At 41.6% G+C, this 263,500-nt stretch overlaps 4 protein-coding genes and 1 long non-coding RNA gene across 6 annotated transcripts; 2 read left to right on the top strand and 3 right to left on the bottom strand.

The window, feature by feature from the left end:
* Window positions 1-38,582: 38,582 nt before the first annotated feature.
* PDK4 (pyruvate dehydrogenase kinase 4) lies at window positions 38,583-48,846 on the top strand. Its single transcript, XM_066317496.1, has 11 exons — window positions 38,583-38,838; window positions 39,706-39,847; window positions 40,886-40,957; window positions 41,534-41,718; window positions 42,147-42,236; window positions 42,768-42,845; window positions 43,483-43,559; window positions 44,055-44,153; window positions 44,450-44,560; window positions 45,288-45,401; window positions 46,354-48,846. Exons 1-11 carry the CDS (start codon window positions 38,691-38,693, stop codon window positions 46,495-46,497), a joined length of 1,260 nt encoding a protein of 419 aa, XP_066173593.1. The 5' UTR covers window positions 38,583-38,690; the 3' UTR covers window positions 46,498-48,846.
* A 3,316-nt stretch (window positions 48,847-52,162) lies between these two features.
* Window positions 52,163-55,733, bottom strand: LOC136364358 (uncharacterized). Its single transcript, XR_010744146.1, has 3 exons — window positions 55,651-55,733; window positions 54,411-54,473; window positions 52,163-54,299 (listed from the first exon to the last, which is right to left on the bottom strand). It is a non-coding gene; the product is annotated as an uncharacterized lncRNA (long non-coding RNA).
* A 6,818-nt stretch (window positions 55,734-62,551) lies between these two features.
* ASB4 (ankyrin repeat and SOCS box containing 4) lies at window positions 62,552-72,338 on the bottom strand. The gene is made up of 5 exons (XM_066317483.1): window positions 71,962-72,338; window positions 68,257-68,556; window positions 65,640-66,130; window positions 63,932-64,045; window positions 62,552-63,314 (listed from the first exon to the last, which is right to left on the bottom strand). Exons 1-5 carry the CDS (start codon window positions 72,173-72,175, stop codon window positions 63,126-63,128), a joined length of 1,308 nt encoding a protein of 435 aa, XP_066173580.1. The 5' UTR covers window positions 72,176-72,338; the 3' UTR covers window positions 62,552-63,125.
* A 17,120-nt stretch (window positions 72,339-89,458) lies between these two features.
* Window positions 89,459-104,544, top strand: LOC136360394 (serum paraoxonase/arylesterase 2). The gene is made up of 9 exons (XM_066317605.1): window positions 89,459-89,572; window positions 92,847-92,917; window positions 98,236-98,291; window positions 99,173-99,338; window positions 100,435-100,561; window positions 101,378-101,578; window positions 102,214-102,295; window positions 102,800-102,928; window positions 103,862-104,544. Exons 1-9 carry the CDS (start codon window positions 89,499-89,501, stop codon window positions 104,018-104,020), a joined length of 1,065 nt encoding a protein of 354 aa, XP_066173702.1. The 5' UTR covers window positions 89,459-89,498; the 3' UTR covers window positions 104,021-104,544.
* Window positions 104,545-112,579: 8,035 nt separating this feature from the next.
* Window positions 112,580-242,852, bottom strand: PPP1R9A (protein phosphatase 1 regulatory subunit 9A). Of its 2 annotated transcripts, XM_066317509.1 has the most exons (19): window positions 242,698-242,852; window positions 239,920-241,605; window positions 171,316-171,448; window positions 170,710-170,830; window positions 165,114-165,218; window positions 151,184-151,319; window positions 142,654-142,809; window positions 137,257-137,310; window positions 135,238-135,467; window positions 133,760-133,856; window positions 133,457-133,628; window positions 129,439-129,596; window positions 128,572-128,872; window positions 124,423-124,510; window positions 124,253-124,330; window positions 120,811-121,009; window positions 118,132-118,251; window positions 114,907-115,089; window positions 112,580-113,979 (listed from the first exon to the last, which is right to left on the bottom strand). In XM_066317509.1, the coding sequence occupies exons 2-19, from the start codon at window positions 241,381-241,383 to the stop codon at window positions 113,767-113,769; spliced, it is 4,008 nt and encodes a 1,335-aa protein (XP_066173606.1). In that variant the 5' UTR covers window positions 241,384-241,605; window positions 242,698-242,852; the 3' UTR covers window positions 112,580-113,766. The 2 variants fall into 2 exon arrangements, with proteins under 2 accessions (XP_066173606.1, XP_066173615.1); XM_066317518.1 differs by lacking the exons at window positions 120,811-121,009; window positions 124,253-124,330; window positions 124,423-124,510; window positions 128,572-128,872.
* Between the last annotated feature and the right edge of the window lie 20,648 nt (window positions 242,853-263,500).

The following is a 263,500-nucleotide window of genomic DNA, read 5'->3' as shown; positions in this document are numbered from 1 at the left end:
TGCACAGGGATAGAAGCCAGGCATTCTCACCTGGATATAAGCTGGGATTCGGGAGAGCACGGGAAAACCAAACCCACAATATTCCCAGAGGACCAGAGCTACCAGACACTTCAAAGGAGACCACTCCTTCAGGAAGACCACCTCACATAGACTGCTTCCATCACCCTCCTCAGGTTGTATGCTGACTCTCTCAGTGCGTATTGTATTCTCCATTTACTTCATTTTACCTTTTTAACCTTTCTTATTAAACTGTCTTCCTCACTTGAACACTATCACTCTTTGCTGTCAAATACAGACACAAATTAAGGCAAGAGAGGAAGCAAAACAGAAACGGCAACCAGCGGACAAGGTGGCACTGTGAAAAGCGACGCAGAACTTATGGAGAAGGAATGGGACAGAAATGAAGAATTCTGAAACTTTATTTACTATCCTTCCCTGAGCAACCTGGTGCAGCACCTGGCATTTGGCCTTGTGCGACCTCGTGGTCGCACTCCTCAAGCCTGCCCAGGTCCCTGTGCATGACTAAATCCTGCTATGGTGCCCCTGCTGCGCACTGTGGCATCATGGGAGGGGCCTGGGCACACCAAGGCCTACAACTGCCCCAAGTCCGGGGCCTCCTCCATGCGACTTCCAGCGGGCTCGGCTGCTGAAGGGGCCGGGTGTGGCCCTCAATGATGCGGTAGATGACGGCACCCAGAGACCATTGTGACATCACAGAGCTGCACGGCTGAGGCTATCACAGGGCCCAGCACCCCGGTTGCGCAGTCCCGTGAGAGCCACTCTCGCAGAAGGAAGTAGCTCCCGGGAATCAGTCCGTGCTACAGGACTTGAGAGATGGAGTGGGATAAGTCATACCCCAAGTCCTCCCGGCCACGCAGCCCCCTGCCCAGCTGGGAGCAAGGCCAGGCCCTCAGCGGGCACTTGGTGGGGGCAGTGGCTACCTCAGTCTGGCCACAGCCAGCCACTGAGGAGGATGAGGGGGCCCTTGTCTCCATGCAGGATGAGAAGAATCCTGACATGGAGGACGGGCCTTGGAAGAGGGGAGACGTTTGGGCCCAAGATCCTCACCTGTGGGAAGAGGCGGCGGGCTGCGAATTCTACCCCGGGGAGGAGGTGCCGTCAGGAGGGGCACGGAGCCCAGTCCCTGCCGCACACAGCACCGGCTGGCCGCGCAACTCCTTCCTCAGACTGCTGGTAGGCCAGACCCTCAGTGAGCAGCAGGAGGAGGCAGAGGAGGGGTCGCTCTCGACAGAGGCTGGGAGCGTGGAGGAGACCCCAGCTGGGGTAGATGAAGCCTGGCAATACAACAGCCAGACTGGGCCTTCCCAAGTGTGCCACGGTGAGGCAGAGCCAGAGCTGTCCCAAGGAGAGCTCAGCAGCTCCCAGGACCTCCCCGACTGGGAAGACTGCGACGAGCCGGAGCTGTGCAACGCAGAATTCTCGGACTGCGCCTCCAGCAGCCGAGGCAGCTCCGCGGAGGAAGACGACAGCGTGAGCATCTTCACCTTCGGCTCCACTCCCTCACCTCCGGAGGAAGACACCTGGGACAAGCTCAGCCTCATCGAGCTCGACGAAGATGGAGGCGGGGCCCAAAGCCTAGCGGACGGGCTGCCAGTGCCTGTCCCTCAAGAGGCCTGGGTTGAGGAGCAGGCACCAGAGTCACCATTCAGTGCCTCGCTTCCCTCCCTGCACAGCCAAGACTCCGTGGCCCAGCAGGGGCCCCAGGCAGGGCCCCAGAGCCCCGGGCCCACGCCGCACAGCCCCTCAGCTCGCCAGCCGGGAGACCAGGGCCCCAGGCGGCGGCCGGCTCTCTTCAGAAAATGGCCGGGCCGCCTCAGGAGGGCGCTGAGGGCGCTGTTCCGCTGTCCCTGCCTGGCACCGCAGCCGCAGGAGTAGCGCCCATGCCAGCACCAGGCCGGGCCTGCAGATGGCGGCTGGGACGCAATCCGTGCCAGGGCACAGGGAAGCCCACGGAGTCCTCAAGGTGGGAAGACACCCTGACGGACACCCAGTGCCACCGGCACCCTGGCAGCGCCACCGGCACCGCAAAACCACGTCCCCGAGGGCCACCTCCGCACAGCTCGTCCACACTTCCGAGACGGTGACTCCACCACCTCCCTGGGGGACTTCTGCCCATGCCTCACCCCTCTGCCACAGAAAAATGGCTTCTGATATTGGATCAGAAGCTCCCCTGCCGCCATCAAGGGCCATTCCCCCTCATCCTGAAAGGACTCCATGCCGGTCCTGTGGCATTATATCCGTGAAGAATGGGCACAGATGGAAGATCTCGCTCCACGGATATCACTGGAAGACTTCGACTCACACCAGTCTTCCAAAAGAATTGAAAGTTGAGTTTAAGGAGTAGGAGTAGTAAAACAAAAGTGTATTAAAAAATATAGGAATAGGAGTAGGATTAGGAATAGGGATAGGAATAGGATTAAGAAGATGATAAAAAGATTAGTAGTAAATAAGAATAAAAATTAAAATAGGAATAAGAAGAATAAGAGAAGGACAAAAGAAGAAGAAGAAAGAGTAGTAGTAGCAATTAAGAAGAAGAAGGAAAAGAAGAAGTGATCCAAGTGATCATCTCCTGATCTCGCTCTATGCACCTGGGACCTCTTTACTGTTTCTATGTCCCTAGCTCCCATTTCTGCTTCAATAAAATCCGTGTCCAATAAAATCCACTTGTCCTCCTGTGGTCTCATCTGCACCTTCACTGGGGCAGAGGCACCTCTCCCTCACGGCATCCTGAGCCCTGATGGAGCCACGGGCAGCCTCCCTTCCAGCCACAAGCATTCCAGCATTCTGTCAGGGACTCCCTTCCCTTCTTCCCTCTGCCTCCAGCTAGAGAAGGTGCAGCAAAGCAACCTTTGTTGTCTGCTCTGGGAGCCCACCCAGCTGCCCCTGCACAATTTCCTTTGGGAGGCACGGTAGGAGCAGCAGCCTGGCAGCCTCAGTAATTGCCCTCTGGGATCCCTGGCACGCACTGCACTGGGCTGGAAGTCCCGCTTCCAGCAAGGGAAAAATGTTCCTGCCCTCCAAGGCAAAGCTCGGAAGGGGCCGAGACCCAAGCGGACCGCGATCTTACAGTGACATTTCACTGTCAGCCTCCAGAACTTCATCCAGAGCTGTTTTCAAGCCTGGATTGGGGAGAGGGGGGAGGGGGGGGGGGGGGGAAACAAAAAAACCCCAGAGGAAGGTCTTTGGCTGGGAGCTGCCACAGGTAAAACAGAGACAGTCGGAGGGGGAAAAGAGCAGACAAAGGAAGGCAGGAGAGAAAGCACAACACAAACGGCAACCAGCGGACAAGGTGGCACTGTGAAAAGCGACGCAGAACTTATGGAGAAGGAATGGGACAGAAATGAAGAATTCTGAAACTTTATTTACTATCCTTCCCTGAGCAACCTGGTGCAGCACCTGGCACTTGGCCTTGTGCGACCTCGTGGTCGCACTCCTCAAGCCTGCCCAGGTCCCTGTGCATGACTAAATCCTGCTATGGTGCCCCTGCTGTGCACTGTGGCATCATGGGAGGGGCCTGGGCACACCAAGGCCTACAACTGCCCCAAGTCCGGGGCCTCCTCCATGCGACTTCCAGCGGGCTCGGCTGCTGAAGGGGCCGGGTGTGGCCCTCAATGATGCGGTAGATGACGGCACCCAGAGACCATTGTGACATCACAGAGCTGCACGGCTGAGGCTATCACAGGGCCCAGCACCCCGGTTGCGCAGTCCCGTGAGAGCCACTCTCGCAGAAGGAAGCAGCTCCCGGGAATCAGTCCGTGCTACAGGACTTGAGAGATGGAGTGGGATAAGTCATACCCCAAGTCCTCCCGGCCACGCAGCCCCCTGCCCAGCTGGGAGCAAGGCCAGGCCCTCAGCGGGCACTTGGTGGGGGCAGTGGCTACTACCTCAGTCTGGCCACAGCCAGCCACTGAGGAGGATGAGGGGGCCCTTGTCTCCATGCAGGATGAGAAGAATCCTGACATGGAGGACGGGCCTTGGCAGAGGGGAGACGTTTGGGCCCAAGATCTTCACCTGCGGGAAGAGGCGGCGGGCTGCGAATTCTACCCCGGGGAGGAGGTGCCGTCAGGAGGGGCACGGAGCCCAGTCCCTGCCGCACACAGCACCGGCTGGCCGCGCAACTCCTTCCTCAGACTGCTGGTAGGCCAGACCCTCAGTGAGCAGCAGGAGGAGGCAGAGGAGGGGTCGCTCTCGACAGAGGCTGGGAGCGTGGAGGAGACCCCAGCTGGGGTAGATGAAGCCTGGCAATACAACAGCCAGACTGGGCCTTCCCAAGTGTGCCACGGTGAGGCAGAGCCAGAGCTGTCCCAAGGAGAGCTCAGCAGCTCCCAGGACCTCCCCGACTGGGAAGACTGCGACGAGCCGGAGCTGTGCAACGCAGAATTCTCGGACTGCGCCTCCAGCAGCCGAGGCAGCTCCGCGGAGGAAGACGACAGCGTGAGCATCTTCACCTTCGGCTCCACTCCCTCACCTCCGGAGGAAGACACCTGGGACAAGCTCAGCCTCATCGAGCTCGATGAAGATGGAGGCGGGGCCCAAAGCCTAGCGGACGGGCTGCCAGTGCCTGTCCCTCGAGAGGCCTGGGTTGAGGAGCAGGCACCAGAGTCACCATTCAGTGCCTCGCTTCCCTCCCTGCACAGCCAAGACTCCGTGGCCCAGCAGGGGCCCCAGGCAGGGCCCCAGAGCCCCGGGCCCGCACCGCACAGCCCCTCAGCTCGCCAGCCGGGAGACCAGGCCCCCAGGCGGCGGCCGGCTCTCTTCAGAAAATGGCCGGGCCGCCTCAGGAGGGCGCTGAGGGCGCTGTTCCGCTGTCCCTGCCTGGCACCGCAGCCGCAGGAGTAGCGCCCATGCCAGCACCAGGCCGGGCCTGCAGATGGCGGCTGGGACGCAATCCGTGCCAGGGCACAGGGAAGCCCACGGAGTCCTCAAGGTGGGAAGACACCCTGACGGACACCCAGTGCCACCGGCACCCTGGCAGCGCCACCGGCACCGCAAAACCACGTCCCCGAGGGCCACCTCCGCACAGCTCGTCCACACTTCCGAGACGGTGACTCCACCACCTCCCTGGGGGACTTCTGCCCATGCCTCACCCCTCTGCCACAGAAAAATGGCTTCTGATATTGGATCAGAAGCTCCCCTGCCGCCATCAAGGGCCATTCCCCCTCATCCTGAAAGGACTCCATGCCGGTCCTGTGGCATTATATCCGTGAGAATGGGCACAGATGGAAGATCTCGCTCCACGGATATCACTGGAAGACTTCGACTCACACCAGTCTTCCAAAAGAATTGAAAGTTGAGTTTAAGGAGTAGGAGTAGTAAAACAAAAGTGTATTAAAAAATATAGGAATAGGAGTAGGATTAGGAATAGGGATAGGAATAGGATTAAGAAGATGATAAAAAGATTAGTAGTAAATAAGAATAAAAATTAAAATAGGAATAAGAAGAATAAGAGAAGGACAAAAGAAGAAGAAGAAAGAGTAGTAGTAGCAATTAAGAAGAAGAAGGAAAAGAAGAAGTGATCCAAGTGATCATCTCCTGATCTCGCTCTATGCACCTGGGACCTCTTTACTGTTTCTATGTCCCTAGCTCCCATTTCTGCTTCAATAAAATCCGTGTCCAATAAAATCCACTTGTCCTCCTGTGGTCTCATCTGCACCTTCACTGGGGCAGAGGCACCTCTCCCTCACGGCATCCTGAGCCCTGATGGAGCCACGGGCAGCCTCCCTTCCAGCCACAAGCATTCCAGCATTCTGTCAGGGACTCCCTTCCCTTCTTCCCTCTGCCTCCAGCTAGAGAAGGTGCAGCAAAGCAACCTTTGTTGTCTGCTCTGGGAGCCCACCCAGCTGCCCCTGCACAATTTCCTTTGGGAGGCACGGTAGGAGCAGCAGCCTGGCAGCCTCAGTAATTGCCCTCTGGGATCCCTGGCACGCACTGCACTGGGCTGGAAGTCCCGCTTCCAGCAAGGGAAAAATGTTCCTGCCCTCCAAGGCAAAGCTCGGAAGGGGCCGAGACCCAAGCGGACCGCGATCTTACAGTGACATTTCACTATCAGCCTCCAGAACTTCATCCAGAGCTGTTTTCAAGCCTGGATTGGGGAGAGGGGGGAGGGGGGGGGGGAAACAAAAAAACCCCAGAGGAAGGTCTTTGGCTGGGAGCTGCCACAGGTAAAACAGAGACAGTCGGAGGGGAAAAAGAGCAGACAAAGGAAGGCAGGAGAGAAAGCACAACACAAACGGCAACCAGCGGACAAGGTGGCACTGTGAAAAGCGACGCAGAACTTATGGAGAAGGAATGGGACAGAAATGAAGAATTCTGAAACTTTATTTACTATCCTTCCCTGAGCAACCTGGTGCAGCACCTGGCACTTGGCCTTGTGCGACCTCGTGGTCGCACTCCTCAAGCCTGCCCAGGTCCCTGTGCATGACTAAATCCTGCTATGGTGCCCCTGCTGTGCACTGTGGCATCATGGGAGGGGCCTGGGCACACCAAGGCCTACAACTGCCCCAAGTCCGGGGCCTCCTCCATGCGACTTCCAGCGGGCTCGGCTGCTGAAGGGGCCGGGTGTGGCCCTCAATGATGCGGTAGATGACGGCACCCAGAGACCATTGTGACATCACAGAGCTGCACGGCTGAGGCTATCACAGGGCCCAGCACCCCGGTTGCGCAGTCCCGTGAGAGCCACTCTCGCAGAAGGAAGCAGCTCCCGGGAATCAGTCCGTGCTACAGGACTTGAGAGATGGAGTGGGATAAGTCATACCCCAAGTCCTCCCGGCCACGCAGCCCCCTGCCCAGCTGGGAGCAAGGCCAGGCCCTCAGCAGGCACTTGGTGGGGGCAGTGGCTACTACCTCAGTCTGGCCACAGCCAGCCACTGAGGAGGATGAGGGGGCCCTTGTCTCCATGCAGGATGAGAAGAATCCTGACATGGAGGACGGGCCTTGGCAGAGGGGAGACGTTTGGGCCCAAGATCTTCACCTGCGGGAAGAGGCGGCGGGCTGCGAATTCTACCCCGGGGAGGAGGTGCCGTCAGGAGGGGCACGGAGCCCAGTCCCTGCCGCACACAGCACCGGCTGGCCGCGCAACTCCTTCCTCAGACTGCTGGTAGGCCAGACCCTCAGTGAGCAGCAGGAGGAGGCAGAGGAGGGGTCGCTCTCGACAGAGGCTGGGAGCGTGGAGGAGACCCCAGCTGGGGTAGATGAAGCCTGGCAATACAACAGCCAGACTGGGCCTTCCCAAGTGTGCCACGGTGAGGCAGAGCCAGAGCTGTCCCAAGGAGAGCTCAGCAGCTCCCAGGACCTCCCCGACTGGGAAGACTGCGACGAGCCGGAGCTGTGCAACGCAGAATTCTCGGACTGCGCCTCCAGCAGCCGAGGCAGCTCCGCGGAGGAAGACGACAGCGTGAGCATCTTCACCTTCGGCTCCACTCCCTCACCTCCGGAGGAAGACACCTGGGACAAGCTCAGCCTCATCGAGCTCGACGAAGATGGAGGCGGGGCCCAAAGCCTAGCGGACGGGCTGCCAGTGCCTGTCCCTCGAGAGGCCTGGGTTGAGGAGCAGGCACCAGAGTCACCATTCAGTGCCTCGCTTCCCTCCCTGCACAGCCAAGACTCCGTGGCCCAGCAGGGGCCCCAGGCAGGGCCCCAGAGCCCCGGGCCCGCACCGCACAGCCCCTCAGCTCGCCAGCCGGGAGACCAGGCCCCCAGGCGGCGGCCGGCTCTCTTCAGAAAATGGCCGGGCCGCCTCAGGAGGGCGCTGAGGGCGCTGTTCCGCTGTCCCTGCCTGGCACCGCAGCCGCAGGAGTAGCGCCCATGCCAGCACCAGGCCGGGCCTGCAGATGGCGGCTGGGACGCACTCCGTGCCAGGGCACAGGGACGCCCACGGAGTCCTCAAGGTGGGAAGACACCCTGACGGACACCCAGTGCCACCGGCACCCTGGCAGCGCCACCGGCACCGCAAAACCACGTCCCCGAGGGCCACCTCCGCACAGCTCGTCCACACTTCCGAGACGGTGACTCCACCACCTCCCTGGGGGACTTCTGCCCATGCCTCACCCCTCTGCCACAGAAAAATGGCTTCTGATATTGGATCAGAAGCTCCCCTGCCGCCATCAAGGGCCATTCCCCCTCATCCTGAAAGGACTCCATGCCGGTCCTGTGGCATTATATCCGTGAAGAATGGGCACAGATGGAAGATCTCGCTCCACGGATATCACTGGAAGACTTCGACTCACACCAGTCTTCCAAAAGAATTGAAAGTTGAGTTTAAGGAGTAGGAGTAGTAAAACAAAAGTGTATTAAAAATATAGGAATAGGAGTAGGATTAGGAATAGGGATAGGAATAGGATTAAGAAGATGATAAAAAGATTAGTAGTAAATAAGAATAAAAATTAAAATAGGAATAAGAAGAATAAGAGAAGGACAAAAGAAGAAGAAGAAAGAGTAGTAGTAGCAATTAAGAAGAAGAAGGAAAAGAAGAAGTGATCCAAGTGATCATCTCCTGATCTCGCTCTATGCACCTGGGACCTCTTTACTGTTTCTATGTCCCTAGCTCCCATTTCTGCTTCAATAAAATCCGTGTCCAATAAAATCCACTTGTCCTCCTGTGGTCTCATCTGCACCTTCACTGGGGCAGAGGCACCTCTCCCTCACGGCATCCTGAGCCCTGATGGAGCCACGGGCAGCCTCCCTTCCAGCCACAAGCATTCCAGCATTCTGTCAGGGACTCCCTTCCCTTCTTCCCTCTGCCTCCAGCTAGAGAAGGTGCAGCAAAGCAACCTTTGTTGTCTGCTCTGGGAGCCCACCCAGCTGCCCCTGCACAATTTCCTTTGGGAGGCACGGTAGGAGCAGCAGCCTGGCAGCCTCAGTAATTGCCCTCTGGGATCCCTGGCACGCACTGCACTGGGCTGGAAGTCCCGCTTCCAGCAAGGGAAAAATGTTCCTGCCCTCCAAGGCAAAGCTCGGAAGGGGCCGAGACCCAAGCGGACCGCGATCTTACAGTGACATTTCACTATCAGCCTCCAGAACTTCATCCAGAGCTGTTTTCAAGCCTGGATTGGGGAGAGGGGGGAGGGGGGGGGGGAAACAAAAAAACCCCAGAGGAAGGTCTTTGGCTGGGAGCTGCCACAGGTAAAACAGAGACAGTCGGAGGGGAAAAAGAGCAGACAAAGGAAGGCAGGAGAGAAAGCACAACACAAACGGCAACCAGCGGACAAGGTGGCACTGTGAAAAGCGACGCAGAACTTATGGAGAAGGAATGGGACAGAAATGAAGAATTCTGAAACTTTATTTACTATCCTTCCCTGAGCAACCTGGTGCAGCACCTGGCACTTGGCCTTGTGCGACCTCGTGGTCGCACTCCTCAAGCCTGCCCAGGTCCCTGTGCATGACTAAATCCTGCTATGGTGCCCCTGCTGTGCACTGTGGCATCATGGGAGGGGCCTGGGCACACCAAGGCCTACAACTGCCCCAAGTCCGGGGCCTCCTCCATGCGACTTCCAGCGGGCTCGGCTGCTGAAGGGGCCGGGTGTGGCCCTCAATGATGCGGTAGATGACGGCACCCAGAGACCATTGTGACATCACAGAGCTGCACGGCTGAGGCTATCACAGGGCCCAGCACCCCGGTTGCGCAGTCCCGTGAGAGCCACTCTCGCAGAAGGAAGCAGCTCCCGGGAATCAGTCCGTGCTACAGGACTTGAGAGATGGAGTGGGATAAGTCATACCCCAAGTCCTCCCGGCCACGCAGCCCCCTGCCCAGCTGGGAGCAAGGCCAGGCCCTCAGCGGGCACTTGGTGGGGGCAGTGGCTACTACCTCAGTCTGGCCACAGCCAGCCACTGAGGAGGATGAGGGGGCCCTTGTCTCCATGCAGGATGAGAAGAATCCTGACATGGAGGACGGGCCTTGGCAGAGGGGAGACGTTTGGGCCCAAGATCTTCACCTGCGGGAAGAGGCGGCGGGCTGCGAATTCTACCCCGGGGAGGAGGTGCCGTCAGGAGGGGCACGGAGCCCAGTCCCTGCCGCACACAGCACCGGCTGGCCGCGCAACTCCTTCCTCAGACTGCTGGTAGGCCAGACCCTCAGTGAGCAGCAGGAGGAGGCAGAGGAGGGGTCGCTCTCGACAGAGGCTGGGAGCGTGGAGGAGACCCCAGCTGGGGTAGATGAAGCCTGGCAATACAACAGCCAGACTGGGCCTTCCCAAGTGTGCCACGGTGAGGCAGAGCCAGAGCTGTCCCAAGGAGAGCTCAGCAGCTCCCAGGACCTCCCCGACTGGGAAGACTGCGACGAGCCGGAGCTGTGCAACGCAGAATTCTCGGACTGCGCCTCCAGCAGCCGAGGCAGCTCCGCGGAGGAAGACAACAGCGTGAGCATCTTCACCTTCGGCTCCACTCCCTCACCTCCGGAGGAAGACACCTGGGACAAGCTCAGCCTCATCGAGCTCGATGAAGATGGAGGCGGGGCCCAAAGCCTAGCGGACGGGCTGCCAGTGCCTGTCCCTCGAGAGGCCTGGGTTGAGGAGCAGGCACCAGAGTCACCGTTCAGTGCCTCGCTTCCCTCCCTGCACAGCCAAGACTCCGTGGCCCAGCAGGGGCCCCAGGCAGGGCCCCAGAGCCCCGGGCCCACGCCGCACAGCCCCTCAGCTCGCCAGCCGGGAGACCAGGGCCCCAGGCGGCGGCCGGCTCTCTTCAGAAAATGGCCGGGCCGCCTCAGGAGGGCGCTGAGGGCGCTGTTCCGCTGTCCCTGCCTGGCACCGCAGCCGCAGGAGTAGCGCCCATGCCAGCACCAGGCCGGGCCTGCAGATGGCGGCTGGGACGCACTCCGTGCCAGGGCACAGGGACGCCCACGGAGTCCTCAAGGTGGGAAGACACCCTGACGGACACCCAGTGCCACCGGCACCCTGGCAGCGCCACCGGCACCGCAAAACCACGTCCCCGAGGGCCACCTCCGCACAGCTCGTCCACACTTCCGAGACGGTGACTCCACCACCTCCCTGGGGGACTTCTGCCCATGCCTCACCCCTCTGCCACAGAAAAATGGCTTCTGATATTGGATCAGAAGCTCCCCTGCCGCCATCAAGGGCCATTCCCCCTCATCCTGAAAGGACTCCATGCCGGTCCTGTGGCATTATATCCGTGAAGAATGGGCACAGATGGAAGATCTCGCTCCACGGATATCACTGGAAGACTTCGACTCACACCAGTCTTCCAAAAGAATTGAAAGTTGAGTTTAAGGAGTAGGAGTAGTAAAACAAAAGTGTATTAAAAAATATAGGAATAGGAGTAGGATTAGGAATAGGGATAGGAATAGGATTAAGAAGATGATAAAAGATTAGTAGTAAATAAGAATAAAAATTAAAATAGGAATAAGAAGAATAAGAGAAGGACAAAAGAAGAAGAAGAAAGAGTAGTAGTAGCAATTAAGAAGAAGAAGGAAAAGAAGAAGTGATCCAAGTGATCATCTCCTGATCTCGCTCTATGCACCTGGGACCTCTTTACTGTTTCTATGTCCCTAGCTCCCATTTCTGCTTCAATAAAATCCGTGTCCAATAAAATCCACTTGTCCTCCTGTGGTCTCATCTGCACCTTCACTGGGGCAGAGGCACCTCTCCCTCACGGCATCCTGAGCCCTGATGGAGCCACGGGCAGCCTCCCTTCCAGCCACAAGCATTCCAGCATTCTGTCAGGGACTCCCTTCCCTTCTTCCCTCTGCCTCCAGCTAGAGAAGGTGCAGCAAAGCAACCTTTGTTGTCTGCTCTGGGAGCCCACCCAGCTGCCCCTGCACAATTTCCTTTGGGAGGCACGGTAGGAGCAGCAGCCTGGCAGCCTCAGTAATTGCCCTCTGGGATCCCTGGCACGCACTGCACTGGGCTGGAAGTCCCGCTTCCAGCAAGGGAAAAATGTTCCTGCCCTCCAAGGCAAAGCTCGGAAGGGGCCGAGACCCAAGCGGACCGCGATCTTACAGTGACATTTCACTATCAGCCTCCAGAACTTCATCCAGAGCTGTTTTCAAGCCTGGATTGGGGAGAGGGGGGAGGGGGGGGGGGAAACAAAAAAACCCCAGAGGAAGGTCTTTGGCTGGGAGCTGCCACAGGTAAAACAGAGACAGTCGGAGGGGAAAAAGAGCAGACAAAGGAAGGCAGGAGAGAAAGCACAACACAAACGGCAACCAGCGGACAAGGTGGCACTGTGAAAAGCGACGCAGAACTTATGGAGAAGGAATGGGACAGAAATGAAGAATTCTGAAACTTTATTTACTATCCTTCCCTGAGCAACCTGGTGCAGCACCTGGCACTTGGCCTTGTGCGACCTCGTGGTCGCACTCCTCAAGCCTGCCCAGGTCCCTGTGCATGACTAAATCCTGCTATGGTGCCCCTGCTGTGCACTGTGGCATCATGGGAGGGGCCTGGGCACACCAAGGCCTACAACTGCCCCAAGTCCGGGGCCTCCTCCATGCGACTTCCAGCGGGCTCGGCTGCTGAAGGGGCCGGGTGTGGCCCTCAATGATGCGGTAGATGACGGCACCCAGAGACCATTGTGACATCACAGAGCTGCACGGCTGAGGCTATCACAGGGCCCAGCACCCCGGTTGCGCAGTCCCGTGAGAGCCACTCTCGCAGAAGGAAGCAGCTCCTGGGAATCAGTCCGTGCTACAGGACTTGAGAGATGGAGTGGGATAAGTCATACCCCAAGTCCTCCCGGCCACGCAGCCCCCTGCCCAGCTGGGAGCAAGGCCAGGCCCTCAGCGGGCACTTGGTGGGGGCAGTGGCTACTACCTCAGTCTGGCCACAGCCAGCCACTGAGGAGGATGAGGGGGCCCTTGTCTCCATGCAGGATGAGAAGAATCCTGACATGGAGGACGGGCCTTGGCAGAGGGGAGACGTTTGGGCCCAAGATCTTCACCTGCGGGAAGAGGCGGCGGGCTGCGAATTCTACCCCGGGGAGGAGGTGCCGTCAGGAGGGGCACGGAGCCCAGTCCCTGCCGCACACAGCACCGGCTGGCCGCGCAACTCCTTCCTCAGACTGCTGGTAGGCCAGACCCTCAGTGAGCAGCAGGAGGAGGCAGAGGAGGGGTCGCTCTCGACAGAGGCTGGGAGCGTGGAGGAGACCCCAGCTGGGGTAGATGAAGCCTGGCAATACAACAGCCAGACTGGGCCTTCCCAAGTGTGCCACGGTGAGGCAGAGCCAGAGCTGTCCCAAGGAGAGCTCAGCAGCTCCCAGGACCTCCCCGACTGGGAAGACTGCGACGAGCCGGAGCTGTGCAACGCAGAATTCTCGGACTGCGCCTCCAGCAGCCGAGGCAGCTCCGCGGAGGAAGACAACAGCGTGAGCATCTTCACCTTCGGCTCCACTCCCTCACCTCCGGAGGAAGACACCTGGGACAAGCTCAGCCTCATCGAGCTCGATGAAGATGGAGGCGGGGCCCAAAGCCTAGCGGACGGGCTGCCAGTGCCTGTCCCTCGAGAGGCCTGGGTTGAGGAGCAGGCACCAGAGTCACCGTTCAGTGCCTCGCTTCCCTCCCTGCACAGCCAAGACTCCGTGGCCCAGCAGGGGCCCCAGGCAGGGCCCCAGAGCCCCGGGCCCACGCCGCACAGCCCCTCAGCTCGCCAGCCGGGAGACCAGGGCCCCAGGCGGCGGCCGGCTCTCTTCAGAAAATGGCCGGGCCGCCTCAGGAGGGCGCTGAGGGCGCTGTTCCGCTGTCCCTGCCTGGCACCGCAGCCGCAGGAGTAGCGCCCATGCCAGCACCAGGCCGGGCCTGCAGATGGCGGCTGGGACGCACTCCGTGCCAGGGCACAGGGACGCCCACGGAGTCCTCAAGGTGGGAAGACACCCTGACGGACACCCAGTGCCACCGGCACCCTGGCAGCGCCACCGGCACCGCAAAACCACGTCCCCGAGGGCCACCTCCGCACAGCTCGTCCACACTTCCGAGACGGTGACTCCACCACCTCCCTGGGGGACTTCTGCCCATGCCTCACCCCTCTGCCACAGAAAAATGGCTTCTGATATTGGATCAGAAGCTCCCCTGCCGCCATCAAGGGCCATTCCCCCTCATCCTGAAAGGACTCCATGCCGGTCCTGTGGCATTATATCCGTGAAGAATGGGCACAGATGGAAGATCTCGCTCCACGGATATCACTGGAAGACTTCGACTCACACCAGTCTTCCAAAAGAATTGAAAGTTGAGTTTAAGGAGTAGGAGTAGTAAAACAAAAGTGTATTAAAAAATATAGGAATAGGAGTAGGATTAGGAATAGGATAGGAATAGGATTAAGAAGATGATAAAAAGATTAGTAGTAAATAAGAATAAAAATTAAAATAGGAATAAGAAGAATAAGAGAAGGACAAAAGAAGAAGAAGAAAGAGTAGTAGTAGCAATTAAGAAGAAGAAGGAAAAGAAGAAGTGATCCAAGTGATCATCTCCTGATCTCGCTCTATGCACCTGGGACCTCTTTACTGTTTCTATGTCCCTAGCTCCCATTTCTGCTTCAATAAAATCCGTGTCCAATAAAATCCACTTGTCCTCCTGTGGTCTCATCTGCACCTTCACTGGGGCAGAGGCACCTCTCCCTCACGGCATCCTGAGCCCTGATGGAGCCACGGGCAGCCTCCCTTCCAGCCACAAGCATTCCAGCATTCTGTCAGGGACTCCCTTCCCTTCTTCCCTCTGCCTCCAGCTAGAGAAGGTGCAGCAAAGCAACCTTTGTTGTCTGCTCTGGGAGCCCACCCAGCTGCCCCTGCACAATTTCCTTTGGGAGGCACGGTAGGAGCAGCAGCCTGGCAGCCTCAGTAATTGCCCTCTGGGATCCCTGGCACGCACTGCACTGGGCTGGAAGTCCCGCTTCCAGCAAGGGAAAAATGTTCCTGCCCTCCAAGGCAAAGCTCGGAAGGGGCCGAGACCCAAGCGGACCGCGATCTTACAGTGACATTTCACTATCAGCCTCCAGAACTTCATCCAGAGCTGTTTTCAAGCCTGGATTGGGGAGAGGGGGGAGGGGGGGGGGGGAAACAAAAAAACCCCAGAGGAAGGTCTTTGGCTGGGAGCTGCCACAGGTAAAACAGAGACAGTCGGAGGGGAAAAGAGCAGACAAAGGAAGGCAGGAGAGAAAGCACAACACAAACGGCAACCAGCGGACAAGGTGGCACTGTGAAAAGCGACGCAGAACTTATGGAGAAGGAATGGGACAGAAATGAAGAATTCTGAAACTTTATTTACTATCCTTCCCTGAGCAACCTGGTGCAGCACCTGGCACTTGGCCTTGTGCGACCTCGTGGTCGCACTCCTCAAGCCTGCCCAGGTCCCTGTGCATGACTAAATCCTGCTATGGTGCCCCTGCTGTGCACTGTGGCATCATGGGAGGGGCCTGGGCACACCAAGGCCTACAACTGCCCCAAGTCCGGGGCCTCCTCCATGCGACTTCCAGCGGGCTCGGCTGCTGAAGGGGCCGGGTGTGGCCCTCAATGATGCGGTAGATGACGGCACCCAGAGACCATTGTGACATCACAGAGCTGCACGGCTGAGGCTATCACAGGGCCCAGCACCCCGGTTGCGCAGTCCCGTGAGAGCCACTCTCGCAGAAGGAAGCAGCTCCTGGGAATCAGTCCGTGCTACAGGACTTGAGAGATGGAGTGGGATAAGTCATACCCCAAGTCCTCCCGGCCACGCAGCCCCCTGCCCAGCTGGGAGCAAGGCCAGGCCCTCAGCGGGCACTTGGTGGGGGCAGTGGCTACTACCTCAGTCTGGCCACAGCCAGCCACTGAGGAGGATGAGGGGGCCCTTGTCTCCATGCAGGATGAGAAGAATCCTGACATGGAGGACGGGCCTTGGCAGAGGGGAGACGTTTGGGCCCAAGATCTTCACCTGCGGGAAGAGGCGGCGGGCTGCGAATTCTACCCCGGGGAGGAGGTGCCGTCAGGAGGGGCACGGAGCCCAGTCCCTGCCGCACACAGCACCGGCTGGCCGCGCAACTCCTTCCTCAGACTGCTGGTAGGCCAGACCCTCAGTGAGCAGCAGGAGGAGGCAGAGGAGGGGTCGCTCTCGACAGAGGCTGGGAGCGTGGAGGAGACCCCAGCTGGGGTAGATGAAGCCTGGCAATACAACAGCCAGACTGGGCCTTCCCAAGTGTGCCACGGTGAGGCAGAGCCAGAGCTGTCCCAAGGAGAGCTCAGCAGCTCCCAGGACCTCCCCGACTGGGAAGACTGCGACGAGCCGGAGCTGTGCAACGCAGAATTCTCGGACTGCGCCTCCAGCAGCCGAGGCAGCTCCGCGGAGGAAGACAACAGCGTGAGCATCTTCACCTTCGGCTCCACTCCCTCACCTCCGGAGGAAGACACCTGGGACAAGCTCAGCCTCATCGAGCTCGATGAAGATGGAGGCGGGGCCCAAAGCCTAGCGGACGGGCTGCCAGTGCCTGTCCCTCGAGAGGCCTGGGTTGAGGAGCAGGCACCAGAGTCACCGTTCAGTGCCTCGCTTCCCTCCCTGCACAGCCAAGACTCCGTGGCCCAGCAGGGGCCCCAGGCAGGGCCCCAGAGCCCCGGGCCCACGCCGCACAGCCCCTCAGCTCGCCAGCCGGGAGACCAGGGCCCCAGGCGGCGGCCGGCTCTCTTCAGAAAATGGCCGGGCCGCCTCAGGAGGGCGCTGAGGGCGCTGTTCCGCTGTCCCTGCCTGGCACCGCAGCCGCAGGAGTAGCGCCCATGCCAGCACCAGGCCGGGCCTGCAGATGGCGGCTGGGACGCACTCCGTGCCAGGGCACAGGGACGCCCACGGAGTCCTCAAGGTGGGAAGACACCCTGACGGACACCCAGTGCCACCGGCACCCTGGCAGCGCCACCGGCACCGCAAAACCACGTCCCCGAGGGCCACCTCCGCACAGCTCGTCCACACTTCCGAGACGGTGACTCCACCACCTCCCTGGGGGACTTCTGCCCATGCCTCACCCCTCTGCCACAGAAAAATGGCTTCTGATATTGGATCAGAAGCTCCCCTGCCGCCATCAAGGGCCATTCCCCCTCATCCTGAAAGGACTCCATGCCGGTCCTGTGGCATTATATCCGTGAAGAATGGGCACAGATGGAAGATCTCGCTCCACGGATATCACTGGAAGACTTCGACTCACACCAGTCTTCCAAAAGAATTGAAAGTTGAGTTTAAGGAGTAGGAGTAGTAAAACAAAAGTGTATTAAAAATATAGGAATAGGAGTAGGATTAGGAATAGGGATAGGAATAGGATTAAGAAGATGATAAAAAGATTAGTAGTAAATAAGAATAAAAATTAAAATAGGAATAAGAAGAATAAGAGAAGGACAAAAGAAGAAGAAGAAAGAGTAGTAGTAGCAATTAAGAAGAAGAAGGAAAAGAAGAAGTGATCCAAGTGATCATCTCCTGATCTCGCTCTATGCACCTGGGACCTCTTTACTGTTTCTATGTCCCTAGCTCCCATTTCTGCTTCAATAAAATCCGTGTCCAATAAAATCCACTTGTCCTCCTGTGGTCTCATCTGCACCTTCACTGGGGCAGAGGCACCTCTCCCTCACGGCATCCTGAGCCCTGATGGAGCCACGGGCAGCCTCCCTTCCAGCCACAAGCATTCCAGCATTCTGTCAGGGACTCCCTTCCCTTCTTCCCTCTGCCTCCAGCTAGAGAAGGTGCAGCAAAGCAACCTTTGTTGTCTGCTCTGGGAGCCCACCCAGCTGCCCCTGCACAATTTCCTTTGGGAGGCACGGTAGGAGCAGCAGCCTGGCAGCCTCAGTAATTGCCCTCTGGGATCCCTGGCACGCACTGCACTGGGCTGGAAGTCCCGCTTCCAGCAAGGGAAAAATGTTCCTGCCCTCCAAGGCAAAGCTCGGAAGGGGCCGAGACCCAAGCGGACCGCGATCTTACAGTGACATTTCACTATCAGCCTCCAGAACTTCATCCAGAGCTGTTTTCAAGCCTGGATTGGGGAGAGGGGGGAGGGGGGGGGGGGAAACAAAAAAACCCCAGAGGAAGGTCTTTGGCTGGGAGCTGCCACAGGTAAAACAGAGACAGTCGGAGGGGGAAAAGAGCAGACAAAGGAAGGCAGGAGAGAAAGCACAACACAAACGGCAACCAGCGGACAAGGTGGCACTGTGAAAAGCAACGCAGAACTTATGGAGAAGGAATGGGACAGAAATGAAGAATTCTGAAACTTTATTTACTATCCTTCCCTGAGCAACCTGGTGCAGCACCTGGCACTTGGCCTTGTGCGACCTCGTGGTCGCACTCCTCAAGCCTGCCCAGGTCCCTGTGCATGACTAAATCCTGCTATGGTGCCCCTGCTGTGCACTGTGGCATCATGGGAGGGGCCTGGGCACACCAAGGCCTACAACTGCCCCAAGTCCGGGGCCTCCTCCATGCGACTTCCAGCGGGCTCGGCTGCTGAAGGGGCCGGGTGTGGCCCTCAATGATGCGGTAGATGACGGCACCCAGAGACCATTGTGACATCACAGAGCTGCACGGCTGAGGCTATCACAGGGCCCAGCACCCCGGTTGCGCAGTCCCGTGAGAGCCACTCTCGCAGAAGGAAGCAGCTCCTGGGAATCAGTCCGTGCTACAGGACTTGAGAGATGGAGTGGGATAAGTCATACCCCAAGTCCTCCCGGCCACGCAGCCCCCTGCCCAGCTGGGAGCAAGGCCAGGCCCTCAGCGGGCACTTGGTGGGGGCAGTGGCTACTACCTCAGTCTGGCCACAGCCAGCCACTGAGGAGGATGAGGGGGCCCTTGTCTCCATGCAGGATGAGAAGAATCCTGACATGGAGGACGGGCCTTGGCAGAGGGGAGACGTTTGGGCCCAAGATCTTCACCTGCGGGAAGAGGCGGCGGGCTGCGAATTCTACCCCGGGGAGGAGGTGCCGTCAGGAGGGGCACGGAGCCCAGTCCCTGCCGCACACAGCACCGGCTGGCCGCGCAACTCCTTCCTCAGACTGCTGGTAGGCCAGACCCTCAGTGAGCAGCAGGAGGAGGCAGAGGAGGGGTCGCTCTCGACAGAGGCTGGGAGCGTGGAGGAGACCCCAGCTGGGGTAGATGAAGCCTGGCAATACAACAGCCAGACTGGGCCTTCCCAAGTGTGCCACGGTGAGGCAGAGCCAGAGCTGTCCCAAGGAGAGCTCAGCAGCTCCCAGGACCTCCCCGACTGGGAAGACTGCGACGAGCCGGAGCTGTGCAACGCAGAATTCTCGGACTGCGCCTCCAGCAGCCGAGGCAGCTCCGCGGAGGAAGACAACAGCGTGAGCATCTTCACCTTCGGCTCCACTCCCTCACCTCCGGAGGAAGACACCTGGGACAAGCTCAGCCTCATCGAGCTCGACGAAGATGGAGGCGGGGCCCAAAGCCTAGCGGACGGGCTGCCAGTGCCTGTCCCTCGAGAGGCCTGGGTTGAGGAGCAGGCACCAGAGTCACCGTTCAGTGCCTCGCTTCCCTCCCTGCACAGCCAAGACTCTGTGGCCCAGCAGGGGCCCCAGGCAGGGCCCCAGAGCCCCGGGCCCACGCCGCACAGCCCCTCAGCTCGCCAGCCGGGAGACCAGGGCCCCAGGCGGCGGCCGGCTCTCTTCAGAAAATGGCCGGGCCGCCTCAGGAGGGCGCTGAGGGCGCTGTTCCGCTGTCCCTGCCTGGCACCGCAGCCGCAGGAGTAGCGCCCATGCCAGCACCAGGCCGGGCCTGCAGATGGCGGCTGGGACGCACTCCGTGCCAGGGCACAGGGACGCCCACGGAGTCCTCAAGGTGGGAAGACACCCTGACGGACACCCAGTGCCACCGGCACCCTGGCAGCGCCACCGGCACCGCAAAACCACGTCCCCGAGGGCCACCTCCGCACAGCTCGTCCACACTTCCGAGACGGTGACTCCACCACCTCCCTGGGGGACTTCTGCCCATGCCTCACCCCTCTGCCACAGAAAAATGGCTTCTGATATTGGATCAGAAGCTCCCCTGCCGCCATCAAGGGCCATTCCCCCTCATCCTGAAAGGACTCCATGCCGGTCCTGTGGCATTATATCCGTGAAGAATGGGCACAGATGGAAGATCTCGCTCCACGGATATCACTGGAAGACTTCGACTCACACCAGTCTTCCAAAAGAATTGAAAGTTGAGTTTAAGGAGTAGGAGTAGTAAAACAAAAGTGTATTAAAAAATATAGGAATAGGAGTAGGATTAGGAATAGGGATAGGAATAGGATTAAGAAGATGATAAAAAGATTAGTAGTAAATAAGAATAAAAATTAAAATAGGAATAAGAAGAATAAGAGAAGGACAAAAGAAGAAGAAGAAAGAGTAGTAGTAGCAATTAAGAAGAAGAAGGAAAAGAAGAAGTGATCCAAGTGATCATCTCCTGATCTCGCTCTATGCACCTGGGACCTCTTTACTGTTTCTATGTCCCTAGCTCCCATTTCTGCTTCAATAAAATCCGTGTCCAATAAAATCCACTTGTCCTCCTGTGGTCTCATCTGCACCTTCACTGGGGCAGAGGCACCTCTCCCTCACGGCATCCTGAGCCCTGATGGAGCCACGGGCAGCCTCCCTTCCAGCCACAAGCATTCCAGCATTCTGTCAGGGACTCCCTTCCCTTCTTCCCTCTGCCTCCAGCTAGAGAAGGTGCAGCAAAGCAACCTTTGTTGTCTGCTCTGGGAGCCCACCCAGCTGCCCCTGCATAATTTCCTTTGGGAGGCACGGTAGGAGCAGCAGCCTGGCAGCCCCAGTAATTGCCCTCTGGGATCCCTGGCATGCACTGCACTGGGCTGGAAGTCCCGCTTCCAGCAAGGGAAAAATGTTCCTGCCCTCCAAGGCAAAGCTCACAAGGGGCCGAGACCCAAGCAGACCACGATCTTACAGTGACATTTCACTATCAGCCTCCAGAACTTCATCCAGAGCTGTTTTCAAGCCTGGATTGGGGAGAGGGGGCCGGGGGGGGGGCGGGAAAGAAAAGCCCCAACCAGCACCCATGGGACGCACTCCGTGCCAGGGCACAGGGAAGCCCACAGAGTCCTCAAGGTGGGAAGACACCCTGACGGACACCCAGTGCCACCGGCACCCTGGCAGCGCCATCGGCACCGCAAAACCACGTCCCCGAGGGCCACCTCCGCACAGCTCGTCTGCACTTCCAAGACGGTGACTACACCACCTCCCTGGGGGACTTCTGCCCATGCCTCACCCCTCTGCCACAGAAAAATGGTTTCTGATATTGGACCAGAATCTCCCCTGCTGCGATAAAGGGCCATTTCTCCTCGTCCTGAAAGGGCACCACTTTTGTTTCCTTACTCAAAGATGTATTTTTTATTTGTTCACATAATTCTTTTTTATACACTGCTAGTAAAATAAAGTTATTTAGTATTCTCTATCCCCCTATTTATTCACACTTCTCATTATATATCAGAACTTCCATTAAGACTGTAGACATTGATTGATCTTTGGTCTTCTTTTAGTATAAAGGGGGTTAATACATAGAAAAGGAAAATAAAACACCTCCTTAAAGTGTGATCATGCTAATAAAGTGAGCACGACGGACTCAATTAATGCTGCACAGCACCATGCTGCCACTAGGTGTCAGGGTCACAGTTCATTCTGCCTGGGCAGCAGGACTGCAGGCTTGCTTAGCTATGGCTCACATCCCCCCATATTGAGGTTCAGTTTTGTCTCTGCTCTCACACTTCTCACTGAAAGGCTTTAAAATCCCAGTGGAAATGGTTTTTTCTTTGAGAAGATCACTGTTTTGAAAACTCTGTGTACTGGTCCACTTAGCTCTGCCACCCTGGCAGCCATTGTGAGGGAATTACAAATAGAAATTAGAGGCAAAATATAAAGAAAGTACAAGACAAGGGCGGAGCAGCAGACATTATCTACCTGGACTGCTGTGAGGCCTTTGACACTGTCTCTCATAAGAAACTCACAGAGAACATAGTGAAGCATGGCCTGGATAGATACACGCAGTGAGGTACGCTGAAATCTGTCTGAACCTTTGAGGCACAGAGTCCAGTCAGAGGCCAGGAACCAGCAGTGTACCTCGGGTGTCACAGCTGGGTCTAATTCTGTTCAAAATCTTCATCAGTGGTCTGGATGATGGGGCAGAGTGTACCCTCTGCAAGTTTGCAGATTACACAAATCTGGGAGCTGGGTGGTTCAGCAAAGGAAAGGGCAAGTCCTGAATCTGGGGAGGAATAGTCCCATTCACCAGTATATGCTGAAGGACACCCAACAAACAAGCATCTTTGCAGTAGATCTGGGGTTCTGGTAGATGCAAAACTAAATATAAGCCAGTGATGTGCCTGTGTAGTAAGAAAGGTTGAAAGGATCCTGGGCTGAGTTAGGAGGAGTGCTGCCATCAGATCAAGGGAAATGATCCTTCTGTTCTACTCACCACTGCTGAGGCCACTGGAGTGGAGTACTATCACTGGAGTACTATGTCCAGTTCTGAGGTCCCAGTAGAACATGGACATGCACATACTGAAGGAAGTCCAGCAAAGATTTCATAGCTCTGATCACCACCCCCTGGGCCTGGCTATTCAGCTGGTTTTCAACCCACCTTCCAGCTCACATATCAACAGCTTGTTTTGAAGGATCTTACAGGAGACAGTGCCAAAGGCCTTAATGAATCTAGGTAAACAATATTCACACCTCTCCCCTCATCTACCCAGCCAGTCACTTTGTCATACAAGTTTCTCAAGTTGTTCAAGCCCTTCCCCTTAGGCAAGCCATGCTGACTACTCCTGGTGATTTTTTTTTTTTTTCTTTTGATTGTTCATGTGCCTGGGATTGGCTTCCAGGATTAGCTGTTCCATCACCCTCCCAGGGATCAGGGTGATGCTGACCAGCCGGTAGTTCCCTGGGTCTTCCTTCTTGCCCTTCTGACTGACAGAAGTGATATTTCCTTCCTCCAGGCATCAGGTGCTTCTCCCAGTCATCATGAACAGTCAAAGATCATAGAACGATTATTGAAAGTGGCCTTACAATGACATCTGCCAGCTCTCTCAGCATCCTGTCAGGGCCTATGGAGTCATTTATGTCAATTTACTTTAGTACTCCCTGATCTGACCCTCTTTGACCAAAGATACATGTTCCAGTCTTTCCTCCTGGTGGTCTTTGGGACCTGGTATTCCTGAAGGCTAGTAAAGATGGAAGCACAGAAAGCATTCAGTACCTCAACCTTTTCCATGCCCTGTGTAGCCAGATGCCCCACCTTATTGAGCAAGGTGCCCACATTTTCCCTAGCCTTCCTTTTGTCACCTATGTACTTATAGATGCCTTTCTTGTTGTCTCCATCACTCCTGGTCTGATTTAAATCCAGCCGGATTTTAGCTTTCTAAACTTCATGTCTCAATGTTCAGTGATTCTCACAGGTATTCCTCACAGGTTATCCATCTTTGCATCCTTTTTGTATTTGAGTATGTCCAGGAATTATTTGTTTATTCATATGGCCCTCCTGAATTTTTTGTCTGAGTTTTTATTCATTGGGATGGAGCAATCTTGAGTGTGTAGGACATAAGCTTTTAATATTAACCGTCTTTCTTAGCCCCACCCTTCCTCCAGGGCCTCATCCCACAGCTCTTTTTTCAAGATCTCTGAAGAGGCCAAAGTCTGCTTTCCTGATGTCTAGGGTTCTCACCTTGTTTTTCTACCCTCCCTGCTCTTTGGATCCTGAATTTCACCATCTTATGGTCACTGCAGGATGACCTGCACAGAAGGGGTGATGATCTTCACATCCCCAACAAGCCTCTCCTTGGTGAGGATGTGGTCCAGTAGTGCTCTTCTCCTAATTGGCTTCTCTATCACTTAGAGGCTTGGAGGAAGAAGTTATCATAAACACCCTCCAGGAACCTCTTAACTTGTTACGTTCTACAGTGTTATAATCACTTGTATTCTGCAGGTAATACTATCTAAATCCATGCTGTATATTGAACTTGTTATGCAGTAAGTTTTACTCTGTTGAAATGAACTGACTTCCATGGCTTTGGCAGTCCTTTATGCAGGATCCACAGTGTAACCCTGGTTTCGTGCCTGAGATGTTTTGGTTTTCTGAAATTCTTTTCCCAGGGAATTTTCTATAAACAAGAGACATGTTTTTGTAAACTGTACCTATGTTTTCATTCCTTTTCCTAGGAGGGGCCTCTTCTTGATGTCCCTCTAGTCTGACCAATGTGATTGAAAAGGTTTGTCTTCTTGTCACCAATCAAATTGGTCTATGTAAAAAAGTATATAAGGGAGACACATCCCAAAAATATAGGAGTCATTTTTCAGCCTTCTAAAGTCAAAATCTGTGTCGTTGTGGTGTACAACAGCGTCACCACAGAACTATCCAAGATTCCTTTTGCCATGTCATCTGAGGATCTCTTTGTGTGTAGGGATTGGACTTGAGACTGGACCCTTTCTATTATGTTTTATTATATGTGCTATAGATAAGACTCCTGTTTCATTTTCACCCATCACTGGTCACTGTCAGAAACATGAGATGGCAAATAATACAGAAAATAGTAGGGAAAATGTTCAGGGAAAAGAAAGATTATTTTTCTGGAATCTGCAATAAAGTAACCTCCAAAGTACTTACATATTTACTACACCCTGTAGAACTGTTGGTAAATACTGTGACAGGCTGGTTTTGGTAGTAGCAGCCTGAAAACTTTTCTTGGAAGGTTGTTCTTTTTGCTCAGAAATCTTCAATTATGATTCAAAGTAATACATATAAATAGTTCTTTAGCTAACACCAAATACACTCAAATGACCAACTATACACACTGAAAATGAATAAAAATAATTAGGAATAAATAAGAGCCTTAAGTATAACTTCGCAACCAGGCAAAAGAAAGGATCAGCATTATAAAAAAAACATTTCAGGATCTCAACAGGCAACATTCTTGAGCTCAGACAGTGCCACACAGGCAAATCTAACCTAGGCTGGGTTAGCTGTCATGACATCCTGAATTGCCAGAGAAATCTACTGGCGTGCAGTGTCTCAAGGAACAGTCAGAGTTGATCAAATTCAATAATGTCTATTGCCCATTTCAAAACCTTTTGCTTTCTAGACAAAAGAACTCTGGTTTTACAAAATGTTGCTTTTTGTCATTTATTAGAATATAATAAACTTAGAAAGTTTTCTCTGATTATTTACCAAGAATGGCTACAACACATGTTTTTTAACGGCTACATAAATTATGTTTGCACAGTGCACAGCAAAATTTGGGGAGAAAACTCTAGTTAAAAACACTTACTTTTTCTGGGCCAGGAAGAACAGGCCTTTCTGTTTTGCAGCAGCTTCCCTGGGAGATATTTTCACTATGCCAAAGACGGGATACAGTAGTGTCTGTCTGCTCCGTGTCAGTCTGGAAGTCTGCTTTCTGAAAGAACAATTAGTTGCACATTTAGAATGTTTTGAGCTGGACTACCAGAAACTTGGGCATTTATCAGTTCTAGAATAATTTCCTTTATTGGATTTTAGACAGAAAACTTGAATGTATAGAATAATATCGGAAGAATTCTTTTCAATTCAAATGAAAATTTTAATTTTCAACTCTATAGCATTTTCCTCCAGAATATAACAGAATGTCTGTGTTGAATGAGAAAAAAACTTTAGCCCTACCAGAGGCCTAGATTAGATCTGACGACTCGATCAGAATCCTAAATACCCAGTCTATTTCTGTACACCTATATCATGTTTTCCCTTACCACCTCTGCTCAGAGCCAAAATACAAACCCTGCTGCATGTGGATACTTGGTCACATGTAGGCATGCCAAGCTCTCAGTAAAATGCCAGTGAATGAGGAATTGCTTCTTTCCATAGTGGGAAAAAAGTATGTGTTATGGAAACATTGACACTTCACAAATGAGAAAAATAATGTGTCTTCAATGAACTCAGCTATAAGGACAAGAAAACATTAATGCAATAGTAAATATTTCTCATTTTATTGTGTTACGTTGCAAGATAATATTTTATATATATATATTAAATAATTTAATATTATTTAATTTATTTATTTTACTCTGTCTGCCAGAGTAAAAGAGGAATGCCATAGTGTTGCATGGCTGCCTATTTTTCATAAACAGGCTGTTTCTAATGTACCCTAACTACAACTGCATGATTCTCAGAGAAACTAAGTTGTCCGAGCTATGTTTATATCACTTTCACATCTTCCTTAAACTAACAAATTTCCATTTATGTGAGCTAGTAGCTTTGGGTTTATGCCATGCAGCAGATGTAATCCAGGCTCTAATTCTGTCTAGACTTAGTTCAAATGCTCACAACCTGTTTGCTTGGAAAGTAGATGATAATAATATACTAATATACTATCTTGTTCATTGTCCTACACAATTTGTATCTTTAGTGTAGCATTGTACTGAAGTTTTTTGCAGAAGTAAGGTCAGTTCTCACCAGTATTTTGCCAAGGAAAAGAACTCATGTGAGTTCATACTTATGGAAAATTTATATCCTCAAAAATCTTACTATTCACTTTGGAACTAAAGTTTTCACAGAAATCAGTATCAAACCATTGCCCTGTATGGATATCAAACCTCATTTGAACTCTAAATTATATATGTAGTACAAAACCACTCTGTTTCTTTCTGTCCCTAAACATAAATCTGAAATAATCCTTGAAGTAAAACCAGCAAAGTGCCTAGTGCCCACAAGAAAATACATGACCTGAATACATTGATGAAAATGTTGTCTAAGTGCACTGTCAACACCAGACCTGCCTATGTCCAAGCAGACCCCACAGGACATGACAGTATCTAGCTTCTTTCAATTTTCTTTTTACTCTCCCAAACAGTAACTGCTACCCTAATTCTAACAGCACTATCCATCTTAATATAAAGCATAGGATATTGGTTCTCAACACAGTGCTGAACACTGTCCAAGGGCAACAAGAGCTGGGACTGAGGATTTAATGCCCACCTGAGACCCACCAGCATTTCACACTCAGTCCAACCTCATTCCAATCTGTAAAGCCCTTGACACAGGGGTTCACACAAAAGCATTCCTTCAGTGCCTTCCAAGTCCAGCCCTCACTCCAGCTATGCCTACTGCTGTCTCTGCACAGCTAAGCAGAGCTCTCCCATCCCTCAGTAACATTCCCTGTGCCAAATGGGAAGCTTCTGTGCACCTGACTGAAAAATTGTTTTCCTAAAGGATGAGGCAAAGTCTTCCAGTCAGACACCCTCGCCCTTTCCCCCAAATCAACTCTCTTCCCTAATCTACTCAGAAGTGCAGACAGATACCAAACCTCAATCAAAACTCAAGGTGTGGACATTGGCCTGTATGGATGCTAACCCTCATAATAACCCATGGACCATTCCTAAGTTAGCATAAAGAGGGAGGTCAGCTATGGCTGGGTCCTCTCCTCTAATTGTTTTAAAGAGGCAGTCAAGCCATCTTAGACTCATTCTTTTGTGATTATTTTTCACTACTTTTTGTGATTATTTTTCAGACTACTTTTTCTTCTAAAAAATCTTCAGCTTCTGCTCATTTTGGATACCACTTTACAGGGAGAGATGTTTTCGCTGACTTGGATCTTCAGACCTGATGTCTGCAGTCAGCAGCAAATAATGGTATCTGTGTATTGTTCCCTCCAGATGTTGACTAACTGGGCAGAAAGCTGACAGTCTTGATCTGGGAACTAACACAAAGGCCAAGGTGGGGTGTGGAAGCTTTCAAAGAATTTTGTTTAGCTTAGAGCTAGGCACTTGCTACACAACACATAATTCATGCAATTCTTTGAAGGGCCTTTGAGGCATTTCCCATGTTTCACGAGGTTTTACTGTCTGTATCAAAGCACCGGCCTATATCTGACTCTCTGCTGAGTACCTAGTTTCAGAATTTAGGCTAATGTTGAAAACAGAGTTCCTTTACACCTGTAAAAAAATCTAGGGAGTTTCTAAACATATATATGTCACAGACTCATGGAAAAAAAAACCAAAACACTGTTCACCCTGATAGCTAGAGCATCTATCCAAAACCTGAAGGAGTAAGGAAAACAAAGATGTTTTGACCAGAAAAAACCAGAAGGCTTGCATGCCCTGCTAGGAATAAAGTGTGTAGCAACTCATAATTCATGTGTCATCTTTTGACTAGTCTTGAGTATGGGTATTAAGTCCACTTTTTCTTTCACTTTCCTACCTCTTCCCAGTATCAAGAAATTCAGCAAGATCATCTCTCCTCAGTTATTAGCTATGAGGTGCTTTAGCATAATAGCAACAGCTAATCAGAGTCCTGTATGTGGTGGTGTGAATGCTAAAAAGGCTTTGATAGGACCTCTCTGTGGGATATCCGTCTTAGGAGTCTACACTGTATGGACACAGATGGGATGGCTCAGTGAAGCCACCTAACACATCAGGCATGCCTAGACTGGGAAGCTCACAAGAGCTGTCTGACAGAACGTGGTGGCCCCAACAACTGATTAAAATAGCAGGAGGCTCTTTTCACTGAGATCCTGCATAAAGCAACATTCAGTCAATTTAAAAATTCCATGCAGAACTCCATCTTACCTTTCTAATACTTTCTAACTACATCTGGAGAAGGGACAGGCAGTTCTAGGGTTAGGAGTCCCTCTCCTCCCTCCTGATCACAGAGTGCGCTGAGATGTTGGTCCTCACATGGGGGAATTATCAGTTCCTCCTCCTTTCTTGCCCCCTGGTTGCTGGTACCAGATCTCTCTGATGGTCTTACTCAATTCAGATATCCTATGTTTCCTCTGACAGTCCATGAGCAATGATGGACATGGCATTAGCAGAGCACTTTTAAAAAAAAAGCATTGCTTATTTTAGCCAGAAACAACAAAGACAGAAAGAAAAGTATTTCAAAACAAGAATATGAATGTCTGGATTATTTTTCCTTGCTACAAAGGTGGCCTGGTCATTGACTTCCTCAAGTTAGACAGCCATAAGGAAAAAAAAAATTCAAAAATTAATTAATTAATTCTTTCAGAATTAATCTATGCATAATGTAGGAAATTGAACAAAGGCCAAATCAGACTTAAAAAAACATACGTCCCTAGAAGTCATTAGAAATTATTAAAAATTAAAATATGAACCCTAAAACTGACTTTTTCCTTTCAGTGTGCCTTTTCTATCTCCAGTCTTACAGAAAGAGGTTTGATCCAGTTCCCACTTAAAACTACAGCTGAAACGACTGGAAACATTTAACTGAATGCAGTGGGCATTGGATTAGGACTTCATTCATAGTCATTCACATGCTATCCAGTAACCGGAAATAACACATGGACAACTTCCCTCCGGCTGAGAAGTTAACCCATTACTTCAAGGATGTCCCAGCAATCCCCTCTAGCATCTCACACTGCAGTAGCTATGCATAGTACTTAATATGTGCAGCTGGCAATAAGATTTCCCACCATCCTGCTAAAAGTCATCCACTTAACTCATAAAACAACTCATGAGTTACTATCTGAACTCTAAGTACAGAACATTACAGCCAGCTCTTCAGCAATGCAGTAGTTAGTGAGCATACCAAGCCTGTCCTTTCCTGTAAACAACTTCTCCTTAATGTATTTTCAGACACAGCTGTCAGATCCCCAAATACTTTAAAAAGCATTTGAAAATCTGGGTTGCACCCTACTGATGACAGCCTAGTTTCCCAGTCATGACACAGAACAAATCTGTTCTGCAAGCATAAAGGGTTTCTGTTAGGCTAAATCAAGGTTATGTACAAATATACACAGAAGCTGGGATCAGACAGCCCATACACTTCTACTAGAACTGGAAAATACATCCTTTTGACTATGCTGTAAACAGCCATAAAATTTAATTTAAAAAAATGCAAATGTTAATAACTCTCCCAATGAAAAAAATAAAAAAGTAAGAATAAAGCAATTACATATCTCAATGCTAGTTGGGTTGCTCAATACACTTCTGGAAAACACCTTCATTAAAATGAAAACAGTGAGACAAGACAGGACCAGACAGGGTCTCTTTCCAAAGGGAGCTGTGGATAAAATAATTCAACTGATGTGATTACGGGGGAATTGTTAGAGGATATTTACCTGAAGGAAAGCAATACTATTCTGGCTCTGGTCTGTGCCCCCTTCAGCATTTCCCAGCATCCAGCACACTCAGGCAATATCTGTGTCATAGGGCATACCCAGTGTCATGCTACTGCCTTTTTGGTCCCTTATCAAGATGACAAGGGACTCTTAAAATGCCACCCTCAGACTCCTGTGGTAACTGGCATGATGACACAGGACAACTGTGAGATGCTCTAAAGGAGAGTTAAAAGGTCATTTGTACAGCTAATGCACTAGAAATATTAGCTGCTACATAGTGCTGTAATGCTAGCAACTGTGACGTTAAGGCATATCCTGCAAGCTGATCAATACCAGTACAAATTTTGTAAAGCTGCCAGAAGCTTAGATTATGTTAACACAAACAGCAAAGAAAGAACAGCCAGAAAAGACACTGAGAAGCAGGAAAGATAGCTAGGCACACAGCCCTTATCACAGCACTGAGAAAAGAATCAGGACAAACAGCTTTGGATGATCTGCACGTGTACATCTCTTCCTTTGAAATGCTGGGATATGTTTCTTTACCATAGAGGGGGAAGTTAATGGAAGAGGTAGTGAATGAATGGAAATAACATGAAGTGATTTATGTTCAGGTGAGAGTGGTGATTCACAGCTCCCTTGAGCAGTAGCATTTAGTCTCTAAAGTATATAAATTACATACTTGGAAAACTGCAAGTTGCAGGTTGTAGCCTTGTTTTATTTGGCTGTCCTAACTTTAACTGGGGTTCAATAGATCCAATTTTTCAATTTCAGACCATTAGAGAGAAGAAGGAAAGGAGGTTGTAATTTTTTTGTCTTTACTACCTTGTGATCTTTTCAGCACATAAAGGTCACCTGCAGCAGATGTCAATAATCACACTCTTTACAGTTTCCTTAAAGTTCATAATTTTACAGAGCTATTTCACATGTTACTAAATCAAACCAAATTACTTCTCAGCACGAGTGAATTGGTGCCTTTCCTATATAATTTTATTAGTTCCCTCTGGGTCTTCTCTACTCCAAGGATTTGACCATTTGGCACAAGATTTGAAACATGAACTGACTGTAAAGGACTGGAATTATCTGGATGCTTCAAAAGTACAATATTAGATACTTTTCTCCAGGAATGGTTAAATAGAGATACCCTTTTTACTTGAAAAAGAAAATTCTTGGAGTCAAACTGTTTTCTTTGAGTGACTTCAGATGAAAATTTATGCCATGTTTTCAACAGCACAGTTTAATTCACCATGTTGGTTGGACCTAGCACCTAATTTCTCAAGGGGCTATGGGTTCATAACTTCGACTGAAATCCCTCAGACTTGCAAGGTCTTGCAGTCTTTATTAAGCAGACAGAAGTGCTCATACAAAACTACAGACTGTTTCTCAAAAGGCAGTCCAACACTTCCTTGAGTTTCTCTCATGAAAAGGGCATATAATACCATATCCACTTCCTGTGTTTGTATTTTGTACTTCACAAAAAGAGGGGAAATGTAATGAAGGTTTGACTAAGGGAAATGTGATAGAAATGTCTTTATTTGTTCAATTTTACTAAATGGCTGGCTTTTTCTCCAAGATCTTGAAGAAGGTAATTTTCAGCAAAAATTACATCCTAACTAGGATTCTTGGCATTGATTTGATTTGACTTCTTTCAACTGAAATGCTTAGAATTTAAAAACTGTTTCCATACATGAGAGGTCGTAAGCCCAAAATACCAATAAAAATAAGCAGATACACTTATTTACTTCAGCATGGCAACACTCCCATGCAATATCCATTTCAGTATCTTACGCCAATTAAATCCCACATTGTTTCTTTGATAAGATTCTTATCTTTCTTTCCTAAGCTTCAGCATATAGGGAGTTGCAAATAAAGATCTGGTTTTCAGGATTCCATATTGCATATCTGGAACAAAAAGCAGAAGGAAAACTGGTTCTCCAACACCCAACCAAGAGAAAGCACTGCCTTCCCCCTCAGCACCTGCTGGAAGCTAGCAAGGGCTCCTATGGTAATTACCAAGTTTTCTCTTGTCTAGAGTATCCTCAAGGCTGTTTACTTTGGATTTATTTCTTGATCTGAATATTAAAATTTCAAAACATTTCTCCAGTACTGTGGAAATGGAGACTAAGAAGCTTGTATTTCTTTGTGGGAATGAGGAAACGCCCAAATATTCAACTTTACTTAAATACGTATTCATAATTAGTAGCCACAAAATCAAAGGCTTAACAACTCTCACTTCAACAGTAGTTGTGTGAATGTGTAAGAAGAAATTACACTGCTTCTTATATGGTGTTAATGGACATCTTACACATTTTAGTGAATCTGGCAGTGAAAATATGACTTGTTAATATATTTTTTTCAAAGTAAATTTGTAATTTAATTGGTCTCACAACAGACCAAGATATTTCTCATCTCTATTTCACAGACTGTATCCTCCTGTGAGTATGTCAAAATATTTTCTTTCAAAGGTAGCTTTTTGAAACCAATGCAAATTCATTGCTGATTATTTGTACCCAGATATTATGCCTCAGATAATAGGGAATCAAGACTTGTACTTGCACAAATTTTTAACTTTTAAATAGGTAAATATTTCAGCATTTTCTTCCCTCAGTATTTTTTGATATCTAGGGGTCTTTTCCCATATAGAAATGAAATTAAATGTATGTTCATTAATGCCTGCATATAAATTTAACCCTCACAGTAAATTTAGAATATTGGTGCAATTTCAGTAAATGAAACAAAGAAATATTAAAATAATGTGTGTTTTTATATCACTTTAGGTAGACAGAAATCTTGGAAATCAAGTACCACCATAGCTCTGATAATTTTGTTCTTAATTTCAGTGACTATTAGATAAGCACTACATTGAAAATTGAATTTGAAAATACCTAAGTGGAAAGAGTAATAAATAATATTAAAAGAATTACAGTAACAAGAAAACGTACCTAATCCTGCATAGAAAAACTGTGGATTTTGTCTAATATACCACGAGATTTTGTCACAATAAATGGAGAGAGGGAGAGTTCCCTTGTTTAAACTGTTGTCAATGCTCCAGCAATGTTGTACTGGCAGTTTACCCATTACCTGCTAGTCATTGCACAAAAATATTTTGCACTTACTCAGACCCAAAGGCAAAGCATTTTAATTGTGCAGTGCAACATTTTTTATCGTACTAGCCTTTTATCAGGAATATTTTAATACACAAGCTACATTTTCATATTTAATTGCAGTTATCACACCTTAGCCTATGGCTATACATTTCATCAAAAAAGAAAACTCCATAGACCTTCTGTGTAGACAATCCCTGTAGACTGTGTTATGGAAACTCAGTCTTTATGAGAACAACTGATTAGTATCTGTGAATTCACACTTCAGTGATAAGAGTCAGGACGTTGCAAACAAAAACCAAACTTCCCTTGGGTAATCCGAAGCACTGAGAAGCTGCATTCCAGAGATACCATGAGCCTTTTGAGAGAGTGGGCAGGTAACACCATAGAGAGCCCCTTTCTAGATGATGTCTTGGCTTACTATTTCCTAGACAAAACTTCTCATTCAAGTTCATATGATGTGGACACTAACAGAAAATAAACACTTTCAAATCTGATGAAGGAAATGCTGAGAGGGAACAACTGGGAATGCTTTCTAAGATTAGCCTCAGACAACATAACCTGGAGTAACAGTTTCAGGCTCCAGTTCAGAGCAGAAACTCAAGCCACCACATCCACTTTACCAACTGTCCTGCTACAGTCAACAGTATCAAGCGCATCTGATAGAAAACTTAGCAAAAACACCTCCTCTTCACCCACAGCGATCTACTCTGAAAAACAAAAGTAGTATGTGTACCAGTTCAAAGCCCCTGACCCATGTAAAGATGACAGGTGAAGCTAGAACTCCTCAGGGTGAGGTGTTTCCTAAGATGTCTAATCCAAAATTTTAATTTGAAATATCCTGTTACTCTAACTCCATTTCCATATTCCTACAGAAAAATATAACAGTTCAGATGAAACATATTTAGGCCTTAAAAGATGTATTCTTTTGGTAGCATTAACTTTTTCCCAGGTGATCTTCTCCAGAGCAGGGCTGTTCACAGTAAAGGCAGCTGTGGCCAAAAGTGGCAGTTGTCCTGATGATACCTTTCCTCTTTATTTTCCTCTGCATCTGCAGCTCTCATGGAGAATGCCACATGCTTTTCCACAAGAACTGCTACAGTAGTCAGCTGAGGCTGGAAAAGGACATTATTTTCTGTCTAGCTATGGGCTTCATTAGACCAGTGCCAGCCCACCCTGAAGGTCTATCTTTATTTCCTCTGCAATGGTGTACTTGGCTGAAGATTACTATTCCTGAGTTACCAGTAAACAGCCTTCTGAATTGTGACAAGCATTTCAAGATAAACACTTTTGACTCCTACTTTTATCACAGTTTGAGTCCCAGCTTTATTTCCTGAATGGTACAGCTGTACTCCAAACCAGTTTTTTTCCCTCAGCTATCTCTACACTCCCAGTTTAAACACCCATAGGAAGCCTCTAGCTATTTTTTGGAAAAGTGATTTTGAAACCAGCAATCCAGTCTCATTTCCCATGATTTTAAAGGAGTTAACAGATCATTTCAGACATGGGTAACAAAGGCAGGGAATAAGGAAAAAGGGTGCCTCTTGTTCAGGGCTGCTGAGTTGCCATGTTTACAGCTCCAAGCAGGCTGCTGACCAGACACAGCTCCATGTGTAAAATGATCCAGCTACTGTACTCTTGACTTTCACAAGTTATGAGCAGGCTCAGGAGATGGTGTAAGTGCTGGAGCAGCTGCATAACCTTTCCCTCACTGAACTACTAAAGAGGCACGCCAGCTTGTTTGTGTGCTCCTCCACAACCTTTCACCTACTTTGGCTGTTTTGGCTGTACTGGGAGCCTCCAGGAGCCTCCAGCAGCTTGACAGCTCGTGCAGCAGCAGCATCAGGTGACAGAAAGATGAGAAAGGGAAGATATGACCCTTGTTTATAAAGCTATTTCTGTCCTTTTTTTCCATGTAAAGGGCCACATAAATACTTAGAAAACAAATGTGTTAGTAAGTTAAGGTATCAATCCATTTCCATAAATGCAGACCCATCTGCAGGCAGAAGGCCGGCGATTTGCCATTAGTACTGCTGGAAATTTGATGAAGTGCTGCAAATATGACTCACACACTTGTCACCAGACTACTCCTTCTGCTTACATTCAGAACTTCCTAGTGCTACCATTAATTTCCAGCCTGCTCCTCCTAGGTTATCATTTACCCTTTCTTACAAAAGGTGAATTAGGAGTTGCCTTTGTCCCTAGCAGAAAATGTTAGTTTGGTCCCATAAGAAAAAAAAAAAACTTTGATGATGTTGCCTGTCTACCTGTTTGCTAAACTGTCCCTCCTAGGCATTTTAACCAAATTTGAACAGATAACCAACTCCCTACAAACTCTGTACAAACTAGCAGGTGGTTTAGGGAGGAGAGACTAGAATTTTGTGTCACACTGGATAAAAGGGAAACTCAACCAGACTCATTCTACTAGAGAGCAGCAACCACACCAGTAGTCATCCCACATGTTCTGGCTGGTCAGGAGAGGGCACTCATCTCAGAGCATCCTATTAGGTCTCCAGCACTTGTTGAGTTAGGAAAAAAGAGCCTAACATTTTTGTCCCCACAGAGAAAATGTAGGGCAAAAGCAACCATGATACCTTCTCTTAGGCATCAGCAACATGGTCAGATATTACACATGCTGGCTGAGCAGGAACACAGCACTGACCTAAGTACAGCACGCTGTGTCTCCGGCAGGGGTGAGGACATGAGGCGACATGAGGCAGGGGTAAGAAACATCAGGCAAGAGACAGCTGATTGCAATGGAGAGCTATTAGGAGGCAAATGGACAGGAATTCAGGCTTCATTCATTCCACTCTTCTGGACCCATCTGTTGTGGAAAAAAGCAGAATGTTAACGCAGCTCCATTTCCTTAAGCAGAGTCAGCAAAACATTACTGTGACCAAGCAACTGCAAGTATTGTTACTGCCTTTTCAAAACTTGCCCCAGGGCAGCTCAGAAGAGGAAAGTCAAAATATCTAATCAGCAGAAATGAGACCCCCTCTGATGAATACTCCAGTTCTGAATTTGGCACTATCCTTCACAGTTTTCTCTGACACCTGCACTTAAAACTTCATGTGTCTCAAAAGGAGTGTGAAATGGTGGTTTGGACAGGAAATAAAGTGAGAACACTGCTAAAGACAGGAGAGATGGAGGCATTATATGAAGTGGTTACAATTTTCACAACCTAGTTCACCTGCAAGTTGGTTGATGATGAGTTATCATCTATTGTTACATTTGTGCCTAAAACTTCGCTTTCTTACTCAACATTCAGGACATCCATAACAGTTATTTCACTGATATATAGTTTATATATGCAAGAACGGAAAGTTATTTTGTTCAGAACCTCCTGTAACATGACTATCATACAAAGTGCAAGAAGCAAATCTGAATTATGGAGACACATTTCTTTTAGAAGCACATTTGAATAAAAAAACCTCAGTTGCGCTGCTAATGTGTAAAATTCCTGTAGAAGTTTGTTTTGATTTGAAAAACTCCCAGGTTTTGAGCTACTGGAGCCTTGTGCTTTTAACAAATGAGGAAGGTAACACGCTTCCTGTATTTCCTGCAACTACAATTTTACCTCTGTTCACAGCTAAACTGAATATGTAAAGTATTTTTTCATACCTTACTGCATATAACTACCAGGAAAACAATAAAGAAACAGGTTGCTGTAAAGAAAATTAATGCAAACAACAGAAATTGTTCTTAGTAGACTATATCCTTACTCAGACTACTCACAAAGGATATTTGAATTATTTATATTCAGCAGGCTCCGCACACCAACAGATTAAATAAAGTATCTTGTAGGAATAAAAATAGTTACCTTATAAACTGCAGTAATTACCCGCTGCAGAGACCTTCCTGACCCAGATTTTATTCCAAACAGTTAATTTTGAGGTTCCTGCTTGTCACCAATTAGTGGTTTCGGGATGAAAGCGGAATTAAAAAAGCTATCCTACACATTTCAAGGTTTAAACAAAATTGTATGATATTTTCTGTGACTCACCTGCAACTTGCAGGCAAACCAAGTTGAAAGAGTCAAAAGCAAATCCCAAATTCTTAAATTTTTAACTACTGGCAAGGACAGAAAAAATTAAAGTCATTTCAGTTACTGCCATTTGATGTCTACATTTTGCTTCATTTCACATTTCATAAACTAACATTCAATCACTGTGGTAAACCAGACTATATCTCATGGAAAAATAACAGAATAACTCTCCCAATAAAATAATAAAACAAGGAGCAATAAAAGAATAAAACATAAAGTACAGTGGGAGTAGAACCATAAGTAGAGATAACAGATATACTAGGAAGACAAAAATGAGATAAAGTTTAAAAAATAGTCTAATGACAAGCTAAAGTATTTTCCTCTGTCTATTAAACTAAGTGCACAGATTTCTTTTGAGAAATTTGATCTTCCTTCCCTTGAAAAAGAGTTTGCATGTTTGATTGTGTAAATATATGCATGTAAAAATGGACTGGGGAGTTGTACGCAAATATTAGGGCACAATTATTTTGTATTCTTTTACAAATAAGGCCACATGGAGCCACATGCTCCTGCTGTTACAGGCCAAGTTTTTGGTTGTCAGAAAACCCTCTGCTGACATTAATTCCATTCTTCAATGCATGATGCAGACCCTGCCTTCAGTGAAGAGGGCTTGGCCTATGGGGAAAAGGCCAGGCAGCACTGGAGATCCAAGCTTCTTCTCCAGCAAAGAGGAAAGGTGAGGGGCTTTTCCCAGATCGACTGTGACCCTGGGAGATGAGCTGTCCCTGAGAGCACTGTGCCAGCCCCTTCTTAGGTCAGCTCTAGTGACAGCAAATAAAGGCCACATGCTAATCTGGGGCCAGTGCGTCACCAGCACAGCTGTCCTCGGGTATTTGGCCACTATTAACCAGGTCACAGCCATGACCTACATGTCGACAGCCTGAACTCTGCGGCTGGGATGTGATTTTGCTCCCTTTGCCTTCCATGCAGCCTCTGCGCCGACCCCGGAGCTCCCCTGTCGGTACGAGCAGGGCCAGCATCCCCTGTATGACCGCAAACACACAGCTGCCCCGGACCCCACAGCGCCCCTCACGCCGGGCCACGGCGCCGTGTGGCGCCGCCCGCTGCCCCTGAGCCCTGGCGCCCACGGGGCGCCTGTGCACAGCCCGGGCACGGCCGGGCCCCCCGCGGCCCGTGAGGGGCGGGAGCAGCACGGCGCCCTCGCAGCTGGGCACGGCTACCCTGCCAGCCTCGCCCGGCGCCTGCCCGCTGCACAAGGTCACCGCGGGCGGCACGGCAGCAGCCCCCGCCGCTCCGTGTGCCCCCGCCCCGCGGCTGCCCCCCGGCCCAGCACCCCGGGCACCCCTCGTGCCGCTGGCCAGGCGCCCGCTGCGCCACGGCGGCGGGCACGGGGAGTCCGGCCAGCGCCGTCACGAGGCGGCCGGCGGGGGCGCGGCCTGCCCGAACCCCGCCCCGCTGCGATTGTAAATAGAGGCGCCACGTGAAGCCCCCGCCACAGGCGACGGGACGGTGACGGTCCCGGAGCCGTGGGATCACCCGCTCGCTCGCCGATCGCTTACGCGCCCCGCACCCGCCGCCCCGGCAGCGATGAAGGCCGCCCGGATCGCCCTCCGCACCGCCGCCCCACTGGCAGGGGCCAGTGCCGGCACCAGCAGCGGCCGGTTGCCGCAGGAGGTGGAGCAGTTTTCCCGCTTCTCCCCCTCCCCGCTCTCCATGAAGCAGTTGCTGGACTTCGGTGAGAGTCGGGAGGAGCGGGGGTGGTCGGGGCTGGGGGGCAGCCCAAGCCCGGGTCTCGGCGGCTCGTTCCCCCGCGGAGGGGCGAGCCCGGGGGCCGCCGCGGGAGGGGTGCGGGAGCGGCGCTCTGCGGGACACAGGAGGCGGCGATCCCCGCCCGGAGCGCTCCGCGCTCTGCCACCGCTGAAGCGGCTGCCGCCCCCCCGGCTCGGCCGCCCAGCGCCAGGGCGGAGGAGGGCAGCGGCCCCGCCGGTATTCCCGGTCCCGCTGGGAATCTGCCGGTCCCGGAGTGGTGGCGGCGGCGGGGAGGTCGCCTAGGGTGGGCACCCCCGGCCGCAGTTAGCCGCCGGCCAGGTGCTAGGGGCCGGAGCCCTGTGAATGCCGCCATCAAAGCCGAAGATGCGCTACAACGTAGGCGGTGTTCGTAGGGTGCGGGAGCTGGGACGTGGGCTGCGGGGCGTGTTGGTGCTCCGCGCACACGGAGTCGGGAGGAGCCATCAGGCGGAGCGAACGCGCTGTTCCCAGATCCATTATCGCCTTGGCAGCTCTGGCGGCGGTGCGCGCATGATACTGCCAGACGTCACTCCGGACACCCTGCTGTTTACAGAGGCCGGAGTGCTTCTGAGGGGATTGCAATTAAGTCTCGTGTCTAAATGGGAACTGTACAAATATTCCACCCAGGAGCACGCCGTGTCATACTGTCGTGTAAACGGCGTTCAGGACAAAGATATAACACCTAGGTGAGCTGGCCAGTAAAAACGTCGTGATTGCGGAGAAATAGAGTCCTGAAGTTTATGGAAAGTCAGCAGTCCGTATTTGCATCTTGAAACTTCCTTAAACAAAAGCTTTATTTTGGATTTATTCATAGGATCGACTAATGGATGTGAGAGAACTTCTTTCGCGTTTTTGCGACAAGAACTTCCTGTGAGGTTTGCAAACATCCTGAAAGAAATTGACCTTCTTCCTGATAAATTACTAGGCACTCCCTCAGTAAAATTAGTAAAAAGCTGGTAAGTACGAGCTGCTTGAATCCAGCATGCAAAGTAACACAGCTTTGAGAACTTTATTTTTACAGACTTTTTTGAATAGTAGAAAGCATAACAAAATACAGTAGAAACGTAGCAGAAATTCAGCTTCATCGAATCTGAGTTGCAAGCTGTCCTTCGCTAGCATACTAAAATTAAATTGAGAACTAATATGGTTATATTGTTATCTTTAAGGAGGTGTGGGGGGCAGGGAGCTAACAGTTTGAAATAGCTAATAGAGCAAATCTTACTTCTTATTACTTAAGAAGGGAGAAAACATGTTCTGTTTCCACACAGCATTACAGACTTTGAGACCCATGTAAAATGGAAAGCAGTCTATGTATTTGTTTTGATCTCTCACTGATGGAGTTACTAACAGAGTTTCTATTCCAAAGTATGTTGCCTTGACCTGTGGAGCAGGTGTTTGAAATTCAATTAACATAATCTCTGCAGCTGACAGAGTCGTTGAATCTGATTTAACTTTGCTTACTGGCACAGTTGCAGCATTTGCCAGGATGGCTGACATAAAGAGCAGAAGTATTAGAGTGAGATCTAGAAACTCCTCTTAATATAGTAAACTGTTGTGCCTTTGCCATGTGCATCAAGGCAGTCAGATGTTTGTGCAGGAGGCTCAGCTGCTTGGCTTCTGCCAAAGCTGATCAAATTTGCAAAAGTTTCGTTTAAGTGGCTTCCTCACTGGCATTGGCATGGGCATTTGGATCTCCTGTTGAAATACTTCGCTTCTCAAGAATTATAAGGGGATCCTATGTACCTTAAGTGGGGGTTTAGATTCCTCTCTGGTGGCAGGCACAAGGAAAGACTTTAAACTTCTGGAGTTCAGGCAGTCAAGAAGTGTCCATCTGTCATTCCATTGTTGGTTGTAACTTGGATATTTTAGGGTACTTAAAACTCCTAAATGACTTGTTAGGACTAATGATGTGCATAAGATAAGGAATTTTTCCTATTACTAGATTAATAAAACTCAAATTAATAGCATATATTTCTTGTGTTCTTTTTCAATAGGTACATCCAAAGCCTAAAGGAGTTGATTGAGTTCCATCAGAAAAGCCCAGATGACCAAAAAGTCTTATCTGAGTAAGCTTTTAATTTTTTTCTTTGAACTTTAGAGTTCAGATGCTACTTTTCACAATATATTCCCTTTAGACTGACAGCCATGATGAGCTGAATTTGATAATCTAGCAGGAAGAACTGAACATAGAACAAGCTGGTCAAAATCTCTGACCATGTTTAGCAGTATTGGAAATAAATATGACCCATTGCAGCCTAATTTCAAGGTCATATTGCCCCTTGAACTGTCATGATAGAGAAATATAAAAGAATTATCTGTGAAGTCGTATGTCTGCTTGTTTCCAAGATGTCATCTTGGGATCTTTTTCCTTTCCTTACATTTTCCTATGCTCAAATAAATGTGTGAACAGGTTATGAATTTGATATGGCTCATTATACCTTTTGTTTTAAGAATTCCAAATACTTTTGTGTTAGGTCAATAAGGAATCACTTCTAAAAGAGAAAAAAAATTATACTGTATTTTAGTATTAAGGCTGTTAAGTACTTATCTATGTTGATACTAGATTAGATAATTACATTATACAAAAGTTGCTTCTATGTAGTCTGAGAATAATGATCTAAAAAGATGTCTTTTTAACCTAGCTTTATAGATACTCTAATTAGAGTCCGAAACAGACATCATGATGTGGTTCCTACAATGGCACAAGGAGTAATTGAATACAAAGACACTTTTAAAGTAGATCCTGTCACCAATCAAAACATCCAGTATTTTTTGGATCGTTTTTACATGAGCCGTATTTCCACCCGGATGCTAATGAACCAACACAGTAAGTAGAAATTTTTACTTGAGAAAAAACTTCATTTAATGAGTAACATGTCAGTGTAAACACTTCTTCTTAAAACAGCTGGAGAACTACTGATTTTGTGTGACACTGAAAAGTTAGAAACTGGATTTATCACTTAAGAAAGTAATGGGAAAACTTGTTTTCTAGACTACAGAAAAATTGAAATAACTCTTTTGTGGAATATATAGGCATATCATCCTTTATGTCTGAAAAGCCTTTAGAAGTGAGCTACAGAAAAGCCAAAATAGTTCGCTGACAGTAGATAGTATTTTAACTCATAAAAGGCATAAACAACATTCAGTAATTTATGTGACTATATGTTGTGATCACAGTGTATTAGTCTCAATTTTGGGCCTTTTTTATTACGTAATATTTGGGATTAAGTGTTGTATTGTTCTCATGTCAAACAGCTCTTCTTTTTGATGATAAATCTCGCTCGGGGCACCCAAGGCACATTGGAAGTATTGATCCTTGCTGTGATGTTGTTGAAGTAGTGAATGGTGCGTATTCTCAGAGCTTTAACATTTCTCTTCCTTATCAGTGTCTATATCTGAGTGCAAGCAGTTTGGGTAACCAATTTCTGTGTTAGGGGGTGCTGACTGGTTTTAATTTAAATAGCTTGAAGTAGTCTTACAAAAGCATGAGCTTTTAGTGAACAGAATTTAAAATGCAAAGAAGCAATAAAAAACCATGTTGGAGTAAGTCCTAGCAAGTACAGATGAGGTAGGAATTGAAGTTGTCGGGGGTGTTGAGATTGGTCTTACCTACTGGTAGATAACAGATGCCTTAGTTCCATACAATTTTCAAACTGTACAAAGATTGGCTCATGCTTTGTAACTGCCCATTGTTCTCAATTTTTAGTGCACACAGTATTATCATTCCCTTGAGAGACAGTCCCTTGGCTATGTCTTAGACTGTCTAACACCTTAGCAGTTAATGTGGTTAAAAGCTGTATTCTGCTACGCATTAGAATGAATTTTTACATTGCTTGATATTATACATTTTATCATTTATTTAAATAATTATTTCAGATGCTTATGAAAGTTCCAAGATGTTGTGCGACCAGTATTACTTAACATCTCCAGAACTGAAGCTTACTCAAGTGAACGGTAAGATGAGAGCTTTGCATTGGTAGCCAGACTGCTTCTTTTACTGAGTGAAAAGGCTCCCAGTTCTGTACCCTTAGTGAACATATCACTAGATCTAGTTCTAGTTGGGCTAGTTCCTCTTCATTTTCTATTACAGGCACCTCATTTAATCTTCATGTTAAAACTCAAATGTTGGTGTATCTTAAACACAACATTTTTGAGGTACCATTTATAAATTTGAGAAAAGTCAGACAAACCTTTACTTAAAGTAATATGATAAGTTGCTAGAGAGGACCTCCATATCTGGAGTGATGAACTGGGGCTGCTGACGGAAATGCTGGGTCTGGTCTGAGCTGCCTGCATGTGTAAGATGACAGCAGTCTACTTAATGTTTGAAATCCTTTATGGAAAGACATAAATACTTGATTTTTTAAAATTTGTTTATTTGAAAAGAAACTTAGTGAGCAAGTGGAAATTGGAATCTAAATGCTGTTATGAATGCATGAAGCTGTTTGCCAATTTTGGAGGGGGGAAAACCTAAAATGAACTTGATTCATTTTTTTGGTTGTTTTGGTAACTTGCTCATTATAAAATTTGGATACCATATAGAAAAATGCAATCACCTTTTAAAGTGTGCTTTATTTTTCTATTCCTCTAGGAAAAGCTCCAGGAGAACCAATTAGCATTGTATATGTCCCATCTCATCTTTTTCACATGCTTTTTGAGCTCTTTAAGGTATGTTAGTATAAACTGAGAGAGTGAAGTGGGATGTGGGGCTGTGACCAGCAGTAGCCTTCTAGAGATTACATCTGCAGGTTTCCCCTACTGCCTTTTCTGTGGACTGGACAATATATTTAGAAGTTGTGCTTGCAGCTGAACTTCAGTGCTGCCAGCATGACGTACAGAAATCTGGCAGCCTTTAGCAACTGCTGAACTTTGCTCTTCTCCAGAAACCTGTTGACTTTAAGGGAGTTATGTTATTTAATTTATAGTGCCTGAGTTGGGCAAGAACATTGTAATCTTTCCCTCAGAAGAGTCTTGGCTATACTTAGATGCTTTTAGGTGTGAGACCTCCCATGCTCCCATTATGCCAAAATACTAACTAAGTGCGTCCTGTGGAAACCAGGCACTGATAGGAATAGAGCATAGTACTGCCTCTATGTAAAAAGGATATGGTTTGAATTGCTTGGATTCAACAATCTCTGATCATGGTAACCTTCTTTTCCATAGAATTCAATGAGAGCAACTGTTGAATTCCAAGAAAACAGTCCTACCCTTTCTCCGATTGAAGTGACAGTTGTTCTAGGGAAAGAAGACCTGGCAATCAAGGTATTTTATTGGCCTACTACAATGGACTTATTGTAGTCTTTGTTATTATACATGCTTAGCTGGTTCTATTAAAAGATTTGGCCTCTGAGAACAGGTTACAGACACTATGCATGAGCATAAGAGCATTCTTTTGATGATATGAGCCTCCCCATAGCACAATTATCTAGTGGAAGAGTAATGTGCTGCAAAACAAATATTTGCATTTATGACTGTTGGAAAGGTGTGTTCAAATAACAGCATTTTAAATACCATTCTTAGTGCATGCTTGTTGTTAACTTCATTCTCTCTTAAAACAGATCGCGGACCGAGGAGGTGGTGTTCCAGTGAGGAAAATTGAGCGGCTGTTCAGCTACATGTATTCCACTGCACCAAGGCCAAATGTGGATGATGCTCGAAACACCCCTCTTGTAAGATACTTTCAATGCTCATGTTGCAATTCGGTTGTCCTACGTGTTGGTGGGTTAATAATGAAGCACTGTGTCCATCCTGCTGTTTTCTGGAGTATACAAAGATTTACTGAGCCCCTTAAGTATGAATTTACACTTTCTGAAACAGAATTTTAGTATTTAGCTTAGTGGACAAAAATAGGCTTTTAAAGGCATAAACAATGAACAACATTGCAACCTGAATCTAACCCCCTCCTTTTTTTTTTTTTTTTCTTTTTTTTTTTTAATTCTTCTTGCATTCCAATGACACTAACTTACTTTGTCTTCACTCTACACTCAATCCTCAAATTTACTGTAGATCATGAGGTCTTTCTGGAGGCAAGCACAACTGGAACAGTCTTTTAGATTGTTATGTTTATCTCCAAGTGGCAAGCTCCTTTTACTAATCAAACTATACTAGCAATGACAAGCGAGGGGAAAAATACTGAAATTTAGTAGGTAAAAATGAGACATGTATATAGACCTTCCCCATTCCATGGGGATCTTTTTCTTGTGATTTTGGGTTTTAGTGATCAGCTTCAGCATTCCCTATGAAAATGATTAGAGATTTATGTTTTCTTTTAAGAGAAGAGAAAATGCAAGGGATTTTTTAACAGCTTAAAAATCTCTGAAGACTTTCCAGCCATTTAACTTTAAGCCATTAAAGCTAGTAAAAAATAATTAATTTTATATTTTACTTTATTTTTAGGCTGGCTTTGGGTATGGCTTGCCAATTTCTCGTCTGTATGCTAAATACTTTCAAGGAGATCTAAATCTTTATTCCATATGTGGTTATGGAACGGACGCTATCATTTACTTGAAGGTATGTATTTAAATTTAGTTAAATAAAAGATTACTACTGTTAATGCAGTGGGATAACTACTTGTTACATTTTAAGGTAAACATAGTCTTTGCTCATGAGTAGCTCTTGTTTTTTTCTTGATAAATGACACGTTTAGTAACTAGTTTTTAACTGGTATCAGAAAAGTCACTTGGCTTTAACTAGCCTACTTGAACAACTGCTAGTGAGAGCCCTGTTGGTTTTTGGACTGTGTTAACATGTTATATTCTTCTTCATGGACTACAAAGTACTTGAAGAGAGCGAAGTAAAGGTGTGAGCAACAGATCTGGTTTGTTTACTCTGTAAACCAGAAAGACTGTATAAACATGTAAGGAGTCAAGGTGCTATTAAACATGTGCCATATAGCCCCTCTGTGGGATTCAGATACCAGTAATTTTGAACACTGAGCATATAACTTGCACTGCTGTTTCTTTAAGAAACCTGCAAACAGCACTACATGTTCTTTTCTGCTTTCTGTGCCTAATCATGGGAAAAACTTGCTTTGAATTTCTCTTTTCTAAACTGAAAACTCTGAAGTGCAATCAGAGCAGAAGTGTGAAAGGAAGAGACAGTTCAGCTATATAAATGTAACACTTCTGTTGAAAATAATTCACTGGGATTTTCACTGGAATTTTGCAAATCATACTCCTTTTCCATGCATTCCTGGACTATCTTGAAAACATGATAGAAGGTATTGTTTAAGGCTTATTAAAAACGCATAAATAGGATGTGATGTTACTGTGTTTCTCCTACCGAATTACTCAAAGCAATCATACGTACTGAAGCACATAAACTACCACATCTGTTGTAGAAACACTTTGGTGAATAAGTTTGTTTTGTAGTGTCACTGGCTTAACACTTTAGGCATGCTGAAGGATTTTTTTGCTAAGTGACATTATTGAGAGATAGTAACCTGTTCCTTCTTGACTTTTAGGCCTTATCAACAGAATCAGTAGAAAAACTCCCAGTTTTTAACAAATCGGCTTCCAAGCATTACCAGGCTACCTCAGAGGCAGATGACTGGTGTGTCCCAAGTAAAGACCCAAGGAATATGGCAAAGCAGAGTGCAGCTTCCTGAAGAGAAGTTGGTATTGAGACATCCCAGGGGATCAAGCTGACTTCAAGAGCAGCATTTGGAAATATTTATCTACCTTCAAACAAGCAAGTTTCAGGACTAGTGGAAGAAAAAGAAGATAAGAGTATCATAAACCTAGGCTTATGCACTGCATCTGAAACCTTGCTGTGGACTTCAGGATGAGAAAAATAAGAGCACATACGTCTTTAAAGAAGAGTTGTGTATAGAGGAAAATCAAGCTATTTTTTTACTATGATCAAAGACTTGGTGTGGTAGAGGTGTGCAATTTTTGAATCCTGTTTAATGCTTGAATTCTGAATACTGACTGATAAATGAATTTTGCTGATAGATATTTTTCTGTTAGAATAGTTATCAGCAGTTTATCTTATTACAGAACTTCTCAGGTCGATAGATAACATCCATACTTAAAAGTTGTATTTATAACATTTGGAAAATACTCACTTACCATGGCAGTCTTGTAGCAAGATACAAACAGCATTCAAGTACAGCCTGACTGGAAGAGACGGAGCCCTGGGAGGCAGGGAGAAAGTGTTTGCCATATATAAGGAAGTCCCATTTTAAAATAAAAGCTATTCCAGGAATAATTCTTACGTGATGCCTTTCTCTGTGAGTCACGTTGCTAGATATTTTAATGTTAAACTGTTCATGGGAAATCAGCCAACTAGGACTTCTATGCAGAAGGTAATGAAGAAGAAAATCAAGATATTTTTAAAAGCTACTGTAAAGAAATAGAAAGCTATCTGACAGCTCTAACATTAGGAATAAGTCCCTGTATTCTGGAGAATGTGTGCCAAGTCAGTTAGGATTTTCCAAGAACTGAAGTCAGACATGTAAGTTGAACAGAAAAGTTTGGTGATATGTATTGTGTAAGCATGTTGTGAAAAACAGCATGTTTAAAACACAGTCTTGTGGTTTGTTTCTGTTGTGCTGTTAGATAAGTGGCTCAATACACTAAACCAAAATCTGCCAATTGTCTTTTTCAAATCGGTATGGAGCACATCAGCTCAAAGACGTACATAGGGAATCTATACCCTAAAAGCTGTGGGTGAGCACTGAAGGTCTGTTGGAAAAGTTTTCAGGAGTGGTGTTGGAAGTGTAAGAATTAATTCTAAGAACTCTTTATTGCAATGGAGAGGGCTTAGGAAATATTTCAGAATATAAACAGTGCTGAAAACTATAGGAAAGTTTTTATGAACAGTAAAATAGGGGGAATTCCCACTGGAACAGGGACACTGGGAGAGAGTTGTTCAGAAAATATTCCATTCTCAATAAGCTTCTTCCTTGCCCATCTTCTTTGTGTGTCTTCACTTTTGTAAGCAAGGTAAACTTAACAGATGCTAAACTATTGGATGTTGCCAAGCTGGCCAGTCAAAAGTTCATCAGGGCTGTAGAATATTACTTGAATTTTTTTTACTAATTATCATATTATCTTCTGTTTATGTGATCCTTTGCAAGAAGTTGCAAATACAGTAAAGCATCCTGCTCAGCATGACAGTTTTCTATTAAAGATTTCTATTTGTTGGACAGAAAATTACTCCATTTTGCACTATGAATCTAAAATGGTTTTTAATATGAAATGACCTTTGCATTCTTGAAGTCCTGTTGAGATATATTTCTCATTAAAAACAAAATAGTATTTTGATAATGCCTCATTTATTTTAAAAACTAATTTTAGGTGTATTAATGATGTCTGCTGAGCATGATGACTTTAGTACTGCATCTAGGCTGTTTTTATCCTGGTCAGTCTGCAATCACCAAAAGTCACCAGATCATGCATCTGAGCTTGGCTCAGTGAATGAAATGGCTAATAAAAAGGAAATACCTTTGTCTAGAGTATACAGGTGTAAAAAAGCTGCTTTCACTGTCATGAAGTAATTGAGTATTTGTGGATTTTTGAATTGAATACAAGGTCACAAATGCATACCTAGGTAGTCATTCTTGTCAGCTAAACACAATTCATACCTTTCTGTCTGCATCCAGTAATGCTTGAACCTGAGTTATGATCTGATGGTACATCTGTAAGACAGCTGCTTCAGTTAGTATTGTCTGTTTCAAAGCAGCTGAGGCACATAGGTGCTGCAAAAATGTTTGTGATGCTGCTTGCAAAGCAAAGCTGTGGAACATTCAGGATGCAGGCAGAGGTTGTGTAGCACTCAAGAAACACATATGAAATCTGTGTAGTATTACAAATTACAGCTATCTGCCTAGATAATACAGCACCTTTTCCAGCATTTACTGACTTTATTCTGAAAGCAGAGCTGTAATTTTAAATCTTTTACTTGAATGTAGATGTTGAAATAGTTTTATAATAAAATCTTTTAAATGGTTGTATCTTTGGGATTTTTTTTAAGAAGTCTAGTGCAATCAAGGGTTTTTAAGTCTTATCAAATGGAGTTGAGAAAAACAACACTTACACCGTGTCAGGTGCAGCAGAGGGGAGAAACACTGGAATAATGATCTGCTTATGCTTAATGTTGCATTGGTTGAGAAGTTACATAGTACCTAAAATCAGTGCATCACTGTACCCATCTCCTTACTCTCTTTAATTAGGACGGTATTAATTTTGAGATGAGAATTGGGAATCGTCCATCAGTGCATGTTCTATGATCTTTTGTTTTGTTCAGTTTTAAAGAATATGAAAATTGACTAAGAAAAAAAGACATCCATCATTGGGTTTATAGCTAACAAAAAGTTTTCTCACAGACTAAAGGAATGGTTGTCTTTCAGCTCTGAAGCAATGGGACAGCTGGCTTTTCATAGCTGGTGTGTGAGGAAATGGTAGTCATCAGATGGTGTCATGATCCAACTGTCCTGCACAACTGGTGCTATAGCAGACTTGTGTTGGCCTAGGGCCCTCCTGCATCTCCCTTAATTTTAAGAAGACAGAGTAACTGTAAATATATATATATATACACTTCACCTGAAAGAGGAGGGCTGAAAACAAGCCTGACTCCAGATGTCTGGCAGCAAGCCTAAAAATTATAGCCTTGTGTACTGAGTTTATCCTTCTTAACAATGAGGGTTTCACCTTCTTAAGGGTTTTTACTTGTAATGCCAGGGAAGCAGATTACGTGGCATCCTGTTTTTGCATTTTGCAATTAGAGAAATGTACCACTCTGACATGTGTGCCAGGTGTGTTGGGAGAAACAACCCAGACCTAAAGTACACCAGGGACTTCAATAAACTACTACAGCAAACAAAAGGAAACCAGCAACAAACACACCCATTGTGTTTTACTCATCATTTTTACTGTGCTGCAGTCTCCATAGGCAGGACTTGCATGTTTCCTGTCAGGTTTTTCGAAGTAGAAATACATATACATGCATTCTATACCTTGTCCATGGCAGGCTTGGGAGCAGGGATGCCCAAGCGCAGCAGGACGGACCCAAGCTGCTGTCTGTGCAGCCCCTGGTTGAGCACACAGCTATGGCAGACCTGGGCCCCTCTGCAGGACACTGTGCACAGACCAGCAGTCCCAGCCAAGCTCCTGCAGTCTAGAAAGCAAAATGTGAGGTTTTTTCCTCCCCCTGCTCAAGCCAAGTGGGTAAGAGAGGCCATGCACCAGCTCCTGGTGATGGCATGGGGCTGGCTTGCTGCTGGCATGTCAGGGGAGCACTGACGTCAGCACATTTACCCACAGCTGAAGACCGTTCTGGTTTCACAGGAGATAAGCAGGTGTTGCACTTTCGCCCTTTGCCCCCTGATCAGGACCTTACACTGCCAGGTTCCTGATGTCAACAGAAACCACGCCAAAGCACCCTGTGTTTTCTCTTCCAGATCATTAGCTAAAAAGTGTACTCTGATTAGTGGTTAGTGTTACTGATGCCTTGGGCACATATCCAGATTAATCTCCCTGGAGCCTTGATACACAGTTGTTCATTATCATCATTTCCCTATCACTTAACCAAGTTTTTAAATCCCCCAGACTTTGCCCTTTACATGCAATAATGTCCTTCCCAAAGAATTATTACAAAACAAGCTTGGCTACCTTTGATAAGAAGCACTACTGGACTGAAAGAATAGTTGGGTTTTTTCCCTCATGGCAGCAATGACGACTTCAGAGGATCAGGTGTAACACCCAAGAATTTTCTGCCTTAAGTTCTTTAGCAGTTTGGCAAATGGGAGGTAGAACATGGCAGTTTATAATTCCTCTGCTCAGCTAATTTTTGGGGGTGGGGACAGTGAAGAAGGTAGACTTCTGCATGAATATCTTTGGGTTTCTATTTCCCAAAAATAACAACAATTTTGAATGCCTATGTTCTGACCCTGTATTACAGACCCTAAGGTGGCTTTGCACATCTGTGCTGTTGTACACATTCAAGACAGAATGACTGACTCAGTACCCGGCTAGATGCTGCTACTCTTCCCAGTCAGCAAAGAGAAAGGACATGGTAGGCAGCTTCAGTCAGTCCTGCTTCTCTCCACTCACCTCACAGGGAAGAAAGGGCAGAAATAACCATAGGCAGTCTTGATTCTTCCCTGAAATCTCGAATATTTGCTGTCAAAGCAAGTAGCTGGAACACAGTCCTTGGTCTTCAGAATATCCTGAGGGCTCTTAATAATGTAAGATTTTTATATAAACAGAAGAAATATGTCTGGGGTTTCAGGAGCTGCTCCTTATCAACTCCTCTCAATATTCCTTCTGCAGATATGAAAGAAGATCAAAGCAGAGTGCAACAAACTGGCCCACGTAGAATTAGCACCATTTCCCTGTGCCACTCTTGCTTTGCAGTTCCTAACAGGAACAGGAAAGAAAGGAAAGCATCTGTGTGATTTCCTGCTGTGTGAGGGGCACAGCCTTGGGGAACGAGTCCCACTGCCTTCCTGGGAGTCATGTCCAATTAAAAATCCAGACAGAACTGTGATGTAGGAAACATAGCAAGAGGAGTGACCACCAATCCCACAATTTTGAGCTGCTGAACATTCTCCTGGAATGTGACAGAGTTTCTAGTTTAGAGCAGGCATGCTTTAGATTACATTAATGTGATACAGCCCTGTCTTGCAAGGCTCAAATAAGAAAATCAAGTTTAAAAAAAAAAAAAAAAAAAAAAAAAAAAAGACACTTGTTTACACTGCTGTTAGAGGTTGGGCTTTCTGTACACTGTCACATCACTGGACTGGGCCTGAAAGCTGAGAACCTTGGCATGGGATTAGGCACACCAAGTACAACACCTTATCATGACACTGTGTACACATCTCTGTGCCTGTGTGCTGAGGTGCGAGGTGGATATCTCAGCTGCCTCTCATGGCCAATGTCAGTGTACCCAGAGAACTCTTCTGAAGCAGACACTGACTTCTGGTGCCTGAATAGTGATCCTGTCTCCAGTGGCAGAGTTCAACTGACTGTAATGGGACACCAGGCACCCGGACACCTCTAGGCACCCGTGTTTAAATGGCTTCAGCTGTGAGCTGGCTCCCAGGTCACTCAGTTACCTGAGAATAAACACCCAGTCCTGTATGAGGAAGGCTGGAGTACTCTTCCTGTCTCTCATCTGTCACTCTGCAAGGACTTGTCTTCCACAAGTCCTTCATCATGAAAATACCTTGTATGGACAGTTCTGGCTTTTTAAAGAATGAGTGAATATTTATGTTTGGGTAAATTACTCAAGTCCTCTTACTAGTTCTGTGTGGTTGTGGGAAACTGGAAATAGAGAGCTCAAAATTATATCTGTGTCATTGCTGCTGTGTCATTGCTGGCCAGAGTGGATATATAATGGAAAATCCCAGACAATATTTATTCTGCAGCAAATGCCAGTGGGATCATTGCAGATGAGCTGGCTGCTGGCACAGACTGTCAGCCTGGAGCTGCCTCTGACCAGTGACGCTGCTGATGTGTCTGAGTTTGGGACTGGTCCTGGGGCCACATGGTTGCAGGAGACAGCATGAGGCTCATCACTCTGCACCCCACAGGGCAGCAGCACTGCCAGACAGCTCTGAGCCAGGCTTACTACTCCTGGGACAACCAAATACCAATTGCTGAGCAGAGTTTTTACTGAACTTAGGAGCTAACTGTAGCTTATGCTGATTGTTAATGCCATGAGGCATACAGAGAAATCAGATGCACTGAAAGCTCTTTTTTGTAGTGTTTATTCTTTAGAGTGGTTTTCTCTTCCTAGCTTTACTGCCCATAACACTCTGGGTTGATTTTTAACAAATTAACTGGAAAACAGGTTTGAATGCCTGCCAGGGCTACTTGTCATCTCCTCCAATCACTGTGGCATGTAGCAGAGTTTGTAACATGCATTGCAAAGACTATTGGTGACCCAGAGTCACTCTGCTTACAAAGGGCATTACAGGTGGAATTCAACCTTCACACAAGGGTGGATCAAATGGTTTGGACCACTCTCGGTGTTACCAGGTTTGTGTCATTGCCTCACAGACCACAGGAAGCTGTTTGCTCAGGCATGAAATTACGTTTGTGTTGACACAGAGGCACTTGTTTCTGCTTAGTTAGGGCCTGTCATAAAATATCATAATCTCATAACTTTCCTTGCTTCTAATCAGCCTCAGGTTTTACATAAATACACAGTGAAGAAAGCTTCATTTTCAACCTCTGGTCAGAGACACCTGAAGTTTTCATTATTCATATTATTAATGGAGATTCTCAGAAATCTTCTGCTGGTATGAATTCGTTCATGTGCTTCTCCTCCATGGCCTTGCCCTCTTATTCCTGGGTTTTTCCTACTCCTGCTACTGATGCCTGGCTCTGCATGCTCTGAGCCCTTGTAGCCAAGGGATGGGAACAGCTCTTTGGAGACATGTCACACTTCCAAAATATTTTGATGATTTTTCAAGGCTACTAGATGGTCAGTTCACTTGAAAAAAAAAAATTAACACCTTCTGCATATTCCCAGGCTTCTGCCTTTTGAATGGCAACACCCACGTAAAAACAGCTGAAACAATGGCAAAATTATTCACTGGAGTGCCATAAATTGATGCTGACGGACCTTGCAAATTATATTACAGTACTCAGGGCTTCCAGGAAGAAATGTTACCATCCTTCTCCAACAAATTGCTCTTTTACTTTGCAGCAGAATGATATTCCTCACCTTTGAGTATTGGTCTTAAGGGAGAGAATGTGTCTTGAGTTTAAATCTGAACTGTAGTAGTCAAACAAAGCAGAGAAGAACTGGGGATCCTCCCAATTCTTCCCAGGAATAAACATATGCACTGCCTTAGGAAATGAGAGTTTTGGAGGGAAAAGGTCTATCCTTACCGGAAGCTGTTTCAGAAGAAGGCAGTACCTTTTCATAAGAGCAGAAGGAGATTCCAACGAGGCTGTTGACAACGAAAGAGTAAAATAAATGCTTTTCAGTATTTCTTTAGAGTATACTTACACCAGAAATTTTGAGGGTTTAAAATAATGTAAACATTTCTAGGAGAATAACAGTATGTTGGTGTAAATTATGATAAACATGCACTTATGAAAGTATTCTTTTAATAATAGATTTAGAAGCAGTTATTCAGTTGATCTTATTTTAATAGTGTGTGAGTATGGAATTCAGAATATAGATGATGGATCAATGGGTGGTCTATAAGCATGTCTGAAAAATGCTGATCAAATTCCCTGCTCTTTTCTGTGATGTTTCTAACATATGCTAACTCTTTTTCAATCTATAAAAGAGTGTAATATAGTGTGGGATCAACATATTAAATGAAATTATTGATATTAAAATAGTAATAATTCACCTTTAGACTTCACACCATGTCCACAAAGTCTGTGACAAGCTTCCTGTTGACATCAGTGGATGATGGACAAAGCCAAAATTGTTTGAGCTGCTGATCTGTAGAAGAGACCCATACACCCCTAAAGGTCTCTAGAAAACAGCAAGGAAACTAATTTTTAAGTCTTTCAGAGTGCAAGACCAGACAAGAGGTTGGCCTCACTCTGTTACCTGCCATGAGATGTGCAAGATGGCACTCGTTGTGCAGGAGGAGTTTAAAATCAAGAGCCATACCTAGGAGAGGAAATAAAGTATATGACTGACAGACCTTCAAGATATGTTGAACAGAAATATGTGTATGCACATATAGCCAATTTAAATGCACTGAACTGGCTGACAGCTCTTGCTTCAGCTCATCCTCCTTACTTAATGCAGTACAGCTCTTATACTGGAGATGCTTGAGATCCAAACACCCCCAAGCATAACGAGTCAGTTCTCAGCCTTTCTGTTCAAGCCAGGTGAGACCAAAAGTACACACTTCAGAAATCTGGGTGCAGAGACACTATTTTGTCTGAGGTATGAGTGTGGCCCTGTTCCACAAAGTGGGCAGTTTGTCCTTGCATCCCTGGCCACCAAGGGCCCCCTGAGATAAAGGGGTTTTTCCCATGCCTGGAGAGAGAGGGACAGAACAGACAGAACTCTTTAATGGCACACAGCAGTGCCAGTAAAGTGACTAGCTACAGCCTGTGCTCGTTTCACACAGCTGAGGCTTTTTTAAAAAAGGATTAAGAGTGTCCAAACCCCAAACAATGTGAGGGCCTGTTTCAATACGCCTGGGAGATTATTCCAGCTGTTTGGGGCTGGGCATCTAAAAAAGCAAAGCTAGCCTCCCATAGTTAGTGAAGCTCCAGACACTTGGGCATGAATAGCTTGGTTTAAGCAGAGGGCAGACTGGTAGCTAGTGCTAGATAAAAGGATACAAAACAGGCCTGTAAATAAGAAGTGAACAATTATAAACCTTAAAAATACCCTTCAGGAAACACGTGGCTGCTGTCTGCTGCTAGCTGCTGGATCTTTTGTTCTGCTTACAGCCTTCCATCTTTTTATTTTCTCTTACTATTTTTTTCTTACAAGGACAAACCCTGGCTGGATATCCAGCACAGCCTGCTCCAGCCAGGGCTGGAGGCTTCAGGAAGCAGTGGTGCCTCTGGCCGCTGTTCAGGCAGCCTCCTGAGCCAGGGGCAAGGAACCCACGGGGACAATGTGTTCCCTGCTGGCTGCCCTGGAAGCTTCAAAACATGTTTATGTCGAGTCAGCAAGAACCGCCCAGTTTGGTCATTCCACTGCTCTCTCTCCCTTTCCAGGCTGCTGCAAGGAGCTGTGTCAAAGTCCAAGCCAGTCCACATTTAAGTTTCAGGTGCTGCCTGCATTTGGCTCCTGCCTGCCCGGAGTCACTTACCCACCAACTCACCAACGCTCCCAGGCCGCCTGAAAGTGAAGGGCAGGCAGGGCTGCCTCTCTGTCCCTCTCCTTGCTCTGTGTCAGAAAGGGCAGCTCCCCCTGTGCTCAGGAGAGTTCCAGCAATTGGGCAGAACTCAGGGCCATTTGATATCAAACCTTTCCACACTCACAGCACGGCCAGGCAAGGCAGACAGTGTGTCCTGGTCAGCTAAAAAAAGGAGCCCTCCTCCTTGATCTCCCACAGACAGGATGTGGAAGCTCGGTCAAAGGTTTAAAGAGACACCAAGGGCAAAACTCAAACAACATATCTAGAGCACGGGGGTGCTGTGTGGGGTGCCCTGCAAGAGGGGACCATGACAACTGCAGCACAGCATGTCAAGTTCTTGATGGAGTTTGAATCAGCTGGAAATTAAAGCAGGAGAGAGCTGAGTTATGGAGACCTCCAGCATTCAGCTCTCCATAGCTGTGAGGTTGCCTTGGATGCCTCCATCCAGGCTTGCCAATGCCACCTGTCTGCCTGGGACGGGGCTGTGTGTGGTCTGTTTGCCCGTTGTTAAGGTTCCCTGAAGTGCAGGAGAAAATGTTTGGGTTTGCCTTGAACTTGCAGTCACTGCAGTGGAAAGCTGCTCTGCAGAGAGGGGCTGCAGCCCACGCTGGTTGCTTGTGAGTCCTTGGTGCCAGGAGCAGGCCTTAGGGTGTGCCTGAGGGGGAAGAGCACACAGGAACATTGTGACCAAATGGAGTCAAGCGCTCATAACATTATCAGCTTCAAGTACCACAAGTCATAGTTCACAGCCCACAAAATGCGGATTCACGTTGTTAGGTAAACAACATTTAATCCTCTCATTTAACATTAGATTTAATTTTTTAATTTTTTTTAATTTGCCATTGAACTTCACCTCCAAATGTGCATGGCAACTCTCCTAGGTTTATTGAGACACCTAGTATTCACCATGTGAAAATCGACATCAGTTCTAATTCTAATGCCAGTTCTCCCCTTTCTCTCTCAGTTCTTCCCCCCCACACCATGTGGCTAGACTGAGCTCCTACCCCTCCCCTGCACAGCTCCCTGCCACATCTGCCCATTTCCATCCACCAGGCTGAAATGTCTCAGCCAGGGAAGGGTGCAACCACTGCTCCACCAGTGCAAAAAGAAGCTGCCAGAGATAAATGGCTTTGCAAACAGAGGCTTTGCTGATAGACTTCAGATCTTTAGAACATCCTGGTGTCATTAGAAGTCAAGGTCACTGGTTTATATTTCCTCCCACACCACTGGAGGATTTCATGGAAAGCTGGCAGAACAAGGAGTCTCTGCCATGTTTCTGATTACAGAGTAGAAACCTCCTGCTATGTTGGCAGGTGAAATGTGTGAGCACAGCTCAACTCAGATGGTGCTCAGGAAAGCAAAGCCCACTGCATGCCCCACAAAATCCATCCGGCATTTGGGTTTCATCCACCCACCATAGAAATGAGGGGCATTTGAAAGAAGATTTTATTCCAGCAGATTGAGTAAATGAGTAAATTGCTGTGGGTTAGGAAATCCAGATCTGGTGGAGGATGGGACAAGTCTGCTAGCCACAGGGGTGTAGAGGGGTAGTGGCTCTGCTGCCCTTGATAGAAAAGGGTGTAGTGAAAGATACGCAGTGAGGAAAGATATGCTATGTCATGTGCCAGAGGCTATATAGCCAGGAAGGGGAAGGGAATTAAAGAAATCAGTGAAATTCTGTGGATTTACGGTGAAGGGAAGACAGGGCTGTGGAAGAAATGGACCCATATATGAACTGAAATCCAAATTTCCAGCAAGGTATGGTTCAGAGCTGCTGCCACCACAAGGTGTGCTCACCATGGATACAGGCTGATAGTGTGCCCTTGAGTGCAGGACAGCCATGCACCTTTCCCCAGCAGGGGACTTGGAAACAGCAGGATAGACTCACCTGAGGGTTGGCTCAGCCTTAGGGAGGTAGGTGTAATTCGGTGGATTCTGTGGCCACTGAGTCTTCTGGGCCAGTTTTACTCTGCATGAATGTTAAAATACCTAAATTACTCTTTGCCATGAAATGGCTTTGCCCTGACTGCAGTGATGTCATTTTGCCTGAGCTTTCCTGCATGCTGTGTGCTTGTAGCCAGCTCAGGCACTGCCCTGCCCTTCAGCAATGTCTATGTTTTCATACTGTATGAACCAATGGCCATATATTTATAAGGCACACATTTCTATCCCCTCTTTTATAGAATGTTATAAATTAGACTTTCTCTGAATATTCCTGTTCTTTTGTTACTGCACTTTCTTCCTCACACCTTAGCAGTTATTTATCCTTACTTTTTAATCAATAGCAATTTTTGTAAGGTTACCAGGAAAAGGTAAAGATCCCTATCCTTGACCAGAGCTGTCTGGATTCAATTCCCTTCCTTCCCACAAACAGCCAGCAAGGTTATGGCTATACTGAGGCAGTGCAACTCCCCACTGACAGTTACTTTTGACATAAAATAATTTAGTGCTGATTGCACTACCAGCAGCCTGAGCAGCCACATCAATTGCACTGTTACAAAGGTTAAGTGTGGTGTGACTTGGGCACTAGGCAAAAGGCTGGTACCAGCATCCACAGTCAGCCACAGGTTGAAAAAGCAGAACTGGATGGTTCATTAGTGATATAAAAATCATCATGTGCCCCCTGTCCTCATTTCAAATGCTTTATTTGTAATTTAGCAGCACTCCATAGGGTGCCTCTGCAAGGTGAAGGGCAACACACAGCTGATACATGTTAAAAAAAAAAAGTTAATTGTGTATTAAAATCAAACAGGTCATTGGAATGCATTATATCCGTTGTCACTTCTACACTTTGTGTCCTATGAAACTTAAGATGTATTTGGAGAAAGAGTCAGAAACAAAATTCTGAGCAGCCAGCAGATTTAATTTCAAAGTTGGTGCATACAGCTATCTTTTCTGACCCACTTGTCTGCTGTGCCAGAGGTCCCTGCCTTTCTACAGAGACTGTGGTAGATCTTTCCCCTGCTTTAATATAACTCTTGGGGAGGTCAAGATGTCAGGCACTAGCTAGGTTTTGGCATCTCTGCTAATAGTATGTTCTGCACTGTCATTTAGTAGGAGAGCAAACCCTAGAGATTTCAGGAAAATTCTACTGACACATCCTGAAAGTAAATGGAAATATTGCTGTGTCTGACCCATGTGCATCTTGAAGTGTTTCAGAAAAACAACAGCAGCCCTTCAAGAGCCCTGCAAACCTTCCAGCACTGAAAACCTGGCATCTCTCTTCGTCCTCTGAGAGTTTGATAGAGATATATAACAGCACAGACCACCCCAGACTATTTCAATCTTCCATTCAATCCCAAAGACTGAACTCTTGTATGTTTAATTTAAAGGTATTTGTCCCATGAGCAAAATCTGCTGCCAGAAGCATTAGTGGTTTTTCGAAGGGCATTACTTAAATATGAATGAACTGAGCCCCTGTGATCATTCTAATTGATCCAGAAGTGCTTGCAGCTAAAAGTAAAGCTGCCACCTTTCATGGCAGACCAGACCTTTTCCCCTGCTGCCTAATATTTGTATTCCTGACATTTTACAAAAATAGTCAGTCTTTCTCAGACTGGGAGATTTCTATAAATTCATGATCACAGCAGTTAACTTGATTCTGTTAAAACTGGTATATAGGCTGTAAGATATTGCCTCATAGAAAGATGAGATTTTTTTCTTTTAAAGATGTTGAGTGGTTTTGAATAAATAAAATGTCATGGATGCTGAAACACTTGCAGGCATTATGCCATCAGGACAGGCAGCAATGCTGGGGAGATAAGCCATCCAGGCTCTTTTAGACTCCTTGTCCTAGTATCTAAAAGCTGACCAAGTATGAACAGACTTTTAAAGCTTTTGAATGGAAATACAGTCCTGAACACTGTTAGACTTCAGTTTCACCTGCAGACTCTCCATGGATAAATTTTTGGAGTTTTGAGCCAAGCTGGACCCAGCAGACATCAGGGACTAAGTTTAAAATTATTGCAAGAGCACTTTACAAAGAGGATACCCATATTTCCATGAACAGCTGCATTGGTCCCCAAATACATGCAGAGTGTCCCTATGGTTATATAGAATGGGCAACTTTTTTTGTCCACAGTGCATGTGGCTTAAGAACATCTCTTTATATACAACCTCTAAAATGCACAAAGACCAAAACCTAGAATCTCACTGTTTTCCACTGAGAACTCCTTAAGGGAGCTCTGGGAAAGGGCTGCCAATGGGAATGGGAAAGGATTGTTCATTCTTTGGGGTCATCTGTGCTCTAAATATTCTAATAGGCCCTGAAATGCAGTGGAAATGAGCATTTCTACATCTCTACTAAGAAGCAAAAGGCAAGAAGCAATTCATTTCACAGAGAACATCAAACAACCCTGAAAAGAATTTTCTGTCATTTCAGATCATGACTGTGCTCAGACTTGTGGTGTAGAGGTCTCTCTTCCAGGTGGAGTCATCCAATCTGATGTGGCTTTGAAAATACAAAAGCGTGATCAGAATTACATGACAGTATGAAATTTCAAGACATGTCAGAGAGTCACAGAATCACAGAATATACTGAAATGGAAGGGACCCCACAAGGACACTGAGTCCAGCTCCTGTCTTTTCATTGGACCATTCCCAAGAATCACAACAAGAGCCTGAGGGCATTGTCCAAACACTTCCTGAACTCTGTGAGGCTTGGTCTTGTGACCATTTCCCTGGGGAGCCTGTTCCAGTGCCCAACCACCCTCTGGGTGAAAGACCATTTTTCTAATATCCAACTTAAACCTCCCTGACACTTCAGGCCGTTCCCTTGGGCCCTGTCACGGGTCACCACAGAGAAGAGGTCTTTCCTCTGCACCTCCTTTGTGCATCCCATGAATTTAGTAAATTATGATCTTCTTATCAGATACTTGCAAACCTCACATGAACATCCAGTGTGTGAGAATAGAGTACAGTAACAGAGGAAAAAGGTGCTAAAAAAGACCAAATACTAAGGTTTGCTTACTCTTGGTCTTTCTAACTTCAACAACAGAAGTGATTTAAGTGCATCAACCAGGTCTTTTTTTTTTCTGTGATTGTGATGTTCTCTAGTGTTTTTAACAGCTTGCAAATTCCTATGGCTATAATCAGCCTGATCCCACTGTGCTCCCTGTCAGATACCACAATGGCTATAATCTGGCACCTGCTTGGTGCAAAGCACCCAGGAATTGAGCCTGGGTGCCCACAGAATAAAAATTAAGCATGTTCACTGCAGAGGGAGAGGATCAGAGGGAATTTAGGAATACTGTGACAGCCTTTGTTCTTCTCTCTCAGCAAGAGAGTCCTGGCTACAACAGGTCAGAAAACGTTGCTATTGTTCTGCCTTGAACCTCCCTTTTCCAGATGCAGAATATCACTTGCAGAAGGAGACAGTGTGGGGATGTATTTCCAATAATATCAGCTACCTCCATCTGTCTCTTCTGGACTGCCCCATTGTCAGACTGTTCAGAAAGCAATAAACGTTTCTTGCATTGAGCAGCTGGCAAATCCTCTTCCTCATGCCTGACTTACAGACATACATCACCTAGAAAAGCAGTGGTGTTAGATAACTTATGCTTTTTCATCCTTCCAAATTCACTCCTTTTCTGCAATGCAGAATCCAGTGGATCCCACTGACCAGGAGGTGTCTCAAGCAGACTTTTCTATAGAAAAGTTGTCTCAGATGCTGATTATTCTCCCCAGTAAATTACTGTAGTGTCTCTGATAGAGACATCTCTGCAGCTGTATGGAAATCTCTCATTGGCTTAGTGAAGCACAGAGACCTTTATTACAATTTTATTTGCATAAGAAACCATTTACTCATGGTCTGTGTTCACTTTGAAATTCCTTATTGGAATGGGAAACTGTTAAATAGCAATCTTCATCGCTGTCTGGTTAAACATAACAGACCTGTGGATTGGATCCTTGTATGCATCATACAAGCTTTAATTGATGAAAACTGAGAGGAAAGGGAAGTGATTTTTAACGCAGCAATCTGCACATTTCTTCAAATGCTGTTGTTGCCACTTTGTGAAACACAAAGACACTTGAGCAGCTTGGCTGCTCTGGTTTGTCTGGGAAGAGCTGAGTGTGCTGTGGGCTGTCTTGCAAAGAGATAACAATAACAATAGGGACTGACAGCTTCACAGTCAGAGATGCAATGAGAAGTCAGGAGTTACTGGCTCCCAGTGGTGAGCCTGGCTTACCTCTCTTTTCACAGAGCCCACAGTTGTTAGGATCTAAAAAAAGTGGAACAACCCAGATGGATTGCATCAAACTAAAAAAGGGAGCACACCTGTGCTTGCTGTGGGATACTTGCTGTGTGAACTGCCACTGCTCTGTATTTCATCCTCCTGGACTGAAGAAAGCTTCATTAGAAGTAAAGTAAACCAGTGCTAGCAGGTCCAAAAGCACAGGAATTGAAAATCAGGGGGCCTGGCAGATCTGCAACAGCACAGCCAACACATCTTTATTTTGGAAACACCTTTTGGTTAATGTGGGATTCCTCTCACCTGCACCTAGCTGCCAAAAATGAGGTGTAAAAGCCCATGCTAGCAGGCTAGGTTTATTTTATAGTTAATGAAGAGAAGGGTCATATGCTTCCCAGATCACATCCAATATCATTGTGAGAGATATTAGGTATGGGTACAAGTATAGCTGAGCAGGTTTCTGGGGCAAGTGTTTTTTACCTGCCTTTCTTGACATCAGAATATTAATTTACCATTGGCCACAGTGAGAGTGGAAACAGACAGTATGTGCTAAAATTTACCCAGGCTTGAGTATCGACATACAAAACATCCAGGGCTGCGTGTTTTGATCTTGTTTACATACTGTGGTTGACAAAGGAAAAAAATTCTTACAATTAAAAAGGATATAGAAGCTTTATAAGGTACAGACAGGTAGTGAACAGTGAACTAACACTGAATTGAGAGTCAGTGCACAGGAAAACACAGAAACTATTGAAGGCCTGTCTGTGATCACAATCCAAAGTGATTTGCCTAGTTCATTCTGAGAAAGCATTTCTGTGACTTATTTTTTGACAGTATCCTTTCTTTTACTCCCAAAATGACAGCTGAAGAAAATCATAGTGAAACAATATCAAAGGTTGCTCAGATTTAATCTAATGCTATCTAGCAGGCAAGTGATATAAGTGCTGAAGGAAGCAGCAGCATTGTTTAAGCTAGGCTGAACAAAGCAGTGTGTGTCCTGGGTGTGTTTTGAGCAGGGGCTTTTCCAGCTCTGCCTCCCCAGTGCAAACTGCAGCCTGCAGCTGTAATTTCTGAGTGTAGGGAAAGAGAGCAGCTCCAAGAGGAGCCAGTAAATGCCAGCCCAGCTTGCAGGGTGGCCAGCAAATGGACACACGCACGGGCTGTGTCAGGATTGTGCCTGGATCTCTGGAACCCCACAGAGGCATATGGATCCAGGAAGAGAGAAGCCAGTGCCTGCTCTGTGATGGCTCAGTAGATGATTCCTTCTGGTTCCAGCAGCAAGTATTTCTTCATGGACAGAGGGATGGAGAGCAAGGGGACTTCTCGATGGCACCGTTCTGACAATATTGCCCGAATAGCACATCTGCATAGGTGCATCAGTGACCGTGGTGAATTGCTGCACACAGCGAACAAAGAGTCATAGAAATCCTGGTGACGCTGGAAGGAAAACCCACAAGTGTGTTTTAGGGCAGCACTTAGAATATTTGGAGTAAGGATTTTTGGATTAAAGGGGTAATTATGTCAAAGCTTGTAGTTTTTCCAACAGTTTTGCCTTTTGATCACATCTTTTCCTCTTTAATCTCCTACTTTTCATTTAAGTTCTCCCTTGCATTTGCAGCTAAGTCATCCTGCTCACAGAAATCTGACCCATGCAACAGAACCTAGAGGTACATGGTCATACTCATGTAATATGGCACTTTAAAAATATTTGCTGACTTAAAAGAAAATATAAATATACATATTGACAAATCCGAAGAAACAGCAATCACAGCCAGAATCTTTTCACTGGCTGAGTACAGGGACAGCTGAGCTTCTGTTGTACTTCTGACAGGGGGTGCTCCAAAGGATAACATCACAATTAAAATATCAAAAATATGTCTTTTTTCAGTGAGTGATCTGCTTTTGTCAAATGAGAAATATTAAGTGGGATGTCCCCATTCTCTGAGATGTTCATCTCTTTCTAAAGTGTTCTTTCTTTCTTCCTTATGGTTTGGTGTGGGTTATGCAAATAATAAGCCTGGATTTTACTTAGCTATAACTCATTGAGACCTTACCTCCAAGACATCCTCAGGTATGGCTGCTTTCCACTTAGATGTTGATTTGATGTGTTCATAGGAGTTGACAACGACCTCCACAGCTCTGGGGTGGGAATGACAGGCTTGTAGCACCTGTAGGCAGGATGCATGGAGACCATGAGTACCACCAGGAAGCTGGAGCTAGCCTAGGGGCTCGGCACTGCACCATAGCAAACTGAAACAGACACAGTCAATTACAGGAGGATAAGGTTGGAGATGCAAAAGACACAAGGTCCTTCCACACCACTCTGTGCAAGCACAGCAAGAAAAGCCAGGCTCATCTCTAGTTTAAGATCATAGAGAAGTGCTGGCTTAGATCTCCACAGCAGTCTAGACGGGGTGGGCTTTATCACCCAAATCTTGTTCATAGCTGGGTTGAGTGACTCAACACCAGGCAAAGCCATGCACAAAAATCCTTGCTTCAGCACATGCAGCTCAGGAACAGAAAAAAAATCCCATCAAATGCAAAAATACATTTTTAAAGAAAAAATTTAAAATACGATCAGTAGAAGAGGCAGTTCAGAAGTCAGGCTTTCAAGCCACGCAAGACCCCAACGCAACTGTTCTGCCCAGTAATTTTAGCTCAACGGGAAAAAAAAACCAAAAAACCAACAGTCTATTGTCACTCATATGCAGGGGATAACATTGCATTCACCCAATTTTGTCCCACGCAATCTCCAGGTTTCACAAACAAAACTGCATCTCTCTGGGATAAATATCCTACATTTTTACAGATGGGCAAATGGTAGTTTGGAAGAGAGACCCATTTCACATTTTGTGCAATAGAGTGCAGGAATAGGAGACTTCAGACCTTGCTCTCAAATACCCTCTAGGAGACTAAGCATTGTTCTGCTGCAGACAGAGCCTGCTCATCCTGGGTGCAAGAGGGCACAATTGAAATTTTGGCTTTTTTTTCAAAGGCTTCTGGTTGCTTGGCTTGGTAAAATTTACAAATACAGTTGAGGAACTGTAAACTATAGCTTAGGGTACTGGATGAGAGAGAATAAGTCCTGCTTATTCAGCAAGCTTACTGAATTGTCTGATATACCAAGACTCTTAGGTATTTCTGTCAGTGTGTTGGGCTTTGCAGATGTTTAAAAACTTTTAAGGAGGGATTGTGCAATACTTTTTTTTTTTTTTTAATCAGCTATGAGCCCATGCCCAGCACTTCTCCTTAATTCTCACATTTCCTGGGAATAATCCAAATCTTTATTGAGATACATTACATTTTGAATAGATTTGAATAGATTTTTTAATGTCAGATGTGACAAACTGAATCAAGTGGTCTCATCTCTAATCTTTGGTGGAGACTGTGAAATATGCATTTCCTATAGCTCAATTAAACCTGTCTGAAGCCAAGTTTGACAAAGGGATGTGGGTTCTCTGAAATGAGAAAGTGAATCTGCTCTGAAAACTTTGGCTTCAACCAGCATTTAGAGTATGGCATTTCAGGTTGGTTAAGAGCAAAAAATTAGGTCTGTGTCTGGTTTCTGGTAAAAATATCTGTAATTTCACTTCAGTTAAATGCTACAGTAGGTCATCTCACAGTGTTTTGGGCATTCTGGGCCACTGACAGGACTCCAGCAAATCCAGATAGCACTAAATCCTGAAGTTTGGATTACTCATCTAACTCCTGTTCAAGACACCACCTCTCTCCATGCCCTTACTGCATGAAGACATCCTTAACCTTGTGGAATTGCAGAGGGTATATCCTGGCTGCTCCATGATTCAGTAGCAGCTGGTAGCAGATGTCTGGCTGAGCAGCTGGCCTCACAGATGTCACTTTTATGATATACTGTAGGGGTGCACAGCCATTGACATCCATGATGTTTGCTTCTGCTCCTGCCTCCAGCAGCATATGCAGCAGGACGTGATCACAGTTCCAGGCGGCTTTGTGGAGTGGTGACTTGAAATCCTCATCACGGGCATTCACTTCAGCTTTATAGTCTAGGAGCATCCGACAGATGAGGTGGTGATCCTGGCTGTACAGTTGATCCTTGTAGTGAAGGGCCCAGTAGGCTGCACAGGCCAGGGGAGTCTCCATGTAGGCATTGAGAGCATCTACCTGAGCTCCCTGTTCCACGTAAAAGGCCACAAGCTCTGGGACACCCAAACGTGCAACGACGTGCAGAGGAGTCTCCTCGTCTTTGTTGTTTGTTCTTATGTTCACATTTGCTCCTGCCAAAGAGAGATGATGGGGGAAAATGAAGGCAATGAAACATTTGTTTGGCCGTCTCTCTGTATGGGCCCTTCTTTCCAAGGAAAAGGTCAAGGTGGGCAACTGGCGTGAAAGACGTGTAAATGCAAAAACATGGATCCTGCATTAGTTAAGCCTCCAGGGAAACTCTTAGAAATTTAATATTCTTGGATCCAGCTTCAGATGAGATATGCTGGCCCCAAGCTGGAAGACCTTATCTGAACATTCTATTTCAGAGCAGCATGCAAGCCCAAATTTCTGCATAAAATGCTTTTTCCTATAAACCGAGAACTGTTAGAGAAAGGAGAGCATCACTCCCGCTCCGGAGAACAGCTCTGCTCTGCTGTGTACCCTGAAAACACTCCGTGCAGCACCTCGTTAACGCGAGCCTGGATGAAAGGACATTTTACACCAGATCCGTGGATGATATTAGAGAACCCATTGCCGGGGTCCCGTTCCCGGGTCCGGCCGCGCCGTCCGTGCGCAGCGGCGGCCGCAGCTGGAGCAACAGCACCATCTGCCGAGCAGAGCCGGCCCGCCCCGCCCGAGCTGGGGGGGAGAGGGGCTCCAAACTGCCTCCGGGCTGGAAAACCCCGCTGCTATCGCTGTTAAGCCGTGTTCAGTGGTATTCGTGTTCGATATCCCTGAGACGGCGTCGGCAATCCGAGTTCGGAGGTGGTGACCAAACGTGGGATCAGCGCTGCTCGCGCTGTCGCCCCAGCCACAGGGGGATGAACTGCAATGACCTGGATGGATCCCAAGGGACGCTACTGAGCGGAGATGGCAGGTGAAAGATGCATCTTGGAAACTTTGGGGCAGGGACATTCTGACACCCTGGCTTCAGCTCTTGGAGAGGGCTGCTCTGTGAATGTGCACACCTGACACGGTTTGCTCCAGACCTTTCCCATTCTATTTGGAGTCTCAGCATTCAGCTCACATGGAGTTTAAAGAGTGCTTTGTGAGGAAGGGTGGCTTTTAAAGTATTATTATGCTTTTGTTGATGGATGGGTGGAGAAAGCCTGCAGAACACATCCTTTCACTTGCATTCATCCTATATTGCGTTTCATAAGAGTATGTTTGACTTTTAAGCTTTTCTATGCTAGCAAATTCAACTCCTGCTGTCAGGACTGTTTGCTTTGGGCAGGATACAACTGGCAGCATTTATTTTCCTTTCTACCAAACAAAATAATATGTATTTTTCCAGCAGAAGAAAAGCAATGTTGTTATTCATTTATGACTGCGGATTGCCTTGCCCACAAAGCATGGACTTTGCTCTTGGGCTCTGCATCTCAGGAAAAGCTTTCAGTAACAACACATGTAACAAAACCAACCCTAAATAATTTGTATTGCCACGGCACAATGTGATAAATAGGGGAGTCTCTCTAAAGACTTGAACTGTGTTTCTTTTACTGTGTCCTGTATCAGTACCCTTTTGTTCAGGAAATAGTGTGTGACAAATATATTTATGGAAGAATTACATCGGTTCATAGCTTCATTTGTTGCAAATGACCAGCAGCATAATGTACCTTACTTTGGGGAAAAAAAATCTTATATAATACCCTTTTTTTCCTCCAGGCATGAGTTTGGCTGCATCCATGACAAATGAAAAGACAGTATGAAAAACTGCATCCAATTTTTCAAGGCTAGATCTCAAAAAATAAGTGGTTGGAAAAACTTTACTCAGGTCCAGGAAATTTGAACAAGAAAGAAGATGAGGGGTGCCCCTTCATGTGAAAATTGCTCAATAGTAAACCTAAATGAAAAAGACAGGAAAAAAAACCCAAGAGAAATAGAAACTCCCTGATTCAGAGGAGCTTTGCTGCTGATGGACTGATTGGGCAGTGGACTGGAGGCACTGAAATGGGAAACAATCCTGGAATAAGGACCAGTGGCCAGGGAAAGGGAAAGATAGATGAGGTGAGGAAACAGAATGAGAAAAACTTCCTCTGGTCAAAGGGATGAGGACAGGGAGTCTGAGATGAAGTCACCTGTGGATGAAAGAGATAAATACACATCTATTTTGAGAAATTTTCTCATAAAAGGAAGGCCAGATCATGCCCACTATCTTTGTCCATGCCATGAGAGATGCTCCAGAGTTTTACCTTACCTCTCCAAAGCAGCTGCTGGGCACAAGGCATGGAGGTTCGTGTCGTGCAGAAGTGCAGGGGTGCCTGCCCACTCATGGAAAAGCAGTTCAGCTTAGCTCCATGGTTGCAAAGGATCTTGAGACACTCAACATTTGCCATTTCACAGGCTATGTGGATGGCAGCTTTTCCATTGGGCCGGCAGTTGATTGTAGCTTTGTGATTGAGGAGGACTGAAAGACTCTCCAGATGTCCATACATGACAGCTAGATGAAGTCCAGTTGCCCAGGATATTTTTAATTTGTAGCTGGGAAGCCAGTACCCTGTACAAAGTGACAATGTGTTACCAGCCTTGGCAAAGACTTTGCTCTAGACTATCCACCTACTGAGAATAATTGAAGGGGAAGAAAGGGTTGGAGTTTTAATGTAACTTACTGTAATTTCACCAGCATAGTGCACACAAAGTTCCCTCAAGCATAACTTCATTTTCATTAAGCACTGTTACTATGTGTGTTGAATAGCCTGTCCTATGGAGAGATAATTTCCATGTAGATGTACTCTGAAAGAAGCTATTAGACTATTTTTAAACTGATATAGATCAAACAAAACAAACAAACAAAAGCTTAGAGAGTTTGAAATGCCACCAGCTAAAAAATACGAGGGAAGTGGGATCTCTATCCTGCCAATAGCTCAACAAAGGTGGCATTGGAATAAGACAGTAGCATTTACTTAGGACAGTGACTCAACAAACAGCTCATCCTACTGCTTCTGTGTGGGAGATGGCAGGATCTTGCATGTCAGGGGCTGGATTCAGACCTCCAGGGATGCATTACATATAGATGACCACTGGCAGTATGGCTGCAGCTGTGTCAGGGACCTCCTGCCAACTATTGAGGAGTACAGAGTGAGGAGATTGGATGCTGATGCAAATTAGGCTGAAGAGCCAAAAAAACCCCAGTGACACTTGAACATGAAATTTGGCTGCAAAATATTTGGATTTTTCTCAGAAAATGTCACAATTGGTTTTTTGTTTTGTTTTGGGGGTTTTTTGTTTGCATTTGTTTTTGTTTTGTTTACAAACAGGTGTAAGGCCAAATAACACATAAATACTTGTTCCCAAATTAGGACTATATGCTTAATGACTGCACACATACAGTCTCAGAAGTGATTACTATAATCACTTGTTTTAGAAAAGTATGTGCAGAAGGGCAAGAAAAGTCTTAATATTTATATATATATAAATATACACATTACCTACATCTTAGCTAGAATGTGACTATAAAATTCTCTGGGTTTGATTTGTCTATTTCTCCTCGGACAAATGACTGTGTGAAATCTGTTATCATGTAAAAAAAAAAATCACAGAAAAAATATAGGAGATGTATAGTGAGGTCAAATTAATTCAAACCTTCCTTTTATAGTCTCTGTTTGTATGCAGCTTTTCAACACTAATGTCATATATATATAGTTTTTACAGTAATAATGAGGTATAAGCAGGAAGGAAAAAATCCATTTCTCTCTGCTGGTGGCAGAGAGAAATGGATTAAAATTTTTCTTCCCTCCTAGATAAATTCCACGTATATTTTCAGATAAGGGCAAGAAACTGCAGACCATGTCATCTACTCTACGACAAAATTCTTGGGACTGCCAAACCCAGTCCTCGAGGAACCCACTCTGCAAATGGCAAAAGCAGCAGCCCTGAGGCCCCAGAGTGCCCAAGCAGGGTGACAGCCTCCTCTGAGGACACATAACCTGCTGACTGTGCAGGTCACACTAGAACTCTGTTAGGGGAGCGTTCTCATCACATACTCTCAAACCTGGCACAGAGAAGGTGGGATATGTCTCAAAGTCTCTGCAGATAGCACAGCAAGCTTCTTAAATCCCCTCCCTGTTCAACTGCATGTATGATGTTCCCCTTGCTACCCATGAGCTGTGATAAACTTCCCACCTATCCCACTTAGGGCTGGGTCTTCCATTTATGGCCAGATATAAGCCATAAATTATACATTAACAGCAGGAAAGTCATATTTGAAAGCCAAGTTATCACTTTTTATCGCCACAATTTTCCTGCCTGAGTCCACAATATATTTCTGTTGCCTGTGCTGCTTGCAGAGGAGTTGTGCTCAGACATCCCCAGGGAGCATCTCCCATGTCCTCTGCCCAAACCTGCTGACATCTCCGAGCTCAGAGGAACAGGGACAGACACTGAGCAGGAAGCAGATACGGGCTCCATGGGAGACCTCATTCTGCTTACCTGTTTCTTTGGTTAGTAACATAGAAAAGCCATGGTGCAAGCAAGATCAGCATCTTTGAGAGCTCTCAGCCTCTTTGGGAGAGAAAGTCACTCTGTCACTCATGACATCTCTTTTCCACTTCATCACTAAGGGCTATGGTAAAGCTCAGACTGTCAAAATGGCTGGGTGGTCAATTTTCCTCCCCTCTTCATCCTCGAGGAAATCCCCCTTTCATGTCACAGTTATTTATCATTCTGAACAAAAGTAAAACTTACACAAGGGTTGATAAAAGTGCTTCCTGCCTTTCAGACAAAGCAAATACAGTACTGTGATTTAGGCCATAAGGGTGAATTTTCCTCTCTCTCTACCTTTTGGAAAACAGAATTCTTCAAAAGACACTAGTTAATGATTGCTGTCAAATGATCTGTGATTAAAAATCTGTTCCTTAATCCTGTAGTCTCAGACTACAACCAAATTGCATTTTAGCCTGCTGAGGACAGAATAAGATGTATTTTAAGATAAATTCAGCACAGTGTGGCTTAGTTCATACACTGTCCCTAAGGGAAGTACATCATGACTGCACCATCCTCGCCCTGAAGAAATCAAAAGAGCAGGAACCAATCATTAAATAAGGGGTAAACACAGGAAAAGTGAAGAAGTGAGATGGTCCCTTCTTTTTGCCACAGAAGAGCAAGTGCACTTGCTGTGCTGCTGCTACTGGAGGTGTTTATCTCCTCATATGATTAACTTCTGGCAGAGACTGGTCATTACTGCTTTCTAAACACACAAAAAGAGTCTGTTAGCAAGTAGATCATGAAGTATGTTGATTTTAGCAAAGAGCAAACTTGGTTTATTGCTTTAAGTTCTAAGGTTTTGTAAACTCTTTCAGTGTCTGCTTTGGGTTTTTTACACTCCAAAACAGATGTTGTGTTGATTGTTCTGGTTGGGTTTTTTCCAAATTATTTTTCTGTTTTGATAAACTAGCACATCCTCACTTTCTGTCATTTGGAAAAATAAATCTTCTCCCATCTGGCAACATCTAAGCTCCGCAGGATTTCCTTAGTTCCCTTGAGCTAGGGAGAATCCACTTTACTTCCATTGAAAATGGAGGACATGGGATATTTTTTGTTTCTAAATAGTCTGTATAAGTGAATATGTTCGTGCAAGAAATGCATACATCCCATTTAGCCTGCGTGTGTCTATTCTGGGCTTTGCACCCAAGTTCTCTTTGAGGAAATGGCAAAGGACTCGTCTTCCTGGAGTCTCCTGCAGCTGCAGCACAGAGGGTCAGGCTGGGCTCTGGCCTGCCCTTCACCAAGCCCACACAGCTGATAAGCTCCCCTACTACAGTGGCCCTGGCCATGTGAGCCTACTGAGATGGTACTGCCTGTGGATCAGCTTATGCTGCAGCTTCAGAAGAGATAAAAGGCCACAGCTCCTTGAAAATCACTCAAACCCCTCTACTTCCTGTCTGCTGAATGCTGCCACATTTACCTTGTTTGTAGGATGCCAGAATCAGGTTTTCATCTTCAACTTCAAACACTGTGTCCACATCTATTTTCTTTTGGCTCAAGAGCTCTTCCAGTGTTTCAAAGTCATTGGATTTCAGGGCTTCAAGAAAAGCTTTTTTCACCAACTTTGCAGCTGCAGCTCGAGTATTTTTCCTCTCTGTGCTCTCTCCCTCTTTGTATGTCTCCTCCAAATCCATTTCCAAATGTTTGTACTGTGAAGAGGGGCACACTGAGGTCCCTATAGCACAGTTGCATGCTGAAGTTTCTGCAGACCAGAAGGTAATTCTATCACTCAGTCATGCTGATCTGCTTGTTCTATTTATATGAGGAGCATTTCAGGCACCAAAATGCCACTCTAGATATCATCACGCTCTTTTGATGAAAGCGAGGACAGACACACTAGCAATTAAAACAAAATAAGAGTTATCTCTATCATGGGCTTCATACACATTAAGCTTCATTAACCACTTGATTACCTTCTGGTGCTGCCCATACGCTTACATTAAAAGACACTAGTCCTGGGTGTTGTTTCTCAGCTGGAGAAGCACCCACATTTCCTCTCTGAGTTGCCATGGCTGATTTATTGGCTGCAATGGGATGTGATGCTCTGCCTGCAGATGTTTTTTTAACTAGTGCAGTTCAGAAAAAAAAATCTAAAAAATCTCCAAGGCACTCTTCATGTGGGAGGTAACCCACTCTTCAGAGGTCAGGGGCAACAAGCAGTGCTCCTTGGAAGGAGAAATGCTGGGACAAGGAGACTGCAGAGCTGTACAGCCACATTATGGGGTGGGGGATCTCATACACTGCAAGGGGTTGTGTGTGAATTGACTCAGCTGCAAGCACAGGAGGCTGCATGGGTCTATAGGCTCTTCTTCCCCTGCTCACCCTTCATCTAAATTCAGAACTTCTCTGTCACAGGCCCATCACCCACTGAACACTGCCCCCTCCCTGCTTTTTCCTGCAGTCTTTGTCAGCCCCATCCCTGTACTGACAGCAGTTAGAGGATGAAAACCCACACATAGATAGCATGAGCTGCTGCCATGTGAAGTGCTTAGAAGTGGTTCACACCTGCACCCACTTGGGCTGCTGGATGAGACCACAGCTAGAAGGACATTATTTACCCTTGATTTAGATCACCCAGCAAAGCAGACAACACCACAACCACCATTATGAAGAAATCATCATATTTCTTTTTTCTGTGAGTTTGCCTGCCAGGTGGGCTGATGGAGAAGTGTGAGCCATGTGACAGTGGAAGTCAGAGCAGCCTCTCTGCTTGAAGGGTTTCCAGAGGCCAGGTTCCTCAGGCAGCCCTTCCAGCTCCTGCAGGACCCCTGTCCATGGGGCTGCTCACCAGATCTCTCCTACAACCTGTGCTCAGCAAAGGTGGTACCAGACAGCAGTTCATATTTGTGAGTTCCTTCTACCTATGTACTTTTGAATGAATAATACTTTACAAAAATCAATTCCCCAAGGTAATGTACATTGTAATAGACACAAGAGGAAGGAAAATGGTTTGCCTTGGTGCTATAGGTCCCAGGCACCTCATCTGTGTCTTCTGAGGCCTAAGAGCAGAGTCAGCATTAGGCTCTTCATACCTTTACATTCCCTCCTGCAGAACCACCTCCTGCTTACTTTGTTACTTTCAGTAGTGGATGACTTCAGGCTTTTAAAAAAGTGTTGATGCTTTTCTGGTCCGAGAACTCCAGATGTTACAGGTTTCTTGTTACCTGCAACTTTATTTTTAAACCACTATATTCCTGGAAAGTCGTGAATGTACAAAGCACTGATATGTGGCTGCAATCAACTGTCCACCTCAGCTACACTTCTGATTTGGAGTCGATTAGCTTTTTATCTGTCTTCTTTCATAAATGTATTATATGACATGAGGATGTGTGAAAGACTTGTGCTGGGACATCTCTATGCCTCTCTGCTGCTCAAAGGTTGACATCCGCAAGCACATTGGGGTAACAGATTACTGCACATCTGCTGATCCATTGTGCTTGCTCTTGGTTGACAAGGAAGGTGAAGTAATTTCTGCTGCCTTGGCCCACAGTGAAAGAGAAAACTGATTAAAATTACCTTACATTTGTCATGGTCCAAGAGCATACATGGGAAGGAACAGCACCTCAGACCAGATTATGCATTACAACTTGCTCAGCTTCAGCAATTTGTGTGGCCCTGCTCTGACCCTCACAGAATTTTTTTCTTAACATCATTAAGTTTCAAAGAAAGAAAGGAAGCATTTTTATATATGCATATAGCCTATATAGATACCTATGTGACCTTAGTAGCTAGTATTTTCCTGTAAGCAGTGTTTGGGTCTAATCTTGAAAAAATCTACTCATATGCATGGTTTCAGTACAATTACACGAAAGAATAAGGAAATGTTTCTGTGTTTTGAATTGACAAACAACCACAAAAGGTTAGATAATGTTTTTAAAGCATGACATAAATAGTTTTATTAATTTTCCTGAAGTATTGTCAAAACACATTTAAGAATATAAATACTCTAAGACATGGGGGGCACAAAAGGGACCAGTTTTTACTATGCATGTGTATTTTCGTTGTCTACAATTTCCTGCAGACTTCTCCCTCACTGTACCACAAGGTGGCAGTTTGATTTTGAAAGTCAACACCGTTCTCATCCAATCCTCAGGTCTGCCAAATATTCTGAACACTCTACTGTGAAACAATAGCTCATCCCTTGGTTAATATAAATGGCAGCTACAGTATTTACAATATTTATAAGTTAGACTTGAGGCCACTGTAATGGGTGCTGTTCATTCATATACTTTATCCAGTAAAAAACCATGGTTTCCAGTTTTAGGATCAATTGTCTAAATTACAGAGCTAATGTGAAGGCACATTTTTTCCAGGGAGAAAACTCTTGTCCCCAACCCTTCCTTCTGCTCCACGCAGTACCACAGAGCACAAGAAGACAAACCACAGACATACAAACACCTGCCCCTCGGGGGACAGGCTAGATCTGCCCCTCAAAAGTGGTAACAGCAGGTCATAAGAAGCAGGTGTGAAGGTTCCACAGCAAACAAGACAAGATCAGACAACCTCTTGAGGTGCACTCTGCTGCCCACTTCAAGTGATGGGATCATTGTCCCTGACTTTAGTTGGCTTTCTGGGGACCCTCTCCCTCAACATTATCACAGGCTTATTCTAAAGTCCTCTGAAGTCAAGGAAAGTATTTCTGCTGCTTTCAGTGGGTCATGTTCTTTATTAGGTTGGCCACCAAGCAGCTGAGCAGGGGATGGCTGCCTGAAGGGAGTGCATGAACACCATTGTGGTGATGTTATGAGAAGGATGATGAGTGGCACAGGAGTGTGAATGAAAATCAGAGCTGGAACTGCTCATAAGAAGACAAAGGCCCAAGCAGAGAGTGAGAGAAGATGTACTGGCAAACTGTGCAGAGTGTGATTCCTGAGAAGCCAGGCTCCTTCATTGGCACTTGCCAATGTAGAGCAGTAATCTATTGGCAACCACATAACTCACAGCAGTGCTGGGAACAGCTTGAATGGAATCTGGAGGTGAAAACCAACATCCTGAACTCTATGCTGGGGCAAGGAGGAAGCCAGCAAAAGGAGAAATGCTCCCAAGGAATGGTGGTGATGCAAGCAGAACCATGGAGCTGCGCCGAGTTGAGATGGTTGAGATGTTGAGAACATCCTGGCAGTCCCCTGCAGCCCTCTGGCAGCCCTGTGTCCCAGCCAGCCTGTTGTGGAGCAGCCCTGTTCCTGTGGCAGCACCGTGGGGTGCAGAGAGCAGCAGGAGGTGCAGGGTCACACATAGGTGGCATCACAAAGGTTCTCTCCCCAGCTCCAGACGGAGCTGCCTTACAGCAGTGTCCCAGCACACGTGGCCACGGAGGTTGGTGGCCTGAGGCCGCTTCTACAGCAGGAACACACCTCCCTGTGAACAGTGTGTCCTGCTCTGAAACCTTAATACTGAGGAGGGAGATGTACTGAATGTCAGATCTGTGGGCCTGAAGCAAAAAACAGATCCTTGAGTTAGTCCCACACTTTGATCTCTTCTGAACAGCTCATGCTTGTAGAAATGCTGTTGCAATAGGGATCACAACCCCTCACTTTGCCCAGGCCCTTACAGCATCTGCAGCATCAGACCAACCCTGCTGCCCACTCCGTGAGCAATGTTACCTTGGATATCCCTTGTGTGGCCAAACATATCCCTTGTTCCTTGCCGGCTCTCTGCTCCCAAACTGGATCAAGCACAGCTCTCTTATTCATTTAACACTTTTTTTTCCTAATATTAATATTGGTTGGGGTTTCTTTTTCACTGCTGCGCATTTTTCTGCCAGCTTTAGCCATAGTTATATTTTATCTGATTTTCTTTTTCTAGAATTCTGACTCTGAGTGTGAAGACTACATAAATCATCCCCATGCTTCTTCCTTTATTTCTTATTAGGGAAAAAGCTCTTTAGCTCTGCCACATGCAAACTATCTTCTCCAGGTGCTCAGCTGTAAATCAACTTTTGAGCAAAATCATGTCTGTAAATTCATCCCTGTGACTGGTTAACCTGAAACCTTCTTAGCAACATTAGTTTTGAATAATCCATTTGTTCTTTGTTATATTATTTCAATTTTGTTTTCATTTGCAAAGGATGGAAACAGATACTGAAAGGCGTTTAGACATAAACTTCCCAAGTCAGTGAAGTACAGTTCCTTGGAACTGGGGACCTATGTGCCTAGGAGAGCTGAGGACTTGCAACATTGCTTGCATTAAAACAAAAGTAATTTTGAAATATGGAGCAAGTGATATGCTTAAGCCTTAAGGTACACCTGTTACAAAATCAAAAGCTGATGGCAACAATGCAAAGTTTTGTTATCATGGAGGTTCTTGTCTTCATGGTGAAAACTTAGCCCATTCTTCTATGGGTTTTGTTTTAGCTTTTATGCCTGCTTTTTCCATCTTCAGCCCCAGTGATCCATTTCTTTTATTCCTGCACATTGTTCCAGTTCCTGCTATCAGTGTATTTATTAGTATGTTCAGAAGCTCAAGGTTGGATTGGCCATTGATATTGGAATGTTAGCTGTTAAATTTAGGGTATTTTACATTAAAAATAGTATTTAAAAAATTACTGCTAAGATAATTATTAGTTTATTGTCCTATAAAAAGTAGGTGCAAAATGCACTTGTTCTACAAAACCATTAAAAGAAATACCACAGATACCAAGCCAGAATTCTAGAAGGTTCTCTTTGATTCTAAGGGCATGAGTGTTGTAAACACAAAGCATTGTACATAGAATTTAAAATCAAGTGGACAGTATTTCTAAGACATGGAGAAGACAAGTCTCGCCTATCTATGCTTAGTGGAAAATTCTCCTTATATTTTTTTGCAGCTTGATGTCTGAGTATCCAACAGTATGTAAAACAGTAGGACTTTGCAACCAAACTTAAATTTGAATGTAATTTTTTACCTCTTCTTTCCTCCTGATGCAGTGAGGCACGGACTATGGTTTCAATGAAGCCTTTGGAAAGCAGTTTTTTAAAGAGAAGTATTCCTTCAGAGCAAAAATAATTCATTGCCTGCCCATGGGAAGTGCCTTGCAGGCAGCTGCATCTTCCCTACCCACTGTGATGTGGGGCTGCTGCTGCTTGGCTGGGCTCCCTGCTGAGGCTGAACCGTGGCAGCAGCTGGCTGAAGATGAGAGATTATGAACGACTTTTGCCTTGCCTCTCAAAGTGAGATTTTTCTGGAGCTGAGATGGTGTCTATGAGATGGTTCCTATATATTAAATTATTTCCTTGATATTAAATATATATTGAATAAAGCGATAGGAGTTTTAGGACAGGCAAACATCTGCAGCGTGCAAGGATCTCCAGTTCTGAAACTGCTCTATAATGCCAGTTTTCTTGGTCGAAATGCTGATGTATGAAAATATAAACCTTTTCAGCAGAAGCAGTACTGGTATTCTTTAAACAGACACCAAAGAGCCAGCTCTTTGCTGGCCTGGGAAGCTAACTATTCTCGCTCTGAAGGGCTGAATTTGACGCAATGCCGAAATAAAGCATATGGAAGAATCTGCCAAAAGGGTGAATGTGTGGCGAGGGAAAGGAGATATCACAAATTAAGCAGTGCATCACAAACACGGCTGGAGGCAGCAGAGAGGCAGGGACAGCGCAGGTCTGATGCGGCTTCATAATCGTCCTACACCCACGGGGTTGTGCCAGTGTTTTTGATTAATGTTTTCAATCCCTGCTGTTGCCTGTGTTTCCCAACCATTGCTGATAAATCAGTCACTCATACACCGTGGCTGCTTGCTACATTTCTGAGCAATGTAAGCTGCTAATCTTGCTCATTCGGGGTATTGACTTCTACCTTCCCTGAGCACAACAAATCAGGTTCAAAAGTGCAAAAGTGACAATGTAGCTGTGTTAGTCTAAAACAGGTATGCACATCATCTTAGAGGCTGGTTTTGTTGGCAGTGGATGGGATAAATCCCGCTCCAACTGCAGGAATTCCAGCTGTTGTTGACAGACATCCAAAATGTGCACGAATGATGTACGGCTGGCTTGGCTTTGATGCTGTTGTGTGGGATGTGGAGCAAAGGGGATGAGAAGTGAATTATCTCCCATCAGTGCGCAGTGGAGGGTGTACGAAAAAACTCTTACATCTTACTCTTACATCTTAATATGTTTATTCACCACCCCAACACCATTAGTATAAAAGCCAAGAAAATAAAAGCAAATATTTCTCATTTAAGCTTACAGTTGCCTTGATTTACACCACTTATTAAAATATTCCCTGAGGAAAGAAAATAAGTAATGTTACCATTTACCTCCTGAGCCTCTGAATGACTGAATCAGTAATGTAGTAAAAAACATCAACATCTTATAACTATTTATATTTTTTTCTGTATACTGCTGTTTCCAACATTATATAGAATATGTATTGTAAAATTATGTTCACTTTAATGAGTCTGGGTTAATTTACTAGATCTGTATAGAAAAATGTGCCTGTGGTATTAAAAGCATTTTATTTCCATTTAAAAATCTGTTGCCATAGTGACCAATCACAACTTTCTCAGTAGCTTTGTCTAGGCATTGGATGTAGGCTTTTTTTTTTGCTTCGTTTTATTTTTTTCTCCTGCATTCTCTGGGCCAAGTCCCCATTTAACTCATTTTTTATTCTTTTTATAGTCTGTCCTTTTCCAACCATATTCTTAATTAAATCATTTTTACTAAGTTTAAAATAAAGATCACAACTTGGCTCTTCCTTTTAAATCATTATGTAAGAAACAGGAAAATACGGTGCTGTGCACTCTGGGCTTTCTTTATCGTCAACAGATTGCCGAGATCTAATATAAGAAGTCCTGAAATATCAAGAGCACCAGGAGTCTGACACCTTTTGGTATTACTATAGTCATGTCAAAGATCCAGTGAATTGCATCTGAAACTGAAAAGCACTTGGAGAAAACTCTTCAATTTCAAGATATTTCAAGAAGATTCTTTATAATTAAACCTTTTTAAAAAATCAACTCACTTACCAGTCTGTTGCAGCACAAAACTTGTCAATAATGTACTTCCTTCTGAGAAATGGTAACTTAGAGTGGTGGTTTTACCCCTGATTGAAATATATAACTTCTCTAAGAGAAAAAAAGGCTAACGAGCCTGCACATTGCTGTATCCTCTCTACCTAAGGCTGGTGGGAGATGTTTTCCATGGGGAGAGGCACAAGAACATTTCTGAAGCAAGGATAAGTGTAGAGAGGAGATCTAGTGGTGAACTGATGGCTCCCTTTTGGCATCACCCTTCTCCAGATGAGACTTTTGTTTCCTTGGTTAGGCACAGGGAAGCCAATAAAACTATTCAAAGACAGACCTGAGCCAGAGTGAGATAGTTTGGAGGATTATGTGACTCTTACAGCACACCAGTGCTCAGCTCAGACAAGAAAATATTTTTCCTCCTTTGCCCAAAAATTTCCCTACAGCATAAATATCTGAGTCTTGAGTTTGTCATGTTGTCTCCTGCAAGAGTTTGTGCAATTTCACTTGTCTGGAGATGGAAATCAAAATCGGATCAGACATACTCTGGAAACATTAAGAGTAGAGTAAACCAAGTATAATCTGTGTCATAAATCTGGTTGCAAAGTAAGCCAAATAAAAGAGGGCTACAAATAACTCTGTAGGAGAGAATTTTTAGTAGTAAATGACAGATGTTTGTCAAGGCAGTAGTTTAATCAATAATTAGATGAGTTGTTTTTTAGAACATGTTTAATAATAATATGCATAAATAAAATTGATTGGTAAATAAGCTATGTGCCATGGTGATGTTAGAAAATGCTTTCAAATACTATGCAGAAATAGAACATTGCTGTTTTTCTTCTATTAATTTAAATTTTTGCTTACTTAGCACTGAAATCAAATTGCAATACAAAATCTGTTGTATTATTCAGCAAATTATTATTTTTTTTTTTCTGTTCTTAATCCATCTAGTTTCTCACATCTGAGTCAATAGAAAGTGCGCTGAAAGATCTGGCCATTACACAGATATGCCTGATTCCTGGAGGAGAGTCCACATAAAAAGACAGAGATTTCCCTTTTAAAAAAAAATCCAACTTTTCCTTTTAAGGACATTCTGGTCTTATTTAAAATGACCCACTAAGAGACAAATTTCCCCAAGCCATAGTTTTATAATTCTGACTTACTCTCTTACAAGAAAATATGTATTATGTATATGTCTTACAAGTAATATGCATTGTTCATATATTAAAAAACTCTGAGAAAGTTGGTCCTGCAAAAAGAGATCGTAAATATCCAAATTTCTCAGAATCTAATGAATCTCTGAGGAAATACTCTGAGGAAGACTTCTGTGACGATATGCAGTTCTATGATTGCTGTTTGATATCCAAAGCAGTGTGGTTCAAAGAGAGAAAACTACCCCAAGATGAAGAGGTCTAAATATTTGGGTTTGCCCCAGTTTGGCCATTGATGCCTGTGATCCCCAGGGCATGTGAGGCGTGGAAGGAGGGTTGTGGCTCCAGCAATGAACTCCTTGCCCAAACCATTCTCTCCCGACACCCAAAGCCTGCTTGTGACCCACTCCCTGGGAGCTATCCACAGCATTGTGTTTGCAGTCTGGTGGCATCTGCACCTAAAAGTGTCCAGTGTACTCCTAGGGGAAGGAAAAGAGTAGGAACTGGAAACCAGTCTTGACCCATCTCCATAAAACACAAGAGACTTCAGCTATTTTAGGACTCAGAGCAAAACTAGACTCTTGGCACAAAACTTCGAGGAAGCTGCAAACAAGAGGCAGTGTTGTGTGTGCAGCTGAGCATGTCAGGGTTAATAGGTCTCCTTTTTGGGCTCTCTCTGGTGACACCCACTTTCCCTGGCTGCTCAGACTGCTGTGCAGAGAAGCCCCTGGGCCAGCCTGGGCCCAGCACACTCATGTGTCCATATTTTCTTTTGAGCTTTGCATAGCACTTAGTTGTGTCAATGAAGACACTTTACACAACAGTTGAGGCCCCACCCAGGCCTCAAAGGAAAGTGCTGAATGTTTCAACTATGTGCAATATCACTGAATTGTAGACTTATGCCATTATGTTATAAGTAAACATGAATTCAACAAGTTTTGAAGCTGCTAATGGGAAAAAACCCAAACCACCAAACCAAATCACAAAACCCAACCACCAAACCCACTTATATGGATATAGAATTAAAAAGTCAGAACACACTTACTGAGATGAGTACTTACTGAGTAGATCACAAGAATGTTTTAACAGGTGGTACTGAAGTGCTCCACAGTCTTTTGACCGCTGTATGTAGGATTGCTGAAAGAGGAAGGTACATAGCCTTATTTCTTGTTCATGCTGTTGATATTTATAAGTCAAATTAATGTGGTCAAAAATTGGAACATGTCAACACTCTGTGTGCCTCTATACTTTGATCAGAAATGTTGAGCTTCTCTCAAAGTTGCTAATCAAGGGTTTAAAATGTAATCTCTGCTGCTTTCTTATACTATAATAGAAATCAGCTCTTTGCCTTAAAATTTCAAATTTCTGCTTATGTTAGAACAAAAGGTGAACCACAGGAAAAAATGTGTGCTGTGTCTCCTAAAAACTGTTATCAGGCAAATTCTAGTGGTTTTGATACCACATGCTCAAGCTGTCTACCTGCTGGAGAGCTGCTGGGACCAGTCACCCAGGGTGCTCCAAGAAGATGAGGAGAAATACAGTGTTTCTGGGTGTCAAGTGCACAATAATTTGAGCTCTGTACTCTTTAGCTCCACTTTGTTTTCCTTGTGATGGTATTAGGCAGAAAAGACAAAGTCTGCCCTCTTCTAGAAGGTACATCAGAGCCTAATGAGATTAATGTACAACCTGCTCTTGAGCTGAATTAGGTTAAGTGTGAGATAGATGTCTACATCTGACAGTGCTCTGTAACATCCCATGGGTGCCTTCTGTCTTGGCCACTCATATGACACCTCCTCCACAAAAGCAGAGTGAAGAAGGCAGGGGTGGAAGGTGTTGTTTTTGGATGCTACAAAGGCTCTGGCACTACCAAGGCCACATTCTTTGCTCTTTGGCACATGTTTGCAGAGGAGAGGCTATGATGTAGCAGCTATCAAGGATTTCAGTATGTGTTGGATTAGGTCCTACAGTCTTTTTCACATTATCTGTTCATAGTTTATGCTTAAAAGAAAAGTTAAATAGCTTATGATTCCACATGAATTATGTCTTTATATGGTTATGTTGGACTGTATTTCAATTTCTGCCCCAAAACACAACTGTGTGTGACACATATATGTAATATATGCACCAATGCTCGCACCAGTGTGCCTAGGATTGCAAGAGTCTTTGGCAGTGGTTAATATTTGACAATGGATCAAATCACAGCATTTAGGACATTGACTTTTTGGGGGTTTTTATTTGCAAGTGCATGAAAGTAGTGCATGTAGAGTGGGCTGAGAGCCAGAGCAATGGTTGTGTGTTGCCTGAGAGTCCTACTGTACAGAGGAGTGATAATGACAGGAACATGCTCTCCTTTACTTGTCTTTGAAGTCGGGAAACTCCTTGCTTTTATACACAGCTTTAATCTTTCAAAAGCCACATGGCCCTCTCCCTCAGCTGAATTATCAGTCACAGTGTTTGAGGAGCTTGCTGCCACGATAGCAGAATATCACCTGCAAGACTGAAGGATTGTACTGCCAAGGCACACTACTGGCTCAGCATGCTTCTGGCTGAGAAAAGACAGCATTATTTTCTTTATGCTTATGACAGGGCTGAATTGTGGCAGTGCAGTGAAAACCACCAGTACGATCCTGCACACCCAGTGCCCTGTCAGCACCAAAGGGCATATTGTCTGAGAGGACCTATCTGACTTTCAATTTAGCCTGGCATCTCTCCAGTTTAGCAATTCTGCCACCTATAAAATAATGAAAGCATCTTGCTTTGCCACTGCTTCCAGATCCAGCAACAAAAACTGCTGCATAAAGGCAGTAAACAAGAGCTGGGCTAGGACATAGCCTTGCCTGAGGCTGTTTTTGACAGTGACATGTTCTGGCATCTTGTTATCACTAAGAACCTTTTCATTACCTCACATCATCATGAAAGAAGCAAAATATACTCGGAAACTTATTTATATACCCAAATTTATGCAGATGCCTCTGGGCTACTGATGGCTGGCAGTGCTGGAATTTTCACCCAGCTCCACAAAGGCCAGGTAGAGACTTTTGCTTACTTTGAAGTAAGACAGGGCTTAAAGCCAGACTGTTTCTGCAAAAGCCTTTTCAACACCCTTGTGATATGTGATATGATATAATTTGTGCTTAATGTGATATATATGGTATAAAGTCATCATCTGGTATAAGTATATGGCATAAAGTCATTCATGCTTAAGAATTAAAAGTTTCCAGGAATTGTGCCACATCTGCCAGTAACAGGAAGAGTAATAGGAAGAGGCCTATTTGCAATAGAAAGAAGGGTGGCACCGAGAGGAGATGAGACATCCCTGAGATAAGCCCAGCAACAACCCAGTGATCAGCACCTGACATGTATCTAATCTACTCCTCAAGGGCGTGCATCCCAATACCAGGTTCTGTAAATCGAATCAAGCTCTCACCCCTTCCCAGAAAATCATTCTGCAGACCAGCAGTGAGGAAAAGAGGCTACATGAATATGCAAGAAGAACAAGAGAGACAAAAAGAATGAGGCAACCCCTGTCCAGCTGAAAAGCTGTATAAAACTGGACCCTGGGAAGGCAGAAATCGTGAACAGAGAGGGGTTCGGTGCGATAGAGACTGGATCCAAGGTTCATCCAGTGCTGACCCTGGGCTCGGTGCTGATCTTTTCTTGCGGCTTTCTTGGACTTTCAAATTTCAATTTTTCAATAAATTCCTTCATTGATAAAATTGGCTAAACATTTATTACAACCTTCACCCACAAATCTACTAATGTCATTGTGACAGGTATTCTTCTCAGCAGTTGAGACAAATCAATATACTTTGGTGTCACTGCAGGAATGTTTTTACCTTTTTCATTGTGAAAGGTACTATGCATCCGTCTCCTTGAATGCATTGAGGTACCAATCTCTTTAGGTGGTAGTAGTGAACTCATGTTTTCTAACTGGTTAGTGAAACTGTGTTTATGTGCAGTGGTAGGATATGAGTAGGGACTTTGCCTTGCTCTATAGCAATGGCCCAGATACCATAGGAATCTCTGCCCCCAGTTTTTGAATGGGGAGCTGAGAAGTGGGTTTTAACTCTAACAGGCCTAAAGAATGCAAGGTCTACGAAATTGCTGAGATATTTGAGTTGGCCATCTGCAACTTCCCTTTGATCAGCTAACAGGGTTAAAGTGGTTTTAGGCCACAGAATTTGTGGAGAATCTTGTCATTTCTGCAATCTGCAGCTTTAGAAGCCTTTTCCCTCATCTTTCAGTTGGCCAACCACAGGCTTTGCTTGTGATTTCTGCCTAGTTTTGTGGGAAACAGCTTTCTTGCCTGCCGGTTTTTATTTTTACTAGAAGCTACTTCAGCACCTGCATGTCAGCAGCAATCTGATGGATGTGGCTTTTATATTAACCCAGTTTTAAGATCTGAATTCAGCAAAACCATTGAATTCAGTTTAAGATCTCATTAGACTCTCTTTGAACCTTTCCACGCTGTGTTGAAATCTTCTGCTTGTTTCTACAGTTAAACTACAGTGATGTCTTCTTTATATTCACACCCACATGTCCTCTTCTGAATTTCTTTCAATGTTTGTAGAGCAGCTCTGGGTCACTGAGCAGCAGTGCCTGACTCCTCAAGAGCTGTTGATTAGATTTGCCCACAATGCTCTCCAGAGCTTGGGGCCCTCAGCGCTCCCCATGAACTGAAGGATCCACTTAATATTATCACACCTGCATTGTAGGCTTTTGTATTTAGTCAGATAAGCCCCACAAAAGTGCTCTAGAATCATAATCTGACTTTTAATCTTTAGTCCAAATTCACTGTAAATACTCTGGCAATGCAGGTGTCAGTGGATTTACGTCAGACGAACATCACTGTAGAAGAAAGTAAAATCTGGAGTAAAAAAATAGAGTTTTGGCTTTGTAAAAGTTTGTTTGGAAAAACATATTGTGCTTCATTAATGACTCAAGAATGATGCATTTTGAAATAGTTACTGTGATATATTTTGTGGAATTAATTCGTGTTTTATTGTAAAATGTGGTATAAAATCATTCATGAATAAGAAATAAAGGTGTTTGGGAACAGGAGAAGCAACCCATTTGCAATAGAAAGAAGGGTGGCTCCAGGAGGAGATGGGTCTCCTCCGAAGATGGGATTGCCAATGATGCACTGATCAACACCTGATGAACATCTTATCTACATTGGCCTGGGTGCGCATCCCAATGCTGGTTCCCGTAAATGTAATCAAGTGTCCATCCCTGCCCTGTCCATCCCTGCCCAGAAGACTGTTCATCGGACCAGGAGCAAGGAGGAAAAGAAATATGAATATGCAATGAAGACAAGACGGACAAAAGGATGAGGCAACTTACTACCCAGTTGAAAAACTCTATAAAAACCGACCCTGCAAAGACTGACTTTGTGAACGGGGAGACCTGGTGCAGTAGAGGCCAGGTCTGAGGTTCACCCAGTTCTGACCCCGGGCTCAGTGCTGACCTTTGCTTGTGGCTTTCTCAGACTTCCATTTGGCAATTTTTCAATAAATTTCTTTATTGATAAAATTGGCTGATCATTTATTACAATTGTGAAATCCAAGTCTGTGCGTACATGGCTTCTGTATCTTACCTGTTAAAACAGATGATGACACGAGATAGAGAAGCACATGTAAAGGGCACATCTTTTACAAGTGAAAGATTTAAGACTTACAAAATTTTAGTAGAAAATTTTCCCTTTACCTTCAGTAATTTAAAAACTTCCTTTTATTTTCTCAGTGAGCAGTCTCATTTCCATCAGTCAGGAGAGACAGGGAGAGGGGAAGCCTAGGCATCTACAGACTGCTACTTGTCCTATTTCATGCATGCTTTCCCAGATGGAATAAATCCACCCTTGGACTTGTTTACTGAGGGTTTCTTTTCTTTTATTGACTGTACAGGAGTCTAAATTACTAAATTAGCATAAGACTTTTCTTGTCTCCCTGCTCTGCTCACTTCCTCCACCACCAGGACTGGCACATATCGCTCTCCAACTGATTACATGAACACAACTCATTTCTGCATTTAGTCATTCTGCTGTGTGGCAGGAGGTCACCCCTAGGTCTCTCCTGAGTGCCCCAAAGCAAAGACCACAGGGAGATTTGCAACAGACCAAAAAGGAATCAAGAGTTTTCCAGCATTGCTGCAGCCACTTGGCCAGCAGGGGAGTACTGGAGAGGGAAAGCCAGAGCGGATGTGACAGTGCCAGTGGGTAGACCCCAGGCTGGCTGGGATGTGCTGAGGACGCAGGCTGCTGAGAAGCCCGGAGTCTTCCTTCAGTCAAGAGTGACTTGATAAGCAGAGACTTCAAGGGAGATTCATTCCATCTACCTTCAGGCATCTGCAGAGCACATTTCTGCACTTGAATTAGTCACTGTAGGCTCCTTTCCAATGAATGCAGAGAAATGTCCATTTCCTAGGACAGATTTCTTGATCTATTTTAGGCACCTTTTACATGAATTGATACCTCAAAGTAACTGTTTTCCTGCCGTGACCATAAAGGGTGCCTAGGTGGCTTGAGACCAGCAAAAAATATGGTAAAAGCACAATTCACTTCAAAGAAAGACAGGAAAGTACTTGAATGATAACTTTATTGGGGGTTACTAAAAAGGTAAGGCTGATCATACTGAGCTAAAAAGAATTAAGAGCTAGGAAAGAAACTTGGGGGATTTATCCAGCTTGCCCCCCATTTCCTTATTCTTCCTAAGCCCATGATTACTGCCTTTGTTAGCTGTTGAGCTGAACCCTTGATCTGACACAGTACGGCCTCTCTTGCAATCTTATGACCGCCTCTGATGTCTTCATCTTCCCTGCAGACATTTTATCAGATGAATTTTACCCATCGTCTAAAAATTGACTTCTGGACAGTAAGCAGTATGTGATTTTGCAAATTAAACTGCAGTGTAAAAAAATAAATGAAAAATATTATGCTAGGAAAGTGGTCTTGGTGTGAAACCTGGGATGAGAAACCAACAGAATCTGGGGGTTTTTGATCATGAGTCAATCTACATGACAGCAGGTCTATTTGTGACAAACAGGATATGCTTGATCTCAAAGGTATTTGCCCAGTTAGAAAGACCCATTGGAAGAGCTTTAAACTAGATTTGAAGGGGAAAGGGGATAAAGCCAGTCTAGTTAGAGATAAGCCTAGAGGCAGTACATAAATACTTGATGGATGATGTGCTAGCATGCTGCCTTAGTGTGCTGCCTCCGTGGCAGAGAGATGGAGGTGGATGGTGATCCATGTGGCAGCAAAGATGCAGGTGTCATTGAGGTGTTAGAAACCACAGAAGTGTGTGAAAAAAGGCTTCTACCCTAACAATAGCCCAAATGAAGTGCATCTGCACCAGTGCATACAGGAGAGGCAGCAAACAGGAGGAGCAGGAATTCATTATGCAGCAGGAAAAACCTGATACAGTTGCCATCATGGAAACAGGGTGAGGAGGCTCACACAACTGGAGTATTGCTATGCCTGACTTCAGTGCCAGGGAAGATCATGGAGTAGATCATCTTGAGTGCCATCAAATGGAATGTGAGGACAAGCAGCCAGCATGGGCCTGTGAAAGGCAGATCCTGCTTGACCAGTCTCGTCCTATGACAGGATGACCTCCCTAGTGGATGAGGGAAAGGCTGTGGATGTATGTCTACCTAGATTTTATAAATATTTTTACGTAATTTCACACAGAATTCTCATGGAGAAACTGCTCATGGTTTGGATGAGTACACTGTTCACTGGGTGAAAAAACTGTCTGGATGGCTGGACCCAGAGAGTGGTGGTGCATGGAGTTAAATCCAGCTGGTGGTCTGTCATGAGTGGTGCTCCCCTGGGCTCAGTATTTGGGCTAGTCCTGTTTAATATATTTATCTGGATGGGGAGATCTAGCACACCCTCAGTAACTTTGAGGAAACACCAAGCTGGATGAGAGTGTTGATCTGCTGGAGGGTAGGAAGGCTCTGCAGTGGGATCTGGACAGGATGGATCCATGGGCTGAGGCCGATGGTATGGGGTTCAACAAGGGCCAAGTGCCAGATCCTGCACTTGGGTTACAACAACCCCATGCATTCCTCCCAAAAAACCTCATCTATCTATGATTTCAAAGTACCAGAAAAGGGAAAAGGAGTATTCCAAAACTGAGGGGAAAAGGTATTTTTGAGTCCCTCCTCTTCCCTGACATACTTTACTTGAAGTACTACTAAGTGTGGAGCATCTGCTTGGTCTTGAGAGCAAGGGCAAGAAGAGCAGAAATGTCTTTTGATTGCTCAGATGTTCAGAAAAGTGCAAAGGAATCTGCAAGAGAGGACATTCACTGTGCAGGGAAGGGAAACATAACTGCTGAGGGAGGTCATTAACCTGCCAAGTGTGTTCCTCCAAAAAGTAAAAAGCACGTGGAGGCTAACACAGAACATGAAGCAAAAGCAGATTGCTGTATGGAGGACCCCTGGGGTGGGTTCTGCAGCCCTTCTCCTGCACAGAGGGGAAAGATATTGGTGGGAGGGTGGCAGTGGAAGAAACATCATTTGGGCAGAAACTCTGATATGAGTGTACACATATTAGTGTGTACATCCCAGCAGAGGCGTACATGGAGCACCCGTACATTCCGCATTATACAGTCTTGGTCCGACACACTTATTTTTGTACACCGCATATATTTTTTTTCTAACGGAGCTGGAAGTTGCTCCACCTGCCCTTCCCGTGGGAGCCGTAGCACGGAGGCTGCCGAGGGCCGCCGCTGGCGCGGTGCCGGTCTGGGAGCGGGAGCGGGCACGGCCGGGCGGGGCGGGGGCGAGGGAGGCACCGCCGGGCCCCGGGGGCGGGACGGCACGGGACGGGACGCGGCGGAGCCGGGAGCGGCCATGGGGAAGCTGCTGCTGGTGGCTTTGGTCGGGATAGCGGCAGCCTTGGCGGCGGAGCGGCTGCTGGCCTTTCGGTGGGTGAGCGGGTGGCGCAGTGCGGGCCCCGGGGCCGGCGGGGCGGGACGGGGCTGAGGCGACCCCCGGGGGCGGCTGAGCCGGGCGGCGGCGGGGCTGCCTCTGCCCTCCGAGCCGCGGGACACCGCGGGGCCCGGGCACGGCTCAGCGAACACCTGCCCTTGCATCAGCCAAGTGTCAGCCGGAGGGGAAGGGCTCTTCATCACCACCATCATTGCCGTCAGCATTATCAAGGGAACGGGTTTTTTCTCAGAGAAAATATAGGCACTGTGATGCCCTTTTCATCCCGTTTCGGCATAAACTAACTTCGGGACCATTTATGCAGCGGAAGTGCTCTTTGCACCGAGTGGATGTGAAATCTCCCCCGGGATGATGTTGGGAGCAAGGGAGACAAGGGGAGATGGTGCCCTGAGGCTGGGAGGTAGTAGCTCTGTTTTTATAGAGTCTGCAGTCAACACAGATGTGGCAAAAGCACTGTCTGTGAATTTACCTCATCTGGTTGACTGGCCAAGCAGTAACCCCAAATCAGTTGGCCAGAAACTGGGGTTATGTTCTACCAAAGCTGAGCTCTGGATAACAGAAGCCCCTATGTACATGAGCCTTCCTCTGATGGAACACAGACTGGTGATCCTAAATTGTGACCTCACTTGCTGTGAGCTGAAATACCCAGCCATGTCATGCTCCATATCACACAGCTCATACCATGAGGTATGAATGTGAACACTGGTGTTACAGCAGCTTCTGTCCTGAAAGCTCCCAGATGTGTAACTGGTCCTTTCAGGTGACGAAAATTATGCTGAATTACTGTATGGGAAGGTGAGAAGGTCATTATAATTTTACTTACGTTCACAAGGACTCCAAATGCCTGATTTCAAAGCAATGACATCCAGCTGATTGAACTTTGGTTAGATTGTAATTGCATCTAATTACAGAAGCAGAGCTTTACTGCCTGGACTCTGGTATCTGGCATGGATGATGGCTGCATTAAATCCACCACAAATGTTATTGGTGGTAGCCACGGTGGTAGTGGGGCCCTCCTGTCCTGAAGATGCATAGGCTGGGACAGCAGAACTGGAAGATATTCCCAGGCTTTAGTGGGGTGAGCCATTTCAAAGTGCTGTGAAGAGCGAAGGATTCCACCTCTCCTCCAAGTTGAATGAAAAAATGAAACATTAGGTATCTGGTAAAAGAGAATCTCTGTGAAGAAACAGGATCCCCCCGTTTCTGTAATTCTCTGCGGGTTTTTCCTGTGTGCTGTGTTTTCTGCAAACTGCAATGGACCAGCAGTCTTAAGACAGTTGCCAAGTTTGGAAACACACAACTTCAGATCACAAAGTACTCTAAAAGTAATTTAACACAGTCTTGAGAGGAGAAACTGTGGGTGGTGTTAGCTCTTGCCAAGGGTCTCTTTTATTCATCCCCTACTCAGAAGGCAGCAAAGAATTTCTGCAGTTCCTTCTGAATTTATAAAAAAACCCAGAATCAAATCCCAAAAGATTGGTTAGTCTAGAGATCAGGAAAACTAAGAGAGAGTTCTTTGAATATGCAAGGAGTTCCATCTGAAGGAAGGGGAAGGAAGGCCTGTGGTCTGTCTCCCATGTAGTACAGCAGGTTGAGGACTGAAACTGGAAAGAGAAACTGTGAGGAAAAAGGTGCCATGCACTGCAGTTGCACCAAGTGGCAAAAACTCTTGCTTTCTTTGAACTTGCATCTGGCACATGCTGCAGGTCCTCCATATCCCAGGCCATTCTTAGTAAGGCCAGTTAGTAATCTAGGCCATCTGGCTGTGTGGCTGAGGCTGTCTGAACTAGATAAACTGACACATTTTGGAAAATCCTCTATATAATGCTGCAGGCTTGTGACTGGTGTCCTTTTGAATTACTCTCATTCCAGCCCATGAAGTGTTTCCCTGGGAATGCTGTCAGGATATCATCATCCCTTTGCTGGCTGCTGGCTGAGTTCCTGCTGTGGTTTTTGGCTCAGGGTGGCTTGCAGCCTGCCTTGGAAAAGCTGATGAAAACAGGGAAGGGAAAAGCCCTAAGCAGGCAGCAGTGCAAACTTCAGGCAGGATCGCCCTGAGCCACCCTTGAGGGCTTGATGGGCTTGGCTGTGCCAGTGGGTAAGGGGGCAGCTGATATCCCTCCTGTGCTGTTTTTTTGCCTGAGAGCCAGCATGATTCTCTGTCAGTATTCCTGTTCTGAGAGAGAGGGCTCGGGAGGGTAAAAATGCAGGACTGACATACCATACAGTTCTCAAGTGTATCACATATTTTTCATATCACTGACTGATACTACTGTTTAGTTTATGTTTATGCCTAAAACTATAACATAAACATGGCAAGGTTTTGCTATGGGATCTTTGCATTCAGAATTTCCTGTGGTTGTAGCAATAGCCTCAACACATTCATATGATAGTCATGCAAAGGGGTTACTACCTTAGGTTAAATGCTTCCTTCTGGGACGGGGAAAAAAAAAATTCTAGCACACTAGAACACATAGAAATGCAACATATTTTCCTGTGTCACTGCGGACCAGCATGGTCAAACCTCCTGGTTGTGAGGTGTTGTTCATGCAGATTTGCAAACAACTTGGAATGGAGGAAATGGAGAAATACGAACTTGTGTGTGGCTGTCTGTACCTGTTTGTCCAGTGAAGTATGAGCCAGAGGTAGAATTTCATGTGCATTCATGAAAGAAATAAGCACCGATGAAGGTTAATGCTGGGGGTGGTTACCAGGAGAGAAGAGGAGGGGACAGAGTAATTGCTGAAAACCATACTGTCGAGTCCTGCTTGTTGTAAGGAAATGAGTGCTCCTGCCTTGCAAAAGCTGTTGCTGCTTTTGAATGTAGACAAAAAATGAAGACAGTGCAACTGCTGGTGGCCCACACACCAAAGATAGGCAGTGGGTTGCTGCAGAAGATCACCCTCTCATGCGAAATGTTGGCCCCAACTGCAGGGGGCCTCTATATTTAGGTGTCTGAAACCTGAAGAAAGTGTGGCTACGTTATTTTGTCATCTGAGCTGCAGTGGGTCATGAAAGCTTGTTGCTGAAGCTCATGAACAAAATGAAGTTTCTGAAGTTACTCAGTGGAGAAGAATCACTTAATCCTTGGTCATTTGTAACCGTCCAGTGATTTGGAGCAGTTGCTGTTGTTGGTTCTGGGGTTTGCTTATTCAGTATTTTACAGCTAATTACAACAAAACTGAAAGCCAGCAAAGTTACCTGTTTTAAAACTGGCTGTGTGCTGTTTAACCCTGCTCTTTCCTCTTGCAGGAACAGACTCAATGCTTCACGGGAAGTAGCCCCAGTGAGCCTCCCGAACTGCCGGCTCATTAAAGGGATCGGTACGTGCTTAAAATGACTGAGTGCATTGCTTTTGTCCAGTCTTCTTTTGTAATGGCTTCTGAAAGCCAGCTTCCAAGCCTGTTCTCACAAACAAAGTGCTGATTTGACTTTCATTTGCTACTTGGACTTGGAAATAGGAAGAAACCGCAGGAAGAAAATGGTACTGAAAAACTAGTTTGGGACAAGTTGATATTTAGCTTGTTTTCCTTTTCTTGAAATTAGGTACCTTGCAAACACTTCTCCTTTGCTAAACCACTTAGAAAATGATTTGGCTTTCAGATGAGGGTGTGCTGGCTCTTCAGGCAGGCACCTACAGGTAGCTGTCAGCTGGTCACATCTTGGAGATGGGAAGTGCTGCAAGGGTGGAAGCTTTAGGGGAGGGCCACAGGCACACGGCGAAGGAGCGGCTGCTAAGTGCCAGCCGGGATGTCACTCCTCAGCGCCGCGTTTTGGGGACATCGAGGAGCCGGCGGGTGCCGGTGGTGGGCGGGAGCTCGGCCCCATTGCGCAACGCCGCTCTGCGGTTCCAAAGAGCGAGGGGTCATGTTTGTCATCTTAGTCTGGTTTGTAGAGAGGTCTGACAGAGTGCCTGAAATGTTGACTTTGTACTTTTGGGCCATGTGTTTAGCACACAGCAATACGTCTGTTCTTGGGGTTTTTTGATCTCTGTAATAAATGATTAGCCAATTTTATCAATGAAGGAATTTATTGAAAAATTGAAATATTGAAGTCCGAGAAAGCCACAAGAAAAGATCAGCACCAAGCCCGGGGTCAGCACTGGGTGAACCTTGGATCCGGTCTCTATCGCACCGAACCCCTCTCTGTTCACGATTTCTGCCTTCCCAGGGTCCAGTTTTATACAGGTTTTCGGCTGGACAGGGAAAAACTGTATATATAACTGTTGCCTCATTATTTTTGTCTCTCTTGTTCTTCTTGCATATTCATGTAGCCTCTTTTCCTCACTGCTGGTCTGCAGAATGATTTTCTGGGAAGGGGTGAGATCTTGATTCAATTTACAGAACCTGGTATTGGGATGCACTCCCTTGAGGAGGTAGATTAGATACATGTCAGGTGCTGATCACTGGGTTGTTGCCGGGTTTATCTCAGGGATGCCTTGGTGCCACCCTTCTTTCTATTGCAAATAGGCCTCTTCCCTTGTTACTGGCAGATGTGGCACAATTCCTGGAAACTTTTAATTCTTAAGCATGAAAGACTTTATACCATATACCAGATGATGACTTTATACCATATATATCACATTAAGCACAAATTATATCATATATCACAATCTCCATTTAGGAAAACCAATTTATAAAATGGATAGCTTTGAAATTGCTTTTTTGTGTCTCCCTTTCTCCAAAAAAACCCCTCAATGCAGGCTTGATAGCTAAGGATTTTCCCCTCCTTAGTATTTTCGGAAATGTCTTAAATTATGTTGAAATTTTTCTGGGTTTTTCATGTGTGAAAAGTCATTGGATGAGCTTTTCCAGCCTTTCCTTTGAGCTTGCTGAGTCAGTGAGTTGATTTCATAAATCTTGTTTCTTCCTTGTTTCAGGATTCAAACATCTTTATAAAGTCAAATTGCTGCTATGAATGTGTATATGCGGAATTCCTATGCTTGAAAATAGATACAGAAAAATAGAATTAAAAAATTTTTCAGGTCTTCTAGATTAAGCTGTAATTTACTCATTCAAGACTATGAATGATGCTTGTTTGATGGTGATTAATATGAAATAATTTCTGAGTAATTTTTAAGCATATCTCTATTGCAATCTTTATAATCTTTTTTTCAACATGATTGTTCTGTTGAGGAAAGAAGGAAACATGGAGAAGACAAATAGAGTTGTGTTTCATTTCTGAACAGTATCTTGGTTTTTGTGCCAGACATTTACATGTGGATTAGGTAATTTCTGAGAACCTGTCTCTGCTTTGAGGCAGTGGATCCATTTACAGATCTTCATTTCTGCTTGTTGCTGGCTTTTCTAATGCTGTCCCTTTACACAAAGAACTGCACCTTGCCTTGCCTTTGCTCTGCAGTTTGCTATTTATTAGAAAAAGAAAAATGCCCCAAATTAGTTTAGCAGGTCCAGTGTCACAAAAAGAGAAGCAACAAAGAACTGTGCATTAAAAGTTGGCATGTTCACTCAAACGTCTTCTAAAACTCATTTGCTGTGACTAGGGGGCTTATATCACTGAGGGTGACCAAGGATCCCTAAAGCTTAAATGCTGCCTAGGAAGTACTATTCAGACATGAGGTTCTGCTGTACTGAGATCTGTAAGGTTGGTTGTGTGGGTGACTTTGTGTAAGGATGTCTTTATACATGGACATCTTTGCCTCCTGGGCCTTTTTCCTTTAAAATGCTAGGATAAAGCTGAATAAACAGTCTTTATTTTAATGTTGCAATCAGTCCTTCTGAACTTTTAAATGTGACATAGGTCCAAGAGCTGGATCAGCTGGATCTGAGCAAGATAATCCTAAACTATCCATTCTGTACAGAAAAGAACAGACCTCTGGTACAGTCCGTGAATTATAAGTGATGGATCTATAGTAAGTGCAGCAGACACAGGGTAAATGGAAGACTTCTCTAGTGGACCCTTTTCTTTTGGCACAGTTTCATCTTTTCTGTATCTTTTAAAAGAATTTAATCTATTCTGCTTTTCAAACAGTGTGCCATATAAGCACAGATGCAAACACTGAACAAACAAAAATTGCAGCTTGTCCTAAGCCTCATTCATAAATATGTAGGAAAGAGTAAATTTGCAGAATAAACACTAGCTTCTGAGTTTTATTGATGTTTCATCATGTTATTAGTTTATAATAAACTAACCATATCTCCTGTTCTAATTCCTAAAGTTCAATAAGCTACTACAGAAGTTGCTAGAAATACTTGCATGTTGGAACAATTCGTGGGATATGGGTGAAACAGTGTCACACTTTTGGACATGAAATCCAGATTTTGTTTGTTTGCTTGTTTTTTAGAGACACCTGCAGAATTCATCCTACTAAGATAAAATAAAGAACAATAAAAAAGCCAACATTCCTAAAGCAGGCAGCCAATTTTTACACTATCTTTTAATTTTTTCTTAAATGCCACCTCTTCAGATAATCCCATGGACAAGCTGGGCTCAGTGATACACTTGAACAATGTAGTGCATATGAATGATGCCTAAGGAGTCAGTTCCTAACTCTCCTGACCCACAGATGCCTGCAGCAGCAGCTCAGAGCCCTCCCAAAAGAGGGTGTGCAGCAGAGTCCCTGAGCCCCCTGTGCCATCTGTGTGCCTGCAGCTCCTCGGCGGTGCTGAGTCAGCATTCCGCTGCCCTCCTGACGCCACTCGCTCCGGCGCATTCCAGGACCTGGCCACGGAGCGCCCACAATGTGCTTTGCTGGGCAGTTTCTCCTGAAGCACTTGGGTGCAGGGCTCTCAGTGTGCTCCTTCCACTGGAAACTTGCATTTTTTAATTATCTGCTCCCAATTAGCCTGCTCGTCTTCCTGCTTGGCAGCCTCACTGATTCAGTAGCGATAAATGATTATGTCTCTGTTTATTCACTCACCAGTGTGTGCTGCCAGTAGAAGCTGTCTGTCCAGCTCATGTCACCATGGCAATTGAGCCTCTCAGCATTTATTTATGCTAGCTTCACAGCAATCCTGGGAAGTGGAGAATTGCTACTAACCCCATTTTATAAATTATCCCAAAGTTGTAGAGACTGGGGTAAAGGAAAGGAGTTTATGGCTTAAACCAGACTGTAAGCTGAGCTGAAAAAAAGAAAAAAAAAAAAACAAAAACAAAAACACAAAACACAAAACAAAACAACCCAAAAAACCCCCCAAAAAAACCAAAAAACAAAAACCCACAACCCAAATTCAAAACTTTAATTGGAAAATACAGTCTCTAAGTGTCTTTTGACACATGTTGTCTCCTGGCTGAGTTAGTCAAAATTCAGAATCAAAACCCAGGAGTGGGATAACAGCTGACTCCTCCCAAAATGCATCTTCAGATTTTTTGTTCTTCAGAAGGCAGGGATACTCTGCTCGTTGCTTTCATGAAATGGAGCAATAACTTGCTGAGGCTGAGAAGGAGCTGGCCCTGTCCAGAAATGAGAAGTTGTGCCACTGCATTTTCCCAGGCCTGAGCCGTGGAGGAACTTTCCTGGATGGGTGAATTTGGGGTTTTGGTTTGTCTCCACAGAGGCTGTCAGTGATCACAGGTCTGTAAGAGCCAGACCACTGCTTGGATAAATAGGAGCTGCTTCAAAGCAAAGAGTAAGCCCAGCTCAAATTTGCAGGTGCTTCCTTGGAAGGAGGTGTTGAGGTGCAAGGGATTGTGTGACTCATAAAGGCTCACGTGTGGTTATGGCAAAGCAGGAGGGAGTGTGCAGACATGGGAAAAGGTGGGTGTGGAAAAACCTTGTGTTGATGGCTCTGATAAAGAAAATCTGCTGAAGAATTTTCTTTAAGCAAATGCTCTTGAGTGATTTTCTTCATCATCTGGAAAGCGGCTTTGTGAGGAATGCTGTTTTTGCTGGTGATTTGGAGAAGAGAGGGGAGGCTTCTCATGGGGAGTGGTGGAAATGTTGGATGGCAAATGGGCTTCAGCATTGGACTAAAAGCTCTTTGGAGAGTGCTTGATGAAAGCCTAGAATTGCTCTAGTGTTCTTACTAAAGCGTTTTTATTTTGTCTTCCTTTCTTAGCAGGGAAAAATATTACTGGAGCTACAGGAACTGGCAATATTGGAAGTGATTACCTGTAGTTGAAAGTAGGGTCTAACTATGAAAGCCCTTAGCTGTTATAGATATAGTAGGTTCTCTGTCACTTGAGAGCTTTAACTAAATATTTGGCAATCCATCTTTGTGAAGTGTCCCAGCTCCATCAGGAGAATTGGTGTGCACAATTCCCACAGCTGCTTTCTGCAAGCCTGAGTCCTGAGTCATGGGTATGGTCCTGCCCTGGAAATCTCTAGGCCCACATTAATTGCTTGCTGCAGAACACATCCTCAGGAGCTGGTGATTCTTCCCACACCTGGTGATTCATCTCACAACATCTGAGGGCACATAAAGCAGGGTAGGAGACTGCCTGGCCACTGCAGGGGCACCCCTGGGACCTCAAAAGAGGTGAAGCCCAGTACTATTTCCTAACCCATCGTGCTGTCTTCTGCTACCAATTTTATATGTGATCTTTTCCACCAAACTTCATCGTCTGTGCAGTCATATTGGAAAGGGTCATCCATGAGAGTTGGAATTGTTGAAAAAGGAGGTTTTTTCGATAGTAAATACTTAATGTCACCTGAAACCTCCTGTTTATCTCTGTTTTGCAGAAACTGGTTCAGAAGACATCGATATACTTCCCAATGGACTGGCTTTCATCAGCTCTGTAAGTTCCCATGCCAAGTCCTCATGCCAAGTCCCCATGCCAAGTCCCCATGCTGCGACTTGCCTGCTTCCTTATCTGCAGAAGCCATAGGTGAAAACAGCAGGAGGGGCTCTTTTCTACAAGGCTGACTGATTCCCAGAGAACAGCCCAGTCTTGTGTTGGCTTAGCTGTCGTTCCCCTCTGAGCAAGCATGCTTCTTGACACAGAAGTGGTATTGGTGGCTCTGACACAGGTATCCTATTGCACTGACTTACCTGGTCACGTAACCTTGACTTTCTTTCATGTTGCTTCATTGAAATATTGAAATGTCAATACTCTGCCATGTTAAGGAGATGTGTTAATTCCCTAACTTAAAAAAAAGAAAATCAAATTTTATGTATCAATTTTGCTGTTCCTGAATTTCTTAGCCTTTAGGAGATAGGTTTTCAAGCTTTTCTTTTCAATTAGGATGGGAGACAATTGTTTTCTAAAACAAAATCGAATGCTCTCATCTGTGTGCTCCAGGGGCACTGAGGTAATGATAATGTTGTAAAATCCATGCCAGGCATCATGAGCTGTTGCATTGCTGCTGTTCCCCATGGCTTCACTGTGTGTGATGCAGCCAGTGGTGCTGGACTGCCAGTTTGTCCCCACAGTGTGTCACTTTGCAGACACATGAGATGTGGCCTTGGGCATGGCTCCTTGTGTCCCCACAGAGCCTGCTCCCTCTGCCAGGGGGACCAGAGCCAGTCCCTCCACCTCCCTCACAGCTCAGCAGGCTGAAGCAGAGGGACATCTTCATGTGTGCTTGCAAGTCTGACCAAGGCCCCTGCTTTTTCAGCTCTGTGATCCTCTTGTTTACCTTTTATCCAGGAATTACTTTCTTATGTTTGATTCTACAGGGCTTGAAATATCCAGGAATAAAGAGCTTTGCTCCAGATAAGCCAGGTGAAATATTTTTGATGGATTTGAATGAGGACAATCCCAGAGCTGTGGAACTGAGAATCAGCCGAGGGTTTGACCTGGCATCGTTTAACCCTCATGGAATCAGCACCTATGTAGACAAAGGTAAAGAGCTCGAGATGGTGGCAAATACCAGCCTAGAGGGCACAATCAGGGGTCCCTTTTCAGCCTTGGCCTGCACCCTCAATGGTTTTTCTTTCTCGGAGACAAAAAAGTTTGGGGTTTTTTACCTTTGTTTTGCACTTTACTAAATGTCAGTTGCTAAAGGAAACACACTTGCACATAATTTCAGTCTGTCTGAAACAGAAAGATGCCCTGGCTATTAAAAGGAAAGAAAACATGGTAAAAGTTAGAGTTGAAAACCACAAAAAATTGATTTTATGTTTACATCAGTCTCACGTTGGGTTCAGATGTTTTCAGGAGATACATCCTTCACGGACTAGTAGTGCCCAGAATGGAAATTTTTGTGGCAAAACAGTAAATTATTAAATCTCTGTACCAAAACAGTAACAGTAAATTACCAAAAACCTCCTTTACTCTTTGGCCAAGCCAGGTTCTCTTCTCCAAGATACGTTCTCCTATGTCAGGCTCTGATTATCAATAAAGTATCTTTTTCCTTGTCCTTTCACTGGGGGTTTTAGCAGGGCAATTAGAATTCTGCCAATACAAAGAGAACAATTGCTGCAGCTTGACCTGCATTCCCATACAGTCACCCTTTAAGGAAGGTGTTGGAAAAGTCAGTGGTGGCTAATGCAGGGTCCTACCAGAAGGGCTGGGCAGATGGGCTGCAGCCTTGCATAGAATGCAGGAGAAGGATGCTCCTGCTCTCCCACGGGATGTGGCAGACAAACCCAGGAGTCCAAACTGCCTTGGCCACAAACCCTTCTTCCAGCTGACTGGGGCTGTTTCACAGATTGCAAAACCCAGTGGCTTGGGTATGAGGTTGGAAGAAATAGCAAGACTCTAGTTAACACAGCAGTTCCTTGTAGAGCCAGTCTGGGAGAAAAGCAGCTGGAGATGTGGAACTGGTTGCAGAGGCATCTTGCAGAATGTGGGTACTTGTCCCTCTGCCTCTGCAGAGCCATTACACAAATGCACCGAGCTCAGCATGTGCTCTGTACTGGAGGCTGCCTCAGGGCTGGGGGTGCTCAGCCACACAGACTGTTGCAGAGAATTCAGCTGTTTCCATTTCTTTTTCAAGATCACACCGTGTACCTCTTTGTTGTGAACCATCCCCACCAGAAGAGCACAGTAGAATTGTTTAAATTTGTAGAAGATGACAATTCTCTTGTACACCTGAAAACCATTCGACATGACCTTCTGACAAGGTATTGGACTCAAATACAACCTTCCCCCAGATCAGGCTGCATTGGTGAAATCCAGTGTGGGATGATTTTTGGGTTTAGGCTGTTATTTGAGATATTTCCTCTTTAACCAGCATTCCTGTTTCTCTTATTGATTGTTTCTTATCTGTGTAATGAGAAGCAGTGTTTCTCCAATCTCTTCTCTAAATCAGCTTTTTAATAGTTGTATCACTAAATTAGTCTTAAGCTCTGCTGTGATTGATGCCAGTGAATTAGCTTGGCATCCATTTCTCCCTTGTTCATGTAACCCACACTCAGGTCATTGCAGACATGAGTCTCCAGATATTTTATTCTCTGGATTTCCTACACTGTAAAAATAAACATACATTTAGCTTCTTCTGTCTTTAATTTTTTTTTAATACAAATTTTTTTGGTCTGTCCTACTGCAATATGATTGTAAAATAAACAGGCAGATTGATAAAGTTGTCACAACACCTCCTTGTTCTCTGCATTCTACTTGAATGTAATGAAAAAGAAAAAAAAAAATAATAATAAATTTCCATGTACTTACAGACAGGTAGCTAGATCTCTAGCTGATGACCTGTGGTCCTGTTCAGGTCTCAGCACTTCACAGTCCTGGCTCATAGAAAATAAAACTACAAAGGATCTAAATAATTTGATAATTTGGTGACTACCTGAAGTACATCTATAATTGCAGCCTCTTTATGGGTATTGATGACCATGTCCTGACTGTATTCTGGGTAGTTTTAAAATGCTCCCTCATACCTCTCATTTGGTTTTGTTTTGTTTTATTTCTCCATCTCTTTATTTCTTTTTTAGTGTGAATGATATAGTAGCCATGGGACCAGACAGCTTCTATGCTACCAATGACCACTACTTCTCTGACTTCATCTTGATGTTCTTAGAAATGTTCTTGGGTTTAACCTGGTCAAATGTTGTTTACTACAGTCCGAAAGAAGTTAAAGAAGTAGCATCTGGGTTTTATTCAGCCAATGGAATTAACATTTCACCTGACAGAAAGTAAGTTTCTCCTTACATTAGATTTTGTTTGATCACACAGAAGTATCTGGAGATCCTAATTTGTGCATGTGGTACCTCTGTGGTCAGGGTCTGAACTGGTTCATGTAAGGCAGAGTGCTGCCTGTGCAACACAAGTGAAGCAGAGTGTTTGTAGCACAGAAGTTTTGTGTCCCTGTGTTTAGCAGCAATGTTTGCTGCATGGTACTTTATAGTACTTTAGTACTACTTTAGTGGTACTTTATAGGCAATAAGGTCAACAGTTGCTGCATTTTAACCAGCTGATCCAGGAAGGTGTGTGTCTTGCTTGCAAGTATTAATGTGGCAGGGTTTCTGCAAGCAGGGAGGGCTCTACAGTCTTATATCTGTATGACTGAATCAACCAGTCCTGTGCTGTGGACAGGTGACATAAAAAAAAATATCGTAATTGTGACTTTCTGGTTCCAAAGCTTATTTCAGTGTCGTAATGGAAAAACTGGCACAGTGTGAAGCAACGCTGGCACCTCAGCAGGTTGGCCTCAGTGCCCTGTGGCTGGCTTGCAAAGTCTGTTTGTATGTGGGCTTGCACAGGAAGAACTGTCTGTTTCTGGTGTCTGCTTACTAATATACATTAAGAGGTGCTTTTCTTTCTCTTGAAGATACATCTATATTGCAGATATATTGGATCACAGTGTCCATGTTATGCAAAAACATGCTAACTGGAATTTAACCCATGTGAAGGTAAGGTGCTGCTGTTCTGTAAAAAAGAGGTGAAAGTGGATTTTTGGACAGAATAGTTTTGATGAATGCTTGAGATTTCAGCATGATCATCTGTAAAGTTCTGATCTGGGTGGCTCCTGCTGTGGGTTTGCAGAGGTGCCTGCACACCCTGTTACAGAGCTTAGGTCTTCCACCCTCCCACCAACAACCAGGGAGGAATCCTTGAGTATGCTGTTGATCTGTAGTGGAAGTCTGCCTCAGGCAGTGTGGGTCAAAGCATCCACAGACTGTAGGTGTGAGTGAGCTGATGGGGGAAGCTCGGAGCAGCAAGCAGGTTTCTCACAGCACAGGAGTGGGGATGATGCATACCAGGGGAAGAGAAAAACAGAAGCGAGAGGAAAAGTATATCTTAAAAAAAAATCAGTCTAAGTTATGTCAGATGAGACAAGTCTGTTGGTTATATTATAGTTTACTTCCAGGGTTTCTGATAGATTTAACTTTGTGTTTTTCCTCTGTGTTGGATAGACGCTGCAGCTGGACACTCTGGTTGATAATTTGTCTATTGACCCTCACACTGGAGACATCTGGACAGGATGTCATCCCAATGGGATGAAGCTGTTCTACTATGATCCTGAAAATCTTCCTGCATCTGAGGTGCCTTTTGGGAGACATCACTGGTCTCTTGGCTATGTCTATGCCAGAAAGTTGTTTTGTTCAAATTACGCTGGTATAACTTAACTGCATTTCATAGAAAGTGCCTGGCACAAAATGTCTTTGTTAAAGCAAAGACCAGGCTTGGCTCTCAAGTGAGAATCTCAACCACATATACTCACTAACAAACACCCATTCAGATCCTTGAGCAACAACTAAATAATTTCCAACCAGTAGCTCAATCACTCTGGACTCCTCAGGCGGCTTTCTGTGCAGCTGTGGACATGCACAGATTCTGATGAACTGCATTAATTACCGAGCCCGCACCTCTCTGCCAAACTGCACATAACTGACTGAGTGTAAAGCATGACCAAAAACGTTGGTTTTTTGAAAAAACGTTTTCACAGGATTAATCTGTGCAGGTGTAATTCATCTGTAGGTAACACTGTCATTCTTGTTTCTATGAAATCAGTGAGGTACAGGCATTGGAGTGATAGTGGCTACCAGTGTAGCAGGCTGCCGTCCATTTGATTTCAGCCTTGTCTGAAGCTCTCTGTAAGACACTTCTCAAAATTACCATGTTCAATAGCAATAGATTTATGATACCAAGCAGTTGTTTACTCTTGTCTGGGAAAAACATGAAAATAAGACGATATTAACTAACTCAGAGTGTGGGAAAAAATGTGCACGCTCTTAGTGGTGGGCATGACTGCCTTACTTCTTTACAGCTGCTGCACAACAATTAAAAAAAATACATATCAGTGTTCATGAACCATGCTTCACTAAAAGTCATCTGACAGGAATCACATGGGTGCAATTATCAACAAATTAGTCACCCTAACTAATTTATTTAAGTCAACATGCTGATGTTCCCCCTATCCCTGGAGCCTTTTCACCTATGACCATTTCAGTAGAGGTATTCTCCCGCTCTGGCAGGTCCTGCGCATCCAGAACATCCTCTCGGAGGAGCCCGTGGTGACACGTGTCTACTCTGACAACGGCTCTGTGCTGCAGGGAAGCTCCGTGGCATCTGTCTACGAGGGAAAACTGCTCATTGGCACAGTCTTCCACAGAGCTCTCTACTGTCATCTATAGCTCGTCCTGGGCAAGACCTGCTGCTGTGGAAAGGATTTCAATTCCTGGGGAACGCACTTAGTTTCTGCTAGATCTGCTAACAACCAGACTGTTACAATAAAAGTTAACTACAGTAATGGAAATGTATTTTAGCCTTCCTCTCCAAAATGAGACTTCTATGCAATAGTAAAGGAAATGGAATTGAAGGTGAGAAATTAGTTTTTCTGTGTAATGGGGAGAACCCCATGTTGTTAACACAGGGTAATCTTGAAGTTCAGTTTCAGATTGCAAATGACTAAACTGTCAGACACTGAACAATGTGCTTGGCTGGATTTCTGGTTTGTTGTTTGGTTGGGTTTTCCCCCATGAGAAAACTGATTTTGTAAATGAGAATTGCTGACTACCAGTGTGGTATGCATTTTTTGTCACTGACCCCTGGGCCTTCCCACGGACTGTGCTAGGGATTTTTCTTCCGAACCTTTCTGTCGGCTTTCCCTAATGCTTCCAAAATAACTGGAAGGAGAATAAATGTTATTTCAGTCTCATTTATTTCCCCTTTCCCCTTAAAGCCATTTCCTAATGTTACTTCAGTTTCATAAATTTGTTTTAATCCAACGAGAAAAGACTAGGCTGTCATTTTGGAGAGATTTCTTACTGGGTCTTTCAAAGGGAGTTTAAAAAAGCTTTTTTTTTTCTCTTAAAGATTGGGAAACATCTCCTGCACACCTCCTGCAGGAAGTGCATTAGCAGTTCCTATTGTCTGTCACCACGGGGAGAGCATTTCTGTGCCCTTTGCAGTGGTCACACGTTCTGTGTTTAACTTCAGCTGGTGTGGAGTCAATTCCTGCGGCACTGATCAATTCCTGCGGCACTGCTGTGCACCAGGCAGCCCTTCGTGTTTACCTGGCATCAGTTACTGACGTCTTGCACTGCCAAAAGCCCCCCAGGTTTCCTCCAGCTAGTGTTTTTGGGATGATGTTAGCACTCATTTGCAATGAACTGAACTCAGTGTCCTTTGAAGCTGGAGCTCATGGAGTGAGCTCTTCTTGCACCGATGCCCTTATCCTCAGAGCAGTTCCTGCTGAGCTTTCTGTCCTGAGTTCCCACCTGTGATCAGCTCTCCAGTTTTGTGAGAGCTGTTGACATTCAGCTAAAGGCTGTGTGTTACATGTGGGATCTCTCCTGCTGGGGTTGTCACTGTGCTCCCTGCACCTGCTTGCACTGGCCCTTTTCAGCATCTTGGCAGCCCCTCTGAATGCTGCCACCAGACATCCATCCCTGAGGGCCACCAGCCCCTCTGCATTCTTCAGCTGATGCAGTAGCTTCTCTCACTTCACTTCTACCACTGTGGAGAAAAAAGACAGGCTGCTCCTGAAGTGCAGGCATGGGAGGAGAAAGAGCCAGTCCCTGTGTGCTGATTACTAAGCTGGCTTTGCTGTTCCCTCCTGTCACCAGATCCAGCACCAGCCACAGCCCCTCTAATCTGAAGAGTACATGGAAAGTCCAGAAAACACAGGAGTGCTTCTGCCTTTAAGACAGACCAAATAACCTGGTCTGTAGTGGCCCCAAAACTGAGCTAGGATGTGGAGTATGTGCAAACCCCCATGTTTTGATGTTCTGGCTGAGAAGAGGCAGTACTTACTGCGGGCTGAGTTTTGGGTTAGCAGTGGCCCTGAACAATAAATGTGTCTACTGACATCTCTTGGCTCCTGCACCTTGCCTTTCCAGCAAGCCCAGGGGCTTTCACCCACTGGTAGGAAAAGTGTAACAGCTTCTTTCCCGAGCAAAAGGGACAGCTCTAATAAGCAGGAAGTCAGTGCCAGGGCTTGTGGCTGGGGCTGTGTATGGGAAGGACAGGGTCAGCCCCCTAACTCTGCACAGCTGAGTGGGCTGTGGGTCTTGCCACATCACCTCCTGGCCCCAGAAAGCCTCTGCTCCACCCCAGCCCCCATGTTGCCACTGCTCACTGGCACAGACACTGGTGTAAGGCATGCCCCTGGGCACAAGAAGTTGTGTGAGGCTGAAGAACAGCCAGTGTCATGTCAGCCCTTCCAAATGCCAGCAGTTTCCCTCTGCTGCCACGGCAGACAGCTCATAGATACCTCTGTACCAACAGCGTTCCCTGGTATTTGTGATGTTTTGTATCCAAACAGCGCATGCTGCAGGGGCAGTGATGGCTGCAGGGGCAGACCTGGGTGCAGTTATTCACACAGCTGACTGACATGTCTCTGGGGGGCAGCTCTGCATTAGCAGTCTGTGCACAAACTGTGCTTACAGCTCCTCTCCAAAATGCTCAGTTGGTCTGGGGACTTGAGCACTGCCCAGGCTCCACTGTGTGCCCATGAGGGCTTTGGTGACAAGGACTCATCTGTTTGGATCACAGTCCCGAGTCTTTTGCTGCCTGCCCATGGCATGAAACCCTTCTACAGAGCGGAGCCAGGCCTGAATGAGGGCAGCTTTTGTCTCATCCCTTTGCTGTACTCTGGCATTACCTAACTCTGGCTTTCCCACTCCTTCTTCAGTAACTTCTCTCCCTGCAGGACACTTTCAGTTTCCCTCCTAAGTGGTGTACTTTCTTACAGGAACTTGTAATCCATTTTTACCCTTGAAGAACAGAAGTCGTTCCCAGAGCCCAAGCTGAAATTACTGCTCAGAATGAGAGGCCGGGCTATTCACGCATTTGTGATTAGCCATCAGTGGCTCGAACTAGCATTTTAAAGTGATTATTCTAGGATTGTGCCACTTTTTGTTCTGAAGTGCTGTGTTCTAAAGAGTTACCTCAGCATCAGCGGCAGTGACACAGCTGAAATGCCGATCAGTCCCTCTGTGGGCTCTGGCTTTACTCTCTGGCTGTGGAAGGGCGACAGCCACTTCCCTCAGCAGGGCAGAACTAACCCATCAAAACACTATTTTCACATTTTAGTGTTGCTTAAAACACCTTCAAATGAGGAAATCCACATGTTGTTGGATCTTGTCAAATTTTTATTTTTTAATTGGTTCTGGCCTTTCAGAAAATCAAGGCTGTCCTCCCTCATCACTGGCTTTTTTCTGTTCTGAACTGCTCCTGTGCTGAATTTCCCGTTGGTCTGCCCACAGACTGAACCATGGGCAAGTGAGGGGCCTTGTCTTTTCCTACAGCATTTGAGAGGACAGACATCATAGCTATCAGCTCTTACTGACAACATTTTGACCTGAGGTGAGGAGGGCAGGAAGCCCACACCAACCTCCTCCACAGGTAACCCAGCCTTGCAGTGCAGAGGTGGGAACTGGAGCTGGGCCACCAGTGTTCAGGTGGTGCTGGGCAGGACACAGCGAGCAGGTGTTGTGCAGCAAGAGCCACGCTGGGGTACAGTTCCAACCTCCTGGCAGCCGCAGTGCAGAAACAGCAGTGGTGAAGATGCAGCTCAAGCTTGGCCTACCAATTAGAAAGTCACCTGCACACAGAAAATTCAGGCTTGCGAGCCCCAGGAGGGCATAACCCATCATCTTTAACATGCTGTGGAGACTGGAGCAGTTGTGGCGTTTCCAGTTGCAGCTGAGACAACTTGCACAAACAAGAAAGACGCATGTATAGATGGCTCCAGGCCTAGCGAGCTGCTGAGCAGACACATTTTACATGTCAGCTGTGGAAGCAGAGCCTCTTACTATATCTATTTTAATTAAGATAATAATTTTATGAATTGAGGATTCTTTTTATCTTCTTGCAGCTGGTGGCCGTATTAGTGGAAGGTAAGATTTATGATTCCGTCGTTGGGAAACACAAACTGGGTTAGACAGATTAAGTGCACAGTTATTTGGCCTAGATTCTGCCAGATGTAAATCCACTGAAATGACTACACAAATTGCAGTCTATGCCCTTTGATTTTCCCTAACTTAATGCTTTACTAAAATCAAATAAATACAAGACATACTAAACACATTTGGTAAAAGAACTGCTGTACTTTGAATATATAAAATCCCCATTATAACTAACCTACACTTGACTGTAAAATGTTTTTATGTAACAAAACGAATCCAGATCTTTTAAATACACAAACATTGACCAGTATCAATGTGAAAACAAGACTATTTTTACATCAATCTGCAGCAAAAGACTGCATACTACATTCCATCTGCATATGAAGAAAAAAGACCATTTTTTTCCCTTAATTTCTTTTTTTAACTTCTTTCTACATAGTTACAGAGTGTAAATGAGACCCACTTGGAGCCTTGTGAATCATGCCAATTTGGCCAAGAGCTGGGATCAAAATAATCTTTGGCTGAGTAGAAGGAGGGAAAGAAAAAGCAGGGTACAAGGTACATATTCCCCTGACCCCCTAGCCTGACCCATGCAGCTGTCTGGTTGTCCTCACCATTTATTATTTCTTCTGGAGTGACCAAGAAAAGGGCAGAAAAGTGAGAACTCATTACAAATTCTAATAAAGATTCAGGATTTCTTATTTTATTGCATTCGTTGTCTAACAACAATAATACTCATTGGCAAGAAATTTATTTACACTAACAAATTAACTTTGAACCACAAGGCTTTGTTGTTTGTATTTCAACTGTAAGAAAACAAAGGGCCACCTTGATGTTTTCTTTTGATGTCTCCCAATAACTAAATATTAAACAAAGTTGTCTTGGGGAAAACTCAACAATCTAGAGAAGTTCATATCAACCAAGCACAAGAGAACAAGCTCAGACATGGCACCACTGTGTCCTTCATGCAGGTGGATCAGACATCAAGATGTACAAACAAAAAGTTCAGGATAACATGCATTTCGTATACATTTGACCTCTTTAAAAAAGAACAGAAAAAGGAAAAATCTGAAGCACAACTACCTCTTTAACCATATAAAAAGAAACTATGTAAGAAGACAATTGTTACAGTAAGCACAGTGCATTTTAGTCTTTTAGCTGCCTGGTCTTCTAGCAATATGTGTAACACTTATCAGTGACCAGTGAGATACCTTTGCAACATGACTGGGAAATATGAAAGCAATTGTTGAGTTCATGTGTATGGGAAAGTATAGAGGCAGAAAATGTTCACTGTGCACTCTTCAGTTCCAAATGGGCTGGTTATTCCTCATGTCTGGTGCCCTGAGATCCGCCTTCCTTCAGACATTTCTGCACAGGGCCCAAATCCACTTCCACTGGTGGCAGTGGCAAAGCTCCCACTGAAACCCAGCAGGAGCCCCAGGCTCCTGAGTTACAAGGGTTGGATCTGATCTCCTGAGCTGTGAGCCCTCCTCATGTCTCTGGAAGGGACATACCTAACATCAGCAGGTTTCACAAACCCTACAGCTTGTTCTTAACACAATCCACACTTCCCAAAGAAACAGGCAGCCCAAGGCACTACCACCAAACCTTCCTGTAAGATGTGCATTTTTTAAATCATTACTTAATGCTAAAAGCAAAAGTACCACTTGGTACAGCTGGTTAGTAACAGAAAGCTCATTTTATACTGAGGGTTTGGAGGGCTCAATGTCATGACCAAGATACTACAGCTTTGAAAAATCAGTTTCACAGGTACAGAAAAAAGTCCAGTAAATTCCACAGGGAGGTTAACAAAAGGGACCGTGCCATCTGCAGATGACCCACACTCCACTCTAGTGAGTGGGCAAGTCTCCTTGGATTTCACCTGTCATCCTGCTCAGAAACAAACTGCTGAAAGTGCTCCTAATAAAAATTGAAGTTGGGGTTAAACCCACAAAACCCCGTGTTTCCTCGCTAGAATACTGATACCCAACTACATGATGATCCTCTTCCATACTACTGTAGAACAGTATTCTGCAGTACGTGCAAAAGTGGCATTTCTTTCTCTTTTTTCTCTTGGAAGTGGAACAAAATTCATTCTCAAAAATGACACTGCCCACCTCTTACCCATCCATGAGCCAGGAGGTGAAGGTGTAGCAGCTCAGGAGGCTTTGATGGAAGCAATAAAGTACGAGGAACCCTCATCCCAAGTGTCAAGAACCTCTGAATGTCAATGACAGCTAAGGGCCAGCAAGTTTTAGAGGAAAGCTGCTCAATAATTCTAGTAAAAGCTCAATTCCTGTGGTACCCCTGCAGCAGACTAAAGTCATAGCAAAGGAGATGCCATTGCAAAAAAACTTCGAGAAGCTGAAAAAATACAAAAGTATTTGTATACACTGAAATACAAACATCTAATGCAATTCAGCTTTTTATTACTGGTTTCTGTTCCACTGTGTAATTCTAACCCATGATCTTGAACAGGCTCCACTCCCAACAACCCCCACCAGGACTTGCTGAGTGAAATGCAGACAGTGGGCAACTCCCTGTGCATTGCAGTGAAGGGGTATAGCTCCTTCCCTCTGGCCCTGCTCTCCTTGGGCAGACTGAAACCCAACAGGGAGTTTTAACAGGAAGCTGCAGGGTGCAGCAACCCCCCTGTGAAGAAACAGGAAGATACAAGCTGGAAGTGATTAATGTCAGTATGTTTGGCTGATTTGAACAGATCAAGGAGCTACTGCTCTCCTCACAATCTCAGTATACGCACTGGGGTTTTTAGGACTAAAGTAACCTGCAGTATTTCGTTTTCTATTTTTGAGACTTCCACTTTTTCCTAACTCTCTGTTCTTCACCTTTTTAGAGGCTCTATATATTCACAATTGCAATACTGCAGCAGTGAGCAGAACTAGAGTTTACAGAACTGGCCTACCACCCTAACCAGGGTGAAAATAACTTGGGCCATCCTGCTGCAGTCACCCAGGTGTAATGATGACACAAGCATATGTCTCGAGGTGTGGAAACACCACATTGCCCGCACAGCAGTTCAGCAGTGGCCAGGCAAATCAGCCTAATAAAACCAGCTTTAGCTCCACAAATAAATACACAATGTAGGCAGCATGAAGCCTGCAGGTGAGCCAAACCATGAGAAAGGCTGACCAGCCATTTAGCACAGAAAATTTGTTTCTTGTTACATTAAGCCTCACATTAGTCTGACTTAGCACTGATTTATAGGAAGTTTAAGTTGAGAATGATGAGACATCCACGTTTTGTTTTTTATAAGTCATAATACAATACAAGGGGGAAAAAATTGCAACACAACTTTAAAGGTCCTATAGAACAGCAAGAAAAGTTTCAAACTGTGCTTCACGTCTGTTATCCGGTGACACTTCTGCACTTCCCAAGATTGAATTGCCATATTTCATAAAAGGAACCACATAGATCCTTTATCACAGAAAGAACAGAAAAACTCTTGTCATTGTTCCATTTCCTTAGTTTTCACATGTTGATCAAAATGCATTTTAATGGTTTTAACTTAAATGTAAGCCACTAGGTTTTTTAAGTTGGATTTTTGTTGATGTTTTTAGTCTGAGAATAACAAAATATCATTATCACAAAGCAGTAAAAATCCCCTGAATACTTAAAGGACTTAAATTGAATTAGTTATTCTGCAGAGTAAGAACATGATTTACAGAGATTAACTAGGCACCGTTCTAAGAAGCAAGAATGAAAACTCAATATATAATGCCAAGCAGTCTGCTCTGGATTCTAAATAATAAAAAGAACATGAAACAGAGACACCACCTTGTATTATTACATACAAACACTTGAACATTACTACAATGTAAACATAATTTAAAAAGAAAATCTTCATCTAATGCATTTATCCACATTGTATATAAAATATTAAATTTCCAGTTTCTTCCAGGAAACTTCTCTTACTCTAAGAATGCTAGTTTTATGAGGCTGTTAAATATTTGTAAATGTTTTTCCTATGAACGAATGCAGAAGGATTTACTGTAATGTGTATTTTTTGTTAGCAGGTGTATTTTGCTGCTGGTGGTTTATCTCAAGGAAAGTATCACAAGCCTTTAGAAATATCAGCAAGTATCTTTTATGGCAATTTCAATTTTAGATCTGAATAAAATATACATCAAAAACTTGTAGAAATTGGATTTGGAAGGAAAAATAAAGCTAATGCTAAGTAGATCCGTTGTGTATTAATTCTGAATGAACTAGGCTCTCTCAGTTTGCAAACCATTTTACATGTCAAAGACATTATTAGGATCAAAAGAAATGTAACCATTAACTGTGCACCCTAAGTGTTCCAAATCTGAGCTTCAGAGAACTTTGCAGACAGAAATCTGAATGCCATAAAGTACAGAGCAGAAGAGAAGTCAAGCCAAACTAAAACACACATTTTCTTCAGAGGAATTTTCAATTCTAGGTTGGCGCATTTTGAAGCTCAAAGTTCTATCTTTGCCATCTTAAACACTTTCTGGGTTTGCACAGCCAGATGAAGACTGCCACTTGCAGGCTGCACGAGTGGGAAGTGACGTTTCTCAACCACACACAGTCAGCTTTGACTGTAGAGCAGTCAGTTCATGCCTGCAGCTCCTTGTCGTGAAGATCTGCCCATTGTCTGTCCATTCTTCTGAACCAATACTGTATAGCTTAGTACTGCTGCTGAGGCAGTAACACCACACACTGCTTCTGTCACAGCCAAAACTACAGAACAGGCTTCATCCTTGGCCTCACACACCCCAGAAATCCCTGAAGTATGACCACTGCTAAGCCATCAAAACATTCTACAAGCCAAAGCCCAAAAATTCAGGTTTTAGTGAGATATCAATCAAAACAGTTAAAATGTGGGAACTTTGGATTAAGTAACCATCACCTCCATGGCAGCATTGACCTTAACAGCAATGTACTGAATTTAATTTTAACCAGAATCACCCATCTTTCTCTTCTTAAAGTGCACTTCTGTAAAAACTGAAAATCTACAGCAGACTAAAGTTTGATAATTGTTTCCAACACCAGCTTCATAATAGCACAGCATAAAGCTTATTCTCACAATGCTTACTGACTGGAGAATGAATTTGAAGATGTGGTGTTTTTCCTGGGGAAAAACCAACTTGAACCAAAATAAATCCAGTTTCCTGTATAAAACACATGGAAAACAAAGCGGAATGTGCTATAAGAAAGTTGTCTACACACTGGGAGCACAATAAAATTTATACAGATATATAAGCTGTGCTCTAGTTAGAAATTCATCCTTGCTCAGATATCTAAAGGATAAATGTTATCCTCAGATTTCTGTGTAAACCCACATAACCATTTAAGGCTTGGCCTCCTTCCTGGATTGACTATTGTACAGTTAACAGAAAGAGTTTCACCTCCTGTCCTTTACCCAGGGAGAATATTGACTCTCCTGTCTTTATCTCCAGTGTATAAGAAGTCACTGAACAGTTTTCAGAGCAGTCTTGCTTAAGGGTACTGATGCAAGATGAAACTTACTCCAGCAGACTGAACTGAGTATCCAAACACCGCAAAGAAGATGAACTTCCAGTTAGAAAGTTAAGTCTTATCAGACAGAGCACAACTCCTTTTACCCAGCTGAAGAAATGTTCCCCAGCCATATCGACTGGCCATCCTATTCAGAAGAGGTGAAGCAGTGGACATGCTCCTTGGCATCATGCTGGTTACTGAAGTGACCAAACACACAGAGCTCAACAGAGAGAGTACTTTGGAAGGAAACACTACCACACAAAAATGAAATCTGTTAGCTGTCAACAAGAACAGAATGAACTGAGGGGCTGGGATTGTTTCACATGGCAACAGCAATGAGCGTGAACTGGATATGCAGGAAAGAAAACGACACAATATAAATTTCCCTAGTCATTCTATGTACAGCCCCATCTCTCTGTACACAATCTTGGGCGATGAACACAAGAAAGCTGAAGGGGCATCAGAGTGGATATGAGTTTCTCTTTCCTTGACATGCCTCCACTTGCCAAACACAGCAGCACTTCTGCTTATCACTGCTCATTAGTGCCCTCTGTTGCATCTGACAAACACTTGTCTGTTTTCTTTGATCTCCTCTGCAGCTGCTCTTGCTCCCTCTTTCGAAGCTTTTCCCTTTGCTTTTCCATTTTCTCTTGAGCTTTGCGAGCCTTCTCCAAAGATGCTTTCATTTCCTTTAGCTTTCTCTTTATGATTGCTCTGTCCTGGGAAGATGTCATACCAAGTGCCTGAGGTGGAGAAAACAAAATTTAAAAGAATTTCTTCAGATTTAATCTATCATTTGTTTTCATATTCTAGTAGTAGTTCTCCTCAGAAGACTGTAACAGCAAAGTGCATCTGTCACAAACTCAGATATGTCATTGATGTGCAAGTACTACACTTCATGCTTTCCACTTCTAGAATATTAAAGAATGGGACCTCATTGCCACCACCAATGTTGATTTCATTGATCAAATAAGGCAAACAAACTATTTTACTGATATCATCTAAATCCACATAGAACAAAACTTCCAAATTCTCACTGCTATGTCTTCGTCAAAAGTTCACCTGCAGTCTTCTAAGACACTTAGTTAGTGAAGTGCCACCAAAAAATTCAGAAGGGAAACACCAGACTGAGCTTCCTGCAGCTCCATTCTGTATTTTTGACTGAAATAGACTCATATTTTTACTACAAGAAACAATGCATACTTTATACATCAAAACTGTATTTAGTTCTAACATACTACAACTGCTATCAGCTTATGCCTCCTGTATCCTGTTAATGCATTATTCCCTTGCTACTTCTGATGTATGTCTATCCACTGTCTTCTCAGAATTGCCCTTTCACAAAATAGAGCTGGATGAGAAATATGTGCATGCAAATACCACTTTCACACACTGCTGTATGATTTGCACATGCAAATATGGGTACATTATATGCGTCAAGAATTTTCACAAAGCAAATGCCTTGCATTTCTGAAGCTTCTGAATCCAAGTGCATATGGGAAATTTTTTAAGTGTTGCTGTGGCTTTATACTTACGGTTCATTATTCTGGCCTATCAGGACTCCATGCACAAGGATTTGCTGCTTTCTGGATGAATTTTTACTGCTTTTGGGATGATGTAAGGTGATGAAAAATACTATAGTTAATCTTGAAGCCCAGTCAGTTAATTACCTTGAGCTTACTGCCATCCAGCTGAAGGAGATGCTCCCCATTAATGTTCTGGGCACTGAATTCAGACACATACTGTTCAAGGTTCAGGCTCATCAACCAGTGGGAAACCTGCTGCACACTCCACTCGTGAACAGCACGGCTCTGACATTGACTGTGCTTCGGAGACTGTCCATCGTCGAGGATCTGTGACAAAAATATTCCACATTATTATTAAAGGGTAACACAGGTGAGTAACTATGTTTTTCTGAACAAATCGCCAGCATCAGAGCACAGGCATCTGGACTATCTTTGCACTACAATAATAAGAATTTCACACTGCTATATTACATCTCTATCTAACCAAACACCTAAAAATGAGTACAGGGTACCCAAAAAGTCTTTTATCTATAGACTCATAGAAGGAAAAGGAACTGACATTCCTTTTAACCCAAGCAGGGACTGAAATGACCAGGTGGCACAATTCAAACCATGCTCCCATTCCCTCACAAGATTTTTTCCTTCAAATTAGCAGATTTCTAAAGGATGCAATGAATTGTGCATTCCACTTCCTGGGCTCATTCACAGATCTTTATTACTAGTTTAAGCTAATTAAAAAAACCCCAAAACTCAGGAGAAAATAAAACCATCAGAAAACTACTCTAGAGCTCAAAGTGGTGACATCAAATAGCCAGTGAAACTAACACTGTCTGTGGAAGAAGACTTATGAGATGACACAGAGGAGTGGTACACACACAGTGATCCCACAGCCCCGGCCCTGCTCTCACCATGTTGTGCTGCTGTGGGTGAGAGCACAAACCCCATCAAAAAGGGCAAATGTGGCGTCAACCACTGGAGCAGACTCATGTCCCTGCTCTGCCACTTTAGTCCACCCACGGGTATGCCAGTAGGGCCTGGAACAAAAGCTATTTTGTCCTGGCTGTAGTCAGCAAAGCAGCTGCTACAGGCTGCAGCAGCTGTCTGCTGTTAGAGCAGCTTTTACATTAGCTGAGATGATGCTGGGAGCTCTCTCAGCTCCTGGCTGTTCAGTTGTCAGGGCTGGACACTATCATTTTCTTCTCCTATTGCCAGCATGAGCTCAGCACAGCTGATGCCTGGTCTGGTAGATTTGCTTTGACACTGACCCTCCTCCTGCTTCCAGTGTACCACAAAAAGTGTCGTTTGCTGTGGCCTTGAAAACTCTCAGCAACAAGGAGAGGGCAACTCAAGACAAGGAAAGAAAAGCCAGTGACATCTGTGTGTTCTGGGCCAACAAGGGTGTTTGCCACACAACACCAGAAGACAGGAAATGTGACTCTTCAAAAGAGACAGTACATTGCCACGTGACGGTCACGCGATTCACCACAACAGCACACTAGTATCTCACCTCATCATCAATCATATCCAGGCTCTGAGTGAGGGAGCAACAAAGAAATGGGAAAGAAAAGCATTATAGAAATGAAATACCAAACATGTAACAACATGTAAAAGATCAGGCAACGGCAGCATCAAGATTTGCAAATAGATATGGCTACTTAAAATCAACGAGATTTCTTTAAAAATAATTATTTCCAGAAGCAAAGAGGTTATGTTGAAAGCTCAGCACACACATGATTTGGCAGCTGAAATCTGACACTGCACCAACGAAACCCTTTTGGAGCTCCTGATCTTGATACCCTAGAACTGGTGGGAACTTCTCTGATGGCTCCAATTTGCAAGAGCAAAAGCTCTTTAAGCAGAGGAGAACCAACTGCAAGAACTGGGTTCCCTCCCTACCCTTCCATTTTTTCATTTTCTCTAAATGCTGGTGGGGCTCCCAGGGAAGCCAGAACGGAGGAGTGCTCGCAGTAATGCACTGTGGAAGCCTGAGGAGCAGCTCCAGCCTTCTCCCTGCCCACGGTGGCTGGGGGGGTTTCCAGGGCAGCTCTTGCTGAACATGCTGCCTCCTTGCCACACAGCAGAGGATGGAGAAAACACATTCATTTTTATACCCCTGCTCCGGCTTGGTACTTTAGAAGTAACAAAGTAGAGAGCTGAACATGCAAAATGAAAGGATTTTCAAGCTTTAATTCAATACCACTCAGAACAGGACATTGCCACAATCAAATACATAATATAAGGGGAATTAAACATGGTAAGATAATGAAACACGTTATCAGGATAGTACTAACACTAAATAAAGTGCAAGTGATGACTTTGATATTTTCAGTAATTCACAGCATATGCAGACCTTTGTGCTGTCTCCTTTTGCTATAAATTCTTGCCCTTAATTACCTGCAGTAAGCAATCTCAAAAGAATGGCTGGGTTTGTAGACTTGCAGTTTGGCAAATAGAGTAGCAAAGAACAGCTCTCATTCTTTAAACCCAAGTAAACCATGCAGGCGGTAGTAAAAAACCTACCTATCATTAAAACAACAAAACAAGGGTACAGAAGGTATAGATACTTCAAGTTCCCCCTCTCTAGTAAAAACAACTTGGCCCAAATCTCATATGAAAAATCTGAAGTTCTTATGGAGTGTTTGTAAAAGAACAAATGCACGTTTCCTGACTCCACAGGATGTGCTGTCAGCTACTGTCAAATCATACAACTTCACCCACAACTGAGTTAGAAAACTAGTATCTTTTCAACAAATTATATTCAGCTCAAATATGTTACCAATTTACGGGGTTAGGATTACCTTTTTACTTTATTATTGTATGAAAAAACTCTGGTTTGGAGTAATTGACTTCAAATCCACTGTGCAAAGCAAGCACAAAGAATGCAGAGTGGATGAAGACATACATGTTATAATCAATACACATACATTCAGGTAGAGTAACACACATTTACTGCATGTACAGGTAATTCTAGAAGGGTAAAAACTGGGGTAGGTGAAGGTGCTTTACATCTCACCTACATTTACCAAAGTGTACTGTATGTTTGGTAGATCCAAACTCTCTCAGGCCTAGTTTAGTGTTATTTATATGTATATCTATCTCCATATGTACATATTTAGAAAAAAATGTATTGGCACGTGTGAGGATATAGCATCTCTTAGGACACCAACTGCATTCCACTTCCCTATGACAACACCACAGGGCATTATTTTAAGTTGTTACTATATAAACGAGAAAAATCCTAATTTAGAAACCAAGATTAATTTCCTCTCCAATCCTACTGTGTAAAACCTTTCCTTTGAGTAATCAAGCGAGATTCCATAGGAAAAAGAAAACAACTATTTCCCACATTAAACAATTTCATCTGCATACCTCATCAGATGACAGTACTAAGGAGTGTGAGAAGCCTGGTGTTTTAGGTTCTGCTCCTAAACCACTCAAATCAGCTGAACTTGTGCTGCTGGGACTGAAATCATCATTGAATGTGAAATTCTGTGGAGAAAAAGAGGAGTAAGAATGAACAAACTGTTGTTTAGGTGCATCTAAAAAGGAAACTTGGTTTCTGTCTTCCATGTTGGCATAGATCAGGAGTGATTTCAATCATTTACCAAACCAATCACAATACACATGAGGAAGTCTAATGTTTTACAGTGTTACTATTTATAGAATGCACAGTATTTTTACCTCTCTGTACTTCATGAGACACCTTTGCCAACTTAATGCCTCAGTGAATAACCAAAGTGTCTAAAAGCAATTTCCAGACTCTTAAGATGTTGGCTCTCATCCTGGAGCTAAATTACTGCTTCTGTAGGTTTATCACTAGCATTTACTGTCCTCCAAACACTTGGGCGAAGCGTAGCACAGGCAGTAGCACAAAGAATAGGACAGAGAATTAATGAACAGAGAGAAGTGAAAACTCCTATTGAAAGAGCAAGAAGAATATCCTATGACTCCACTTCTGAGTCCCAAATAATCTCCTTGAAAAGTGAAAGGACCCTCCCTCTTTGCCTATGCCTTTAGAAAAAAAATCTGAAACTGAAAGTAAAAAAAATATCTTTGGACATTGAATATTACTTCCTGAACTAATAACCATAAAACAAACCCTGTTTTTTCTTAACAATGCAATAAGACACATCACATCTTAGAGCAAATAATGGTGAAAGCAGGCACATATTTTTCAGGAATACAACAAAATCATCATTAGAATAAGACAAAAATTAACAAGTATTTCACACTAGAGGGAGAAAAATAAAAAAACCAAAATACATGAAAGATTTAGAACACCATGGTATTCAATTTAACCTGAATACACACTTGACAATACAGAGACCTCTACTCTCTAACATTGAAATGAGTCTTAAATCAAATTCATCTTCGACCTTCACTTTAGAAACAACAAAAACAACACTAAAAGAGTTATCATCTGCTCCCCTCAAATACTTGACCTGTCTTTCCTGCAAACATGAAGACTTCCAAAAATATCAAGCGTTGGTCCTCTTAGTTTTGCTGGAAATCCAACTAAATATTGGTATCATGTCTGTGCCTTGAAAGCCTAAATAGCAGTACAGAAATTCTTAATTTAAGAGCTTGCAAACTTTACAGAAAACATAAGAATATTTTTGTGATTATTTTTCTCTCACCTACATTTAGAATTCCTGTTCTGTTTTTCCCAGCTCTTTATAGAGAAGAAAACCTGAGCAGCTTCCTTAGCTGCTTCCTTAGCCCACACAGTGTTCTTAGGCCAGGAGTTCAACAGCTCTACCTCCTGTTGTGTGAAGAACATATTTTTTCTTTTTTAAGTACTCTGATTTTTCTTTCACCTCTGTTTTGTGCAAGATTCAGCTTTACAATGATTTTAAGCTTTTCAAATTTAATTTTCCACAGCAAAACCACAAGATAGCCAAAGCCTGGTAATAATTAGGACAGCCCACAACCTAATACTCAACCTAATACTATCTAAAAGGGTGTGCTTTTCTCCCATTTGAAAACTATTTTTAAACAATGTTTGTTTAAATACATAAATAGGATTTACAGGTCTAAATTTTTTTTCCCTAAAAGAGAAGAGGAAAGCAAGTATTTTCTGTTCAGAAATTTCATTGGTGGTCTTCTCTATCAGTCTGATTTGGACTGCTGTAAGTCTTGTGTTGCTCACCCTGCCAAGTAACACAAGAGCAGCTATGACCTTGCACAGCCTAGTGCACAGCAGAAGTAATGTATCATTAGCTTTTGGCATCAAAAAGATAAGAAATGCCTGTGCAAACTGCTATTATGAACATGCATTTGGTGGTAGAAGACAGAAAAATGAGATTTCTGATTCATATTCCCATACAAAGTTGAGAACCACATCTGCTTCTTTTTATCAGACCAATATAAAAAAATCAACTGCTGTAAGTCATAAGAAGTTACAGGCAAAGAAATATTTTCCAGAAGTGGAAACAAACATGAAAAAGCGAAGTATATTGCTATAAATAAGGGTTATTTAAGGAATTGTCATGCTGAAACATTCATGCACATAGAAAGGAATCACATAGATGTATTAAATTGCAATAGTTCATATTTACAGTTCAAGCATCTTCATACAGAGAATTAAATCCAACATCCAGCATGCATGACAAACAGATTTCATTACTGGAGGGAAAAAAGATGACTGACAGCATACAGCATTTCTTCACTTGCAAACACCTCATTTGAACATGGGTATTCCCACTACCAGTCCTGAAATGAAGAAAAAAATCTATAACTGAATACACAAATCTAGCATTTGTTCAGTGGATCCAAATGCTAATTTCCACTGGCATCACTTGCTTTTGTTACGGTACATCACACCACAGTTAGTTTACTGGAATAATGTACATTAAGACAGTGTAAAAAAGGTAGAACAGGGAATGGTACAATGACAGAGATGTTCTGTTCGGATGGGCTGCTACCGTACAATGAACACCATGCACTGTTTATTGTAGTAGTCACATATTGGCCTGTTCTTTTTTCCAGAATCACAAAGCCAATTATGCTACTCAACACAGTGGGAATAAGGTAGTTTTTATTTTCTACCTTTGACCCTTTTTTAGCTGGGCTTAAATTTTCAGAGGAGGGTTCAGTAGAGCTGGTAGGCGACGGCAGGTTGCTGGAAGAATTGGATCCCTTGCCGCTCTCTCCATACCATGTGAATGGTACACAGTGTGGGAGAGAGGAGGATCGCTCTGCTAAAGATTTAGTGTTTGCTGATTTCTGTAGCAGCTCTCTGACAGTCCTGTTTAAGAGAAAGGAGCAGGAATATGCATTAGATTATAAAAGAAGGGGAAACAAAATGCCGCAGAGGCAGTTAACTGTAAAGAGTGACATTCCCTGTAGCTGTGACTAACGGAGTGGCATGCACCTGGTAGGGACATGCCTCAAATCTCTCTTCCAGCAAAAGAAAAAGTATGTTCTTTTGATTATTTTCTAACTCAAGCTTTCTTAAGACAACACACATCCAGCAAATGGAGACAGATGCCAGCTGAAAATGCCTATACTCCCACCATTCAGAGGAGAACCAGCTCCTGTGAAGACGCCACACATTGTGTTTGTGCATTTCTGAGTCCCAGTGGTATCTCGGCATGATTATCTAATGATTTAATAATCATTAGACTCAGCACTGACCCAAGTGGGCCCTGGTTCTCAGAGAAGATCTAACTTGGATTTTGAGCACAGGCAGAATGAATCAGATGCATCTGTATCCATCTATGGAGGTGTTCCTTTGTTACAACAGCTACATACACTTGAAGTCCTATTATCTTGCTTTTAAATTGATCAAATATTAAAAATATTGATATTTTAATATATTTTTATTGATTTAGAAAAATGAAAGAAACATCTATGGGACTTCATCAGATTCTCTCTTCTTTGCAGTAATCAAAGCAAAGGTAACTTTTATAAATAAGAATGCCTAAATTTTATTTCCTAAATATATCATTAGTGCAGTATGTAAATTAAAAATTGCTACAGAAGTGTCTGTTCCCAAGAATTCATGCATATGTCATAGAATCATATCATTTACATATATATATAATTGATATAATATTTATATTACTGTTATATATAATATATATAATATACATATTACTGTTATATATATATATTATATATATATTACTGTTTCAGAGCATTAACATACCACTGCTCCTAGCAGCCACGTGTAAATGGGGCACAGGTAAATCTCCCTCAACATCTACCTTCTGGACACATTCTAAATCATTATTAACATAATCACTAGACCACTTATTTTGTGAAACCTCTTTTCTGTATGGATGAAAGGGAGGCTGTCAAAGGACACCCACCTATGGAAGCAGAAGGATAATCCTACTCCATTTAGCAACTAAAGAAAGGTGGATCTGACCTTTCTATCTGACTGGGTCTATCTGACCCAGTCATTTACTTCCCTCTCATCCTCTGATCTTGCTTGAACATAGAAAGTAAACACAAATGTTGTTGCCCAAATCACCTAACTTCAGGCAGGGAAACAGATGCTCCTTACTTAAATGGGGCATTTTTTATACCTGTAGCATGAGTGGTAGTTTCAGGAAATAATTTGGGATTTTATTTACACATCCTGAGTGCTACTTTCTGGAAATGGCAAAATAATGCATGCAACACTCATCTGACAACATGATTAATTCTACATCAATCAGTTGCTGTAATGGATATAATTGTAACACGGTGTTGTCTTTTCATCATCTTCCTTCTTTGAAAGAGCTTATACAGCTTTGGACTTGTAGAGAGAAAATTTCTTCTGAGGCAAGTTCTTCGGAATTATTAACAAAAGAAGTGGCAATGGCTGTTTAAAAAGTTAGGCTGAACCAGTTACACTCCAGTTAGCAGAGGTTGAGTAAGAATGACAAATGCTCACAAATTTCAACTTTGAAAGCAGTATTAAACTCTACTTTTAGTAACTGTAACTGGGATATGGAACTGTATTAAAGAAATATTGAAAGACAACACAAAGAACTGATTTACCACACAGACTAATAAGCAACTGATCTCTACACTGAGATCTGCTCTCTCTAAGGAAGACACCTGTGAGATCTCACAAACATCTGCAACATCCTGTGTTGGCATGAGGGTCATTCAAGTTCTTACAAACAACTATATATTCATTTCCCCCACCCTATGGCTTGGTATCTAAGTGCTGCATGATGTCTAACTCCCTGCTAAGGGCACTAGCTGCCACTCAGCCACATGAAGTGCAGAGATTTGGCTTTAAGAAAGCTCTCCCTGTCACTAGGGAAACCCAGCAGTGGGTATATCACTGACTCCATGTCAGCTGCGAGCAGACGCACTGGGACAGGCTTTCTGACACCCGCAGAGAGGTGATGACTGCTGCCTAAGATCACTGAAGATACTGCCAGATATTTGCAGAATACAAATGTAAAAATGTATGCTAAGACAGAACACTGCACTTCAGCACAGTGTGCCTCAGGGAGTAAGGAAGGTTTCTTTTGCTTTTCTGATTTTATGGAGTTACAGAATGTACTTGTCACTGGGTCTCCATACATCAGACTATCAGTAGAACTGCACAATGAATTTACTGATTTTCCACCACAATGGTTTTTTTGAATAGCATTCCAACTTTGCATTCTTCCAATAGCTCTTTTATCAGGTAGGTCTTTTGCATTGTTTTATGTGGAGAGCCTTTGAGTTGCTATGTCCTTTCTACACTTTTGGAACATACTAAGTTTGCTTAGCCCTCCTGACTTTGTCTTTCATACCTGGAACCAGGCATTATGCTGTGATCTCATCAGACTCACAGGTATGTAAGGAGAGGCCTTCAGTAAAAGTCTACACTAACTTTTTCAGAGAAGATTGCCTCCTGTCACTGTGAACATTCACTTATTTATTCAGAATCCTGATGCTGGGAATGTTGTCTCATCAGATCTCACAAGGAATTCACAATTCCTTGCCTGAAGTTGTTGATGTGACATGCAGTCAGCATTTTTCCTATTTTTCAATTTAAGATGTTTATCTTCAGAAAAAAAAAAAAAACAACCTTCTGAAAGCACTCCTAGTGTGGGTGCTGCAAAGCTGCAGTGAACAGCTGCTGCTCAACCTCACTCCGGGGGCTTAAAAAAAAGTGGAATTGTGTCAAGGTTTCTGGTTCATGGATATTATTAACTGACTGGGTGTATCCTGTAGGGCTGCTCTGAAAATCTATTTCTGCAAATACCATTAGTGGACACAACAGCAGCAGTGATCAAGTTGGACTTGATGATCCTTGTGACTCACTGCCAGATTGAGAAATTCTATGATTCTATGACATTACAAACCTCCAAGTATCTTTAGATTATATGTTAGTCTTTTGTGAGCCAAGGAATCTAGGTTTGTAAGCTCAGGTTATCTTCGAAGCTTAACACTTATTTATGAAGTCAGTGGACTGTTAATATTCCATCTGCTAGGATGATTAGGTTTTTCCAATGTTACTGGCACACAGTTTCTCGCATCCTCCATCTCTTGCCCATACCTACTGCCACAGGTCACCCTAATAGCTTCTTTCTCTTTCCGCTTCTTGCCCTTGCTTGAACTCCTTCTCAAGGGAGCCCTATAAGAATATTAAAAATATCAGGAAACATCTTTGAAATTTTACTTTCAATCCTTTTAATGAAGAAGTATTTTAAATAACAAAATGCTTACCCAAGATCTGCAAGTTTTCGCTTTAGTTTTTCTGTATGCCCTATAGTAGGGCTAGCTGCTCTTGCTGCCTGAGCACTTGTGGCACCATCTAGGACACATTTGTACATGGAAGAATGTACATTATTAATTTTAATTGGTACTTTCCATCCAGAACACTTTGTGTATCTTTTTGTAATTAGATAGCCAAACATGTACGTGTGTGAGTACACAATTTAATTAGGGGAATTCTCATTTTTAGGAAGATGGTGTGAACAGGAATAAAAATAAATCATTTCAGAATTCAAAAATACACAAAAATCTTATTTTAATTAAAGAAAATCTTAAGTTAATATTGAGTTTTAATGAATATGTAATAAATTGAACAAATATATGTAATTAAATAAAGTATTTATAGGTAGACATTGCAACGAATCAATTTTTAAACTCAGCACTATTTTGCTTACATTTATTTTTTCACAGAAATAATTTGGTATGTATGCTTTACTTCTAAAATTACTACTAAAATTCGTTTTCAGTTTTGGAGCCAAGGGTACCTTTCTGATGGACATGCTATGAAATAGTTAATCAGTTTAGCCTGAACATCTTTGTTAAACTGAACACGTAACCTAAAATCTAACCATTCTGATTTAAAAAACAAACAACAACCTCCCTCACAACCTAAAAGTAGCTTCGTTAATAAATTTGCCCTGAGGCATCTATCAATTTTTGATCTCTTCTACAAATGCTATTAAATCCTAAAGAGGAAACAGGCTGCAGAACCTATAAAGCCAAAACAATGAATCTGAGTCTGGCAAACATCCTGTGAAATCTATATGGAAGCTAAAAGAAAACACACAGTAGTTTAAAAATTCAGACACAGTGACACTTGACCATAAAGAGTGTTCCTGAATACCGTAGAGGAAGCAAATGAAGGTCAGTCATTCATGTCACTTGTGGTTTGGTGGCTTTTGCAAACATGACCTCAGACATACACAGCTTTTAACTGGAAACACTGCTTGGTTTGTGGATTTCTCCTACTGTTGCTGACTTAAATTGAACACTCAAATTTAACCAAAAGTACCACAGCCGTATCACAGGACAGTCAACTGTGTGTACAGAACTTTGTGCATTGATTTGTAGATAATATCTGCCCAAGTTTTCATCTGAGCAAAGAATTAAATGTGCAATTAACTGGTTCTTAAATCCTTTGAAAAGTAGGAAAATAAGCATTTTGCAATACCCACACTAAAAACCATACTATTTCCACCAACACAAGTCCTTATGTTAAAAAGGATAATTTTGTTCTAAAAAAGAACAACAAGCAATCTCATTCCAAAAATGCAAACAAAAGGAAGCAATGAAAAGAATGACAAGAGCAAGATGAAGCCTCCAAAGAAGAATTTCATTCCCCAAGGAGGTAGAGGAGAACTTTAGGTAAATGCACACTCTGCATCAACTCTACACTGTGCATACTTCTTTCCTGTTTCCTCTTACATTTCCTCTTTCACCCTTAATGCACACTTCTCATTTAACCACTGCCAAAATTGTCACAAGAATTAAAACTTGCAACATTTATTTTAACACTAGCTATTCACAGGCAAGTGGGGCTTCAGGGAAAGGGTTTTTTTTTTTTTTGAGAAACTTCTCAATGAAAGTCAAGAAATTATAAAGTACAGTGGTTTTATGTTGGGCAAATAATTAAAGCATTTAGTAGATGGAAGTTTTGCTGCTGTAGTAGAAAAACATAGCCTGGAAAGATCAACTGGAATACACAGCAGCTACTTGGAATGGCAAATTTCTGTTCGAGCTCTTATATTCCTATGATCCCCCTCCTACACAGCTGGGGCCAGCCAGGGCCCTCTAAGTAATGATGACTTGCTGAGGAAAATATTTGTACTGGCTATGGGACATAGTGGAGAATGGATAGGCCAGGTCCCAAAACCAGCTTCAGTGGCACTGTGGATCTGAATCTACAGGGAGTTGCATGCAGGAAGTACTCAATGCTTGCACATGGCAGTGACCAAGAAGCAGAGCCCAGGTGCCCTGCCTGGGCAGGAGGGGACTCTGGCCACCCTGGATGGGTGCATCTTCCCCCACTCCTTGCAGTTCTTCAGAGAAGGTAAGGGAAAGCTGGTTTATCATAATAAATCACACAGAAGCTGTTTAACCCACCATCTCCATGCCCCAGGTGAAAGCTGCAGGCTGATGGGTGTGGAAGACACCAGACCTTGGTCCCCTGCTCACAGAGCACTTGCAGCAGCCTCATTTCAGTGAGCACTGCCCACCACAGCCACCTCGCTGCTTTATCTTATCAAAGGATGCTGCTGCTGCACAAACCAGGCAGAACTGAAGAAAATAAACTCATCACACAGATATGATAAAGCTGTGGTTATAAGCTCATCATTTTGCATTAAAACTAATCTCACGGCACTTCAGTGCTTCCCACAACACTGCAAGATCTCATAAGAGAGAGAAGACAAATGTGAGCTTGCTAATGTTCACTTCTGCTATAGAGAGACTAACCCATGGCCATGTGTGTGTCCACAGAGGAGCTCTCTTTCCATCTCTAAAACACTCCACCTGAATACAAAAAAATTGCAATGCCTCTTTATTTTCTGAGCTGTATGAGTTTAACAGACAAATTAAAAATAATTTAAAATAGCATTGCTGCTACACTTGTTGCCAAACAACTGCTCTAGTATGTTTCTTTTCTTTCTTTTCTTCTCTTATTAAATATGATTTTTTCCACTTGAAATTATATTGCTCTGGTTAATTCTAATGCATTACTCAGCAGAATTGGACACACCCAAAAGCACTGGTTGTTTATTTTACAGTCACAGAAGGAAAACATGACAGTAATATTTAGACAGAGATAGTTTTTCAAACCTAAAATGGAAAGACTGACACAGTGGGTGGAATGCAATACCCTATTCCTTGCACTACAAGGTAAGTTTCCAGCAATTTTTTATCAAGGTATTTTTCATACATCAGTTGGAAATGCAGGATTTAGGACTTCCCTGACAAGTCAATCACACATTCAAGTTGAGTTTGTAAAGTCACAATCTTATGCTCACACCCTTATTTTTGCTTGCAAAACTCAAATATTGAATTTAAATAGAATCTTTTAACAATTTAGCGTAGTTACAACTAGCAATTTCAGAATTAATGTAAAAATGCTTGCATTATATAAACCTATCCTAAATTCAGTAAAGTTTCATTACACTGTCTTCTACGAACCTGTGTGAAAGGCCTGTATAAAGATGAAAAAAAAACCTCCAGGGTTTATATCAGTAGCAAGTCTTTTCAGACAAAGCTGAAGTCTGTTATGAACCTATCTAGACCTCCTCCTGCATCCCTCACTTATGAGCAATTTTTTATTATGTATTTTAGCTTATGCGACAGTTTGAAAATACAAGGTGCATTGCTAAGAATGCTAAAGTGGTGTCAAATGCTAATTCTGACTTTGAAATGCATCTGAAAAGGATAGCTCAGACTCTGTGACATATCATATTGTTAATTCTTATAATAAACTGGTATCTGAGGCATATACCTGAGCTACATACAATTGCATCCTGTTTTATCCATCTAACATTTCAAGAATCTGAAATTAATAACAATGAGCCCAATCTCCCCAAGAAATTGCTTTTTTCTTTTCTGTAAATCAAAAATCTCCAGACACTAACCTTTCATTAAACCTAGACTCTGCCCCCTCTCAGCAATTAAAAGCTACAATCTGTTGTTCTAGCTTTACACTCCTTTCCACGCCTTCCAAAAAAATCATCTAGCAGTGCCAAAATCACATTATTTGAGTGAGTGCCCTGTGTTAAGCATGTTTCTAATATGGAGGTGAACCAAGGTTAAAGGATTTTTTTAAAAAAACACAAGACATTATTTTCTTAAAGGCAATTTCCTCATTTTTTCAATGAATTCCAAGAAAGCCAGAAAAAAAAGAAAGCAAGCAGTTCCCTATCCCATTTTAAACTTTGTCCTTTTCTCATCCTATCATACAAGGTTATTTTAAAATTTCTGACTTCCAGTTAGACAAAAGAAATCACAAGATGATGACCTTCTGGTTGCTAAGGTACTACTGCACAACAAAAGCTCATAAAGTAGATAGCTGTTAAGTGAGCAAAATGATGCATCAATTTATTGTAAAAGAAACAGTAATACCTTTATCCTGTAAAATATTCCTGCCAGCTGGGTGATGCAAAGGAGATGCTTCAGAGCTGTGCCCAGATTTTGAAGGAGAGGACAGTGGAGTGTCTCCCCGAGCATACGGGGGAAGGACACCTCTTTTGTGGTGCTGTTCTTCTTCTTGGTTTTCAGTTAGGTTGTCAAGTGAGATTGCTGCACTGCTAGCCACGGGGGAGAGGGAGGAAGCACCAGAATCTGATGCTGGTGAGGATGCTCTCATGCATAAGGGCAGTGGTGATTTTGAAATGTGCATGGGACTACTGTAACTGTGTGATGGCTGTTGGTATAAGAGATTATAAAGCACGTTATACCACTTAGTAAGCAAACAGAGCAAGATTTACTTTGAACATGCAATTATTTTATTCATTATTTAGCTTTCTATTTGTATGAAATGCTGTAGCAGTTCAAGGCCATTACCCTTTGATACCACACACAGTGTTGTTTATTGGTATTTGCTTTCAGACGAAGTCAGATTAGGACAAAACAATGAGCAAATATTGTATCAATTGTGGTAAGAACAAATTAACAAATAGAGAAATGCACGATTCAAGCTCATTTCACCTCCTGCATAAATGAAAAGAACCACTCTGCATTATAAAGCACATGTAAATCCAAAAGACCAGGATTCCAGTTAAAACACAACAGAATCACAAAAACAGGTTTGCTGACTCAAAAGGAGACTGGACTTGAACATCACTCAAGGACATTCACAGCAGACTGGCCACAGAGGAATAAATACTGCCTGTGCTACAATGAAAGGATAAAGCCAGAGGATGAAATGACTTACAGGGGCAATCTAGCACTCCAGAGGAATCCTGAAAGAGCAGGTAGAGTCCTTCTCACCTTTCGTTCCAGGCTGTCCTCCCCATCAGTTGAACTGATGCTATCATACAGCCGTGTTCTGGAAGGCCTCTGCCGCTTGTTCTTCACTGAGAGCTGAGCTCGAGTCTTCAGTGCTTTGGAGTCCAGTCTCTCTGTTTCTGGAACTGCTTCATTGAAATCTGTATGGAAACATGGATTTGAAACTGTTTAACAGAAGGATCTTTCGTTATATTTTCTAAGAAAAGGAACTGTTGTACAAACAAATTGCAAGTGCATTCATCTGCACAGAATCACAGAATCATGTTAGAAAAGACACATTTTACTTGTGCCTGTACCTTTGTAATTCCTATAGTACTCCCAGAAAAAGTTATTCGAATAAACAAGTTTATCTGCACAGATTCAGCAAGGGTATAGCAAAGAATCAACTGCAGATATTAAAGAATTCAACTAAGTATTCCCACCGTTACACAGATGACCACACAAACCCAGTTGTACCAGCCCAGAAAGTAGATCCACTTAAGACTTCTTCAGAAGGAGTTGCATGTCCTTGCCCTGCAGAGAGTTCTCCTCCACAAGGGCATAAACACCATTGTGTGATACATGAAAACTGGAGAAGCATTTAATATAAAAAAACAGAACAATGAAACCATCTTACTTGCCTGGCTTCAAAGACATCAGACTCCTGAATATCTCGTGAGCAAAGTATACTGAGCACTTCATATATGACTTGCCTCTACAGCTAAAACTGACATAGCTGTACTTGTCTTAGCTACTAACCATCTGCTCAAATGAAATCTGAGTATTACAGAAAATTTAACATTTTATAAAGCTGCAGTGACTATTACTAAAAACATTTTTAAAGGTGTTTTTGTATTTTCTACTAGAAAAGGAACAGATTCTTATGGTTTTAACCATTTTTTCAACCTTCATAGTGAAAATCAAACCATAATCCAGTAGATAAATTTACTTGTCTATATATTGCAGTCAGAATATACTAATTAATTAAAATCTGATCTTACAGATATTTTTGCATTTCTTCTATGTGTAAGAGTTAAAATTTACTTCACATGATGACACTACAGAATAATTAGCATTGGCTGACTTGCAATGATTCTTCTGCCCTAAGTACTCCACAGGATAACTACACATTATCATGGCTTCAACTGCTTGCATTTCTTCTTTCACGTGTACACACTTCTATACATCTTTTCATTTCACTGCTGAAATTGTGCAAACTATCAACATAGGACTGCAAATGGTATTCACAGGAGTTCTCATATGGGCCTTCTTAAAGAAAGAGACTATCTGGGCCTGGAGCTTCCCACTTCCTCCACCCCATCAGACCCCATCTCGGTCTGCTTTGTTGCAGTGGAGCTGGGCTGCTGTCAGATGGTCTCTGCCCCAGCCACATGTGCTGCCATCCCCAGTCCCAGCTCCCTCTTCTGCAGAGAGTGGCTTGCCCTCAGCCCTCCCAGCACAAACCCACAGCCTCACATGATGCTGTACTAATCTTCCAACCCACTGGAGAGTCTGGAAAATCTTTCACATAAAAGTCTTATTTCACTCTCAGAGTCAATGTAATGAGACTTTCTTTCATCAGACGTTCAACCACTTGACTCCAACGTTCTACCATCTGAACCATTTCAGTACAACTGGGAAGGAGGAAAGACCTCGCCTGTACTCCCACTGTTTTTCCATTACACAGGCTGACAGAATTTTAAATCTCGTTCTGCGAACTGATGCATCCCTGGGTATCAAAAGACACCCAGGAAGTAGAGCCACAAAGTGGCTTGAACAGGCACTTGTACAGAGATGTCAAAGTCTGAGAGTGTCAAAGCCGGCCTCAGCACTGATCAGTTTAGATTTCAAACCACTGACTCCTGCCAGTAAACAGCTTGATTGTCTACTGCAGACACAGTTCATGATCACTAAACCAGAAAGCTACAATGCACTTCTGGACTCTCACAATAAACCATATATTTGTAAAGGAAACACAATCTGTAGTCTAGTATTCCCTGGTAAAGCAAAGGAAGAATTATGTGGGCCACAGTAGTTTTTATTTTCACTTTTTAACTTCCACGGATGTTACTGGCAGCCCCTTCAGCTCAGTGTGAGGTTGTGTTACAGCCTGAGGAGTCGTGCAGTCTGGCAGAACGCTGAGCACAGCCACAGCACTGGCAGCATCAGGAGCAGTGATGCTCAAATGGTTTGTAACCATCAGGTTTGCATCCACTGCTTCTTCTCAAGTCTCCCACCATGCAAGAATGTAATAAACTCCTCAGATCACACTTAAACAAAAAATATACTTGATGCAATTTTAATTAAAATATTGTATTTTACGTACCCTAATTTTTGGATGGAAGACAGACCTGCAAACCTCTGAATAAGATTCTGGGATGTGGCTGTCTGCATGCAGTCCTACCCCAGGAACCTAATGCAGAGGTTTGATCAAGAAGCATGCGTTGTACTTGCCAAACACAAACCAGAAAAGAGACTGGAGCACCTGCATGAATGTCATAAAGGGAGTGTGCATAGGACCACAGAGGGACTCTACTCACCTCCAAAACATCATGGACAACACCCTGCCTTTTATAGCTCCTCTGCAAACATCCACGGGTTGATGGCAAATTCTTTTCTTAAAAGGTTTAAACAAGAGTGATACAGAGACGTAGGCTCTTTGCAGAGCAAGTATCACTATGTTAGTCTGACACAGACCTCAGAAACTGACATAGTATTTACTGGGAAAGATATATGGAAGTCAAGGAGTGTTACAGCATATGTAAGGACATCCTTATTTTTTAAAATGAATTTTTAAAACAACAAATGCAGTCTAGAATCTAAGGTCTACCTATGCTGCTTCAGCTTTCAAAAAATCGGTGACAATTATCTATTTTTGCTAGCTAGTTTGTATTCATGTGGTTAAACTCGGGCATTTAAATTCAGAGATTATCTAGTCTTAATACTGAGAAATAATTAACACTGGTAACATTTCTCCAGGAAAACATTTTTGAAATGAAAAAAGGCAGCTTTGAAAATTTTCATGCAAATGCATTGATTGGAAAACAATTCTGAAGCACTGACATGCAGATTTTTAATGCTATACTAGGCACTTCCAACTTTTAGAATGAATTTTACTATTTTTCTTGTATTTTTTTTACATGTCAAAATTCCTGAATTTTAGCAATTGAGCCACAGATGTGTGTTGACATTGTTACAAAAATACATGTAAGCATCATTTTTGTGAGTCAAGTGAAAAAAAAATACTTTCGTCTCCTGAAACAAACTACTGAAAGAATTTGTGTTAACAGCACTTCTAAGTATTAAATGTTTTATAACATTTACTGAGTCTCTATGGCAGAAATACAGACTTTCTTGTCATCCTAGGTGCTTTTCTGAACGTCAGAGGTTCAGATTTACAATTAATACTTTACAGAAAAAAAAAGGTCTGTGAAGGTTTGAGAAAACCCATTGCATAAGGTCTGCATATCACCTAATACCATTTCAGCAGGACTAGCTCTTTTTTATAGAGATATTTTTATAGACACAGTTAAAAATGGAATTCATATTGATTTGAATATTGTTGAGTTCCACACATGAAACGACTGCTAAAATATCAATTTCAATAAAACACCTCTGTGCTTGCTAGAAATTAATTTATTTCACAATGTACAGAATTTTTTTTCAAGAGAGAAATAAGTAATAAAACTTTGGCAGGAACTGTAGTGACAGGACAAGGAGAAATGGTTCAAACTGAAAGAAGGGGCATTTAGGTTTAAATATGTGGGAGGAATTCTTTGCTGTGAGGGGGATGAGACACTGGAACACGTTGCCCAGAGAGGCTGTGGCATTTCCATCCACAGACGTGTTGCAGGCAGCTTTGCCAGGCCAGGTTGGAGGCAGGTTTGAGCAACCTGGTCTAGTGAAAGGTGTCCCTGCCCATGGCAGGGGATTGGAACTAAATGATCTTCAAATTACTTCCAACCCAAACCATTCTAAGACTTTTATGATTCATAGGAGTTATTGTTTGGTTCAAACAAACCTTGACTGAAGCCATCCAGGCAGGTCACTTGCTTAGTATCTAGATTTTCCACTGGATCTCCTCTAGAAACTTCTCCAAAAGATGTCTGCCTTTCAAAAATGTTGTTGTTATTGTTAACCTGGCTTCCATTTTGCTTCATTAGCCTGAAAACTTCTGCTTCCAAGTCTTGTATCTGAAAGAAATACAATGCAGTATTACCAACAATATTCACCCCAATGCACTCTCCCCATCAGAGATGCTATTTTTCCATTATATCAGACAGAATTGTCTCATTCTTCAAATATAAGGGTAAATGCTACTTACACGAGCTTGTAAGCCTTGAACCTCAACAAGGTGTGCTTTCTCCAAATCTTCTATTTTTTTTCGTTCAGCTTCCTGGCGTTTGATGAAGTCAAGTTCTCTTAGGGAAAAAAATATATATATTTGCTGTCATCAAAGCAATCTGAGTGAAACAAAAAATAAAATGCTTTGCTACTCATCAGAAAAATCTGTCCTTAGCAAATAATTTATTTCTTACTTAGTAAGAACTATGAAACTGCAATCAGGACAAAACCCTAAGCAATTAGTCCAAGTGAACATGCTAGGCAATGATAAAAAAATGGCAAGAGAAACTTATCTGGCAAAAAAAAAAAAAAAAGTCTCAGTTCTTACCAATAATCAAAACAGTTAAACCAGTTTCTTTTCCTAATCTGTGTTTACAACAAAAACAACAGCTTAGTTTATGCTGTTCTCTGCTGTAGCACATAGAGCAAAGTCTCTGTTTCACCAGAGTATGACTGTGCCCCTTCACAGAAAAGACAGCCTGTAAGTTTGCAGGTACAAATTGAATTTTCTAAAGGAAGTCTTTTAGGTCAGTTAAGGAGTCTGAGGTATTTAAAAACAACTGACTAGTTCTTTTACTAATATAAAGCAGAATGTCAATAGAAAACTACCCAAACTCATTCTAGTGACTTGTCCTTTCTCTTTTTATTTTGAATATTGAAGAAATTTTTGATAGAAAGCGCACAAGATGCAAACTAGTTCTGGAACAGTCACAAAATTCCAAGATAGGTACTGATATTTTGACAATCTAACCCCCTTTTTAATGGGACGGGTTATTCATTTCTGCAATCCCAATTATCACTTGACATGACTGTATGTCTTTGAGTTTTCCTCTTCAAATAAGTATATTTCAGCAAAAAATGAAAAAAGCTGCTGCCAAAAAAAAAAAAAAAAAAGTAATTTAGGGAATAGAAGCTGTTATAGAAATGTAAGATGTTATTATTCTTGCTAGCCATCAGGGAAAGGGGACCACATGAAACAGAGGGGGCCAGGAAATCATCAGTTAGCTCAACTCAGCTCAAACATTCTTGGCATCTACAAGAAGAAGAAAAATAAAATGTAAAATGCAACAAAACAATATTCTTTTTGATGTTACATTACTACACAGCAGGAATGAATCCAGCTGATACAATACCCATATAAATTGCTGCAAACTTTACTAATCAAATGCTTTACAGTGATTACTCTTAGTTTGCAATTACATCAAGCTATCTCCTAATTCTGAAACATACCAATCTGGAATATTACAGACTAAGTCTTTATTTAGGTACAGTATGAATACAGCTTGAATACTACCATCTTTCCATAATAAAGAGTCCATACCTTTCATGAATAAAAAAGTGGAAAATAGTGTTTACCTTACAGGTGTTTAACAGTGGGTTTCATATTTCAAAATACATCACATACATGTTTTCTACCTGACCACTAAGTCATTTGGTGAGCCTGGTGTAGCTGCTTACTTTTGCTGAAAATCCTTGATTAATTTCTTTGCCTTGTTATATTTCTTCTCCAGAGCCTGATACTGGGTTTGTGTCTCCTTGAGGTGCTCATTCACTGTGTGACACAGGGTTTGTGCCTCAATCCAATAACTCTCTAATTTCATCATCCTTTCCTTATTCTCCTCAATGTTCTGCTGGAGTTGGGTCTTCTCCAATTCCCACCTCACCTTCTCATTCTCGGCAGCCTGCAGCTGAAAAAAGGAGTGGAGATGCAGTCCATAAAAAGCTGCAAAGTGCAGCCTAATACTTTAGGATTAATTCAAACAATGCAAAGAGAGAGAATCAGTAAATCAGTAACTACAGCAGTAATATGCTTGCAGTGGGAAGTGTGTTCCAGGACAAAGAAAACAGGCTGATACATGTATTATTCTTTCTCATAAAACCAAGCACAGTTTTTGCTGTGTTCCAGTTCAGCCTCTGTGTTTCTCTGGGCTATACTAACCTATCTGACTGACTGACATTTAAAAATGTCAATAGTGGAGTACTCAGGCAAACTGCAGGGTTAATCAGCCAATACATGGGATGTATTTTGCTTTGTGCATGTGACTCAGGTGCTATAAAGCATTCACACACTTTCAGAAAATAATGCCATTTCTTATTTTGGGAAGGAGGAATTTGGGGTTTTTTTATGTTATGGTTCTCATTTCCTAACTGAAGCTACCTGCAGGTTCCAGTGTTTGCTGCTGGATAAGGGTATGGTTATACAGCATCTTGTGTGATTTAGCTCCTAGGATTTAGTGAACAAAAAATGCCTTAACATCCCTGCTTATTTATCAAGAGTTTTTAATTTGCTCTAGGCAGTTCTGCTAGCATCATGGATGATACACATCAAAAGAATTAACTTGTTTGTAGTTTTATTAGTAATATACCTAAATTAGACACATTTTCTTCAGCTCTATTAAAAGGATGAGGTAAAAAGGTCCAACATTAAAAGGCATATTAATTCTGATTTTGCAAATGGATTTGCACAGATGAATGTATACACCCACACATTGATGCCATCAAGTCAATGGGCCTCGGCACAATCCCAAGGGATCGACTCTGTGGCTCCAATTGCTAGATTGGAACTGGAAAGCAGAGGAAGGTTTTTGACTTTCTAGACTGAGAAAGGACAACAAAAATTGTCCTTACAGAAAACAGTTGCACTCTAATTTATTTTAGCAGTCACTTATGCAGATTTGATAAACACTATGCAAAATACACAGTGAGTGCAAATGCTGCTGTAAAGAAATAATAATCTAAAATCTTTTTTCTGAATTTCAATTTTCTCTTTTTCTTATTTTTATTTCCTTTATAATGTACTCAGACTCAAAGAGAAGGATGTCATTATAAAACCTACTATTGCTGAACAACTGAATAATTAGTTAGGTTCCCATAAAGGTTACCCTAGTACAAGAAAATCCAATTCTTTTTTATTGCTATGGCAAATTTAATTTATTAACTAGCAACTGATTATGAGATGTTTTCTTTTAAACTGATAATATGTTTCCTTCCTAGACTATCTTTTAAAGAGAACTGCAATAATATGAAACACCTTTTCTTCTGTATAAAAAATAATTTCTATTAAATAACTTTAAAGAAATCAGTTCTTTTAAAAATGTCGATAATGGAAAGTAGCATAGGGATACTTTAACATCACTGATAAATATAAAACCTACTAACTTCAACTTGAATATTCAATCCAAATATAATTTTAAAACCTGAAAAATGCATCAGAATTTTAAAACTAGCAATCTGCCATTTAGTCATTATGATACCCCTTAAAACATATGTCAAATTGAAGCTACAAAAGTTGGCACTTTCTTGTAATAGCAGCACTTAAGATTTTTACTTGAAACTTGGAATAAAGAATATACACCAAGAGAAGATTTAGCTGAGCCACTGTGCTTCTTAATCAGCCTTTAATAAGGATGTTGACTTCTCCACCCACATAAAGATATGTCTTCAGATCTGATTTTGCATGAAGAAAAGAATTCTTACCTTTGTCTTCAGCTTCTGAATTTCAGCTTCTGTAACTGCATGTTTGATTTGCAACTAGAATTGAAAATATAAAATAAACAAGTGAAGTCACAGAGAGTACTCTGGTATTTTTAAAGCCTGTGCTGCAAGTTGAATACCTTATTACATAGCAGAAGGCCCCGAAGAGTGCTGCAGTGCAGTAGATTGTAAATTAAAATGTCTAGCTTGCAAAATGACTCAGTCTGTGCAACCTAATTAAAGATAGGATGCCGTTTAACCACTCATAATTTCAAATCAGAACATCCAATCTGTTTAGCAAAACCAAATGTCTTATGTTTAAAAAAAATAGATGTTATCCTGCTGGGCTTTGCTCTCCTCTGATATGAATGTGAAATACATCCCAGTGCTGACAGTCCCACTGCACTGATTAAAGCAGGCACATTACAAATAAGCAAATATGGAAATAAGTGATTTAACAACTCAAGAAGTCAGGAAAACCTTGAGGGAAGATTCCACACATTTATTTCATGCAAGAAGAAAGGTAAATTGATGCTATCCTTCACCAATAGCTGCAGTTACTCTGCTCAAGCCAGCTAATCTCAATTGAGAGCAGTTACACAGGGAAACTGTAAATAACAGCAACAGCATTCAAGCAACAAAGCGATTGCAAGCAGATTAACAGCCCAGGCAGTGTGCTAAAGTTTGTAGTTACATCACCAAGCAGCCACAACAAGAGGGGATCTGTACAGGGAAAGGGTTGGTGTGGAGGACCTGGCATCTACCTGCACACCTGCTGTGGGATTTCTTCCATACTAACCAACACTAGTCTGTTCCTGGGAACAGTCACTACTCTGAATGTATTAGGCCATGTCCTGAAACACCTTTAGTTTTACTAAAAAGGTCTGCTATTCACAGGCTCCAGGAATGCTTTGAAGTACAAACTGAGCCACAGCTTCAACAGCATAACCCTAAGCCAAAGGGAAATGATCACACACATGAACCTAATACTGGCCTGCACCCCAATCCCTGCCGCTGTACTATTTAAAGCAGGCAGCATGGACAAACTACTGACAGGCCCCAAAATCTTACACTCAATCAGTGACTTGGAGCTGAGAGCAAGGGCAAAAAGTTAATTACAGCCTGAGCCAGCTAGAGATAAGGCATCGTCCATTATTTATGAATGGAAGGAATAGTTACAGAAAAGCATGTTTTACATGCAGGTTACTTCTCTTACAAGACAAACATGAGCTTTTGGGAATAGTTTATGTTGAGCTAACAGAGTATATGAGGTCATTGTACTGAACCAGAAACTAACATCTCTGATGAAGCAATGGTTACATTCTTAAAGAACTACCTGCTAGCAAGAAAATGCGGAAATTAATCAAAGGAGAAGTTCTTCCGGAAGACAGGAATAATTTTCTAAGTAAAAGGAGCTATTACTCAGCTGACCAGTACAAGTATATCTGAAAAATTCTAAGCTAATTTAGAAATTCCCTTTGAATGCCCCTTCTTGTGACATAGGAAATGCACACTCTCAGATACAGTTTGGTTTGCAAATCAGCCTTAACTAATCTACTGAATAAATCTAGTCCTTTAAGGTGGAGAATTTCTCAATTTATGCTGGACAGAATAAAAGAGACACTGATTCACCGGTTCCATTTAGGAATCTTCTCTCCAACACTTATTTCATGGTCACAGTCTCCGGAGGAGACTTCCCCATGATCATCTATTACTTATGCTCACTTTTTGACTTTGCACTGAAAAGTGTTACAACTCTTCATGAGCTTCACGTGAGAGCAAATGTAAGATTTCATTTCAAATGAAACCAGGCACTGACTACAGCAGCTTGCAGAAACACAGGTAACCCACGGATCACGGGGCTCCTGAGGAAGTGCCACAGGAGAGCAGGGCTAGTGCTCCAGGATGGAGAGGTGCCAGTGCAGCTGGGAACAGGGCATTTGCAGCCCTGGAGCTGGTGTAGTGGTAAGAAGTTGCCAGTGAAGCTACTGCATCTAGTAGGCCAGGAAGCTGAGAAGGACACATACATTTTTATATACATACTAGAGGAATAAAAGATACTTTAATCAGCATTTGCAAGAGGTTACTTGCAATTTTTTTGCTCAGTCATTCCAACCTCTGATCTACAATCTTAAGAGATTGAGAACTGTTTTTTCTACCCATTGCATTCCTGTTAATAGTGAAAAATTATTAAAGGACCATCTCAAAACATCATGGTGTTTATAAAATGCCCAACCCTTTGCATAGTTCTGCTACACTGTTCTGGGATGAGATAACATCAGGGGAATAATGGATGAGCTAGATTTTCCCATTTCAGACTCAATAATGACATTGAAAAGCCAAGACTCAAAGCCTTAGGTTAATTGCTGACTGTCCACTTCCATCTCTTCTAAAACCCCACAAATCCATGAGAAGCACTTAAAGAGCGTATTATTACATACAAATAAACTCCAAATTATTGCATAAACGACAATCTGCTCAGGTACAGATGGTTTTTAACAGTTATTTTTGTGCTCTCTGTTATCAAGTTAAATAAATGAATACTGAGTACCCACTCAGATCATTCAACCAGTACATGCTACAGCAGATACCACTGAGGCAGAAGAAAGAAGACACTTTTCTGCTGAACAGAAAAATGTGTGGCTGGATGTGCACTTTTTCTAAAAAAAGGAACTAATTATGCTTGTAGAATAGATGAGAAATACTATCACATGTATAGGTTAGACTAAACAACAGGCAAGGTCAACTATTATTCAAGAAAATCTGGACTCCATAGCTAAATTCTTTTAAGCAAGTTTACTAACAGGGGATCAGAAATCTTTATTCCGTGTCCTATTTAATGCCAGAAAAATTCTTGGCAGATACTATTTTGTATACTTTTTGGATATAAATCAATATAAAATTGTGAAGGCTTTGCTTTAACAAAGACATTTTGAGTAACTTTTGGAACATTTCCTATTCAAATATGTCTTGAAAAGCTGATTAATTTTCTACGAAACAATATTTGTTATAAAAGGCAACTTTTAGAAAGAAAATGGACAGAATTCATTAAGATTGCAAAAGGCAGAATGGGATGAAAGTCTAGCAAATGTTAAAATATCAGGAGTACACTGGGAAGGAAAGTATGCAGTAGAATCTAATAATCACCATGACAATTTTTTCATAATCAGTATATATTTTTTGCATATAATAATCACCATCCATTCTTCATATATTTCATTAAAACATGAAATAATGAGTTCTTACATAAATGTCCCTTCTCCCTACAGATCTTGTCTATCTTCAATCATCACGGCTAAAATAAAGTTTCTAGCTCTTTCTCGCAAAGCAGTTAAGAAAAATCTATCCTATTTCTCCTGCCTTTACAAGGCAGGAAAACACAGAAAACAAGACTTTCAGAAGTACAGTGATTCACCCAGGAATGCCCATTTCTCTTCTGACTTTCATTCCAAAAGCAAGGCATTTTAAGTAATTTAAGGCATTTAAGTGCTCTCAGAGTATGGGAACACATTTTTTGTTGCAAAGACTGAATTCAACTAATTAGGTCAAACTATTATGCTTAAAGATTATGTCCTACCCACTTGCTTAATACTTCCATTAATCTCTGGAGTAAGAACAAGAAAGAACAGTTATTCTTTAAATACAATTCCAGAAAACACAGTGTGGGCTTGTGCAGTGTGATCATGAACAAGTCCTCTAGTGTTGAAAGAATTCAGGGCAAATACCAAGAAAAATACATGTACTCACTCGGCATCAGCCAACAAAATGCAGCTGTGTACTCTTAAAGACAATCAGTGAAACAAATGTGGTGTGCTCATAACAACAGCAGTAACTGCGTGGGCTGCTGAAAGAGTCTACTCTCAGGCAGGAGCATTTCATGTTTTCTTCCCAGGCTCTCATCTACACTTACACTCGAGGATCCCAAAGTACCTTCATCTGGTCTCTGAAACAGTGTTTTAAGGCCATTACAGAAGACAGGTCTGCAAATAACTTCAAATTAGTCTGGACAAGCTCAAGTACGGCCTGAGTTTATGGAAACTGTATTCAAGCACAGATTTAAAGGTCATTTATTCAAATGTGAGTTTCTTGTCCATCACTGCATCTGTGTTTTGCACAGCCTTGGAAAACTTGCTGACACACGGAGAATGGTAACATCCTCCCACCACTTTGAGACTATATTTCTATTTATGATATAAAGTATTAGCAAATAAAGCAAAATGTTCTGCTAATTCCTGTAAGAACTCGAAACTCAAAATATGGAGTGAGAAAATTATAATTAAAGTAATGTAAAAATCTTCCAGGAACCAACAATGAATAACATAGGCACCCAATGGCTGCGAGGGCTATCAGCAGAAAAGGGAAAGACCTGATTGCTCATTGACTGATTACTTTCCACACATGACTCTCACTAGAGGGTAGTAACAATATATTTATACAAGATAAAATATCTGGTTTGACTGAGGGCAAGAGGATAAGTGGAGAAGGGTAAAAAGCGGGTCCTGGTATTTTAAAACTCCTATCTGGGCCCAGGTTCTGCTGCTTAAATCTTCTATGAGGTTATGGCTACTTTCAACTCTTCCATCTTCCTTTGTTTAAAAAAAAAATTCTTTACTGCCATCACTCAGCCCATTACTGTAAGCTTAGGTACATCCATTGTTTCATATCTTTATTTGCCTGAGAATTCAGAAAAGCTTAAAAAGAAGCTGCATCAAAAGCAGAGCATAAAACACAGAAGAAATGTCCCTCCATGCTTTGGTATGTGAAATTATATTAATTCAATGACCACAATGAACACCAGTTAGTGCAGGTGGATGCTATACTGCCTAACCATAAACTTTGTATGGTTTTGGCAAAACACCATCTCATGTAGGGCTGCTTCCCCAACAGAGTATCTTTCTAAACATGTGGCCAAACACATGACACGGCTGTACACTGATGAGTTACTGTGTAATGGTATAGGATGAGTTTCACATGTCTCTCTTCACTGAAATTTAACATTCATTGTTTGGTTTTCCCAATTACATTTTATTGGAATCTTGCAAAACAAACCAAACAAAAAACCACCAATCCCAAACCCCAGCATTCTGCTAGTGATGAATTAACTTGCACTATATCTATGTGGTCAAACTAAGTGCTAAGGCAGAGTAACTTTGTATTGAAAAGTTAATTTAGAAACTGCCCTCATCAATACAACAGTCACCTAAAAATTGATGCAAAAATGCCTCCAAATGACAGTTCTACTTCTTTCAAGCATCGTGAGTCATTTCAAATTACTAAGCATACAAAAAGCTAATAACCACTCCAGTTTTCAAGAGAAAAAACCTAACCACTGAGCGCTGAGATAACTAGAAATCTGCTTCGGTGACACATTTCAGGAATATTTTCTGATATATAACTTACTTCTTTGAATTTGTGAGCAAGTTTGCTGGTGTCCACATCACTGGGGGAAAACATGTCATCATTTTCAGGAAGATCGAACACTTCAATAGCCATGTCACCTCCTGGAAGGACAGGTCCCATGTCTTCATCTTCTTCATCTGTAGCATATTCTCCTGTCTTAATTTTATAGCATTTAAGAAACTCCAGTTACCCTCTTATTATGCAAAGATTATTCAAAGAGTAATTAAGATATTGTGCAATCACAGGATTCTGCATACAAAAAAGGTTATCTTTGTCTTTAACCACAGTACTGATGAACTCTACCAAAATACAACTCTAGACAAATGCAACTCCACAGTAGTATTTCAGTACCTTGAGAAGAGAAAACAGTCTTAAACATTAATAACTCATTTCTCAAGCGTTACTTGCTCTGTATTTTGATGGTTTCATCCTTTTCCAAGTGAGACCTCTTTTCCATTGGAGTAACTCTCCAATTTATTTCAGATTTAACAAGGAATCTTTTCCAAACAGAAAAAAAGGCAGAATACAACCAACACAATCTTGATTAGCCGTTAGTAAAGTCATCTGGATGAAGTAATTCTCCAGTGATATTCCATGCTGAATTTGAAAATTCATTGGTTTGTTCTTTATAAACAAATTAATGATAGAAAAGTCACACCCACGCAGAAAGACAACAGTAGGAAAAAGAAACCAAGTGTCAGAGACAAGTTCAGAGTCTGAAGCCAGAGTTTACTCAATTTTCTCCCTGAATAAGAAGCTGCTTTGAACTAGTTTTGAACAATAAATGTGGGTGTTTCTTGGGCATCATATCATGAGATGCAAACAATTTGCTGACAAAACAGAAATTTGAAAAATCCTAAGCTGCAACCAGCATCTCAAGAACAAACAAACAAAACAATAATACTGAGAAGAAGCTTGCAATATTGAACCCCAAGCTGCCTACTCAGTCTTTTGCATATGTCTGTGCTCATCTCTCCCCATCCCTAAGGTGAATGGTACCACCTTGCTTCTGCAGGGCTCTCTGGAAGCTGGAGTACAGCATGTATGGATCACAGACAGCCTGCTGCCTGAGCAGACGACTGTGCTAACACATTATAAAGCCAACACTTCCCTCAGGACCACATCTGGATTTATAAGGCTTGGGACTAAATAAATACATGGAAAAGGAAGGGCGGGGGGATTGGCACAGTCCTTTTCATGTTTATACAGTAACACCACCAAAATTTTGACCAAACTATTCAAAGTTTTTTTTTCATGAGCTTTCAGTTCCTGAGATGAAGAAACATAATACTATTATCAGAAGTATTCCCCACAGTGTTAAAATTATCTACTAGTGTAATTTTTTTGACAAAAGGACTTTTCAAAACAAGAGCTAAGAATTTAGATGTTTGAACAACAGTTCAAACCTCAGCTTCCTACCTTAATTCAGTCTCTCAGCTGTTGTTTAGGCTTATGTGAATCTCTCAACTGAAAAGCAGTGCATGCAAGATGCTGACTCTAGGTGTACAGGTACACACAGACAGCACACAGAATAATAAAATGGTTTGGGTTAAAAGGATCCTTTAAAGATAGTAAAAAATCCACATTCTTCTTTTTTTAAACCACTGAAGTTTTAAAAAACAAAGCAAAGCCACACAGGAAGCATATAATAGATTAGTAAAATTTTATAATGTTGAAAGAACTACTAAAAAGAAGGTAAGTCACCAAAATGCACATCCATACTTTAAAATAGTCACTGTAAAAGCAAGGCACACTTTTGGTGAATTACTGCTGCCTCTATAACTAGAAACATATTCTCGAATGAAATAAATGGTAACCATTAATTTTATATACTTCACACCTACTAAGCATATATGCCTAAGAATCTCCATAGTCTTCTATAAAAAAAAAAGCTAACAGCTGGTTTTGCTTCTTCTTTCCTTATTTAAGGAAAGCAAAGAATGCACAGTCCATCTCACTGGAGTTTTCAGGCATGTAAGCATTATAGCTGAACAAAACAACACCTGAAATTGTCATTCTGTATGTCTAGATCTCATGCACACACAGAAAAAATCTTCTGTTACACTACTGTAGTAACTTCTGTTTCTACTCTATTGTCCCTGGCTATGTGCAGTAGCTGTCTAAACTGAAAATTTGGCTACTAACTCTCCTGGCTCTTTCCAGGAGCATGTAAGGCCACCTTCACACACCATCAGGGCAACCAGAAGCAGAAAGACCAACTCTTAAAATCATACTGAGATTTCAGAGAAATTAATTTTTGTGAAGCCAAAATACTAACAGCCCATGTACTTTCAATTTTGCAGTCACTATCCTTGAAACAAATAAGGTAATACACAGCCATGATTTCTGCATTAAAAAAATCCTGGCAGGTCCATCAGTAGTGGCAAGGAAATTCTCTGAAGCGTGCAAAGAGGAGGCAGAAATAGGACCATTAACCAGTAAACTCATGCCCTGCTTATGTAAAATAAAACATCTGGCTCAGCTACATGTGCATTTTAAAGGAATATATTAATTCAAAATCCCAATTACATTCACCAGTTTTGGGAAAGGAATAAAAGAGATGAATTTAGTTAAAACTGATTTCTCCAAAGACTTAAGCTAAGAAAAAGTACTGACTACAAAAAGAAAGACGAACACACATGAAGGAGTAAATTACTGGGAGAAAACTGAAGAGCAGACAATACTCTACTGGCCTCAGGAGCCAGAGTGTTTGAAGAGGAACATCAGGCAGCTAAAAATGAACACAAAGGAAAATCTTGCTTCAAATTGTACATAATGAGTATCAATGAGCACAGTCATTTTTGCTTCAATTAATGCAAAAAGTAGCTGTCAAAGCAAAGCACAGCTCAAGTAAACAAGACACCAGGATGACAAGAACACATTACAGAACACAGAAATAAATGGGACTTCTGCTTTTGTCTTAAAAATAAAGGGATTTCATCTTACAGGAACATGAAAAACAAATTACAGGTTCAAAAGAACCAATGTGTACATTGAGAAAATATACATCATAAACTATATGAAACACTTTCCCAGAAAAAATTCTCTCTGCTTTTGTTCCATATGAAACTACCAAAAGGTAGTTTTTCAGACACTGTGACAGTTTAGCTGTGCCATTAGCTAGAATGTGAAATTCACTATTTTACAAGGAGCAGCAAGGCACAGAAGAAGAGTTGTATTACTTCAAATAACAAAGCCCTGTGAGGTAAGAGTTGTCACTGTAACTCCCAGAGGTCCCCTGCAATACATTTTGTTTCCTTAGCTGGCAACAGTAATAATATATTTTACTACATAGTCAATGAAAACTTACATGGTCTTGAAGGAAAATCTTAGACTCTTCATTCTGTGTTGGTGAGCAGAATTTATCCACATAAAAGCCCTGTTTCTCATTTCAGTAGCACCTAGGGCTTAAGCTTGTCTCATCCAAAGCAATAGCTTCTGAGATTAGCCATTCCATTTTGCTATATGCTATCACAGCTAATAACATGAAATTACCAACATCAGCTGCAATTTTCCACTTCTAAAGGGAAAATGTGTTACTTGCATTGTTTAACTGCCTTTAACAGCAAATTTCTGAAATGTGCCTAACGTTCCCAACCAGAAAGAAGGAGCTACACACCAGCCAGGATAATGCAGACAGACCTTCCCCAAATCACCATAACAAAGGCTGCATTAACTACACCTTTTGTTCCTGCTGAAACTCTCCCACAATCATGGAACAGCATTTGAAGAACTACAAAAATAACTCAAGCCCATCCCTTCATTTAATTTTTTTCTTTGATTGCTTATACTTAATTCTTTCAAAAGAGTGAAGAAAAACATAATGGTACAGTATTAATCATTGCTTTTACAGGAGTGCATCATATAAATGATGTTGGAAAAAATGTACTCCCTGAAAGATTTGGTTTAGCAAATGTACTCTTTGGGTGTTAAGACATTCAAGTACACTGCCTTTTTTGTGTGTGTGCATCAAGATTTTCTTCAATGCTTCTAAATGTTGCTTTGCGGTCAGCATGTCCTAATGAATGAGAATTAAAATGAAAAAAACATTCATTTGACTATTAGTGATATTAAAATAGATTAAAACATCACTTGCATTAAACTACTTGTCTGTGGCCACAGAATGAATAGAAAGAATCCTGCAATATGTTATTAATTTCACATTTTGCATTACCCCATGCAGCCTTGTGGGGAACAGGTCATCTGCTTTATGTGACTTTTGTCATTTGCTTTAGAACATGAAGAAGATAATACCAAGTTCAAATCAAAATTCCAAGAAATGTCAGAATTTGACTCATGTGCACAGAACACTATGTTAAGACAGGGAAGTCAAAAGGTTTCAGTCAAGGATGCAGATCCAGGTCATACTTAGCACACTAAGTAGGAAATACAAAGACAGTGCCTACTTCAAAGCCTTTTATTTTCTGACACGATGCTACAAATAAAAAGGACGTGGGATTTTAGGAAGCTAGACAAACTGGTGATGAGCAAACTCTGCAATAGGCTATCCAGAGGCAACATACTCTCTCAGCTTTACTGTGATTAGCACAGACTCACTAGGAAATGTCAGTTCTGCCTATTGTAGGTAACGCCTGAGAAATAGCTGATACTACTGGCTCAAGTATTTGGCTTGTGGGAGCTTAACAACAAATTGTGAGCTGATGCACGCTTATCCTGCTAGTCTTTGCACGGACTCCACTGTGAACAACCACCTTCTTTTCATGTTCATCAGTTCTGCACAAGGGCTTTATGTTTCCATGCAAAAACTTAAATGAAGAAGAATCTGAAAGCATCCTGCAACCCTGGGATGACCTGCAGCCCATGGTAACAGCAGATTCTGAAACACTAGGGATGCAGGGCATTTATACAGTAAATGATGAGCTTTTACTTACACAGTAAACGATATATGTTTTAGAAACACTATGTATTAGTGTAAATCTTCCCCAATAAACAGCTGTCAGGCAACATTCCTGCAAGACAATGGAATGGGAAGGTAGTAGGCTAACACTGCACCTCTAAATTTAGTATCTAACTCAAGTCCACTGCCCACTAGCTGGCAGAAATCAAAACTGTCTCAGAATACTGCTTTTTAAAAGAACTTGGATCCTTCTATAATACCTACATGCCCCTTGGGCTATGAAGACTGTCAGAAGTTCCAAAACAGAAGAGATCCAGCCAGCTGGTGACACAGCAAGATAAAACACCAGAACTTGCACATACCTGGCACACATTCTCCTCCTGTGATTTAAGCAGCTCTAACAAAAACAAGTTGTGTGCCATGACTCCAGGACTCAAACAAGATCACTGACTTCTCACTCTGGAAAACTTAAAATGTTATTGCTATCCTTGTGCTAAAGTCTCTGAGCCTCAGAATTTGCCAGTCTCAAGATCATTTTCTTGTTTATTTATGCAGCATTGTACCTGGAGATCCATGTTACCATATTTTAAGCAGTATAGGAAAATGAACAGGATAGCTTGACAGCTCTGAGACTGAGCAACTCATGTATAATTCTGCTCTGCCTCAATGCCAAACTCCTTACCCTGGCAAATCAAATACTCCTGAACTCCACGCAGTCAGAGTCACTACTCCTGTGATGAAATGGACTCAGAAGTGTAGTAGTGGGTTTTATACACTTGTAGATATTCATTCCGCCAGTGCAAATGGAAGATTTTCTTGCCTTAAAGATGCTCTCTGCTTACCAGAGCCAAAGAATGCAGGGCTGGTGGTGGTGTCTGGCAGAATATAAACCCAGCCAGACTTGTCCACACAGAGCAAGGCAAGGTCAAAGAAGTAATGCTTGTATTTGACAATAAATGGAGCAGAAATGCTTGTGGTGACCAAAAATGTCTTTGAACTGTGGTTAATGTGCATTAGATCACAGTTTACATTGTGTCAGTTATCTAGGAATGGTGCAAGCTATATGAGTAGACCTGGATGGCACAGTCAGTGCCAAAGAAACAGTAATATTCAGGATTATTGCAGGTATTCAATAAAATCTATTTCTGCTGAGTCTCTTAATTGAGAAAGTTAACATGCTACATTTCAAACCTTAGTAACTAAACCCCAGCATTTATTCTGAAAACGTTCACCACCCATGCCCCAAATATATATAAGGCATCAGATAGGAAATGGGTATGACCTTCAATGACCCCAATGTAGTTTTTAAGAACTGCGTTTGTTCTCAGGACTAATTCCTTCTCTTTCCAAAAGAGATAATTGATGAGATCATCTGGATCTCCCCTGGTAGATGTCCTTTCTTCCTCCTGCCCTCATATGCAACACAAAACTCGCCTATGCACTCCAAAGGCCATTGCCAAAAATCATGTCATAGTCACAGAGACGGTCACCATCCTCAGTGTAGTGCTAGAATAAGAAAAGATACTTCAATTCTCTTAATTATGGAAAAATCTGGGAAAAACTTACCCAATTTTGTTTTTTCTCTGTGATCCAAAGGCACTACCAACAGAAAACACTTTGACAATTTAGTATCTTTTGTGATAAATTTATGCAGTGAACAGGACTTATGAGTTTGCAACCTCCAAATCGCAAGGACGAGACACATCACAGAGAGTTCCTGATACTTGCCAATACCTACTCATCCCTGTCCTCTTTCAGTACTGTACTGAGAAACTCCTGCATGGCCATCAGTGTGACAGTGTCACTGGCAGCACCTCCACAGCAACAATCCCTACTGAAGCCTGAATTACTACCAGGAACAGTATTGGTCAATATCGGTTTAACAACATTTTCCTTACTACCAGATCTTGAGTAACACCACCTGTGTGGTGCATAAAGGTAAGAAACACAAGGTAAGAAACACAAGGTGAGAAACACAAGGTGTAAGAAACGCAAGGTGTAAGAAACGCAAACATTTGAGATTTTTTGCAGGTGGATGTGTCTCATAGATAAAAAGTGCAATGCATCAATCACTCACACAGGTGAGCCACACACCTCTCTATGTGCAAGTACACAGTGAGAAAGATTTGACTGTCAGGCATTTAAGACACACCTCTCTTGCTTATATGAAAGTGATCAGACTATGCTCACCATAACATGGTGCTGAAAGTCTTTGAATCCTGACATCTACAGCTGCTGTGATGAGCTATGAAAAGTCTCTTTTCCCAAAGGCTAGTTGTTCCATTCCGTTTTTGAAGAGATTGTAAGAGAGCTCCTTCAAGAAACTTCTCTTGAATTTAATTCTAGACTAAAGAGAAGTTAGGAGACTTGCATGTTTCTGTAATTTGAGAAGGGAATAGAGAGCATATGGATTTTTCTATCCTTCATGGTCTCCCACAGGCACACATACATATGCATATGTGTACAGCTCTTATTTATGTAAGTTACATATGTCCCTGTGAAAAGATTAACTCTAAGACATCTTGAAATATTTTTGTTCTTAATAACAATAGAAATTACAGTAAGTGAAAGCATTACTGGGGCTAGACAGGATTTTTACTTAGTCCGTTGGGTCACTTCTGATTTTTTTGACAAAATGCTTTTTTAACAGCATGTTTCAAAATCTGAGTATCTCCTGATTTTATGTCAGGAGTATTTTTTTTCTAAAAAGAAAAACTAACCTGAAATACATGCATATAATGAATTCTCTGTGTCCTCTTATCTGCTGTTCTTTTACACACAAAAAAACCCCCCACCCACAAAAAATACTGGCCCAGGATGGAAACACACTAATACAATACACGGAGTCTAGCATTTCAAATAATTTTACTCAAGATGATGTGAAACAATGACAGTATGCTTGGACAATATGGAAGCAGTTTGTTACAAAACCCAGCAGCTAATTTAGGGAGCAACGCAGACACCAGTAGTCTCGGAAAAAGCTCTCAAAGTAATCTTCCCAAATACGTTGGTATTTAGGCACACTAGGAATTTTATGAGAATGGAAAGAAATTACAGAAATTTTACTGCACAGTGTTGTTACTTTCAAAACCTTTGTATTGGGACATCAGGCACTAATTGTAAGCATGAATATACACTTCAGACAAGGTAGGCAAATCCTCTATCCTGAGGAGTATCTGCTCACAAAGAAATAAAATCACAGTGGGTGGAACCAGGGGTCGTACCCAGAATTTCAGAAAACATTCTGGCTTAAGAAGAATATCAATTCTTCTAGAAAAAAACCCCAACTTTTTCAACCCCTCTAAAAGTTAGAAGGGAACTTTTACCAGTTTTCACAAAACTTTAATGTTTCAGTGCACAACCAATCAAACTTTACTCCCTTATTTCAGAAAGTTATATGCTTTCAAGGAAAATGAATGCATACAGAAGCATCAACCAACCTGATATTTGCTCTTCTGGAACAAAACAAATACTTTAAATCCATGATGCAAAGTTTTTCTATAAATTTGTTATTCAATTAAGATTCATCATCAAAATCTGTAAAAATCATCAGCAAAGGTAATGGAAAGGTCCAAAAGTTGACCTTTGAGTGATAAGTACAAGGTAGGAATTAGGAATAGAAAACAGAACATTAAAAAACACCAAGTAGTGAGATACTGGACAGTCTGTTACCTCATCATCATCTGCATCATACTGTGCATAGTGCTGCTCCAGCAGTTCTCTCTGGCGGCGTTCTTGCTCTAGAGTTTGGCTAATCAGCTGCGCAACCTCACTCACTTGTCCCGGTTTTTCTCGTCCAATTACAAACCTATACAAAACATTAGTGAAAAAATGTTACTCCTACTGTTTACTGAAGTTCTGGGGGTTTAGCCATTTCTAGTATAGAGGGTAGCCTTTTTCTCCAAAGATATGTAGTTTTGATTGTTTCAAATTTTGTGTGTTCTGTGAATGAGATTTGTCACAAGGGCACTGTGTGCAGTAGGAGAGACCAGACCACGACAGGTCTGGCCACATGACAGGACGGGCAAAACAGAAGGGACCATTACAAGCCTCCAAGTTTCAGTAAAGTATAATTGTTCCCATTCCCCTTAGAGCCACGTATTTTCCAGAAGGCTACAGAGGACCAGACTGTTATGGATCCACAGTAAGAGCAACAGCCCACTTATGGCAGCTTATAGTGAAAGGAACATGCACCAGAATAACTCCTTCCCACCCTGACTTACAAGTTATCTTCCATTTCTGAGCTTTTATATTTGCCTTCCTCCGGTCTAGAAAACAGAATCTATTTCCACATTTTAAAATCTGACAGACGCTATTTCCTTAATTTAAAGCTGCATTTAAATCTGTCTTTTATTTCATGAACGCCTGTTGCTAAGGAACGTTTCCTCCACTGTTAGCTACTGCAGAACACTGGGTGCACACTTCCTTGGCTTAACAAAACACAAGGGAAGTGCCTCTTTCTTGGTTGAGACTTACAAGAATGCTTTTCAGTGTTGCTTTCAGCAACTAGAACCCAGATTGGTTTGGATTGTAACCCTTTGGGTTTTTTTCCAGCACAGTGGCATAACCATATTTAGATATGTTGCTATCTCCAGAACTAATCATAAACACCCATTACACAGTACCAACACACTGTGAACTACTGAACAAAAGCACAATTTAAAGATGTCAAGCTGAAGAATTATTTTTACAAGGCTAGAAAGATAATTAGGTAATTACAGATGAAAGAAGTATTATGTTGAGCTGAAAAGCACAATAAGGTGACACTGAGATACTGGATATAGTAAATTACTTGTTTCCACAACATTTGGCTCAAATGATGAATGTAATTTATTACTTGAATGAGAGGCAGAAATGTGCATTATATCCCATGTCTGAATTTTTTTTTCATTAGTACTGCCTTTCACTATTAAAATCCCTTGGGATTTGCCATCCATGTGTAAGCCAACTTCCCAACAGTGGATGACCCTGGGTCCATTTCCTATGACAAATAATTTTTCAGATTCTATGAAGTCAGGCACTACAGAAAGGACTGCAATTCAGAGATTATTTCAACATCATCGAAATATCTGACCTACTAACTACTTCAGAAAGGATAAGAAAGGTGAGAATGAGTGACTCCATTTGAAATAATGGCACAAGGTGCTCTGAAATTATTTTGCAAGAAAGTGTCTTAGCTTGAAAACGTCAATAGAAAATACAGCAGAAATTAGAAGAGAATCAAGGCAATAACATCAGCATTTTAATCCTGATCAAAACAGATCACAGTCTGGCACTCATATCCCACTATTACAAAATACATTAGTTCTCAGTAATGATAAAGACTTTGGGCTGAAAGAAAAAGAATGTTTCTTCATGGCCCCTACACTTCATCTGTTCTGCATACTGACTCACAGACAGATCCTGTTTCCTCTAAATTTTGATTTTAGAGCCAAGTATTACAAAGACTAAACCAGTCATGTTTGCAGACTCAACTGGGACGAACAATGAACTTTTGAAATTACTAAAGAAAGTGAAAAAGGATTTAACCCTTATCTGCTACTTGTTTGTCCCCTCTAATGTAAAATCAAATTAAAAGTAAATATGGAAAAAATAATTTATATTAAAAAAGCAAAATTATATATTAATATATTATTTACACACAGTAGAGACAGCACCACATTTGTAAACATCTGAGGGAAATCCTCAATGTGTAAAGTTATGAAACCACATCACAAAGTGATGCATCACAAAGTGATGAAAATATTGGATTCCCTCTGGAACTTCTGCCTGGTAATCCACCTTCTTTGGAAAATACAAGATTCAAAATACTTCAAACAGTCATCTTTGTACACTAAAAGCTTAGAATAGACAACACATAAAGCATCCAAATCTGGTAATTCCTGATAATTTAGAAGTGGTTTTTGACACATTAGACTACAATGCAGTAATATTTCCAAACAAACAAAATTAGGATGCAAAAATATGAAGCCGTATTAATTCAATTTTTCTTCTCATGCCAAAGCCACTCAAAGTTCACAGTGATGTGATTTTCAAGGCTTGAATCACATGTAAAAATGAAGAGTTACTCAGTGATATCTGAAGCTGTCAGACGACATCCGAATAAAGTCTCCAAGCATTGACAAAGTTTAAAGCAAATGTTTTCCAAAACAGAAATATACTAGTAATGTTTTATCTTCCTAAAATTTATTGCTTTAGAGTGAGACATATCCAAAATAATTTTTAGAAGCATTCAATGTCTAATTGATGTCAGTTCTAGACAAAGAATTGTGAATTTGGAAAAGGGAGTACTATGTTCCTAGCAATTACAGCTTTTACAAACTAAACCAAACCTTTTGTCATTTTACATTCCATGATCTTAAGAATACCATGAATATAATTGAGATAAAGTATAAATTACAAAGTTACATTTTAAAGAGAGAGGTGAATAAAAATAACTTAAAAACCATAAAGCACGGGCAGCTATTAAAACTCTGAGCATTAATTAGATACTTATTCACAGAATAGTTTTAAATACAAGAACTATCATAGTCAGAAGTGTTCAAATATGAGAAAGAGACATAAGGCTGTGATTCACTGACCAAAAAATCAGTCACTGAACCTAATACACACACTTCAACAAAGTAGCTAATTATATATTTCAAATCACTTTGGCTCAACAACATCAATCACATGCATTTCAGACTTCAGTAATTTGTCTAGAAATATTATAAGAAAGAACTATACATTCTGTCAGCAATATTTTCTTTGAGAAGCTGGTCATGTTTTTAGATATGAGACAAATGAGCATTTTACAGCCTTTAAACCACATCACAATAATATTCCCCTAGATTATTAAAGCCAGCAAATGCAAAATAAACTCCAGCAAATTTGTGATACAGCCATCACTCTACTAAATCTTGGCTCATTACTGACTTTTTCTGAAATCTACAAAAAAAGAAGGAAGGAGAAGGAGAGAGGCAGGACATGAACTGCCCTTGATAGTCAAGAGTTACATGCAATTTAGCTGAATTACCAGCTGTGAAATATTCTTTGTGGTTGTGGTTAAAATTAACAGGGATGGATCTAGAAATATAATTAATATTTTACTCGAGAATAGATTTTAGAATATCTAAAAGACTTATGTATCTTGAGAAATTGCAAATTAATTACCGTAGTGGTAGTTAAGAAAAACATTCTACTGAAATTGGCAGCAACTCCTACATTTCCTGCCATCCATGAATTAAATATTTTACAGCACACCTGATACAGAGCCTTCTGCATAAGTCCAGCTTATTAAAAGAGGATCTGCAGACCTGTACTTCTTATAACAACTTATTGATTTTTTAATCAACTATGGGAACCAGAAACGTTATTATAAAAATTGATTAAATTAAAAAATATTTCCACTTTGAAAATAAGTGGTACTTAAAAAAAAAGTGAAGGCACCAAATCTCTGATGCGAAACTGATGCTCTGCAGTACACACTTTCAGTGAAATGAGTTAATGATTTCTCCTGAAAATACTTCAGTGCTCAGTTAAAAATACATTAGCACGGTTTCCTTAAATCCAACAAAAATCAAGTAGGAATACAGCAAACACAGTCTAAGAAAGAATATGGCATTTGCTGTAACATTATTCAAAATCTTTTCTTCCAGCCTTTCCTAAAATACAGTTTGGTCCATAAAAATGTACAGTAAAATTAATTCAGGGAATTTTACAGTCAGAAGCCTGATCCCTGGCACTGTTCAAGGCCTGCTCTAGTGGAAGGTGTCCCTGAAAACAGCAAAGGGGTTGGAACTAAATGATCTTTAAGGCCCCTTCTAATTCAAACCATTCTATGATTTTTAAAATAGTTTTCCCCTGAGCTTTAAAGTCTGAAGCTACTTCAGCTACTTCAGCTGTTTATCTAATTTATTTCAGGACGTCTTCAATTACCTACTCTGGCTGTTTCCATTAGGTTAACAGCCACGTAATTAATCCAAAGTGCTAAAAGGGGTGTTGAACCCTGTTAAAAAAGCAGTTTTATTTAGTCTCAGCAGCACAAGCTGGAATTTATGTGGTTACAATGAACAAGATCAACCTGTCCCAAACAGCACTCTCAAATGCAGAAGTCACTTACTCCACATAAGGAGTTCACAACCTATGAGCTTCCATTACACTTCCTGGTAAGAAATGATCTGAAACTCACAAACACTCTTTGAGTAATTTCAGTTGGAAGGAAACTGGTACAACGTAAGACCCTGACTTGAAAAGATGGCCAACTTTGTCATGGCCTCAATCAGAATTACCCTTGCTGCAACTCCTGCTCATTGCCTGTTATTTTGTCCCTTTGTACTGAGAGTATGAAGAATCCGGGTTTATCCTTTCTACCCCATGGAAGGTAGTTGAGACAGCAGTAAGACACCTGACATCCCATTCTTTTCTTTCAGCTGAAGACGTTCTTTTTCCACCTCTTCCCAGGATGCTCCCTGCACATCTGCTGTCTAGCTCACAGTGTTGCACAGAAATGCTGCTCCAGATGCCAGACTCACATCAGCACTTGCCTCTTAAGGTTTCTGTCAGGCCATTCCTGCAGGTTGTTGAAGATCCTGCGATTGCATCCCTGTGTAACCCAATCCACCTCATGTGCAATCTTATGTCAGTAAATCCGCCCAGCCCAACCCTGCATCAGAGACAGGCATGTGCACAGCAATCTTTAAAGCTACTAGCTGGAACCAAGAGGATTGGTAGAGGGAAATAAATTTGCCTGCAGGTAAGTGATAAGTGACCCAAAACTAAGTGAAGAACTCTACCTGGAGATCAGCACCCAAAGTAACATAATGAAGTGACGACCATCAGTGAATGAAAGTGGCAATGACTGAGTGAAGTTATTTAAGGTCACATAAGAAACATCTAAGAGGGCCATCTGTGTAATATCTAGTGCAGGATGCTGGCTGTGTGAAGCAAATAGAGATAAGTAGACTTTGGGAAAAGCCTCCAAGCACCCTGGAGATTGGAACTGTTGGGCAGAAGTTCTGCAGCCTCTATCCTTGTCCCCAGACCCAGTATGAAGTAAAATACCCTGAATTTAAAGACAGACTGCAGGACTTCAATTTACCACTTTGGGTTGGAAGGGAACATGCCATGAGCAGGGACACCTTCTACTAAATTAGGTTGCTCAGGGCCCCATTCAACCTGGCCTTGAACAGTTCCAGAGATGAGGCATCCACAAATTTTCTGAGAAACCTGTTCCAGTGCCTTGCTACCCCACGAGTCAAGAACTTCCTAATCTCTAACACAAATGTCTCCTCTTTTAGTTTAAAATCATTCGCCCTTGTCCTACTACTATCCATGTAAAAAGTCACTCTGCCTCTTTTTTGTAAGCCCCTTTTCACTACTGGAAGATACTATAAAATCTCCTTAGAGTATTTGCTTCTCCAGGCTGAACAATTCCAGCACTCTCAGCCTGCCTCCAGGAGAGGTGCTCTAGCACTCTGATGAACTCTGCGGCCTCCTCTGGACCCATAGCAACAAGTCCATGTCTTTCTTGTGCTGAGGACCCTAGATCTGGATGCAGCACTGCAGGTGGGGTCTCACAAGGCAGAGAAGAGAGGCAGAATCACCTCCCTCACCCTGATGGTCACTTCTCTTTTGGTGCTGCCCCAGGATGTGGTTGGCGTTCTGGGCAAACAGTGGTATCAGTGGTACTGGTGGATGAGCAGCAAAATCACAGATCAAGCATCAGAAAAGTCTCAGCAGACTCTCCAGAGCATCTTGGATAGAAGCCCCTGATAAACTCTGCTACCATCAACACTAAATGGATATTGAGTCAGACAATTAGGAAGTCATGTAAAAAACCCACACAATAATATCAATGCACTTAGATTAATTATTCCTCCAGAAATCAATTGTAGTCTAGGGCCTCACTGACACATTAGCTTTACTCAAGAGTACTTCAAAATTAGCCAAGGGATTCAATGTTTTGGCACCTCTCCAGATTCTGGTCCTTACATTGCTCTGTTCTTCTGAGAGTGCACTTTAAGAATCAATTCCATCTCTTTCCAGACAGCCTGACAGTGTTCCAACACAATCCTTCCTTGAATACAGGGTGATAATTTAATCAGCGTTTTCTATAGCACCACATGATTCTTATGGGAATAGCCACTTCAAAGAAACACATTTGTAAATCTGTGCTTTAACATACCTGAATGCAGTCACCTCTGTTCAGAAGGTACAAGTGCTAGCAGGCCATGCTTCTAAACAAAACAGATTGCTTTCTGAGGTGAGATCTGTCTTCCCTCACCCTCACCCTTGCTGGCATCCAGAGGGAAGAAATACAGGAAGAAAATACACATAGGTCACAAGTAAGCTTCTGAGTTCAGACCATGTCCTTAATCTGGATGATTACACGATCCAGATTCCAGCCAAGACAGACCATCCTCACAGCACAGTCCAGCTAAATGCTCCTACAGCACCATCCACATAGTTTGGAGAGTTATCCTGCAAGGAGGAACTGCAGGTATTTCTGCCCAGCTGTCATGAAGTTATATCCCATTAATCCAGGTGTACCAAAACTGTGTGGGAGCTTCCACAAAATAGTGTCTTGGATGAAGGAGTAAAAAAAATCAGCTAAATAAACATATGAATACTTCAGCCACAGAGTTAGTAGTTTATGTTTAGATCCAACCAGATTAAGAATGAACTGATTCAAAATCTGTCAAGTTGTTCCTTTTTCCAGGAAAAGAAAAGCTGCTCCTAATGAAATCCAGCCCCACTGAACCTTACTCATTCATGTTATACTTAATTCTAAAAGCCATGCTCCAACACCTAGAAAAATAGTTTATAATTCATAAAAATATTTAAATGAATATTTCTTTATATATTTCACACCCAAACATATAATCTCTTATCCAAAGGTACAAATATTTTGAGAAAAAAATTGCCATAAAATTCAAATTAGCAAGAACTCAGGACACAGGAGTTATGCTAAGGCCAGTAAATTACAGTGCCAAGGAATGCTTTCCAACTACTAATAACTGGTCATCATACTAAAATCATATTACATCACTGAAACAGTCTTGGAAACAGTTTGACCCAAGTTAACCAATATTCTACTAAAGAATACTCAGACACAGTCCAGGAGTTAGAAAAGGCTATGAGTTAGCTTGGGTGTTTCCAGTGGACAATTTGGAGCCAGCCTGCTCAGAAAGGTACAACTCTTTAAGGGTAGGAGCACTGACCACTCTGGTGCCAGCTGGCCTTAGCACAAAGAACAGTCCAAGGCACAGCCTGTCTACTATGCAGGCACAGCCAAGGAATATAAACCAGCTAAGCAGGGATGAATGTAGTCTTATCTCACCCATGCTAAGGGGTCAGAGGACTTGAGCAATTTTTCATGTTCAGCACACTACTCCTGGTAGTCTCACAGGACAATTACCAGTGCTCGTAGGAGTACTTTGCAGAAACCAGAAAGAAAATGTACTGTGGAATCTTTAATATAACCACAGTGGATTAAACAGGAGAAATTTACACTACATTGGCACACAGCACCACACATTTAGTTTCTGCAGGATCCACAATTCAGGTTAATCAAAGCAGAAAGTGCACCAAGAACACATGGCTTCTGAAGCAGCCCAGCATGAAGTCCCAGCTCACCAATCAGCATTGCAGAGCAAAGGGTTTTTCTTTCCTTCCCTTTTTATCTCCTCAGCTCTCCCACTTGGATTCAAGGAAGAAGAAATAGACAAGGAAAGGAAGAACAAAACCACAACCCCCAGCCAGATAACATAACCCAGCTCTCTGAAGCAGACAAGGAGTGTGGCATCCTTTGGTTTGGGTCCTGTCTCATTACCCATTAATTAGCAGTCCTGCCTCTACCACAATGTGGATCTGGCACTATGGAGAATGCCTGCAAATTTTAAAGGACCCAGCTGTTTCACACGTACGACCACAGGCTACAAAGTCAGAAAGAGCAAAAGAAAATCTGCACAGGCACACGCACTAGGAGGAGAGAAGATTATTACCTAGACAAAGGAATCACAACAAAAGCATGCTGTTCAGTGTTACTGTCAACAACAGCATTCCCATCAGGGCATACTGCTGCTGGTTAGGTTCAGACTTCATCTGTCCCTTACACTGTCTTAGCTCTTGCAAAGACCTGAGTGTATAAACTACCTTTCCAGATGCTGTGGCAGCAAACAAAATTAACAGCAGGCATGCAAATAGTATTTTTAGAAAGAGTCCATTTTTCAGACAAAAATCAGCTCAAGATGGGGTAAGGAATTAGCAGAGGAAGGAATAAATGACATTTCAAGTTGGTGTTAATGAAAAATGGATTATTTTTCATTTTCACCCTTTAATTGCTCCTTGTATAAGCGCTACATAAAAGTAAAAATTTGTGTGAAAGACTGCTTTTCCAGTTTAGTACAAGATAAAAAAATAAGGTTGTGAACTAACTGGGAGTTGAGACAGAACCTTACTTTGAATTCAAACTTTCCAGATAAGAAAAAAACAAAACATGGCAATAAATTATTCTTTATTAGAACAGAGAATAGTTTATAGTAAAAAGCCAGAGGGCTGGATAGTTGCACTGCTGTTGTTAGAACATACTCTTTAATGATCTAGAAGATTAATTAGACACAGCAAAACTGGCTAACCAATTATTTAAGATGGAAAGACTTTGATGCATTTCAGCAAAATTTAAATAAACAAAAGCAGGCAAACTCATTGGCAGGTTAGAATTAATACAATTAATAACTTTCACAGCGATACAAGCCAAGATAAATCAAACAGGTTTTGCACAGGTTCTGCGTGGTTCCCTAAAAAAACCCAAGAACTGACTCAGAAAGCACCAGGAGAGCACCCGCTCAGTGCCTAGCAACAGTCTGGAAAGCTGAGAAAATGTTTAGCCACATTCATACAACAGGATATGGAAGGAGGACACAGAATTTAAAATTTGCTTTTCCAGTAAAACACTGAATTTGGTTAACTTCCTTAAAAGAAACCTTTCAGAGAAAAATAATAATGCTGAAAGCATAGAAGCAGCATATGAGAGACTGGAATTTTCTGATGATTCTCTCATGCAAGACCCTTTCTCCTTATCAGTGCAGTGAGTCTTCCAAGAACCACGACCTCCTTTCCTGGGACCCTGCCTCTCCCAGAGCTGTGTGAACACAAATCTTTGTATCCAGTAAGTATGATAAAAGGATGAAGTTTTCTCTATGCAAGAGCTAGGGTTTTTTTTCTCTTGTGAGTAGGTTCAAGAAAAAAAAATAAAATTCCCTGGAGGCACACAGCTCCTTGCGTTTTCTCAGGTGGAGACTGTGGGGTCTTCCAAAACCTTTCGTTATGATCAACAGGGGAAGAAAGTGTGGACACAAAGGCTTAACATCACCCAAGCAGCTTCAAAGAACAGGTCTCATACTCAACATCACAGTCCATGTGGAGACTGTAAACAAAATAATACAGGATAAACTCCAGGACAGGACAGGATTCCCACTGTCAAGCTCTCTCCTTATCCTATCTTTTATGACTGCAGGCACCACTTATGAACTTCAAGCTGATAGATTACATCCTAAATGGGGTCAAAAGAAGCACAGAACAATTAGTGGTATTAGTGTGGCACTGCCCTCTGAGCCATTAATCTTGGAGCAGGGACAACACTCAGCAATATTGAAAACAACACACATTTCAAATCCCTCCTGTATATAATCAAATTCTGAAATCCACTACTATGAGATACTAGTATACTAAGCAGTTATGTAAAATTATAAAGAAGACTTGATATTTACATCAATTGAAATAGCATTCATAGTTGTATTTGCCTGATTAGAGTCACGAGGACACTAATTCTCATCTCGAAAAACAGAAGCTGATTGCCAGCCGGGATTATGAAAGAATTCCATCTCTTTCCCTTGCCTCACAGGCTACCAGAGTAGCCTGTGTACATCTGCTGGGTACTGATTATCTTCCCAGAAAACATTATAAGAAAGAATCATTTCATTTATTATCACTGTAGAAGTCAAATTGGTTGAGCCAATGATCTTTCATTGTGGTTTGATGACTCTGCTGGATAATCCAATACTGCAAACAATGGATTAAATAATTTTAGATGCTTATGTTTGTTCTTCTTTCACCTCCTCTCAGCCTCAACTAGAACAGTTCAAAAGGTAAAAGCTGTGTCTTCATTTTCACAAATTCTTTACTGTGTCAGCTACAGACAGTCTGGATACATTTTTTTCTAGTAGAAAAATTGCAAAAATCTATTCTAGGTCAACGACTTCCACCGTCAGTATCATTCAAAGTGTTCAGAAGAACACTTTGAATGTGTTCAGAAAATGTTCAGAAACAGGAAAAATAAATCACTAAGTATTGGAATTAGGCAAGCTCTCTGAAGAGGCATTGACTGCATTTATCGTGAAGAATTAAGAAAGTTGCTTTAATGTCATTCTATTCGTGAGTGTCCTTTCTTTACAACTGATCTCACGTAATAAACCCTGCTACAAAAACCAGCATGCACTTTGTCTAGATTAAGCACAAAACGACTTCAGATATGTAATGCTGTGGGATATAAATGTGAAGTAATGTCAGTAAAAGGCACACAAATCTCTGTGTGTAAAGGCCACCAGGCAGAAGAAAGACACAGATTTTGTATGCTATGATAACAAAGAGAACTTTGCTCATTAAAGCAGTTCTATAAACCCCATCGAGCTGACACTACTGAATAGCAGATACACGAGTAAGTGTGAACATGATTCCTCCCGTGAAGGAAGGTTTTGTGAAGCTGCCTTGCCTTGGATCAGGTGAGGTGTGCTTGTACACTGCCTGCACACTGGCAGCTCAGCTGGGACATCCTCCACAGGAGAGGCGGGATGCGATTATAGAGCAGTAACCTCTCTCCCCTGCCTCCCTCAGTGACACGGATCATTCATGGCAGCTGCCACGGGAATGGTGCATTCAGAGGGCAGGAGCACTGCTCCCTGCACTGCCAAGAGGCAGGAGCTGACAGCTGTGGGTAAGAAAGGGGGTTTGGCCCAGCTGACCCTCCCATGTTGTCCCTAATGTTGTCCCTAATGTTCAGGAGCAGTTCAAGTGCAGAGGCTGTCACTGTCTGCCAAAGAGGGTGGAGATGAGGGATTCCCCAGCCTAGCCCTAACACAGCAGGAAAGAGCATCTGTCAGAAACCAATAGTTCTCTCCACAAAACAAACAGCAGGCAGGGCTCTTATGTCACATATCAAAAGAAAAACAGTCAGAAAGTTAAAAATACCTTATTTCCTTTCATATCTAAATTCATCAGTATTAGCTCTCACTTTCTTTACAAGCAAATGTTCAAGCCCATATTGAAGCCAAAATGTCAAGCATCCTGAAATATCTGTCTCCAGAAAACAGCTTTCTAGAACCATTTTTTATTACGTGCAACTAAACCCAGTGTAGAGCATCAGGTGACAAAACCATCCACGACTAGACCAGAAGCTAAGCAGGAACCTGTGCCACACAAGGCTTGGCTACCTTGTCAAGTCTCACTCCCAGCCTACCAAAAACCAGGGTTTGTGGTTTCTCAGCTGGCTTGCATATAGCAGAAAGCAGTCTTTCTGAGCATTTTTTCCATGAAGTTTAAAATGAAAAAAAAAAAAAATTAAGGAAGTTGCAACAAATTCTACCCATTTCCTTCCTCTAATTAGAAATACACATTAGTAAGATACTGCCAACCACATGGTATGCTCTTTATGTATACATTCTTAATATTTTAGTCCTATTTTGTATTGTAAGTCATACAGTATTTAAAATTCATTATTAACTGAATATTATTTTATGCCTTTTTTTGGTCTAGTTTTGACACTAACTTACTGGGTCATTTTTTCCATGGAAACTCAGTATCTTGATCTTAAAAGGAGAAATGTAGAAACTCAAATAACTCTCTTTGATAAATGAGACCTGTCAGAAGCCAATGATCCCAGTGCACAGGAGGGACAGTACAATTGACAATGTGAACTCAAAAACAATGAAGAAATACTTCTTTCAGCTCCTATTTTGTGACAAAGATCTAGATTGCAACCAATCTCACTGCAATTTATTTCCTGAGAGAAGACTGCGGGAGCTCTGTGTGAAAATCATTTTATGTTCTTTCCTTCCTCCATTATTTTCCCATGGAAGCAAGTATTTTATTCTATAACTTATGCAGTAATAATTATACAAACTGAGCTGAGTCTAAATGTATACAATACATATGTTTTTTGTGAGCCCTTTCTTTGCTCCTTTATCCTTTTGAACTAGAACATCAAACACAGAACATACATAACATTTGCTCTGTGTACTGAAACACAGGAATGCATTATTCTCTGTCATAAGTATTTTATGTTTGAAGGTCCCAGCTGTAGAAAATCTAATAAAGTATGTACTCATTTTCATAGTTTAGTCAGTAGGAACACTCACAGCATGTGTGAGTCTTTGCAGAAATAGTAATGGTGCAACTTCAAATGTAAATGTTTCACAAAAATATACTCACCTATAATTACACTACAAGTTTTTTTTTTCCTAAATAACCATAATCAAATAAAAGATTGATCAACCACCCCCAAGATTCTTTGCAGAATCCACATCCCAGCATTACTCCTCAATGTCATGCAGGATCAGCTATGGAATTATAGTGGAAATGTGCACACCAACATATAGCACCACCATGTGAGGGGGTCTGCATATATTACCACTCATAGTTTAGTCATGGTTCAAAAGAAGTCGGCTCTGAACTCATTAATTAAAGAATTCAGTTGTACTCCCTAGAGAAGATTTTGAAAGAGAACCAAAAGGTGAATAGAGAATGGCGGCTGCTTTTACAATATGCCAAAGATATTTTTGGATTTATTTTGAATCTTTACTGAAATTAACAAGCTATTGAAAAACTATATGACTGCACGGTTCTAAACGGCAAAGAAGTTTATTTCTAGGGAAACAATATTCTTATTAATGACATTTTATAGCTTTGCACTCACATTCACACAAGTTCAGAAGTATACTTGCGGCACATGTTACATATTCTGATTTGTTCATTGTTTTATGGGTTTTTACAGGGACACCTTTCTACGAATTACATTATAGGTGCAGAGAGAAACCCACAGATGGTACTGGGAGCTCAGTTAATTAATACTGGTTACTTTCCTCGATTTGGTAGCTGCTATCACTACTGCATCCAATACTCTCCTCTCCTCTGTGCTGAGGTGGCATTTGAGGGACTGGAATGCTGTTCCCCTCCTCCTCCAACCCTGGAGCATGAACATGGTCAGTGTCCCACGAGTGGAGCAAGAAGTGATCACTGGCAGCAGTTTCCATCTGACCAGCACTCATGACCTTCATCATTCCAACTAATACAAACAGCTTTAAGCCCATGAACATCTAGACTAGTGATCAAGAGCATGGTCATCATCTATCTCCAACTTCAGCTTGTCTTAGTGATAATATTTTAAAAATCTAAGCCATAACAAAACTGTAATGCTCTATTTGATCCCTCTCTCGGGATCAAAGGAGAGAAGACACAGAGGCCAAAACACACTGATTCAACCTGGGCAAACTGAAAGGCCTGTGAAGGAAGCCAAGTTATCTTAAGTATTATATTAAAATGTCTTTTTTCCTTCTAAAATACTCACCTGACTTTCTCTTTGGTGTTTCTAAGAACAGTTGCAGCAAAATTTTGTGTAACACCAACCAGACTGATGCCATCAACTTCCACAATTTGGTCATTCACTTGGATCCTTTCAGGGGGAAAACACAAATGCATAAATAATTGTATGAATTCATGCAAATTTTCAGCAACACTTAGCATAGAAAGATCTTTCTAGTTTGACCTTAAACAAAAGCTCATAAAATCATTGAGGCAAATATGAAAAATGCATCATTCCTCACACACAGACATCTCATAAATCCAACTTCAAAGTTACCACTACAGTTAGTATCAATTAATTTTCCAGTCTCTACCCTTGTATAGAAATACAGCAACACAAACTCTTGAATTTGTCATATGAATTAAATTAAATTAGATACTTGAACAGCGCTTATATCATTCTTTCCTAAGCCAATCTTTAAAAACAGCATAAGACATAGCTCTGGCATTTCATGTTAATGGAAAAAAAAGGTAGTATTTAACTAAAACAACCTGCTCATCTGTGGAGAAAAGAACTTATGTATTAGATCCAATTGTGACATACTCTCCTAAGAATTTTCATCTAACTTCATCAAAAGAGATGAATTCCCGGTGTGTGATCTTGCTGCACGCAATCATCAAACCTTGGACTGTTTTAATGAGGACTCTCTTTTTGAAACCGACTGAACACTTATTTACAGTTGATACACTGTTTAATGCAGAAAAAGTTCAGACAGAATGAAAGCCATGCTGCTATAATCTAAAGCAAGCACTGCTACAAAATCCCTAGAGCAGGCAAGGCACTGGACTCATCTGGATTACAAATCCTAGGAATGACTGCTAAACTGTTCTTTAGAAATGCATGATTTCTGATCGTTTCAAAATAAAAACTAAATGCACACATCCAAAACTGGTCAAAGGGAGCGATTTTCAAGTACTTACATGGATTCTATTGTTTACAAAGCAACCAAGAAACAGGTATGAAAAATCCTATTTAAATTATATTAAAATACCTAAATTAACATATTTAACATTGTAGGATATATTAGAAATAAGACTTCTTTTCAAAGAATAACAGAGGCTTGAACAGAATGCTGAAGCATTTTGACTTGGAGCACTAATTTCTCTGTCAAGTCTGAGGAAATGCTTTGCAGTTTTATGTATGTTCAAGCAGTATCTTCTGTTCTTTGAATTCCAGTGGTGAGTAAGATATACAGTATTTATTTTTTGGCAGCCTTACACCACGGAAAGTCACTGTGTTCTGGGCAGGATCTCTCATGAAAAAGGCATATAAACTCCTATACTAAAAATCATACTACACATTTTAATCTCAGAATTTTATTTCAATTTTCACTGAAACATTTGAGAAATACAGCAATCACATTAATATTTATTTAATTTTAAATTAGGGGTTTTTTTAACTTCAGCAAACACAGGGTGCAGCCAGATGGCCACAGGAGTTTCTGGAAAAGAACTTTGAAGAAGCTGGTGCTTACTGAATGGGAAAATATCACCCTCTTGGCTGAAAATGGTAGAATAACAGATTCCTTTTAGGTGACAGCAACAGCACTGTACATCATCACGTTGACTAGCAGTGTTCATACAGATAAATAGGTACAGTATTTCAGGTGATGAAACACTATGTTAGAGAACTGTTATCTGCAACTTCATAAGGGGCTCCATCTTGATTCAGTCTAATTCTATTTGTCCTTAAGGTATATTTTGTAACTCCTTCTTTTTTATTTGTATAGCTCCTAAATTATCTTCTAACTCTTATTTTTATGGCCATTATTCTCCAAAATTCCTTTCTTTCTATATATTATTCTCCAAAATTCCTTTCTTTCTATATTCCTTTCTTTCTATAAAATTCCTTTCTTTCTATATGTTCATATATATGTATGTTCAATTATATATGAACATACATACATATGAACACACAAAGGGCAGCCTTCCCGTTAGAGCCCACTCCAACAGGAGCTCCCGACCTCCTCTGTCTCTCAAATCTAATTTCAAACATGAATAAAAAATTAGGCTCAGGTTGCCAAAGCCTCAATTATAGACATTTTATTGCTTTTATCAGTAATAAAATTGGTACTACTTCTGACAATTCTAATGTTCATAAGTAAACTCTGCGTGCAGATTACAATGAAGTAGCAACTACAGAAGTGAACCAACTAAAGTTGAAGAAATTATTTGCACAATTGTTCTGTATGATGAACTGAAAAATTTAATTTCTGCAGAGACAGCTTCTAGAGTTCAACTTAAGAACTATGTAATGTTTCAAAACTGTTGGTCCCAATGCTATCAAAATACTTCAAAAAGTGAATGACTCATCACCACAATAATTTGAAAGAAGCAGCTAAGGAGTGATTGATCCAGGAAAAGATTTTATTATTCATATTCAGTCTAATGACTGTGTTAATATTTTTCATTCTATTAATAACCTCTCCTAAAACTTATCAACATGCTTGCTTTTGGATTAATCTTTAAACACCTCCTTGGTTAAATACAGGAGGTATTTAACCTCATATTTTCTTTAAATATTATTTAAAGAAAACCTTTAAATATGACAACTAAATGCTACCTGTTTGTCTACAGCAACATGAATCAAGCCAGTGGTGTTAAATCATTGAGAAACCCCTTTGCATAGATTTTGTATTTCCATGGGAAACAAGTACCGTATATCATAATTTGATAGGTCTTTCAATAAAAAATAGAACAACTATCCTACAGATACTGTAACATTTTAAATTGTAGCTTGAGAAGAACCTGGTTGAATATTGCTGTGTCATTACTCAGAGTATCTGATGCAACCGTTGAAATAGTTTTATTTTCTGGTAGGAGACTTTGTTTTGCTATCAGTGTTAATGATTAAGTAGGCTTTTCATAAAGATGAAGTTAACAGGATCTTTTACAGTTGATGCACTTTATTATGCAGAACTGTCTGGTCCTGACTGAGAGGATTATATATCCCTTTCCCAAGTGAATGATCAGTCAGGCTCTCAAAGAGAAAATCAGTCCTATTTCTCAGCTGACTGAACATTCTGCCAGTTGAAAACCAACACAAATATTAGGATGGTCGAAGAAAGATATTATTTTTTTCTCAGTTGACAAGTTCCTTTCAGATGCCATCTAGGGAAATGAAAGAAGAGACTTGTGATGGAACATTAACTTCTGTAGCCCACTCAAACATGTGAATAATGAGATGAAAAGAAATTACAGATCATGACAGAGCAGCAGTGAGTGACTGCTTTTCAACCAGAGAATTTCACAAAGAATACCAGTCGTGAGCTTAATGCCTTCTAGCTGAGGTCAAGCATATCCTTCAGAAAAACATTCCCTTGATTTTGAAGTAATGGATAAAGTCATGACATCTTGAGGTGTCAGTATCTTCATTTCCCTTCATAATGATAAATCAGTACTTGGCCTTCAACTTGATATCTTATTGCCAAGATCTGTAAAGGTACCTCCAAGCTGAATCTAGAAGATTATGTACTACAACAGTTTCAGAGCAAGGTTTACTAAACTTTGCAACAACCCCCTGCCTTCTAGAGTCTTTTGTTTAAATTTTTGTGGGGTTTTCCACAGCAGAACTTCTAAATTTTGCCTGGCTGAAAAGTTAGAAGTGTTCAAGAAGGAACATGTTACTGCAATATATTTTTTAGAAGACAGCATCAATGTCTTAAATTTTTTTCCTACTCTTATTTATAAACAATATTTTCATATTTTTTAGAACTAATATAACAACATATTAATGGTTAAAATCAGAAAAGGAGAACGGAGATAAGTTAATTTAATTGCTTACTTATCAGAGAAGTAGTATTTTAATGGAATGGAAATATACAAAGTTAGGCATTGGGACAAAATGAAAAACTGTAGAGGCTGGAAGATATTTAACCATTAATAATTTAATAATTTTCATTATTAAATGATTACATAGTGAAGTTTTTTTCTTTCTCCTAATGAGAAGAGATTGCCTTGGTTTTGGCAGATGCTGTATAATACACAGATTGGCAGGTGGTGTAAAACACACAGATAACTGAGCCCCAGATGATAGGAAATATTTTATGTTGAAAAGGAATGCTTTAGCCTGTGCATACCAAATAAGCGATTCTAGAAGCAAGCAGGTTTTATATGAGCATTACATAAGACTATACACACCAATTCACTTCTTTAGTGGGTAAAATTTATGGTACAGCTTCCTATCCCATTTAATTAATGTACTTTCAGTGCTGTAGGTTTGAAAACTGAACTCCAGAACAGAAGACTATCCCAAAATAAGAAATATAAAGTAGCAGTGAGTGTTAGTAAAGTTGAAAGGAATGTATTTAGTAAAAGTTTAAACATTCAGATCACTAATTACTTCCTTAATCAGAGAATAATCAAGGTTAGAAAAGATCTTCCAAGACCATCCAGCCATCAACTAAGCAGCTCAATCACTCCTGAACCACATCCCAAGTGCCACATCCAGATACCTCTTCAACACTTTCAGAGACAGTAACTCCACCACCTTTCTGGGCAACTTATTCCAATGCCTTTTTCAATGAAAAACTCGAATATTTGATCTGAACCCTCACCTGCCAGAACTTAAGGCCATTTCCTCTCATCCTTTCACTGGAGATGTCAGAAGGGACCAACCCCCACCTGGTTACAACCTCCTTTCAGAGGCTGGCTGTAGAGAGTGGTAAGGTCTCCCCAGCCTCCTTTTCTGCAGGTCGAACAGCCCCAGCTCCCTCAGCTCTTCCTCCTAACAGTTGTGCTCCAGACTCTTCCCCAGCTCTGTTCCCCTTCTCTGGTCACACTCCAGCACCTCAGTGTCTTTCTTGTAGTGAAAGGCCCAGAGCTGGACACAGCACTCGAGGTGTGGCCTCACCAGTGCCGAGTACAGGGGGACAGTCACTGCCCTGCACCTGCTGGCCACACTAGTGCTGGTATAGGCCAGGATGCCCCTGGCCTTCTTGGCCACCTGGGCACACCCTGGCTGATATCCAGTGGCCTGTCAACCAGCACCCCAAGTCCTTTTCTGCTGAGCATCTCTCAAGCTGCTCCTCCCCCCGCCCGTAGTGCTGCCTGGAGCTGCTGTGACCCAAGTGCAGGACCTGGCACTTTGCCTTATTGAACCTCATGCAGTTGTCCTCAGCCCATCGATCATGCCTGTCAAGATCTCTTTTAAGGACATCAAATGTAGAGAGACCAAATAATCAAATGCTGAACAGAATTATTTTTTTTAAGTATTGCCTATCTAAAGCTGGCTTGAAGCCAGTAGAACAGGTGGGAGCCCAACACCTTTAGAATCTAAACCACCTTCAAAAGTGGCACAGAGTTTGGAATCAGCAGCCTTACTCATGCTAAAGCATCTGGGTTCTCAGTAGTCACAAACACATGGATTTGGCAAATTTGTTCTTCTTTAGAAGTTTAAACTCATGGTACCAATTTAGCATCTTCTCTTAACCACATAGGTATCTGGACCTTACCAATGAAATTTAAAAACTTTACAGCTTGGATTACCATGACATACAATAAAGAAACAACTATTCCTTAGGAAAATTATAATTTATAGTAACTACTGCCGATAAAATTTCCAAATACAAAGTCTAGTTTACCTGCCATCTCTTTCTGCTGTTCCACCCTCTGTTACTGTTTTGACAAATATTCCCAGTTTTTCAAGGCCTGCATCAGCTCCAACTCCCATTCCAATAATGCTTATGCCAAGTCCATCTTCATCTGTGAAAAAGGCAAGAGAAAGCAGAAACTTCTTACATTTATCTGTACAGTTATTTGCTAGGTAAACATTCATGCTTTGGTTCCTCTTGGCTTTCTGTGTCAATTACACTAATATTATTTTGCTTCCTTTTAAAAACCTATTTGACTACCATTTTAATTACACATAAAAAGTATCATCTACAGCCTTATAAGGAGCATAGAGCAACAGACAAGATTTTTACTCCTCCAGTGAAGAATGAACATATCACATTAAACACTGTAAAATCATGACGGAGTGTCCAAAAAAATTCTCTTAAGAAAGTAAAAACCACCTGTCTCTGAGCTGCTTCTTTACTTCCTCACTAAACAATTCCTGAAATCCAAGAAGCCAAGGTGACTACAACAAATTAGTGGAAATTCAATATAGGGTCTGTAGGCATGTGTAGACTTCCTCAAACTTGCAGGTTAGTGCCACAGGAAGTGGAAATGGCACACAGACACAATACCTTTTTCTAGTTCTACTGGGAAGAGCTCCAGCTTTTCCACACGCTTCTCAAGTTCATATTCAGCTGATGCAGCCACCGGGTCAACTTCATCATTTCTCCTGTCATAGTCTTCATTAGAGTATGTATTGAAAACCTGTGGAAATAGATCAAAAATCATTCAGCTACCCACTCCAGAAAGACTTCCAATTCACTATATCAGCTATTACTTTTGTCCTGTGATATTGCAAAGTTTGAAAAGGCTTTTTAAAAAAAACAAATTTCTCCTGTTCACTCAAACTTCAGGTTTTTAAATCTGTGCTTTTTTATTTAAGGAAGCATAAGTACAGTTGCAGAAATCAACTGAGTGTAAGTTTCTATTGCTTCTGATTATAAATTCAAAAGGCGATTTTTAGTGTCTACACTGGTCTATGCATATAAATGATTCAAATACTTAATTTAACTCATTAAAAACACACTATTAATAAACATTAACAGAGTAAAATACATTGAAATTATAATCTATATAGTGTTTCTGTATTAGTCTTTAGGCCTTATGAAGTTCCAGTTAACATTCATTCAAACACATCTCAACCTAATGTACTGACCTACATTTACATCACCTATGGATATCAAAGACATTATGCTCCATCTTATGTGTTAACTTTTTTAGAACAGCAAAATACACAGCCATGGGTATTTTTTCAAACTAACCAGGTTTACAGGTGTATTTCATCTCTAAAGCAGTAATTGAACAGTGATTGCATGAACCTGATTATATAATTTATGCTATTTACTATAATACTTTCAACACGGCCTTTAATCTGTGATTATTCAAACCTTCAGAAACATTAGTCAGGAAAAGCATATTTTCATAGAGATCACAGAGTTTGCCAGAGATCATATGGAGATGAGAGTTTGCTAGCCTAATTCATTTAACTGTCTCCACTTGGCAGTAAGGAAAGAATAGGTATTACTAGAGGTAATCAATTTAATGAGCTTCAGTCTCATGGATGTATCATAGTCATCATTTCAAAGAAAACAACTTCCCACATTTCCTCTTCCTCTTTTGCAGACAACCTACAGAAGACACCATTGCGTGGCCATGTTTTCCTTTATCACTGTTCCTGTTACAATATAAAACACTGCACCCTGCTACATAGCTACACACATATTCCAAAGTTCTCCAGAAGCCTGCTCTTTCACAGCCCTGCTTGGAGGCTTTGTCATGATGTCCCTGGATGGAGCACACATGCCAGCTGGCTGCCCAGCAAAATGACAGGAGTTGGGTCACTGCCACCTGAGGTTGCACCTTCCTGAAAAGCTGTTTGTACACATTCGTTTCTTTGAAACAGTAAATATATTGAAGGTCAAATACAAAAATACTTTTAAACACTAATGTGAGTTTATTAACTATGATATGGCTATCACAAAGCTACCAAAAAGCACTCTCTGTTTACATAAAGTAGTGGTTGAAACAGAAAAGACAGTGGTCAATGGGAATTTTAAGTCTCGTATTTCACATCAATGTGAAACGCTTAATTAATTTCCTCCTCCAAGAAGACTGAGATGATAAATGTTTTACAAGAATCCACAAACCTATCTCACATTGATTTTTAGTCATTATGATGCAAGAAAAAGGCTGCTTTAACTAAATTATGCTCTTAGAAAGCCTCCATAAATACACACAAAGCCGAAGTAAAATAACACACATATATAATGCTTGCTATCCACTGCTGCTGAACTTTTTATGCTGCTTTAGTATCTGTAAGATTGGAGAAAAGACACTGACGCAGAAACAAGTAATAAGGAGAGATACAATTCAAGGCTACCATTTCTAGCCTGACTAAAGAATAGACAAAACCAGTTGGAGGAGTCCACTCAACACCAATGAAAAAATGGTACAACCTCCCTGGCAGCTTGCCGTCCCTGTGATTTGCTGTCAAAGGCAGCAGTTTTTACCCACTAAGGGTTCCGTGTTCAAGCTCCACCTCATTCATGCTGATATCAACCAAAATAAGGATCAATCAGTAGACTGAGACTCAACTACAACATTACTGAGCTAAGGTTTGACCATAAACTTTTAGGTTTGAATCAAATAAGCAAGTACAAGTTAAAAACAACAGCTGCGAATTTAGCTTGAATCATCTCATTTATTAATGTGATGAGAAAGACCCATGCCTCAAATGTGAACATAAATTAACTGCATCAAGATAAAGTGATATACTGCTTGCTGGAGATAAAGAACAGCTGAGAGAAAAGTATAGGGGAAAATTGTCACAAAATGAGTATATTTATTTCTGGATTTCTTTTCATCATGTTAACTGTCACCTTTCTTTTCCTTGTATTCAATTACCGGCATGAGAATATTGTGGAAAAAGTTTTATATTTGTTGCAAAATGACTGGATATGTTTCAGGATATTTTCCCTTAAAGCATCAAATCATATACTGAATTTGGGATGATCTTTCTTGAATCAGATTAGACAGAAGAGATGGCTTCTTGGATTCTGCTCACTGTTTTGGAGTATTTTGATAATTCCACTACAAAGAAACTAAATATACTGTAGGTGATGAAAAGTTATCATTAAGTCTCCAAATATATCATGCCACTCTTACCCAGTACCTCACCTAAGCATTCACTCTGAGATTGTAGATCACTGACTGCACAAAGCTCTGTGTTTCCTACCTGGCATTAACTGTCTTTTGTACACTGGTCATATAGTTTTGCCCACTGCCCTGTTTCCCCCTGACTAGGGGAAGAAGAAGAAGGATATTCTTGTATGTCATTTATTTCATTTTGTGCCACCACATTTCATGGTTGACTGATTCTATTAAATGAATCTCTGGGTGTTAAAGTGAAGAAAAGAAAATTTGTTGGAATTGCTTGGAAATACCCTTTGTGAAACAATCTATCCACCAGAGTAATGAAGTACTCGCTCAGTAGTCATGAGAACTGTCACTCAAGATTTTACTGCACTAAAAATAAGATAAACATTTATTACTTCTTCCTCAAAGTATGGTTAACTTGATTTAAGTAGAACTATTTCACCACATCTGCTGCTGTTGTGTTTCCCAGAGTGTGTGGGGGATTTCAGACTCATGAGAATTCTCCCAACTCCTGCCATCTGAAAGATTTGCTTTTACTGCCACCCTGGCCAAGTACCCCGCACAGTAAAGTCACAGTCACAGAATATGCCGAGTTGGAAGGGACCCACAAGGATCATAGAGTCCAACTCTGGACCCTGTACAGGACCATCCTCATGAGTCATGTCATAAGCCATTACTTATAAAGCAAGCTCTTTTTCATGAAAATCTAACATAGTATCCTAACCTCTGATTTTACCACTACAAGTATTTAGGAAAAAAAAAAAAGTTTTCATAGAATTCACTTGTGACATTTTCTAGGATTTACAACAGCACTTGTGGAAAGCAAAAAGCCAACAGTGGTGACATGTTGCAGCAAACCCTGAAGAACTGCTGTTAACAGAACATACTTCTATGTTCTCTAAAGTGACAGAAAAAGGGTGATCAGTGATTCATCCAGCCCCAATATAGTAACAAACTGTAATATCAAAGAAGCAGATATAATTGTCAGGCACCCTGGGTGGCACTCCTAGGGGAATCATACATATACACACAGACAATTTGCTTCTCTTTTGTAGAGTACAAGCTAGAGAAGACATGTCACTAACTACAAAAATATGTTGCTGACTAATTCAGAAAAAAACCCCTACATTTTTGTTCTAGTACTTCATCTTTAGCAGTAAGATCAGAAGGTTGAAAATTGATTATTCTTGAAAAAAAGGCAAAGTTGACTTAGTTTGGGGTGTTTTCCCATAGCTCTCAACTCCCAGTAATTTAAAGAATTTAGCTAACAGTGACCAGTAGGAAGTGATGAGGGTTTTTTTTTTAATTTTTTCAAGCAAGTCAGAATGGAGATAACTCTGAAGAATCACATGGGCTGTCCTCCCCATGGGCTAATCAGCTTGGTGCTACATAAACCAAGTGTTAGTGTTGCATACTATAAACTTTTAAACATAAAAATTGTAGTATCTGATGTAAGGCTGAGAGAATTGGGGTTGTTCAGCCTGGAAAAGAGAAGGCTTCCAGGTGACATAACTGTGGCCTCCAACACCTGAAGGGAGCCTACAAAAAAGATGGAGAGAGACTGTTTACAAGAGCTTGTAGTGATAGGACAAGAGGGAACAGATTCAAACTGCAAGGGAGTAGATTTAGATTATCTATAACAAAGCACTGAGGATAACCTCTGGCTGTGCTAAGAAGCTAAATGAGGACAAGAAATCACAACCTGACCACTACCTTCTGCTCTAAAATCTGTCTACAGCATAGCTCCAGGGAGGAGAGGAAGCTCTGGCAATGTCTGAAATTGGTGACTCTTTTTTTAAGAAGTTTTTTCTCTGCAAAGTGGTGGCTTTGCCACAGTCAAAGGCAGTGAGTCAGTGAGGAGGCTTCCTCCAGTTTTCCTGGCTTCATGCTCCCCTAAAGTGTGTGTGGGCATCTGCCATCACTAACGTCACTAGCATCCAGGAGACAAATCTTCCCAAGAAGCAACTGCAGGAACGAGACACAGATGGGAGTTAGACATCAGCAATATTGAAAGAAACTGCACATCTAACATCAAATCCGTGACTGGGGTTTCCCTCAGAAAGCTCTGGAGGAGAAAGATCTGTTTTCAGTGTCCTGAAACTCTGGCACAGAGATCTGCACAGCAGATTTATGTTTCCAAAATCCTTAAAGTATCCGGGCCTTAAACTTCTCCATTCCAGAGATAACTCTTCAGACGTATGGCAAGCCAGGAGCAGTCACTGTGACACACAGACAAACTGTTCAATTTGTTGAGGCAAACTGGAAAATACTGTATCTACTCTTGTTTTAGACAACTGGAACAAGTTACCAAATTGTTGGAACATCATGAAGACCACTTGTAGTAGAAAAGCACAGTATCACTGCCCTGCAGCAGTGCCAACACATCTCAGTTTGGACCTATACACCTCTGAGGACTGCAGCATATCCTCCTAAACCCAAACAGTGCCACAGTGACATTTCCTGGTGGGACACAAGCACTAAATTGCATGGGCTAGCCACACACATTCATTAGTCCTGTGACATGACAGTGTGTTTGCTTCATGGTATAAGTAGTCAAAGAACCAACCAGACTCCTCTGTTAGGCTTCTTTCAGTGAAACTAGTATCTTAAATTTTACACTATGCAGTTTTGGGCCAATACACGGAACCAAAATTGCCTAGGTGGTACTGCACATGGATCATCTCCACTGTTCCTGCTATTTGGCTCAGTTTTGGTGTGAATTTTTTAAAGCACTTTCATTTTCATGTTTTCATTAAGTAGTTTCCTAGAATCAGTGAAAATTATTGTTTATATCTACTTATTATTTATCTAGCGTGTACTTGTTTTATTGCTGATGTACTAGTTTTATTACAATTTACACTACTACTTGTCTACATAGCAGAAAAATACAAAATCACTGTAGCTGTAGATGAGATGCATACCCCACATAAAAACTTCATGCTGTCAGTTATGCTCTTACTTCATGCTCTTAGTTAATACAGGACAGAGTAATTAGCAAGTAAATGTAGGCCCTGTTACTGAAGAGTAAAACCTCAGCTCACATGGAACTTGTACCTCTGTTAGGGCTGCTTGTGTTTGCTTTAGTAAGTGAGTAAAACAGCAAGATGTACTGAAACCTGGAATTGAAAAAGATAAACAGACTTATCTGAATATTCCTGCTTTTTTTTTTTTTTTTTTTCTTTTAATACAGTGATGATTTACAATTTCATGAGGATTTTTCTTTTTTTTTTTTGTCCTAACCATTAATACAAATGGAAAATTACAATACTGTCCTGTTTTATATTAATGGTACAAGCTAAACAATTTTCACTATATTCTCTTTGATGAGTTTTGTAGACCTGGGTCTGAATCTTCTCTGATAGTGGGCTGGTTTTTCTAAGGCAGCAGCTTAGATGCAACAGTGTAATGGGAGGTATAAATGACTGGTGAGGTGACTTCTCTGAGTCTTACTGATCATATAAGAATCCCAAGGAGATATTCTAAGTGTTGTGCGCTTCACAGGTACACTTCACATGTAATTCATCCCCTTTGCCTTCTCTTCCTTTTTTTTTTTTTTTTTTTACTCTACTTTGCACTACTGTAACTTAGCAAAAAAAAAAAAAGTACTTTGCAGCTGCTGCAGTTGGTCAGGTTTTTGGTCAGTTATCCACTATTTAGATATAGAGAATAAAAACCATGAAGAAAAAAAGCTTTATGTTTTGCACTACAGCAGTACAGCAGTTTGATAATTGCAGGGAAAAGAGCCCAGAGACAATCCTCCATTCCCATTAAGCTCAGGGTTCCTCCAAAGGTCCCCCCTGCCAGACTTTCACAAATCCTAGAGAGAGATTAGAGATGTGGATACAGCAATTTAACACCTTAGTATTTATAGCAGTGTGGTACTGACCTACAAACATGAATGCCTTTAGCTGACTTTTCCCACTTCAGGGAAAAGTAAAAACATTTATCTACACCTTGAGAGTGTCTCCATCCAGCAGAACAAAGAATCAGTTGCAACAAGAGCACTCCAATAGCCATGCCATACCAAAAAATTAAAAATATGAACAAGCATATTTTAAGCAGAACATGAATTTCCAATATGACAGCAGATACATTTTATCACTCCTTTGGCAGTTTCCTCTATTGCCAAGGTAACAAACTAGCATGCTCAAGAATTCATTGTATCTTTGAACACTGAAATAAGCACACAAAGGAGAATGTTTGAAGCGAGCAGAGTTTGACAAATAAATTAAAATACAGTACGGACTCAAATCTGGACTCTTGTGTCCAACCAACTTCAAACAGATAGGAGAGCACGAGGCAAAGTTCCACTTTCTGCCCCTAGACATTTATTCCTGAATCTGCTGCATTATTTCTTCCAGATCCTTGCACTGCTGCCAATCTGCATCCTAACTGATGGTGCTATTTTCCATTTGCCTCTAAGTGTGACACTCAAGCTAGCCAGGAGCAAATGCTGCTTTTGGTACCAATTAGTACAGACTGCAATACAGTAGCAAAGTCACCATGAATCAACAAATCAGTGTTTCTTCTCCCAGCAATCTCACTCTCCCTCAGCCTACATGTCTGAGGGAGAAATGCAGAGTGAAAACGCCACAAATGTTCTCAGAGGCAAACACTTGAAACAAAACATTGACTATGCATAAAACATTCTATTTAAAATATATCTCAGCAGGGATAAATTGTGTAACCTGCATATTCATCAAAAATTACTTCACAAAAAAATTTCATAAGCAATTTCTTTTATTTCCTTACAGATGCTACGTATACTAAGAAAATAATTCAAAGAAAAACAAGGACACAAATAAGCAATCACAGGCACTTATTCAAAAGATCTGCTGTGTAAACGATAAAGAAACAATTAATTCAACTTGTGTTTTATTGTGAAATTATAGTATTTTATAAATTGAATAAAAGTTAATGAAATTCTCCTATATATACTTATAAAAATGTTTTAAATGTGCTATAAATAGTACACATTGCTGCTTATCTCTTTGCTTAAAGCAGAGAAGAAAGCAGAGGTAGAAGAGAAGAGCTAGATGGAAACATTCTGCCTTGGTATCAGATTTTCTCAATATTACATCATCAATACAAATCCTATTAGGCTTTTTAAGGGTGCAAAATTGCAAGTTTCCCAAAGGTTTTTTAGGACTGTCTCACATACCTTGTCTAATTCCCAGGAGCTATGGCATTTGGTACTAATTACTCACCTTACAAATACTCCAGCAGACACAGCAAAGACTGCATGGGATAGGGAGAAGCATCTCCAGTGACAGAAACCAGAAGACTTTACAGCCTCTTCTCAGACCAAGGGATAAAAAACAAACATACTTCCACACCAGACCACAGCAGGAGCCCTGATGAATCTCTAAACTTGTCCCACCATTTTTCACAATATCTAAGTTCTTACAAATATCTCAAGAGAAGCTTTGATTTTATTTTTTATGAGAAGTTCTTAATGAATTGCTTAACTGAGATGAGATTACTAAACATAGTGCTTACAGTCTAAAGACGAGTAGGGGAAATTCTATTATATTCTACTAAGAAAAACTCAGGAGATGTAATAAACTCTTCTTCAAATATATACTTTTAATTGTATAAGGACACGGCTTACCAGTTAAAGAATAGCTAAGTATGACATTCAGTATTAGACAACCCTTCAAACAGCCTTCTGTACAGGGTAAACATATTTCCACAATTTCAGATGGCACGTTACAGAGGGCATCAATTTAGTTTCTAGTACAAGCAGATATTCTTCTACAGCAACAAAACCGCTTATGATTCTTTGGAATCTAAAGCCTTTAGCAGCCTATTGCTACATTCACATTAACATCACCATGCAGTGATGTAAAAGAGACCCATTAGTGGGGTGTTGCATTAATTTGGGAGGAGTGTTGCAGCCGCATAGCCTGTTAATGCCATTGCTTGTGTATAAAAATGGACAAACAGGAGGAGTGTAAGAGGATTAAGGAAAAGCTTCTGTAATACAGAGAAAGGTTTGCTGTGTTTTGTAAACATCTTTCAAACAGAAAGTGCAATGCCACGTTCTCAGTGCCAGACCACTTCTCAATTACTTCATATTGTTGACTTACCAATTCCTTAATTGCACCTGCAGGCAGAATTCATTTTGGCTGACCGCATTTTTGCTAATGACAGTTTCACATTCACACTGTTCAGTACAATAAATTGCATCCTAGTAAGATGTAAAACTGCCTAGAGTAAGCAAAAGAATGTTTATCCATTAAGCATTCATACCAAGTGTATTACATTGCAGTTAATCACACCAATGCTTCAAAAATGAGACAGTCTGTATTTCCAGAGGAATTCAGCCTTCCTAATGCCTCCTAATATGGTAGGTGGGGTAACAGACTCTAACACAAGCCAAGAACAGGCGTTCCCAGGTCTCACAGCAGAACTGGTTCAAACACACCAGCTCTAAATGCAATTTAAAATATGGTATTAATGCAGCAATAAGCAGAAGGTTACAAATGTGCACAGAAAGTATATCCAAATGAATAGACAAAGAAAATAATGGATCAGGGGGATAAGCTGGTATTAAATAAATAATGCTAGCTTGGGATGAGACTACAGTAATAATGCCACAAAGTGAGGATTCAGGATAAACACTTTAAAAAAGTGACTCAGTTCAACACTATTTTTGGACATTTTTCAAATTTGACATTTGCTATGACATCAGACACAAAGAAATTACCTCCTTGAAAACAATAGCAAAATTAACCTCATCAACCCCAAGGGAAGTCTCTATTACAGCTGGTTTTCACTCTACCCTCTGGAAAAATTAAATGAGCAGAGAAACTACAATGAGTTTTGCTCACCTGAAGATTTTACACAATTCTACTCTTCGTGCCCAAATTTACTGCATAAATTCAAATTTATTACAGGTATTTTCTATACATATGTGTATAGAAATATGTGATAGATTTGAAATTTTGGAGAAGCAAATGCAAAGCACAGCAACCAGTGCTGTGGGAAATTGGGAGGATGCACTTATACGCGTGCATTTCGGGATTGGTTGGGTTTTTTTAAGAGTTTTGGTCTTGCTTTACTGTTCTGGGACCATACACCTCTCTCTGCATGCCCTTAATAGTCCCTGCATACTGCATTTGAGCAGAGTGGAGGTAGGGCACCATGTCCTTAGACCTCTGTTATTGGATACAAAGACAGTCACGGCATTAAATGTGAGTTCAATGCTGTTCCTGCCACATGCCAGCAGCAGAGATGGCTGCGGAAGCTGGTAAACTCCTGCACCTTTAGAAATTACTTGAGCCCTCTGAGCTTTCAGTTTTCCAGATGCAACTTTCTGACCTGCTTCAGACAGAAAAAGTGAAGCTCGAGACAAACTTTCTACCTTTGTGACGGAAACTAAAATATGGGGTGTAGCTTTCTGTCCAAATTTGCTCAAGCAGAGGAGGGAAAGTGCTGTTTATCCCATGCAGTGGCACAGAACTATAAAAGCTACAAAAGAACCTCTCTATATGTTGTGTCAATGCAGGGAAGAGAGCAGGGGCATCTCTGAGATCAGTCACTCAAGCAGCTGAAGTGTGCAGCACACAGCTGGTATCGCTGTCACTCACAGTAACTGTATTTTGGCTACAAACAGCTGCACATTTCTTTTAAAAGTAAAACAGACACCATTTAGCAGAAGCTGGACATACTCCAGACAGCAGATTAAAATGGGTGTAATCTGTGTATGACAGGCTATAAAGCCAGTACTGTAAGCCTTTCAGTTATCTTAGCATGATTTTAATGGGTATCCCATTCTAGTACAATGAATAAAGAGAACATACCCAATATCTTTACAAAATAGCAACATTTAAATATTTTTCAGTCAGCTAGTGTTCATTTTCTAAGGAAACAGGCAAGGCTGTGACTCTTGCTGAAAATAAGAGCTGTGAATAACCAACTACAGGAAGACGGCAAACTAACCTTACAAAACTTTGCTGGAATGTATTTACACATACAACCTTAGCTATTTTTATGAATCCCTAAGTAAAAAACAAATGTACACACCCGAGCTTTTTGGAAGCCCATCTGCTAAAATAGTATTTTATAATTATGGCTTCAAGAATACCCATCAATACTAAAAGGCTTCTTTTCTTGGGCATGACTATTGTCCTTAATCAACCCTCTGTAGATCAAACTTAAGGAAAAACAGAAAACAATTTAAAGAAGCCCTTGCAAATCCTTCTTTAATCCTACTAACAAAAGGCTAGCACTGTCAAGAAAAATAAAAATGATAACATTAACATTCACTGGAAAACTGCAGGACAGACAATTAGTACAAAGTAGATGCAACTCCTGGCTGCTTTTTACCCAAAAAAAAACCCCAAAAAACCACTCTTTTGATGAGGGAGCTGGAAACAAGTGGTGTGGGAAAATAAACATACAGTTGGACATCAAAACAGCCAAGCTGGTAAAACTTCAACCTTACAAACTTTAATTTTAACCTTACTGTTACTGATTAAAGAGTCTAAGATTCTCAAAAAAAAAAAATTCCTAACAATAGAGTACTTTTTCCTTTCAAATAAAATAACTGGAAAATAGCATGAAATGAGAATTTTAAAAAGTCTTTTCTATAGGACTGGTAAACTAAATAACCACAAACACGGTATTGCCTATTATCAGATAAAGTTTTAGCTTTCAATTCCTTGCAGTAAAGTGTTCAAAAGGATGCTATCAGTCATTTTAGTCTTGATGGCAAGAAAAGTTTCCAAGATTTTTCAAGAGTAAAACCAATAAAAATGCATTCCAGAAGGTAAAAAATTATCCAAATATGTTCATTGCTCATGACCAGCTGCATCAGCCCCAGACATAAGGCAGCTGCACGAAGGCATTCTTGCAGCTTGAGCACAGGAGTCCATCCACCCTCAGGTGTGAAAGCTGAGCCTAAGAGCCACACATGGGCCATGCAGGGAACCCACCTGGGCCAGGAACAAATAACACAAAGTGCTGGCAGAAGGATGGGAGAAATATAAAATGGATTTCCTCCACCTTTTTTTTTCCCATGAAGGAAAAGGAAAATCTTGCCTCTTCAGAATTCAAAAATCTCTAGATACATGAGCACCACTCCAATTGCAAGGAGCACGGAACTACCGTAAAAAAGGAGAATGGTGCAGAGAATACTGGAGGACAAAAAGATAGTCAAGCTTTAAATTGCAACTGCAACTCTGGTCAATACAGGCCTTTTAAAATTTTACTTAATTTTGCAAATGACAACTTCACCCTAATGTCTAAATGGTTTTGGTACCATACAGAACATCAGCAGTAAGCGATTGTCCCAGAAAGCGATGCAGAGAACTGGTAATCTTATGACTGTTAACTGAAAACTGCCTGACAACTCTTGGAATTAAAAGCAATTGGAATATATCATGCATGTTATTGCCTATTTACCCTGAAAGATACAAGACATTGCTTCAACTCAAGTTTTAAAAATTATTTTATCTGATCAGGCAGGTCTCATAAAAACAGTATTTTTTTGTATTTGTATACTTGTATTTTATTATCTCAGCAGACTTTTTTGAGATTTTTCTGGGGTAGGTGCTTGAAAACCAGAAGCACAAAATGGGTTCCCTGACATGTACACAAAATGCATTTTAGAGACAAGAGTGGTTCTTCATACTCAAGGGTTTTCTTTGTTCTACCAAAACTTCACTTGTCTTACAGCTTACATTGAATTCTGCTAAAACAGACGAGGATAAAAGCCCTTTTAACGAGTAGTAAGAACAATGTAAAGCTTGTAGTTCTGCCTTTCAAAAATTCTTAATTAACTGGGGACTTATTTATGGAGCCAGAAATTAGTCAGCAAGGGACTACTGCTACATGATAACCATCTAGATGAAAATCCCTCTGCATGCAATGCAAAAAATTAAACCCACCTTAACCCTCCTTTACAGAAGGTACCTGAAACTGCTGTCCTACCATAAGACCTTACCACTGACAGCTACAAAAAAATAAATTTTCCTTCTACCATCTCCAAGGCCCATTGCTAATGTGTAAGAACCTTAATGCAGGCCACCAGATCGATGACAATATCCCACCTCCCCTGTGGTTTTACACATGAACCTTGTGAAGTTCCTTAAATGCTAATGATCTCACCATACAAAACCAAGAGCTCAAGTTTTGTTTCAGAGTGCTTTGCTACTTAACCAATGCAGTGCACGTAATGCACCCAGGAGAGTCCCGGTGCAGGCTTCTCAAGTGCCAGAAATAATGTGGAAGACTGGAAAAAGCCCTTCTCAAATACTGGCTATGAAAAACCCAACAAGATGACAGGCAGTAAAAGCAACCAGTAATTTTACAATAAACTATTCTTTTCACTACTTTTCAATCTATTACTAATAATACAGTAAAATAAAATATACACCAAATTATGGTGAAAGAAATGCAAACCTCAACTCTGGCAAATCGAAGGTATTGACTAATAAGGTAAGAGAAATACTGGTATTCTCCATGGACTCAGTCCCACTTGTTTCTCTTCAATAAAGTGTCAGATTATGTTTGTAAGGAAAAAAAGATTAATTTGCTCCAGAGCATTATTGCAATGGTCTCCTAAATGCTGAGAACCCTACAGGATGACTTTGTGTTTTTAACATCCTTTTTCGGATGGCAGTTTGGTTATTCAGGTGGGATGAGGTATCTCAGCAGTCCAGCGACGTGCTTTTGTGAAACACGCAGTAAGTCATCCAGACTCTGCCTGACCTCATCACAAATTACACGGAGGAGAGATCCAGTATGTCTGTCAGGGTACCAGCTGAGACTGAAGACAGAGAGACAGCACAGGATACACCTTTTGCAGGATGGCTCAGTACCAGAGAAGAGCAGAGATTGCAGCTGCAGAAGTCAGTTTTGGCCAGAGGGGATGTAACAGCTCAATTTGCTGCATGAAGCTGAAGATTTGAAAGCCAAAATCCCAACTTCAAAAGAAGAAAAGTAGTGGAGGGGTTTTTTTGTGAGATACAGAAGTACTTCTAAGAGAAATTAAATTGGAGAAAAATAGTATATAAGTCTAGCAAAGTCTGGCAGATGGAAATGCTGGGCATTCTCTACAGCAAAATGGCTGAAAGAATCAGACATGTCCTGACACAGCTGAAAAATCATACTTTGGATTCTAGTTCAAAACTGTATAGGGAAAAATAGAGTTTTGGAAAAACAGCATGAAAATATATAACAATATTATAAAAATAAACAAAAATATTATTTCCAAAGTAAGTATATTTCAACTATATTCCCCACTATTTGAAATCCAAGGTGCTACGTGCTACCTTACCCATTTATTCACTTGTTACCCATATATCCTTACCTAGATTTCCTGGTTACAGAAGGTGCAAGAAACAGCAGTGGTTTAACTAAGGCACAGATCAAACAAAGCCAAAGGACACTCCTCTATTCCCCTGAAGACACACAGCACTCCTTCCTGAGGGAAAGGGCTGGCAGATCATGAGCAGGGGCAGGAAAGCAAGGCTCCCCAGAAAGCTGGTGACAGCTGCCAGCTGCCCATCCCTCCTGGAACTTATTTTAAGTGCCAAAAATTCACATTTCAGTCAAATTCTAAGCCAAATTTGAGAAATGAGGAAAACCAGGAAGTTGAAAACAGAGCAAACTGTATTTTCATCCCTGAATTCTGATATAGGCAGCAAACTCCAAAAGTAGATGTTCACCAGTTCTACAAAACTTCAGCAGTAAAATGACACAAGTTATAAATTTATGCCAAACCATTATGACCTAATAACTATTAGAATAGTAATTGTAACACATAATATATGTTATCAGTGTGTCTTACTGCTGAGGCTCAGCCTTTCCTCCTTTCAAAGAAAAGGATCTCAAACCTAACCTTGCTGCTACACTTCAGATGTATCAGAATTTAATGCCCAGTGTCTTTCCTGTTTGGAAAGAAGCATTCCATCATCCCACAAGGAACACAAACAGTCTCAATGTCCCTCGTGCTGCACAGAAAGTTAACCAGGCAGGCAGGCTGGTGGACATGCAAACCAAGAACCTCCATTCCCCTGCAAGTTCATGACTGTAAGTATAGAAATAGATAAAATGGTATCAGAAAGACCTACAAAGAATGTAATATAGTCATATAGTACACCCATATGTGATATACAGTTGATATAAGTTCAGCTTTGATAAAAACAAAATTAGAAGTGTCAGGCTCTTCTGTTATGTAGGTTTTGGTGTGAACTAACAAAAAACAACTACAAAGAAATGGGATTCTGCAAGCCACCAAGGCACACTGAGAGGTTCTTGGTTTGATGATAACCCACTAGGTTCCAGCATAACCTAAACTACTGCTTAAACTATAAGCAAATACACACAGATCATGTAATACCCCGTTTTGGTCTATGGGACCTCCCAAACATAAAAAAACACTGTGCAAAGTGAAGACTTCTTCACCTGTTCCTCCAAATCCCTTCTAAGAAATGTAGGCAGCCTGAAAATGCAAGGTGTAAGTCAAGGTGTCTATGAAGAAGACACCATTGAAACTACAAGGCAAAAGAATGAATTACCATAAATAAAGTCCAAATTTGAAAAGCCAATTTAAAAGCAAATTTTCAGTAAATTAAAAATTTACAGAAATTTGGAATCAATAAGCTTCTGTTGAGGGAAAGCCAAACTGGAAGATATTTAAGAGCTCCAGGCTTAGCCTAAAGGAGCCAGAATCATCATCCAGAGGATGTCATCAGCGTCCTGATTGGCATGGAAATGGACAAAAAGATTACTAGGAATGGGTAAAACAGGCAAGAATTCATAGATCTGATACCTCCTTTTGTTGCCTTTTTGCTGCTTCTCAATTCATTTTGCTTACCCAGCCAGAAGTATAAAAAAAAGACCGTAACTAAATGAATGAGACTATTCATTAACCAACCTAGACAGAGCTTTTAAGGAAACAAATTGAATGAGAAGAAACAAAAGACCAGGGAGATGTGATACTACAAAGCAATTGTTCTAAAAAGTCCTGTTCCGCCTATATGGATTTTCCACCCACACAATTCCAGTCCTATCTCATCTTTGTCCATAAAAAATTATAATGAGAATCAGGCATCTGACAGAGTATCACCAAATCACTGCTATTTACAGCCCTTGAGGTTCTCAACAGTTGAGTGAAAAACAGAAACTAGTCTAGATGTAGCAACGAGAGTGTAAGGAGTCTTTCAGACTATCATTCTTTTCTATCTAAAGTACTCTTGTACTGCTGTACTCATGCAGGAACACTGAGAAAAACGCAATCCTCTGAAAATCCATTAACATCAAGGCAAGTTTAAAGGCACTCAGAGCTGCTTTCTAAACATGTCACATAGACTTCCACAACTCATTCCAATACCATCAGCATCAGGCCAATATTCAGAGGCTGAAAATTCCTGCTAAACTAGTTGAGGCTGTTTTCTTATTCTGGAATCACGGGTAAACACTGAATTGGAAAATTCTGAGGTTCTTCCAAAGATTCATCATCAGCATCAAAACTACCCCAAAGGTTTCCCAATAAGGCATAGCTGTACCTCTTTCCAAGGAATGTCTCTTCTGAAGTATAACTGAGCTTTGCTGGCTCATGAATTTCTAAATTGCTAACATATGAACTGCAAAGAAAAGGCAATGATTCTCAGGGAAGGAAAAAATGTTGGTACACAAACAGCAGAGGCACAAAGATCTCAACAAACTCGTTTTTGCTGTTTTGCCACATGACCCAAGCACGCAACGGGACCATGACAAAAGATATACTCCTGAAATTATCAGTGACTGCTAATTAAGAATTCTTTTCTGCATTTTTAACACAAAGATAAATTAAACAAGGCTATGCCACTGCTCATTCTCATCAATAAGTAAGAGGAAATGGCTGTCAGACTGTAGATGAGGAAACCACGTCATTTCCTCATCTGCAGTCTGACACAAGAACATACTCTTGCCTCTTGTACTTTTCTTTTTTTAAACTCTTCTCTTTTAACACAAGTTAATATTCATTGATTCAATTTAGAACAGATGCTATTTCTGTTCTTCAGTTATCCAGATAATCTCTTAATTAAATAGCTGCATACAGTATCCAGAGAATTGAATTTTAATCACATATTCCTCCCCTTTGTTATTTTGCTTTTACTTACTCTGGCAAATGGGTTTATTGCACACAGCTGTAAAAAACCCTGCATGGCTAAATTCCATAATGCAGACTTTTGAAAGCAACCAAAAAATAACTTAAATATAAACAGTTCTGATTCTCAAAACCAACGAAATGCAAAAGGATTTTACAAGATCATCATTTGAGCAACTATGCTTGTATATTCTGTGTTTGTTGTATAGGCATTTACATATTACAGGTGAAATAAACTTAATTTCTCAACTATTTAAATAGTAGTATTCCCACAGTCGTAAGTGGAATCTAATTCTCACAAGTCATTCGGAGAGCAAAAGCTTAAATGCTGACCAGCAAATAACCCATATATTCTGAGTTCTACACTCCCATTCCATATACAAGCACTTTGAGAGAATAGGCAAAAATCAAGAGGTGATGTAGTCCTTTAATTAAAAAGCATTATGTGTCTGCACAGCAAACTGATGATCTCTATTACACAAGCATTCTTCAAAATATTAAGACATTACTCCATCTTTACTAACTTTCAATAAAAACATTTTTTCAAGACATAATTAAACATTCATACATTATGGAAAAAACCCTCAGCATTGCCTGTTATGGACAGCGAAGTTATTTAGATTTTATGTTGGGATAAAAATTCAGAGCTCTACTATCCATTCCTCAACATGCTTCTGTAAGGTAAAACTAGATAAATCTCCCTTGACACATTTTTATGGAAGAAAAGAAGGCTGCAGGATTAAGTTACCATTGCACACTATCCGTATCCTTTTCCTAGGCACCAGATATTAGCTAATCCTAATGCACTTCATTTGATTTATTTGGTGTGTTAAAAATGCTATATCACCTTTACTCACCAGGGAGGAGCCTATGGCAATCTGTGTAACTGCTTATGGCACTGAGCAATTTTTGACTGTGATTTTGTGTTCACCTGTTATCTCACATTATAACCTATGAAGTAGTATATTCATTAAGTGGAAGAAGGACAATTACATTCATTGTGTTAAACTTAAAAAATAATCTCCCCCAACAAACAAAACTTTGTTTAAAAAAGCATATTGAACTAATGTAAATATAATATAAGTTTCTCGTACTAATCTCTAGAATAGGTCAAAATTGTATAGGTATGTTTATTTTTGTGCTTTAACTTCAATTTTATATATTTATGCTTTATGGATAAATATTTAACATTTTATATTGATACTTACTATTAATGTATTACATGTTTACTTAATATTTACTGAATATTTATTAAATAATATATTAGATGCATTGCTAAATATTTAAATAAGCCCATATAAATACAGCTGAAAGTGAAGGAAAATTTAGATAAAAAACTAATAAACCAATAACGTATATAAAATAAAAGATGATTAGATATTAGATACTTCATTAGATTTTCTGTGGAGGGGTTTTCTGAGTTTTAGTTGGAGTTTTTCGTGGTTGTTTTGTTTTGTTTGTTTCAGATGGGTTTTTTTACTTAGAATGTGATCATTTGAAGAGCTTCCCAGAAAGCCTATACAGATTCCAAGATGGAAAAGAACAATCTCTCCAAGCAGCACAGTGAACTCCCAGTAGGTCAGACCAGCAGCTGTGCTGAAAGGTGTGTGGCTGGTGTCCCCCAGCACCCCATCCCTCCCACGCGTGGGATTACCTCCAAACCACGCCAGGGGTGACAGCAGGCAAGGGCAGACCTCAACACCACCCTCAGCTGCCTTCCAGCAGGGATTAGAGAGGGATCTGGGCTCCCAAGGCAAAGGACAAGAAACCACAGACACAAGCTAGCTTGTAAAAAATTCTTGTTAGAAGTAAGAAAGATTCAATGTGACAATGCTCAAATGTGGGAAAAGGGCGTCCAGAAAGACTGCAGAATCTCCCTGGCTTTGCAAAGATGCAAAATTGGAATGGGCTGAGACACAAGCACATTGGGCTGCCTCCAGCTGCTCTGAGTGAAGGCTGGATAAAATGTCATCACATCCCTTCTAAGCTCCTCTGCTATGACCACATTCCATGCCCCTGTGCGTGGGCACAGGAAAATTCTGTCGGTGCATCAGGTAATAAGCATTTAGTGAAACACTGGTTATCAAGATGGAGAGAAATCCCCGACCAAGAATTTTAAAATACTTTTCTGAAGTGTTTCCTGGGAGTAAAGGAGAATTACATTCTGCAAGTTTTTATCACCCAGTTCCTATCACCTCTCCACCACCCTGCCCCTTCAGCTTCTTCCCTGCAATAGGGTGGTGAGTTTTGGCCCTCACAAACATCTTGGCCCTTGTTCTGCACCCCTTAGTGCTCGTTACAGAATTGCTAGCAAACAGAAAACTAGATCCATAAGTACCTTAATTGTGACGGATATGAGGCAATCAGACTGTAAATATCACATTGGTGCAACTAGAAAACCAATTTTATACTGTAAATACTTGAAGTCCTTCTGTAAGTAGGACGTTTAAGCTTCATGAAACAGCTGCAAGTAAGGGAAAAAAGGCATTCTCTGCACAGATCAGTGTAATTCTCTCTAACACATTAAAGTAAACATTATTACTTCTCCTTAAAGAAACTTCATACCTATACATGTATTTTATTTTCTCTTTCCACTGCTGTGCACCAACTTCCATGCACAGTTCCTGCATTACATTCAGTGACAAACAGTATGTCCTAAAGTGACTAAAAATGCACATCTGTCAAAAACATTTAGTGCTGTAATGAATGGAACTCATCAACTATTATTTGACCCACTTTTCCTCTTGTGAGCCCTTGGACAATCCCTTATTGTGAAATGGTAGCTTTAATGCAATGTAATGACGAATTCCTAGTCACAGAACCTTGTCTCTGTTCAAACAGCATCCTGCAAGTACTTCTGAAACACAAGAGTTAAGCAAAACTCTTCAACAACATGTATGAGGAAACCTAAAATCTGTCTTAGGGAAGATTTTATGATATATTTCTGAAACATCTGAAACCTGCATAAAAATTCAGTGTCCCAGCCCTAAGTTAAGGTTACAGAAATGGGATTATCAATAAAAAGACAATCTTCCATGAAATTTTCTTTTGTATGGTTCTTTTTGCTGGAAATTCTATTTAGGAAATCAATATTTGGAATGTGTTTTTAAGTTTTGTATAGATATCGCTAGAATGAAAACATAATTTCAGTGAGTGATGTAATTATTTAAATATACTTGAGAATGACAATGAAAAACATGGGAAACTGGGAATTTTATGTTTCAAAAAAACACATTAGGGATTCACACAAAGAACATTTCCCATTACAAACAGCATATTGCCCAAATCAGAAGACTGATCAGCACTAGAAAAATTTGTAATTGTGTCCTGTAGCTTACTGTAATCTAATCAGACTCATAATAAACAAAAGCCTATCTTTAGTCCAAAGTGAGCCCTATTTGTTCAGTGAAAGGCTACAATATATCAGGAACGGTTTAACCTACTCTCCCTCCATCTGTTGAGTACCTAAGTGGCTTAGCAACTTAGTTCTTCCCACAAACAGAATCAAATATTGTGTACACAGTTCTCATTCCACTCCCTTACACTCAGGAATTTAAAGATTGCTAATGATTTGTAATCCAGCTATAAACACAAAGAAGTGGATAATCTCTTTAGGAGGTACTCTCCTAAACATTAACAGATGAGTAGATTGCAGGAATATTAAAGATTGAGAGCTCAATGACAGTAACTAAGCAAAGGTTGGTCTGTTTTGCCTTCCTTTCTTAAACACAGGGCAGTGACACATTGCTTACAATTAATTAAAACTATTTCTTACGACAGATTCAAGTAGCAAGTTGAAGCTATAGATCAAATTCTGTCAAGAAATGGAAAGAAGTTCCTCACATTTTTCCTGTGTCTTCACACAGAGAGAGGAGAAAAGAGAAGCATTCAGGTCACGGTTATTTTTAATTACCCTGTGCAGGTATCTCTTCCTCTTTTCCCCTGGCTGTTTGGGAGAGCACAGACATGTGAGGTTGTGGCTGATGGCAGTATTCTTGATTACCTTTCTACAGTCTCCTAATCTGCATTTTACATTATCACTGCTCAGAGAAACACTGTGCCTTTTCAAATGTTACTGTGGCTGGCTACTGCCACCCCAGCTGGATGTCAAGAGACACTTGTGGGGGAGTCAAATGTTAGCATGAAATTTTAAGCATTTATTTCACATCATCACTGATGCACTTTCCCCCAGGAACACATAAGAAAAACATGAGCTTTAATCTCTTTCACTGGTCTATTCCAAAAATGATTCAGAAGCAAAAAAATAAAGCTAGAAATACCCTATCCAGCCTGAGTAGGATATTCACTGTGGATAGTGGGAGAAGGAGTGAGAGGAAGTACAAAGGAAAGGGAAGATTTTAAAATAAAAATTGGATGTTGAATCAAAAGACAGAATACAACACTATACAACATTTTTAAAAACACGTTTAGAATAATCTCTTTAATCTCATATTGGTAAAGATTGTCCCTGAACAATATTTTGTCTCATGGGCTGACTTTTCTGCTTAAAGCATCTACAAAAGTGCAAAGGCAACCATTCCAAATTTTCCAGTGTTTGCATGTATTTCAGCATGAAATGTCCTTTGCATAGCACAGACTGGTTAAGTGCTTGCACATTTTACACTTTCCCCTTGGCACAGCATTTCTGCTCCTTGCATTATCACAGCTTTTTCCACTGCTACTTCTTGGGGAAAATCCTCCCCTTGTGCAGAAAAGACTCCTCTCATAATACATGGGAAGAGCACAAGACATTAGACTCACAAAAAAAACAGGCCCTCACACTGTATCTGTCAATTATCCAATTTGCAGTGTTCCTAGTTTTTTCTGCCAAGCTATAAAAAGTGTGCATTTCAAAAAAGTTATTGTACAAAGTTTATTGTGTGCCTAAACTTAATTTCAGAAGAATAAACAAAACCTCTTTCATTTTGTAAAAAAGTATCTACTGTCTTGGGCATATAGCAAGAAACAAAAATAACCTCGATGAGAGTTAATTAAAGCTGCTACCCTGAATCTTGTGACCTTCTGTCCTAGACATGTGGCTAAACCAAAGTGCAGTGGAAGTCTTTGTGCTGCAACTAAGATTCAGATCCATTAGTGGAAGTTTCACATTTTATCCGAAGTTCTGAATACTTATGATAGTATTCTGTCCTTGCTAAAGTAGTAACAGAAGACTGGAAGCAAACCTGCAAGCCTGCAAGCTTCTCATGGTGCTGCAGTTCTGGCACCAAAGCTGAAACTGCAGCCAGTTTCATGGACAGTGCTGTGTTCCTACACCATCACTATCCCAAGGCAAGGATGAGAGATAGAAGGTGGAGACAGGAAGAGATTCGTGAGGTCCCCTTCCTGTCACAAGACTGCCAGGAAAGGCAATGAAGGGACAAAGGACAGCCTCCATTCATTTTCGCTTCATCAGTTGTCATATTAATTGCCCCTTAAGACAACTCTCAAAAAGCTTCCTTTATATCCTTCTCTATTAATACCCCTCTCTAGGCCAGACACATGAGCCCCTTCCCCTACCTCTCAGCTCTCAAAAATCACTGCAAACATAGGCTGGTGACCTGAGATGCCAGTGCTCATTACCAGAGCTGGTACCCACAAAAAGGCTGAGATTTCAGGCTGTATCTATAGCAGAATATAACTAACCCTAGCAATTTAACAGTAGGACTGACTGCATCCCAGCACTCACACCATGCACAGTTTCACAGGGCAGACACAGCTTTGTGGAGAAATGTTTCCACAGGCATCAGAGTACGGTCATTTAAAGGAAACAAAGACTATCAAAAGTCTGCTTAAGACTTGTAGTAACAAAGGATGTGCAGGACAGAAAGTCAGACCAAATGCAATTAACTTCCATAAAAGCTCTATAAAATAAAAGAAGAGCTGAACATATGCAGAAGAAAGAGGTGCCATAAAACCTAACCTTGAACCGAAACAAACTAAAGCCATCTTCCAGCACATTATACGCTTCAATGTCTCTAAAGGACTTTTTACTCTCTACAACAGTCCACTGTAATTGTCACAGGGTAACCAAATCTGTCGAGTATGCAGAAACTCACTCTCTTTCAAAATGCTACGGTGCTTACAAAGAATTTTATTCATTAGACAGATTAACAGCTGTTCTTTGACCTCCCTCTCCTTCACCCAAGTCTGTGCTGAGCGTGGGTGCTGCCTGCAGGACATGCAGAAGGGTTTTAGGAACTCACCTGTGAGAGGAAAAGCAAACTAACATGAAAAATCTTACTGGGAATTGTAATTGAAAACAAAATTCTCAAGCTAGCACGAGTCCCTTTATTATTTAAATAGACTAACAATAAAAACCAACTCTCAGTAGTAATAGAAAAGAAATCTGATTTTGATCTTATTCATCCTCCATTTCTCCCATTTCAGGTTCAGATAATTCTGGTTTTGAAGTCTACGCCTAGCAAACTTCTTAGGTACCATGATAAAAATACTACAGAAGTTTCTGCTACAGACAAGTACATAAATATGTTGTGCAATACACAAGTATAACCTAAGCACAGGTAATCCAACAGAAAGCAAGCAACGGCATACTTACATCATGTGCTTTTAAGAAAAGGTTATTAATGTCGATTCCTTGCATGTATGTGAGATAGTTATTGCTAAAAACAAACCACGGAAATGCTCTGCTGCATTTATGGTTTGGCTTTATAAATTTTTGTTCATCAAACGTCTTAAATTACATTTTAAAATCACAATTAAAATCTACTGGAGGACCCAAATATAATAAATTTTCATTTATAATTTTATATGCATTCTTATGTTCATCTTGTTTTTAAAAAGAAACCGGAAGATTAATAGCAAGCAGGCTAAAGTGCCTGTATGCTTTGTCATCTGTATTGCTATATGCATATTTAAATAATGCATGAAAATGCCAGTATTTGTAACTTTCTTAAATGTTCTTAAGATGTTAAATTAATTTATTCTAAATTCAAACCCAAACAAATGATGATTAATACTAGGGTAAACTTGAGAAATGTTGTCCCAAGGCTGTATTTTCCCAGGGATATTTAACATCTGAAAATGATAGTTCACTGCAGGAATAATTTTCTTCCCCTTTCCTGTACCTGTAGTATTGCTACTCTAATTTTGTTTCAACATTTAGGGTAGCCTGGGACTCTCATTTTAAATGAAAGAGTCTTGAGAGATCAAAAGGTTACAAAACCAAAAGAACCCCAACCCCATTATCATAAATTGGTGGCATCTAGTTTAATGGAATGCCACCTGTGGTTTTATTCAATTAATCTTTCCCATAGTTTTCATTAAAGGCAACAAAATAGATCCTGTGTACATCACCCTGGCAGAGCATCACCAACAGACATCTGCACAACCACGATGAAGACTTGGCTCAAGGCTTACAACAGGATGTACCATCTAAATAACAAATTAATCTAAGATAAATATAGGCATAACTGTGTGCATGGACACAGTCATAACTATGTATGAAGAAATAAAACATCTGCCTGATCTGCAGCTGAAATGCTCATGACAAAATAAAAGGAGCTACCAGAGCACCAACAAACATGTAAATGAACATGAAAGCAAAACTGCAAGCATAAAGCTGTCACACTCTCGGGTCTGTGACAACCTCGCTAAACCAATTTACACAGCTTGTGATGACCAGAAAAATGTAGTTGTTATTTGCAACAAAAAGTAAAAAAATCATAAACATAAAAGGGGCTTCTAGAATAACTTGTAAAATTGCAAAAATCCTTCCTGGCAGAGCAAAGGGAGGGCAGTCTGAGTTGGTACACTGTGATGGCAGGCTCATCACAAGCTCTCTTAAGATTGTTTGAACATATGAAATGCAAAGGAGAGCTTGCATGGTCTCATTTCCTTTTCTTAGGGGATAATAGCAAGCTCTGCACATCAGAATTAATATTCACAGTACAGTAGTAAACAGCAGTCAAGGTATTTTAAATGGATAAATCCCATTACAATTAAATCCAAGGCAATAACCAGCTATAACTTCCAGAATACTTATAGCAATGGGCAACAAAAATAAGGGCATTGCCTCTGCTTCATATAACATATACATGAATGACAGCAAAACTTAACTGAAAATTTCCCATATCCCAGCCCTTTCATACAGAAAGAAGCCTATCCTTACAAACCGTGGAGTGAGCACAGGGCTTGCTTGCACTCCCAGGCAGGGAGGCTGTGGAAGAAGAATGGCTGCTGGCCAAAGGAGGCAGAAAAATTCCTTATGAAAGAGAATTTGCGAAGGCAAAAGGCAGACAGGACACCTGTAAAGTACATTTTCTCCCCTGCTAAGAATTAATTCAGCTTCCGTTCCAAGTCAGTGACAGACTTCCCAGGACAAAAAGCCTGCTTAATTTTTTTTTCTGTTTTTAATGTGTTTATTCTAAATTAGACCTCAACTTCAGAATGTTTTTCTCACTTGAGCATGGAGAAGGAAGTCCTCCGATTCCTCTTCAAGTGCAGTAATAGATACTCAATCTCACAGATGAAACGAAAGATAGTTCATGATTTTAAAAAAATACAAAGTTAAAAGGAAACCTCTCTCATGTGATGAGCCACTAAACCTTGCCATAAACACTATACATTAACTGCACTTCACTGACAATTTCACTTAATATCAAAACAACTAAAGAGTGGTACCCCCAAACTAGAAATCATTTCATAGACTGCAAGGATCCTGCCAGTCTCACACTTTAGTGTAGGAAGGATCATAATTATGAAGAATAATTTCAACAAGACAACCCACAGTCTCCCCATTGTTTCACCTTATGCTCTATCCTCTCCTCATCCCTTTCCCACAGTCCAGTTTCTTTCCGCATTTTCTCTTTCAATGATTTTATCCACAAAGGGAGAGCAGCTGCCTGTCAGGGATGCTGCTGAGGAACATGTCTGGATGCCACGCTGCTGGCTGCCACCCTAGAGATGGACCTTGACTGTAGTCTCTCAGATACTGGCCAGACTTGCCCAATGGGAAGCAATTGATTAGAAATCAAAGGTCTGTGTAAATGCGCCATTTGGTCTTAGCAGCAGCAGTGCATACGGTTGAACAAAAAGCTTTTGCAGGTGCCTGTTGCACCAAAGGCCTGTATCAAGGTGGTAATCCTGACCCCCCTCTAGACTCTGGGAAGCCAATGATGCCACCATGAAGCACTTTCCACAATCATGAAAACCTGAACTCAGAAGAGCAGCTAATTCTGTTCCATTAAAGTTGTTTTATTGGCTCTAATTTTCCACCTGCAGTTCAGTATCTCAGCAGAGTGCTCCAATTTATAAAATCCCGCTGACTCCCATGAACACAGTAAACCTCATGTAGCTGACAAGCGCCATAGCTCTAGTCCCCGTTTCTCCTTCCCACCCTTGTTCTAAAATCTTTGTTGTTTAAAGCGAGTATAGTCACGCAGTAAACATCCCACCACCCAGGCTGACAGACATGTTAAAATGAAGCAACCCACATTTGAATTACTGTAAGTGCTGCAAAACTCCTGAAGGGTTGGCTGGCTGAGGCAAGGCGACGTGCCCCACATTTTCTTTCCTTCTATTGTCAGCCATTAAAAAAAAATAAAAAAATTACAAAACCAGAAACACATGCCAGAAAAGGCTAAGGGATATAATTGGGCTTTTAAGGTAGATAAAAAAAGAACAAGGAAGCATAATGCACAACAGAAGGAAGCAAACCAGCAAAGGCATCTCAAAATCTTTAACAATGACCAGTATGTGTATTTAAGGCAACAATAAGACAACCAAGACATCAGGTAAAGATGTAAAAGTTTGATATAAAATTGCCAAAATAAAATATGCCACTAAATCTTTGTCAGGAAGGCAAATGGAATCTATAAACACAAGTAATTATACTAACAAGCAACTTACAGACTAGAAATACTGAATAAAGACAAATAATAATTAATTCTTTGTGACAGCTGTCGCTAGATTATAGCAATCACATTAGCACTCGGAAGCAAAACTATGAAGACAGTCACTGAAATGGCCTTTATTTTTCAAATGTTTTAATTAACATACCAGCGTTGGGAGCTGCTCAAGTCCATTCCTAAATGAATTGCAATTCTGAGCTATGCATATTTCAGTGCAGGCAAATCTCACACCTCTCATTATGTCACTGAAATAAAAGTAACACACTTAAAAGCTAATTTAGAAAATCAATTTCCAGTTAAAACAAACAAACTAACTAACAAACAAACAAACATTTGGGGGGTTTACTTCCCATACAATGTACCTTCAAGATCCTATATATCTGGCCTTGGCTATGCTCAAGTACTGTATTTTCCCATGTAGAGTGGATTTTCCTTTTCCTTATTTGAAAATATTAAATGCATTTCACACATATTTGATGTTCTTCCTTAATACACACAGAAAAGGAGCATGCCATGACCTCTGCTGCTGTTCTTGAAAGGTAATTTTTACAAGGTAATTGCCATACAATGCATTGCAATTTCATGTTCTGAAGTTTAAGAGTCTTACTGATTAGTTAAACTTCATTGCAAAGGCAACTAAGAAAATTTATTGTGACAATTTATTAAAGGCAATCTCTAACAAAAAGAAACTATTTTTTGTCCTTCCTGTACATCCTATATTTGGCTTCTGCTCTGATGTTAGTGAGAAGAGGGAGTTACTGCAGAAAAGCAAAACAAAACAAGACTCTCCATATAGATAACACATCAATGAATACATTCAACACTCCTCTTCCCTAATACTTTTGTCAAGTCCATAGGTCTCATGGAAAGGCTGTAAAGAACAACTAAAGCTACCAAATCATCTTCTGAGGTAGAGGAGACTTGATTAGATAAAAAGAAATTTTACAGAGGAATCCCTTAACATCTTCAGTTACACTGATATCACTCCTACCTTTTGAAGACTTAACAGAAAAATGTGATGCTGCAGAAGCATTTACTATGTAGAAAACATTTATAAAAAGAAATCCACAGACACATCTTGAGGGAATAAATTCTAGCACAGCTTTCAGAATCGCTGTTTTACTCCAATGCAAACCAGCCTGAAGTTGGCTAGCTTTACTTTTAACCCAGGACTTTGTAAATTTCTGTAGTAATTTGGTCTCTTTCTTTTTCCTATCTGCTTGTTCTTTAAAAATAGCCTTTAGTGGCCTGGAAAGAAACCAAGTCAGATTTCCTGAAAAGGGACTGTGATTTTAATATTGGCAGCATCTGATCCCGTGTGTTTCCGGCAGATAGAGCAGAAACACCACCTGATTTCTGCAGTTGTGCTCTGGATGTTAGGAATCATTTAAAAGCCTAAGAGAGCAGAAATTTGCTGCTTTGTGCCAGCATAAACCAATTTCCAAGTGTCTGTAATAACTAATGCCTCTTTTTGCAAGGTTACTTCTTATTCAGGTGAGTTCAGTCTGCCTTACTCAGGTCTGCCTGTGGTAGCTAAGAGCATGCAGCTGCAGCTCCAAAAAGATGAACTGAAAGGACTGCCAAGATGCTCCTTCCAGCCATGCCAGCTGAACAGCATCTGCAAGAGCAACCCAAGCAGTGCCTCCAGAGCTTCAGGGTCCCACTGGGAAGATGTATTTGCATGAAATGAATTGCTATTTCTGGAATACTTAGTGAAGTCTTACACAACACCTCTTACCAGTTGCGTTATCTGCTTCAGAAACTGTAACACTGTGCGCTACAGCACACTTGAAGAAACAGGGAAAATGCTTTTTATAGTACAGCATAAACCTTAAGGGGCCATGCTACAGCTGGGACTATGTTCATGAGTCAACATTGTGCCTGATGCCTAAAAAATAGTGACAATGGCAACACGGAGATGATGATGGATTTGTCCAAACCCTTGTGTAAACAGGATTTAGAAGAACAATGTTAAACTTACTTATATGACTTGATACAACCAGCAATATCCAAAAGACAAAACACTGCAGCATTGAGTGGCATTCATAAGTTCATACACAGGTTACTTCCCCCACCTCTAGTTAAAATAGAAATCTTTTGTAAGGTATCCATTTCCTCAGCTGTTTAAGCATGATGTTAAAAACAACTGAGTATCCAGCTCAAGTGGTCTTTCAAAACTCCAGCTGTGAATCAGTACTACAACTGTCTATTTTTGACAATTAAAGTTGTATATAAGATTATCAAGACATTTTTGGATATTCGTGTGCTGGGACCAGATAAAGAGAGACCCTTGTGAAAACTGCTTTGCTTCCCTTCTGCTCCTGTCTTCCCTCGTATGCTTTCATCTGCATTACCTATACTGACTCTACAATCCTCCACCACTCAGCCTTGCTGAATTCCTTACGGCTCTTCTGTTTTATCCCACATTTTCCTCTTCTCCTTATATGACATTACAGGGAAGGAATGCACAGAGCACATCATTTCAGGTAGGAAGCTGACTTTCCTATTTGAACAATGGCTGTAGCATCTCCGCCCCAGAGCTGAGAGGAGAAACCTCCTCAGCAGCAGTGCAGGGAGCCCACGCACGCCCCAGAGGAGGCTGCCAGGCAGCCCCAGCCCAGCAGGCAGACGAGCCTGCTTTCTGATACCTGCAGGCAGGCAAGGCAACCTCCCACACTCCAGGCCCACTCCTTGAGCAGGATTGAAATCTTCTTGAACAAATAAAACCTAAAAAAGGAAATACCATTGAAATATACCTTTTTTTTTTTTTTTTAACTACTATATAACCCTTCAAAAAAAGGACTCACTTTTTCTGCTGCCCAGAAGTGGAGAATAGCTGAACAAGTACTTGCTTTCCTTATGGCATGAGCACTGTACACAAATGAACACAGGGAGGATTATACCATTCTCCACTGGCTGCACTAATGCCAACATGTGAACATCATCCTGGTGGAACACCAAGGAGAGCTGTGGGACTAACAGAAGGAAAACTGTATGGAACGGCAGGGAGCTGTACTGCTGGCAGGAGCTACAACCAAGATGAGAGATTTCTATGCAGACATGAACATTGTGCTGAACACACTCCTGCTTCTCCCACAGGACAAGAAGGCAGGATAAAGTATTACTGCTTTACTGCTTTTACTGTTTTCACACTACTGCTGAAAACCACAGCTAAAGAAAGCAGAAATTTACTGATCACAGTGAAAGACATAGATATGGAAAATGAGTTCAAGCAAACCATTATTTATTTTTTTAGGAGGGGAAAAAGAATTCTGATCAACCCATATGGTCCTACAAGACTCATCTGTCTGTATAATACGTGATCAATGGCAAATTGATTCAGAACAAGTTAAAAGGCTGATTAGAAAGCAATCACAAGAAAATTCAGTTCATACTCTTCCAAGTCCATGGAAAGACATTCCAAACCATAAGTAAAGCATACTGGAACAGTTTACTTGGACTCCTGCGCTACTAATGTTAGGCGAATTTGTCTTTCCTAGTTGTTTCCCTCTCATGCTGAGCAAGCAGTGCAGCACCTCAGACTTTGAACTCAGAATACATTTCCTGTAGCCTAGCACTTGCTCCACAGATTTAGCTGAAATCTTAAAAAACATATTACCTATTTTTTAGTTAAAAATAATTATCATCTGTTCATTTGTAACAGGTCTGAACTGAAATCTTTTTAATGCTGGATTGTATTGACTTGCAACCAGGCTTTTATAGATTTCCTGATGTCAGCAGCTTTTGTAACATTCCTAAGACTTAAAACCTGATTAACCAATTTCTATTGGTTTTCACCTTGACATACTGTATTAAAAAAAAATAAAATCACAGATTTGCAGCTTGAAGCAATTTCTCACAACTAAATTAATAGCTCCCGGATAGAGCTTAAAATGAAAAAACTGCCATCAGCTACAACATAAATATCAAGGTTAAGTTCAAACAGCATCTAAGCCTTTCAGCAAAGTTTTTTCTCACAAATGGTTTGACCATTTTTTCACTGCCCAGTGATTTCCGAAGCCTGTTTGGTACACATGTGCTAGTTTTAGACAGTTATTCTCATATGAAAATGGTTCTTAAACTAACATCACCACTCCTCTTACCACCACTAATATCTTCTGATACTTTTAAAGGCAAATTTGCTTGGATTCAAAATCAGAAAGAAAAAGAACATTGTTTCACACAGCTATTTTTGTCTCCATCAAAAATCACAGAAAAGTTTTTCGCAAAACAAACTGCAAGTTTGACACATTAAAACATAAAGAAATAAAAATGTAAAATATTTTCCTCCTATATTGATACTTTCCTCCAGCTCCTCTCCCGTACTAAACAAACATATTAAAGAAAAATCCTCCTCTATCCACTCTCCCTCCAAAAAGTGATAAAATTTTACCTTGCTGTGAATATAATTGTCTTGGTTACATAGGAGAGTTTTATTTTAAGCAAGACCACATTATTTGAGTATTATTTAAGTATTAATACTTATTGGGTTTGCCCAAAGACATCTTCATACATTTACATGTAAAATCCTTAAGGACAGAATAGTCAGGTATTCATCGTGGTTGAATTCCACAAACAGCAGTAAATATTTAGGCTTGAGTTTAATGCAGAGAGTTCTATGTGATCTATACAGAGATTTTCCACCTGGTTTAAAGCGTAAACTGCATAAAGTTCTCTACTAGCAGATACATTTGCCCAAAGGATGCCATCACAAATTGTTCTTATTTAGGTTTCACTTAATGCTTCAATAAATCCATATATATACATTTATTCTACAGTGCCTTCCAGGTATTTATGTATCATATACAACTATCTGTGTGCATGAGCATGTAATGCTTCCTATCGTCAATTTTGCAATGCAATTCTTAGCATTCCAACCATGGTGTTAAATAACAGAGAAGAACTTCTATTGTTTCATGCAGTATTCTTTCAAATTATCTCAGAGAGTTATTTAGCACTTTTTTCCCCCTAAAAATGTAAAAATCATTTCTTGAATTACTGTTTCTCAAAATTCCTGGAAGCTTTCCAACAACAAACTTCTCCCAAACTTCAAAGACTGCATTATTACTTTCCTTTCATATTAGTTCCTCTGCTACAGGCTTTATGTGTTCATTCCTCCATCTCTGAATAAAATGTGTCAGGGAATAAAACAAACCTTCATTCTCCTTGGAGGAAAGCTTTTACCTGTTAGATCCCAGCAGCTCACCTCACCTGGATCACGGGATAGCTCTGCCACAGGCATTGGGTGCCAGCTGACCCCAGCACCACTCAGCGCTGCCCAGCCGCCCTCCAGCCCCCACCACACCCACGGACGCCAACTCACAACACAAAAGTTCTCCCTGAAGGCAGGAGAAGGTTTAGAAGAGCATGATACACTTTTCAGTAGAGCATGTGGGGAAAAAATGGTACTGTTATTTGGAAATTTTCAAATGTTATTTAGAAAAATGTCAGTGAAAGAACTTCTTCTGCTTCCCACTGTGCCATCCATAGCATTTGAAGCATTTTTCCATTTCAAACAATTAAGACATCAAGATCAAGCTAGCAGTACATCATTACAGGGTCTACTAGAAGCTATTAAGAACCAGCCAAACAGCAAAAGCCAGGGAAATACATCTGATTCATATCAAGAGTCACTTTTGTATTCTAAAATTGGCTGTGTGTACTTCTGAAGAAATTCAGAAATTCAGAAATTTTCCTTCTTCAGATATACATTTTAAAGAACTCATATAAATTTTATCCAGAGAAAGAGCAGATGTACCTTCATTTGATTTAAAAGAGCAACTCTGGACAAAAATAAACAGCCAAATTCATTTTTGCTTTTTCAATTACTGGAGGGGTATATATTCCAAAAAAAAAAAGGATGTGTTTCTCAAATGTTTAAAGAATATTGAGGACCTCATTTAATTTATCTGAATTGTCACTTATTAAGCCAGCTATAAAGCCTGAAGAATGATGAATAGCTGCACTCTTTGGGATTAGTTTTGCATACTACTTAGCATCCATTTGTCTTCTTTATCTCCCAAAAGCCATGGTGACACCAAGCTAGACACATTTTTCATTGTCCGTGCTTTCTTTTCTTAAATGGAAAGCTTGATTTAGGGCTACCTTACTTCTTTTAAACCAACACACAGTAATATCTCTATAGCTAGTAGAAGGCAGTTGGGAGTAAAAAAAATGTAGAACAACTTTGTCTAGGTTTTGCTCTTTTTTTCTCAAAAATAAACTCAATGAGGAACTTCTCACAGCAAATTCTTTTCTCCAAAATTGTCTGCCCTGTCAGAGAAATATTCTTTCTTGAGAACTTAGGACACATACAACAAATCAACAAATGCAACAAATTCCTCAAATTTCTTCTGCAGAGGAATGAGGCTGAGGCTTGTGTGATGCTTCCAGACAATCCTGATGAAGACCTGCTGGAACCTGCAGGTTGCTGCCAATGGGATGCTGTTCTCTTTCTCGAGGCTGTGTTTTTCGCACTGCTTCCTTCTTTTCTAGACTGGCAACTATGGAATTGTGTGATCAGTTATCAACAATTCAGAAAGAAGTACGACTTTACAAGGGGAGAAATTACAGTGCTTGACAGACAGCCAATTCTCTTCCAAGGTTGTGATCAATTGCAGTTTAGGAAGCTGAACGGGTTTTAGCACCTCCAGTTACTTCCTCCAGCTGACCTGTAACTTTGGAGCTGGACACACCAAATATACTTCTCCTTTTCTTAGTTACTCTTCCCATGTTTTCCAGAAAGTTCTCTCTTGGAGGCTTGCTTGCTTTAACACATCTAGGTGACAAAAGAGCAAGCGGCAGTAGCTTGTCTACTATCATTTCTGGCAAATGACAGCTGCACTGTTTAACATCAAGAGCTGTCACCAATCTGTCTTCAAAACTGTACTCTATCTCAACTCCAGGGAGGGTTCAAGACAGAAAACATGGCCTTACAGTTCTTGCATGCAACTTTTATCAAGTCTGATACCAACGCAGCTCAAATAAATCAAAGAACTGACAAAGGTGTTAGGCATGTGTGGCAGTTGAAATATCAACCAGAAAGCATTCTACTGTCTAAAACAATTTTTAAAAATATTCCAAGGAATTATCAAGGTGTCCTTCCAAGAAAGAACGAAATATCCCCCAAAACCCAGAAACTCAAATAAACTCATTGTATTAGAACACTCTGAATTGAAAATAAACCTGAAGACATCCCAACAGATGTTAACAGGAGTTTTAATGAAACATTTTAAATTCAGCACCCAAGATAAACTCAACAATGTTTACTTCTATCTGGCAATATCTGGGAGTTGAATTCATGCAACTTGGCCAGACTATACTACTAGCAGTTGTCGTGGGAGATACACCCACTTTCTGTTAACAGAAATTCCTGCTATCAGCAACTGGAAAAAACTGCTGCTGTCACTGCACTTTGGAGCTATGAGAGCAGCCAGTTCTCATGGCGTGTGATAGATGCTAAGTAACAATTACAAGCACACACAACCTCAAACTACATAGTTGCTTCTTACAGCATTTTCGCCCACAAGACTAGAGGTAAGCTTCAGAGTTTTTGATCAATCATGAATTTAATGAACTTTACTCCATGTTACCCTCAAGACAAGGTTGAAACAGTAACAAGATGCAGTGACAAGCTCCACTCCTCAAAGTGTCTACAGCAGAGCAGTTGCTTTGAACTCCTTGAAGCCCAAATCATGACATAACATTCTGTTCAACTCCGTCTTTTATTTACACGTACTCATAATTCAAGAACTATTTACTAATCCATACAGGCAGCTTGTGAGCATGCTGGCCTCATGAGACAAAGTACCATTAAACTAGGTCTGCAGACGCATGCAGATTCTGTAACCATCATCACAGACTCCTCATCTATTACACCTAAAAAAACTTTTGCTATGGTAAATCTATTTACCTTTCACAAGCTTAAGGGTATCCCCATCACCCTATGAACAGAATAGCCTGAAGTTTAATAAAACAACTGAAGCTTTTTAAATACACAGTAAAGAAGGGAGGATCTGAGCTAAAACACTTGCAAACCCAAACTAGAACCACTTGGATGCTCCAAAGAACGAAGTCTTAATACTTTTTAAAAATAATACTGTTAAAAAAATATCCTTCCTCAAAATACTGTTTTAAAAATTTATATTTAAATACATATGAATTTTTCTAAATTGGATTCCTCTTGTTTTGTTTTACATTTAAAAAATACCTTGAGCACTGCAGTCATTAAAGAGAGGGGAGTGAAAACACTTTATTTTGTGCCAACAGTATTACCCCAATTTTGTACCACTGCCTATTTTAGATCCCATTTATTATCAGTGGCCATAAAAACTACCTTTCTCTATGTAGATGAGCAAAGTTTCTATTTATATACTGCTTCATCTGTAAAATTGATACCTACTGATTTTTACTGAAAAATACATCCACACAGTATATTCTGTTTTATTTGAATTTGCAAATATTCGAGAAATAATGGAGGAAGAGATTACTAACTTTTTTTTTTCCTTTTATATAAAGGCCCAATACTGAGAATGTATTCCCCTCTGCTATTTGACACCTTACACTCAGTAAATTCCTGCTTTCCCAAATTACATTTTCTCATAATTCAAGTACATAACTTCATTGTGTAGGCTGCAAATATGGTGGGGGAAAAAAACCCATTTTTTAAAAATGTCGAGTACTATCAGATTATTATTTTATGGCAAGTTTTCCACCTACATTAAAACCCACAGATAGTAAAAGTCAAAAGGAGCTGTGTTACACACCAGATTGGCTCCAGAGGGAATGGAATTACTGGTTTAGTACTGAATTTAGAGGGGTTTTTTTAACCACTTCACATTTTCAACACTGAACCTGGAAACAACTGTACTTTAAACTATCTGTGCTGTATTAGAATAGATGCTTCACAGCAGACAAATTAAAAATGGTTTTAATTTTCCAAGTTACTCTGCATCTAATATTCCCAAATGCTCTACATATGTAATGCTATTTTTGGTTGACGATTAGTGCTTGAAGATATCTAAAGAACTCCTTTTTTTTTTTTTTTTTTTTTTTAACATCAAGTACCATAGGTCCCTGAAATAAAACGTAGATTTGAAAATGCAGTTTCTTGTCATGCAGCCAAGTACAAAGTATGCATGAACCTTCCCTAAAGGACTTTATTTTTAGGGGATCTGGGCTAAACTATCTCTGAGAGCAAACTTCAGGGTAGTCTTGCTTTGACTTCTATTATACAACGTATTCTCCTGCAAATAATAGCAGTTTTTTTCTTCAAGGCAATTATACATGTTTTAAAAAGAAACCCTTATATAAGCCTTTTACAATTTAGGAAAGAGTAATTAACTTGCATAATTGTTTGTTGTGACCTGTAGTTTCAGTAATGCAGCACAGCAGGCCTTTAAAATGTTCAGGCACAGTCTGCTAAACAGGATGTGTGAGGAAAGGAAAGGATGCAGAGTTTCACCCTCCTTTTCATCTATACACATCCCTGTCATGGCAGCAAACAGAGAGTAGATGTAAGATGGGATGACCTTCAAGAATACATCTCAGAAACTAATTTTATTTCATAAATTTTATTCCTTCCCTCAAGACAGAATATTTCTCCAAGGTATTATGGTTGGCCGAGCAGAGCAGGAGGAAACACAAATTAAAAATCCCTTTAGAGTGGCATACATATGACTCCATACAAATGAGAGATAGGAATTTCCATATGATGTATGGCTAAACAAGCATCAAGAAAGGTTATAAATCCAAGTTAAAATGCATACATTAATTCTAGAAATAAAGTAGAAAGTTTGAATGAAACAAACCTGAAACTTAAAGTAACCGGAAAAAAAAAGAATAACCATGTGAAACCTTTGCAGAAGAAAAATCTTTTTCCTTTACTTCAAAACTGACAGATGGCTAGCACTGCAGTTTACAACCCAGAACTGCTCTAAGCATGATGCTGTACTAGTCCTGTTACCTCTTCTCCATTGCACCTTCAAGCACGAAAGAAGGCTAGTACAACTGCCCTGGCCTCAACTTGCTCACTAACTTCACATTTCTCAATTCTACATTCACTACTCTCCTTTTGTTCCTCCTCTTTTCAAATTTGCTTTATTCCAAATGACATCTAAATACATTATTTAAGTGCCAAAGCAAAATTAGCAGATGCATGCTCTTGCCTAGTAGCTCTTCTGTACAATTAATTATTGAAAATCTAGTAAGTAAAAGCAAGAAATCCTGGATATCAGCCTCCTACTTACCTTTCTTCTCCATTACTGAAATCCTCCTTTTGATAACTACCTTAAATGATCATCTCACGGAGGCATGCTACAGCAACACCAGGCAGGATTTTAAAGAAGTGCCATTCCCTTGCAATGTTACCAGACTCCGGTGCCCAATAAACATTGCTTTGCACTGACGAAGTCAGTCTGCCCAAGGAGCTCATCTCTGTAAATGCAGGTACCAGAATCTGAGTCCTAACATACAAAGGGGCTCTGATGGGTACAATTCATCAAGAAAGCAAAAGCTGCCTCGTATTTGAGCCCGTACCAGCTGTACACATCACCATATTAAAAAATGACATGTTAAACAGTTATTTATATTCACCTTTGCTGTGTGTAAGGCCACTGCTAAAACCCATCTGCAATGGATCAGCCTGCACAGCCAGAGCCACAGTACACTGCCAGGGCACTCAGTCACAGTGGGGGACACCAGACCAAGCAGCCCTGGCCCTGGTACTCCTCTCCCATCCTCCACGCACTCCTTGGTGCATCCATGCCTGAAACCCACCCCACATACCTACCCCAATTCTCTCAACGAAGCTGATTCAGAATCAAACTAAAAGGGAGCAAATTAACGCAGCAAAAAAACCCCACTTCAAATATAGGACTGTGTTTCCAAAAGCAGCCTTTCATTTTTAGAGCAACAGCTTTTAAGTCCTCTGCTTGAGACATCTTGACTGCTATTTCCATGAAAGCTGAACTCTTCCAGCTCCCATGGAAATTAGCAAGTGAGGTGGGTGCTCAGCATCTCAACAAGCCATGGCAGTACTTCTGCAAAGGAAAAATGTTAAACCTGAATCACCTTCAATTAGGAGCTGCTATTCAGTTTTAGAAACCACATAAAAAAATATGCTATTGGAAGTAGAAAAAAAAAAAAAGAAAGAAAAATTAACTCAAAAGATGTAGTGAAAAAAGCAGCATTGGAAAATGCATTTAATTCCTGCATCCCCAGACTCTCGATTTTTCATAGCCTTGGGGATGTGCCAGCATGGTGAAAAGATGAAAGCTAACATTCTTCCAAAGCGGTTACACAGATGACATGCTACCAGCCATCAACAAAACAGTAATTACAATGGCTTTACATTTATTTGAGAATATTTCTGACTAATAGAGTTCCTTAAAAGACTGTTAGATATTTTGTTATGGTGACATTTTTTACATTGTGCGCAATTTGTACTCTACACAAGGTCTAAAATTTTAACACACCCGAAGGCTCCACTAGAACTGGGTATTTAGGTCATTTATATTACTGCAGTGAAGCGTCAATTATTTCGTCTGATACTCCTAGCCGTTCTGTAATTTGCCAAGAGTAATGTTTCCCGTCAGGAAACTCTGGCAAGTCAATAAGCACAGGCTTGATTTGACTTGAACTGGCATCAAAGGTTAGAAGTGGAGAGGACGAATGTGAATCCTCACCGTAAAACAAAATACTCAGTTTTGTGGGTGGTTAGCCATGCTTCCAGCTCCTTCTCCTCACCAGCACCATTCTCTTAATGGATGCAAGGGAAGAAACGTAAAGAAATTTCTACTTGTCGATGAAAATGTCTATTTAATAAATGCTACACAGTGAACTATGAAGCAACATAAGCAAAATATGCTGGACAGTTAGCAAAGGGTTTCAAGAGACAGGAGTGACCACTGAGACAAACTCTGAATACAAGAATGGCAACATTTGGTTTACATACACAGAGAATAAATCAGGATTTTTCTGACTCACCCTGTTCTTCTAACAGGGACAGCTTGGTCCCTCTTTGCTTCAGGGTATCCTGAGTCTTTCCCAGTTCTGCCCTTGGTAGCTGTTGAATTGTTGCCTAATACCTCTCAATTATGTTGTTCCTAAGAAAATAAGAGGAATAGAAACCTCCATCTGTCACTTTGACCTTCCTCTTCCCTTTTCAGGGAAAAAAAGAGGATGGAGAGGTCACTGACACTGTTGGAACCTTGGAGGCTGAAAATTTCAGGCTTTCTGGGCTGAGGGGTGCTGACCCAAAGGCAAGCACCACATTTGACTTGAGGCCTTGGAACAGGCTTCCGAGATTGAGGGAATAGCACAGGGGTTGTGAGTGTGTAGTTTGAATAGTATTGTGTGATCTCACAGGGTAAAAAACTTAGATTTTAAGATTTTAGTATACAGTAATGTGTGTGAGTCAAGATGGAGGACTTAAGGCATTGTCTAAGCCCTTCTTCTTCTCCTTCTTCTTCATGGTTTTGGGTAGTTTCATGTAATTGGGTGAAAAAGGCCTGCATTGCAGGCCTTGGGTGGTTATTGTTGGGTCTAAACCATAAATAATATAGGTGTCATCTTGTTATTGGGTATTTGGCACTTAAATAACCTTGAAGAGTTAGAAGTACTCCATTTTACCTTTGTTTTCTAGCTTGCCAATTGGAGCTCACATCTCATGAAACTGTACATAGATAAGAACATCCAAGTCTGAACTCAACATCTACATTTCCTGTGTCTTAATCCTGACCTCGGCAGAGAAAAAGAAACCAGAACTGTAACATGACACCATCCTCTTCATGCTATTTTTGAGACCAGCAGAATTCAGTCATTGCTGGATGAACCAAGAATAATTAATTTTTATTTACCCTTTTGTATGAGGTACAAAGAGTTTTGGAAAAGACATAAAGGCTACAACACTCAGCTTTTTTAGAGAACTTACGGCAGTAATAAACAGCAAATAAAACCAAACCCAAGAGTTTGAAAACCTAAACCCCTAAACGTTAACAGGTAGTTAGAACTACAATACTTATTGTAAAAGCTAGTGACTTGTGTATTGTGTTATTTAAGCATCAGCAACTAAATTTGCTTCTGTCTGCTTTTCTGGGGTACAATTTAATGTGCCAAACCACAAACTGTATCCATGTAGGACACACAACTAGAACAATTAAAAAAACAAAAACCAAGTAATGCCATATATGCTTATAACAGTTGGCCTACAGTTTTCATTTTCATTACCCTCTAAACTTGACTGTGTGTAGAAGGATGCTATTTTTTTTCTTCTGCTTTTTGTTTCTTCTGTCAGTATCAAAAGAATGTCATAATCACAATCTGCCTGTATTTTCTGTCACTCTCAGCTAGTGATCAGACCAATCTATACTGGCATTTCAGTTAGCAAAATTACTCCAAAGCCCTTTCATTACTGGACAACCAAATAACCATTTCTCAGGTAGTCATACTACTTGTCAGCTCCCAAGAACCCTGCATCCATGTATAGAAAAGAGAAAAACAATGATACATCCTAAACGGTAAGAACATTGACAGTAGATTAGTAGTACTCGTAATACTCCTCAAACTGCTTTCTTTTGAATAAGACAAACAAAAGAAATCCATTTGCTTAGAGCTTTCACAAACTGCACATTTTGAATTTCAAGTCAAAATAAGGGGCACAGATGCTACAATCAAAGAGCAGCTGCTTGCTTAATCCATCAGCAAAATGATGCAAACAAAAGCTTAAATGAGCAAAATGATGAGAATTCAAATGTTGAGGCTGTAATTTTTATTAACTGAAAAACAGAGTGTGCTTTTCCAATAACACCAGAGAGGTAAAATAATATGCAGACATTAAAATGCTGATGGACTCGCAGCTTCAAAATATTGCATTGACAAAGCCATTAAAATCTACCATATAGCAAATATAGCATCTTCCTGGTGATTGGAGCTCCTTTCACTTCACAGCTGCTAGAAAAACTGTCAGATTGTTTGGGTTATAGAACACAGAAAGTGTAATTTTTTTTTATTAAATGGCTTGTGCATCTAATTAGTTATTTAATACAACCAGTGGTGCAAGCAGCCAAGCGGAGAAGGTCTTATTTACTAAATTTAATGAGGTAATTTGTTAGGAAAAGTTACTGTGAAATGCCTGAATGAAGAATGAACGAAAATTACAGGGTAAGGAGAACAGGCTATGTTCAGCTCAGATATATAATATTATCAGATGAACTGAAGACTTTCCCCAGGCTAGCACCTGAATTTGAGAGCCAGGTCCATTGCTAAAGTCTGAAAAAAATCCCAAAAAACTCTCATAGCAATAAAAAGTTCATATTTGAATAGCTGCAAATGTAGTTATATCAGCAAGAACCCAACACACTCAATCTACAAAGCCAGGTCATTTCTGCCAGCTCTGTTAAGTCTTTTATGTTGTCTGTGCAATGTAAAGTACCTGCCAAAATACAGAAAAAAATTCAACCGAAACTAACGGTTTAAAAACTCCTGAATCTTATGAAGCTGGCATTGTAACAGGAGAGAAACCTTTACAGTGTGAGACACAAGTCTTTTTCATCCACAGGCATGTTAAGCATAGAGTAGGAGTCAGAAATATAATTTGAGGGATATCTCCTTAAATTAAAAGCCATGAAGACACTGATACATACCTTGTTGAAGTATGCTGCACAAGGAGTTTCACAAATTATATGCAAAACTACAGGCAAGGATACACCAAGAAGGTCTCCCAAAAGAGATCTAAATTGGTGCATGACATTTTGTCTACCCGGTGTTCATTCAATATTCATTCCTGAAAACAAAGCAGCATGTCCAGCACAAGCTTAGTTTAACCCTAATCAATAACAGAGGTCAATAAACAATAGTTTTAACTATTAGATAGTGTTTGGATCTTGAGCACTGGAAAAACGAATAAATATCAAAATTTCCCTAGTGAAGATTATGCCAAGTACTGCCATAAAAATTGATCTTCCCCTAAACGTAATAATCCATATGTAAAATTCAAAAACATAATGGGAAATTTAATATTCCTTGGCAGAAGATCTCTCATGGTACTTTGGTCCTCCTACTTCCTGACTTGCTACAACAGAAGACTCACTTGGCAGCAGAGAAGTATTATACATATAGTCCAGCTGTAGAGCCTAAGCCATAAAGGAAGAGAAAGACATGAACCATCTAACTAAAGCTGCCTTGGGACACTAAAAAGGCTGATTTAATCCCAAATTGATACAAAACACTTTAAACTGGAAGTAATACATCATTCTGATACTTTACATCAAGACTGAATGTTTCAATAACTCCTAGACACTTCTAGCTATATATTACTTTCACAAAAACTAACTGCAATTTTTTTTTTGTGGGGAAGATGAAATTACCACAGAAAAGAAATAATTTACTATAATTTAATGTATTATTTAGTATCATTTAATGCATCTCTGTATCATTTAATTAAAATATAATTAGGCACAGTTAAAATAACAAAGCTATAAAGTCTTTGATGCACAGTAAACAGTCGCTTTTATGACATCATCTAAAAGTAGACTAGCATACTTACAAAACTGATCCAAAAATGATTCACCCTTCTAAGATTAATTCTCCATCAATTTAAAACTAACATTGAATAAGACTATCAATAAGTAAAGGTGACCTTTGTCAGGAGGAATCTGTTGTTCACCAGAAGATACAGCTGAAGAAGCACAACCTAGACACTTTACAAACCTACCAGCAATTAACAGACCATTCCAGACTGCCTCTAGATAGATGGTATTAATAGCTGGCATGAACAGTCACACACTGACAAGATTTAATGGCTCTTACTGCTCAACAGTTTTTCAGGGCACACAAAACAATGGATTTACACTGAATTTGCTTTATGTTTTCATGCATCTCCTATTCTTGCTTTTTCCTCCATTGTCAGTGTTACCTTTATTGAGAGCCATCTGTAACTAAAAAGGTCATTTTTCCACTCCACTCAGCACTTGTCAGGCCACACCTGGAACCCTGTATTCAGGTTTGGTCCTCACTATGCAAAAAAGATGTGAACAGGCTGGAGAGGGTCCAGAGAAGGGTCAGAAAGATTGCCAAATGACCAGGATACCCGTTCTAGGACAATATCTGAGAGAGCTGGGTGTGTTCACCCTTGACAAAACAGGGCTTAGTGGACACCTTATCACCATGTTCCAGTATTTAAGGAGTGGCTACAAAGATGTGGATTGGAGATTCCCTTTCTACAAGGAGCCACATGGAAAATCCAAGGGATAATCAGTACAAGTTACTCCTAAGGAGATTCTGACAATAGCAGAATTTTTCAAAATGAAAAAAACCTGTCATTGGAATAATCTCTCCAAGGAAGTGGTGGATTACTCAACACTGGTAGAAGCCTTTGAAGATCCAGCTGAAGAGGGTGTTGGGCCATCTTGTCTGGACTGTGCTTTTGCCAAGAAAGGCTGGACCAGATAGATAATCCTTGAGGTCCTTTCAAACTTGGTATTCTGTGATAATTCAGTACTTAATGTACTCAGACATATAGCACTTTGCAAGAGAAGTAAAATAAATGCAAGGATGTGGTAATGTAGTAGAGAATACCAGTAACAGAAAAAAGTGTCTCTCCAACTCCTAAAGCACATTAAACAATTTTAATTTGCTGAAGACTGAAGAGGGAAAAGGCCTGTGACATATTTGAGAGAAAACTGCTCCCAAATTAATTACACTCAACTAATTTAACAGTAATTTTGTCTCAGGTCTTCTCAAATGGCATTTTTAAATTTTAGAATGTGCATATATATATACTATTTTTCAACTACTTCGGTGCTTTAATGAAATGAAAACAATGAACAGTGCTTTACTGAAAAAAAAACCACTGAATGGTTCCAATTACCTTGGAGTTCTGAAGTTCTGCAGAAACGCCATTAAATACTCTGTATAATAATCCCACTGTTGAGATTGCTCTGAAAAGCAATCAGCTTTTAGAATAGTCCAGCAGAACATTACTTCCATTTCCTTGCAAATATCTGAGATAACTAATCAGATGGTTATATGCTGAAAAATACTCTTCCAACAAAAACCTAGGAAATTATTAGGTAGGGTCCATACCTGAAAAAAGATAAACAATCTTTTCAACACAGCTGTGATGTAAGACCCAAAACCAAAATTCCAAATCAAAATGTAAGACCCAAAACCAGAATCATTAATAACATAATTGGAAAAGTTCTTGATTTTGAGCTCTTAAATATCCAGATACTAAATCTATAAACTCAGGAGAAAGAAGATGTTTCTGTAGTCTGTGATTTCATTTCAGTTACAAACGCTACTTGAAAAAGAAGAGCCTACTTAAAACAGAGCACTAACGCATGTGAAATTTGGTTTAGAGAATACTATGAACTGTTGAGTATCTCACGTGACCTGTCACAGAGCAGTTCAGCTTTCTTTAATTCTCATTATTTTAAAAGCTAAGTCAAACTTCACTATCAATGTGGAGAATAAACAGGTTAATTTGCAAACTAATTCACCTATCTATTGCAGGCACCTCCCTTAGGACTGTATTAATTACACTGACTATAGTGACTAGGTTGTCAGTGGCCATAAACCTCAAGATGACTGCCTCTCATCAGTTTTTACCTATTTTTCTCTGATACATACTTTTGGTAAGGTAACACTCGAGACAGACTGCTTATTAACAATCTTGCAAAATTCTTCTTGTACCTCAATACAGAATACAAAACCAGGTGGCTCAGAACCAATCAGAAATTAAAGTTTTACATCTGAATCAACTTCAGAAATGCTTTAGTCAGCTCCACCCATAAACACATGAAAACTCTTAAATATCAATGAAGTAGAAAAACCTCCTTCTTTACTAAAAGGGTTTATTTTTCTTATTATTCATGCTTTTCTAGGATGTGGAGAGGCTGTGCATCAGCTGTTCACAGTGGAAAGCTGGCTCACAACCTGTTTTCCTAGAAACACTTACACGGAAGGATGTAGCAAAAATAAGCAAGCTGCCTAGGTGTCCACTGAAGTATTTAGATCTGTACTCTGAAGCAGCATCCACTGCTGCAATCACATCAGAGATCTCAGGTTCTGTGTTCCTTCGTTTAATTAATTACTCTGACAGAAAGCAGGATAGCTGTACTGCAGCCTTTTGATTGAGTAGGAGCTTCACTATGGAAGTAGAACTACACTTGATATCACTGGCACTTTAGAGTTGACAAGTTTGTCAGCTCTAGGATGTTAGAAAAATCCACAGCTCTTGTGTTATAAACCTGCTCAAAATGAAGAGGAAAAGCATGCTTCTACAAGCTTTAATTCTTCTGCCACTGACTAGATTCAGCACATAGAGAGAAGCAAGGACATTTCATTTTGGACATTGCAACATGCAGAGAAACCAGGAGGTTTCTTCTAATTCTCCTGCTCCTGTGGTGTACTTTACAATCTTCTTCATGGATTTACTGGAGTCTGCCTTAATACTATTTACATGCCCTCTATCCCCATATGAAGATTCAAGGCACACCGGTCTGGTGTTGGAAACCGTCCTCTAATTTCCATCCTAAATTCACTCATGGCGTTCTTGGATCCCATGACTGTCAGCTCTGTCCATCACCACACTCCAGTGGAAAGTTTGTTAAATGCAAGACCTTGGAATTGCAAACAGTCACCTTGGTTGGTTTTTCCAACACTTCCCTGGAAATGCCTCACTGTACCTCTTGTAATACACACTTGCTTAGTACGTGGCTGCATAGCCTCAGTACACTAACTGTACTAGCTATGACTAACAGCAATTCCAGGTATTTCCTCATTTCTCCTGAATTTCTAGGAGGTATCAGCCATAAACCCAAAAGTGATTGCCCTTCTGACTGACTGTAAACTCATGGCTCTTACATCAATCTTCAAGTTCAACTTTTCAATATTGTTTACATCTCCAAATTTTACACAATCAGCTATCTCCACAGTTGTTTTTTTTTTAATCAGCATCACTAATGAAAATATTCTTCAGCTCTTGAGTATGTCTACCCAGTAGTTTCTTACTGGCCTGATTGCTCTGTTTTCAACCTAAACACTGACTGACCTTTTTGCCCAATTTTCTATCTAACTTACAAGTCTACTGGCAGAATAAAAAACACTTCACTGTTACATATAAAGACTAAAGTTACAGAAATCCTCAAAACAAGTTTCACAGAACTCTTTACATTGGTAGGGGCCTCTGGAAGTCATCTGGTCCAACCCCCCTGCTCAAGCAGAGCCACCTAGAGCCAGCTGCCTAGGACCATGTCCAGTCATCTTTTGAAGATCTCCAAGGACAGAGACTTCACAGTCTCTCTGGGCACCCTGTACCAGCATTCAATGTCTCTCACAGAAAAACAGTCTTTTCCTTAGGTACACACAAATGACACCTCACTGGCTCATGTTCAAATCTGTGCCTTCCAATCCCCCCCCAGGCCCTCTTCTACAAAGCTGATTTCCAGCTGGGCAGCCCTCAGCATAAACTGCTACATGAGTTTGTTCACCATAGGTGCAGAACTTAGCATTTTTCTTATTAAGCTTCATGAGGCTCCTGTCCACTCATTCTCCTGTTGAGGTCCCTCGGGACAGCAGCATGACTGACTGGCACATCAGTCACTCTTCTCAGATCTGTGTCATCAGTGAATTTGCTGAGGGTACACTCTGCTCCATAATCCCAATCACTAACGAAGATGTTGCACAGGAGTATTAACCACTGGAGTACACTGCTAGCTACTGTTCTCCAGTCAGGCTTTGTGCCTCTGAGTTCAGTCAGTCAGTCCGTTTTCAGCCCACACTTTATCAGCTTCTTTGTGAAGATGCTACAGGAAGCCCTAATGAAGTCAAGGACAAGATGGACAAGATACACTGCCCTCCCCTCACCTACCAAGTGAGTCATTTCATCACGAGTAGCAGCATCTGGCTGCCTGAGCATGACTTTCCCCTGGTGAATCCATGCTAACTACTCCTGATGACTTTTTTGCTTATTTTAAATGCTTTGAAAACACTGGAAAATATACCATCCATATTCAGTACCTTAGTAGTTAAAAATTAACACAGTTAAATCTGCTTTATTGTAAATCCATATCAACTGAAATTCTACCATTTCAATGTATAGCATGTTTTCTTCTCATTTCAGACATCCTGTTTTTTCCCCAAGAAACAGAAAGTACAAGTCTTACAATCTACACACATTTTCCCCCAGAGGTATACGGAGGAAAAAAAAAAAAAAAGATTCATCGCAAAAGAATCCATGCACACTTGCCATCAAGATCCTAAGTTAATGAGAGATTTTCTACAAACCCTAACAAAATTTCCTGCAAAATCCTGTCCCAAATCTTTGGTCTCTAATTATTAGAATCTTAGCATGTAACCATAAGTAGACTAATTGAACAAGAAAAACTGCATTTCTTTTCAGTTAAGTATATTAATACCTCTCTCACATTTTTCCTCCCAATTAAGCAGTTTGCAAAAGTTTTGATAAAGCTTTGGGAAAAAAAAAACCTAAAAATTCTAGAACTCTTTGAGCCTACATAAATTTTCAGGATGAAAATTCGTTACTTGAATTCTGGAATAAATACATCTAACAATATATGAAAGCCCTCAGCACCCCCAGGAAATTCTTCAATGACCTGAATGTGTCAAAAAGAGGGAGAAGCAGATGACCATACTGACAAAAAAAATGCGTGAATGAGAAACAGTAGATCAACTACTCATGGTATCACTACAGAGTATTTTTACCACAATTCAGTATATGCTTGAACTTAAATTACTTTCTAAAAAAATCATTCATGAAACATAATGTATTATTTTGCTACATAACCTGTCAAAATCTGAAATACACTGGAAAAGGAAAGCATTGAGCTCTGCTTAGAAACCATGACACCACAATGAACTTTGGTGTCAGATTGTGCTTTCTCTTACAAACAGTTTAATTTTCAGGAAAGGCCCCCAAAAATAATTAATAAGTAAGTTCACATTAAAAATAAAATGCTGTTCTGGTTTTTTTCAGAAGAAAATTATTCAATTTTCACATCCCAGATAAAAGCTTTTAAAAAAGTCTCAATATCATTACAATAAATTTTCAGAAGATAATGAGAAAAAAAATGTGGTTTTATGTTGTCATCACAAAAATGAATATAACTTCTAGTGTTTGTTACGAAAGTTAAAAGTTGAAACTTTAATAGTGTGGAGATGAACACAATACCAGCAATTACATGTGAAAAACTACAGTAAGGATTACTATCTTTTTGTTACTTTATCTCCTCTTTGTGACTGAGCAGCAGCTAAGAACAACTGTACAAGGAGACATTCGTGAACCATCACCAAGCAGTTAAATGCTGCTGCTACACTGAACAGCGGCATAAATTAGTCTTACCATTAGTAAACAGCTTTGTGCCTCTTCATATTTTTTTTTAATTTTTACTTGCAAGCAGTTGGTTTCAAGAGATACCTACTTCTTCTTCAAAATACAGCAAGGTTAATTCTCTTTGCCAGGTTTTCAAGGACTATAAACAAAAGCAAGTACGACATTTTACTTGAACCTGAAAAACACCCTCTGAAATTCTGATACTTTCGGAACAAAGAGATCAACATTCTTCAATTAAGAAAGGAGAAAGCTTTCTTCAAATTCATTTGCAAGCACTACATATTATTTCATCAGTTCAGAGATAAGATATGCTGGTGAACCGGTTTCCAAGGTAACTGGGCTAACCATGAGGAAGTCATCAGGGTGATAAGGAACTCAAAACATTTAGGAGGTACCACACGGAAATAGAAGAGAACCTGATGAACTGTAGCTAGATAAGCCTAAAATCTACTTATTTTACACAAGTGAAATAGGATAGATTAGAACAGTGTTTCTAATGTTTAAACTGCAAGTTCATTAACAGTGCCTGAACACCTGATGTGGGACCAGAGGAGATGGTGCTTCTCCCTGAACACCACAAGCAGGAGCAGATCAAGCTTTCAGCGCCCGTGCAACCCAGGCTGCCTCTCAAGTTTCTGCTGCATGGCTATCGGGTACAGGAAACCAGGGACATGGATCCCAGCAGCAACAGGAAACCTGGACAGTGTCTAAAACAACTCAGATGGCAGAAGTATGGGGTTTAGTCTCCGCAGATTCCCCAGCTTAGTTTCACTACAAACGCCACTGAAAATAGGTAAGCTCAACATATCCAACTTAAGAACCTGTTAAGTGGGGTTTTTTTTAGGTTTTAGAGCTTTAGGCAATTCCAATTCCAGAAATACAGTTAGGTAACAATGCAGAAAAAAAATTATTTATGTTTATTATTTTTATTATTATTTCTTATGTATACATAATTTGTATTGATTATTTCTATTATTTAAATTAAATTTATTGTTACTATATGCAAGCCTAATTATCAGTAAATACAGTACTTAAATAGAGTACTTGACATTTGCAGGTTTTTTATCTGGATGTCATGATTCAGTAAATCTTTGAAAACTAGAAGATGCAAATGTTTCAGCCACCAGAAACCCATAATTAATAGCAAATTAAAATATAACATAGAGAATTAAAAATAGCTGGCCTTCCATGGTGCCTTCTAGGTGTTTGCTTTTTCCTCCTGCACAAATTGCACAACATACAACATAAATCCATTTATATTATCAATCCACACTGAAATTTGAACTCAAGCAGAAAACAACCAATACACGTTTGTAACCAAGATTTTTATCTGTGGGCATTGACCTATGCACGCAAGCAGACTGAAAAAAAAATTATTTTGTATGTAAAACAGGCAAGTTGCTCCCAGTCTGCACAGGGAGGAGAAGACAATCTTCTTCTGTAAGGGTGGAAGAGAGGCTTTCTGGAAAATATGCTGAGTTGCTGCAAAGCATCTGCTGTTTCCTAGATGGAGCAGAAACTCTTGATGTACAGCCAGAGCCCAAGGACACAACAGAGTGGACACGAGGGACAGTTTTTCTTTGTGTCAAGACCTAGACTGGGTAGTTAATTTCATTTATGTTAAATACATCACTGTGACACACTATATGCAGTTGATTCACTTGGATTCACTTTTGTTACTCTATACTGTGGGAAACTCTTAGTTTTCTTTTTCAGTGCTCCAAATAGCATTTCTGAAGGCTTCCAAAAAAAAAAAGAAAGAGGAACGACCAGCTCATAATATCAAGAAATACTTTACAGACCTCAATCCTGTAAGCTGCTTCTCAGCTTGAAACACCATCACCTACTGCAAAATTCCAGAGTTTCTGTAAGAATACAAACTGAAAAAGATTTGCACTCAGTGCAGATAGTCCTAGATCACACAAAGTACTCATATGCTTCTTGTGCACTAATTTCTTAATCTGTAGTACCAGAAAAATGTTTGATAGAGCAGTAAGATAACTCCACATACTAGCAAAAAATATCTTGTGCAGATTCAAAGACAAAATCCCTCACATTATATAATGCCTCTGAAAACTACTCACAGAACACCATACAGAATACACTTCCTTAAGATATCCATATATACAGAAAAAAAAACAAAAAAAAACAAAAAAAGAAGAAACCCCAAAAAAACAACCCAAACCAAAAAAGGCAACACCAACTCCCAAACTTTCAGCTTGACTAAGGAGAACTCACTGCACTGGGGAAGAATTGGTAATTTGTGCAGCTCACTGACAGCAGGAAGCTACTGTAATACATCTGCCCACAATTTAGTAAAACAAGGCAAAAAAATCAAATCAAAGTCTGTGGAACACAGCAGCACAAAACCCCCCTCTAGGCCTTATCATCCCATAAGGCACTTAAAAGACTGGCAGTCCAAATAGCTTCAAATGGGATGGAATAATTATGTCAGCTTAACATCTCTGCATCAAGCCTCCCAGCATCCTCAGTCTTGGGCTAATACAGGAAGAGTCACCACAGTGCTGTAACATGTTTTAAACATGTTACATGCAGTGTAAACATGCTTTAAGCCACTACAGGAAAAAGAAAAGGCCACTATCTGTAAATGACATAATACAACATATAGCTACCTCTACAGAAGGACATGAAAGTGAGCCAGGCATCACCTCCAAATTTAAGAGAAAAATCTCTGATTCTTCAAATACTGTATTCTGAAAAAGAGCTTAACAGAAACCTGCATTTGAATCCAGTGATACACAGAGAACAGGCATTTATTTAATTGCACACAGGATGCTAGATATTCCATGTAATCATGAAAGGAATTTTGTCTTCAAATCGGAAACTGTCTAAACTACATACTTGAACTACCATAAATAAAATTCTGTGAAATCACCAAATAAGTTCACAATTTCTTGTTGTGAGTAGTATATAATTACAAGCAAATTCTATAACCATCCACCAGCAATTAGCATTTGGAGAGGCAGGCTCAGTAAGGAAAATTTACATGGCTTATTTTATTTAATACATAAAACAAGAAAAAAATACATCACTACACTGTAAAGTAAATTAGTCTTTTATTGGGCACCCAACAGCTACAGCTAGACTGCTCTTGGTACAAACCTGTTATATTTAATTTTCATCCAGATACACCTAATTTATACTGCTGCCTGCACACACACTCCCCATGACAGACTGCCCATCTTAAATCTCTAGTTTGCAGTTCATAACTTGATAGCATTGCAACAATGAAAGGAGAACAGATTCCGGGAACTGCAATTTGTTTCCAACTTTTATTGGCCAAGCATATAATTACATCCACAAAAGACAGTATTTTCAAGGAAGTATCAAGTCACATTGGACTGCTGCAGAGAAGAAAGCACTATCACAAAACGCTACGAACTCAAAGCATGGGCTGAAGCCACTTCCTTTTACTTCCTCCATATTATAAATTTCAGTTTCAGTTCTGCTGAAGATATCATTGACAACAAACCCACTCGTCAGCCAGATACATATGAGGTTCAACTGTGTCCACAATACATTACCTGCATTTCACCATCTCTGAAACCTGGTTTCATAGGTAGTAAAGAGCTATGATAAAGTGGGGGTGTGTTTTGGAGACCCTGAGGACCACACAGAAGTTCTCTCCGATCACAGTGGTGAGAGCAGCAGTGCAGGCAGGAGGCAAGGCCTCCAGCACAGGGGGCTGCAGGTCCAGGCTCTTTTCCTCAGATTTCGCTTGCACTTCATTTACTTTTAAGTATGTGAGTACATGTTGTAAACACAGAGTAGTATTTTCCTTCTGAACTGACATCAATTCATCAGTATCGTAAGACTCCCCAAAAGTTGCTTTACAGTTTTTATTTTCCATTAAAACTTTAAGGTCTTAATTCTACTCTCTCTTCCACTAATCCCTGTCACATAAGTAAGCACTATTTCATCTTGCTCTGAGTGTTTCTTTCCCTACTATCTGTTGTGCTCATTTATATTCATTATGCAAAGAGACATTCTAGCCACGAAGTGAATACCTCGATAAGGCCCTGACTGTGTCTTCAAGACACAAATAAGAAAGCCTATCCTGGTTAGCCTGGTTTTAAAATTATTCTAGCTTCTTTATTCACTGGTGTTTTATTTATCTCTCCCCAGTTCTAGCCCTGGGGGAATGCTCCACACTGATATTGCTTTAGAGTAGTGGAGTTAAATGTTAGTTAGCCTTTCTCACCTCCCAGCCACCACTTTCAAAGAGTGTGATGTCTCTCTTCAAAGAGAGACAACACTAACCACAAGAAGAGACAGGTTTCAGCTGATATTGTGACTGAAGAAAACAGGATGGAGAGGCAGCCAGAAGAGGATTCTGGTTTGAGACACAAATAATACCTGTTATCACTAACTGGGGACTCCAATTCAGTAAAGTACTTACATTCTTAACAGTTCATCAAAGAAAAACACAATATTTACGCACAGACTAAATCAAAAGCCTGAGGTTGATCACTTAAACCCCCCACAAAATCCAAAGGGAAATGAAGCTGCAGTGGGGTGGTGCTAGACAAAGTAAGCACAAACATTGACCAAGGCCCTGCCTAGGGTCAAGAATCAATCTATTGAGTACTACAGTATCTCTGACTTCTTCCAGCTTAAAGCCCAAGTAAAAGCTGCAAACAGATGCCTCCTTTACTCAGGAGTCAAAACCTACAAAACCCTCCTGAAGGCAGGCGACTGTCGGATTTGATCAAAACCCCAGGAAAGATCTAACTCTTTGTGAAAGCCTATCCAGGAGATGAAGATGACCGTAGTGATCACCATATAAAATGCCAAGTGCCTGTAATGTTCATCCACTACATGGGAGTTAAAATTTAATTCCCTTTACATCCAAGAATCTCTTCTTAAATGTAACAGCTCCTTATAGTTTCATTTTAACAAGTCTTTCAGCACACCTCAGATCCCAAAGCTGCCTCCTCAGTGCCTAAAGGAAAACAGTCTAAATATTAAGCTACGCAGTGATGTTTGCCCTTGTGTTCTTTCTAGTGCCAGGAAATGCAAAATCATCCAGTACAGACAGTTCTTTTGGTCCCACATTCAACTGAAATGATGGAAGAACACAATGCAACCTAGAGTGCAGGGTTTAGGTAGATGCTCTCCTAAAAACTATGGAGGTCTAAGCCTCCCTCCTATGCACATCTTCCAAAGATGGTTACCCCTTCCCCGTGCTCTTTTATTAACTGTATGGACCAGCCAAAATTTTTACTAAAATGTTACTGTAGATTTTCAACACATCTGAGAAGTTGCTAGCCTTCATGAGATGATGTACGTTGCACTCCAAGATCAGTAAGAAATCCATTAAGTGCTAGCAAATAGCTAAACATAATATTGATCAGCTTAGAGGTGTGATCACACAGAGGAGACTCACTGGCTAGTAATTAAACTAAAAAATTGCTCTCAATTGAAGGCACTACAGCCTCTTCCATGAATCTGTGCCACTTTTTATAAAATGTCAGACAAAAACTACAGGACTTTTTTAGTTACACATGCAATGTACTGAGAATTATGAATTGTAACTCATTTCCTTTATTAATAAAATAGCTTTGCATCTCTTTGAAAATTAACATATATTGAAAATATTTCCAGCAAAGCATCAGTTCATGATTTCCTTAGAGATCTACCTGAAGCAGACATTTTCTGACACAATTCCTGTAAGCGGATGAAGAGACCATCCCACCAGTACTTAGTATAATTAGACAGCAGACAACATGTTCAGTGCACTGTTTTAGGCTCCTTGCGTAACAGACTACAATTCCCAGGGCTGGTTGCTTTGGGAAAGCAGAGTCAAAGCACAGACCAAAGGCCTGCAATTGTTTTTATTATCTTAGCTAAAAAATACCCTACAGTCTCACTGCTAGCCTTCTAGCACAGGTGGCAAGTCCACTGACAATTCATACAATGGTTTTGCCTTACCTTCTAATAATCATCATCATGCTTCCAGTTTTAAGAAAAAATCCCCTTAAGTCATCTCAATTTGAGATGCTTTTTAACACTGACACCTGATTTTGCTGTATTACACCACTCTCCGAAGTTCTGTTTATTCCAAACTTTCCCATTCTGTTAAGTCTACTTGCGGTCACATATCCATGAGAAAAGGAAGCACTATCTGTTTTGCAACTCTCCTAATGCCCACTCTGTTCAACACTACTGAATGCATCAAAAGATAAAGCAAATTAGTGTCTGTGAATAACTTCAGGTCACTGCCATCATCACGTCTATCAGATGCCTTATTACAAATGCACACTGATCGCTTATTTTTTATCCCAAATGGTGCAGAAAATGACACAGGACTCAGTGATGTTGTAATGACAGTTTCCAACAACTTTGTCTGTCATTCTTACGCAGTACAGTTTGCATTCTATAGTATGGGCACTCAGGAAGTCTTGCATGCAAGCTCAGTGTTTTGAATCAGAGTCGGTGGCGTAATCCCTGGAAATCCGTTACCAGTACTACTAAACTAATTTCCTGATCAAGCTCCTGACAGCGGCATGACCAAGGGCTGCACAATGTCTAGGAGTCCCAAAAATATCTTATTTCTGATGGTGACACTGATGTCTACACCAAATATACAAATACAAATGTAAGCAAAAGAAGTTAATTCAAACAAAGATGTTTCAAATGTAATTTATTGTGCAATTCCATTTTTTTTCACTTTAAAAACATAATAAAATCTGAGGTCTGAAAAGGGTATGAGGGACAGTCCTCCTTTTCATCTACTGTAAGTGGTTTTTTCAAGTAGTGAGACAAAAGATAAAATTTTGACCTTTATTTTCAAAGTAATGCTAGCCAGTCATTAAATGACAACTATTATTCATCAAGTCACCAAGTGATGTTGTATCTTCGAATTCCAGTGCTAATGAAAGACAAAGAATTTCATCTAGTATTTCATGATTACAGTACCACTCCTGTTTAAAAGAGAACAAAAAATATCGAATACCAGAGAAAAGTCATGACATGCTTGCCTTTAACAGATTTTTGCTACATCCTCCCGGCAGATTTACCCTGCACTGCAAAAATTCTTACAGTTAAAGCAATCCCCACAAACCCTTGCGAGCATTATGTTTGTAATGTAATAATAAATTACAGAGTTTTTAAGACAAAAATGTATCTTTCAAAACATTTTGATAAATTACCACTACAATATTTTATTAATCAAGTATTTGCATACACAAATAAGTTTTTTCTTTTAATTCTTATTTTTCTAGATGTACAAGTGTATCCTCTAGAAAGTGGTGGCAGTAGATGTGCCTGTAAGTCGGTCAGATGAAGCAGATACTCCACACAACAGAGACCAGAGAAAACACTTTTTCTCCTCTCAGGTGTCAGCCACAGTTTTAAGGAAAACTGTGATAGAACATATGGCACATGTAGATTTTGTTGTCCCTCACACAATAAAGAGGCAAGCTATCAAAAGCAAAGCCTAAGATCAGAACAGTCTGTGGAGAGTACAAGAACCAGAGAATGAACAGCACTCATAGAGCCTCTATGGATATGAACCTACATATTTCACACATTATTTACACATTATAAATAATAAAATACAATAAACAAAACCTACAAATAATGTTGCAACAAAAACTCAGTGGAGAAGGTACCACAGTAAATTCTTGATTAGAGTCATGAATGAGATCTCCATAAAACAATGAAAAAATTATAAACTAAACTATTAAAAAAGTTTCCTTGTTGTCTTTTCAATTTTTTAATGCAATGCAAAATGTCAAGTGTGTAGTCCTAGAAAAGAAGCAAAACTGAGGATAGAAGGGGAAATTCTGTCCTAGGTCATCACAAAACTGCAGCCCTGGAAGTGGCCAGAATCACTGGGAGGGGTGGAGGGGGGAGGTATTGGGAAGGAGGAAGAAGAGAAAAAAACAGAGACTACATTTTAAACCCAAAAAACCTCTTCAGTGCTCAGGTAGCATCAGGTAGTCAAGTGAGGCAAAATCGTGAAGGAGTTCAACTGCATATTTTGGATAATGCTATAATGAAGGACTACTGATGCAGCAGGAAGCAGCTAGCTCTTTAAAAAAAAGGCCAAAACTCTGCCCTGTGGCTTCTCTGAGTCCTAAAGGCGACAACTGCAGTGCTGCCAAGTCCCACTGGCTTATCAAAGCTGGAGCAGGACCCTTCCAGGGCACAATGCTGGGTACTGACCTGGCTCTGAGCCATCCTGCACTCCCACCCCACCACCCAGCTGGGGCACAAGACCACCAGTGCTCCCTCACCACCCTCACCAAACCCCTGAGCTTCTCACTGCTGGATTTAGCTTCCAGCAGCACAGCATTCTCAAGCTAAATCCAGCCTTCCCGAACTCAGAAACTTGGAGCTCTTAATGGAAGGGATTAACTACACAGGCTCTTCAGGGCTTAGAGACACAAGTGACCCTTTGCACTAGGAAAATAAAATGAATAAATAAATAATATATGGGCACAAGAGGCTTAATAGAACCACTGTTAAGCCAAAGAAGTGAAAATAATTTATACTATTTGCTATCTTTTATTTCCTTTTTCCAAAGTAACATTCAAGAAACTTCTCACTAACCCCTCTCATGTTTCAGAAATGGCTGTTGGTCATCTCCAGACATACACGTCTGTCTCTCTTCTGGGAGTTAAGCTTTACAAGACCAGCAAAACACCTCTTTCCTTCACTACTGCAGAGATGAACTAGATACACTGGAGAAAATCAGCAACTTGGTACATTTTACAAACTGAGTAATTCAAAGATTTCACTTAAGGTGTACAGCCCAGGATGAGATTATTTACTAGTTTAAACACAGCTTTTGAGTATCTGCCTCAACTGGGCACTCAGATCACATTCCCACTCCAATGAAGGCTTACCCCAGCAACAGTCATTCAGACTTCAGCTACTGCTACATGCAAAATATTGGTGGGCTTTGCTGCAAATGAACACTACTCCTCAACAGTTTTATTTTTCTATAGGCAGTTTTAAATTTTTTGTCTTCATCATAAATATTAAACTCTTAATATTTGTTGAAGTATTTCCTCAAAATCTTTTGCCTTATTAAATGTTACTTAAAGGTCAGGTCAATCTGCTTATGTATACAACAAAGTATGTCCCAAAACCCCCCTTAAAATCCCTTTTTAGCTGTTTCAACTAGCTGTGGTGGGCCTAGCTTCTCATTAACAAGACACATTAAAAGTCTAGTATCAATCCTTAAACTTAACTATCTGTAATTACAAAGTAAGAATTCAAGCTTTATGCAATTAACTCATACTGAAATATTCATATAGATTTAAACAACATTAATTATTACAATCAAATCTACTGGAGCCGCTGCACCATCTTTGGATTTGCAAAACCATGCAGTCTTAAAACCTGATAAATAATACAAGAGGTCACTTAGTGTATTTTACAAATCATAAAATCAAGATAATTTATCTTGTATGCAATTTAGCTGCTTCCTTTACCAAAGTTCACTATTAGGAAAATAGCTTTTCTCTGATCTAAATGAAGCAACAGAACCATGTGATGACTCAAACTGGAAGGGTGATCCGGTCCAACCCCCCAGCTCAAGCATAGCACTCCTTGCCCAGCATCATGTCCAGACAGCTTCTGAGTATCTCCAAAGATGGAGTGAGTATCCATAGCCTGTCTGGTAACCTGTGTCAGTGCTCAGTCACCCTCACAGGGAAAGAGTTTCCTGATATTCACTGGGAACCTCCTGTGTTTCAGCTGATGCCCACCGTGTCACTGGACATAAATGGAAAGAGCCTGGTTCATTTTTCTTGGCACCCTCCCTCCAAGTATTTATATCCATTAATAAGACCATCACTGAGTCTTCTCCAGGCTCAGCTGTCCCAGTTCCCTCGGCCTTTCCTCATACAAGAGATGCTCCAGACCTATAATCATCTTAATCATCTTTCTCCAGTCTTCTGTGCTGGGGAGCCTGGAACAGTGCCCAGAACTCCACATGTGGCCTCAGTGGTATGGAGGAGGGATCACGTCCCTTGACCTGATGGCAGCACTCATCCTAACACAGCCCAGAATGCAATCAGCCCTCCTTGTTACACAAGCACATGGCTGACTCACGTTCCACTTGATGCTGTCCAGTGCCCCAGAGCCTCTTCTGCAAAGCTGAAGAGGATCCACCCTCTGGATGGTACCCCAGAATATAACGGTGCATGGGGCCAGGTGCAGGACTTTGCATCTCTTCCTGTTGAACTTCATGAGGTTTGTGGCTTCCCACCTCTCTGTTCAGCCAGTTTCCAATCCACCTCACTGTCTGCTCATCTGGACCGTATTTAACAAACTTTTCTGCGAATATGTTATGTCAAAAGTCTTACTGAACTGAACGTAGACAATAGCCACTGGTCTCCCCTCACCCTTACACCAGTCATTTCTTTGTAGATGGTTATGAGGTTGATTAGGCACAGCTTCTCCTTTTTAACGGTCAAGACTTACTGGCAATGACTGTCATCATCAAGCCTCAGTAAATCTTAGCAGTTATTCTGGATCTACAGCAGTTAAGCTTGGGGAATTTTTCACTAGCCATATACAAAGAAAGAGAGAAAATAATTAACATGAAAGAAATTTGCAAAACATCCAGGAAGCATTTTTTAGTCAACCTATTAAATTAAGAAAGATAAAACTGAGCAACTACTTCAGAGGAAAATGGCTGGGCAAAGGGGAATAAAGAGATACGTGGTCTGGTAGTCTCTTCCTATCAAATGTCATACTGAGACATTCTCATTTGTGTTAGTGCACTTTGCTACACTGCAAAATTACCAGCTTATTTCAAGAGTGCTCTAAATCTCTGGATTAATGAGTTCTCTCTGGTTTGCTCTTGCAAAAAATACAACACTAACATATTTTGAGTATTCTAGTTAAACGATCCATGCACAATGAAATCTACTGGGCAATCACCCAAGCCAACACCAATAAGGAAGTATCTTTGAGCTTTTAAAAAGGCAGACTTAATAGGTATGTCAGATTCTACACATCTAAAGAATCCAGAGTATGTCAGTACCTAAATATATCACCATCCATCTTAAAGATGACTGTAAGCTTATGAAGATGTAAAGATTATTACAAGCTAGATTAAAAAAAAAATCTTAATGCTTTATCATAAAGGTCATGATTTAGATGAATTAGAGAGGAGTTTGATAGCATGACTTTAAAAGCCTCTATAGATTATTGCTTTCAAACAACTAATGCAAAATACAGCAATTTTATCAAATGGAAGTCCCTAGGTCTACAGGCAGCATAGACTGATTACTGGAAGATATCCTTTCAATGTGAACCAGCATCTTATGCCCTTGAGATTATTCACTGAATATTAAGGCAGCTGGAAACTGCAGAGTGGAACATCAGAAGTTACAGATGTGCCCAGACTAAGAAGTGCAGTTTCATGCATAATAGCACAAGGCAAACAGGTCTTGGAGATAAATTCTGCATTCACACCTTCCACTAACTTCATCATATGGAAATATCTGAGTGATCAGATGGATCTCTTGAATCAACTTCCATAAGCAACTCAAGTAAAATTAGCTTCTCCCAATAGAACACTTTCTATATTAAAAAAAAAAAAAAAAAAAAAGACACCACAGAATAACACTGCTTTGTAGCATTTAATTACAGGAATGTCTGGTACTCTTTTTAACAGATTATTTGTGGCCTTCAAGCGCCACAGAGCCAAAGGTAATTGCAACACTTAAAAAAAATTAACAGACACTACTAGACAACATAGTAGTCTATCAGGAACCTAAGAAGCATGCCTGCTATTAAAATTCTTTAATCTTAGTTGGAAAACATTTAATTCCATCTTAAAAGTGGAATGCTGCCCATTCGTTTTCAAGTGCCTTTTCTTTTGAATGCAGAAATCCAATAATGATTCTTTTCAGGCCCTGTGCATCACTCAATGAGCAAGATAAATTTCTTAACGCCTCTGTTTTATGATAGAATTAACCAAGAAAAAGACACGTAAGAGCATCAAGTTGCTACAGCTCTTCCTGTAAACCCATTTGCCTTAAGCAGAATCCATCAGACATAGTCCAGATGAAGTCTCCTTGGTGAGTTATAAAATGGCACCCATAACGTCCTACTGCTTCCAAAATATTTTGCTTCATGTTATCCAGAACACCATTTGCCTTCCTCACAGCTGCATCACATCACAGGTTGCTGCTGTCATTATGTGGGAGCAAGTCAGAGTGGCTTTCTCCTTAGCTGTCATCCCCTACAAATGAGTCACTAGCTTACTGTGAAAGTTCTTAGCTCATAAATCCATCCCCAAGTCCTCCTAGTCCCCCAGACTTTACTGCCATCCCATGCAATGATAAAGCTTCCCCACTTTCCACCAAAAGCAAGTGTCACTGGTGTGCTCCAACTTCCTGAGACAGAACTACTTAAAATTTTAACAAGATCTTTTATCTTATCAAAGGCAGATCCTAAATAAGTCTGACATACACTACCTCTGTTAAATCCATTTACATGTATCCATTTGCCTCTCTGCCTTTGATTCTTTAAAAAGTGTTCTCTGTTGCTTTGCTATGAGGGAAAAAATTAATAATTTTCAGGCTGCCAGAACCACCTTTTTACTACTTTCTGAAAAACAGCTATTAAATTTGCTCCTCTGCAGTTAAATACCATCTCTACTTTGAAACAGTGCTCTTTTAGTCTTGAAATATTTGCCACAAGATTTCCTAAAATACAGCTTCTTTGACCCAGCCCCATACAAACCCCAGCACTAGGAACCTGTAGGTTTCTTCTTCATTTCACTGTATGAAATTCCACAATAAACTGGGGGTGATAACTTCATACCCACTACAAAACACCCACCTTCCTTCCTTGTAGAATTTTTAATGGATGAATAGCTTTTTACTACTTGGACTATTTTCCTTTACAAGGTCAAACTCAGCTTGACTTCTGGCAACTTCTTAGTCACATTTAAGACTTTTGAACTCTGTGACATTCTTCATTTTTTCAACAACCACTTTTGCCACTCCTTCCAAGTTCTTGGCTAACTTATAATGTTCTCTTTGGCTGCCTTTTCTTCTGATTAGGTCTGCAATCATTCTGCTCGTATAGCCTGCTTTTTCTTGGGATGAAAATCCTACGCACTTTTTCTAATTCTGAATCAAAGAGTTCCCTTTGCTCTTTGGTTCAGCTAATTTCAAATCACTTCCCTACAGTTTCTCAGTCTGCATTCTTGAAATTCAAAAGCTTTAATTGGAAACCCCTTTCAATCTAAACCACATAAACCTCTGATGCAAATTATTTAATCCAAATTCTGTTTCTACACACAGTGCTTCTTAGATGCCCTCAATACTTATGAAACCCAGTTTTTAGGGAACTTTATTTGTTTTTAGTTCAAGAACTACACGTGTGAACACTGCACCCAGGAATTGCTGATCCCTAGAATTAGCAGTGAAATTATGACTTATATAAGAGTTAGACTCCACAGCATATGGGGGCAGGGAAATATCTTTATTCCATTTACTGTAGTCCAATAATTCCATGTATACATAGTACAAGAAAACTCTTTTGCACCTGAAACTGTGTGCAGAAGACTCATCAGTGAGGCACAAAATTCCACAGCAATAATGAGGTATCTTTGTTCCCTCAGTCACTGAATCAAAATAGTAACTTCTGAAGTGCTTTATCCCTTCACTATTTATTATCTGAGTGCATCCAGTCTTTGAATCCTTAATATTTACTCCTCATTCCTTTCCTTGACAAATACATATAAAAGGTTTTGCCTTTCATAGAAAGACCTTTTGTAAGAGCATATTACCAGAGCAAAGAACCTGTTTTTTCACACTGTTATTTTTTACAAATGATCCAAGTTAGCAGGACAATCATTGCAGTACAAAACATTTTACTATTAAAGTCAGTAGAACTCCCCATACTTAACAATACCTGGAAAAAATATAAGTTCATTTTATGCAGCAGAATAGATGTGTTCCAAGCTACCCAACCAACAGCTCTGTATGCCACACTACTTCACACATTGAGATGAATGAAATTAATTACCAGCTTGCTGCCCATTTTATGAAATTTGAATATGAGCATAGAAGTTCAGTGATATATTCAACACTACAAGAGTCAGAGACTAAGCCTATCTAATGCTTAGTTACATGCTTTAGCCAAAACTACCATCCACTCCTAATGTTGTAAACAAAGCATGGACTATAGCATCCCACCCTTATGGGGAACGGAGTCCCCAAGGTTCAGAGATACTCATGGACAAAAGGAACAGCAAGTGTCAGAGGGTGTGCAAGAGCTTACAAAATTTTACTAGTAAATTATGCCCACCCCGGAGATACTTCTCACCTTCTATGCCAATTAGTTATCATGGGCAGTCTGATCTTCTAGCCCTTTCTGGAAATGGGTTGGAGGGCTTTACCTGTCTTAGGTAGCTTTACCTGTCTTTATGACCACCAAATCATGACCAGCCTTGATGACTCGGTTGGCCATTGGTCAACATTTCAGGCCCAGTTCTCAACCTCATTCCTGCATTTGTGCTGTATGGTGTTGTGCTTATCTCCAGGAGCCCAAACAAGAACATTAGTCTCAGCAAAGTGCTGCCCTTCCTCTGTATGCCCCTTCTTCAGAAACATCCTGATCTTTCTCACACAATGTTATTACCACCAGTCCTTGGCTGGCTCCACAGCTACCCAGCTATCGGTGTTTGAGGATATGTATTAGTTCTCTTATCTTCTAGGCTTCTACATGGACACAGGAGCTGAAGTAGTGAACCGAATTCAAGGAAATCAAAATATTCTTTCAGTGATTTCAGAAAGAGCTACGCATCTTTTTTTTATCTGTAAGCTTTCATAGTTAACTCATTCAAAATTGGATGAATTTCTCAGATTCCATAACCACTTCAAATCTAACAAAGCCTCAGGATCTTTCTGCAATTCCTGTCTTCCATACTGGCCTTAAATAAGTGTCCTAACATGACTACTTTATTTATAGAATCACAGGCTCAGTGGGGGTGGAAAATGTGGAGAACATCAAAATCTAACTTTTTATTCATTTAAGTAAAACACGCATAAAAGTGACAAGTTTGGACTGTGCAGTGCTTGTGGATGGGTAACCTCTTATGATTCCTATGATCCAAAACAGTTCATCAACATTTTCACAAGAGGTAAATACAATACTGAGCACTCCATCAGGCAAAGAAATACTTCTTTTTTACACAAAGATTTGAAAATGTTTTAAGCATACTTTATTATGATGGCTATTATTTAAAGAATAATGGTATCTTAGATTAAATATTTCCAATGTAATTAGCACCAGATTGCTTCAGATTCTTTCTCCTGAATACATTTTGTTAGGGCAAGCCCTGGTATCAATATAGGGTGTGGGAATGAAGAGATCAGGAGCAGCCCTGCCCAGAAGGACCTGGGGGTGCTGGTGGATGAGAGGCTGGATGTGACCCAGCTGCGTGCATCCATAGCCAGAAAGCCAAAAGTGTTTTGGGCTGCATCAAAAACAGTGTGGGCAGCAAGGCAGGGTGAGGAAGGTTTTCTGCTCTGCTCTGGAGCAAGAGACTCCACCTGGAACATGGCATCCAGCTTCAGGGTCCTCAGCTCAGGAAACACATGGACCTATTGGAGCAAGTCCAGAGCAGGGCCACTAAGTTGATTAGAGTGATGTAACACCTTTCCCATGAGCAAAAGCAGAGACAATTTGGATTGTTCAGCCTGGAAAAGGGAAAAAACCTACGAGAAAGATGGAGAGAGACATTTTACAAGGGCTTGTAGTGACAGGACAAAGGGGAATAGCATCAGACTGAAAGAGGGTAAGTTTAAGTGACATATTGGGAAAAGATTCTTTACTGTGAGGGTGGTGAGACACTGAAACATGTTGCCCAGAGAAGCCGTGGATACCCCATCCCTGGAAATGTTCAAGGCCATATTGGATGGAACTGAGTAACCTGGTCTAGTGGAAGGAGCCCCTGCCCATGGCAGGGGGTCGGAATTAAATGGTCTTTCAGATCCCCTCAGAAATGAGGAATAACTGAAAGAAAGATTCATTCCTTGAAATGATTTTTAGAATAAGTTTGTAAAAAAATGTAGTTCACACAAAAATATCAAAGCAACTGTCAAATACGAATTTCATTTATGTTCTACGCTAAACTATAATCACAGCACTTGTAAATTTTCTTCAAAGGCGAGAGAGAGACAGAGTACAAGTTTCAATTCCTAAAGATCATTTGAACAAGACATGATCTGGAAAACTTAAGTGTTACAAGGTATAAAATTCAGTCATACTGTATGACAAAGGAAAGGAAGCACAATAGGAGGCACGGGCACTAGTGATTACATTCTCTTCAGGTGGAATTAGCTGAAGGATGGAAGAGCCATTTGCTATATACCTTCCTCTCATGTTACCCTCTCTCCCACCTACCCCCAAAACTCAAGAGAAGTCTGCAGAGGTGTCCCTTCACCACTGCACCCTAAGGAAGCTTTACAGAACATTAAAAACTGCAGCAGCAGCCTGGGCCAAACCCCTCACAGCAACACAAGTTCCCTGCTGTCTGCCATACGGTCTGATCACGTAATACCCAACCCCTTGGCTGGTAGGACAGAGCCAGGGGAGCAGAAGGTTGCAAAAGGAGGCTCAGCAGGAGACACAAATTGCTGTTAACAGCTTTAAATGTTTAACATATACCTGGTGCCAGAAATCAGGCACCAACTAAAGATGCAGCCATCAGCTTTCAGGGCAGCAGAAACCATGGACTTGGGAAGAGAAAAGGTGAACATTACTCTTCATCCTAATTCTATCCAGGATGGAGGAAGCACAGCTCAAAAAACAACTAATGATTTGGACAATCAATACATTTCCATTTGTTAAGGTGTGGAAAGCCACGATCTAATGAATTCTGCATTACAGGCAAACCTTGCCCAATAAGCCCATAGTGTCTGGGAAGCAGTTCATAACCCAACCCTCAGGAAACCCTGCAAAACCCAATGAAAGACCAATAAATCAGTGAGTGCTGGAAGGGGCTGGAGAAGCAGGGAGGGGAGGTGGAGTGGGGAGTTGTCCTTTTGTTTCTTTGGTAGAAAAGTATCCCTGGAAAAACCAAGGTATGTTTTTCCTTATCTCATTTACTTAACTTTTTCACCTCCTATACTTGCCCTGGAAAGCTTCAGCTCTATCCCTGAGCACAAACACAATACCTCAACACAAGAGCAGGCTAGTCCTGATAAAGGCCTCTATATCACTAAGTAAACAGTCATATGAACAGTTACAGAAATGTTCTCATCCCTTGTTTAGCAACACACTCCTGTCCACTGCCACTCTTGGGCCCTTTTGTACTCATTTTTATTACCAGCACCAGGCTGATTTAAGCTTCCACAGACACACACAACTGCTCACGTCACCAACACCACACTCCAAATACCAAGAAACTCTCCAAGCCTGCAGTGGCCTCTGGGCAGTCACCTGCTCCTAAAGGGACTTTCAACAGAGATGAAATCAGCAAATGTACCCCATAATCTTACAGCAGAGCAAATGGCACATGGAGCATGGGATCTGTGATAGCAAAATTACAGACTGTAACACAGTAGAATTTCCTGCATGCACTGACTTGAGTCTTCCTCTTGATAGTGAGTTTCTTCTTCCTGCTTGGGAGACAAGCAGAATTCAGTCTTTATCAGCTTGGTAAGATTTTATTTATTTATCCTTCTGCCTCCATAGTCCTCAGCACTTTCCTTAAAGCGACAAAAAAGTCTATTACACGTCTGCCTGAAGAAATCACACAGAAAGATAGTCCAAAGATTTTTATCTAAACCCGCTGAGATCTTCAAGTAACAACTTTATGGCAATAACTACCCACTGATTCCACAGTTCACACATTCAAATGCCAACTTTGTCAATTATTTCAGAGTCTGCCTGTAGGAGGAGAGTGAAGGTACAATACTGAAATCAACACTAAACATTTAGAGTTTGGGCTGGACTTTGCACATCAGTATCTAGCAGAATAGTTAAGTACAAACTGCACCATTTTCATCAACACAAATCAGTTTCCAACAGTTCAGAAAATACTCCTATATTGCTTTGTATTTTCCTCTCTTGCAATCACGCCATGCATGAGATGTTGCTCAGCTAAGTATTAATGAAACCAGTCATGCCCACTAACACATAAAATCGTGTAGAACAGAAAAAATCCTTAAACAGTTGCTGTCTATTCAGTCAGAAGCAACATCCCCGAGAAACAGATGGGCACAGAGAGTGACTGGGTAAGTTCATCTGCTGGCACTGTGTGAGGGGACTGAACACAAGTCCCCCTTGCCGCCTGCACTGCTCACTGATAGCTGCGCTGCATGGAAACCTCCTGCCAGAGCCAGTTCCCAGCCTCCCAGCACTGTGCCCCATGGGCAGCTTCTGGAGGAGTGCAGGAGCCCAGAGACCCGCGGGCCACAGGGACCCTCCAGGGGATTCTCCAGCTGCCTCTCCTGGGTCCCTGCGGCAGCATGGCCGGGAAGTGGCCTGATGCCTCCAGCAGTGACCTGACGCCCCTGGCAGTCTGCCCTGGCTCACACAGCCTCACACTGCCGAGGGAATTGCGGAGAGAAGGGAGGACAGCTCGAGAGGCAGCTTTTAATTTTCCACAACTTTTGCTGCAGTTCCTCCTGCTAGGGCCAGCCCTCCACATGCTCTCACTTCTGCTTCCCCACATGACTAACAGATTGCATGCACTGGAGGCACCCAGGACAAAAAGCAGGGGATCTCCCAAACCTCCCAATCCCTCCTACACTGCTCTCTCCCAGCACAGCTTTTATTCTGTTTTCTTCCCATCTACAATAAAGATGACAGAATAATTAAAGCAATGATTCTTTCATTTTGGATAAGCTTAAGAGCACTTTATGCTTAAACCCATGACAAATGTATTATTTACAAAAATTACTTTTAAAGCATTTTCCTGATAGACTGTTATTATTACTGTACAATATGTAATCTGAAATGAGCATAGCATAAAAAACTTGAAAAGAAAAAAAAACACAAATAATTGAGAAAATACTCTTAGTGTAGTTGGCATGACAGCATGATTCAGCCAGACAACAGCAATATACTGAAGCAAAAATGTCACTATTAGCTCTTTCAGAAACAGCAGAAAAGTCTGACCAAGAATAAAACCAGTGGAGTCACTTTTTGGATTCTCATCTGTTGGAACCATCATAAACAACTGGCAGATCTTTCAGAAGAGAGAACATGATCTTGTCTATCAGCACATCTTATCTACTAGCTTGAGCAGGAAAGCAGTGGAGGGCACAACTTCTTTTGTAATCCAAGTTTTCCCCACTTCACCTCCCCCCTAGAATTCAAGAAGATCAGCTACTTTAATTATGGACATAATCAAGAGTGAACAAAAACACTTATAATTTTTGGTTCATGATGCAAGCTTGATAAAAACACTAACAACTAACATTAAAAGAAGAACCTATTATCTTGTCTTGAATATTTTCCTTCAGTGTAAAAAAATGCTCTTTGCAAAGCAGGAAGAAAGACCATTCTTTTCCCTCCACCCTATGATAAACAAATATGAAAGTCTGGTTGTTTTATTCAGATGAAAATTTCAAAATACAACATACCTCGTACTCTGTTTGAATCACAGGCAGTGAGAATGCAGATTTTGTAAATCACATTAATTCATGCTTAACATTGAAACAAACTTCTGTTCATTGACTTAGTAATTTTCATTGCCAAGATCACACAATGAAAACAGTCAATTTCAATGAAACATTTTTAATTTTAAAATATTTCCATTTCAAGTACTCCATGGCATATTTCTGTTTCAAGAAGCCATTTCTGCAACAATTGCTATGGTTTCGAATTGTCCATTAGAAACACACGGCATCTCCAGCCAAGGTCAAACCACCACACACAATCCACTAAAACCAACTTTGAAGTAAAATACTTTTAAATTTAACCCTGAGACTGAGCAGTGAAAATCTCATACAACAAAATATAGCAAGTTATTGACCAGTTATAAGTACCATAAACTACATTCTTAGTGGTAATTTCAAAGTACTTAAAAACAAATTATTACAGCTCTGCAAAAAGCACACCCTTCACTACATATTTCACTCTACTGACTTCACTCTTGTGTAGCACCAAGATACTCTCTCTTTAAATATATAAATGCTTTACAAGTTTCAGATGATACTAATTGAGATGTGGAGTATTAACAGTTCTCTACTACAGAATCACACTCTACTTCAGGACACAGTCTTTTAATACGAGTACTTTCAGAGTATGCCGAGAGCTGAGGAAAAGCTTTTCAATCTAAAGAAGCTGTGATTTCAAAGGAAATTAAACAAGCAGCACAAAAGTCAAAAACTACCCATAATGACATCTCACAACATGGTTAGAGTTCAGACATAGAAGTCAACACACACGTTAGAATTCTTTAGCTGCCATTCTCAAATTCTGCTGGTTTAGTCAGTCACCAAGAAATCTAGGAAATTACATGAGATTATCAGAGCTCAATTGCCCTCCTTCATTTCAAAATATGTTCACTGGCTAACTGCAATAAAAATATGTATCAAAAGATTTTTTGAAATCTTTTTAGAGGTGAGATCAAATGCCAAAATTCCTTCAAATAAAGCTGCATTTGAAAACAAACCAAACTGAAAAAAAAAAAAAAAAAAAAAAAAAAAAAAAAAAAAAAAAAAAAAGAACATAAGAAACTTACCTTAATTGGAGCACGGCTAAACTGTATTTTTCGGTTGGCTGGGATTTCATCCTCATCTGGCAATCCATTAATTTCAGAATATTCCATATCAGGTTCATAACAGTTATTTTCATCGCTGTCATCCAGATCATCTTGTTCTGTACCTGTCTCTCCCCAGTCAGAATTATATCTGGATCGTACCCGATACACATTGTAGTCAGAGTGCATGTACACATGGGAACTCTGGAAATTATTCATATCTTCATGCCCATCTTTTTCACTTGCCTCATCATAATGGGACTCATTAGCATCTGAAATTGCATCTGTGGCAAAATCACCACCTGAAGCTACATTTCTTGTTAACTCTGCAGCTTCAGGCCGATCAAAGATACCTTCTGTGTGTTCTGACCGTTCCTTCTGTTGCACCAAAACTCCTGCCTCTGTTTTTGACTTACTCCTAAGACAGCTGTTCCCAGATCTTTCACTGTCAAGCACACCAACCAAATCCTGCTGACCTACTGCAGAACTCTCGACAGACTCAGCACTTGCCTCTGTGCTCTTTTTTATTTCTTCAGTTGTTTTCGAACCTGCGGAAGTGCCTGTGGACACTTTCTGTCTCGGTGTTAAAGGTGTGTTAGTCTGCTGAGAGTTCTCAACAGACATCACACCTGTACTCTGTTTGGCTGGGGGAGACCATGTGCTGGCCTCTTTCAAAGGACTGAAACCCTCAAGGTTTCCAACTGGGGAGGAGATATTTGTGACAGTAGATGAGAGGTTTAATGGATAGTGACCAGTTACAGAGTACTCTTCATTGTTTTCTGACTTTTCTACGACTACATTGTGTGAATCAGTGTTTTCGAAAACTGCACTGAGCTGACTCACAGTTGGAGAGACAGTCTCTGTCCTTGGGCTAAGACTGTCCAGCGAATCAGTGCTGCCTCTGTGAGACTTAGAGCTGCACCACTCATCCGGAAGTTCATTAGAAATGACTTTGTCTTTCTTTGGGGAATAGCGATTTGAATGTCCTGTTTCATGAGCATTTCGCTCAAACATCTTCCGAGTTTCAGTAAACTTGGAATAGGAAGGACCATCATGGATGGTGTCAAATCTACTTATCCTTTCAGAGACGGATGATTCCAACTTTACAATTGAACCATCTGCTTTTTCTACAAATTCTTTGGGCCTAATACGTCTTTGAGGTGATGGAGGACCACTCTTTCCCCTGGTTTTAGGGGTAACTCCAGCACTTTCAGTGGGCTCCATGCCCATCTGCATAAATAAGTTCTTGATCCTATTGACATTTGAGCCATATTTCCTTCCCCTGCTCTGTGAGGCCTCTCCTTCCTCTTTCGCTTTTTGGTCTCCATCTGATTTCGGTTTGTCAAACGTGCTTTTCAGCGCCTGGAACTCAGTCCTGTAAGCATTTCTGTGAGGAGAGGCACTTCGGAGGGTGGACCTTTCTCCTGAAGACTCTGTTTTCATCATGTTTACTTCAGGAGCATGAAACCTGCTTGCATAGTTTCTGCAGTTCTGCTCTCAGTAGCTTGTCACAGCAGAGATTCTGCTTGAGGAGTGGTTTTCCTCAGGGGCCACTGCCCTTCAGCAGGGCCATACTTGACAGATCTGGAGGCAAATGTCTAAATGCACATGGTCAATTTTGACAAAGCAGCACGACTGAGGACTCTCAAGAACAAGGACTTATTTAACCTGCAATAGAAAGGAGGGCTTTCTGAAACTATGTCAGGTACTTTAAATCTGTCACAATTTCCATTTACCATTTTTTGACATGTTTACAAAAAACTAGGTAAAAAACCCCCAAAAACCTGCACAAACACGTGAAAACCTGCCATTACAAACTTTTTCAAATTGACTGTTGCATAATTTACAATCTATAACATCATAGTGAAAGAACAAATATCTTTCCATTCACAAGTATAGTATCATGGCACAAATATGCAAAGGAAAGGCGATGTGACGTGAAATATGAGGCACTGCAAGACAATCCTTGCTCTCTCAGAGAAACACAATGGTAGAAATACGATCAACGATAATACGCTTAGAAAGGCAAATTAAACATCAGCTCGAGGGAATACAAAAAACTGCACCCAAAGTTAACATCTTCAGCTGACAGGGAAAAGGGAGTGAAAACCCGTAAGAGAAAGTTGCCCCTGGTCACGGGCAGCGGTTCTATCGTCTGGAAGATCCTGGAGGATCGTACCAACGAGGAGATGCAGAAACGGAGCCAGGGCCGGACCGCTCCCACGCCGCGGCGCCAAGGGCTCATCCCCGGCCCCCGCAGCCCAGCGAGGGGCACCACGGGGCTCTCCCGAGCCAAGCCCCTCTCCCTTCCCCTCCGTTCCTGCTCCCCAGCCCTCGCCCTGACGCGCCGAGGCGGGGACGCCTCACTCCGGCCGCCGCACACACGGTGCCGCTGCCGGAGCCCGCGGCCGCCGCGCCGACAGCGACGCGCCCGTCGCCGCGCACCTCCCGCTCCGCTCCCGCCGATCGCCACGGGCGACTGCAAACACCGCACGGCAGAGACCCTCGGCGAGCCGCGCAGCCCCCGCAGAAGGCAATAAACTCAGCCCGAGAGGTCAGCGCTGGAGCCCCCGCGGCGCCTCCTCCTCGGGCGGCCGTGCCGCCCCGGCGGGCTGGAGCCGGGGGCCTCGGGCGGCAGCACCTTGCGCCGGTGCAGTGCCCGGGCAGGCGCCCGCCGCCCCCGTGAAACAAAAGCCCGGTGCAAGCGCTGCTCCCCGCGGAGCCCGGCGCCTCTGCCGCCCAGCGCGCACGCTGCCTTACCCAGCCGACAGCCGCGACGGGCTCCCCCGGCCGCCCGACTCAGCGCTGCCCCCGCGCCTCCTCTGCGCAGAGCGGCCGCTGCCGCCGCCCGCCTGACAGGAGGCAGCAGCAGCCGCGTCGCCTCAACGCCATTGCAGGCGGCGGCGGCGGCGGGGGCACCGACACGGCTCCGCGCGCACACCCGCGGCGGCGGCGCGGGGGAGGATGAGGCGCCGTGGCCGCCGCGGCCGCGCTCCCGCCCGCCGTCCGCCCCTCCGCCGCCGTGCGGCCGCCGCGCCCCCGCCGCGGGACGCGCCCCGAGCCGCCGCCGCCGCCCGCCGCCGGGCCGCCCGCCGCCGCCGCCACCCGCGGGTGACAGGTGCCTCACCTCCTCGCGAGCCGCAGTGGTTCGCTCCGCCGGGGGGGCGGGGGAGGCGGCCAGCCCGCTGCAGTCCGGCCCCGGGCGGTGACTAACGAGAGGCGGAGGACGGGCCCGGCCTCGGCCACGCTGCCGGCGCCGAGTCCCGCTGGCTGCCCCTGGCCCGGTTTATCCCCTTCATCCCTCCCCTGGAGCGCTCGTCTCCAGCCTGACCGCCGCGGCCCGGCACCCGCCGGTTTCGGAGGAGGCAGCGCGCCCGCCCCCCGCGGGAGGGGCAGCGTCCCGGGCCCGAGAGCCCCCGCTCCTTCCCGCCGCGGGGAACGCGCGGGGCGCGGGCGGCACCGGGCGCACGGAGAACTCCCTACGGGTCAGGAGCCGGCGTGTTCCCTCCCGCCCCGCGGATCCGCTCACCCGGGCTGCCCGAGCCAGGAGCGTGCTGCTGACAAACCCCGGCAAACCGCTCACGGCTCCGTCGGCGTGGCTTGTTCTGGCAGCTGCTGACAGGGACGGAGGATCACCCTTGGAGCTCAACCACAACCACAAAGTCTTTGTTATTTGTTAGCTGGGCGAGTTCACCGCAAAAATGGTTTGGCTTTATAAAGGTAATGAGAAAACTTAATTGCAGAACATGAAATCTCTAGGTAATTTGTAAAGTGGGCAATCCGGGAAGGTAATGACTGTTAATCGCATAGCAACTCCTAAGCAAAGTTCGCTAAACTAATAGCCTAAATATCCAGAAAATGGCCTGGGGATGTACACTGCAAAGTCTGAAGACTAATTATTATGTATACAGAAGCAAGACAGTGGTGACTGGAAATAAAAAAAAAAAAAAAAAAAAAAAAAAAAGGTGTATATATAGATCCAAAAACTTAATTCATTTTTTTAATGAGTCTGAAGCATGGGTGCAACCATATACCATTGAAGTGTTCACAGGCATCGGTCTCTGGCTACGTACCAGGGGGATGCAGCACAAAACTGATTGCCTCAATAAAGTTTAAATAACCAGCACGAATATTGACAGGTAAACAACAAAACTTACCAGATAGATTGAAACCCAGCATTTTGATAAATACATAGGCCAGAGGCCAGGAGCAGAAGCGAGGGCATTTCAGAATTTCCCCGCTGCTGGCAGCAGCCCGTCCTGGCGCACGGCACAGCCCCGCTCAGGCTCCTGCAGGAACGGGAGGAGCGGGCATTCTGGACGCCCGGCAGGCTGCTGAGCAGGGCCGTGCCAGAGCACGCCAACACAGCAGGGAGAAAAGGAGATCAGATGAAATGTGTAATGAACCAAGACATCGGCAGCCCCTGAGCTTCCAAAGCAGTCACAGAAAGCTCCCCTTCCAAGACCAAAGGAGAAGAACGAAGAAACTACTTTTTCACAGCTCTTTGCAATAAGGAGTCCTACAGGTGATTCACTGCACAAGGACAGAAAATATGGCAACTAAGCAGGACATCGCCTATTAAATTGTAAACAGATATTACAATAAATCTGAGGCCCAGCCTCTCTGTCAGTGTCTTTCTATTGGTATGATTTTGTAGACGTAGTTCTAGGAACACCTCGAGAGCCACTTGACTTTTGGAAATAAAAATATATTAACTGAACTTAAGGCGTTATTGAAGAAGAATAGAGACATAAGGCAGCAATTTATCCTTTGTGGTTTTTGGCTAAGAATAAGGAGTGGTTGAAGACCTTGGCATGTACCAGATATGCATCCTTAAGAATTTTATAATACGCAAGAATTTTATATAGCACGCAACCAAAAAAAGGGACACAAGCAAACATTAAAAAATCAAAGAAAAATTTGAGACAATCTTAAAGACACTAATTCACATCTAATTATATAAGATAATTAGAAAAAAAATAATCTACCTTGTCTGAATAAGTGGAGCCACAAATATCTTTAAATTGACTTTCTAACAGAAGTTGTGCAAACAAGATGGTCACTTCTTACCCATAAAATACATGTGAAATAATGTATCCAAGAGAACAGTTGTATTATTTCATGGCAGAATAGTGCAGACTACCTCCATATTATACTTTAGAAGAAAGTAAGGAAATGAGACAACTCGCTGATGCTGATAGAAGCAATGCACATTAAAGCTCAAGTTTTCCACAATGACAGATAATATATATATATTTATGTTTTCCTTAAATGTGCTGTAAGTAGGCAACATGAATGTTCAGCTTTGAAACAGAATCTCATGCCAAATTATTTTAAGTAATGTCATGTTCCTTCAATACCACCTCAGGTTCATTACAGCCAAGATGTACAGAAACTACTGGAAATTTTGGCTGCTTTATCAGAGACAGTTGGGACCCTATTTAGATGTTCAGCTTTGGTTGCTGACATCTAAGTTGTTCAAGCTTACATTATAATCACATTGAAAAAATTTTCAATCTACATCCTTATTTACGCAGTGCCAATGTGAAACAATATTATTATAATGTCTAGGATAATAAATTGTATTTTATTTCAATTATTATGTTGATTTTTTAGGACAATCTCTTTATATATTAACAGGGCCATGCATCTAACAATAAATATCAGAATTGTGTGTCCTTTCACATTTTGAGTACTTTTGTGATAATACATTTGACTGGAAAGTATTTTCAGGCTTTGCTAAAGTATGATTGATATTTCTGTTAATTCCTGAGCAATATTAAAATGCTGCACAGCATACTGTAGAGAAGATAAGAGACCAAGGGCCTCCTTACTATGTTAGTATAAAGTCAGAGTAACTGCACTGGAGTTAGAGAATTATTCCATTTCTCAACCAATGGGAATTTAAAATCTGTTCGGTTTAGTATTTACATATGATAGAGTATGACTGTCATTTTACTTGCAATGCAGTAACAGCTCCATTCAAATGATTCTGAATTCTCACGTCTGGCAGGCAGTGACCCAAGTTGTTTAACTTCATTGGTGTGACTTTAAATTATATCCAGTATCTATTAAAACCAGTGTTGGTGCAGTCCCACAACACTGAAAACAGCTGATTTTCTGTTTACTCGAGATGTGTGAATTATATTTACTTACAATATTTTACTTGCTATATTTACTTTGGAGGTCACTGATGGGTAGTTTCAAGTCACTTCTCTGCTTTTAAGCCACTCAGGTTTTGTGATAGCAATGTATTTGCACAGCAGAGCAACAGTGCAAGTTTTTCTACATGGCTCTGGCAAAAAAAAAAAAATAAGTCATTCCATCGTTTGTCTCCTGTCTTTCAAGTCTTACGAGATAATATTTATCTTTTCATGTAGAAATGGAAACTGTTTATTTAATCTGATCTTTGGCCAAGAAATCTTGTCTCTGCTATCCTGCCAAACCATTGGTGGGGAGGAGGGTTTTTTCTTTCTTATACATATTACAACGTAAACAGAATTGAGTTCTATTTTTTCATAGTTCCCATTAATTCTTATTATGTAATCCAGCTGAAAGAAAAATATATGGTCTTAACAAAATACTTACATTTTGGCAGATAGGGTACATTCAAGTTAGGGTTCCCCTGAACCAGAGTAGCAGAGACTAAAATACACAACAAACAGCTATAATAATAGGTTGATAACCTGTAGTTTCAAACATGAGCAATCTGTGATTGCTGTAAGTGTAATTCTTTTATACAGGAAGCCATTAATAGTTAAAAATGGGAGCTCATTTATACCACTAATTTGGCAACTTCAGAAGATCGTGCTGTTTTTACATAGAACATGTCAAACTACTTGAGAGATCAAGAATAGCATCAAAAAAAGAACTTTGTCTTGAAAGATCTGAAGAAAATCTGCTAATGATAACAAAACTGCATATTCTAGCAGTTTATCAGAAAGGCAAATATTAGCATATGAAGGCCTAAACTAAGACTAGCAAAGCCTTTTCTCAGTTACTCTGAGGAGACTTTCACATCCATTCTTAAACATTCTGCTTTTAAATTATTCAAGAAATGCACAGCTATGGCTAGAATAAGATCAAATTTTCAAGAGGGGAAAACATGAATTATACACTGCATACAACTGCTTATTTGAAATGGTAGTTGTGCCTTCATTAAAAGCTAGAAATCTGAAGAATGGTCAAAAGAGCTGTATTTCACACAACTTTTCCTCATGAGCCCTCAATATTGAACTCTGCATTTAACACCACAACACGGACAACCAGCCTAACTAGAACAACGGCAGCTAGTTGCAGAAAATACATTACCTCATGGAAAAGGAAAAGAAAAAATGTTTCACCTGCTAGGATTTGCTAAGAATCAGTCCCAGCAAAACTCATTTCATATTAAACTGTTTAGGTGGGAAAACTGTTAGGAATCATCCCCTAAAACAGATTAGTTGACAAAGTGAGTAAGATCCTGCAAGGTGAGTAGTACCTGTCACATACCTTGATTCATCAGTTAAGTATCATACGTAGTTCCATGGTATAGAAAACTCTACTTTCCAACATCATATTCAGACTTGGAAATACTACTAATTCAACTATTTCAAACCAGAAAAGCAGAAATAACAGATAGTTGAGAGCCTCACCATAACTCAATTATTATCTCTTAATGGAAATATTTTCTTATGTAACATTAATTTTCTATTGAAAAGCCGGTTTTCCTTTACAATCTGAATCTAGAATATAGAAAATAATGGGGTTGGGCAGTTCTGTGCAAAAGCAATCTCCTAGAGTATTTCTTGTGCAGTAGATATCCATTGTTCCTCTTAAAGCTCACTTATTGAGCCAAACTGGGAGAAGAGACAGAATTGTACTAGGAGGGAGAAATATAGTTGATGATCAGAGCTTATGAGTGTACTTAACACTGTCAGTAAATAATGATGCCTTGAGAGGCTACCTAGAACAGAGGCTAGGTGGTGTTAGAGGAATAAAGTAGGTATTTATTAAAACGCCTTTGAATGATATACCTTGGGCAGTACAAGAGCCCGGCTGTGGCTCCACCCAGGATGGACCAAGGATCACACATTTTCACTCTTTTATAAGTTTTGGTCCATTTACATATTGGGGTTCATTGTCCAATTAGAGCTTCAGGTTATGAACTCCCATCCTCCCAGATCACTCTCCTCAATTTGCTGTTTATACCTTTTGGGCTGGAAGCTGCAACAGTGTCCTTGGTTCTCAGGCTGGAAAAGGATTGTTTTGTCTAACTACACTGTGAGGAGAACTTGCTAACACTTAATATGAAGTTCAGAATTACATACTAATGCAGTACAGAATCTGGAAAGCATGAAAGCTAAAACTCAAGGCATCAATAACACAGAAGCAAATCTGATTACTGAGTTCAGGAATTGCTACCTTGCCAAATCAGGTAACATTCTGGGCCATGAAGAAGAGAAGAAGAGAAAACTGAAGCAAGTTCAGTTTTCCAGCTCACTGTTCAAATTTCAGTGACACTTTGGAGCTTATACTGACATTCTAGAAAGGGCAGAAGATGACTTCTTGGAGAGAGACACAGAGGCCGGAGTTCACAAAAACCAGCACACCACTGCTGCTTTGCAGCATGCAGTCCATTGCCAAGTTGGAAAAATTTGTCTGGATTGCTCCACCCTGAAGCTGATGCTTATTGCCTCCATTTGAGGTCACATTTTAGTAGTCTGTGTTCCACACCCTCTTGGTAACATGAATGTAGACTTGTTACAATTGCATTAGTGTAATTTGTTTCTCCTTTTCCCCTTACAAAAATCTAGTAATTTGAATAAATAAAAAGGAGAAAACAGCTGTTTATCTCAAAACAGCTGTCTGCCACTTATAGAATGTAACCTCAAATATTGTTTCCCATACCTTGATTACCTGTCACATACTTTGATTCTCTTTTCCCTTACCTTACAGATATTGTCTTGTTAACACACCATCAAGTGAAAGTTCTCTCTTAAAGCTAGATTTGGTAGCCAATTTAATTTAGTGCATAAAAGCATTAAATACTTAAATATTGTGTTCTGTATGGCATCAGATAATGAACACAGGCCAGCCAAAGATATTCCATTATTTTGGAAAAGCTGTCTTCTTTGCCAAAGCATAGAAACAATATCACAGTGCTGCAGTCACTGTAGAAATACAGCTTACGTTAGTTCTAAAGCACTAAAGCACTGGAGTAAGAGGAAGAGAAATCAAGATGGGATCGCACCATTGAAAAGAAAAATTAGAACACTGGCATCAGGTTGAAACACAAAACATAAGAATTCATGGCTCAAAGTCCGCAAATTTAACTGTGCCATGTTTAAGAAAGGAAGGAACACTCCCGTTAATCGGTATAGCATTACAGAGGAAAAAGGATTACATAAATATATGCATGAAACAGAACAAGCAATTGCACGATACAGAATAGAAAATCTTTTGAAGGGTCTCGGCCACTGTCCAGGACAAAAGCACCCAGCAATAGCTGTTATAAGGCAGCCGGTTTTGCACAGGCAGAACCATCAAGCCGCGAGGGTGATAACAGGAAGGCAAGCCCAGCAGCCCAGGCGCGGAGGGGCGGGTGTGACACTGAGTTTCGGGGGTGGTTCAGCAGCCCCCCGCGGCTTCACCCGGCCCCGAGCGGGGCTGAGCACGGCTCTTTGCCGCCCCCCGTGGGCGGAAAGCGGCGGCGTCACCCCCGCGCAGCGCGGCCGAGCCTCCTGGACACACCGCGGGGAAAATGCGGGCAAAAAAGGGTGGGGAAAGTACTGGGTTTGTGCACTGCTCTGCTGGGTCATGTTCCCTTAGCTCTGCAAGTACATTATGCGTCTTTAGACAAGGGAAACCTCCTGTCATTTCACTGTCATGTCAATGGCTAAATGCACGCAAGGTAGCTGGAAAATAAAAGCTTCCACTTTTTGGGAGCTCCACTTCCTGTCCTTCGAAAAAAGGGCTGCATTCTGGAAAGCTGCATTGCGTTAAGAAAACTGTTGCGACACATATTGCTCTTAAGAACAAAATAGATGCACACCCTCTCAGAAGGGAAGCAGCCCGAGAAGAACGTGAGAAGCTGTAACCTGAATTGGCAAGTGTCTGCTAGACATGCACAGTGGGTTTTGGTAATGGAGCCTGGTCACCAGGAGGAGAAGGTTCTGTTGAAACCAGAGGCAAACAGCACTCTTGCTACCAAGGCAAGGTGTATTTACATACAGACCACCCACCCATTTTCACTTCACAAATAATGTCCAATTTGGTCATTTGTATCTTAACTGTGAAATGACAAAGAGACCGAAGAGCTCCTGGGTGCCTCTGTTGAATGGCACTGGGCCTGAGGGATTATTCCAGTGCCCCCTCTTAAGGGTGAATATTTTCATTTATTCAGGCATGGATGGAGTCATGCACACTTTAGCAGAATGACAAGATCACTTATTAAATTAGATGATAGTAGGATTTGGGCCTAAATATGTTTACATGCTGATTTCTGGACAGCAAAGGCAAGTACAGTACAGCAAACAGGCTGCCTTATAGCTCAGTGGAAGCAAACATACCAAAATCAAGAGTCTATGACAAGTGAACAGGTGGAATCCAGAATCAAGAACAAATATGATACAGGATTTTAACTATTTTACCAAGGACTTTACATTCATTCAATTTATGGGAAAAATTCTGTGTAATGAGGTCATGTTACTAGCTTTTCCTCTGTGTTGTGTGGCCCTGATCTACATAATTCACCTCGTACAATTGCCCAACCTCTCTTCCAAGCACTATCTTGTCATCTAAGAAAAATGTCTTAAATGTAAAGAAGGTGGGGGAGAGGACTGGACTGAAGGGTGAATGAAGGGAAGTGAGATTACATAGGTCTAAACTAGTTTAGACCTACTACCCAGCAGTCTGCATTAGTTTCACACCATGCAGTGTGAAAAAAATAACATTTAGGAATAGCTGGTGAGGAGAGAGAGACAGAAGGGAAATACAGCTGGGTACAGAACTGCCAACAACCTGTCAGATCTGAGCGGGGAGTCATAAAAAGTACATGAGGAGCAAAAGTACTTGACCCTTATTATTTACCTATTTTGGATGTAGTGGAATTTTCAGATAGAGAATAAAATGACAGAAACAAAAGAAAAGTTAGCTGCATGTGCCCACACCTCTATATAGGCATCTTTGAGAGATCTACTGGTGTCTTGACTGTGATGCCTGTCAGGCATGAAATCACTGGCTTTAGTTCATGTAGGTTGTATGGCAGAGACACCATCTAATCAGTCTCAAATAATCCCAGCTGTAGGTAAACACTTTTGTTTTATATTTCAGTAACTCCAGCTTGTCCTGCAATTGGAACAAGAAAAGAAGATTTTTAAAAATAAAAAGGAAGGAAGCAGCTCAGGCAGAGCAACAAGGGAATGATTAGCTTGCATGGCAGTGCTCCTCCTAGACTGTGCAGAGGACTGACTAAGAACTCAGAAACAACAGACAAGTAACTGGGCTGGGAGAGGGGGTGGACAAGAGAACATTTTCCTTGTATCCTGTACTTGAGAACTTACTCAATTAGCTTTGCACATCTGCTCTACAATAGCATATACATGCAGTGAAGAGACTAATCTCATTAGACAAAGAAATTCTTGCATTGTTTCACAAGAAAGAAAGAAAGAAAGAAAGATAGAAAGAAAGAAATAGAGAAAGAAAGGAAGAAAGAAAGAAAGAAAGAAAGAAAGGAAGGAAGAAAGAAAGGAAGAAAGAAAGAAAGAAAGAAAGAAAGAAAGAGAGAAAGAAAGAAAGAGAGAAGATATTTAATATAGTATGAGGTAGTAGTAACTCATGGTGCTACTACTGGTTATGCTCAGTGCCATTCAGAGAAGGAAAAAGAACACAGTGCACCAAATTTTCCGAAACAGCTGAGAGAGTGGGAGTTTAATAAATCCCAAATTCACTAACACTACAGTTCGCCCATGCATGGTGTTCTCAGCAGTTTAAGTGCTTTGGGGAGGCCATCTGAAGCTATACATAGATGCATGCCTGCAAATGGGTACCACATTACTATTTTACTATCTTTCTAACAAATAAGAGAATGCTAGGCATAAGTTTAACTACGATCATTTTTCACTTCCTACAATTACAAAGCTGCCAAGTCCATGCCAGATGCCTGAAGATTTGTAGATTGCTGGAGGGAGTCTGCACCTAGTAAGTGAGTTTGAGATTTCACTGTTTTTCATTTTCATTGCTCTCCACCCTCCCTGGACAGCAGATGGTGGCATTATAATGAATGGATCATTTGTTAAGAAGAAATTTCTCATGACTTCTCAATATAAAAATCATCTAAGTATAAGAACATAGGACATGCTAGTGTATTACCTATTTTAAGTTTAAAAGGAAAACTGAGACAACTTACCAGAAAAAAATGTAGAAAAAAATCTTTTCCACTGCAAAGAGAAAACACTGAATGAAATACTGCTGTGGCAACTACTACGAATTTATATTGTATCAAGACACCAAATCCTGGGATTTTTAATCAGAATGAATTCTTAAATCATCAAATTGATTCTTAAATCATCAAATTATGCTACAGCTTTCTTGAATTCATTATGTTTAAAAATTAGTGGTCACTCAGTAACATTCTGAATCACTAAAGAGATTGGCAAATGTCCTTTTGATTATACTGAACTATCCTGATCACTGAAAAAGGAAATGTCTGCAAACCTACCAAACTGCAGAAAGCACTGGCTTGTTTGAAAGTTAAATTTAGGACTCTGAACCTGTACTGCAAAGGTAGACATATGGATAATGCTAAGACATATGTATAGGTAGACATATGGATAATTTAGGCATAAGGCTAAAATACTTATTTTTAGGCAGGCCTTCTGATTGTTGTCCAGAGCATTTCCTACTACTCTTAAATGCTCCAAACACTTCTTAATAACCTTTCTAATAGATTTGCTGAAGCTTGCATTCAGTACTGCTATAAGAGTGAGCTCACTAGTCAGCAGAACTATGTGTTGGTTATAGAACAAAACTTTGGAAATGTATTGAACATTGGGGGGGGGCAAGACAAAAGAAGGAAAAGATATTTTAGGGAAATATAAATGTATATATTACCACTTAAACCTTTCTTTTAATATGCTGAATAAAACTGGGATGCAGTAGTAACACAAAAGGGTAAGTAAAGCATCCTTCCAAGTACACTGTATCTCAAGTTACTAAAGGAAAAAAAAAAAAACAACCCTCTACTATGATCAAAAGACAGGCTGGACAAGTCATTTTAGGATCTCAGTTCAGCTAAGCAGCTCCCCTCACCCCCTTAATTTTTATGGGCCTGTTCATACAGATAAGTTTTGAAAAAATTGCCTATATTATTTTCCCCACTTATACGTATCACTCTTTCTGCCCTTGTGGTCTGAAGGCTTGCAACCAATGCTAGCAGGAAGTTCTAGGATTCAAAATCCCAAAATTGAAGCCTTTTTTTTTTTTTTTTTTTTTCTGCCTTCTTTCACTGAAGGCTTTGCTCTATCAAATCATCTAATTGCAAGGAATTACTTCTGCAACATTGCTCTTTGAAAAAATCAGCCTTCTGCCCATTTCTATTCTTTCTCCTTCCTTGTCGAACTGTCTTGGTAGATGTAAACAATCTAATTCAGCACTGATGGAAATCACTGACCATGTAGCTTTGTATAACATTTTGCCTTTTCCCTTTAATTTGTAGTGAGCTTGAAAAGCATAGACTTGAAATCAAATATCCAACCATCTGCAATTAATACCATTACTAAGATACACAGTATTTCTCAGACTAAACCTCCCTGTAATACTTTGTACCACAGAATATGTGATTACCCATGATACTTACCAGCTGTGCTTGTAGTCAGACTGCAATGCCAGAAATCTTGAGTTTGATCATGCCTTCCATTTCAGCAATAACTCAATAACAAGATCCTTGTGGATGCAGTATCAAAAAGAAAATTAAGAACTTCTTGCTGATGAAATGAGAAAGCTTGCTAGGACATAAGTCAGTAGGAGTATGACCCTTAGGCCGCATAGGTGGGGAAGTTCAAGAATTTTTTTTCTAGGAATAAATCATAAATTTTTCACTAACTGATTCATCTGTAACATGAGAAATTTTAAAGAAGACGCATAGAGAATAGTCTGTGTTTTTCATGGAAGGCTCAAAATTGGAGAAGAAAAATAGCTGCTCCAGAAGAGAACTCTATTTTTTTAATTAACATGTTAATTTTGGGCATGATTATGACAATGTTTTTTTTAACTTTTTCCCTTCTGGGAGCTGAACATAACTCATCACAAAAAAGACTGTTTTTAAAGAGTAATTGTTGCAGGCTATGTTTCCTTAAAATATTCTAGCAGTAGCAATTTGTGTTCATTAGAAAGTTGTTCATATCTCATTAAGTACCACTTGTTCTGTGTTGCATTTTGAGAGTCGGTCAGGTTTTTTATTTATTTATTTTACATACCTTATGTAAGTGTAATTGATTCTGTTATTTCAAATATGTGCAGAATTATGTGTATAAAGTAACAAGCTAATATGAGGTAGTATTCTCTTAAAAAAGCAAAAAGCAGAAGACTTACATATTGGGCTAATACCATAATTATTTTTATGTACATTTTGAAAGCTGATTGTGTATATTTAACCAGTAGCAGCCAGTAGGAAATTATTGTGATGATGCTTATTTTTATGTTCTTATTTAATTGTTTAGCCAAGCCTGTACAAACAAATTCAATGAAGTCCAGATCAAAATTCTACATACTTTTTTTTTTAACTCTTTTCAAACCTACTGAATGAAAATGTTATAGAACAAAATCAGGCATTCTGCTGGGGGCTTGTGGCCATGTAGATTGCTACAGTATACTGAACACCCCCTGCCCCCCATCAATAACAAAACAGAAGACATAACCTTCACAGTAGGTAGATGTAGAAACTCTCCTTTTTCCCTACTTCTTAGTTCAGTCAATCACAGTTCATAACACACAGGGGAAAGACAACTACTAAGCCTTTCCTGTGGCATAATCTTCTCCTACCACACAAGCTGTGGTCTTTTCTCTACATACAGAGCGGAGAGCAGCATGCAAAAGGTTTCTGCACCTCCCACGTTAGAATGCCATGTTTAGATACAGAAAACAAGGAGAAGGCCACCTCCATCCCAAACGAGGGAAAGCAGAGCTCCCAGTATTGTTTTCTTTACCCATACACAGAGTCGAGGGTTAAGTACATAAGTACATCGGTACATAGGGCCACTGAGGGAGGGTATGCAAGCAGAGCCCTGGAGCCATTGTTTTGAGATGTCAGGAAGGCCTGAAATAGAGCTGTACAAGTCTCCCAAAATACTGCTTTCGAAGCTTGTGTGAGAGTGCTGGTGATTGACCCTGGCTGGACACCAGCTGCCCCCCAAAGCCACTCTATCACTCCCTTCCTCTGGAGCTGGACAGAGAAGAGACAATATAACAAAAGGCTTGTGGGTTGAAGTAAGGGCAGGTAGAGATCACTCAGCAGTTACAGTCATGGGCAAAACAGACTTGACTTGGGCAAATAAGGTTAATTTATTACCCATCTAATCAGAGTAGTATAATGAAAAAATAAAAAATAAATCTTTTAACACCTTCCCCCACCCCTCCCTTCTTCCTGGGTTCAACTTGACTCCTGAATTATCTACGCCATTCCCTCTTAGCACAGTAGGACAGGGAATGGGGGTTATGGTCAGTTAATCACACATTGTTCCTGACACTTCTTCCTCCTCTGGGGAAGGACTCCTCACACCCTTTCCCAGCTCCAGTGTGCACCCCTTCCACAGGGTGCAGTCACTCAGGAACAGCTTGCTCTAGGGTGTTGGTCCCCCATGGGGCTCCCCTGCCAGCAAAACTGCTCCAGTGTGGGCTCCTCTCTCCTTGGGACCACAGGAGTCTGCACCAGCATGAGATTCCCACAAGGTCACAGCCTCCTATGTCCCATCCTTTGGCTCTGGCATGGAGTCCTCCACAGTCTGCAGGTGGATCTCCATGGGCTGCAGGGAAACAGTTGCCTCACCATGGGCTGCACCCTTGGCTGCAGGAGAATGAATCTCTGCTCCAGTGCCTGACGTACCTCCTCTCCTTCCTTCTTCTCTGGCCTTGCTGTCTGCAGGGATTTTTCTCTCATACATTCTCACTCCTGTCTTACCTGGCGGCAATTGCTCCCATCAATAATTCTTCCCCACTTCTTAACTGTGGTATCCCAGAGGCTTTCCACCACAAGTCATGGGCTCAGCCTTGTCAGCGGTGAGTCCATCCTGGATGCAGCTCTGTCTGATACAGGAGAAGTTTCTATCAGCTTCACATTGAAATTATAGCCCTCTGCTACCAAAACCTTGCCATGCAAACCGAAGATGTTGTAGGGATGTTTTGCCTCTTGAAAAGAGCACAGTGTAAATCCCTGTCAGATTGCTGTGTAAGTCACAGTCATGTTACCAAGGACAAAAACATAACCCTGCTTATTAGAGTAGATCCTCTTTTAGCCTAAGTCAGTATTGCTTGAGTCATGCTGCAACAGCCTAACTCGTGTATCACCCGGGCATCTACAGAGTTCTTGTGAGCCTAACTCCTCTGCTACAAAAACTGAGCAGAAGACAGCCTTTCATTTCAGTGAAATCAGGAACAGATCAGTCCTGGGGAAGGCTATGCTTCCAATGTACTAAATTATAGCTCTTCCTTGGGCGCTGCTTTTACTCGGTCCTGAACAAATTCCTTGCTGGCTGCTCTAGGATCTTCTGATCTAGCAGCCCTTTCTTTTGTTTAAAAAAACTGACTTCAGTAAGAAGTCCAAGAAGTGGTATGGTAAAGGGAATACCTGATATTATTTCAGACACAAGTATGATGCTTATATAGTAAAAATAATCCTAGGCTATGTCATAAACATTGTAATATCTGCCTAAGAAATGAAAAAGGAATGTTGCAGTTCAAGCAGTAGCTGAAAATAATGATAAATGGATTGTAATTCTTGAACTGTTCCGTACCATTATAAAAGTAGAAGCGAAGCTATTTTGACACTTGGCACACTCTTTTTGCCTCTTACTTTACTTTACTTACTTATACTTTTAGGTTTACTTTTCATAAATATACCAACTTGCAGAAAAAGAGACATCTTCTTTGGAGGACTACTTAGTGGTCATTAAGTTGCCAAGTTATTGAATAATTGCCTGAAAGGTTTCTGTAAAGTAAAATATATTTGACACACATAATTGGAAGAGATAACATAAAACATACATTGCATCTTTTAAATAAACAAAATATTTTTTGTTTACACAGGACAACATAAACAGAATTTTCTGCTGGCAGAATTTTCTCACCAGGTCATTAAAATAATTCTGCTTTCATGCTTCTGCCCTTCCCTGGAAATCAGATTTTTTTTTTTTTTTTTTTTTTTTTTTTTTGTGTGTGTGTGTTTTTTGTTTTTTTTTGTTTTTTTTTTTAAATTTAAAATTACTACCATTATCCTTGCAGATAAAAACCTACCCCAGCATACTGATTTTAGACATGAATGTCACAGTAACAAGCTTCTTTTAAATTACTCTTGTGACATTCTGAACAGTGTTTTTTCAAACCTAACCTACATTCTAGAAGTGCCTTCAAGCTTTTCACCTCATAATGCAGTTCAAATGGTAAAACACAATAAAACATAGATCACTGATGACCAAGTGTAATATCAGAGAATAAGCACACAGGGGACAGATTTTTAGTGGTTCTAAAGTATTTGATGCTTGTATTTCTTCAATTAAAAGATTACTTACTGTGAAAACATTCATTCTTTCCTTGGATGTGTAAGAAAAAAAGGTAGATCTGACAGTTTTGCCTTCTGCTGGAGTTCTACACTTTACAAAGGAGTGAATTATCCATTAGCATTGTTCTACCAAGATTCTTAACAATGAAAAGAGCTATATCATGAACTCTGGTTTGCACCATTTCAAACTGCTGGATTAATTGCAGCAGTGAGGCCCACCTTATGCAGTTTGAGGAGAGTATGGCTGTACATTCCACAGTCAGGACTACACAAGTCCTTCTCTAATCTCTAGAAATATATTCTCTCCTGGGAGGGGGGAAGATGCCTGTTGCTTCACTGAAAGCTTTCCTAAAGAACCATTTTTATAATAACAGAGGGAACCAAATGGGTTCTGTATAAAGAAGACCACAGCATATGACCATAGCTATAGGAGAAAGTCACGGTAAATTTGATGATATTTCAAAACAATATAGTTAGCAGCTCACTAATCTGCATAAAACGTTCATTTCAATGAGTGTGACAGCAATATTTACAAAAAAATGAGTGTCTCATACAGGTCTCTAGATAAGGCTGATTACAATGAATTAACTTAAAGTTCGATTTTTAGTACAATTTTCTCACGAAGACAAGCCCACTTTCTTGGAACATTGCCCACATTTATCACACTTGGACATTTTGTTCAGAGCAGACATAACATTTTTGATGATATACAGTATGTAGGCTAAAGCTGCAGTAGTTTGTCATGGGTGGGCTGATCCTCACCCACTCGAGTTAGACAGGTCTTGGAGGACTTGTGAGAACAGCAGAGACTTCTCTCGTGATTAATAGGCACGCAGTGTTGTTCCATCTCCCGGGAAACGGTGCTCTTGGAATGGGGCATGCTGTGATGAAATGGCACTTGTGTCAGCCCTGTCCTTTGTTCCACTGTCTCCTGTCAGATGTTTGGGAACCACCACCATTTCTGCTGTTCCCATATGAATATCATATTCTTCCTCACCACACCACCTAGACCTTCAGAATAAGCAGCAGCCCTGATGCCTTTTTCTCCAGAAGAATAAGTGATTGAAATTTATGATTCATCAGAGGTAATAGTCTTCAGTTTCTCCTCTAATCATCATCTTGCCTACTGTCTGTGGTCAGCAGGGGATCCAGCTCAGAGAACAGTAGGAAACAAGGTTAAGCAGCCTACCAATACTAGCATTTGGTGGCCTGTTACACGCTTCATCCACAACACACCTGTTCTACAGACTGTAGGAAAGAGAAGGAGCAGTCTCTTTCCCAGCATAACTTCAGTTAGGGCACCTGGTCACAGGAATGAAGAATTTTTGTGAAGTTCTTCTCTCCTCGAAGTTGAGGCAGGCATGGAACTGGGTAAACACAAGCAGTAAGAAGTGAATAAACTCGTCTAGGCATTAAAAACATGAAATAGTCTTTATTTGTATTTACCTTGGATCACCAGAGCTGTACATGGCAGTAATCTAACATGAATACATTATAAAATACACAATAGGAAACCTGATATTAGAATTCAAGGACAAATTGAACGCTACTTTGCACATTTAAACTGCACTGTTCTGGCTTGCAGGGTCTCTTTGTGCATGGCTAAGGGGGCCAAAATAAAGTGACCCAAAGACAGAGCATAAGTGTGCTTCATCTGCCACCCCATCCTCCTCCTGTATTCTTCTATATTACCAGTATTATGCTTGGGCTTTTATCTCAAAACCCCACCAAAATATATCTTTAATGCAGAAAAATCCTTATCATGCTTTTTTTTTTTTCCAATGGAAGCATCTTGTTTTAGCTTCATACAGAAGCTAAGAAAAAATATTTTAGAATTTGAGTCCTCATCTTTCAATACAGTAACTGTCATTGGTGTTTACAACACAGTAATTACTGGTAAGAGACAGAAATTGAATTTCTTATTTTAATCTCTGGATTGGATAATTAATCACTTTTATATCTGATATATTACACAACACAAAAATACCAATATTCTCCCTCAGGTTCTATTATTTCAACTAATTGCAAAAGAGAAAAAAATCCAAGCACTGTGATAATAATCTATGTGCACTTTTCCTTTTTCTCTCTTTATGTTTGTGAAATGAAGATCAAAGTAATTATGCAAAGGCATATATTAAACACTCAAGCCCAAAACCACTGAAAAACCAAATGATGCTAAAGAATATAAAAATTAGTTTAAGATAAAATACATTATTTAAAAACATACCTTGACATTTACCTTCCTATAATTCGAGTTTAAATTGTGCTATATTAAAACTCAGCTTATTGGCCAAATTTTATTCTCTGTAAGGAAACAGTTCTGGTCTTCTCTGTGCATCAGCAATTTTAGAGAACTGCAACTTGGCTGCAAATTTGTGGAACCTGCTATCTTCTCCTTTTGGATGTCATCTTTCATAAAAATATCACAGATCTAAAAGAGGGCAGACATTTTTCTATCTTTTCCATATTTTTTTCGCACAGGAATGAAATGCAGTGTTTCCTTCTCTTCTCAGTATTTCAGGAAAATAATCCAAATTACTATGACTATGGCAACCAAATAATGGCCAGTTTAGCAGAGCACTCATTAGACTTCAGAGTGACTATTCATTGCCTCACATGACTCTTGAGGGATTCTTCTTCCTCCCGTGAAATTGCAATAAACAACTCCCATTGCAGCTAACACTCAGGCATGGTAAGAGGACATCCACACTGTGCAAAAACCAGCACAGTTCAGCTCTGAAGACAAGTCAATGCCAGCTTCTGGAAAGCCTTCCCCAGGGATGCTTTCTGCAGGATCATTCAATAGCCTCTAAAATTCTGCATTCATGATGTGACTGTATCTCCGCCACACATGTAATCAACTCACCTTCTCGTGACCACTACTCCCTCCTCACCTTCCCTAGACTATGAATATTTATATTTAACAGAGAGTTTCCCTTTCTATCATTCAGGAGTCTAAAAGCAGAATAATGGAATACAACCCTGCAAGGAGAACATAGGGGTTTTCCCTTTTAATACAGCAAGAACGAACCCTTCAGGTATACAAAGCAGACTTGGTCTCCTTTCAAATGTCTTATTTTCCCCCTCATTCAAAACACAAGCTCTAGTGCCTTCCAGTAAACAGTGGAGAAGTAAATCTTTGCCCACTGGTAAAAAGGAAAATTATTATTTGACTGTTTCAAGACTCATCAGTTCTCACTCTCTGGTTCCCATGGAAACTATCCCCAGTGAAGTTTGAGAGGGGCTTTGTGTGCAGCAGAAATGACAATAATTATGGAGAGAATTAGGTTTCTGCAGGGGAAAATCTTAAGTAATTTTCAAATTTTGTCCAGACCTTAGACAGCAAATCATCTGCTAGTTTCACTTTTGCCAAATAATAACGTATTAATGAGTATTTTGCCATGTTGACATTTAGTTCATGAGGTTTCTTAGTGAAAAAATATACTGGCATAGAGAAGTACATTTTATCTGAACAGAGACCAATGTGATGAGCATAAAATAAATAGTAGACTGTTAGGCTGAAATTAGTCCAGCAATGTTTTCTGAGAGAAACTGTATCTAAATTTATGGATAAATTTCTGCTGTGAGAAGTATATCTACCATGTCCCTTGAAGCAGTGAGGCTGTTTCACTGTACCTCTACTAAAATTAATTTGATGGAGCAAGAAGTAAACTGGCCCTGCATCTTCAACAGAAAAATACAGAGGTAAGAGGTTACAGTAAGAAATGGGAGGGGAAAAAAGGGTTGATCTAAATACAAAATTTTATAGATGTATGAGCGCTGATTTAAATTCTGTTCCTTGAATGAAAAGCAGTAGATTCAATAATGACAATATTTCCTAAAAAACTCTATGCTTATAATTGAGTCTAATTATGTTCTGCAGAAAGAAGTTGCACAGATTTAAAACAAGATAGATGTTTAGAAGTAGCTGTAATGATAAGCAAATTTAGTGACACATGACTATCAGGTAAAGTATTACAGAAATTATGATTAGCAAATGTTGTATATTTTAAGATATATATTAATATATATAAATGTTATATATATTTTTAAGATTTGGAAATCAAATAGGCAAAGAAAAAGCAAAAGGAGCAAGGACACTAACATGGGGCCTTCCTCAGTTAAGACTACATTCAATAGAGAATTTAAACACCTATATAATTGTATAGCAATTCCAAAACCATAACCCAGGCATCTGCAAGTGCCTACTCCAAAGGGCACCTCTCACTTAAACTTGGAAGTTTTCTAAAAAATTTACTTCTGTACAAGCTGAAAATGAAACATCTTGGCAGTTGTGTCACTTGCCTAGTCTAACTGAAGACCCAAAAATCCCAGGTGACACTGGCCCCTTAAGAGCCAATACCCATTCTCAAAATACCCCCAGCCTACAGCTGGAGCTCAGAGTACTTCACAAAATGAACAGGTAAACATTTTCTTTTAAAACACAGCCAGAGAGGACAAAATTGTTGCAAGTGTTTATTTTCATAAGGTATCCTGCTGGTTAGAGCGCTCACTGGAAAAAAACACAAGACACCTGGGTTAAAGGCCTCTTCAGCATGAGGAGATTCCTCTCACCTCTTCTCTTTCTGCTGCCGTAAAAACATGCTTAATTGGAGGGCAGGCACAGGAGATAGGGAGGGGAGCAGGAGACATGAAAGAGTACACATTTATCACTAAGTAGTTTGGGCTGTCACCTGAATAACAAAAATACAGATTGGACCCCTTGGACTTGTTTTGGAGTTGTGTTTAAAATGCACAAACAAGTCTGGAAGATGGGACTCTGCTCCCCTCCCTGCCAGGAGAGCCAAGTCACGAGTCATCCTCCTCCAGGCCCCAGGACTCCCAGCTTACTCACACAGCCTTGCAGCACAGCTCCCTCCCTAGCTCCTGCCTCCCAGGCAGCCTGCTGACTTGGGCATTCCCCCAGGATCTTCAACATGCCCAAGTGAGCAGTAAGCCTTCTCAGTCAATGCTTATGCTACTGATTCACATATAAGGGATGTGAGGAAGAGAGAAACCACCATGGGTTTGGGTTTGGTGGGATTTTGTGTGTTGGTTTGGTATTTAAAAGACATACAAGGGTAAGAACACATACCAAAGCTCAGAGCTTGCATGCACTGGCAGGAGAGGCAGTGTGCCAAAGGAAGGAGGTGCCTCTGGCCCACAGAAAGCTAAATGCCAAAGCTGCAGAAGGAGGCAGAGGTCCTGAAACATCCCTGTTCTTGCTAATTGGCTCAGAGCAACTTCCTGCCGAGAATGCCCACGCTTTCTGATGACTCTTCCCCATATGCAACCATCCATAATCACAGCTGTTTAACAGAAGCAATTAGGGTGCCAAACACCTGGAATTTATGCACAGGAGCCTGCTATTTCTTCCCTCTGAAGGCTAGATGACATTCTAGCCTCTATGAACCACTGTTTTCCCTTTGTTAAAAATAGATAAAAAATAAGCTTTATATTCCACTGGGTTGACAAGGATAAATGTACTGAACATTGAGGTGCTCACATATTCACTAATGAGAGTTGTAGCACAGGATAAATCTTGTAGAAATAAGATCCTTGCTTGAAATCTTACCTATGCAAGCAATAAACATAACCAAGAAGAGCAATATGAATGTGATACAAAACTATTGGAATGTTGAGTTGGTTAAAATAGAATGATCAATGAACATAGTGGGAGGAAAATACCTGCGGGCAATGCTAAAATCACAAGCTTTCTGCACAAAAGCAGCAAAACTGCCTTCAAAATTCTCTTCCATTTCTGCTACATACATGAAGGAATGACAGTAATAGCTTAGGCCTATACTTATC

The sequence above is a fragment of the Sylvia atricapilla genome, chromosome 1, assembly GCF_009819655.1.
Source record: "Sylvia atricapilla isolate bSylAtr1 chromosome 1, bSylAtr1.pri, whole genome shotgun sequence".
Taxonomy (NCBI): Eukaryota; Metazoa; Chordata; class Aves; order Passeriformes; family Sylviidae; genus Sylvia; species Sylvia atricapilla.
Note: the sequence above shows the minus strand (reverse complement) of the source record. Positions and strands in the feature narration are given on the sequence as shown.

Excerpts from the sequence above, each read along its gene's own strand:
- LOC136360394 (XM_066317605.1), top strand. The coding sequence starts at position 89,499 with ATGGGGAAGCTGCTGCTGGTGGCTTTGGTCGGGATAGCGGCAGCCTTG. Across the intron at positions 98,292-99,172 it reads GACTGGCTTTCATCAGCTCT|GGCTTGAAATATCCAGGAAT; the intron begins GTAAGTTCCCAT and ends TTGATTCTACAG. Across the intron at positions 101,579-102,213 it reads AACATTTCACCTGACAGAAA|ATACATCTATATTGCAGATA; the intron begins GTAAGTTTCTCC and ends TTTCTCTTGAAG.
- PPP1R9A (XM_066317509.1), bottom strand. The coding sequence starts at position 241,383 with ATGATGAAAACAGAGTCTTCAGGAGAAAGGTCCACCCTCCGAAGTGCC. Across the intron at positions 135,468-137,256 it reads TTCAGAAGCTGAAGACAAAG|CTGCAGGCTGCCGAGAATGA; the intron begins GTAAGAATTCTT and ends TCCTTTTTTCAG. Across the intron at positions 113,980-114,906 it reads TGGATGGCAGTAAGCTCAAG|GCACTTGGTATGACATCTTC; the intron begins GTAATTAACTGA and ends TCTCCACCTCAG.
- ASB4 (XM_066317483.1), bottom strand. The coding sequence starts at position 72,175 with ATGGATTTGGAGGAGACATACAAAGAGGGAGAGAGCACAGAGAGGAAA. Across the intron at positions 64,046-65,639 it reads ACCCTCTGCAATTCCACAAG|GTGCTACAAGCCTGTCATTC; the intron begins GTTAAGGATGTC and ends TCCTGCCTACAG. Across the intron at positions 63,315-63,931 it reads TACCTGAGGATGTCTTGGAG|CGTCACCAGGATTTCTATGA; the intron begins GTAAGGTCTCAA and ends TTTTCCTTCCAG.
- PDK4 (XM_066317496.1), top strand. The coding sequence starts at position 38,691 with ATGAAGGCCGCCCGGATCGCCCTCCGCACCGCCGCCCCACTGGCAGGG. Across the intron at positions 42,846-43,482 it reads GAAGCTTACTCAAGTGAACG|GAAAAGCTCCAGGAGAACCA; the intron begins GTAAGATGAGAG and ends CTATTCCTCTAG. Across the intron at positions 45,402-46,353 it reads ACGCTATCATTTACTTGAAG|GCCTTATCAACAGAATCAGT; the intron begins GTATGTATTTAA and ends CTTGACTTTTAG.